Source organism: Ammospiza nelsoni, chromosome 4 (genome assembly GCF_027579445.1).
Source record: "Ammospiza nelsoni isolate bAmmNel1 chromosome 4, bAmmNel1.pri, whole genome shotgun sequence".
Classification (NCBI taxonomy): Eukaryota; Metazoa; Chordata; class Aves; order Passeriformes; family Passerellidae; genus Ammospiza; species Ammospiza nelsoni.
In genome coordinates, this window is record NC_080636.1 from 74,310,980 (window position 1) to 74,576,514 (window position 265,535).

The 265,535-nt window shown below is 38.1% G+C and overlaps 4 protein-coding genes across 15 annotated transcripts; 1 reads left to right on the forward strand and 3 right to left on the reverse strand.

The window, feature by feature from the left end:
- Positions 1 to 12,091: 12,091 nt before the first annotated feature.
- Positions 12,092 to 100,271, reverse strand: SH3RF1 (SH3 domain containing ring finger 1). Of its 3 annotated transcripts, none has more exons than XM_059470615.1 (12): positions 100,198 to 100,271; positions 98,396 to 98,884; positions 44,622 to 44,897; positions 43,795 to 43,890; positions 37,667 to 37,969; positions 36,708 to 36,818; positions 28,980 to 29,134; positions 26,486 to 26,656; positions 26,063 to 26,322; positions 22,200 to 22,558; positions 20,168 to 20,541; positions 12,092 to 14,647 (listed from the first exon to the last, which is right to left on the reverse strand). In XM_059470615.1, exons 2-12 carry the CDS (start codon positions 98,780 to 98,782, stop codon positions 14,479 to 14,481), a joined length of 2,661 nt encoding a protein of 886 aa, XP_059326598.1. In that variant the 5' UTR covers positions 98,783 to 98,884; positions 100,198 to 100,271; the 3' UTR covers positions 12,092 to 14,478. The 3 variants fall into 3 exon arrangements, with proteins under 3 accessions (XP_059326598.1, XP_059326600.1, XP_059326599.1); XM_059470617.1 differs by having other exon boundaries at positions 12,092 to 18,562; XM_059470616.1 differs by lacking the exon at positions 100,198 to 100,271 and adding an exon at positions 99,861 to 99,886.
- Positions 100,272 to 116,194: 15,923 nt separating this feature from the next.
- Positions 116,195 to 160,124, reverse strand: NEK1 (NIMA related kinase 1). 2 transcript variants are annotated; one of them, XM_059469829.1, is made up of 35 exons: positions 159,961 to 160,124; positions 159,508 to 159,686; positions 156,949 to 157,097; positions 156,772 to 156,868; positions 154,685 to 154,782; positions 153,040 to 153,123; positions 152,566 to 152,633; positions 152,358 to 152,444; positions 151,231 to 151,285; positions 149,639 to 149,839; positions 147,126 to 147,186; positions 145,416 to 145,573; positions 143,111 to 143,170; positions 142,918 to 142,965; positions 142,754 to 142,825; positions 139,594 to 139,775; positions 139,380 to 139,511; positions 136,015 to 136,117; positions 133,015 to 133,098; positions 132,409 to 132,492; positions 131,822 to 131,899; positions 130,693 to 130,788; positions 130,028 to 130,201; positions 128,486 to 128,554; positions 128,176 to 128,407; positions 126,986 to 127,138; positions 126,142 to 126,327; positions 125,441 to 125,561; positions 125,159 to 125,238; positions 124,030 to 124,247; positions 123,336 to 123,490; positions 122,271 to 122,482; positions 120,124 to 120,257; positions 119,712 to 119,844; positions 116,195 to 117,734 (listed from the first exon to the last, which is right to left on the reverse strand). In XM_059469829.1, exons 3-35 carry the CDS (start codon positions 157,063 to 157,065, stop codon positions 117,721 to 117,723), a joined length of 3,846 nt encoding a protein of 1,281 aa, XP_059325812.1. In that variant the 5' UTR covers positions 157,066 to 157,097; positions 159,508 to 159,686; positions 159,961 to 160,124; the 3' UTR covers positions 116,195 to 117,720. The 2 variants fall into 2 exon arrangements, with proteins under 2 accessions (XP_059325812.1, XP_059325811.1); XM_059469828.1 differs by lacking the exons at positions 116,195 to 117,734; positions 119,712 to 119,844; positions 120,124 to 120,257; ... (15 more) ...; positions 139,380 to 139,511; positions 139,594 to 139,775 and adding an exon at positions 142,317 to 142,392.
- CLCN3 (chloride voltage-gated channel 3) lies at positions 159,407 to 218,763 on the forward strand. Of its 8 annotated transcripts, none has more exons than XM_059469821.1 (14): positions 159,407 to 159,427; positions 169,025 to 169,200; positions 195,864 to 196,021; positions 196,969 to 197,068; positions 198,679 to 198,866; positions 199,515 to 199,637; positions 200,932 to 201,138; positions 202,160 to 202,240; positions 203,261 to 203,806; positions 207,800 to 207,986; positions 209,279 to 209,677; positions 211,510 to 211,726; positions 213,994 to 214,069; positions 215,697 to 218,763. In XM_059469821.1, the coding sequence occupies exons 2-14, from the start codon at positions 169,041 to 169,043 to the stop codon at positions 215,853 to 215,855; spliced, it is 2,601 nt and encodes an 866-aa protein (XP_059325804.1). In that variant the 5' UTR covers positions 159,407 to 159,427; positions 169,025 to 169,040; the 3' UTR covers positions 215,856 to 218,763. The 8 variants fall into 8 exon arrangements, with proteins under 8 accessions (XP_059325804.1, XP_059325805.1, XP_059325803.1 ...); XM_059469822.1 differs by lacking the exon at positions 159,407 to 159,427 and adding an exon at positions 159,538 to 159,847; XM_059469820.1 differs by lacking the exon at positions 159,407 to 159,427 and adding an exon at positions 160,218 to 160,349.
- A 2,065-nt stretch (positions 218,764 to 220,828) lies between these two features.
- On the reverse strand, positions 220,829 to 237,745 carry LOC132071975 (histone PARylation factor 1). 2 transcript variants are annotated; one of them, XM_059469831.1, is made up of 8 exons: positions 237,677 to 237,745; positions 228,238 to 228,397; positions 226,140 to 226,326; positions 225,566 to 225,664; positions 224,381 to 224,531; positions 223,597 to 223,684; positions 222,836 to 223,008; positions 220,829 to 221,084 (listed from the first exon to the last, which is right to left on the reverse strand). In XM_059469831.1, exons 1-8 carry the CDS (start codon positions 237,677 to 237,679, stop codon positions 220,953 to 220,955), a joined length of 993 nt encoding a protein of 330 aa, XP_059325814.1. In that variant the 5' UTR covers positions 237,680 to 237,745; the 3' UTR covers positions 220,829 to 220,952. The 2 variants fall into 2 exon arrangements, with proteins under 2 accessions (XP_059325814.1, XP_059325815.1); XM_059469832.1 differs by lacking the exon at positions 237,677 to 237,745 and adding an exon at positions 229,397 to 229,470.
- Between the last annotated feature and the right edge of the window lie 27,790 nt (positions 237,746 to 265,535).

The window sequence follows — 265,535 nt, forward strand, 5'->3', positions numbered from 1 at the left end:
GAGCAGGAAACTGAAGGCACATGCACAAGCACAAACTGTTTTTATAGCCTCAGCTATTTTAGCATACATCCAATATGTGACTGTGAATATGTTTTCAAGGGCAGCCCTAATGAGGCACAAATCTACTGAGTACAGGAATACCAACTTAATGTAGCACATCCACTCACTGACAGAAAGCAGCAAGTCAAGGGACTGAGTAGTCATCCCTCCATAATTGCAAATAGCTGTGATCCTAAACATAAGGACTTTCACTGGCAAAACTTCAGCTGATGGCTTGCCAGCAATGACTGTTGAACACACTCCATAATAAATGGCAACTGTGATAGTGCTAGTGACAATCACTCAGATCTCACAGACTGCTCACCTCCTTTATCTTCACCAGTATTAAAGGAAATGTCAAAACCCATATTCTTTACAGCTTGTTACCATTTTGCAGCCTGAATCACATATAGTAATGCCTACAGAGTTTTCAAGGAACTCCCAACATTCCATTTTCTCTATAAGATTGTCCTAAATAAATCTGGTATCGTATCACATCTTCTTGCAGAAAATATTTTGCTGTCATTTTATCTCACTCATGTACTTAACTGAGCAGCTGAAGACTTCATCTTCTTGTGACATACAGAAGCCCTTACTCTTGTATGTCCTTCTAATAAAGTAGTCAATCATAATAATACCCAATCATCTGGCTTAACAAGGTAAGAATTAGGTAATTAAAGATGAAAAGAAGTATTTTCAGATGATTGCTTACACCATTTTTTAATTTATCTATCACAGTGGATAATTTATTTCAATAATTATCAGGAGATGGCATCCTTGGAAAAAATTAGCTATTGTTCACACCAGGCTGTCTTGTAAGTAATGTCTGATTATATAAAATGCATACCTACCTTATTTCACCAGATGGGCTTTTTTAATCATCCCTCATCTAGGTTTTGATTTGTAAGAGCACAGTTTATGATGAGATTTTACTAAAGTCAAACATTTTCAGAGCTCCCCATAAAAGGTCTGCCTGACAGCACACAGTTAATTGTGTGTTTTGCAGAAACCCAGGATTGCACAAGCTACCATCTCTAAAATCCAGAAGGTAATTTTGTTATTAATCCTATATACTAACTGTGTAGGAAATAGAGTTGAAGAAGAGGGGAAGAGCAATTCAGATTAGTCTAGATGGTGTGTATTTTACCATATATTTTACCATCAAAAATGATGAACAAAAATTCTAATTCTAAGCTACACAATACAGGCTGATACAGCTGTAGGGGTGATACAGGAGCCTGGTTTCATTTCTTTTTTCTAGAACAGGAAAAATTATACATATATATATGTAATTCCTGGATGTATATTTTAAATATATTTCTATAGTTTTATCCTCACTTGCCTAAATCTTCTGTACTTTTTCTATCCTGAACATAGAGAATTACTGTATACTGCACATCACAGGGGTGGATTATCCCCAGCCTGCTGTAGACAAGCTCTCCTTCCACTCAGAATCCAGCCTCTCTTTATCCAGTTTCTACACATCATGGGTTTTTTTCTTGACAAAAGAAACACTCCCCACACAAGTTTTTTTGCTGGATGTAAAACCATTGTTTAATTGTTTATTTTGTTGGTTTGGGGTTTTGTTTTGGGGGTTTTTTTGTGTTTGGTTAGTTTTGGTTAATGTTTATTTGTGGGGGTTTTTTGTTTGTTTGTTTGTTTAAGTTCTTAAGGAACTCTATATTTGCCAGAAATATAGAGCACTGAAAAAAATAATGAATAAAATTCAGGAATGAAGTAAATTTGTCCATACTTAACATTTTTTTAAAAAAAGGTTCAGAGAGTATTCAAGCTAGTACTTACCTCCTAATTTTCACAGTGTAGCTGCTAAACCAGAAAAGATGAATACATGAAGACCATGCATTTATCAGAGACTCTGCTATTTTCCCAAAACCAGGTATCTGGCTTCTACTCCAGGCTGTCTTTCTGCAGAACAAGAGTCATTAGCCATGATATTTTAAGCTGAACCTAGAACTTCAACCAATCTTAACTACTATAGAATAGTCCATTGCTTTTATCTATTTTCCTTCTATGTGGATAATGCTTTTGTGGTTTTCTCTCTTCCTAGTAGACAAAAGAAGGAAGAACACATCTCTCTTTCCAGCTAACATGAAAAGGAGAATCTTTTTTTTCTCCAGTCTTTTCCCTAACACTGCCCACAGACTGGAGATTTTCATACAGAATCACTTGAATTTGGGTTCCAGACACGATCACTGCATAATACCAGAGAGCATCACTCAGATCATAAATATCTTATACAAGTGTGCACTTATACAACATCTCTGCAGAGTGTGCACTGTTTACATAGCACAGTTTATTTCTGTTGACTTCATTGAATCATTGTTGAATTTGAGGATGCATTTCATAAACAATTATTCTGCTCTAATAGTAACAAGTAACACATTTGCTTTACAGACACCTCAGCGAAGCACTCCTGTCAACATGAATTGTCTCTCATGTGCTTTAAAATGTTTGGAAAAAAATATGGCATGCCATCTGGCTCTCAAGCACTCATTAAATCCATTGGAATATGAGTGTTTAAGGAAGCTAACATCACATGATGCCCACAAGAAGGAAGGAAACAAAGAAGGAAAATGAAAAGAGAAGGAAAAGGAGGAAAGGAAAAGAGAAAGGAAAAGGAAAGGGATTTAGAGATGATACAAACAAGAAATAAAGGATTTGTTTACAATTTAATTTCCTTCAACTAAGGGCATGCCAGCCATTTCAGAGAATAAAGAGAGATGACAGCTTCTGTTCCCAGGAGTTTTTGGTCCAAGATTACTTTTCAAGTGAAATGAAGAAGGAGAAAGAAGTCTAGCAGGGGAATGGAATGCTAACACCATAGAATATTTGGGTTCCTCAGGGAAAGAGTGCCCCCATGAACTGAGATTCACAAGGCATGCTACAAATTGCTTTTAAGACTTGCCAAATCACTTTGCCTTCCCCCTCCAAATGTCAAGTCTCCCATCTTTAATTGAGGCTAATGACTGTCAGCTTCTCATATTGGCTCAGCCCTAGGGAAACATCTCCTACTACATAGCTACTGTCATCTTTTGTGGAAGCACCTTTAGGCCCTAGAGTAGAAAGAACTGCACCTGGTAAAAGTGAATTGCTGGATAGATGCAGGATTAAAATACCATCTGGACAGACATTCTCTTTTATTAGGGGAGCTGTCAATAATTTTGTTCATGGGAAACTTAAAAGAATGTAGATTAGAAATGGTCGGGGGAGCTTCCAAATAGATGTAAGTGTTTAATTTCAAAAAATCTCAAAACAACCCAGGTTTGACATTAACTCTGTATTTCATGTAATTTTGCAAATAAATTAACTGAAATTTACTAAAAACAACCAGACTGTCATTTGCTGGCATATGCAAATGCTTTGCAAAAACAGAGGCATTTTTTGGTACTGTACACTTATGTTCAAGAGCTGTTAAATATATGTAAATAATCTGATTAATACATGCTAAGCAATTGTACTTATGACATGTTGGTCCATTGCCAGATGACAATGATGCAAGAAAAAAAACAAGCTGAAATCCTATGGAAATTTCAGGGAGCCCAGGGAGTAAAGGGGAGGAGCACAACACATAACTAAATGTGATAAGCAGGGAAAAACAAGAAAGGCCTCATCCAGAAGACAGCAGGACAACATCTACTGAATGATATGTGGACTAATGGTGGGTCAATTTCCTCCATTGTAAGAATTGGGCAATGTTGTGCTTACTGACCTTATCCAGCCTCTCTGCATTTTCTCATAACTATTTTTAGCAGCAGCACTCTGCAAAATGTTTTATAACTCATTTTGGCTGTAAAGCTGCATCCAGTTGCAACATCCTTCATAGCTTTAACTGTTTCTTTGAATCCACACAACTAATCTCAGAGCTGTGGGATTTTGTCAGCCATGGATTCCTGAATTAGGGGAATTGGCTGAGCCTTTGATGGAGGCAACCAAGAATGAAGAGATGGAGCCTACTGAATGAAGCCCAGGAGGGATCAAGCTTTTATAGCAACAAAAGCTAATATTTTCAGGATATTTTTAATTTGCAACCTACAGGCATAAATTTTGTGAAACTATGAGGAAATTGTAGTCCTGTTTTCTTTTTCGTACTGTTCTGAGATATAACCAAAGTTGTTACAGGGATTCAGGCCTGACTGGATGGGGCTTTGAGGAACCTGGTCTAGTGGAAGGTATCTGTGCCATGGCAGGAGGTTGGAACAAGATGTTCTTTAAGATCCCTCCCAGTCCAAGCTATTCTATGATTCTGTGACTCACAAATCTACCAAGCTGAAGATGTTCCTTCTTGTTGTTCAAAAGAACAAGACCATTTGTTACACTAATTCCATACAGTCTGTGCTGCCTTGTAGATTACAAATGTCCAGTCATATGTTTTCCTGCTACCCAAACACAAAGTCCCCCAAAACCTGAGCAAGACATTCTACAGCTAATGTGCACTTCAGCAGAGTGCCTGCATGAACAGCACTGGTTGAGAAGTTTTCTAAATGAGTACAAAAAATTCTCATTCATGAAGCTGGAAATCATGAATTTCATGTTTTTAGCTCAGTTTCCTTTAAAACCTCTCTGAGAATGACAGACTCCTTTACCATCAGTAGTGTTTTCACAGCTACCATCATAACAGGTAGGAAAGTCAGGAACAGCATAATCATCTCACTCCAGTCTCACCTCTGAAATCTTTGTAGAGTTTTTGCCAAACTAATTGTTGTTCTTTCTGTATTCTGCATGAAACTACAATTTTTTATCCCAAATATAAAAGTGAGATCTTTCATGGTGATGCCTTGTGAAGGCTGACCTAGAACAGAGCTAGATGGAGTTAAAGAATAAAGTAGGTTTTTTTTAGAACGCCTCAATGGATACACCTTGGGCAGCACAAGAGCTTGGCCAGGGCTATACCCAGGATGAACCCAAAATGGTCACAGAAATGGACAACCAATCACGGGGTCTCACACCTTCATAAATTCTGGTCCATTTGCATATTGGAGTTAATTGTCCAATTATGGCTTTAGGTTATGAAGCTCCATCCTTGTTTTCTCTCTTCAGTCCACCATTGTTTATGCTCTTGGGCCTGAGATTTGGATCTGTTGTTCTTGGTCCTCAGCTAGAGAAGGAATTGTTTTGTCTACCTACTCTGTGAAGAGAGTTTACCATCTCCTAATATGAAGCTCAGAGCTACACACTGAAGCAGCACAAAATCTGAAAAATATAAAAGCTAAAACCTGAGGCATCAATGGAAGCTTCTAGATCCCTACTTTGGTTCAAAGAAACAAATGAGGCGTTCCTATTCCTCCCACCCACAAGTTAGTGGACATAGAAGAATCCTGAATCTCATTCAAAGATTTTTTTATGCCCCCACCTTTTCCACTCACTGGGTGGTAATCTGTCCTCCACCAAGGTGCAGACAGCACCAGTGGCCTGTCTCAAAAATCAGCCAGTTATTGACCTTTGCAGCCTGGCCATTTCAATAACACTCCAACACTTGCTAAACACTGTTTTTCACAAAGCCAGGCCAGATTAAAAGGGTAAGTACTGCAATTCCCATTTTGTTTGATCAGGTAAAAATTGCTTCACTTTTTTCCAGTTTGATTTTTTAATTTTTTTAAATTATTTTTTTTTTATCCAATGGAACAGTATCTTCAATTAGAATATGGAAAATATACCCAGACTCTCCAAAGTGCTGTATTTTTCCATCCTAAGTGTTACAGTATCCAATAAATCAATTTCAGACTTGAAATATCAATTTCATTTCTTTTTGCTGAATTAAAAAAAGCGTAAGTAACTTCTCTTTGTAAGTAACACTGTTTTTTTCTTTTCTGAGAACCACACCATTATATTTCCAGGATAGTCCAGAGAGAAAAAACCACTGGGATTCAGCAAAATGCCTCATCATACATTTAAGATTCAGGTTTAAATCTACTCCTGTTATGCAAAGCTCTTGCTCTTTTTTGTTTGTTTTGTTTGTTTGTTGGGTTTTTTTGCTTAGTAATACTCCAATGCACTTAATCCTTTATGAAATGAAGGCCTAGGAGGTTAAATGGTGCATGTGAAAAAGACAGAAAACGAGGTGGTTGGGTATAACATCAGGCTACATTATAATTAGCCACTAGACATGCTAGTTTTAGCTATAAAAAAGTAATTTGAAGTTATAAGCAAGACATTACATTAATGCCTTAGGGACCTTGTTTATATTTGGAATCACTATTTCAGCATCTAATATCTCTTCCAAAAGCATTCTCCTGTGTTACCAAATATAGCTGAAACACAACATAAGCCGGCTCTATAAGCTTTTGTAAAGTTGTCCACAGTGCTTTTAGTTACAAAAATATGGGCTATTTGTGTCTTCTGTATGCCAGACAGAAATAAGCTTTGAATAACAAATATTAACCAGATGTTGACCAGAATCTAATATGTGCCCTTGGGAAAAACAAACAAACAAACAAAAAAAAAAAACCACAACCCACCTATTTCCTTAAAAATGTTGCTTTTGACAGGATTGCAATAGAGAAAACATGCAGACAGACACATGACAGATCTTCAGACACACAAACTACCAGTTTGGAGTATATGGCTGGAGTTCCAGCCTCGGATGGCAGTATCTGATAAAGTCCAAGAAGCTCCAAAGTACAGGTTTTCTTGTTTTCCCCCATATTAGTTCCTGCACTTGACAAAAGCTACTTCTTGGTGGATTTAGCCATTACTCAATAGAAACAGAGCTGTGGGCTAATTAAATCATAGCTGCACGAGTACACTCTATTACTGCCAGTATGAGACTGTGATACTTCGTAGTCAAAACCAAACATGTTACACTGATTGGCAAAAGTAGGGAGAGAGCAGATGGAACAATTCCCACATTTGCTTGTTCATCAGTAACACACACCACGGAGTCCCCACAACAAAGGTTTGCCACTACAAACACACCCAGCACTGAGACACATCCCCCTGACTAACCATTTCCCATCAGTGTGACCTCTGAAGAGAGGTGCCAGCTCTCACAGCCTGGCTTTGCCATCTGAGCTGTGATGCAAGAGTGGTGACACAGCCAGGTCTCCAGAGCCCCTAGACATGAAACCAGCTAAGTTCTGTTGTGGTCCTCATCTTCAGCACCCAAACACTTGGTCCAATCCACTTACAAACCTCCCTGACCTACTGTGGGAGAGGAGCGTTAGCATCATTTACTATGGAATGACATATTGTAAAACAAAAACCCCAAAATAGCTGTGGCTGGAGCAGGCAATGTTTCACTGACCTCTGTAATTATCAGGCTGCTTCTCCTCCCACCCACTCCCCACTGGCACATTCACTGCTGACATGTCAGTCTTTACAAAGGGAACTGCATCACTTTCCCATACTCAGAAACTGATGCCCAAGCCTGCTGATCCTGTGCTGTAGAGAACAGCATGTGGTGTTGAGAAACATCACCTAGAGAATTTTATACATTAGTAATTAACTTTTCTTTGATCATCTCAGTGTTCACTAATGCTGCCAAATCAGAGAAACAAATTACAAGAGCACTGTTGTATTTTACCATTGTGGCCAAATTTTATCTGCACTAAGTTATGTGGATTTCCTTAAAAAGAAGTGTTCTAGGTAAGGTAAAAAACAAATGAGAAATACCTTCTGCCATTTTCTTGAAAGCAGCTATGGCAGACTTCCAAACAGTGATATGGTTGTGGTATGTACAACTGGACCACTTAAAATTTGGTCCTGAACCGGTCTCTGGGTCTTCCGACAATCCCAAGGCCATCTCATTCTTACTCTCTCTTTCCTATTTATTGGAGACATCCTCAACAGAAACTCTCCAGCTTTCTGAGAATTTTAAAAGTCTGTAGCAGAAATAACCCATTCAGTATTAAGAAATACACATTTGGTGTAAGGAATCAAGAGTACTGAATGCCTAGGCAGAATGATTACCCATTTTTTTAACTTGTAAAATGTTTGTCTCTTTGCATGGTTCTTATCTTTCATGAAAATGTGGATCTTTACAAAGCCCAATAGTACTTTATTTTAAAAAAACTACTAAACTTTATCCTTGTAAAAAAGCTATATTGTGTATCACAGATTTTAAATTCTTGAATGCTAAGAATTTCAGTGACAGCAGGGGCAAATAGTTACTGGTGTACTATAAACTTACAAGCTGGATAGCAGCGTACAGTAAACCTTTGACAAGCAAGAAAATAAGGAGATTTTCTGACCTGTGTGTATTCAAAAGACACACTAAGGCTGCCTACCAGAGGAGTAGAGAGAAATTCTTTGAACTGTAAACTTTTTAGAGCGAACATTCTTCAGCTTATTCAGAAGTTCAACCAGCTGAAATAAGAAATTTGACCTAGGGCACGTCCCTTGTTGTGGAGAACGAAGTCGATGACTACTTTTAAGTTATTCTACTGCTGACTCATCTTCCCTCCCAAGCATTTGCAGATACACCATGAGAAAATCCAGCAGCAACTGACCACAAAAGATTCTGGGACTAGCAGCTGTTAGCAAACCAAGGCCCAGTATGCAATTGTGGATCTGGAAATTTATAGGTTTGATTGAAAACTGAGCAAGTCTTCTATGCTTCACAGTGCTGCTAAAAGGCATCATCTTTGATCTAGTGCCTCAGCTGTACCAGTGGGACAAATGTTTTTTCAGAGAAGCATAACACAGCCAGAATAGCTCTGTATTTTCCAAGTATGAAAATCATCCAACTCAGTTTCTTTCGAACATATTCATTCCTTTAGGGCAGATGAGATATTTTCCTTCACTATTTAACAGTAGGGGGCATATTCAGTGTATGCCAGCAAAGTTTAATGAAATCAATGAAGTAGCACTGATTTGGAGTAATTGAGAATCCAACCATGTGTTCTAATGCCAAAGAATCTGGATATTTCTAAGGGCTTATATTGCTTTCCTTTCTGGGAAGGGGGGGGATGGGGAAGGGGGGGCTTGGGGGAGTTGGGAGTTAAAGTCCATTTGCTTTGTGAAATGGGGTTCCATCTAAGGTAGCAGAGACGAGAAAACACCTGCACAGATATTTTAAAATCCTGACATTTTTCTTTCTGCCTTTGTAATTGGAAGTGTATTTTGTCTTGATGTGCCAGCCAAATTTCCACTCTCTACACTCCTGTACAGGCTGTTCTCACCACTGTGAAATGAGAATGTAGCTAGTGTTTGGACATCCTGTGCACTGGTTTTGATCTGAATGACTACTAGATGCAAACATCAGAAGGCCTCTGGGCCATGTAACCTGAACCATGTGGGCACTAGAGCTGGGTGCACAGTGCAGCCAAGTTCTGCTCATTTACATGTGCTAAGGGGAATTTTTACAAGCTTGTTAGAACTGTGAGTAATTGAAATCTGGGGCTAATGTCACTGTGTCTAAATTTTCTTTACTCCACTGAGTAGGAACAGTAGAGCAGTTAAGAACTGCTTTTGTCACTTTTTAGCAAAATAATACAGCTGACAGAAAAGAGCATAGTAGAAGGAGCAGATAGATAATACTTTCTGAGATCTGCTCAGAATATTATGTAGAGTGTAGCCACCCTGATTTGATATGCACACATGAAATGCTCATTATTATGAACAGATTTTGCATATTGCAGATTGGGTATAGCAAATCCATTTTGTTTTGTTCCTTGTACCAGGGTGATTGTGAACAAAATGCTCTTCAGCTGGTAAAATTGATCAGTTAAGTCCCTCACCCACAGAAGGCAGGTTGGAGGACAGTTCTAGAATGGTTTAGATGCTGATGATCATATTTGAAGGTAGATCTGATCCATCAGAATCTATCTTCAAACTCACAAAAAACAGTCAGCCTTTACTTTGTAAGCAAATTTTACACCACATACCTCAGAAGCACAGGAATCATCAGTTGGCAAAGCAGGAAACAGATGCAAAAAGGTGACACCTCAAGTTTTCAAGAGCAGGTGCTTACCTCAAGGTTGTCAACAAGTCTGTCTCCCAGAAAGTAAGAGCTAGTGGGATGACACTGTGGAAGAAGAATGCATTTCATCTTGGTATGCATTTCTCAAGACATTCAGTCCTCTGATGTTAGTACTATTGCATAAAATATGTAGAAAGTGGACACTACCTCTGTTTATTAATGCAAACCTGCAGAAATACAGATGCTTAGTTTTGGATTTCAAATGTATTTGACAGGAGAACAGCTCGTTCTAAACACAAGCACCAAACAAATACAAGCTGAAAAGACTGGACAAAGACTGAGGGCTGCATCTTCAGCCTTAGACATCCAAGTTCATCTCAGGTCCTTTCACAGAGCTTGACTCTAGTAACTAAGGTAAAATCACTAATAAGTTAGTTAAGATTTGGGTCCCATATACAGGTCTTCCAAATCCTTTTCTCTTTCCCATTTTTCCCCACATCTAATGTCCATGTTCTCATCATTCATCATCAGCATTCTCAGCTCTTTTGTTCCTATATACAAATATTGCAAGTATTCAATTTAAAAAGAATTATTATAAGTGCCGTTGTTGTTGTTGCTGTTATTTGAAAGATTTATGACACTGGTTTTGTTCAAGTCAAGCTTCAAATCTACTTAAGGTTTATCATAATTAACCAAGTGCAGGGAATGAGCATCTGAGCCTGATTTGAGAAGTACACATATTGCAGAAGCATGATAGAAATCCAAGGAATATCAGTATATCCTCCAGAAAGCAGTGACGACACTGTAGGAGTTTTAGTAATGAAACACTAGAATCCACTTGTCTAGTTAAAGAGATTTGTGTAAATAAAACACAACTTCTTTAACTAGACAAGTGGATTCTAGTGTTTCATTAAGGTCAATGTGCACCTTTAAACACATTTGCTTAAAGCTACTGGAAAGAACAAGCCAGACAAAATATTTTGCCAGCTCTCTGAAAACAGCCAGAATGCTCACAAGCCATATTTTTAAGCCTATGCAAAACTATCATAATTGTCATTACTGCTATAAGGCAAAGGTAATGAAGTGAGGGTGAACAGGATTTCATATACCTTTGGCAAGCCAAATGTTAAACACATTATTAGAATTACTCAGTAATTACAGTACAAAACAAGCAAGCAAACAAAAAAAGCAACCCAAAGAAACAGTCTTACTTCTGCTACACAGCCACACTGTTTGTCTATACTGTTCTCCTATGGATGCACTGGTGTCAGACCACAATTCTGAAAAACCAAATAAATTTTGCTTTTCTATAGTCTCCATTCTGCATTTCTACAAATCATGTTGCCTTGCTCCCTCCCCTCATCCCCCTTAATTAAGGAAGGTTAGATGAGATGCTCCTTCTTTCAGAGAGCACCCAATGCCGCACCATTCACTGCCAGCACAATTTAGGTGCTGCTTGTCAATCTTAACTAACACTGAGCTTATCGCAGTAGCTGCACACTTACTGAGTCTCAAACATTGGCAAACACTTTTAGGATTAATTTCCACCAATTTTCCCAGAAGCCATGTGTATATAGCAGACATGTAACCGCATGCAAATCAAGGTCTCCTCGTTAGCCAGTTGCTGCCTGACTGCTGTGCACAGAAAACTCCTTCAGGCAAACGAGTCCCTTGCTACCCAACACTTCTGCCCACAGTGGAAGTTCAGGCAGATGCTTCAACCTCTCCCAATGCAGCCACAGGTCCATTGCACCAGACATTCTTCCTCTAGGGAAAGCAGTTCCACTGTGCACCTGCTGTGCTGTTGATGACACTGTAGTTCCATCAGGAACACACTGAGATGGAGTTACCTACCCTTTTCTGAAGGAAATAAGGAGTTGGGAAAAGATCAGCCAGGTCCTCAGTTCTCCCTACAGTTTTTGCATTATAGCCATCATTCCAAGCTTCTTACATTATGGAATCTGAAGACTTTTTCTCCATGAGTAGAAATACCCTCCTAGGAATTCGGAAATTAAGTTCTGGGAATTTTATTGGCAAATTCTTTACAAGTAATTTATGTTTAATGTTTGCATACGCTATTTGCTGTAGCTGTTTGCTAAGAAAATATTTATTAGGATTGGAAGTTTAACATAATAAATCAAACACTTAACATTCACTGGACTTCAAACATAGATATAAAATACCTTACAAAAACTTTTAATGGAATTACACAAAGCAAATGCACAGGGTTTGTCTGTTTCTACACTGAATTAATCCCAAGCCAAAACCAAAAAATAACCCCCAAAAGATCACAAAAAAAGGCATGATAAACTGCATTTTTGTCATTGTTGCACTGCTATGTAATAAGCCCTTTTTACAAACGTTTACTCAATGTTAAAAAAAATCAATTAAAATGTATTCCATCTAACAGAACTATTGGATTAACAGCTGATTTTTAACTGACTTTACATCACGAAATTCTATTAATAGAGGTACCTTAGTTTAAAATACGGAGAGTAGAGATAGAAAAAATTAACCTTTAGTAGTCTTTAATATAAAATGCACTAAATTTTCCAAAATAAGATTACGACACACTAGTGCCAATTTATGCTGACAAAAGCTGGTATCAGCTTCTTTCTAACTAAAATTCATTTCACAAAACCTTTATATATTACATGAATATTCAAGTAAACTATTTAAAAGATTTAAAAATGCAAAAACTGAATGATACAGTGTTTAAGAGAGATGGTTAATTTGGGAATGCTGTCATGTCCAACTATATATATTTATAGATATATATTTTAATTTTTAAGACCATCATGATACTACCTGATATTGCAAGAAATCTCTGTCATTAACATTTGATATTTTTCAATGCATAACCTCAAGAAAATTATAAAGATTTAACAGATCTGTGTGACAGTTTCTGTGTGACACTGAATCACCTTACTGGCTTCCCTTTGTAAAGTGCTGAGTAACAGCCAAATTACATCAGATCTAAATCGATTTAAATGGAGATGATGGTGCTCAGTGTCTTACAAAAAAAAAAAATCACCACTAAGCTGCTATAATCAAATGATAAAATAAAAAAACAGGTTCAGCTGAGTAGCGCGTGTGTTCCCCAGTGTCAAATCTCTAAAAAAACCCTGAAAGACTAACAATGTGTTTCTTGCAGGCTGCATTCTTTCTATCCATCAGCTGCAAGGACATTAAAAAATTTTATTAATGATTCAAACACTGGATACCTTCTCTGGTTGAAGGCGAGTTGCTCACTAGTTTTGGTCAAGTGGCTTTTGGGAAACTTTCAGAGCAAAATAACCCAGCAACAGGAAATTGGAATGGAAAATGCCAACCATGCACAGTTACATTACTGCAGGAATTGAGTAACACATGCAGGACAAAGAAAAAGTCAGAACATAGCAAAGTAGCAATGGTTAAGAAGTTAGTGAAGTTTTCACAGTGTTTCATACAGCCTTTTACTTTAACACAAGTGCATCACTTACCACCACTACTGCTCAGACATTTTAAAACATCTCTTGGCCATGCAGATCATTTTGAGAAGAAAACAGCAAATTACACATCTTAGGCATTTTTAGACATGAAGTACAACTTATAATTTTATTTTTATATTCAGTCTTATCAAACAGATGTTTTCAAGTTATATTTATTCTAAGTGTTGGGCTTTAACATTCCTTCCTATTTTGTTGGATCCTGAGCGCTAAATGCCCAAAGAACTGGCCAAATACACAAAGGAAACCTTTGTTCAAATAGCCAAGTTATTACATGAACAGAAGGTATATAGGGAATTTCTTGTTGGCACTCCTAAATTTCTTCTTTCCTAACCTTGAGATGATCCTAACCTTGAGATGGTTTTGTTCAGTTGTTCACATACATCTTTGCCTCCTAGAAACGTTACTCTACTTAGGTGATTCATGAAGGAGTAAAACTAGACTCAAGAACACCACTGACGTTTTTTTTCTCTGTCCAAAGAAGAAAATACACATTTTTTCCCCATTTGGCAAATTCTATTTGACGCCACATCACCACCACTCAACATTAACTCATACAACAGAGACTTACTCCACTGTCAGACACAGCAGGGGAAAAATGTCCAGAGGATAAATGGGAGGCTCTTTATCAGATATAATTGCTTGCTCATAAGGAGAGAATCCAGCTTCCCCTTTGTTATTCTTTCATAAATTAATAATTTGTTAAAAGCATAGTCACAAGAATTTTAGCTATTACACAAAATTCAAGTTTAAAAAAAAACAAGAATAAATTAGTTACAGCCTTGTAAACAATTGCTCATTTAATGTAACATACTTGGGGAAAAAATTCCTCTATATAATAAATCAGACAGTACAAGGCACACATCACACTTAAGAATTCAAAGTGATAAAACCAGCAGATGCCTTCATCTCCTTTGTTCGCTGGTGTAATTGTGCTATAGACACTGTAAAAATATGTAGATTCTTGTTTACATTACAGTCATTTGAAAATATTTCATGACTGTGCTTTTTCTGGCAAAATATTTGTGCTATTTTACAGTACAGTAAGATTTGAAGTTCTTGGAATGAATCTTCTCAAATGTTCTCTACAAAGCTGCCAGGGAAAAGGCCAGTCTTTCCATTTCGTTGCAGAGTGCCTTTGAACCAGCCGTCCTCGCGTTTCTTGTGTACAAAAACAATGTCTCCTTCCTTCAGCTCAAGTTCTGCTTCGCTCTGAGGAGGATAGGATACCACAACTCTGTACCTGTGTCATTAAAAAAAAAAACACCTACATTTAGGTTCTTTTTCTTGCCTCACTCTCTACCCCCCTTTTTTTTAACCTGATACTTTAAAAAATACTTCTGTGCCTGTTGAAGCTGATGAACACAGGAAACTGTCCGGAACTGTTTGCTGAGTATGCAACAACTTAAAAGTATGTCTTGAACAGATAGATAATAACAGTAGCAACATAATAAATTAACGGCAAATTCATGCGTCTCCTATGATTCTTTTTTACCAAGGTCCCTGCAAAATACAGACAATGGTTAAATACCAGGAGAAAATTGTAAACATTTTTTCCAATATAAATTTGCAGACTCTTTCAGTCATTGTGATTCAGCAAGAATCAAAGCATTAAGAAGTAGCTAGGCATAATTTTACAAGTGTCTGTTTAATTTCTTATTATTCCAGTGATGGCTCTTAAGGAAAGGCAAAGAACAAAAGGAGGAAACCAACAAAACCTATAAATTTTATTTGCTGTTTTAAATAATTTGCATTTTCCTTAGAAACTCTTCAAGTTAGAACATATTCTTGAACACAGCTACTCAGCTTGTGCACTACTACGTTAAAAACTATTTTCAACTCAACAATTTTCTTAAGCATTTGGCATGAAGTGTGTATTTTGAGTCTCTCACAGTAAAATCACTTTTCAAATATTAATGCATTAAAAAGAGGCTACACTTCTGTTTTTAACATGCGTAACACCACTCAATCTCTTCTTCCATAGTTTCACAACAACATAAAACTCTATTACTTCATAGATTAAGATAATGATTATCTTAATAAGCTTAAAATAATTGATTATTTTAATAGATTAAAATAAATGAACAATCTGATGAAAAGACAAGGTAACGGGATACAGTCTAGTAAAGGATGGAATGGCAATTGTAGCTCAATACACACATAGTAAAACAAGTTAATTCTGTAATATTGAAGCAGAGAAAGATACTGTTTTATAGTAGAATGTTTTGCTTAAGAACATATGAAACAAAAATTAAGTCTGCCCATACAGTTAAAAATACTCAGAAAAAAGTAGCTGCTCTTTGTAAATAATTGAAGTCTCTTGGGAAATCTAAGTGTAGCAAAACATATTTGGACTTAATTAGTTGTCAAATGTTATTTATTAGTGACTTATAAGCCATGACTTTGTTTCAGTGATGGCAATCCCCAGATTTCAGAGCACAGGAATTATTAGATTCATGCTTCATAAAAGCTATCAAGCCAATTACAAGATTTATTAGTGTGCAGCTGCAGAATGCCCCGCATCCAACCTAGACCTGCACTAACTTCTGCTTTGGGCAACTTGGGTTTTAATGCTGACTTAGGAAGTGAGAACCAAATATTTTTAATAGACTGTAAGTTAAATTGAGACTGTAAACTGCATGAGTTAAAACAACAGCCTCTACTCAGGCAAGACAAGGACAAGATAGTGAAGCATAAAGAACTGCAGTAAAGCTATGAAGAATTGTTGTTAACAAGCCAGTTGCTCCCAGGCTGAAAATTAACCAGCACACTTCATAGTCTGTTATAAAAATGAGTTTCAAAATGCCTGCCTCATCTTGCAGTCTGTCAAACACTGCCTCGTAAATGTTTGACTTGAAATATGCTTGTTTTTAGTTTCTAATTCTGTCTGCCAGTAACCCCTGTGCTCCCCTGAAGTGACAGACAAGTCTGTTCCCTGCTGCTGCTTGCTCCCATCCTCTCTTTGTCCTCCCTAGAGGATCACCAGCTAGCACAGAAACAGTTGTCTTGAGCTTTCCATACAGTGTCCAACAACCTCTGCAGTAATGTGGTACTTCTTGTTAAATTTTAGTTTCCCAGCTATTTTGATATTCATCTTGAAATCTAGTGTCTAAAACAGAGCACAACAACCTTGGTTTTAAAGTGCTATTTTACTGTATTTTTCAATTTTTAATGAGAAGAAACCCATCGAGCTTTGCACCTGTAAATCACGTGTCCTTCTTGAAATTTTCTGCCACATTTTACCAATCCTATTTGCCTAAAGAGAGGTGATCACAGACCCATCACACATTCACACAGCTGTCTATCCAGATCACCCTGGATTATCTATGGAACAGAAACTCTTTTTCCATTACTTATTTCATCATCTACAACATATTGCCAAAACTACCAATTTCATGCAGAATAAAAAGCTTATGCTTCAGCTCAGAAGTTCATTGCAAGGTCCCTGAAGAAAAATAATCATATTTACTAAGCATGACCTATGTTTTGGAAAAACATGTTCATTCCCACATGTTTGAATCTTCCAAAACACTTCCTTGTTTGTCTCCCTATTCAGTATTTGCAAATGTTTTCAATGACTGAAAGTTAAATTTGTAGATCTTTTGTGGTCACAATATTTCACACGCACCTAAGTTGTACAACTATGACGTTTTTCCTTTCTTTTATTTTTCTTTGATTGCCTTATAACATTTTTCATTAATTTTCCAAATATTGTATAAATTATTTTTAGTCAGCTAGTGACAAAATATAATTATTATAATAGTAAAAGTACTTTAGCTTCCCAGGAGTAGCCAATATATTTGCTACTGGTTGGTTGCTGATATTCTTAATATGTCTGGCAATATCCCACAGTGCTTTTGCTTTGTATTCATGAATTTATTTTTTATTTTGAAAAGGGTGGTGGTCTGTCTTCACATTTCTCCATTCTGATTTTAATTTTTACTATTAGCATTTCTCACACTTTTCAGTAACATAGAAAAGATTATATCTTTCATGTGTTTCTCCATTTCTTTGTTGCTTCTGTTTCACTGGACACAAAATACTGTTTTTATGCTCACTTAATTGTGGTTGATTTTTGGACAATTATTTGTAGTTTTCCTGATCAACAAGTGGATAATAATATTTTCTCACATGCAGAAAATTTTAGCTGAGAGAAACACAGAAAGCTGGAATTACTACCATTACACAAGTTAAATGAATAATTACTACTCAGCTTCTTGATTTCGCTTTTGTTCCTTGCCTTTAGAATTTTTACTTTCCAGGTCAAGTGTGCCCTGCTGTTGTGCAGATCTTGTGTCTTCTGTGTCTTCTTGACTCCTCCAGATCACCAACGCCCATCGGGGGCAGAGTGATTCTCAGCATTTAATTACCAGCATTAAATGGTGCCAGATGTGGGAAGGCTGGCTGCCCTGGAAAGCCACTGGCCCACTCACTGGGAGCAGATGTTACACCAGTCATTCTGTGGTAGATGAAATTACTTAGGGTCACTTTAATCACAGAACAAAATTACTGCTTTTCTTTCCCTGTAACTGGATGAAAGATTCATTTTATAATTTAGGATATGCAGTGATGTGTATTTAGGTTTAACTTCAAGTCTCTAACACCATTGTGGAGTACTGGGTAGTTTATTGTTACAATGCTGTATATTTACTGTAAAATTTAAGGCTATTTAAGCAACATTTCCCTCTAAAAGAGAAAGCTCATGAAAAAAGCTTGAAGTTTTCTTGTAGCTTATATGGAAAAATTAAACTCCTCAGGTAACTAAATTCCTGTATATTCACAGCATAGCAAGTCTCACTCTGCAATTGCAGGGAGTTGGGTCTGTCTTTGTAAAGAAAACATAATGCTCCTTGGCCATGCCACCACTGCATCAACACAAGAAATCACCCCAAGACAACCTGGGTATTGGCTGGAGAATCAGAAGACGTGAGTGAGCCCCACTGCAGAGTCTCATGTGACTGGAATTCTCTAAACTGGAATTCTACAGTTCCACTGTGATCTGTGACTGGAATTGTGAGATGTAAGAGCAGAATAATCCTAGCAGGAGATTTCTCTGTTCTTCAGCTTTTTGTTGAGCTTATCCTCATGAATATTTCCCTCCCCAGCTCAAATTTTCACTGAAGATGCCACATGATTCTTACCCACCACATCTTCCAGACTGCAGAAGAGAAATCAATGCTTATAAATTATTTTGAAGATATTGAGTACAATGTAAATTTTAAGTATTATTAACCATCACATTTTAAGAAATCCAGCCAAAGGAAATGTGCAAGGGCACATCAGCAGGAAAAAAAATTAGCTCTGTCCTGAAAATGAAAAAGGGAACGCAGTTGAAATTCTGTCTAAATACACTGACAACCATGCTTGACTACCACTGAGAATTATCATGTAGCAATGCTTCTTCTATCAGTAGCAATTATCACTTAAATAATAGTAAGGATAGAGAGAATGTTTGAGTATATGTTATTACTAGATACAGCATCATTTTCTGTAAGTAGTTCTGAGAAAAAAAATTCCATCATGGAAGTGAAAAAACTACTTTTTGTGATGACAGAAAGAGCTTTACACTAATATGCACTGTTTTTGCCAGAATGAATTTAATATTATTTTCACAATGAATTTAATATTATTTTCATGTTCAAAGCATAAAAACATATTAATGTGCCAAACAGACTTATGATAATGTGAAAATGAATGATGTTATTCTTAAAGAAGAGTCTTTCAGATTTTATTTTCCATGTAAAAATGTAAATCTGCTTCACAAATTCAGTATGAAATAGAAATCTCCTGCAAGGAAATTGTGTAGGAACAGAAATAACCTTTTAAAAAATATTAGAGGTATGACAGAAGTGAACTAAAAGACAAGCAGAAACTTCTATATTGTCTGGGTTTTAAGACACAGGTATAGCTTAGGATAGTGGACTTCTGGAAGTACAACAGGATGCCCACACACCGTGAGTTAATAGCATCAGAACAAAGTCTACAATAGTCAGCTTCAATCAGTTCCAGTCCTAGAGCTGCTAATATTGTAACTCTACTATTTTTTCTCAGTACAGCACACAGTCCTGTAGCTGCTGCAGAAGAAATCCTATGACACTCCTCATACTGCTTGTCTGCTACCAGGAAAAAGAAAAGATCCTGTAGTTAGAAAACTGCCTCTTCCTTCACATTTTACTGAGGACTTGAAACTTGAAAAACTATGGGTGGACACAAAAGTCACAGAACATTTAAGCAACTGCCTGTCAGTCTGAGAGTCCAGACATCTGTATGTTTTTCAGACTCACTTACCAGAGCACAGAGGCCACCCTGGAGCCTGTATGGATGCAATGGGGCATTCAGGCAGTAAAAAGTATCTTTGCAAAAGCTCAAGGAATCAAATATTAAGAAGTCTACACCTAGACAGATAAAGGTCTCATTCACCATATATTTAGGTTGGGAGTGCTAATAATAAGGACTAACCTAATACTAATAAGTTCAAGAACATAATGTGCTTCTGTTTTGAAAAATAGGAGGCCTCTTTTGTCTACCAAACCTGTGATCATCATATTTGAGTGTCTATTCATTCAAAAACTTTAAAGTAACATGAAAAGTAAACAAATATAAACACGAGTATTGGTTGATAAGTAAATAAAGAACTGTTAAAAAGTAAGTTTCGTCTTGCTATAAAACTTCAGCATTTTGAAGCAGTTCTAACACACGCTACAAGCATCAGAGAAAGGATTTTTTCTTGGTGTGCCCAAGTGCAGCTGTGTAGGGGATTTACCTTTCACACACGAGCGGCCGGGACTCGTTGAGGACGGGCCCCAGCGAGGAGCAGGGCCCCAGCGAGGAGCAGGGCCCCAGCGAGGAGCAGGGCTGCCGGGGCGGCGGGGCGATGGGGGCAGCGGCGTCCAGGGCGGCGCCCTTGCGCTGCAGCGTCTCCTGCGGCAGCCCCGGCGCCTCGCCCTCCGCGGCACAGGGGCCGGCCTTGCTGTGAGCCCCTGGCGCCGAGGGAAGCTCGGGCCCCACTGCACCCTGCAGGGCCAGCTCTGCCGCAGCCTGCTCAGCCTCCAGGGTGGGGGACGCCGGAGGTGACAGCCGAGCCTTGCGTTTGGTGGATGCTCCGGAAAGCAGCTTCAGCAAACCTTTCTTTTCTTTCTGTAAACCAAAAGCAGTGCCCATTTTAGAACAAAGCTGTCCCACAAAGGGTTGAACACTTCCTTCTGATAGATGACATCGTGCTCAGAGAGGACTCAGTAAATTACGAGGACACACTTGACATCAGAGAGATGATGAAAATTATTAAAGAAAATTATTAACATTCTAAAGAGAAAAACAGCAAGTAGTTTAGATCATAAACTAGCTAAGTCCTTTCTTTCACTTTGTTAGGTTAAAGTTTAACTTTAATTGAAATGGCTCTGTCACAAAAGGTTGTGTAGAAAAAGGCGCGAGGAGTTAATACTACCACTGCAGGAATCTATGAAGTAAAATATTTCATCAACATGGATGTTTCTGGAAAGACAAAGAATCACTTGAAACCAAGCAGGGAGAAAAGTCTGCTCTGGAAGCTGCTGTTTAGGTAAGTTTCTTTTATTTATCCTTCTTTAGTAATGGAAGACCTTCATGATATAACAAAAATTTGCCCCAAGGGGAATGCATTGTGTTCTGCTGTTCTGCTAAAGGGGAGAATTGTAAACATTCTTTTTGCTTGTCCAGACAAGAATCCCTGAAGACTATTACCTAGCCTGAAGAGAATTATTTAAGTAGCTTTTGTGTTTCTTGTATTTTTTTAAAGGGTGTGGCAGTGATCTTCTTACCAACCCTTTGACTGAGTGAATTTAGAGCTTATGAGAAGTGCCAGATTGTAAGCCCTGGAGACAAAAATAATATTTATCCATAGACAGAGAAAAGCAAGAGCAATGAGAATTTTTTTTTTTTTCATATGAGATGTAGTGGATTTAGTGAATAAGAATCCTCAGTCCTTTTTCCAAATCTCCAATAACTTAGAGCCATTTCACCAACAATCTACTGTCAAAGATAAAGAGAAAATGTCAAAGATAAAGAGAAACTCAGAGAAATTTAAAAAATCCTGTATTGGCATCATTCACCTTAAACTACATCATTCACCTTAAACCTTAGCTTTCTCTAGGGGCACCTCAGTCTGGTTTCAATGCCTATGGGTAAAGTAATTTTAAAATTAAGTTTGAGGCATGTCCATTCAACAACAATAAAAAAAAGTAACTAAAAAGTGGCTGAAATTAGTGTACAGTTTAAGATTAAAATATTCATAAACTTCACTAAGGAGTGCATGTGGTTGCAGAGTAGTAAGGTTAAGTCTAAAATATTTGAGATACAAAGACAGTTGTCACAAGCAGAAAAAAGTTTCCTAATTACATCACAACTGTAAAACAAAATCAATTACAAAGCTAGAAGAATTTTTCTGACAACAATATAATCACATGGCTTGGTGAACAGTGAGAATGAGTTGACACACATAGGAAATACTTCAAATAGAAGGAAGAAAAGCAGAATCTTTACAGACTCCACTGTCCTAAATTTAAAAAATATGGTCATGTGCATTCTTTCTTTGTCCAATAAACGTTGCTGGTAATGTGTTTTCCATAATATCTCAGTGTGCCTACTTAATAAGAAAGGTAACCCAAAAGAATTCTGATTTTCATATTATTTTGTTAGACTAAAATTTTTACATTCCTGTAAGTTCATGTGGGTTTTTTTAGGTTGTGCTCTTAAATTTCTTAAAAGATTGTATGATGAAAATAGGAGAACTCAAGGGAATGATTTTATTCTCTACCCACCTTGCCATCCTTGTCTGTTTTACTGACAGCAGCATTTCCACCAGCTGTTAAAGCACTCTCTGGAGATGCAGGAGCTCCAGGGTGAGTGTTTGCAGTTTTTCCACTGCTATCTCCCTCCAAAGATGAAGCAGCAATGTTAGGAGAATTCAGAGAAGCTGCTGGACATGCCAGTGGGATGGTTGAGCGGTTCACATTCACAGCTGTGACATAAGCAGCAGTATTTGGAAGCTGGGGCTGGAGCTGCTGGGAGGCAACAGAGTGGTGAGGAATGATCACAGCTGCAGGAATAAGGCAGGTTGGACTTTGTGCTTGTATGGGCGTGACTGCTGCGGTAGGTCTTTCTTGACTATGTGAGGCAACTGGAATAAAAGAATGAAATGTGAGAGTTCACCTTTTCACAAGACACACAAAGCGAGGTACAGTTACTGTGTTACTGTGTAATCAATCACGAGAAGTTTTCTTTTTACCTTTTAAACTTCCATTTATACTCCTGTAATGACATGATACACACCACCAAATCTATTTCACCCAAATAAAGCAGTTGCAAATGCTTCCCTACTTGCACCAGTATGCAACAGAAGAATAACAGCACTGCAACTTCTCTGTTGTGGAGAAATGCAAGCTGCTAGATCAAATGCTTCACATACAGACAGACGCAAAGTGAAGATTACACTTTAGTACCTAAGAGCCAGCTAAATACTGCCTGGAACTTGTTTACTCCTTTTAATACCACATGTAGTTGTCAGGACATATAAAGGAAAGTAGGAAGAAACACACCTTATAGAAGCTGCTAAAAATGTATTTAGATTGTTTCCCTAAACTATTCACAAAATCCACAACAGATTTCACAGGTCTTTCAAACAGTAAGCACAGTGGCAATTACTGCTGTGAGTGCTTTCTCTGAAAATGTAAGCTGTTGTCTCTTGGGATGTTTAAATATAGAAAGTGGATTTACTCATACCCCTGTGAAATAAAAGGAACATCTACACTGGAAGCTGGAGAATAGCACAGGGCTGAGTATATTAACCTGGGTTGCAGTGCAAAACTCTAAGCACAGAGCTATGCATGAACTAATGGATCCCTTCCAAGTAACACTGCTGTTAAAGTCATGTGCTCAGTCATATATGCATGCTGTTGGACCACTTCAACAGCTTGGGCATCTCTGCACCACTGGGTGGTATGAAATGCAGATATAACCAAACAGTATGAGCCAAAATTTAACACCCTAGTGCTGCATAACCTCTCTCCTTCAAGTACTTTGAAACTTTCCATCTGAGAAGGGGTCATCCCTCTAGCTTGATGCATGTGCATCTCAATTTTATCAACTTTTGACTTTTCAAATACTAATAGAGTTTCAGACTTGTTTTAAGTGAAATCCTGGAACCAAACCTCCAGCACTTGCTCTCTTGATTCTGCTTTCTGCAAATTACTCTGGTAATTTGGTTAGATTGCAGCAACAGTGTATTGAGAAGACTGAAAAAGGTCCCAAATTTTATATAACAATCCTACAGTATTATACCCAATTACAATCTATGCAGTAAGAAACACAAATTCTTTCTTTTTTATTAAAAAACAAGGCACATCACTTATATGCTCTATCTAGTTTTTGATAACCTCTTCTTCTGTAGCTGACCCTTCTCAACTCTTGAGTAGCATGAACATTTCAAAAGAAAGATAAGGAGATTGTAGAAAGACTTTTTTGGGTCAACAAACAATTTTTAATGCTGGCTTTTGTTCATAAGACAATATCAGTTTTCCTAGAAGTAGCTGCTATTCTTCAAGATCTGTCTACACTCACATGCAATTTATGTATGACAAGCATGGAAGAGCCTTCTGGTTTTGTTTTCTTATTACTGATGGAATTGATAGGAAAAATGCTTCAAGTCACCCTGTTTTCATACAGATTATCCTTTAATGAAGTAAGCAGAATATATATTTTCATTATAGATCCTTCCAATCAAAGGATGCATACTCCCTCAGCAAAGGTGATGTCAAGCAATGTCTCACTAAGGTCATTTGAAGAACTAATGGTCCTTGAAGCCCTGAGCTAAACTGAAGCTGGACCCTTGCATTATCCTGTGAAGCCTCACCCAAAGATTAACACTCAGCAAATGTGCTAAGGAAAGCTCAAGAGGATCATGTTTCAGATGTTTACTACAAACTTCTCTGTAACATTTGAACATAAAGCAGCCACTATTGCTTCAGTGCTCAGGTCCTTATAAGGGACAAATCTGTATTTGTGACTAAGAGCACACTTTTACACAATCCAATGTTAAGGTCTCTGTGATGAGAGAGTCCAGTCCCTTCGGATTTTTCATTTTGGATCTGAAAAGTCAGTGGGCAGTATGTTGTCACATTCTCAGCTGAATGGAAGTGTAAAAGCTTATTCATCTTGACAGTGGTGCAGAGAAGCAGGGACAGAAAAGCCTCCAGAGCCCACAGGAGATTTCTCCTTTGTGTTGTCACTTGCAAGCTCCTTGGCAGCTCAAGAGAAGGCTTTTGAGTAGAAACCACCTGTACCTAAGAGGCAGAAAAGTACAGATGCTTTGCTTAGTTTCTCTTAGCAGTTGCCAGCAGCATCTGGTTATTTTTATTTAAAGGCAAAGAATAAAGTTGTTAGGACTAACACACCTGCTCCAGCTTCAGATCAGACTGGAGGAAGATGGGGCCAATTAAGGAAATAAAATAAGTAAAGACATATGTACATATCCTACCTTCAAAAGCAAACCTGGTGCTGACATCTGAACATGCACAGGGTATTTTAGGAGATGCATGACTCTGAAAAGTGGGCTAATCCATGGATCTTGAGCCCATAAGAAATACCCTTCTTATGGGGATAACAGAGCATATTATTACCATTTTTTCTGCCAATAAGAATCCCGTGATAAAAAAATACCCTTTTGTCATGATGCTCAGCCAGGAGATCACAGACCCTAAATTCAAGGCTGAAAGGGGCAACATTGGGATGGTCTGAAATGGGAGCTTGTTTTTTTTTCTTTTTCTTTTGAGGCCCTTGAAGCAGCTGGAACAGATTCGGCTCCAGTTGTGTGGTATTTTCTTAGCCTGGCAAATCCACAGAGGAGTGCATGGATTTGGTAAACAAAAACCTCTTGAACACACCACTATCAGTCTTTTTGGCTCTGCATTTAAATAACAAGAAGGCACGTTTCACTATGATGAAACATGCCTTCTTGTTATTTACTACTGGCCTGCCCCAGACAGTAAATTAAGAGTTAAACCTTTCAGAAATACAGAATTTTATAGATCATATTGGATCTTGATGCCAGTATCACCTCAGTGTTTCAGAGTCAAAGTTGAAAGAAGCTGCAGTCAAGGTTAGAGAACAAGCTGGAATGCCTAAGGACCAACCCTGAGCCAGAGACCTGAAAAGGAACACTAAAGGTATTCAAAGATGTTAGAAAATAATTTAAAAGTGAATGCTAAATTAGAGCACTCTGTAGCTCTTATGCAGTTAACACACAAAAAATAAGCTATGACTCAGATGTTCTTATCACTTTTATTACTATATGAATTGCATATGAGTAGGAAAGCTCAAAGAATTTCCCCATCCCAGATACTGCTGGAACAACAAAAAAAAAAGAAAAATTCCACCTGAAGTACTTGCATATAAATTCCCAATAGTGGGAGTATGTACGTACACACAGTTGCTTAGAGAAGAATAATAAGAGATGGAACAACTCAGACTGTTGTTTCAGAAAACATTCAACTCTAAACAATGACATTAAGAAAAGCTTTTAAAAACCTCAGCATATACTTACCCAGACCCTCACTCCAGTCATTTGTCAAGATGGACTCTACAGTTTGTCTACCACGGGTAACAAATTTTGTGGGTTTTTCTTTACCTGTTCTAACTGCATTTCGAGCCTGGTTGACTGTCATTTGTCCTGTCACGTGCATAAGGACCTTGGTTTGTGGACTGGTTTGGATATGTGCTGCAGAAACCACTGCTGTGGGCACTGTGCTGGAGTTCACTGCCACACCATTCCCCTGGAGCTTCTGGGATGTTCCACTGGCAGTGGAAGGGCTGACCATAGTCACCACTCGTCCTGTTTGGCCAGCAGTAGACATGGGAACTTTTGTTTGTGATGCACTTGTCACTGTCCTGCCAAAATTTAAAGCAAACAATAAAACACAACTGAAAAAAATCAGCCAGTTACTAAAACCCACAGGTATTTTATTATGCAATTGTAGCATTTAATACAAGAACAGAATAATTTTGGATTTGAAACCAGCTAAACTGTTTAGACACTTGTATAGTACTGTACCTTGTAACTGGAGCGACATAATTTCCAGGAAAAACACCAATCTTGCTTGTGTGCATGGAAGTTCCCTTGAACCAGCCATCTTGGCAGCGTTCAAACACCAGAAACATTTCTCCTTTCCGCAGTTCCAGTTCATCTTCTTTTCGAGGAGTGTAGGGGTAGATAGCAATATACCTGAAAGACAGCAAAAGAGATGCAAATGATAAAACTAAAACAGTTCAAAATATCTCTTGTGTTTTCTGGCACAGAGAGTTCAGTCAGAGATGAGAAGGCATGGCAGAAATGACTGTGGTAATCCATCATACCATTACAATATTAAAACAGAAGTTATGGTAATATTAAGAGGAAACTGTCATTCCTAATGACAGTTAGGAATGTCCTCTGAAGTGCCCTTAAATGGAATGCAAAAGACTAGTAATAGGACTGTCCATCTTCTTAATGAAGTTAGTGATCTTAATTAAGTAGGTGTTTATCAACTACACATCCCAGTGTATCCCACTTCTCTTTCCCTACACCTGCTTCTCGTATCTCTTACACTTTGTGACACATCAATTTCTTTTTTATTTGGAGAGCTGGGGAGAATGGAGAAGTTCTGATAGCTGGGAGTGAAAGATCAGTGTCAAGAACTACATTTCAAACTGCAAAACTGGAAGAACCTGTGCAAACTTCAGTGCAAAAGAAAACTGAAGCCTATGGGTAAGGTGGTTAGCAGCTAACTCACTTATAAAGTTCATTTCCTTTCATGTTTTCTAAGCAAGACTAAAGCATAATACAGTGCATTTGAAATAATATTGAGAGTTCAGAAACATTTGCATTTTTTCTTAAAAAATATTCTTAGGAAAAAAGCTTTAAAAAAAAGCTGAAGCTCTTGTACTTGCATCTTGGAATGTTCCTAGGGAAATTTTCAAATAGGGTTGCACAGTTCTCTATTATTAGAAAGTGATACTGTTTTAACTACCAGTATTCTATTTACTGCCACGTTTGAACCATGTATAAAATTACTGACCCAGGCCTATGGAAAACAGCATTCCAATAAATCCCATTTTCTCTAAAATGTACTTTTCACAGAGGGCAGTCAATTAAGTAGATGGCTAGACTATCCCCTTTTATGAAAAAGGATCCACAGTTACTTGCAGTGTTAGTCTGTCCCACTCCCCTTGTAACCCCAAGGACAAAAAAGTGGCTTTAGAAAACATTCTTTCATCAAAATATTTCTCTAGTGCACAGTAACAATAGCATTAACTGCATGCTTCTCCTTTTTGCATTTTTATTACATTTCTATTCCTTGCTGTTCACCCAAGAAAATTTGCAATATCTACAAAAATCCTTTAAAGGCGAGATAGGCACCCAAAGCAAGCAATCAATTCCCTTTAAAGGCAACACATAAAGGCAACACTGGCAGCAGAAGGCTTCACTGGTACATGATTTAGCAGCGATCTACAAAGCTACACACTGAAGCTCTATGGAAAAGCAATTGATCTGCTTTAATTGATGTTCATTAACTTCCCTTTCAGTTAATTTATTCCAAATTTCATTAGTATCCTCATATAGAGCAACCCTTTGAAGATGGAAGATGGGAGTAAATGAGATGGGAACTTGATTAACTGCACTAGGTGCAATAATCCATAAGAAGCAATGTTAAAATGCCTGACACCAAGAAACAGCCCAAATCCAGATGCACCTGCTATACAAGAAGGGTGCTTTTCTGGAGTGGGAGGAAACCTGGTGGGAAGATAACAAGGACAGAACAAAAGCAGTCCTTATTCAAACTTGTCCCATTAGATTCAGCATCTCCTGAATTTAACATTTTCTTTTATCATTCTTATTCCCCAAGCTGCACACAAAGAAGTTCTCAAGAAGAGAGATGTTGTTAGGAACACATGTTAATATACCAAATATTTTCACCCGAAAGGATGACGCACGTTTGCTTGTATTGCAAGTGTGAAGACATAATGCTAACTAGCAGCCTTCACTCCAAATTGCCACCCACTAATTAAGTGCACTGTAGAATCTTCAGTCAAATTTCAATTGCAACTGACACAAGTAGTCTGACAGTAACACGTTTAACAGTTTAAATTAAATACAGCACTTTCTGTGTTTTGGCATAAATTGTTCCATATGAGAATAGCCTTTTCATACCATACATAATGGAAAACATTGAATAAATTCACTCCAGTGAAATGACGCTTTTGAGTTATCCAGTATTCGGTGCTAACGCAACGATTCATTCATCTTCTGCATGATAAATACTTTGTATTTTGAACTTAGTTCTTTCTACACAGAGCAACAACTGATTATATTTATCTAAGACATAAACAATGTTCAGTGTGGGACTTGTTTGGGGATATCACCTTTCTGCATGTTTTTTTTCTAAGGTGCAGGCTTGGCTTTTTGGCAATTCCAGCAGCACAGAGCCAGCTGCTGTGCTAAATGTACAGGTGAAGTTGGTGATCTCGTTCCATTTTTCTGTCTGGAGAAAAGATTCAGTTTTACTTACACACTTGGACGAGTTTGCTGTCGTAAATGTGCCACTTGGTCAGCTGATCCTGATGCAGACCTTTGTATGACACTTGTAGACTGAGGTCCAGAAGTGGCCGATGCAATGATTGCAGCAGACAAGAGAGGTGGTGGCGGAAGTGGAGGATTCATATTCTGATTTTATAAGAACAAAAAAAAATAGCAACAGATGAACAATATTGTTTGATGAGTTCAATAAGCTGGAAAAAAAAGAAAAGGCATGATATTCCAAGGAAGTGGAAAAAAGCAACTGAGTCCAGTGTTGCTTTACCTACTGTTACAATATAACTGGAGAGTTAGCTTTCTCTCTATTTCTTTTTCTTTCAGTTTAAAATCTTTAAGTTTTGGCAGCTAATTAAGGAAATGACAAACAATTTCTCAGCACGGGAAAAAAGGTGTTTCTAGTTATAACATGTTTAGGACAGGGCTCGACAAAAATTCAGAAGCCTTCCAGGAGGTAGATTTTGCATCCTGCTGCTGACTGTATTTCATAACATGATTGTTTTTGTAACCTGAAGCTGAAACATAATATACAATTCAGCTGCAGTGCACCCCAAAGCACCCCTTCTGGGGGAAATTTTCTTTTGATGTATGGGTTACAAAAGCAAGCACAATATGAGACCATAATCACTGAGCTATTGTTACTTCTTTCTCCTATTCTTCTAGTCTAAAGAATTAGCTTTTGAAATTCAGTATTATCAAGTTTGGTAATCTTTAACAAATACCCCAGTAAAAAGGCACCACAGATTGTGATGGGGGTCCTGCCTACAGACTTCTGTGCGTTTTAGAATCAATGGAGCAATTGTTACCTTCTGCTCTGGAAGGCCTCAGACAATTCTTTAGGACCTTGTGTACTGACACTCCTGGGAAAAGGCACTCACAAAGAGGGAGCTTTTCCTTCCCCCCTTCCAAAAATAACTATTTGTGTTACAACACACAGAAAAAGAGTAATAAAAAACCTCCTACCTTTGAAAAAGTGAAACTGAATTAATTTCAAACATAATCTTCCTAAGACCCACAGAACTAGAAAATTAATTAACAAAATATCCTGAAGTAGTGCCTGGCACTTTCAATACATCAGCATATAAATGCACAGCATTGCATTATCAGTTTGGAAAATATGTAATTGAAAATAATTTTAATTCCCCTCAAACACTTCACTTCTAAAGGGTTTTGCCCTTTTTTTTTCTGTTTTTTCAAACAAAAATCTATATGGAAACAGAGTTTTAGTTCTACACTGTGTGATTATTACTCTTCTACATTTGGTGGAAATGTTAATAAAAAGACAGCTCTTTAAACCAGTTTTACACTGTCAGGTCACAGTAAAGAACTGCATAATTAAAGACTTTCAAATCTAGAGAAAACTGATCCAAACTTACAGAGTTTCGGTCAAAATTGTTACCTTTTGCTATGGTATAAATTGCATGGTATATAATATATAATGAAATATTCCTATTTTATTTAAAGCTTTTTTTCTGGTCATACATTAACACACTCTTAAGACCAAGTAGGCCTTCTGTATCCAACACTAAACAGAAATGACCTGCTGGAGAAACATCACTGAGAGCTTTGATACTAATAGGGTATTTTTTACAAAAATTACAATTGCATTTGCTTCGTATTCAGCCCAACCATTTTTTAAAGTATCCAGATAATTCACACTGAAATACCAACATTTCTCTCTCAGCTGTTTTACAGCTGAAGTTATTTGTCCCTCCCAGTTAGACATTCAACAAATGTCTTAGTTGAATCCAAGCTGAATGTGAGCATCTAACTTTCATGTAACTTATTAAAAGAATAACAATTTCAATCTTTTTTTAGGCATCTAGATTTCTTTGTATATGGTAGAACTTGTAAATTCACATTAGGAGATGATTAGTTGGAATTCTTTAAAATTAAACCTGTTCATGCACAATATCAAGGTTGTCACAGTTCCATACTTCCTGCATCTCTACAGATGCCGAACACTGCATTTTATTCATGTGAACACATAATATACACTGAAGCTTTAGCTGCAATAAAGGCACCTTCACAGCTCTATTTTATTCTGCTTTATTCAGGTTCTGCTCCCCTCACCATGTCTATCAATATGGTAATGAGACCAGCAGTGAGCCACAGCACAATTAAACTCCCAAAGACTTGGCAAGAAATCTAAATAAACTACTTGATAGACTTTAGAGGACTAACACTCCACACCTTGCACTGCTACAACTTGGTAAAATAGACCCAAATGATCTAGCCAAGTTTTCAAGAAGTTTTCTGGCATGCAACCATTTTTCTAGCTGTTGAGAAACACACCTTCTAGCTGTTGAGAAACACACCTACCTCCAGGCACTTGCTAGTTTTGATGGTTCCCATAGTCAACATTTCGTGAAAGAATATACACAAACCGCACGTGATTCAATAAAGTATGCTCAGCAATAATTAAGAGTATTTTAGGTAGGTGAGGGGAAGAAAATTGAATGTTTCTGCAACTACTTTTCAGACACCAGGTGTACTTTCAAGCATATAAACCAGCAAATAAGTGATAAACTATTTTTTAAATTGAAAGATGAAAAATTACATTATTTGAAAATTAATGTATGTTACAACTTCAAAAAGTATCTGTAGTCATGCTCTAGAAACACATGCTTATTACTAAACTTAAATATAATTAGGCTGCATTCCCATATCAGTTAATTGAAGGTCAGTAATCACCTCGCTCAAAGAATAATAAAAGGCACAGCAGTGGAAAAGAACATTCATTAAGTCTTCCCTCCCACAATGTCTAGGAAAAAATATATGGCTTGCAAAATTCCCTGAGGGCTAACAAATTAAGGCTTATGTTTAACAAAATTTCTAAACTATATGTTATCAAAAACAGGTCTCTCATACAAAACCTCATTGTTTCTTCCTGCTGCTTCCTCTTCAGAACAAAAGTTGATTTGAATTTTGGTTGATTAAAATTAGGACAATTCTTATTAAAACCTCCTGACTTACACTATTGAACTTACACTGGAACTACATAAAAGAGCTAAATGTCATCAGTGTATTATATAACCCCCACAGCTTGTGCCTCATTAATCATAATTCAAACTACCTTATATTCTTCAACATAAAGAGCAATTTCTCTTTTGTGCATGAGAGAACAAGACCAGAAAAATTAGCTATTTTTTTAATTTTTGAAACCTTCAGCACATAAGTGAATGCAAACCATCCAAATATAGACCACCTCTTTCTGCTAGTTAAGTGCACACACCAAGACACCATTTCAAAGTCAACATTTCCAATCTGTAGAAGTAGCTGTATGGACATTTAGGTTGATTGCAATCCAAAACACTTTTCACTTCCCAAGAGACTGTAAAGGCAGACTGAAAGGAAGATAAGTTATCTCTTGTTGCTAGATTGTTTTTCTGCTGCTGCTTTTGAATGTAATTCTAACTTTGCTGTGGTACATTTAGTTTGTTTTTCCCATATCATGGTTCAAATCACATACTTTAAGATTATTTTTCAGTAAAATCTATGGCAACTAGATCTACTCCATTAGATAAAAACCTTATAAATTACACCCAAGAATTTCCTTCCAAGTGAATGAACCTCACATAATTGTATGTGCATATTTTCACCGAACTACTACTGGACTTGACGTCTGTTATTTTTATTTTGCAAAGAACTTTAAATATACTAAACACCAACAAGGTTAAAAAATGCCAGTGGCCAAGATAAGCAGACCAATTAATGCCCTAATTAGAGGTAAAGCTGTGGTTGGAAGTCCAAAAGAACAGTGTAAGAGATAATATCACAGCCAAAAGCTCTGGCTGTGAGAAGTCTGTCTCAGTTCATAGCTTCTTCAATTTCAAAGAATCAAACCTCAAATCACAAGCCAAGAATTAATGCTGTTGTCTAAGGAACCCCTGATGCAAAATAAAACTTTGAAATAGGTTATCACAAGTTTTCTGAAGGAAAATTAAAATGTGCTTAAATGATACAAGCAGTAGAGAGCATATACAGTCACTTCACAAGAGCACTGTCATTCCTAAAGCTTATTTGTACCAATTTTAGCTGAAACTTTGTAAATTATTTACTTCATACGATACTGGGTACCAAAGAGCACCTACAAGACATTATTATAGACAAAACAAAATTAATACAATTGGCATTTTTGAACCATCAGAGCAACATAAACTAAAATGCAATCCTATACATGGACACAAATAAAAGAGTCATAGACTCCCTTGGGCTAGGAATTAATCCAAACTGTATTAGAGAAACTTGTTAGACAACAAGAAAGCTCAAAATGATCTCCTGTTGACAATAAAAATGCCATCTTTCTTACAGAAGATAAGAGAAGACACTAGCTTTTCTTTGCTTTGAGATTCAGGACAGATAAATGTAGCAAAGATGCACAAATTCAGAATTACTGTAAAGGAACACATTATCTTCTTTGCTGATGGGTAATCATGCTCATCCTCTCAGATTTCTTTCTTCTCCCTTAATCTGACTTTAGAATTACATTAAAAAAGTGTATAAACACCTTGCTTTCAAAGAACAATTACTTTCAATAGTGTTATAAACACCAAAACAACTGATAGGAAGGACGTCAAATAAATGACCTTCATGCTAAAGAGAAACTCATCCAAACTCATTCTGTTCCCATCCAATTTCCTTGTCAGTTGCTTAGTATTCAGAAACAGTTAGGAAAAAAGCTAAAGGGAGAAACTTAGAGAAATACAGGAACTTCTACTTACAAAAGCAAAAAAAAAAAAAAAAAAAAAAACAAAAAAAAAAAAACAAGACCAAACACAAGAGCAAAAGTACTCAAGCCAACCACTCTAATGTATTAAACATACAATCACAATTGTTCCACAGCTTAAAATTAATGTTCAGAATGTCAGGAAGGGTAACAGATGTTTCCAGAAGGGAAACATCTAGATAAACAAGAATATCACTTTCTCTCTTGGCTGGTCAGAACTGTTTTGCACATTTCTAAAATGAAAACAAGAGCTGATGAAGCAAGAGGAAAAGTGTAAGTAAAAGATTCACCTCACAGTCTGTGACTTTACAAACTGCATCATCATCTAATGCTGTCTATCATAAAAGAACAGAGGAATAACCTGACTCTAACCTGAGCTGCCAGCTTGCATTTTAGTCATGCTGAAAACAAGTCAAGAAGAAACAGAACATGATGTACAGAAGGCTATTGACTTTTAAAGAGGGTGGCAGAGAATAATTCAGATTCTCAATGGGAATTATGTGCCTAATTGGAAAAATAAGCAGGAACATGGTTATCACAAAGAGAAAGTAGCACCCCAAGATCCGGGACAATCAATGGCAGGAGTTTCTCTCCACGCTGCATTTAGCACTGCAATTTAATTCCTGTGAATACCCATGGTGAGATCGCCTTTGAACAAGCTTAAGCAACTAAAGCACCCAGGGTGGTTTAATGACTTTGCACCACCACCAAACTAAAGTATTTTTCCATGATGGCATCAAATAAAGAACTCCTGACTCTTAATAACAAACAGAAGCGTTTGTTATTGAGAGAAAAAAAAAAGCAGCTTCTGACAGAACTTCTGAAATTATGCATTGAATGCTGTCTCCTCAATCCTCTCCAAAAGTATCTCATAAATCAAATCGATTACTCAATGTTTGCAGCATACATGTTAGCTAGACTTGCATTCTGCTTAACAACACCTAGGTTGATTCTGTTTGCTCAGTTGTCACAGGTATTTTCTGGAGGTTAGGTTGAAAGAAGTATAAAATCTAAGTGGAATAGTATATAAGCAGCTAATTGTTTCTAGTATAAGATGTACACCTCATAGGCAAAAAAAGACCTGAGGGTTCTTCCTGGTGTACACCAACTTCAACAAGAGCCCACAACGTACACAGATTGCCCAGAGAGGTTGTGAAATCTCCATCCTTGGAGATATTCAAAAGTTATTTGGACACAGTCCTGGGCAACTGGCTCTAGGCAGCCTTGCTTGAGCAGGAGAGGTTAGACTAGGCAACCTCAAGAGGCCTTTCTAAACTCATCTGCTCCATGACATTAAAATATGAACCTAAATATAATGAGATTATTAACTGTTTCCAGATTAGCATTCATTTAACAGGAGGATTACACAGCTAATCCCCAGACTGAAGGAATCAACAATTTAACCCAAGTAAGACAAAGCACATCTACAAGCTCAATCTGCCTTACACAGTAAGGCAGGGCAAAAGCACATGGTCCATATTACTGTGAGTAATAAAGTTGTCTGTCTGAAGAGCAAAGAATGTGAAATACATTTACTTGGATGAGAGCAATTATTAGTTCACAAAAGATGACAAAAATTTGTGGCATCAGGCTGGATATTTAGCTGGACATAAACTTTATGCTACGTTCAGGCAAATTTTCAAGATATAAGAATCAGGCTAAAAAGATAAAAGGGTTATACTATCAATATCTTCTCCACTGAAAAAGACTGTGCAGTATTGCACCGACTTCTGGCATGTGCCACCATGTGTGTACCATGCCAAAAGAAAGTACTGGAGATAATTCAGAAAACAACAGCATCATAATTTAAAAGACTGAAAACTGTAACTTTAGAGTTCCAAACAAAGAAGCAAACCAAGCAACAAAGCAACCAAGCCACTCCTAAGCATTTTTGTAAACAACAGAAAGTTGATACCACAAGACAGACAATTGTGCCTTAAATTTTGCAGAAAAATGTGTAAAATGATGCAAATGCCAACAAGTTGAAAACAAAACTAGACCTATTTAGCAGCAAGGGCTATTCATCATATTTTAGTTGGTTTAAAGACCTCAAGAACTGACACCTGAACAAGATAAAGTCACAGGGATTTTTGTTTGGCTTGTTTGTTTGGTTTTCTGAAGTGAAGATCTATTATTCAACTGTGCCCCACCCCTTAAAAATTAGGGGCACAACTTTAGACTGAATGAACTTGATTTCAAGAACTTTAAATAAAGTCACATTAAGATCCCTTAAAGATCTCTGAAAACTGGTATCCACAATCTTTATTGCAGTAAGGCTCTGATGAGTACAGCATAGCTTTTCTAACATAAGCATAGGAAACTAAGGAATTCCAGCAGGTTTTAGAAAGAATACCTGCACTTTTTGAAGGAAATATCATGTCAATTGTTCAAAGGAAACATCATTGCAATGTATTTCTTCCTTTAAAAGATGGCCATTTGCTACATGTTTTCCTATTGATCCCTAAGAGCCTAACTTTAAAATGCTAGACATGTTCTTCAGCTATCACAGGTGTACATGCAACTAAAATCACCTTATTTAATGAGGAGAGAGCAGACTTTTGAAGTTATTTCAGATAATCTTGAAAATCTTGAAGTAAGACAGAAACACCTGGCAGCTGTGGTCCCAAGTTGCTGTTTTTTGTAAGAACTTTCTTGTTTCCCCAGACTTTCCCCCCAGCATAATTTCTTTTCTACTCATGCTTGAAAGAAAGACTTTTCTGGAAGGAAGTGTGATTCTCATGTTTACTAAGGAGAAATTACTGAGGAAAGCTGGAGAAATGGATATACATGACAAGATGCAAACATTTTAGCAATAGGGCTTTTGCTACAGTTAAATTCATACCATTGTCTATCACATGGACACAAATCCCACAGAACCATCATTTCAAATCAATATATTGGAACTTGAGGGAAAAAAAAAAGCTGTACAAGACTAAAGGCAAATGGAAATGCTGAGTTTTCTTAAGCAGTACTTACACCAAGAGCAGCTTGGTAGGTAACTTCTGAGGGGAAGGTGAAGGAAGGCCCTGTCGTGACTGGGCTGCTGGGGGGTGGAGTCACAATCAGCCCTGTAGTGCCAATATGAACCTGGGAGAGAGAAAAAGGGTCAGTTCTGTGTAGTTTAGTAACAGCTGGTTTTGACAGAGCTGTAAGCTTCATGGTCAAAATCACCCGTATTCTATCCCTTGTAACCTTAAACTAAACCTAATTTTTAGTTAGATACTCACATAAACAGTGTTGGATCACACAGCTCACTTTTTTTTTTCTGACTTTTCTCAATGTTTGGAGATACACTGAACCAGCTACATGAAACACACTTTTAACCAGTGTCAGCTCTCTTTTTTTTCCATAAAAGGCTGTTAGATCCCTAAGATGTGCAAATAAAGCATATTTATGAGCTCAGGTAAAACATCACCAATACTTCTTGGGCTCCATTGCTCTCTCTTTTCCCAAAGTCTAATCACTATATGAAACAGCCAATTTTTCACAAACTGCTGAACAAATAAATAAAGTCAGATAAATATTTCTACTTACCACAACCAGATTAACATGCTAAATATCTAGAATTCACATAATCTTCAAGTTGAATATTTTACTTTTATAGGATGCACTTTACTAATATTCATTATTATATTCAATTTAGAAAAAAATAAAAAAATTACATCACTCCACTTTCTAGTTTCCACAGTTTAATCAAAACCTTTGTGGCACTTTAGAATATAACAACTGCAAAAAAACCCCTAGTCTACAAGACCCAACTATTTGCTATCATATTCAGAAGTATTAGAAAACATTTTCCTTAAATGTTCTCACGTTGGAATATAAGTTTTTTGAAAGTGTACATTTATTACTAATTAGACACAATTAATAACTTGAAATAAACAATCTGACAAGATCAGAGCTTTTATAGCTCTAGCTGATGCCCTGTGAATTACCTGAGAGGGGGCACTACAGGACAGCCCGGACAGCTCACTTATGCGGGCGGCAGCCGTGGGGTTGCTGGAGCTGATGAGGACAGGAGGACTGATTTCCATGGAGTGGCGGTTCTGGGAGGACTGAGAAGCCTTGTTGGACATGGTGAGGGAGGTAAAAGAGTGCCGTTTTTTGGTGTTTTTCTTGGTATCGGTGTGCTTTTGGGTTGAATTGTTGTGGGCTGCCCCAGAGGTACCTTCTCCAGAGTCAACAGCAGAACCTGAGGGCTTGTCCAGCTCTATCAACTGTTTGGCTGCTGTGTTAAACTACAAAAACCAGTAACATGTTAATATGTTTTTTATTTATAAAAGTCACCTGAATGTAAAAAACATCTCTTTTCCTTTTATTCATAAGATAATCTCGACCATGCAACTTAAAACTGTGGCATACCAACCTACTCTACAAATCTGTCAGTAGAGAGTGACAAATCATTCACTACAAACTCAACACACTTACTGTTGGGCTGGTATGAAATTTTACCATCAGAGGTAAAATTTCAATCAATAAGTACATAATGCCATAGTCCAGACATGGATTAATTCAGCAATAACCACTGCCTGTATCATCGGGAGGTCAGACTAAAACACAGTGGTCCCCTTTGACCTTATAACAGAAAAATCTGTGCTACAAAACTTCTTGGATATTTATGTCATTTTCAGCCATTTTTTTGTTTTGTCTATGACACAATCCTGCACATTTGCATGTGGGCTCTTGAAGGTATTCCTCCTTTATATCCTTTGGTACTTGTGCACATCTTTAACACTACCAGCAATGAAAAGACAGGCTTCCTCAATGCAGGTTTAAGAACACAGTAGGACAGACTTAATACCCAGCTATATCAGTATACTGCCTGGCAACAGGCACCTATACAGGCATAAGATGGCATAGGGAGAAAAGAAACATATACAGGCAATTTTGTGGAAATACCTTCTCAGCTTCTGAATTTTCTAATGTAGAGGCACCATCTCTGTGCCATTTTCTCTTTCTTTAATCTTACCTAAAGAATTTTTGTTCAAATGAGATTTTCTATCTGCTAATTATTATAACAACAATACAACATTAAATGCAAACAAATCCTTCCTTTCCAATGAAGAAATGAGGAATCCCACACATTTTCTTCTTACAATGAAATGTAACCTATATAATGGAGAGGAGGAGAGGAAACCAACAAACAAACCCTCTACATCTTTCAAATGCCCTTTATTTTTAGAAAGTCTTATCACTATTAGAAATAATAATGTCAGAACTCTCATGTAATCATGAGCTGAAATAACACCAGCACCAGTTTTCTGAACATGTACCACTAAATATGAATACTGTTACTTGAAAAGTGTAGGTGATTATGAAGAAAGAAAAGATCTTTTCTGAAAAACATCGGGATAAAAGAATGAAATTAGTTACTGTGGAATTTTAATTCTATTCTTCAGCATATTATTTCTTCTATTTATTGTACCAGTTTCCTGCAAGTCTTGAGATACCTACTATGCTCATGAAGGGTTTTAAAGTAGTATTTTACCCCATCAAAACTTTACCAGACAAACAACAAACCATTAATTATGATAGCATCAACATTGATTTAAATGCAGCTCCCACAGATGGCCAGCTTATATTCTGAACACAAGTAGATATCTACAGATATAGATATATAAGGTAGTGTAAAAGAAAAAAGATTTTTTTTAAAATATAGAAGAGGTTGGTAAGTGATATTTGAAAGATTTTCATATATAGAGAGAAAAAAAAAAGATGAAGTTCAAAACTGGAACCACTGGAACAATGAGGAGTTGACATAAAAACCTTCTACAGAAGAGGAAGAACTACATGGAATATACTGCAGTGGAGGAAGGGCATAATGGGAGATTTGAACCAGGATATGAAGTCAAGAATATAGAATTTTTTCCTAAATGTTCTTATTGTTGGTCCTTTAGAATGCAACTGAAGAGAACTGGAATCACAGAATCATAGAATCATTTGGGTTGGAAGGGACCTTCAAGATCCTCAATATCCAACCCATCTGCCATGGGCGGGAACACCTCCCAATAGACCAGGTTGCTCAGAGTCCCATCCAACCTGCTCTTGAACGCTTCCAGAGATGGGGCATCTGCAACCTCCCTGGGCACCCTGTTCCAGTGCCTCACCACCCTCACAGTAAAGAATTTCTTCCTAATATCTAATCATAACCTATCTTCTTCCAGTTTGAGTCCATTCCCCCTTGTCCTGTCACTACATACTATTGTAAAAAGTCCCTCTCCATCTTTCTTGTAAGAAGGAAGGAGAAGACAATGTCAGAGCAGTAAATAATCCTATGAAAAAGGTAGATGCTAGATTTTCCTTCCTGCTATTACTCAAGATGGATCATATGGATCAAAATAATATTGTATTACCTGCATATAACAGAAGATACAAACACATCATTTTCTCCAATGAAGCCCATTATTTAGATGATTATTGAACTTTAAATTTAGATCAAACATACTTTAAACAGACCAGTGAAAACATTATTTCATTACAAAACATTGAGGCTGAAGGATATGAAAGAAGTAGAAAGTAAGACCAAAAAAAGCCTACTCTGCTGTTCAGCTTGTCAGGGTCTTATTTGTCATCACAACAAACATGCAGGTTTTTCAAGGTCTAAAATTTTATCTATTTTGCACATTTTATTTTTTTTCAACTCAGACTGAAATTCTTCACATACTTCCTGAGAATCTAGGTATTCCATACTGTTGATACAATGGCTGCAACTGTTTCCATTCCTATGTAATCTACTTCGTTATTTGCAAATAACTAGCTAATCAGAGAAGTTAAGGGATCACAGAGGAATGAAAAGGAAAACCAAAAGCCACTTTGCTAACAGCACCCCAAGGTACCTCTTACACCTAATTATATTTGTTTACCTCCAGAAGCTATCAATGCCTGCAGAATCTGATTACATTGTACAGTGAACAACCTATTAAGGAAAAGTTAAGGCTTGCCCATGGGATCATTCAAGATGCATTCCAATAAAAGCAGCATTCTGTGCTTTTTTATGCAGACAAGCAAGCAAATGAAAGTTACATGAATCTGAAGATGGAAGAGAACTGATTACTGGCCTCCTCTTTGAAGTAAGCTGGGGACAGCAACAGCTGCAGAATATTTTGTAGAGTGCAGTTTACTTCTCCTTTAGAAGAGAAATTAAGGACCTGCATGCATTCTCCAGTGAAATGGCTAACAGATATTCAAGGTCACCAAGGGACTGAACCCAAGTCACAGTATGAAGTGTTTAATCTAGCATTCCTTTCTGCAACAAATACCTATGAACCTAGGCCTGCAGTTCCTACATCAGTAGGTTTCCTTAACAGACATATTTTCATTGAGGCTTCTTTACTTCAGTCTTTACATTCATTTTTTTAGTTTTTTCCCATTCAACAAAATCTTTGCTGCAACAGGAAGCCTGAAATCCAATTCCTTTTCCCACAGTCTCCAGGAAACTGAAGAACTTTCCAAGCAGGGCAGGACAGAGGCAGCTGGCTGAGCCACGTCTCGGTGCTGCAGCAGGGCTGAGGTCAGCACACAGCTTTCCTCTGCCTGCAGATGTCTGCAGGAATTACCGCTACTGCAAGGGCTCTAAGAGTGGTGCTTTGCTACACTTCTTTTAAAAATTAATTCAGGTGTTCTTTACTTGCACAAAAGTAAACAAAATCTGGCATTATTTTCTACTGACAATTTGACTGAAGAGTGATTTATATTCCCTGACTTTTATTCTGTTTTGGGCATTTGTATTTGTTTATGAAGTGTTAAACTAGGTCAAATCATCCAATTTGAGGTTTAAGAAAAATTGCAGAACTGTAATTTTTCAGAAAAAAATCTAATAATATCTGTTTAGTTATGAATAATCTTTGTTTTTGGAACAGCAATAACTATAAGTGTTAACTGATTTAATAGAATCACTCTTAAAATTTCTCTCAAAATGTGTTCAGTCTCACTTTTACTATTACCACAAATTTAATACATGGAAGTTAGAAAAGAAAGTAGCTAACATTGAAGCATAAAAAGGCAAAATTTGTCCTCAGATATGATCAGACCTTTTCATGGACTTCATTAACTAAAATTTTATCCTCATTGTAAAAGAAATATCTGAATTATTACACCTATACTACACAATAAATATCACAGACTAGGCGCATTTTATAGTTAATGACTTCAGATAATCTCTAGTAATTGGAGCTATGAATTCACATTTTCAAACAAAAGGATGTGGACTAACATACACAAGGTAAAAGTTATGTCTGTCATCATCATATGATAGAATTCCCCAAAAATAGGCAATGATTAGAAGGATTGGGAAATGCAATGAAAACTACCATATAAAAATCTTTCAAAAATATTAATTACTTTTCATCTTCATTGTCTTTCATAAAATTGGTAAGAATAGTTTGCTATACTTGTTTCTATCAGTTGTCTGTATATTTTCCAGAACAATAGTTATGTACTCTCAGAAACCAGACATTTCAAAATTCAAACCCATACTTTACCGCACATCTCACTGCCCTCCACCACAGCATGCATTTCAGTTTAGTGTATACTGAAAAAAACCCACCTATCTGATTTGAAGTAACTCTTAGGGTATAATTTATCATTCTAGACCTTCCATTCCACTTTAGTGGCAATTTGAGAAAGTGTACTTAAGTGTTGATGCCTGTTCTAAAAGGGTTTATTGAAAATACATTTTCTTTGTTGATGGAATCACTCAAAAAACATTAACAGAAATATATTTTGTGACTTTCATCTTTACATTTTTTTTTCAACGCCATATATCCTTTTTGCAACTTTTGCAGAGATAGGAATGTAGTTGTTAGCTAAACAGCTCAAGTGGCTGCCCTAGGAAAGGGCTTTTTCTAACAAGGCTAAGTAATTTAGCTTGAAAAAACACTACAAAAAGCTTTACTGGCTGAATTGAAGGGGCAGTTAATTGCAAGAAGCTAGGAAAGAATACCCAAGGGCAAGAAATCATTAAATTGGCCTTTAAAAACATCTTAAACTGAAGCCAAAATTGCACAAAGCAAGTTGAAACTTTTTTGGTCTTCTTTTTTTTACAGTCATGTGAAATTTTCTACCTCCAGACTTACAGATCCTTACATCAAGCTATAAAAATGAATATATATTTTTCCCTTTTAAAAATATCAAATTCTATTTCAGTTGAAGGCAGTAATGGCTTTTGAAGTTCCCATCTCATCACAGGATTCAGAAATTGAATTAATAAAACTTGACTTGATTCTTACTATGGTTACACATTTCTTCTGTGACCTGAAGTACATATTTCTCATCCCAGAGATAATGTGAAAATACTTTTTTCTTTCATCATTCTGCCTCAATTATTTAAATGAAATACTGTTGATGCAGGAAAGTGTGTCTTACCAAGTATTCACAGCATACCTATCAGAAAAGGACAAGCATTTTATTCCAAACCTTTGTATCTTTCTGTAATGCAAATTTGAATAATCATTGTGGCTGTACACACCGTTCCCAATCACTGATGTCTTTCTATATAAAAGATACAGCTTTCAACTCTTAAAATTTAAAGGGTTGGGGAAATTTTCTCAACTGCAACCTCTTACTGTAAATTACTGAAACACATGACAAATGCAGGAAGATGGAGAAGGTTTTATATATGGCTCTGTTGATGAAAAAGCTGATCCTTTACCTGTTCAACAACAAACTATACCCTTTGACATCCTACTTGTGCTAATTTGGTTTTGAAGGATGGATGTTAGGGACAGTCCAAAGCTAACTATTTCTCTGACTTGCTGATTGCTTTCATTTTGTAGCTAAGTGTGGTTTGGATTGACTGCATGACTCCAGTATTAACAAGAAAACACAGTGACTGCCTCCAATTACACTCATTTCAATTCCATTCAATAAAAATAGGTATCAAATAGTCAAGTGAAAATCACTGGTTCAACTGCTAAGGCCATTAATTTTCCCAAAGAGAATTTTAGGTCTAAGATTATTTATATCTCAGGTTATTTTAGAATCATCACCAGTACCGATTATTTTTCCTTTCAGAAAACTAAACATACAGTGGGCTCAGCCTTACTGAGGACCCAGCTTTACTCACCTCGACATAGGAAATTGGAAATATTCCTATCTTGTCAGCCAGCATTCCTTCTGCCCAGTTTTCATCCACACGGCGAATTACAGTCAGAACATCATCCTGTGTGAACATGCAGTGATTATGTCTCCCAGCTCTAATTTAACTTCTCATTTAATTTTCCTCCATAACACAGGAGTAATCAGAGAAGGCAGGACATGGACAAGAACTGCAGAGAAGGCACTCTGTAAGAGGAATATGCTGCTTTGGGCGTTGAAGTCAGTTCAAGCTGCTTTTTTTTCCTATTTTGTCAGAGCTCAACTAACTGCCCACATCTCAGTGATTTGACTTTGTCCTTAGTGCCAGTCTTCCTGTCCTGTTCAGTCCATGTTACTCATCAGCCTTCCTTTAATTCCTTGGCGTTATTCAACAGAACCACAACCATTTTCCTTCTCAATTGACTCATTACCTAACCTTCCCTAGATGTTGTTTTTCTACTTAAGTACTTAAGAACATTTCTAGTGATATGACTTCCTTCACATCTGCAATTTGAGTGTTTCTTTAGAAGATGGAATGTTTTAAATTCACAACATAGGTTATTTCTCCTAAATTAGGAACATCACTACTGCAAGTATAAAACTGCATTCTCAGAAATAAAACATCAGAGAAATTATATGTAATTTAGAAAGAGAATGAAAAACTAATCAATATAGGAGAAATACTGGCAGATTTACTTCTCCTTTTCATATGAGTGCAGCTCCAATAAGAAATGCAGATAATTCTACAAAACAGTTATTTTTTATGCAAATAAATGAAATTATTAGAAGAAAATAGTAAGTGTATTCTCTTTTTACCTTTGCAAACGGTAAGCAGTCTTTATCTGCTTCCTTGTCTTTTACTTCAAAATCATAAAGTGCTTTGCACTGAGGCGGAGGTTGAGGTAAAGGTTTAATAATTTGAACAAAATTGGTAGGAAAAAAGCCATGGATGCCATTGACTTCTCCATGATACCAATTTTCATCCACCTGTCGACGTAAAATGATGATGTCTCCTTTACTGAATTTAAGATCTCCAGGTTCTTTTCCCTCGTAGTTATACAATGCTTTGGCACATGGTAACTGAGGTACACCCTAAAGAAAAAGAAAAAATAATAGATCATTAGAATTAGATGAGCATTACTAAATAGAATTTATATTATATTTTTGGAGAGTATGAATGAAGCTGTAAAGTATGAAATTGCAAAGTAAAATTATACACATATTTTACTGCAATGATTCTACTGATTTTTACGCACACAAGTGGGAAGAGCTTCAGTTCTCTGCAGTCTCAAGATCCCTCTAAGTTTCATTATGATTTTCAATCATACAAAGTTTCTAGACACAGAAAAGGCAGAAAAACATACTTTAACCCTCATGTACTAATTCACTAAGATTAAACATTAAAGAAACAAAGCAAGCAAACTGGAAAGCAACCTGACCACTTGAGATACCACTGGCAGAAAAATGCTGCAAGAAAATACAATACAGGAATAAAAAATTTGCTGTAGACCTTTAAGGCAGTTTTCCTGCCTTTCTTATTATCTTCCTCACCTTATTTATTTCATGGACAGAGAATAATAAAGACGAGGACATAAAGGAGGTGTTTTCCAGCTTGAAAAACAAATTTCAGTTTGTTAAAAATGAAAAATTTCATCCTGGAGCAACTTTTTAAATTCAATTTTTATTATTTATTTTAAATCACAGCTAATAAGAATTACTGGAAAAGATCTGTTGAAGGTGTGCATCCTTGGGTTTCCCTCACTTGATTCCTCCATAATATCTGAAAACTGTAGATCATTGGTGCTGCTCATGAGTGCAGATCAGAAGGATTGCAATTTAACACTGTCACCCTCCCTTATATACATTGCAGGTATTATTTTTTAATTACTCTGCCTGTATCTCCAAATTTTGCAAGAGAGAGCTGTAAAACTCTACAACTCTAGTAGTAGGGCTACTGTCTTCAAGACTCTCTTTTCTGCAAATTTAAATACCTGGAGGGGTGCTTACCCCCACTTAATGATGCAAACAGCAGTAACTTGCATTACTAATAGAATCTTTCCAAAGAAAAGGCAGCCTTTATAGTCACATGGAGCACAGTATTTCACATCTTTGATGTAAGCCCGTATGGAAAAAGCAAAGTTTAATGAAATTCAAGGTTGCTAATATTATTTGCAACATCTCCCCTATGGTATGTCTCTCCTCTCAAATCTTCCACCAGCTCAGATTGTAAATTGGAGTTGCACTTGCAATATCTCAAGAAGTCACACACAATGTAAGGAAATTCTCAGAAGGAATTATCACTTTGAGTCTGTCCATTGGGCAGAAGACAGAGTTTTGATAATGTATATCACATTGAACAAAATTTTATCTTTCAATATAATCAATTTTTTTTTGACAGCTTTAACTTTTGTCCATGCATACTAATGTATGTCTCAAATGTATAAATAATATCTTAAAGATAACTTCAAACAGTCAAAGGAGAACCATGTGTGTACATACATAGGTACAGAGGAGTATGATTTACATATGAATACAGGAAAATCAAAGTTCATTCTATTGTCTCCAGGATGAATATGAAAAATATCATATTAGCAGTATCCAAGCAATTGTTCACAATTGGTGATCTCCAAACTGAAGCAAATAATATTTTTCTTCATGATCACACTTAATTGCATCAGTGCACTATGATGCCACGCTCTGTACAAACCCGGATACCAAGTAGGGAATTTGTGGGCCTCAGCAAGTGAGGGGAAAATTAATGGTCAGAACAGAAGAATTTAAAAATCACATATATATATATATATATATATATATTTAATGTTCTCTGTAGAGTACACAGACAGAAGGAAGGAAGCAGTCAGTGTAGATGGAGTATGAACAAGCGCAAAGAGAGAACGTTGGGGGAGAGGAAGCAAAAAGAAACAGACCTCTAAACAAGAGAGGAAACACTGCTTGCTTATCCCTTTCCATCACAATAACAAACAAGCAAACAAACACACAAACAAAAGGATTAGGAGCCAAGAATTACTTGACAGAAAGCAGGCCCCAAGCAATTATGGCTACTACAGGATACAGAAATCTCTCTTGCACTGGAGGTAATAGTTTGACTTCTCCCAGGAATCTAACCACTGTCCTGGGAGAAAGTTTTCTATGTGCCCACACTGAGGAAGAGGTTTTAGGTCAGCTTTTTTAAATAAAATACAGTTGGAAAAAAAATCTCTTTAAAAACAAACAAAACAAGCCAGGAGTACCAGTGCAGATCATGTCAAAGCAATCAAACTCATTTGTCATCATTTAATTGTTAGAACTCCATATTCCATTTATGCAGTTTATCACAAATCTGCATACAAAAGTACAAACATCTGTTTATGCTTTATAGGAAGTTCCTTTCCCAGTGTAAAGGTTGAGTTTGTGCAAAGCTTGTTTCCCACATTAGATAGAAATGATTCCAGTCTATAATTCCAAATAACACAAAGTTCAACAAAACACACAGTTCCCAGTTGGACTCCCAGGGATTAAAGAGAAGTGGTTAAATGACTGAGAGGAGAAGTGGATGACTTTCCCTTCTGTCCCAGAGGGAGGATGAAGTGAGAAAGAGCGGGTGCAATGGGGAGGGCAGCTTTCAGGGGTACAGGATCAAGAGCCCTCGAGCACCATCTTCACATTCCTGCTCCTCTGAGCAACCTGGAGCCGTGGCTCAGAGCCGGCGCCTTCCGGGCCCTTGTGGTCAGGCAGCTCCAGCCCCCTGTGCCCCTCTGGCTGCTCACCAGCAGAGATGGCCATGAGGACACGCCGAGCCAGAGTTTACATTTCACTCCATGCCTCTCACTTGGCTAAACATGAAAGAAAGCCTTGGGAAGAAAAACTTTGCAGCCTACCCTTAAGTTTACAGCTGCCACTTACCCTTGCAACTCCTGGAGTAAGCAACAACAACAATAACAACAAAACAAAGATAAAAACCATTTTAGGAAGTTAAAATATAGAATTTAGAAGGACTCCACACAGCAAGTTCTTAGAATTATTTCCTTAGTCCTTATGCAAAAATATCTGAATTTCTAGAGCTACTGCTGATAGACAAAGTGTTTAAAATAATTTTTAGCAAAGGCATGGATATACACATATATTTCAGATGCCAGATTCCTTTAAAGAAAATCATACATGATGACATCAAAACAAATGGCTTAAAAATAATATTAAAAAATGCATATGCATTCATACACATGAGGCTCAGGTTCCTCAGCTTTCTTCTCCTAACCCAGATATTTTGTCTTAGAAACCTACAGAATGCACTAGTTTGCACTTTGGATTTATACTTTTGTTTTCAGTCACCTTATTTCGATCTTCACTTTTATTTTTTTAATGGGCAATATGCAACTGTATGTATTTTTCATCAGCTTAAGCCAAGAGAAACTTATGCCTGTGAAGAAAACACGAGATCTGATTTCCTTTAAAAAAGGAGCTTTGGTGGCAGAAGCCCAAATGTAAATATGCTTACACTGGCACAAAACAGTGCTCAGTTTGTACATACTGCACTTGAAGAACCAACATTAGCTAAAGTGGGAAAAAATAGTAAATCCTCTCCCAAGGAAATGAATGGAACAGACACGGGATCAGCCACATCTCTGTTTCTTCCGAAGCCTCCCAGACACGGCGCTGCAGGCTGTCCCTTCGCCAAGCAAGCAAGGCATTCCCTGTTCCCTGGCTGCAGGATTGGGAAGTGGCCTGGGCTTCCCCATGAGGCAGCTGAATTTACCCAGAATACTTACACTGGTTTCACCTGCCTGAGTTTCTTAGACACTGAGTGTTTTCAAGGGGCCAGGAAGTAGTGCCTTTTATAGGAGTACTGCTTATGTTGATAGTAAGACAAAAACAATTTTCTGAAAGTGGCTACATGCTCCATCAGCTTCCAGAAAAATCCAGCTTGTTCAGATATCTCAGCAGCAGTTTTTAGGCCTACTTTTATTTACAGAAAATCTAAAACCAGGAAGTTGATCCATGTCATGAGGGGATCTTTAACATCCATTATTTGCAACTTTCTTACAAGGAAAGCCAGAAAATTGATTTTTCTTCACCTACGCTTTTGTTTTCTTTCCATGCAGTTCCTAAATCAAACCAACAGTCACATTAATGACCAGGATAAGATGTGAAAGTACCACAAAAAAATCTGAAATTACACAGCAATTGAAAGTATAGTAAGTCTAGTGATACAGAGGTACTTTTTTCAGTCAATTCTTTTTTTGTTTTTTCCAAAACCATCAGTAGTGTAAGACATAGTTGATTGCCTGAGAAAGGTGCTTTTACATAAGGATAACATAATGCAAATGTGTGCAGCCAAAACCTGTTTGCAAGGCAGATTTGGGTAAAGTGGGTTCTTAATATGTACATCCTCCAGTAGGTACAGGCAAACCTGAGATTTCCTCTTCAGACTCTTAGTCATTCAAACCTTTTGAAGGACAATATTGCTTCTTTTAATCTTTTGGTGTATTCTATTTCACATTATTGCTTTCTTGATTCAAATCTTTCAAATGCATCCTTCCTATTACTTTTTTTAAAGGGTATTTTCGCTTTCTTGCCTTCTTTAGCTTTACTAAGCTGTCCAGTCCTGCAAGAACATCCCCTTTCACATCTGCATTTTTTTATGTCTCTTTCATCTCACAGGCTCCAATAGTAGTTTCAAGTCTTAATTTATGGCCACCTGATCTGTGTGATTCAATTTTCTTTGTTTCAGCCTGCTTTGTTCCTTCTCTGCTTGCATTTAACTTTCCATGCATTTTGAAACATAGAGCATATGAAAATACTTTACCAAAGACCGTCTTAAACTGCTTATATTAAAAGATTGTTTTCTCAAGTTGGATTTCTTTCTAAAGGAAGGACACATATTCCCTGTGTTAAGAAACAGGTACATTGCTTTGGCCTGAAAAATTAAATATTTAGTTTTGTAGGACAGAGCAACCTAGAGATGATAACATTTGAAACTGAATCTCCATTTTTTTTTGAGCTCCAGAACACAAAGTGTTTCCATAATCCAAGAAGAATGTTAAAAGCTGGCTCCCTGCATTTACTTTTGTCATCTAAGGAACAATTCAAACAAGGTCAGGTTTGTGCAAAGAAAGGCTGACTTGAGTGTTATTCGTCTGTACCCAACACTGACTTGTTGGCGTAATCGACCTTACGCACTTCTGCCATCAGAACTATCTCAGAAGCCTGCATCAATACAAATGAAATTTTTTCAGATAAAGTGTCTCTGAGGTCCTGCTATCTGGATGACAAAAAAGTAAGATATTTTTATGTCAGGAGGCTGTATCAAACTGCCAGTATTGTAATAAACATAAAAACAAACCTTTGGTAACATCTGATATAAATTACTATTGCTGTGCTGAATACAGTAAACGAGGGCTTGGGGTTATAATAGTTCATTACATTAAAGAAGTGAGCAATGTTAATGTTGGTAAGTATATTCATTTCTACTGGTTTCCTACAAAACAGTTGTACTAAATATAATTTTTCTCTGCACACATAAAGCAAAAGGCCAAACATTTGACTTTAAAAAGTGCAAATTTTTAGTTGTTTTGAAATGCTGTATTGAAATATAGTTACTTGCTATACAGCTTCTGATTTTAATGAAAATAGAAGTTTAGCATCAAGAGGAAACCAGCTAGCCAGGTTGCCCTGATCAAAGAGATCAGGGTTTGAAACCCAACTGTGTGTAACTTAACCCATATAACAATCATAATTTTGAAGAAACATTACTTTAGGAAAAATACCAGGGTACAAAATTAAAAAAAAAAAAATCAAGCCAACATATTTATTATACTTTTGCAATCAGTACAAATTTTAGGATCTTGATAAATGAGGGAACAGGATTACATTTTTACTGTTGTTTAATTAACTGAAGTTAAAAATTCTTCAGTAGACTTTACTAATTTTCAAGGTTTCATCCATCTAACACAGCAATCACTCCTAAAGCCCTTTGCCTGACTCTATTCAGGACTTTGCCAGCGAACTTTGCTCTTGGTAACTTGCAGAAGAATTTCACAGAACAGACTCAGAGAAACTTATATTTTATAGCAGATGGGTAGCTCCTTTATTCATGTAAGCAATTCTTATGTGCTCTTTTAAGGTAAATTTCAATGGTCTACTTAAAGTAGCCATTTTATTAAAGCCCTTTTTGCTTCCTCTGTCCTAACAGCTTTTAGGAGAAAACATTTTGCCTTTTTTTTCTTGTCTGATGTTCAGAAATAAATACAAGGTTGTTTAATGTAAGTATGAGCAACTCTTTCCCACAAAGTTGTTTTGTAATTAAAAGCTGGAATACAGGAGAATGAAAGGAATTTAAAGATGTTGCCTTAAGGCCTAAGCAATCACACTAATAATACAGAAGGTTAGGAAGGGACATTTACAAAGCTTTCCAAAGGCACTTCTCCCAGTTCCTTTCTGTGTCACACCTTTGTAAACACTTTTTTTTTTTTCAAATAAAAATGTGTTTTCAAATGCTGCCTTTTTTTCTTTGCCTAGTCAAAATGCAAAGTTCTTAGCTACTTCCTTTCCCAAAGTTTATTAAGTAAAGAAAATTCTGAACACTTTCCACTGAATTAAACCTCTAAGTTAATAAAATAAGTAAGCAAAAAATAAAAGAAAGTGGAAGAGAAAATAATTATATCCTGCACAAAGCATGTCCCCAAATATTTTAACTGTATGCACCTGACATGTTCAAGACTGCTTCTTCCACAAGCAAACAAAATGCATTATGAGAAAACTGCTCTGCACAGGAGAGACTGAGGAGGTAACTTTCAAGATGCAGAAGAGAATGGAGGTCTGTATTGCTGTTGATTTGCATATCAAACAATTCCATTTTGAATCTTTAGAAACCTTTCGATTAATTGTTTACTACAAAAGATTTTTCCTTTGAAAAACCCCAGATCCTTTTAAGAATCTAAACAAAACCTTAAATTGTGCACTGCATAGAGCTAGGATGTTTATATAAAATAGCTACTTCCAAAAGCAATGATTTGTTTGAAAGATCTGCTCTGATAAGCGGTTACACCAACATCACTGCTCAAACTGAAAGTGCCACTATCTTCATTGGCTTTCCCTTGATATGTTCTGACTCAAGGGCATTTGATGTCTCCATCAAACTTCATCTTTCTTGTCCCAGTGCCACCATACAGCAGCACAGATCTCCTAATCTTTTAGATCTCCTAATCTTTTAGATCTCCTAATCTCCTTTTAGTGCATCAAGTTAATATCAGCACAGCAGCACAGGTTCCCTCAGCACTTAGATTCTCCTAGCAGTGTAACTTCCAATGTGTTCTCTTTTCAGGTAATGTCACCCATGGCTTCTAAGACAAGAACACTTCATACTGCAAGAATAAAGGAAGAGAAAGACATCCATCCCTCTTGGCAAGGATACATCTACAACTCTGAGACTGGATAGTTGGACTTACTAGTCCTACTCTGAAGTGCTGCTAACTTCTGTACATCCCTGAAGCAGTCTCAGTGTGGATGTTAGAATATATCTAATGTTCCCCAGTCATACCCAATTTCTCATTACTAAAACCCCCATGAATATCCCAAGTTAGAAAGGCAGGAACACCAACTGCTTTGAAAGTTTTGTTGTTCCAAATTCCTCTACCCCTGTAAAACTGCAGAAAATTATCTCCCAGCTATTAATTTCATCTTTTTGGAGAACAGTTTGGAAAAAGAAAAATAGGTGCAGCTGATTACTAATCCACTTTATTATTTTCTCGCTGTAGACACTTTGAAAAAAGTATCTTTATAATGGTAAGACAAACTTTTTTTTGGTGGGGGGAGAAAAGAAGTAAGTGAAGTGGAAAACCGCAGCAAGAAAAGAAGCAAACAAATTTTAAAATATCAGAATAAAGTCTATGATGGTCAGGAGCCTGAAAAAGACCTAGCAAAAGACTTTGAAATAGTATGTCTCGAGTACTTTTCTAAGATAAATATATCCCTCAAGCTCAAAGTACAGAACTATTTGCCTGTACAAAATACCTAATTATAAGATAGTACTTTTGTGTTTACCAAGAAGCCTCATTTTGCAAAGTTATCTAGTAAATGCCTTTCACAACTACTCACTCCCATACAAAATCTGTTGCAGGAAATGTGACAACTTTCTGGTGTGAATAGTTTCTGAAATATAACTTGCTTTTTTTTGCTTATTATATGAACATAAAATCACAAAACAAGAGAAAAGAAAACCTTCTGACCACTACCAAAATACAGACCACATCTCAGTGTAAAACTCTTTCCCTAAATTCCTTCTTACACGGCTAATACATAGCCCTTCCTTTCATTCATTTTAGTTTCCACATAATCTGGAAATTACACATCTTTGGCATTCTTTTGCTGCTGCCTAAATTAATACTTATCCTTCTAATACAGTGATTTAGAATTTACTTTCACTGTCAAAAGCCATAAATGCAATTGCCTAAACAGTGAAATCATTAATTCCCAAGCAAGATGTGTGCCATTCTGAGCTCCAAGTCCAGAACAAAGAGAAATTTTCACATAAACTCAGAATGCTTTTCTTTCCTTTTGGCTTAATGGGAGGCAGCTAGAGAAGCCACAGACCTTCATATGCCCTTCCACAAATAAAGCATCAATAACTGCAACTGTTATAATTCAAATCTGCCCTACTAACTGAACAGCCATCTAACCTTATAACAGCTTCTATCAGTCACCAGAAAGGGGGGGAAAAATCACCTAAACATCCAGAAAACATGTTTCTGTAATCTATCAGCAGGGCAGACATACCATACATGACAGCTGTTATGATTTCTGCATCATATGCAGTAGTTAAAGGGACACAGTCAACAGCAATCTCAGAGAAAGAAATCATCTTGCAATGCTTAGAAACATCTTCATTTGGTTTAACAATTTTCTTTTTTTAATATATGAACACAAAATCTCACCACATTACAAGAAATAAAAGGGAATCTACATGAAGCTACAGGGCATTGCTAACACCTAGAAAAGATTCCATGATTAATGCCATACTACCGGGCTGTACTATGATGGAGTAGTGGGAACAAATTGAGCCATGTCATCTGCCAGTCTTTGCATGGCTAATCAGGATACATTAGCTTCTTTCCTTTTTTGCATTATACAGAAGCCATAAATACTGGAAAAGTACATGCATTTTACCGACCACATATCAAATTCTCTCACAAACTGAACTTTACAGCAGCACTTTACAAAACACATTCTGCTTGCTTACTTTACAAGAAGAAAACCCCATTAATCTACTTAGTGTAGAAGACTGGAACACTCAGTTTCTCAACAAATCCCTGGGACACAGGAGGCCCTTGTCCCTGTTTCAGGGAGCTGAATTTTAACACAAGCTTAATAAGTTCCAGAAGGTTTACCAACAATATAAAAATATAAGAGTAATGCTCTATACCGTTCTAAAGGTATTTACACTTTGAAAACGAACATAAAGAAGCTTCCCTCAATGTGATGTGCAAATGAATATGTTTGCCTCTTGCACCAAGAAAAGGTGAGGGAATTCCAGATGAGAAGACAGACTGAAAAAAAAAATCTGAGAAGAATAAATGAGACATGAGATTGCTAAAAGCAAAATCTTACTGAGCTTTGAAGGTGAGGAGTTAGAACATGATACAGGAGGAGCAATGCGGGCAAATGACTCTCAATAAGTGACTTGGTGAGATTATTCTTGGTGAGATCAGCATGAAGAAATGTTCCTTTAATCTCTTAAATACTTTGCTGCCAAAACTTGGGCAATGGGAAAACACAGAGCTGCAAATTAAGAGGTTGCTGCATTTTTTGAGGAAAACCTATCAAGGTTGACAGGCCTGACTTTTTATCTGAGCATTTGCTTTCCACTACGATCAAGTGTGAATTTGTTCCCCACCAAAACAGTAAAAGATCTAAAATTACAAAGGCACTGTTAATGATATTTAAAATGAGAGTAACCACAGGCATCTCTTCTGTCTGAATTTGATTTTACAGTCCTAGAGATAACATCTGACATTCCATTACCTTCTGAGAGTGTTTCTAGGTTTATTTACCATCACTTCAACTATTTTGTAAATGCTCAGGTGCTTGTTCAACCTTTTGAATGAACCCAACATCACCACCACACATCCTTCTCAGGCATTCCCTGCAAACTTTTGTTGCCAGAAACTGGAGGGACTTTGCTAAGCTTGGTTTAGGACTGGTATCATGTCCTCTTTCTCTTAAAACCCCCTCACTCTCTTGAAATTCATTTGGAATCAATTTGATTCTTTTAATATCCTGACTTCAAACAGCTTCTTGCCCATTGCAGAAAAGAAAAGGTGCTAATCTTAGCTGTCACTGTAGCACACACAAATATACATTCACTGCATGCACGTAATAAATAAACTATTTGCAATTTATTCTTACTCATCTTTTAAATTTTTCATGCTTCACTGCAAAAGATTTTTTTTTTTTTTACTTGAAGCAGCTGGTCAGCATTTTGAAAAGGCAACTAATCCTAGCTGAAATGATGCATATTTTTAAAGATAAAGTTCTTGTATGCTCTTTATTGTAACAAAAGAGCCAGAAGAATGCTACATTAACATTTATCTCTTGTGCAGTGACAAGCTGGAGTTTGCACTTCCTGGTTATTTCATCCAGTCTGTAGAAGCAGACAAACAGCAAATGAGCCTTCTGCTCAGTTTAGTATAGTCAAACAGGATTGGACACATAGTGTCTACAAGAAAGGATTATGCTTCACATTTCATACTGTTCAAATGGATCTCTTTTAGCATAAAAGCATTACTGTAAAAACCCAAACCAATCTGCATGTCTTGAGTTATGAGGTCTGAATTCATACGTTGCATCACCACCCTCCCATCTGCTGTCACTGTCACTGTACAAGCCCTCCCTGAGTTGGGTTTTTTTATCCTGTACCTTCATGCTCAGTGTTGTTCAAATCCTTCAGCATCCTTCCTCCTCGCTTCCACCTTCCCCAGGCTTCCTTTCTGCAGGGGAGGTCAGTGAGGAGCTCTGCACTCAGCTCCCCAAGCCCTTTGTGCAAGCCTTTCCCACTGCCCCCGCTCTCCCTGTCCCTGGAGATGAATTGGCTCTGCTCTGTCAGTAGTGCAGGGAGCCATATTCCATGTGTTTATCTTAATTAACCCCTTATTCCATTAAAAGTTGCCACTGGTTTTACATGGCAGCTAGTAATGAAGCAGGACAGTGAACTCCAGCACATCCTGGCCAGGTTTTCCCCCAGGCTGCTCTAGCCCAGACTGTCCTTCACTGTACAGGACTGCCTAATTCTTACAAAAACTATCAGCTCAAATGAAGCAAAATCTCTCAGTACGCTAACTCCACCATCAGAGGCAGGGAGAGCTGCATAAGCAATACACAAAGTATAACTAGATAATTCAGGGTAGACAGATAAAGATTTTCCATTTAGCTTTTCAATGCAATTGTTTCTCCAAAACATTTGTTGTGGATTTAAGCATGAGAGGTGAGGAAGTGTAAATTTCACTGTTTCTCTTTGCTGATTTACGACCTGAGATATTTCAGAGACGCCACTTGTTAGGTTTTCGGTGTTTAGGCTTGTAAGGTTTTCTGTTTCTGCTGTTTAGGTGTTCTGGAAAGGCCCAGGGATGGCCTTGAAGAGCCCGGCGCTTCAAAGGACGAGGAGAGACTTCTGATCTTGTCTCGGTCTCGGTGTTTATTAATTGTTTATCTAAAAGATTTTCTTTCAGCCCGACAGAGGTCTGCACAGCAAGTCAGCCATGAGCACACTCCGCAAGCCCCCGGGGCGGTCACTTATCTTTATACCCGAAGTTACGTGTACAATATTTATCATTTCTCCCCAATACCTTCTACCCTTATTAACCGGTGCACTTCTAGTAATGACCAATCCCAAAGTGCCACCACCACCACAGAAGATGGAGGCCAAGAAGAAGAAGAAGAAGGACAGGACACGCCCCAATTCCTCCATCTTACTTCTTTAGACCCCCCTGTACCAAAATCCTAAACCCTGTGTTTTACACTTTAACTAACTTATCCCTTCACCATTCACCCAGTGAATTCCTCCCAGTCCTCATACAGGTCTCGTCTCCTGTGTAGGATCAAAATCCTGCCACCAGACACTTCTGGCAACATTCCAGGATTCCCGAGCCCCCCAAGGGTGGTCTCGGCCTCTCTGCACCTCCATCCTGAGGTGCTGAGATCCCACAAGGAAGGGTTAGAAATGCTAGGCAACAGGAGGCTTACATTGCAAGGATAACCTGTTCACCTCTCAGTCTTTTACTGCAGAAAAAGTTACCAGAACTTGGACCCAAGGAGGTCACAGTCTGATTTTACTTACACCAGTTCTGCTCCTCTAGTCCACTTGCACTGTTACCATTTTATTAATGGCCAGTTACAATAAACAGAACAGAATGCACTGTGACATAGAAACTAGAAACTGCTAAACTACTTAAATGAAGGATGTTCCAGCAACTGTGTCTGCATGCACTGTGGAAGAGGAAATTAGACACTAACAGGTTGATCATTACTATGCAGTCATAGCACAAATTAAACCTCTATGTTTACATATGATTCCATCAGGAAATCTTCCACCATCTTTTTTTCATATTTGTTAGACGTTGCCTATAAATTGCAACCTTTGAGTCTTACACACACAAAGCTGCTTCTTGCAGGTAGTCCTCTACTTCAAAATATACATCCTTTCTACTTCAAGCAACAACTTATTAGCAATTCTACTCTATTTTACTAAAAGCCTTTAACTTCTTCAAATGTTATGAGAATTTCGTAGTCACTTAGTAAACCAACATCTGAAGTATCTCCTGGACTTACACCACAATTCATGAGTCTCTGTATCTATAAAAAACAAATTTATACAAGAGCTGGGCATTTTTACTCTCAAATATTTGAAAAAGGAAAATAATTTTTTTCCATTTTTCTGATACAATCACAAAGGAAACAATCCATTCTTTCATCTAGTTGAAGAAAAATTTTACTATTTTATTTCCACAGCAAAGAGGGTTTATATTTATACCATGAACTGTTTCAGATCTGCTTTTAGTTTTCATTTGTGTTCATGCCATAAATGAAAACTTATGCTTCTATATAATGATTTTAATCAAATAGCTATATGAATTAAAATATTTAGTAAGTAGCATATTTTGGTACACTTTTCTTGTTTATCATTTTGGAGCAGCATTAGCATAATGTATATGAACTACACCCCTTTTTTGACGAAATTAAAATGGAAGGTGTTCTCCAATAGTGGTCTACTCATCCAAACATTCCCTGGAATCAGAGTAGAATTCATTCAAAGTATTACCTCTGAAGAAATACAGCCTGTGGCCACCAGGTCCTCAGCATCCACTGTTTTCTTCTATGGATCCATTCCCACTACAGATTACTTGTAATACAGATCCAGCCAAAGTTTTCCAAGCCTAAAGAAGTTTTTAGTCCTTTGGTTGTAAAACGTGATACATGCCATGATCTCAATGTTTTCTTTGAAATACTTAAAGCAGTTCTTACTCCAGCCAGGTTAATCTCATTAAAAGTTTATTCCATGGAAATTAATTTCATTATATTCTTCCTCTACAAGGGCTTCCTGTCTTTGAGACTCCACAGCAAGCAAATTAATAACCATCTACTTACATTAACAGGGATTGCACAGAATAATTATGTTCCATAAATAAATACTCAAGAACAGCTTACAAGAAGTACAACTTCCTCATTTAAGTAAAAAGTATTTTAATTAAGCAAGTGTAACCATAATGCATTATTATGGGAAAGCACTGCTCTGGAGCCAAGACTTAAGAATCAGATAGGATAATGAAAGGCTGACAGCTCTTTAATTCTCTCTCTTAACTATTCATGCTACTCAACTGGTTGTGATGTATTAGGAAAGCAGAATTCAGTCATTCTGCTTCATAGTTCTCAGACTCCACTAAGGCCTGATGGAAAGACAACTCCTGGAGCAGGACTCTGAAAATAAAGGAAAACTCCACCTCTTTTTGTCACCATGGTAGGACAGCCTGCACCTCAAGGCCCACTGCTAATGGAGTTGGTTTTGTCCAGCTCTTGTATGAGACTGTAGCTTATTTATACAGAATCAAACAGATCAACTTCTCTTAAAAGAAACACAAACACACAGGAAAAGCTCTACGAATCACAACAACATGAACACAGCCCTCAGCCTTGTAACTGTTCCACTCAGCAGGTTTATGTGAATTGGTGCTGACGCAGAAATACAGACCTCAATAAGGCCCTGAATATTTATTCCTGTAGGTACAAAACCTTCATATGGTGAAACAATACTTATATTAGGTATTGGTACATGCTGTCATTACATGCTTCCAGTGATCCTGCAAGGTAAATATTCTTCAGCCACTGACTTCAGCTCAAAGTGAAACAAATTGTCTTATAAGCAAAACCCCCCTCCATGTTTCTCCTAACTAACCTTCCTGTCAGGTTTTCTTGAGGTTCCAGTTTTGCTCTACTCACTCAAATCTGTTCTCTCTTTTTAGGATGGTTGAGGCTTAGGATTTGATGTGATGCTAGACACAGTTTTGGAAAGTATCGCATAGCAATACCAATGTATATAATGACATTCTGTCCAAAATCTGCAGCCCTCAACAGAGCTGACTCACAAGTCTGTACCCAAAGTACTTCAAAGCAGGTATTTAAAGTTGTTTCTAAAGAGCCCATTAAGGCTGTGATGCAGAAGAACACTTCTTCCAGAAAGGCACCAAGTATTTAACTGAAAACATTGACAGACACACAATTTATCTATTTAGGAGATTTTCACTGGCATCCCATGATACAATGACTTAGATGCTTCTTAATGCACTTGAGCACTCATAGTAACTTTAGTCTGTTATTTGCTATCACTCTTCTGATTACAAAAAGCTGTCATTTGTATTAATTTTGTTATTCCTTCATTCTGCCACTCGCTGTATGAAATTAGTGCTGCTAATTCTTTTTTAAGCTTTGGGACAGTTGCCTTTTTGGGATCACCAAACATATATACCAGAGCTTGCTTATATTGAACAAACTGTTCCTTTTTTATAAGCAACCAATACTTTGTCTTGAACTTTATTACGACAGCCCAAAATTACCAGATTCCTGGGCTAAGAAATTATACTTCAATCATAATTTATAACGTTCAATACATTCTAGAAAATTAAAATAAAACATCTATATTTTAGAAATGAACATTATGTTAATACAACCTGCATGAAATCTTCAGAGTAAGACTAATGTACTGAAGAATTTTGGTTGGAGCCACTTCTTCCTTGACATCACATTAAAAGCTTAAGCAGCAAATAATTTTTTCCATTTTTAAGCTTTTAAAAAAATTTATTTGAAGAGTTGAAAACTAACTACATATAATCTTCCTCTTTGCTCTCTTCTCTTTCTGATACTAGTCAAGCTCTTCTCACCTTTCCCAAAAGATTAAGTTTACTCATGTAGAAAGTCACACTCATCCTATTTCCTAATCTCTATCAGTAATGAATCCTGGATGACAGCATCCAGACTGTAAGAGTACATATATAGAGTATGTGAAGTGCTATTCCTAAATGCTTTCAAAATCCTTCCAATATAACAAGGTACTGTTTATCTGCAGATACTTTCAGTGAAAAAAAAAATTCTAATATTCCCTATGCCAGAAGCAAACTCCATGAAGGTAATTGGGAATCTGGGGTTGGCCAAATCAGAATGGTTACATAAATGATACCACTAATGCCTCTGCACCACACAAAGTAAGATCTTCTCAATATCTAACAGGAATCAAGTCCATGAACACAAGTTCTGAAGCTGTGCAATATTAACACAGAAATGGCATCCAATTTTCATGTGCTTTCATAATTCAGTCACATAATTCCAGTTTCTGTGACAAGTCTCCTGATCCTGATACTGATTTTAGTATTTATTTCAAAACTTTAGGCTTTATAGTTACTTAAACATATACCCTGATATATTCACAAATACATTCAAAACTCTTTTAGCTCTAAAACAAATAAGGTTTCAAAATGTGGCAATTAAAATAAGGTTACCTCCAACATTTTCTTTTCTTTAAACCTGAGTTTGTAAGCCAGCCCCCCGCCCAGCATCCTGAATGTTTTGAGTTGCTGGAAACAATGACTGAGTAGTCTTTAACATTATTTATGAGATTTGGAGTGCAAAAGAAACCAGAAAAACAACCTTTCAAAGCTTTGTCTCCTCTACAGGGAACTCAAACCTTCCCTATTAGTAAGCTTCTCTGAAGCCTTCTCTGGATCCCTTAATATTCTTTATATAAGTTAGGAAGGAAAGGCCAAGGGAATAACTTTCTGTGATAATTGTGACAGGAGTCCTTATTTACTAAAACTGTAAGACCTTCCACTTTTTTCAGTACCCTAGATTCAACCTGTAAAATTTGCAGACTGAGGAGGAAATCTAAAAACAAAAAAGATGCCAGAGATTCTCTATTCAAACACACGTTAAGATGCAAAAGCAAGGCTACTACTGTTCTTTTTCCAAAATATCAGTTAAAATACAAAAAACAGAGGAAATTTCTTTAATATTATGTTGATTATCTATCATAAATTCTTGGCAATGTTAAAAAAATTAAGAATACATAAGGTCTAGCTAGAAAAAACACAAAATAGTGTTTAAAATATGTCTTCATTTTTTATTTACATTTTTAGGGAACACCAAGAAAAGTCTCTTCTGGCACATATCAAGGTACTTTCTTGAAAAAGTCTTCATTTTGGTTAGACATGAACACGATCATCCCGCAGTACAAACAAAATTCTACCCTTCAGAAAAAAATTGGTGTGACACCATGGTGCTCCCAAGTATTCTCCTGTGTACTTGCATACACTTCTGCAAACCTCATTTATCATCCACACATCAGGCAAAATACATTGCAAATTTATTATATTGCCTAAAGGAAATAAAACACATTATCTCATTCAGGTGTTCAAATTTAATTTCCTTTCAGTTTTTAAGTCTACATTAGCAGCTTACATTTAGCTTAAACTTCCACATAGACAGTAAATAATTAGCTCTTCATAAAAGTGGCAATAGAGCATCTCCTGTGCTCCTTGCATCACACTGTTTTTGCAGTTTTCAAACTTTCAGCCTGGGAGTGATTAATACATCTTCCTATTTGTTTTTGCAGAGCTATACTGCTCAAGAGTTTGGCAACATAAGGTTTGACTCCTGGGTGCTCCAATTAAATCATTTAGATGTTATGAAATGTCAGAAATGGCCTCTCCTCTCCCTTCCTTAAAAAAAAAAAAAACAAACCAAAACCAACCAACCAAACAAAACAAGACATTTCTGGAATGTACTTACATTGCTTGGTGCAAGTAAACAAAGCACTGTATTAAACTGCCCTTGCAAATACACTGCTAAATAGTTACAAGTAAAAGCTTCTCCAGATTTGTAAAAGGTAGTACAGCTTGGTTTCCTAAATTTCCTTTACTTATATCTCTAACATTGTCCCTAAAATTACCCATACTCAAATTTTCTATTAAATTCAACATGAGTCTTTGAACACTGTACAGAAGAGTTTAGCATAAAATCATATTCAAAAGAACGGCATTTTAGAAATCAGCATTGTCATCATTACGAATCAGGATGTATTTGTAAAGCATGTAATTGATTTTCTTTTAAAATATTAAAGACAACAATAAAAAAGCCCTACAAACTTTGGAAACTTGTTCTCAACGACAACACTTATTGTTAACATCTGCTCTAAACATGAGCTAGAATATAAACCTTAACAATGTGGATGAAAATTCCAAGATCTGATATGACTTTACTGAAAAAACCCTGATTTGTATGAAATGTTCCATGTCTCTTATGGAGCCAAAGGCAATTTTTAGCTTGGTTACATCTGAATGGGAATCCCTGCGGTCTTGGCCAGCTCCACTCCTCTCTCTATCAAGCTGCATTAAAACAAGCAGGAACAAAAAAAGGCAGAGTGCCCCATTAGTGCCATCCTCTGCCTGGCTCTCTGTGGCTGCTGGCTGCTCACGGAGCACATGGATAATCTGACACTAGCTCCAAGAGTCCCTGCTCCAGATGGCTGCTAGGGGACATAGGAGTGGTAAGGGACACTGGCAAACCCCAAACACTATGGGGCCAGTTAACACACAGGACATGAAGAGGCATCCAGTACTGGTACAGACCTAAATCTTAATCTAATGAAAGTCAGTAACCTCCTTAAAAAGGAGACTGAAAGCTGAAATGCCTTTCAAGAAAGTTACATGTGCATGAATTGGAGAAATAAGGTAGGTGGTCTCCTACTCTTCCCCAGGCAAAGGAACAAAGGAACAGGATCAGGTTTTTCTTTTGCTTGGGTTCAGTGGTTTGACTGCTGCAGTTTATCACTAGCTAATATTCAACATGTTGAACAAAGACCAATCAGCCAGTGAAGGGAAAATTGCTAGAAAGCAAACATACAGACAGGGTACCAAACTAACAATTACAGTATAACCACAGCCTCAGCAACACACAAACTGAGTTAATGGGATTCACCTGGTCTTTCTAGGGAAGAAAGTTCTCTGCCTGTGCTTCCAGATCAGCCCACACAGATCAATCACTTCATTTACTGACAAATGTCCAGTATCTTATATCTTTACATAAAATTATCTGCCTTGATAGGCAGTTACAAATCAGGATTTCTAATGAAAGAGCACCGAGCTGAGAGGACAGTAACAGGCAGACCCAGCCGGGTAAGACAGCCATCAAAATCCAGACTGCAGCTACCCTGCAGCTCCTTGAGCAATGACGGCTCCACTTCCCTACAAAGGGGAAACCACACATATCCTATCCTATCCTATCCTATCCTATCCTATCCTATCCTATCCTATCCTATCCTATCCTATCCTATCCTATCCTATCCTATCCTATCCTATCCTATCCTATCCTATCCTATCCTATCCTGTCCTGTCCTATCCTATCCTATCCTATCCTATCCTACTATCCTGTCCTGTCCTGTCCTGTCCTGTCCTGTCCTGTCCTATCCTATCCTATCCTATCCTATCCTGTCCTGTCCTGTCCTGTCCTGTCCTGTCCTATCCTATCCTATCCTATCCTATCCTGTCCTATCCTATCCTATCCTATCCTATCCTATCCTATCCTATCCTGTCCTATCCTATCCTATCCTATCCTATCCTATCCTATCCTATCCTATCCTATCCTATCCTACTATCCTATCCTGTCCTATCCTGTCCTGTCCTGTCCTATCCTATCCTATCCTATCCTATCCTATCCTATCCTATCCTATCCTATCCTATCCTATCCTATCCTATCCTAATAAAGCAAGTCTCAGTTTGTCAAACATGTTACAGGGTGACCTCTCAACACTTGCAGATCAGAAAAACTAGGAGAAACTTATTATTTAGCTGGCTCTTAGTAAGGACCAGGACTACCCACACACTCACAAGTAACAGCTCACCTTAACAGCTTCTGGTACAAATGACACCATTTTGACTTTAGCTTGGTTTGTATTCACAAGCTGTAGCTAAAGGCTTCAAATTTGTCACTCATTCACCTGAAATAATTTACTGCTCCTTCTGAACTGTTACCTTCAATTACATCAGTGTGGCTTCACAGTCAGTGAAGCAGGCTGGCATCCTAAAAATACCAGACAGGCTGTAATGGTTTCTGAAACATCGTGTCTTAGCACACCAATGAAAGTCAAGAACAAACACAGAAATACAATACTTTAAATCTTACCTATAGGACATACCTAAAGTCTTCTACAAGAATGGACTGTTTCCTGCACTCAAAATGCCCCTCTAGAGAAAGGTCTCACATCAAAAACAGGAAGGCAAAAGATCCCAGTCTAGTTTCTCTTCGAAGAGATGATAATCTATTGGTTCATCCATGAGACAAATTTCAGATTTTCCAGAAATTAAGCTGGTGTTTTGGAACACAGAATGTCCCAAACTACTTGTTTTACATAACCATAGAGAGATTTTTCTATCATTACATCACTCCCAAAAGTTCATTTTAACAATACTTCATTAACAAAGGTTCAACTAAAAGGCCTCCTAGAAGTTAGCTTTTTTTCTCCTTAGATGAGATTTTGATACCCAAGTTAGCCGAGTAAGTAAGAACTCAAAGTTGAAATATTAAGCCTTTTTTACTGTGTATTATTAAATTAAATTTAAAAATTAAATTATGCTAATATATTGAATGCTAATATAGTTTCTCAGCTTTAGTCCTCAGAGATTATATCAGTAAAATATAAAGTCAAATGAAAAATTAGTCAGAACAAATTTCAGTATATTTGGACTGTATAAAATAAAACATGACATGTATCTACCTCTACAGAGATACTTTGCCTTGGGGGCTTTTGTTGGGTTTTGATATAGTTATGCATACACCAAGCTTATAATATAAAAAATTGGCTTGAAAATCTGAATGTAGTAACAGAGCAATGAAATTTCACCTTTTAACATCAGAAGTTGAAGAAATCTGCACTTTTCAAAGAGTTTTAGACCTCCATAAATTATTTCAAGCAACAAGATTCTTTTTGCATGGTTGTTTGGTGCTTAGTAGATAAAAAATTATCTCTAACTCTGTTTAAATACTATCACTGTGACTGCAAGGACTTTTGCTCTCCTCTTCACATCTTTGCTACAACTGGTCACCCCTGGAATAGTTAAATACTTTACAAGTTAAGAGTTTTATGCTTCTCCTGTCTTCAATTTTATCTTCTGCTCTCCATAAACTTCAACCTGCTCACTTCCAGTCTTTGAGAAACAACAACTTGTCTTTATACCCCATTCTGATAAAGGGTTCAAAAAATGCAGTGTTATTAAAAAAACCACAAAAACTAAACAAAGCCCTATTAAACTTCTAAAGGTGTTCATTCAGCCCTCTGCCTTTTAAAGATATAAATTAACTTTTTTTTTTTTTTTTTAACATTTACCAAACAAATAAAGTGGCATTTTGGATTTGGGTGTAGGGGTTTTTTCTTTTGTTTTTTGCTTTTTTTTTTTCCTATATCCAGCAATTAGTTTATTCCAGCAAAGACAATAGTTCTGCATCAATAATACTCCAAATATTTGCTATTCCCTACTGCTTTGCATTTATTACTACTTACAAATATTGTTTATTTAAATCCCTTGGAACCTTGGTTGTTTCCAGGTACACAGGTAGATCAAGCGAAATGGAGCGGGGAAAGGCTTTGAACAATCTGTCTGAGACCAGAAGAGGCTTCCATAGCAGAACTCCATACCCAGACCAACTGTGCAGCAATCCAACTCCTCAGAGTTCAGCAATTGCTCTGACAAAGTAACAGATGACAACCTGCTCAACTAGTCCCTTCCAGAAGCATCAAAGGCTCAGTTTTGTTGTGTTTCATCCAAAGGTGAAGTGATGCCACAGAGCCACAGAAAACTGCACTATGAACAGAGAAAGCTTTATGCCAAAAAGCATTTGAATTTGTTTTATTAAAATATTTACAAAATAAGGAACTTGAAGCAATGAAGGATGGAAAAGTTAGTAGGAAAAATGAGAGTGACAACAGGAAAGGCATGCCCTGGGCAAGTTAGGAGATCCCTCCATAGGGTTAATACACTGGTTTTATATTTAAGAGAAAGGGTATTGCTAAGACATTTCCACAAAAATTAGGATTTGAATCTAAAGAAAACTTCTCTGACTAGCTTCAGTAAGTGTTAGCATTTTGTCTTGGTTTCAGACTGAAAAATCATGCAAAGATTTAATAATTTGCATTAACTGGACTGATAAGAACCCCAATTTCTGACAGCCAAGTAAGTGGCTCACCGATGTCATCCCACAGATCATCTCAGTATCTTCCCCCACCCACACACACATTCCCTTTTTACCAAAGGGATTAAAAACCCAACAGAAATCTGTAAGACATCATGCTTAACTGCATCTGTTCAGGCAACAGGGGGAAAGTAATAATTCAAAAAAAGCCCACTCTCTTAAGACAGAGAAAATGCATATAACACAGGGATTGTATTTTACCTATTGGTATCATTCTGGGATCTGAAGAAGAAAAGCATTTTAGTTGAACAACAAAGCAACCCCTCCAGCAATACAGAAAAGCTGGTCTCATCACCTCATTACTGGAACCAACTTACATTTAGACACAAGGCAGTTCTACTGTCTCTCCCTTTCAAATAGAATTTAGATTAAAAGCCAGTAACATTACATACTCAAGTCCTCCAAGTTATTAAATTCGGAAAACGCTTGCAGAACTTCACATAATCCTCCTATCATAAAACAGTCTTTATTATGATTGCTGATCATTTTATATTATCATTGTTTTAACTTTCTTGAGAGGAGAGTATGACATTGTCTTCTTATCATTAATCAGTGATCACCAATCTCCCTGTCTTACTCATTTGACTAACTCAGCATACTCAATTTTCAGTTTCCCTTACTAAAGTTTTAATTAAACTAAACAAATTAAGTTAATCTTAAATATTCAAAATTGCTTCAATGAGATGACAGAGTGGTGTAACTTCCATTTTGCAGAGAGAGACAAAAAGTTATCAACCTAAAGCCCTCCTTCCCTCTAGCAGAGACTAGCTTTGCTCCTTTCTCTCTAGCTTAGATTTCCAGAACACAGAACACTCAGTTTTGTACTTCAGCGTTTCATGCAAGAGGTACCAGTGATGGCAAGCATCAACATGGTAAAACACACAAACAAAAATGGATTTTTCCATATAGGAAACTCCTGTAGACTTACAAATGGATAATATGTTATGACTTAATATTGAAACATCTAAGAAATTTGGGGAAAAGAAAGACATCATGCAACCACTAATTCAGATAGAACACCTGGAGTACTCAGCTGGCCAAGACACCAAATGATGCTTTATCTGTATGTAAACAGGAGGAACACTTCCTTTCCAAACACTCACAAGCAAAAACAGATGAGGAGAGCAAATCTATCAAGAATTTTTGAGACAGTATATTGATGGGATCATAAAAAGTAGCATTGCCATATCAAGCTTTGCACTGTGGTTGTCAAATGTGAGCTTTAAACTCAATCTTCTTTTAAAATGGAAAGAGATGAAAGTTGTGGCTTTTGCAGGAAAAAAACCAAAACTGTTCCTTCCTTGCATTTGTGGTTCACAGCGCTTTTCTGGCCCTGCCTACCTGAGTGGGTCAGCTAAATTACCCTTAAATACCTTGGAGAAAGAGAAAAGAAGGCTTACAAGCAATTTTAGCAATAAAACAAACACAAATTTTTAGAACAAAGCATCATTTCTATCCCATGGGCACATATCGAATGTCCCTTGCTTTAAGACCTACAACATCTGTTCTCCTCTTAGATTTTTATTTTTAGTTAGCTAGAGATAATGTCATATAAATACATCTGGCCCCAGAGAAACCAGCTGCAATATGTAAATTTTACTGAATGGAAAACATTTGGGGTATTATTTTCTAGCTGCCCCTTCCCAGACAGTCTCACTGATTCCTTCCTCAAGATGGACTGAGCTGCAATTCCTCATGTGAGTAACTGAGATTTGATTCAAACACTGTGACCAGGCATGCACACATCATTGGACTCTCAATGGTAAAAACTCAGGCACAAACTAAACTTTAAAACTGAAGCACTAAGACTTAAAGCCTTCAATTGTGGACCCTTCCTAGTTATCAAAAAGAATAATTGATACAAAAAGTGAATGTGCACATCTCTCCTGTCATCCTCCACACACTACTTGAAAGCAAATATTATTGAAAAACTATGTTCCACAAATGTATTTTCCAGTGTTGAATAATCAACAAACTCCAGAAAACTACTGCAGTAACATTAGAAAAAAACTCTCCAAACTTAAATGCATCATTTAAATTCATTGTGCCCAATACTTTCTCATTCTGACAGAGCATTTTGAAGCCTGACTCATAGTTTGGACTGCAGTAAGTGAGGCAGGCAAATGGAAATGGAAAAGCTAATGCACATCAGCCTAGCTATTTTCTATATACCATTTTTGTATTAGCATTTCAAAGGATCTATGAATTAGAAATCAGCTGTCTCCAGATGTGCACTGGGACTCCAGTTACTCCAAAAAAACCTCATGTATTATGTCAGGAAATCCAAGAAAAAGTAATCAGTACTTCCAAATTATTTAACACACTGTTAATGACTATGTTATTATAGCTTGCAAAATGCTTTTTAAAATCACAAGTGATGATTTTAAAATGCTCACAAACATACTTCTGGCAATGCACACAGACTCCTCTTAGGAACTGCTCATTAGATTGGTAGTCAGCATGCCTACTACATCAGATTTTGTGCATGTTATCACACCTGTAACAACATAAAAATTAATCTCTTATTCTTCTGTTTCCCAAAACCAATCAGTAATGAAAAGTTACAGTTTAGCTAGCCAGTGTTACCAGAAGTCAGGCAGAATATTGTCCTTCGGGTGAATGAGTGCTAATACCCACTCATATTTTGGCACAAGTTTGTTCACTAGCAGCTTTATATTAAAGCAGAACAGCAGCTTTCTGCAATAATGCCCTACTGTGTTATTTTAATATGAAGTGTGTTTTGGACACTGAAGAAAGAAAAAAAAGGGAATATTAAATCATATGACAATTTTTCCTTATGATGCCTCAAAACATGTAGTTGAATGCATTAGATATACAAACATATGCAGTCAAAGTAGAATTAATTTCCTTGGGAATAGCGTTCTATTTTGCAGATGCATTGAAGGCTTGGAGTCCTAGAAGGAAGCACTTTGGAGAATGCTGAAGGTTAGATTTTGTTTTGTTTTCTCTGAATATTTGTTGCTCTTGAGAAAAAATATGCTTTTCTGTTGGCCCTCATTTTTCCCAGAAGACAAGAGCTGCTACTGTCCAGCGTTTAAATGACCTTTGCCCTGCACTCCTACTTTGTTTCCCTTAGGAATGTCATTCATCCTTTTGTAACACTTTGCAACTCATTATTGCCTTACTTTTTCCTGTCACTTTTGTTCTGGTCTTTAAAAGAGAACATATACACTGTTTCAATCTAAGGGGGAAAAGAATTGAAAAGGAAATCATTAGTACTTGGGAGAATGTCCAGAGACAAATATTCACGTGGTACTTCAATGTAATCTGAGTTTTAACCCATAAATTTACTAATAGTTAGTGTAGACATAATTAATTACCACATTAAATACAAAATTTAAGGATACTTCTATTTTTCCTCATTATCTATTCTCTCTCATTTCTCCCATATCTTTACCAACATTTCATCATGCATTTGTAAGGGAAAAGAGGTTGCACCCCCACCCATCTCAAACCAGTCTTTATGTGATCTTCATATACTCACACCTTTCCTTAGAAAACCTGAATTTGTTTAGGAGAGTCATAATCCTTATCTACACTAATAGTTTTCACAACATATTCTCACTGTTTCTATTGCTTCTTCTGATACACAGACACAGAGGAACAAAGGAAGATCTCCTGCTTTTGTAACACACCTGTGCAGCTGAATATCAGAAGAGACTGAACTTCTTTAAATAACCACTCCTCACACATATAGAGGTACAGAATGTTTCTTTGAAAATTTCTTTGAAAAAGTACCTGAAAAGAAAAATTTCAACTTAAGAGTCAAAGGCATAAATGACTCAACTTCCCCAACAACTAACAAGAACATCATTTTCACAGTCAGCAATACAGACTAATAACACTTTGCTTGACCACAGTTCTTTGCCTAGGAGTAGTAAAAATACTGGTAATAAAACATAAAAGTATCCAAAGATTACAAGAAAGTGGCAGCTCCAAAAGTGCAAAATTTTGAACTACTTTAGAAGTCCTACATATTGAAATATACTTTGGCAATCAAACCTAACTTTTAGAAATACATAAAGAGGGAATACAAAGCTTATAAAAATGAGCAGCTTGAATAATTCTTCTAAAAAACAAGCATTACAAGGCAACATTTACAAAAATGTACTGTTACAAAAATGATACAGAACATTATGAACAACACATGACAATTCACTTAACCCAATGAGATTGGCACAATTTAAACCATTGCCCAAAGAAAAAAGATTTCTAGAGGATATGGTTGGGGCGACACTAAAATGATTCAAAATTGCATCTACTGTGAACCAGCAACCCGGCAGGAAAAAAATATCTTCTCATTTCTTTTAATTTACCAGATTATTTCTCCCCATGCTGGTGCTACACACTAGCAAGAAAAATGAAGTCTTTGTTTCCAGTTTTCCTTTTATTTACAGTTCTGTGCCTCCCAGAGCTCAGAGCCTCACACAATGAAAACTGCCACTGAAACATTGCGACATCATGTCAAATCACACAGTTACTTCCACATCACGTCCAACTGTGGAAAACCAGAGCTCTCTCCTATAAAAGAACAGCTGATATGTTGCATATGGTATTTCATTTTTTATATTTTTTCTTTACTGTTTTTTTCAATCCTATTTAATAACCCAGCTGCCAGTCACCATGCCAGTAACCAGTTTCACTCAGTAGGCAGTTCCTGCCTAACATCAGGATTTAAAACGGACCCTCCTGCAATCTATCCCTCAATTCAGAGCATCTCAACTTTTGCAAACAAATAAGTGCAAAGATCAGCCCAAATCATTTACCACTTCGCCAACTGGCTCCTCATTCCTCAGGCTGAAATCCTTGGCAGTTTGGCAGAGATGCTCGTGTCTGCCTTCCAGCTGCCTGCTGGGATGAGCAATATTTACCGTCTTGCTCTTCAATCAGAGGCAACAAATAACAGCATGAGTTAAAAGGGGACCAATTCCATTCCTGCAGGAGTATTTGAACTACTGTCTTCAGGGAAAAAATTCAAACAGCCTCCCACGTACTCACCAAAACTCAGTGTTAAGAGCAGCTTTAATCTTTTAGATGCAACAGTGAAAATCTGCAGCCACTTCAGAGGAGAAGCAGTCAGCAGTCTAACAGTGAGTGTCTTCTCCAGAGCCCACCTGCTGGCAGCACACAAACCTGCTCTGCCATGAGTTTCCTTGCTGGAAAACTGTTTAGCATTTCAATGCTGGAACATAATAATGTAAGTCACTCTATTTAAAGCATGGTTTCATTTCAGATTAAAAGGGGGAAAAATCATTTTACATTTTGCAATTACAGTCCTAAATTTTACGTTCATATGTGATCATTTAGCATTAGATATGACAGGCCTTAGTGCTTAAAAAAATATTATAAATTCATCCTGCACAACTCAGCCTGTGAGGTAAGTTATACACCATCTATCAGACAAACAGCAATTCCAATCATATTTAGTGTAATTTAAACACCACTCAATTTTTCAACTGCATTAGCTATAGACAATTTATACAGTTTTCTCATTAAAATGTACCATCTATTCTAACTACATATAATGAAGGTTTCTGGCTAACACCAGATGACAAATGTAAACTAAAACTACAAGAATATCTAATTAATAAGAACTGGAAAACAATAAAATCAACTTCAGTTTGCCTTACTCTTTTACTAAAACAGGCACTTTTTAAAAATTAAAACACTGGAGAGAAGTAAAGATTAAATTTACTGTGTCACAAGATTTTACTTATACAGTATACTTATAATAGCCAACAAATTGAAACTTGAAAAAAAAACTGAAAAAGTCTATGTATTTTAGACCTTCTCACTACGTGTCTCCAAAAGGTACAAAACAGGTCTGCTTTTAAAGATCAAGATGATAACATCATACATACATGATAGATCATACACTTTCCCCATATTTCAATAAAAATAAGAAAAAAAACCTCTAAATATTTAGATTTCTTAATTTAAAAGTGATATTTACCTTAAAAAATGTAGTCAAATGTAGCAGCCATTGAAAAAGTTGTGCATTTTGGTTATTATGGGGCTTTATTTCAAGTAGCAAATCCACTTTAAAAAAATATCCTCAGTTTTCAACAAAAATACTGGATGCCACAGTTCATGGCTTACATTTGCTGTATCAACATTTGCCTAAAACAGCCCAAAACATGTTATACTATTCCTATTTTAGATAATTGTAGTAACTCTTAACAGCATGAGATGCTAACAGATTTCAAACAAGAAGCACAAAACCTCTGAATTTTAACAGTTGGGACTATTAGTAGCACCAAAAAATGCTACTTCTCTGATCACTTAAACAAGATTTGACAGGATGTTGAACATCACGCTCTAAAATGATGCATACACACTGAATTTTAGCAAGCATCATACTACAGAATTTTTACAACTAGGATGCTAATGTACACAATTGGTTAATTCAACTCTTTCTACTCCACATGATAAGGCTTTCTACACTTAACTTCCAGATTTCACTAATTAGCCCAAAGTAAAGCATTGAGCTCTGTGGGGATATCATGCTTATTAACAATCAGTTCAAGGATAGCTAGACTTCAAAAGAAGCATCATGCTAAAGAAAAAAAAAGTCCTACTGGTGTACTTGGTAGAAAACCAGGCAGAAGAAAGCTATAAAATACCACAAATCTCAGGAAACATTCATTATAAAGTGAAATTCAACAACAAAATTTTAAAAAACATGAAGCAATTAAACAGAAGTTTGATTTTATTCTAATATGCACTATAACATAGAAAACCTAATGTTGAAACTATAGTTACTATACTTCACTCACAGGATGCTCTGTGGTGATTTAGTATGCACTTCTCTAAGCTTTTATCCATCTCAGCAGAGCAAACTGAAACACACATGTATCTAAGGTTTTAAAAGCTGCATTATAAGATCGCATAATGCAAGTAATTAAGGACTGCACATGAAAAAGACTAAAGACAATACTCTATGCTAGTTTAATTACATCTTTCTGAAGTGAATACTCAACTGTGTATTACTAAAGCTGCATACATACAGCTAGAATAAGGAAAAGACCATTTTTTGTTTACTGAATGCATAATAAAAATACTTAAATATTAATTTAAAAGAAAAAATCACAAACACAGCATGCTACACAGGTAAACTAGTTTATGCTAAAAAAAATCTGATTTATATTCCTGTAATCTACAGGGAAATTGTAACCAATTTTGCCAAGATTTGTCTAGGTTCTTTTAATATTCCGTTTGGGAATACAAAAATTTCATTGGGAAATTTCTATTCATTCCATTTTGTCAGTAAAATGATTTGCATTCCAACAAGTGTGTAGATACAATCTTTAAAAACTAATTTATGAGTAAGCAACCTTAATTTCTTGTATTACAGAGTTGAAGAGCAACACAGATAATTTTAATAATACCACACAATATTCTAGTGCAAACGCCATCACTATGCAGTACTTCCGTGTTTGAGATTTCTTATCATACCCACAAAGTGGGTATGATCTAAATGTGTTAGAAACCAAATGTTTTGTAAGTGCACAAATGATACATGCTCATTTCATTTAAAAAAAAAGAGATATGCAGGGAAAGAAAAAAACACAATAGAGAACAGACCTGCATCACTCATTACTTAAAAAAATTATTTTTTAAAAGTCAAATTAGGCCTCAAAATACAGTTATATATATCATGTCCAAAAAACAGCTCTGCTTACTGCTACTAGCTAACTCATAGCCATGCAAGTCCACTACTGAAATCAGAAATCTGTAATTTCCATAAGAAACCATAGAATCACAGAATGCTTTGGGTTACAGGAGACCTTCAAGATCACTTACCTACAACCCTTTTGCCAAGGGCAGGGACACCTTCCAGTAGACCAGATTGCTCACAGCCCCATCCCAACCTGTCCCTGAACGCTTCCAGGGCTGGGTCATCTGCAGCTTTTCTGGGCAACCCATTCCAGTGTCTCACCTCCCTCACAGTAGAGAATTTTTCCTAATATCTAATGTAAATTAACCTTCTTCCACTCTGAAGCCACTCCCCCACGTCCTATCACTCCACATCCTTGTAAAAAGTCCCTCTCCAGCTCTCTTGCAGGCTCCCTTCAGGTACTGGAAGGTTGCTCTAAGGTCTCCCTGGAGCCATCTCTTCTTCAGAGTGAACAACTACAATTCTCTCAGCTTGTCTTTATAGGAAAGGTCTTTTAGCCCTCTGATCATAAAAAAAATAAATACCTGCTTGTGTAAAACAGTACTACTTTTAATCCTTGTCTCAGGTATGGTAATTTTCTGCTAAAAGTTTAGCATGAAACAAATCATATTTAATGCATTGAATAAATGAAAAATAATTTGCTTTGGCAAGCCTTCTGTAAATTACAACAACTGACTTACCTAGTTTCCCAAGCTAGAGAACTGCATTATTTCTACTTTAGGCTACATGGATGATTCCTCATTCCAATATCTAAATGAAGCACAGAATGATTTCTGACTCCCCTTAATCTTAGGTACCAAGTAAATAAGCAGTGGACAATTTTTTTTAAAGGAAAAAAATATTATTATATTAATTTCACAGATCAAGGACGAAAGACTAACTCAAGCTCTCTGGAAGACATAACTACAGCATCTAAAATGTTATTGCTTCTATTTTCTACTCCACTTTCCTGCTGAAGATTACAGTCCATTTGGCAAGGACAATAGGAAAAAACCCCATATGCTAGCTTATGAGCAGGCACAGTTCATAACCTGCCCATTAGCCTAAGCTGACTTTATCAGTAACCTTCAGCAGAAGACAGATAACAGTTGGAATTGCTACAGATAAACCTATCAAAGATCATGATTCAGCACAAAATGATCTGCCCAATGTCATATATTCAGCTTAAGAGCTGGAACTTAACAGCAGCTTACAGTCATAACTAAAAGACAGCTCTCATTAACGCACTTTATTACTGAGGGCAAAAAATGAAGTTCCTGAATTCATCTCATAAATTTCAGGTTTTTTCTGAGTGCTTCCTGTCCTTCCTTCTTTTCTAAAATGTCCAACTCTATCCAAGCCTACAAAGAGATAGAAAATCTCCACAGCTTACTAAGAATATTCTCTCTTGCAATATAGAATTTTTTAAAATTCACATACTGTAATATTTTCATATGGCTGAGCTGGGAAGGAACCTTGACCACAGGAACCTGAACTGAAAAAATATTTCTAGATTTGGTCTAGAACACTGATGCAAGCCCATCTCTTTCAGCAAATTCAGCTGGAGTTTACTCTTTTACCCATTGTAGTATGCTTATTTTGCTTTCTTTTAAAATTCATCAGAGATACCTTGCATATGTAACACTGGGTGAACACATAATACACTGATCAATATTTATGAATGTATGAATACAATGGTTACTAAATATAGCAGTATACTGATGGTGTTGCTGTGCCTTCATCTTCACTTACAGGCTGAAGTGAAAACAACTTCCCAGTACAAGCTATCATTTGTTCAAAAGGAAACGAGTGTCATCCTTCCTCTGAAAACATGCTATTTTCACAGCTTGCTACACTTATTGCAGTGGACAGTAGGATAAGCTACTCAGGTAAGAAACTTGAGCAGAGAAGGCAAAAACAAATGAGTGGTGTGTAAAATGCATGATGACTACAGGAGACTGTCTTGTGAATCAGATTCAATCAACTCCTTGATCCACTCAAATGTACTTGTTGAGAATTACAGGCCTGTCTGCTGGAAACAGGATCTAAATGATAATCCAATTCACTGAATACACTGAATTTCAGAAAGTACTTTTGTATCATAATATAATCTTTGCACTAACAGGTCAGACTTCAATTGAAAAAAAAAAAAAAACAAGTAAAAAGAAACACAAAGAAAAACTGGGGAAACTAATAAAAGATTATTTGCTGTCACTTTTCTCCACAAAAACTTCCACATGTTTGGATTGCCTCTTATATAAAGAATTATAATTTGCCATAAGTTTATCCACCACGTGAATGACTGTTAAGAAACCAAAACATTCTTATTGATGATAACTTATTAGCCTTTTCCACAGTTGTTTACAGAATGTGTACACTGAAACTAATTTTCAGTATCTTCACTTCACTTATATACCTACAGAAAACAAGAAATACTAATTTTGCAACAAGAGAAATTAGTACTTAATACTTTCCAACTACTACTAAAGTTATACATTTTTAAGAGCCACATTTAAATTACATATAAACACGTAACACAGACCTGAAATCCTGAAGGATCCAGTGGTTCTCTTCTTATTTATACCAATGAAGACTACTATTAAATCTATTTTACAGGCTTCTTCATCTACATATTTATTTATAAATAAGACCAGTCCATTCAAGATGAAGGCAGCAATTTGCCTCATCAATCAATGCTGCACCCGAAAATAATTTAGGGGCAGGAACTTCAGGATAGCTCATTACTTCTGTCCCAGTAATTTCCAAAATAATCTGTGAGTCAGAAATATTACTAAAAGGAGCAATTTCTACAGTAGCTTGGAATCCTAAGCTCTACCTGTCTGACACATCAGGTTTTCATAAATGAAAGATTTCTCCTCCACATCTGTCAATGAATATTTAATCTCACATTATTTGATACTATCCAGTGTTGAGTTTTAAAAGGTTTATAGTAAAATGATCTTAAATCAATTTTAAGTATTGAAACTACAAATTCTTTTGGAATACAAACAATACTGATAACAAATACAAATCACCTTTAAAACAAACAAGATGGTAAAGGAACTCAAAGTGCACATGGCACTGACTTGTTCACCTAGCCAGCACACTGACAGTTTTCCCTTCCACCTTCTCTTTGAGTTGATGAAATAGACTGATCTTCATCTGAGAAATCCAGGTTCATCTTAGCACCAACAGTCATCCATTGAAAATTTGTTTTCTTAAAATTGTGCCCTCTAAGGTCACTGAGATGCTTTTTAAGAAGCAAGAACAATAAAAAGCTCAACATTTTCAAATTAAAAAAAAAAAAATTCTTACTGTGAGTCAAAACCTGCTTAACATACAAGGAATTTTGGAAACATTTAACCTACAATTACATCTCAGTCTACAGATGACCTTTAGCTATGGCTAAAGACTTTTGTGCCCAATGAAAAATGTCACTTTTTACTGACTTTGTATCTATTCCAATACTATTATAGCATAATTTTAGCATGCTGCACCAATGGCACTTAAAATGCTCACCATATTGACCATTTGAAGCAATTTCACTTTTGAGAAATTAAGGAGAAAAGACCACCCTTCATGCTGATTTGGAGGCATCTGTTGTAAAATAATACTAAATGTAGCTGATCTTCTTGAATCTGAGATGCATAGCAGCCCTGGTAGTTGTTTTACTCCCTTCTCCATTTTCTACTGACCTTTTGCAACTGACTCAAATAACTGTGTTTCTTCTCCTGCCATGGCCTGCACCAGAGTAGAAGTGACTTAGGGCTCTTCAGCCTGTAGCTGGGTGGACAGTGCCCACTTCCCACAAACAAGAGCAGAAAAGTCTACAGCCCGACATAGAGAATAAAAGGTCTATGTATTTTGGGAAGTACTCAAGACTGGGTAGGGGGTTTTTGCTGTTGTAATTTTAATTGACTGTCCTATTTTAAGGGGAGCTTTTTGTTTTTGAAGATAAAACAACTTCTGAAGAAATCCTCAAAGTAATCATTTCACTCTAGAGAGGATTGCATACTGTGAATACCAGTGAACACCAGTGAACTAGTCTTCTGCAGTTCAGGACTAGTTTCACTCAGCTGTGAAGAGGCAGGATTTCAGACACTTACTATTTTTCAGAGCTACCTGCAGTGGACCCCTGTGGAATACCAGTCACTGGGAAACCAAAATCACAGTTCATGTATGTGATCAGAGCTGCAGTATCTAGCATCTTAACAGTCACGTCTTTGCCAGTCTACCAAAAGACAGTAAGAATATAAACACAATTGGGCCGGAGGGAAAAGAATTGATGTTGCCCCACCAACAGTAAAAACAGATTTCTGCAGAAGAGTCTTATGGGACACATACACTTGCTGCTGCAAAAAATATGCCTAAAATTAGTTTCAGAAACTAGCATTTAAATTAAGATCTCTCACAAGTAATTGTCATGGAAAGCAAACTGAATTTCAACAAGAGCAAGTGTGAGGCGAAGATTCCATTAATAAACCTTATCATTAAATCTACTATGATTAAGTCTACACTCACAAAGGCTACTCCTTATTAACAGATCTTTCTCATCGTAGCAATGTATTAGCTTAAGAGATAGATGAACAGCTTATTTTTACTGTTAAAATGCTGGAGGCTAAATTTAGTTTTTGACAGTGACAGCAGCTCTGATGTGCCTTGGTGGCACATTTCATTGCTATGTTATCTCTACAAACTGGAAAATCCAAACACTGAAAGCACACACAGGAAAATGCTGGTGGATATGCTTAGCATTTAACAGTCTTGTCTATTCAAGGATGATTCACTTCAGAGAAGCTTCCAGCACAATGTCACTTGGAATAAGAATTTCTCCTAATTTTGTCAGCCTTGGACTAAGCAGCATCCAAAGCAGAGCAGTGATGTAAGCTAGACTCCAATGTCTTGGGTCCCACCTCCAGACAAGAACAGGCTGGGCCATGCACTGGTAATAACCTTGGCAGCACTCTCCTGTGCTTCCAGCACTGCCAATACTAATGAAACAAAACCAGACGCAAGAGGTTCCTTAGAAACTTTGTGTTAATGCTGCCTGGCTGGAACTATCTCTAATGCTTGTACTAATTATCCCTGAGTAGATTAGACCACAGAGTGCCAAGCCAGTCCAGCAGTCCTTTCTGTGCACACTGTGCTGGGTGGCTGCATTTCCAAATTCAAAATTATATTAAATGGTTCACACCAACAGAAATTGCAACAAAGCCATGAGTTTAAAAATCATTATAGCTACATTAAGACAATCATCGCTGATGCACCGTGATTACAAGAGATTAAAAATACATAAACTCAAGGAATACATAAAAGTAATTCACATATATAAAAAATAATCAAGTGATAGATTAAAAAGTAGAAGGCAAGCAGTAAAACACACCCATGAAAACCCTAGTTTTCCATTTTATTTGAAGTATTGCACAGAGTAAATGGAGAATGTGCAAAGGGAACAAAGGGATGGTTTCTACACACCAGTAGTTCAGCTTTGTAGTGCCAACATTTTATATGGCCCTTTACAGGCTCTTTTATTCCCTCATGTGCATGCATCAAGTAGAACAGTTATTCTTCATTAGAGCCATGATGAGTATGTACTTGTACTTCTCAATAATACTACGTTTGTAGCGCCTCAGTTGTTCTCTCTCCTTGGAGGTAGAAGACTGAGGTTCTACTTTACTTTTTCAAAAAAGAAACCCAGTAATATTACACTGCTCAGCGATTCTTCTCAAATACAGATTTACTAAGCTTTCAAACATTTTGTGCAGTAACATAAAGCACACAAAATTTAATCTTTTTTCTTTTCTGCCACTTAGAAAGAAGCTACTTGAATAGGAAAAAGGCTAGATAGTTTGCAAGGTCATATGAAAAACTGAAGTCCACATACATCTCAATGTACTTTGATATTAGTATTTGGTACTAGTATTAAGGGAATAACAGTAAACTAAAATTAGTGCTTTTGTTATTTTTTCCTTCAAATTTAATAGCAGTCATATAATGCCCACAGGATCACAGAGATACAGTGCACCTGAACATAATATTCAAAGTTACATATGCTTCTAATGCTGCCATTTTAAAAGCAATTTAACTTGTAAAACAACCCCTTTATTTATGATTTGCCAAATATTAGTTTCTTTCAAAACAATAATGCTCCGACATCTGAAAGCTTATCCCAAGAGGTACTATTTTCTCATAAAAACAGAAGTCAGAAACAAACAACTTTCTCCTAAATTAATCTCATCTTTACATGAGGAAAATGAGAAGAGAAATATCACAGCTAAGCCAACACAAAAAACAACATGTTATGTTCCCCATCTGATAGTCAAAAAGTGAGGAAAACCACACTTAGAGCCATGGTTAATTAAGTGCTTCCTAGACAAAATATGCAATCAGAATCATTTTATCTCATCAAATTATTCACTGTGGATACAACAAAAGAGACTAGGAAAAAAAAAAGAAAAAAGGTTCTATTTCCATAAAAAAGCATCATTCATACCTGCAATACATGATCCAACACGGCATGAGCTCTAACCACCAAACCACAGACGTCTTGGCATGGATTTCCTCTAACCTCTACTGGAGCACTGAAAGCGATGACAAAACAATTCTCTGGCTCAATGACCCCAGCACTCGCCTGGGATGTGAACAGTTGGGTTTTAATCCTTTTTCCAGTGAATATTTTATTTTCACAGAGCGGAACAACTTCAGTTGTTCCCCTTTAGAAAGGGGGCCAAAAGTCTACATAATTAAGCCACTACAATCACTGGTACCAATCTTCACAGCACATTAAATATGAACCAAAGGCTGACTTACCTTAATTAAGGTGATTCACTTAATGCAGATTTAAGCCATACTGACAAAATGACAAAGCAGAGAAAACATGGGACTTCTACATCCAGTACAATTTTTTTCAATGTTTTTTTGAAAACATTGTATGCAAAGACAAACAAAAATCAGACAGATCAAGCACAAAATATCTGTTAGCCCTCAATCTAAACAGCTAGCCAACATTCCTAGGTCCTTGCTGACTCACCTTCATTAGAAAGACAAAATGAAATTCAAAATAATACTTACCAAGAATATTCATAAAATCATGATTTTATCCAAAACTAACACGACCAAGAAACAGCATCCTTTGCAATTTGTTGGTGCTATCAGAAATTACTGTGCTCCCTAGAGTGTCATCTATTGCCTTGGTGGTTCATGCAAAGCTCTGATGCATTTCTTCCTTCTTGTTAACACTCTCTCAAAAATTCCATTTCTCTTCAGGCATGCACCAATGACCTAGCTCTGCTATTTATGGTCAATTTTATCAGTCTTCATAGAGTAGTCTTCCCTGTTCCAGACTTATGCTGCTTAAGCAGCAGCTTTATTGTTTCAGCTACCAAAGGAACACTAAGACCAGTGTCCCCCTAATGAAGGATATCTACTGCACTTACTGATTTTTACCAGATCTGTTTTTATGGAAGCCATTAACACTCTTCTGTATTCCAACAGAATATTTTCCAATGTATATTTTAATAGCTAAGTTCAAAACTGCAATTTTATTTCTATAGTTACAAGATCTTGAAAAATATAAACATAGCGAGTGTTTACGTAAGACCACTTTGGACAGCTTTCATCCATTAAATTTTATATGCTGAACAGACAAAAGAAATCTGCAAGAAGTATTCTTGTTTCACAACACAGAACAAATCAAATGCTATTTCATGCACCAAGTACCTCTACTAAGATATTCAAATTCATTTATCCTAAATAAAAATCAACGACCTTGTCCAAAAAGAAAGCACATTTTGGCATCTAATGGTATGTTCAGCCTAAATTTCAATAATTAGAATCCACACCCAAAACCAGACCTCTCTGGTAATGACAAAGCTCCAACAATTTGGTGTTAAGTTTGGTCTTCTTTTGCAAAAGCAAAGGGTTTTCCTTAAGTTAAAAAAGCCACATCTCACAAAAATTTCATTGCCTTTACTTCCTCCCCAAACATGAAGCATGCAGAAAGAATATGAATCTCACGTTTTAAACATATTTATGCATTCAAGTCTAGAGAACTAGTGCATAACTTGATTTTGGTTTATATGAAATCTTAAAAATTTTTACTTATGTTCTAGTTTTGAGCACCAGAAGTACTTGACTTCCCAAGAATTAGATGGTGTTCCCAGGAAGATGCAGGGTGCTAGCCTTACAGTGCAAATAGCAGTAGTTAGAAGATAGAGCAAGATATTTCCTAAATGAAATTGCAGCCATCGTCCAGATCTGAGGGTTAAGATATCTGTTTAAGCACAAGGAAGAGTTCTCTGACATCACAAGGTATCTTACACAATCAAAACTTACTAATTCCTGAGAGCAACAACTTGAAGGTTGGCTTGAAACACAGAATGTGGAATACCGGAACACTTTGTTTTCCATTTACAATTGGTGAGACTATGCTGTGGTTACTGCATACTGGGCTAAAAGGTTTTTCAAGCTGTAAGACATGCCTGACTACAATGACCAAGTTAGTGTGGTTTGATTCAGATAAATTACCTTGAACTTCAAACCTCCCACGTGCAACTGGCTTCAATCTGACAGTATCTAAGTGAAGCAGCACTGAAATCCCTTGTAAGAAGAAGAAAAATTTCATACATTCAGAGATTTCTTCCAGGGACTGTACCTCTGAAGATTGGAAGTCCATATCTTCCATGACTGCAAGTACAAAACTGTCTCTAAAATAATTTTATTTCTTTTTTAACCATTTCTAATATAAGCTCTTACTGTGAACTGAGCAGTACACTACAGACAAAAATATACACCCACCTAGGCAACCACAGCCTACAAACCCCAAGAAAACAGGCACAAACTTCATCTACCTATCTATCTCAGTAACTCATGTAACTCCCAACAACATCAAAAAATAAGGAACTGTGTGGTAGAGCCTAACTGCACACATTTCAAAATCTCTAAAAGGAATAAGGATGCCACATTACATAAAGTTTTACTCAGAGAATATTTTAAAAATGGCACTTTTTACGTAAAATTCTGATTGCTGCAGGGAAAAAACAGAACAAATGCTTCCTGACACGTGAGCTAGTTTAACTCATACCCCCAGTTTCCTTGGATTCTTTTAAAGAAAACTCAGAAAATTTGAAACCAGTATCATACTTCAAAACAAAAAAGTCTATCAAACACTATACATGCAATTAGGAATATTCTTTATTTAACTGTTTAAGACATAGTACTTAGTATTTTATTTTTAAATGGAAAACCCACACCACCTGTGTATGGACTGCAGAGGATAATCAGTTTCTCTTCTAAACCATTTAAAATAAATTTTTATGTCTTCCATGCTGTTCTATTAAATGGTAGGGTGATAAAAAACAAACAGGAAAGCATAAATGACATCAGTTCCTGTTGCAAGCAACACAATTCTGAATTGAATATATGAAAAAGTATGATTTCCTGAGAAAAGAGCATAAACCCACAACAGGAGCTGAAGTTTCCTTGACCCTAATGTTTCTTTCTGGGTCCAGAGGTTTCAGTACAAGAAGATAAACATTTATTGAAATTTTAAACTACCTTGGGAACCCATTTCCAGAAACAGCCCACTAGTTATTCTAGTTCTGCACTGAAAATCCAATTCCCTTATTAGTTAAAGTAAACCAAATCTCCCTTACAGAAACCAATATATTTTGAAACCATAGTTCTGGAAAGATAGTTCTTTTAAAAGTATGGCAGAAAGGTGAGCTGCTCCAAGAGACTGAAAACATACTGAAAACATTCCATTGTTTTTCTTGGAGAACATGTACCATAAAATCCATTTGTCTTATAATCACGACTGAATTCAAAATAATAGATGGTGACCATGCTCTGTAATGCCAGCATGGTGTTTAAATCCTTATTTTCATTTATTACTAACTGAAGGAATAGACAAAGGACTTAGGAAATATGGAAGTAAGATGAAAGAAAATGCCATCAAATCAAAACAGGCACAGATTATGTTTATTTTTTCTTCATTCTTTGAGAATCTTTTTGAATTTCCCATCAATTCCTAGGACACTACCCCCCCCCTTTTTGTATGTTCTTTTTGAGTTCGTTTCATGAAATATAGAATTTGCAGCTTTATTGGTTCTATAAGAACAATAAGAATATATTATTAGTAGTAAAATAGACATTTTCAGAATCCTGTGAAGAATCTTAAAGTCCTTGAGGGAGATGGCAGAAGTAATCTTCAAAGCTCTGAATGGAAGTTCTTTGACCATTTTGTAACTGTACTAGTCTAAATGTCACATAATATATGACCCACTATTACAAAATAAACAATGAAAAATAAAATACACAGTATTGAAATACACACACATACGGAAGGAAACGAGATGGCATGTGAGTCAACACATTTACATTTCTTTCTCACCTCTTGTCTAGCCAACACCTCCATAGCAACTTTTCTATTTTGGTGCTCTCCAAACCCTTCTTCAAACATCAAGCTACCTCTTCAGCTTGCTCCTGCAGCACTTCCCCCTCACCAAGTCTCTAATTCAATTCCAGTGAGCCAAGAGTCATTTGCTTGATCCCATTTCCTCTCTAGTATTTTATCTAATTGGTTTATTGCTATGTTCCAAGCCTACCACCACAGTTTGTTTTCTTTCAGAACCACTGTTCCTCTTCCTCCCTTATCACTTGACCATTTGGGTCTTTATCACCCATCATATTGAAATTTCTCTGCTTTTCAGCCATCTCCTCCCAGAAGCCTTCTCCCTCTCTTTCAATGAGATAAGTGATTGCTTTCATGCCTCAAGCAGAGATGTGTGTTCAGCTCTTCTGCCACCCTCTCCAACTCCTGGACTTGCTTTGAATCCTACATCGGAACAAGTTCTCCAGGGAAGTGGTAGAATCACCATTCCTGGAAGTGTTCAAAAAATAAGTAGATGTGGCACTTCATTATATGGTTTAGTGGTCATAGTGATATTCAGTCAAAAGTTTGACTTGATGATCTTGGAGGACTTTTCTAACATTAACGATTCTATGATCCACTTCCTCTGTTCCTACTCTGGCGCTGTGTGAACATGTCTGGCAGGAATCCTCCTGTTAGGCTGAATTCTTCCACTACATATGGCTCTTTTTAAATTCCTCCAATTCCACTACCTCAGGAGTTATGCCCAGAAAACAGATACAGCTTTAGCTCAGTAGTGTTAGAAGAGTGAAAACTGAACAGAAGCAATATGCAGACTGCAGTGGTGGCCATGGCCACACTATCAACATAATCTTCTTTGTGGTCTTTAAATTCTAGACCCTTGATTGCCTGAAAGATTTGCAAAAATAGCTTGTGAAACAACCATAAGAAGATTTTAATCTGCATATGCACAATAGCAAGGAAACAAAACTGCTATTTTTGTCTACCTTACTCTATATTTAAAATTTAACCTTATTTTATTGAGTTGCAAACCAGGAATTAATGCATTTTTTAAAAAATCCCTTATTCACTCTTCCTCCCCTCAAACAAAATGATAGTCATTTCAACTTTTTCCTCAAGTGGTATGTACTAGTGGTTATGCATTTGCTGAATGGAAATTCAGATCAGCATTTCTCAACTTTAAAATCTATCTGTCTTCTGCAAGATTATCTATTCATCTGCTTATTGACTATCCCTGCCCTGCTTAGTCCCAAGACCTAAGAGGATTACACCGAACCTGGTGGCAAGGCTGAAGGCTTGTTAACTTAATAAGGCTGTGGATTTAAAACTGTGTTAAATTAAACAGGTTTTGAAAATGGCTTAAGTCTGCTAGAGTGGATAAGATTTAAGAGTCTCCTTTCTTTATCTAGCTCCTGAGAAAGACCATGTGAGATAGAAGGGCACTGGCACACATGAACAAGTGAAGGTCCACGAGACATTGATTTTCTTTTAGCAAGCTCTTAGCTTCAGAATAAAAGCTTCTTCACTACTCAGAGGCACTTTACCACAGTGCAGTGAACTCAACTTTACTGGATTTGTTTAAAATAAGCTTCTAGAACAGCTATGCCCTATATATGCCAACTCAGATTGTCATCTGATTATCCTTGACTATTTTCCATTTTAACACTTTTAAAAGTCAGAAGTGCTTAATTCTTACCCATTTTTAATACAAATAAAACAAAGACTATAATCTAAAGGGCTAAGATAGCATACCAAAAAAGAATAATTGAAGAGACATGCTTCAAATTATTCAGTATTGATGTTCTGTCACCCCTGTGCAAGTAAGACTACGTTCCTTCTCTTGGGTTCAGCAGCTTGACAGTCTGGAGGAAATGCATACTTTTGTCTTTAATCAGAGCTTTCAAAAGCTTGTCTTGTAGAACTGTGGTTCACACAAGGTAAAACAGTGGTTCAGTTCTTTAAAAAGCTTTCAATGCACATGTATATTTTGAAAGCTTAGATGCTGAAAAGAGAAAGTCAAGAGAGGTAATATGCAATCTTTCCTTTACAAGAAGAGGAAAGCAGAGTTATCTCATCTTTCTGCAACACTAATGCCATGAAATAAAATCAGTTTTATTTACAAAGAAATGCTAAGACTGAGGAGCACTTCAGGTGTGACGAAATCCAACAGGACACTTGATGCCAGGCTTATCTTCTGAACAGCACTGGCAGCAGTCCTCCACTTCAGAGAGGAGGAGAATGTTATCTGTATTAATATTTAAACAACACTGAAATGCTTACCTTTGATCAAAATGCATTTATGATTAATAGCATACTTCCCAGCTAGAAACTAGAAAATTATACTTTGCACATTTACAGAATATAAAAATGGACTATCTAAAATTTGACTCTGAAAAATCAAGAAAGGTAGAAAGAACAGGTAAACACCAGAACAGAGCTTTTAGTTCAATTAAAAACAAACAAAACCCAAACAGAATTCACACCATATTCAAAAAATGAGATGTGGAAGGCCAAGCATATGAGCAATATTTCAAACAGAATTCCTGTGTTAGAGGGATGGTGCACAACAGAATCTTGTCCTCATTTGTAGGAGATCAGACACATCCTTGCAGGTTCTGGCTTTTTAATACTTGAAAATTTAAGTGCTTATGCTGGGGGAGGGAGGGGCAGGGGGTAGAGGAGTTTAATCTAGAGCAAAATAAGAGGGGAACAAAGACCTAGACAAGATATTACTTAAAATTCTTAAGTGTTTATACTCTTACACTACAAAAACTTTATTTGGACAATAAATCTCATACTGGGAGCCACAAGTGCAAAATGAGATCCACAACCCTAAGCTTCTAAGGGTACAGCAGATTGCTCATAAACACACCACAGCTGACTTTGATGTACCTAGCAGGCTCAGATTCTGAGACACTTTGGGCAACAGTGTCCATAAATGAAACATTGACTTCTGTGTTTCACTCTTCCTTCAACTGGAGAATCCAAATCTGCAGGTTTCCAGGCAACATTGAATGACATTTTAAAGATACATATATAAGCATCACATGTCTAAAGAATTAAAAATACTGGACTTGATTTCCCTCTTTGGAGTGATTTCCCTTCTCTCCAGAGCATGTTTCTGAGTCCCAACAATTTCCTGACATTTTAGAGGATGCAAATGTGAAAACAGACTTAACCAATTGCCAGTGTGCTGACCAGCTGGGGTTCTGCACCCAAACTGCATGGCAACTCTGGCAATATCCATGGGAAAGGGATGAGGTGCTCAGTGCAGCAAAGCTCTAAGCTCCCAGCGTTCAGCTTGACTGCCAAAGGACAGTTCTATCATCTTCCCCTCTACACCTAAGAGAGATAAGGAGTGCAGAAAGAGCACTTGGGTGCGTGACCATCCCACCTCAGGACCACTTGCTTTCTAAAACTAATCCAGCTCACCTCACAGTAGCAATTCTCAGTCCAAAAAAAAAACAAACCCAAAAACCTGCTCTCCAAAAAGACTCTGATTTAGTGATGTGAAAAGTGAAGGATTTGATCCAGTTCAACTGACTCAAGAATTCACTGCTGATTTTCCAAGTTTTAGACAAGTTTTTCTGTCTAACACAGAGGGACCAAGCTTGAAGGGGGAAGGGGAACCAGCTGAGCTAACTGGAAACAGGCCCAAGAATTGTAAGCGTAAGATAGGGGTGAACTCAGTTGCCCAGATGAGGTGCATGTATACCAATGCACGCAGTTTGGGCAATAAACAAGAAGAGCTGGAGGCCATGGTACAACTGCAAAGCTATGATGTAGTTGCCATCACGGAAACGTGGTGGGATGACTCATATAACTGGAGTACTACATTGGCTGGATACAGACTCTTCAGGAGAGATAGAAAAGGAAGAAGAGGAGGTGGCGTAGCTCTTTATGTTAAGCAAACCTTCGATGCCATTGAAATTGAAACAAAGGAAGAAGGTGTTGAATGTTTATGGATAAGAATCAAGGGGAAGGCCAACAACGCAGACATCATATTGGGAGTCTGTTATCGTCCACCCGATCAAGAAGAAGAAGTAGACGATTTATTCTATAAGCAGTTGTGCAATGTTTCTAGATCATCAACCCTTGTTCTTGTTGGTGATTTTAATCTACCAGATATCTGCTGGGAATTTAATACAGCAGTAAAGAGGCAATCCAGAAAATTCTTAGAATCTATGGAAGATAACTTTTTGTTACAGCTGGTAGATGAACCCACCAGGGAAGGGCCTACATTAGATCTGTTATTTACAAATAGGGATGGGCTGGTGGGAGATGTGAGGGTTGGAGGTCGTTTGGGGCAGAGTGACCATGAATTAATAGAGTTTTCAATACTTGGCGATATTAGGAAGAGCACCAGTATAACTCGTACATTGGATTTCCGGAGGGCGGACTTTGGCCTGTTTAAGAGATTAATTCAGAGCGTCCCTTGGGAAGCTGCTCTTAAAAATAAAGGAGTTCAGGAAGGGTGGGCTTACTTCAAGGCAGAGATCTTGAGGGCGCAGGAACAAACCATTCCTGTATCCCGAAAGATCAGTCAACGGGGCAAACGTCCAGCCTGGCTGGGAAAGGAGATCTTGGAGGAGCTTAGGAATAAAAAGAGGACATATCAGAGTTGGAAAAAGGGTCAGGTCTCCAAGGAAGTATTCAAGAGGGCTGCTAGAGTATGCAGGAAAAAAATTAAGGAGGCCAAAGCTCAATTTGAACTCAGGATAGCGACTGTTGTTAAGGATAATAAAAAATGTTTTTATAAATATATTAATAGTAGGAAGAAAGGTAGGACCAGCCTTTGTTCCTTACTGGACAAAGGTGGGAAGTTAGTATTTGCAGACGAAGAGAAGGCAGAAGTGTTCAATGCCTATTTTGCCTCGGTTTTTAATGGGAAGATGACTTGCCCTCAAGACTCCCATCCGTCTAGGCTGGTCGTTGGTTTTAGGGAACAGAATGGCCCCCACATTATCCAAGAGGAGGCTGCTATAGAACTATTGAAATCCTTGGATATTCATAAATCCATGGGACCAGATGGGATCCACCCTAGGGTAATGAGAGAGCTGGCAAATGAGATTGCAAAGCCACTCTCTATCATTTACCAACAGTCATGGATCACTGGTGAGGTTCCGGATGACTGGAAGCTGGCCAATGTGATACCCATTCACAAAAAGGGTGCAAAGGAAGATCCTGGCAATTATAGACCAGTCAGCCTGACCTCTATACCTGGCAAAATAATGGAACAGTTTATATTACGTGCCATCATGCAAAATTTGCAGGACGGCCAGGGTATCAGACCCAGCCAGCACGGATTTAGGAGGGGTAGATCATGTCTGACTAACCTGATCACCTTTTATGACCAGGTAACCCGGCTATTGGATGCAGGGAAGGCTGTAGATGTTGTTTTTCTGGATTTCAGCAAGGCCTTCGACACTGTTTCCCATAGCATACTCCTGGACAAACTCGCTGGCCGTGGTCTGGATAGGAATACCCTTTGCTGGGTTCAGAACTGGCTGGATGGCCGGGCCCAGAGAGTGGTGGTGAATGGTGTCACATCCAGCTGGCGACCAGTCACCAGTGGTGTCCCTCAGGGGTCTGTGTTGGGGCCAGTTTTGTTCAACATTTTTATTGATGATATGGATGAGGGCTTAGAGTCTTTTATTAGTAAATTCGCTGATGACACTAAATTGGGAAAGAGTGTAGATCTGCTAGAGGGGTGTAGGGCTCTCCAGAGAGATTTGGAAAGGTTAGATGCATGGGCAGAATCAAACGGGATGAACTTCAATAAGTCCAAGTGCCGAGTACTGCACTTCGGCCACAATAACCCCCTGTACCGATACAAGCTAGGGACGGAGTGGCTGGATAGTGCCCAGGTGGAAAGGGACCTGGGGGTGCTGGTTGACAGTCGATTAAATATGAGCCAGCAGTGTGCCCAGGTAGCCAAGAGGGCCAATGCCATCCTGGCCAGTATCAGAAATGGAGTGGCCAGCAGGAGCAGAGAGGTCATTCTTCCCCTGTACTCGGCACTGGTGAGGCCTCACTTGGAGTACTGTATCCAGTTCTGGGCCCCTCACTTTAGGAGGGACATCGAGTTACTTGAGCGTGTCCAGAGGAGGGCAACGAGACTAATAAGGGGCTTGGAGCACAAGCCATACGAAGAGCGACTGAGGGAGCTGGGGTTGTTCAGCCTGGAGAAAAGGAGACTCAGGGGCGACCTCATCGCTCTCTACAACTTCCTGAAGGGTGCCTGTGGTGAGCTGGGGGTCGGCCTCTTTCTCCGGGCAATAACAGATAGAACAAGAGGACACAGTCTCAAGTTGCGTCAAGCGAGATGTAAGTTAGAATTAAGAAGCAAATATTTCACAGTAAGAGTGGTCAGATACTGGAATCATTTACCCAGTGAGGTGGTGGAGTCATCATCCCTTGAAGAATTCAAAAAAAGACTGGATGTGGCACTTGCTGCCATGATCTAGTGAACAGTTAGAACATCGACTGGACTTGATGATCTTATAGGTCTCTTCCAGTCTTGAACTTCTGTGATTCTGTGATTCTGTGACCAACAGGAAATGAGGTTTAACAGATGCACACTTTTCCTCTGTCAAGGCAGTAACAAGGTGTATGCATGAACAGGGCTGACCAGTTGATATTTCAGCTTTAATTACTGAGACCCACTCTTGCCCACACTAGCATGAGGATATAGTCAGTGATTTAAAGGAGAAGAAGAAAAAGAAAAAGCAAAAAGAAAGAATAATCCCAGGAGGCTAGGCAATACAGTAATATTAACTTACACTTTATGCTCTTCATGTATTTGGCAGATCTTAGTTGAATATACTACAAGGTTGTACATAATCCACATACCTCAATAGAAAATTTTCTTTCTTATTGTTTATTTTTTGTTCCTTATGTCTGACACAGTCATGGACAAATGGGACACAAGAGGTAAGAAAACTAGATGTTTTCTTTTTCTTGGAAGTGGTACAGTAAAATCAGAGGCAGGAGATTGTTTGAATAAAGAACAACAATGGAGCCAAAGAAAAGACCAAGGAAGGTGTTAAGCATATCATAGGGAGAAGGCCAAATGCACTGCAAGGGGAAGTTCACCAAAAGAAAGACAAACAACTGATCATAACAAGTTTCCAGTTTTATTATCACAGCTGCAGTTAAAAGCTTTCTGTTTTCTGCAGTTCCTATCCATGCACTAAACACTGAAGTTCCATTAAAAACCATTTCACTCAGTTAAAGGAGAGGGGAGAAGGATTTCTAGCTGATGCCATCCCAACCAGCTCTTCATACCGTGCATGATGCCACCAAATGCATTGCAGAAAGCCAGACACTACGCACAGAGACACACAGCACTACTGACTGACTTTTCTAACCAGATCCTGGATGCCCTATGTAAAACAATTTTGTTGGTATTTGATTTTTTTGCTAATATGAGAAAAAAATTCAAGGATTTTTATTCTCTCGAAAAAAATGCTTCCCTTCACAAGCCCATTAAAAGTAACGGCTTGAGATTTCCATTTTTATGCAAAAGTTTAAATTTTCTGAATGATCAAAGCTTTTCGAGCAGAGCAACTCACTGGTCACATTAAAGGGGAGGAAAAAAAGATACCATTTCATGTAGGTGGTTTTAAACAAATCTACATAAATGGAGGAATATTAAATTGGAAAATGAAGGGAAATAGAGACAGCTCTCTCTTCCACATGAAGACAAAAAATAAAAGCTTGTAAACAAATTAAAGAGGGATTTCAGATTTCAGTATCACATGTAAATAATGTGGACTTTTTAGTTTATCGATCAGTTTACTTCAAAACCTAATTGTTTTCTAAAAAAGGAGATTACACTAGTTTGACCGCTATTTTATCAAGCAGATTAATGTTAATTGGCAGGTTCAAGATAGCTATGCAGGTTCAAAGTATGGAATTAAACATTTCTGCATTATCAACACAATTTACACTGGATATTCTCTTCTTCTTCTTTTCAAAACAGACTCAAATCTACACACCAGTGTGCCAGTTAGATGCAGATTTCCCTAGCTGAAGGGTGGACTGTGACTTCCGCAGACGTTTCAAGTGTCTGGCTTTTCCTCATTGAGGTATTCATGTGACTTCCTATTAAACATCCAAACAAAATTAAATCCTTTTAACAATGTGACACTAAGCATTGCACCGTCTTTGAGACAGGAAATGGATTATGAACAGTTCTCCAGTAATGTGGAAGTCAATGATTTAGAGTTAACAGCAGGATATACTGACCTCAACTGAGACTGTGGAACCATTGTAAAACAACTACAGATACATCCAATATTTTAAAAAAGTCAGTGTCTGCCCCGGAGAGCATAAAGTCTAAATAGTGAGTCACACAAAGAAAGTACTATCAGTCATATCTGCAGATGGGAAACAGAGGCACAAAGAGCTTTGAGTGACTATGTGCAAGGTCATAAAGGATGTCTGTAGCAAAGCCAGGAACTGAGCCCGGAAGCTCTCAGTGCCTTTGGATACAGAGACAGTTCTTCCTTTTGCTTATCCTCCTTCTCTACCTAATTATTTATCTCTGAAAGGGAACATACAAACACCAGAACAGTCAGTCTCTTTTCTTTCATATTTATGATCTCCATTAAATTTTCTCTAGTTTCACATAGGATACAACAGTGTTACACAGAACTAATTAAAACTGTACAAGAAACTGTAAACATAAAAGCAGAATCTGGTATGTCAGCAAGCATGACACGAAACAAAAGCATGCGTATATGATTTGAAAAGACTTCACAAAATATTTTCTAATGATCACTCCAGAGCACGAATAGGTGTCTATCTCCAGATTCTCAAATATTACCTGGGAAATTCCCCCCCCCATTCCTTCTTCTTTCCCCAGATTTATATGCTGAGCATGATGCCATATGTTATGGAATAACCTTTTGGTTGGGGGGGGTCAGCTCAAAATCAGGTACCATCAAGAAATGATTCTCCAGCCTATGATCACAAATAACAGTCATGAAGCCAACTGCATTAGCCACTGTTTTTTGCATATTTCTACAACTGCTTTTTCCTTTAAATGGGTATACTTGACAATCTGATCTATTATGACAATGGGAGCCTCCTCTAAGAGTACTCGTCCAGCAGACTTTTACTGATACAATTCTTTGTATCATTGTATTCCACTAACTCTTGTTCCAACATGATTTAAACATCTGTTCCAATCTACACCTGTTGCTATGCATGGCGATCCCCCTATTTATTTACAATAATGTAATAAAGTTATTGATCCATGAATGCACATTCTTCATCCTATTGTTATCTTCTAGTCTAAAAGGTTTCTTTGGATATTTAAGTTCTGCCAGGATCTTCATAGTCCAGCAAGCACCATCACTACAAAAGCAGCAGTTGTTTTGTCTCCTGTCAGATTTTTGCAACATGCTCAACAGCCAAATTGTGAGAGGTGCACTCTGAGCTCTCCTCTCCAGGGTGCTTAGGATAAAAGAAAATGGATTGCTTACATCATCCATTGAGTCTGAGAGAGAAGCCCAACCTGCTTAAATCCACACAGACCAGAAGGTGGCCCACTGTCCCTATTGCCCCAAGATGTGTGGCAAGGTCAAACACCACAGCTTCGGGTGGAAAACCTGCTCCATTTATTTTCCCTTCTGCCATTACAACTGTTTCAGCAGTTCCCAGGCAAGCCTACTGGATCACAAATGACAACTGCTGCAGCAGTAGAGATACAGGAATTTAAAATTTTAGTATTGCTTTCCTTGTTAAACAACCATGAAAATGGATGCATGGATTTACATGACACAGCAAGAATTAGCAGAAACTCATGAAACAATGTCCTGTTAGTGGGTCCTTCTTTCCTCTTCAGTGTAAAAGAATTTATCGCAAACAACTCAGATGCTCAGATACTAGTGGCTCTAGCCCCCTTTAACACCTAAAGGAGCATTTTCCAATAGTCTGTAATGATTCTTTTCCCTCATTTCAAGTCGACTTCACCGAGAACACTATCTCCAGAGTTTCTAGGGGCTTTCCAGAATAAAAATAACCAAAAAGAGGAAAGCTTCAGGACTTTCACATTGCACTGTAACATTTCTTGATAAGATTTTCCACTGACATACAGTGGAATATATTCAAATTGGATGTGTGACCATCCCATCTCAGGACCACTTGCTTACAACATTACACCATCAATTCTTACTCAGCATAGGCATCAACTGCATCAGGAATGCCCAACTTTTGAGCTATTCATGCTTTTCTCTTGTTAATGGAGGTCATTTGTATTCTTCTTTTAGCTCTTCCTGCCTATATTGGTCCACAAAATAGCTGAAAACCTTATTACAAAATATTTCCAACAGTGATGAGGTTTCAGACTAGACAACTCTCCTCTAGGTTCTGTGGAAAAGAAACCCCAACTTCAGAAAGTTGGTCTATAAACAAACTAGAAGGAGACTTGGTATGTCTTAGGCAAATACAAATTCCAAGGAAAAGTTAAGCATGGATCATCTTAAATCTGTCCAGGAGAGAACAGCTCTCCAACATCCAGCAACCCACGCACACAGCAACATGTAAGACTCCTGCAGTAAGCATATCCTTGTAGAACTGCCATAAGGAACTTAGGATAATTCTTGTTTGACATACTCTGTGAAAATGAAAAAACTAGTAACATGAGCAAAAACATAAAAGGATGGACCCTAACATTTTTGAATGCTCTTTTGAAGGAAACAAGGCTCATGTGATCATGCAGTCCCTCAGCAGCCCAACTTGCTCCTGATGACCAGCTGCAAGCAGATTTGACAGCAGGCTGGGGCTCTTCCAAGCTGTCAACCTACCTGAAGGTTTTCACTTGAAAACAAGTAGAAAAGCATTAAATTTGCATCTTTACCAGAGAGGAAGCTGCAGTATGTATATAACTGTTGTCCCTGGCAAGCTGGCTGCCTGGGACAGAACTGCTGGGCACACAGCAAACACAAGTTTCCCATCAGGTGCAGTCTGACCAGTACCAGAGAAAGGCACAGGAGGCTTTGTACATCAAAACAGCAGGGGGACAAAATAGGTTAACAACTTGCACAGAGAAATTGCCATTGTTACAGGAGTGAAAGCTTAGAGAGGTTACAGAAATAAGTTACTCTAGTGGGGGACATACTAGGCACAAGATTTGTTAATCCCCACCACCCACCCTGCTCCATTAGTTTTAAGACTCAAGGAACCATTTGTTTGTTTATTGCCATGTGTCACCACATACATACAGAGAATGCAATATAGTGTGCAATTACAGGGCTGGCCACTCCATAGTCATTGACACAGTTCAGGAAATCACACTGCAGTACACGCTGTATTAACCTTTTCTGAAAATTATGGCATTCTCTGAAAGGGCATTTATGAGCTTAGTATTACTTCAGGGTATAAGCAGAATGTTTATGACTTGACAGACTTCATCCACATTCACTTCATTTAATATAACAGCAACTTTCATTTACTAGTTCCCCTTCAGCAAAATTAGTTTAGGAAATCTGACTCTGCCACTCATCTAGAAACAGATTTTCCTCATCAATTCCCAGGGAGGAACTGTATTTGCAAGCATCTTTATGTTAGAGTTAGCAAAACAAACAGGGCATTCATTTCAACACTGTCCATTAAAGTGGCATTTTGCTTTCTGGACTGTTTTTTTTTTTTTTCCAAACCACTTTTCATATAGAAAACAGAAAAGTAGTTCATATCTCCACCTTCTTACCCATCAAAGTTGGTTCATGTTCTTAAAGGTACTGGCTTCCTAGTAAAAAAGGCTCTGGACAAAGTGGACAAATGATGACATCATCATCTTTCCCTGTCTCCCAAAGGAAAGAAGGCACAAGAATGCCTGTGAAACTCCAAAACTAAAGATGGAATAAGACTTACTGTAGAACACTAAAAACTATCACTGATATACAATGAGTATCGGTTACTGCATGAGGAATGCATGTGGTCACAGTTTTAGTGGCACACAGTACAGGATAAGCTGAAGCAACCTTCCATGTGTTATCACTTTCTACTCTGCACAACATCTGGAAATGCAAATGTTGCAAACAGGATATTATAGAACATTAAAAAAAAAAGAGATAAAATATTCAATATTCAAGTTATTTTGTCTAACAAGGCTTTGAGAAACTCTGAAGTGCAGTCTTTCGTGCACAGCACCATACTGGAAACCTTTTTGGAGGAGAAGCGGTCTCTGAAAATACAGTTATTTACAGAGGTCAACACAAAAATATATAAACAAATTATAAGGGTTTTTTGTTTTAAGTTGAAGAGCATTTGCAAATGCAAGGTATCATGATAAACACCTTAAAGTTCTGGAGAAGACCAGACTGGTTTTGATATTCCTGATGCTTCTTTGTATTACTTTTTAAGGATTCTACGTTCTGGAAAGAAAACTCACCAAAACCACAAAAACAAACCACTAACAGAAAAACCCCACAGATCACCTTCTCACCAATTAATGTATATACAAAACAAAACTCATTAGCAGGAAGTGAGTTGATAATTATAATTTCCATTTTCTAAAGTAAAGAACCAACGAGATCTCTAGCAAGCAGAGAAAGCAATATCAACTAGTGGAAAATCAACTGTATTTTAAATCCTTATGTTAGAGGATAAACTTAAAAGGTGTATCCAAGATCTTCTGGAGAGATTCCAATCATGTCAAGTACATCTGAGGAAAATCAGTGTTAGGCTTCCTTCACTGGGTAAGTAAACTAAATAATTTAGATACCCTTCAAAATAAAGACTAGTCCTGCCAAAAATAGGTTCAAGTCCTCTTCTTGAAGCTCCTTAAGACATTTCATAAAAATCTAATAAACTCCACAAGACAGAAACCACCTAAACCGTTCAGAAACTTCACTTCATACACAGGAACTCAAAGAAACTGGGCAGCAAAACCTTTCAGAGAAGCTGTCTTGCTTAGTCGTTAGATAAAACAGAGCAAGGTCTGTCATCTCATAAAATTACATTCCCTGACACAGGTTCTAGAATGAATAATCATAAATGAGGCTACTGAGTGTTGATTATAAGGTATGACAGAGTCTACAGGTTGCATAGCTCTTAGGAAGGAACTGGAGTATATAAAGAAGGCAATGTCTTCCCATCATGGTACATACAACTTACAAATTCCCTAAAAAAATACTTGAGGAAAAACTAATAAAGAAATTATGAGGACTAAGAGTACAACTTAGCAGACTGCAGAAATTAAAAAATTTCTTTTTGAAGGAAAGAAAGTAAAAATTTGGATACTTAGAAGCCAGTGGCAAAACTTCTCTGCTCACGTTTAACATTTGTTATGTCTAACTTAAAGGAAATTCACTGGTTGTAAGAATCATTTGAGAAAGTGCACAAGCCAAAATGAAATCTCTAGTCTTGCAGTTGACAAACTAAAAACAATACCAAATGTCCTTCACAAGGTCTCTATCCTTAACAATAACTTAACTCAAGGTTTCCATATAAGTTACCTTGCTCTAGTTGACTATCTTTGAATTGGACAGTTAAGGATTTCTTCTTCTTACCTCAAAAACTGAGAGTTTCAGTTAGGAAGCATTATTAATATTTATGCAACATTAAACCAACACTGATAGGAACACCAACATGCGTTGCAAGACACTACAGATATTCTCAAAATTACATTGTTTCGCTGTATTAACTATCTGACTGCCCTTATCCCAAAGCAGAGGCCATCAACCATTCTGGAAAAGCCAGGAATGCAACAGAACACTGTCACCACGTGGTACTTACCCTAACAGGAGGGCTCCGAGCTTGCACCCTTTGCTGCTGTCCAGCTTGGGAGCTCTGCAGGTCCTTGGATGCGCAGTTGGCTCCAGCGGTGATGGGGACCCTCAGCGCGTTGGTGCCGGCAGTGCCACCGCCGGCGCTGGGTTTGCGGGGCCTCTGTTTGATGCCATCCAGGAGCCTCACCAGCAAAATATTGCTGGGGAGCTCGTCAACACCGCAGTCCACTAAAGTCCGGCACTCGGGACAGCGCAGCTCGCTGCGGGAGCTCACGATGCCCAGCAGGCAGCGCTTACAAAACGTGTGTTGGCAAGGCAAGACTTTCGCAGAAGCATCAAGGCGTTCTAAGCAAACAGGACACTCCAACAGATCCAGCAGAGCTGATTCATCCATTTTCCTTGGATTATTTAACCAAAAAACAAATCTTTGCAGAATTTGTGTGTTTTGAGCACTGCAAGGGTATCATGTTACATCCATTCCTCTTCTGACTGTGCTCTAAAATTTTTTGAGGGAAAACGGCATTAATAAGCCGGAAAAAGTCAGCAAAACCATTTTATATGATGATGTTCATACAAAGAGCAAAACAGGAGATCACTAGACTAATTAAATAAATGAAACACAAATACAGTAATAGCAATCGACATCAATGTATCTATTTATTTAAAATATTTTAACAAATGCTAACAGCTAAGGCTTTTAAATTCAAGTCCCCATAAATTTCAGTCAGAGTGGTTTTATTTACTCAAATTATTCTAGAACAAAGAGCTACCCCCAGTACAGCAGTATTAATAAAGCTTACTTTTCATAGTTCTTAATACATCAGTCTCTCTGAACATCTGAGATTAGCTTTCTTTCACAACAAGAAGATGACAAAGGTGACTACAACGGGGCCCAAAACCACACAGCCTACACCAATAGGGCAGAGCAAGGGGAATTACATTTATGCCAACACTAAACCAACAGTGAACTACGTTTCTACCCTTTCTATGAAAACTACTGCAGCACATTACACAGCTCAGCCTTAAAAACAGCCTCCAGCTCACAGGGTTTTAAGCTCACCGCAAGCACTGACAAGAGGGTTCATTACAGTGCCGCCTTAAAGAAGCGCTTCAAAAACTATCGCGAAGTGATTTACAGCAGGAAGTGCTACTGCCATATCGTTAGGACAACACGAGCGCTGCGTATGCAGCCACAGAGGCAGGGGCGAGCCCCCGGCCAGCTCCAGCCTATGTAGCGACGGGTTGGCAAAAGGAGAGGGAAAAAAAAAACCCAAACACCACTAAAGAGCCCTCACTAAAAAAAAAAAAAAACATTCTGCGAGAAGTCACACCAGGATGCTTCGCGGGCAGAAAAAGGCTCGCTGACCTCGGCAGTGCCCAGCGCCGGGCGAAGTTGAGCGCCTCCCGCCAGCCCCCGCAGCCGCCTGCGGGAGCGGCGCCCCCGGCTCCCCGGGCGCCCGTCCCGCACCTACCTGCTCTCGGGCTCCGCGCCCGGACCGCCTCCCCGATCCACTGCTTTATATTCCCCTGCTCCCCGGGGGAACAGCCACCCGCAGGCGGGCGGACACCGCGGCGGCGGCGCGCAGGGGTCCCTGCAGGGACACGGGGCGAGCGGGGACGGCTCCCCGGGAGGCGGGGGCGGGCGGGGGGCACGGCGCTGTCACCCCGCCCCAAGGCGCTGGGCACAGGGAGGGAGGGGTCGGGCCCGCGGCCCCTCCGCCGCACCGCGCCTAGTCGCCCCTCGGGGAGCGCAGGGGTCCCGGGGGAGCTCGAGCGCCGCCCCCTCCCCGTCCCTCACCCGGCTCTCACCGTGTGGCCGCGCCGCCCCCGCTTTGTTCCCGTGAGGAGCCGCCGCCGCCGCCGGCCCCAGCGCTGCCTCTCCCGCCGCGGCAGCGCCGAGACTCCCGTGCCCTCCCCGCCCGGCCGCGCAGGGGCCGCTGACGCGAGGCGCGGCACCGCCCCGCCCGGCACCGCCCCGCCGAGGGGCCGCGGGCAGGGAGCGGGGGCGGGCCCGGCGGGTGCCCAGCGGCAGCACCGCCCCTCGCGGGCGGGGACGGGGCGCGGGGCCGCCTCGTCCTCCCCGCCATCCGCACCTCGCTGGGTGCCTCGGGCCGTGGCTGGGGCGGTGGGAGGGCGCAGGCGGCTTCCCGGGACGGGAGGAGCAGGCGCTTCCCCCTGCCTGTGCCTTGGGGGCAGCCCGGACGGGCACCTGGGGCTGCCACCCGTCTGCCTGGGGGCGGCGGTGGCGAACGAGGAAGAGGGACGGAGGAAGGGAACGAGGGTGGGTGGTCGCTCGCTCGCTCCTTGCAGGGCTGCCCCCGCTCGCTGTCTGTGGTGAGTCGTACCCGGAGCTCCGGCCTGCGGCTGCTAGGCCCCACAGAAGGAGGAGCCGCGGTGCCCAGAGCCCGTGGCGGCCCGCCCAAGGAGGCTCCTCAGGCTGGGCGGGCTTGTGCGGGGCGGGGGACCCTCCCTTAGCCTCCCCCGGCGGTGCGGCCGCAGCTCCCGGCGCCTCGGGGGGGACGCGGTGAGGCCGCGTGGTTCCCGCTCCGGGGCTCCGGGGCCGCCGTGCTGGGCACGCGCCGGGAAGGAGACGGGGCTGCCGGGTCACGTCCATCGCTGCCCTCGGGTGCGGCTCTGCTCCCTCGGGCCCTTGCAGCACGCTTGTGGTGAGGTCATGGGCATGGTCAGTGCTGGACTTGGCAGCGCTGGATTAACAGTTGGACTCGCTGATCTTGGAGGTCTGTTCCAAACTAGACGGTTTTGTGATAAGACTGCTTAATTAAATAAATGATGCCAGAAAATTGGTGAGTGCCTCTCTTCACACACTCCCCCCACACACAACCACACACCTCTGTATTCAGGATATGATGCACTAGCTTGTGGGGTGTTTTGTGTGAGATACTTCTCTGCAAGACTGTGGGAATGAAGGAGGAAGTAAACCCTAAGATACATACAAATTAGCATAAATCAAAAAGAAGTTAAAGCCTGTTCTTTTTAAATGAAATGCGACCCCTTGTCTATGGGTGATGAAAAAGTAGACGAATGTTTAAGTTCCAGGTATCATGCCAACTGCAACTCAAAAAAGAAAGCAATCCAAAAGTTTGTGTGTAGTTCTAGCTTTCAAGTTGACCCTAAGAAATGGTATGAAACTGTCAGGGGAGGTTCAGGTTGGATATTAGGGAAAATTTCTTCACCCAGAGGGTGGTTGGGCATTGGAACAGGGTTCCCAGGGAAGTTATCACAGCAAAAGACTGACAGAGTTCAAGAAGCATTTGGATAAGGCTCTCAGGCATGTGCTGTGGTTCTTGGGGCTGCCCCGTGCAGGGTCAGGAGCTGAACTTGATTATCCTTGTGGTTCCCTTCCAATACAGGATATTCTATAACTTTAAATTTGCAGTCATCCTTACTTGAATTCTGTGTGTATATGTAAAAACGTGGCTGCTTTTTTTTTTTCTTTTCCTTTTTCACGCATGGATTGTGTAGGTTTGGATAAGTTGATAGTGTGACAGTCTTTTCTGTCTTACTTCCTGGATATGCTAACTTGATTGTTTCCAATGGTAATGATATTCTCTGATTATTAGGATTTCCATGTAAGTACTCATCACACTTCATCTCTAATATTTTATTTTATTTTTCAGTTGTAGTAGTGGAAATATTGAAGCTGCTAAATATGTACAGTTCATTAAGAAATAAGGTTTCCTCCCCCATGAATTCTGGAGTTTAGGAAAACTGATACAGATGGGTTTCTGGTCTATGTCTGTGCTTTCCAGGGAGTATTGTAACATAAATAGAAGGGTATAAACATCTGATACATAAGAATATTCCTGTGTCTCATAGTATTCCTCTATCTTGCCATGTCAGTGCTGTCACTACATAAAAAAGAATAATCAGCACATTTGAAACAGAGACTTGTTGAATCTAAACAAAGTCTCATCTCACAATTGGATTTCACTTTTGGACTTAGCTTCTTCAAAAGATCTCATAATTTGCCAGCCTTTCTAGCATAGTTTTGTAAGCAAGACAATTACTGTTGTTTAAACTTAGTTTGCTGCCTAAGGAATGTAAAATATCTATTAAAATAGTAAAGGAATTTACAACACAAGTGGTGCACCAGGGAAGCATGATGAAAGTTCAAGGAAGGAGGATAAAAAGATTACCCCTTTATCAGGGCTGGTCTTTGTTTTATGTAAAGTCTGTAAAATACTAAATACATTGTGGAATACAAACCAAAGCAGTAAACACTCTTAAGAGTATCAGGTAAATATGTTACTTCCTGAGCAGTAGCTGTAGTTAATTTTCAAACAATTATCATCCATGTAAAAAATGTGTGGGTGTGTGCAGATGTCTGCCACTGCCCTCTTACGCATGAAGTGTTTGACTCAGAGAGCCTGGAATACTCTGGTGCAGCACTGAGAGGAACAGAATTGCTGATACACTGAAGAATTTATTCTTTCTTACTACCAACTGTAAGCAGGGAATTGCACTCTTCAGACATCTTTACGTGAGGAGGCCTCATTTCTTGAAATTGTCCCATCCTTATGCACAGTTCATTAGTTTCTTGTACAACTTTTACTGAGTACATGATGCAAAGGGCAGAAATCCCTTAAAAACACAGATCTGAAAGATGAGGCCCTCCAGTTACTCAACCATCTAGATTTCTACAATTATAATGTCTATTAATATTTGTTTGTATTTTACACATTTTTGGTGTAATGAATTGTACTTTTGTCACTGGGTTTCAGGCACTTTTTTTTCCTCCAATGTATGTTGTTTCTTTTCACCTGGAAGCTGTTGAGTAAAGGAAGAAGCAAAGGACAATAGGAAGAACAGCAAAAGACAATGTCAGTAGCAGAAAGAACTGGTAACACCATTTTCTTTCCTTTTTTCTGTGTCTGCATCCTTAGTGCAGCAAACCCACTGTGGTCTCTGCACTCCTCTTTCACCAATACCTTCTTTTTCTTCTCTGGGCTGAACAGCCTAAAGGCCTCTCCCCATGTCTTCAGCCCACTCTGTTGAAACAGTCACACTTTCTATTTTAACTAACCCTTACTGCATTAATTCCTGTTTCTGGCACATTTCCAAGTACCCTTAGTTTTCCTCTGTCTTTAAAATGTGAGACAGCCTATACTGTTCCTGGCTCTGACCAGCACTGGTTAATTGATAAGTTCACAGCTTACAAGAAGAGAGAACAACATCTGCTGCACCCTTTGCTGTATGAGGGACATTCAATATTAGATGAATTTTTATATGACCACTGTTTTCTATAAAACCTCTAGAATTTTAAAATCTTTCCAGATATTCCATCAGGTTTTGCCAATGAATTATTGGGAAGAGGGGCTAGAAGATGCACTCTATAGTTATCTGCATCTAGTTTCGTAGGAAATTTAATGGATAAGTTATATGGTATATTTCAGAATTGCACAGTTTTCAACATGCAAATCTTAAACATAAAGACATTTGGTAACTAATGCCCTAAATACACTAACACACTACAGAACAACACCATATCCAGTCTTCCTTCTAATCCTACAAAATGTCCCTGAAGATTGTTACCCTTGACAGCAGGGATAATCCATGTGCCTGAAAAAGTCATGTTAGCACTATATATATTTAGAGTAATAAAACGAAACTGAGTGCCATGTAGAGAAATGCAGGCCTGCAAGAATAAACATATGAAGGCATAATTAATTTATTTGTGAATTCCATCCTGAAAGTCTTCAGATAACTGCAAGAGGCTCACATAATAAGACTCATGGAAAAGATGTGTTATGTCCTATCAGAAAGAGAATGCAACAGTGTCTTGTGGCAGTCATAGTTTGAATAATTTTATTTGTAGGTTCATAAGCATCTTTTTGTTTTGAGCTACATTTTCGTACTAAAATATTTTTAAAGCTTTTTTTTTGTTAATTTAGTCAGAAAGGATCATGTTTTTTCATTTGTAATGTCCACATTAGCCTGTCTTTCCCATCCAATTTAGATCTCAGGCACAGACTAAAAAGGTAATCTAATCTCTTTGTAAAATGACCCCTGGAGATATGGTGGCCATCCCCTTTAAAAGGCCATGCAAAATTCCCACTGCCATCCCTCTAGTGAAAGTTTGCTGCTGATGGCCACACTGATCTTGCTGGCTTTACATTGGCAAGTACAGCACATCATGAAGGACTGCCCATGGCCAACTTTCATCAGTCTCTGGTGGAAATGAGCAAAGATGTTCTTTGATGGCTTCATTCCTTTTCCATCAAAGAGTTGATTTCTTTTATTGTAGTTTGTTAGTGGTTTTGTTTTCAAGTTCTTCAGGGAGGTAAGGGGGGTTGCCATTTGTTTTTGCTTTGCTGTCTTGGTTTTTTGTTTTTTGTTTTTGTTATTTTTTTCAGTTAGTACCAGCTTTAAATTATCTAGCTCAGTTACTGTTGGCAACAATTCTAGCAGCAAGGACCTCAGCATGGTTGATACTTGTCCAGTTGATTTGCTGGCAAACTGAGTTTTGGGCTATCCTTAATGCACTTTCTGGGTTGGGAACTAGTTTTAACTACATCAATGACAAATGTACTTCTAAGGCTTTTGCATCCTGCCAGAAGAATCTCTGCTGTTCTGGTATTTGTGAGGAGTTGGGAGAAATGAGTTGAAAAACTAGACACCCAAATGTACCAATAGTACATTTATTATGCTGTGTTCTAGGCATCCAGCTTTCTGGAGAACAGTATCATTTGTGCATTCATGTTGCAAAGCAGTTCTCCCTGATAAGGTGAACCTGGGATTGTAACTTTGTACATATTGCTGCTATTGCAATAATTAAATTTGAGTCACAGGGAGGAAATGTGCAATACAAAAAGTGTCTGTGGCATTAAAAAATAAACATGTTACAACTACTCAGTATTTGGGTGAGCTTCTTGTTACAGGACATTCCCACCAGGTTAGTCACAGGAAAATGCTGGGTTTGTGGGTGCTTATGATCCCCATAACCTAGCTGCATCATTCAGTGCTGTACCTTGTAGAAATGCAATAAGGTGTTGGGTTATGTAGTTGGTCAAGGACTTGATTTAAATGTTCATTATGCTAATGGAAACATTGTGCCTGCTTCTCATTAACCAGTAAGCTTGAATTTGCCCTTACTACAAATAAGGTTAAAGGAAAAACAAAGGAGAATGCACGTTTGAAGAAATCAAGCCAGATGGTACAACTGTGAAGATTTTATAAGAGGAGCAGAAATGTTAGAAAACATTCTTAATTAGTTTATTCCAAAATCAGAATATCTTTTCCTTTCCTTGCATACAGCTGAAAAACTACAGACCTAATCTGTGAGGCTGCAGAATTGATTCCAACACTTCTTTGCCCCTCTAGAATTAGTGCTCTCTCCACAGGGGAGATTCTGGTGGGGACAGAGCATCCCAGATTATGTGTTCAGTTCTGCTCTTGGTATCTCCCAGCCCCATTAAGGTCTGGTGTCCCACAGATTTGTAAGTGATTCAGAATGTAGTGTTAGAATTATTGACTGCCCTAGACATTTTGGAATGCTTACATGCTGTTTTAATAGTTTGCTATATTGTTAGCAAATTGTAAGCAATTAAAAAGCTATTAGTACTTTTCCCACTTGCAAGGGCTGCATTCCAGTCACAGGGTAAAGCTCTTTCATATGAACAGTAAACCACTAAACATATAAATATTGAATTAATATTATCATGTTACTGACTCTAGACTGAGATGAGGCAGAACTGTAATAAACCACTTCCAGTGATAGTGAGCTAGAATGACTAAAGTCCAGTTTTATCTTTGAGGAACACTGTGACAAGTGTTTGGAGGTTTGGACACCCAAATGTGTTCAAACACACAGATGAGATGAGTTGCAGGGCCCAAATAATTCTTCTTTTTAAATATGCAAAAATATCAAGGAGGATATTCAACATTCATCAAAGTTTACTCAGTCTTCATTACTACACCTCATTACCAAAGTGTCTGAAAGAAATCAAATGTCTGGAGACTGGATACTTGGCACATGTATTTTTTGACCAAAAAAAAATTTAAAAAATATTAAAATTTGCAATTTTAGATAGGAGAAGGAATTGCTGAGGAGATTCAGTGGCACTTTTGCATCTGGGCTGCAGAGAGAGAAGCAGGTTTTGGGTTTTAGGAGATGATCCATCATGTCAGGTCTACAATTCCTCGATTCTGCCTTTTTTTATACTTTGTATTTCTAGAAATACACTACAGCTTCACTCTCTAAAGTCCTGTGAGAAGACAAAGCTAGTCAGTGAGTTTCACATCCAGGGAAGAATTCACAATACTGTGCTATTTTATCTAGAGGGGTCCTTCAGTCAAATTAACCCTTCAAGTTCAAACATCCATGGCCAAAGCCTTGGGGTGCCTGCAGTCAGTAACAGGGTGGAACCTCAGATCTATTCACACTTTCTCACCAAATAAATCCTTACAGCATATTAAGCATTCTTTTCAGTCTTTCTAGATGAGAAATTTTCATGTCCACTCAGAGCACAGGCTCTACTACAAGGTGATGTAGAGGATTTTATGTCTCCTTTGGGTAACTGCATGACAACATAATGAACATTCAGAACTTTCTGCAGGTCTTAGGAAACACCTTATCCTGAGTGTCTTATTCCAAGAGAAGATATTGGAAGTGAATTTACAGAGGCTTAACTCTTTAAAACCATTTTTGCTTTTGTGAAAGCTAAAGTGTGACAAATGTACAGCAATAATGTATCTGTAGTGTGGTTCCTGTCCTTTTATGATGAGTCCTGCAGTTCCTCCTACTGTCCAAATCAGGCAATCTGTTGAAAAGTACCACAATCCCTTCACCTGCATCTCTTCTGCAGAGAGAGTTGGTTTGGATTTGGTCCCAGGAGAGTCTGTAACTGTTTCACTCTCAGACTTAGGAGCAGGGACTGGTAAGATGCTCCAGGATAAATATGTGATATCTCTCCATGTCACATGGATTCATGATTCATGGATTCATGAATTTCATTAAATTCATGTGTTTTACAGCAAAATCTACAAGAAGCTTAAATTCTAAGCTATTTTAGAATTTCAAGTGCTGCAACAGTTTGATAGTTTGCAAAAAAGAAAAAAAAAAGAAAAAAAAGTTGTCATGTTAGCTCTTAAAAGCATGCACAGCTAGCTTTTTTTCAGAGAGATTTATTTCCCTAAAATAGCGTTTTCTTACAAAAAGTGCCTGCTGGGCAGAACTATGTGACAGGCAAGTAGGATTATCAGCATGTTTACTTTTCAAACATCTCTGCCACACTTGAACAGTTCTGCTGCGGTGTCATACATAAGCGATGAGATAGATTGTGTAAGAGTTTGTGTACTAGGATATAAAAAATTTAAATATGTTGCAGCATTTAAAGTGCACAACCATTTTAATTCCAAACTAGTCAAAGCAGTATCCTTATACCAAGGGAAGGCATTTTCTTTGACTTTAGTGTCCCTTTTTGGAATGTACCCTCAGCTCCAAGGAAAGTTGCAGCCTATTAGCACAAATTAGGCCTCTTGGCTGTCTGAAAGGTTCAGAAGCTCCTTTTCAGCTTTGGTTCTCTGCATTTTCTGGTACACTTGTGAAAGGATGTAGGCAGAGGTTTGGATGTGATCTGTGTACCAGCCATGTACCATGCTTTTGTCTGTGATGTCTTGGAAGCAAAAACCAAGGATTTATGATGTAGCTTGACTATGAAGGAAAGTTTTTAATTACATTGGGATGAAAGTAAGGGAATAATGGGACAAGTTCCCTAGTGATTTTTTTGCAGAATCACTATCATTCTGCTACCACAGTTCATTATAAACAGAGAAGTGTAGGAAAAGGACCCCAAACTATCTTTGTTCAAAGTAAGATTAAGGAAGTGAGATAAATTTATGGAGTATTCATGGCACTACTTTGGATTCCTTTCATAAAGCTCGAGACTTGGCTTCTAAGTCAATAAGGACATTGAGACACAAAATGAATTCTCTGAGGCTGGAGCGCTACAAGGCTATATAATCACTCTGGGATTGCCAAAGATTTATCTTTTTTTTTTTTAAGATTTGTGTCACTTTCACTCCCACACATCTGGCAAGAGAACTCTGCACTGGCTTAGCTGAAAAATCTTATCTCATAGATCATTACTAGCAATAAATTCCAGCCTTTGTGCTTACTTATATTGTCCCACAGCCTGGAGTCACTGATTTTGTAGAACTAGGAATGTGGGCTGTAAAATATTTACTCACTAGCATGCCCCCACCACCAAAAGAAACCCCAATCCCAAAAAAACCACATCAGGCCTCAAAACCAAGCCTCAAGCTCTTTCATTGTGAAGTCAGCTTTGAAAATGTAAATCACATGAAACTGGCTCTTGGGGCCAAAGAAAACAGACAGCTGGATTCCATCCCCCAGCTAAGAATCAGCCCTTAAATACCTCTTAAAAAGACACATTATATGAACTATAGTAAAATTCATTTTCGAGTAATGTTTTCCCACGTGTCCCAGAAAATGCAACCAGCAATGCTGTGTGTGGATGGACTGGAGCACTGACAATGGGTAAGTGTGCCAAAAACCTGCAAACTGCTAATGCAGTTCTACCAGAATTCTTCTCTAAGGTCACACCTGTGCTAAAAAACTGATGTCTTTTTAATCCACATCATAGTCTTTAAATATAGCTAAGGGAGCTGTGCTCTAAAGAACTGTCATCAAATGGCATGTACTAGGTCTTTTACTGCATACTAGTTCATATTGGTGAGCATTTTTTCTGGTATTGTCTCCTGGAAGCATTCTTATTTATGGGATTTATTGTGCTGATCCTCTTCTATACGACAGGCATGGAGAACATGAAGGCACAGTTACCTCATACATGGAAGACTTGGCAACTTGTGGCAAAAAAGACTGGAAAGATAAGAGAAGGTAAGGCAAACAAGGATTGGCACAGATGTATTTATCTCTACAGGCTCAATTAAAAAATATGCTGGGGAGGAAGCAAAGGAACAATTCCAAGTACTAAACTACAGATCTCCAGTTTAGCAACCTGTCTCCTGGAGTAGAATTAATCCTACTATTAATAAGCAGGATCAGAGTTAATAATGATCAGCAAGTGTTACTGGGCAGCAAATGTATTCTCTGGGTGTGGGGGAGTATGACATGGAGATTCTTGAGGTACAACATACTCTCATGTCTATTTCAGATTTCAGAGGAAAAAGTGGCATCTGGCTTATAATAAAGCCAGAGTATTTTCCAAGAGTCACAACAATCATTCTTGAGTAGCTTACCCCAGCAAAAACACTGCAGAATAACCAATCAGCTTATAATGAACATGAAATGTCTTCCCCTTTGTTTTGATAGGACAAATTAATGTTTTGACTCTAGGTAGTGTTGCATAACATGAAACATTAGTTTTAACCAATATACCAGCACAAGCCAGAATAAGTTGTAACTTAATTTTTGGCATTGTTATTTTCAGTTTCCCCAGTGACTATTAGTGAGTGCCTGGAAGTGTTTTTTAATCAGTCCTGATACACATTCACATACCCAGCCATCAAGATTGAGGTTAGTGCATTATAGCTGCTCTGGGAACCTTAACTCACTTGCATTGACTTCAGGAGGTTTAAGTCAGAAGCAATACTATTTTAATGCCATTTTTTGTATTTACTTGGCAAATACCCTTGTCAATTTAAAGTTTCCCATGGGAGGTGTCAAGAGGTCACTGAAATTCTCCTGGGCAAAGGAGGGAGAGTGGCTGAAACCATGGCCTCCATGCTGCCTCCTTCAGTATTTTTCTTCATGTCAGTGCTGTACTCGGCACTTTCCCCCCTGCTTCCATTGGAAGAGGGAGCGAGCAAACGTAAAAATGTTAGTGAGAAATGGAGACAAAAAACATAGAAAAGGCCTCCCTGCTGTTTTATTTGGCTACTTCTAGGCCTCAGTAACAGTAAACTTAGCCACAGAAAATTAGTATAGAATATATTGCCTAGTATGCACAAGAACTCTCAGATGCTCTCAGTGCATTTTTTCCCCAGTTCATTCTATTATTCGACAGTCTTCTGGCCAAAGATCACAAAGCCTTCTGACCTCTCTGTTATCCTATGGCAAGAAAATACAGTTCCCTAAGGCTGCAAAAGCATCAAGATTTCCAGAAATGAGGTACCTGCAATTTCCATGACCATCAGCGTAGCTGTGAGCAGCATATTCTTCAGATACCACTAAGAACAGTAAAATGCAGAATGGAGGGATAGGGGACACCCCACATCTTACAGACTTGCCAGTGTTCTGAATCTCAGCTGAAAATACCTGTGTTGAAGTGTCATAGATAGCTTTATTAAAGCCAGTGACTGTAGAAACTGATCTGACCTGTGTCATACCTTGGATTATTGTGATCCTCTAAAAAACCCCTATGGTTTGTTGTGTGATAAGCCACGAAATTACACAATTAGTAAATTATTTCACTTACACATTTCTCACCTTTTTAACTGCTGTAAGGTAGAATAAAACATTTGTGGGGATTTTGCCAGCAAGTGAAAACAAAAATAGTGCTAAGTAAATACATTACAACTTGATTAATGCAAGATAAACACTATAGGCTACACAGCTTTAGCTCCTCAGCAGGCCTATTTCACATTGTATGTTCATACATAAATTTCTCTTACTAACACTGCACAAGCAGTCTGGCACCATCCTTGACAGATGAGCTTTAGGAACTGTTACAAAGTGGTTTAAGTTATAGCTCCATCTGTTATATCCCATCCTTCTGATGGAGATTGTGTTCACTGTGGCAGAATGAGCAGAATGGAAGAAGTGTTCATATCCTCACCAACTGCAGCTCCGAGTCTGGTGCCTTGGCTCACACCCATCTTCTCAGCAGTTTCATCAATGACGCTCTGCTTCGTGCCCAACTATGAGGGTGGGCGAACATTTCCTTCTGCTGGGCCTGATAATCATCAGCAGAGGGAAAGAACAGACTATGCTGAACAGGAGAAGCCTAACAAATCACAATGGGATCTGACTCAAGCTTTCTTTAATTTTACTGGGAGGAAGGAGGCCTTATACAGCACTCATCCACGCTCCATTATTGTTATGTACAGTGAGATACTGGGGGTTTGTGGTGGAAAGTCTGCCCATTATGGATTTGAGCAAAAGAGTTACTACAGTATCACTGCTTGGTTAACAAAGGTTGTGGGCTAGCACTGAACTGTGCTTCCTTTCCTACCTGGCAGTGTTTGACCTCATGGTCTGTGGAGTGAGAATTTGCTGAAGTTTCTGGACAAATAGGATTGGCCAATGTAGAGAAAGCAATAGTGGTTGTCTGAGGAAAGGTGACAAAGCAGTATTAAGTGAATACAGTGAGTTAGGTTACACAGGGCACTGTGATCATTAACTAATGTACTAAAGGCCACAGTGGAACTGGATACAGAGGTTAGTGCAATCAAGCTTTTTCCACAGCTGGAAAAAAAGTGCTATATTACTAAGTTAAATATCACATCAGATATTTTAGTGCTGTTGAAATAATTCTCATATACGTAACAATAAATACAGGTCTACTAAATAAGGCTTTAAACTACTGAGTATAAAAAAAAGTATACTCATATTTCTAATAATTTTAAGACGTAAAAGTATGTCAAATGTTATGTCCAAATATATGTTTTTGAGCTCAACTGCCATAGACCTAATCTTTTAGGTTCCTCTTACAATGTTTAAAAAAGAGGATTAAAATACTCCAAGTGACTCTGTAAGTTATCAAAATTAATGTCAGCGGGAAAGGCTCAATTCAATGTGCTATAGTTATGGCAGATTATTGCATTTTATTTCTATCTTTCAGACATCTTTATCAAGAATTGTTACAGATTCCCAGAATAAGTGAGGTTGGAAAAGACCTCTTGAGATTATAGACTCCAACCTTTAAGTGAATATCACAATGTCAGCTAGGCCATGGCAGTAACTGTCATGTCCAGTCTTTTCTTAAACACTTCCTTACAAAGAAAGAAACAGAATTTAAAGTAAATATAACAGCAACAGCAGTTTATAAAAAGCAGGTTTAAGCAGGGCTCAAGTCAGTAGATCTCCACAATAGACAGAGCTGTCTCATCACTAATGCACCTCAGGTTTTCTGTCCTTTCTCTATCCACATCAAATCAATGCCTTCAGAAAAAGGCTACATACCTTAGTTTTACAAAACTTCTCTGATAGCATTCAGAATAATTGTAGCAGCAATAAAACAAACAACAATAAGAACATTTGACTGCTGATGGAGAAGGCAATAGGAGGAAATTATGGCATCCCTAAAGTATTGCTTGAGATTTAAAATTTTTCAAGAGAGATAGAACCACAGTCTTTCAGTCTACAATTTGAATTTAGGGAAGTTTTATTTTACATAAAGAACACAGCCAAAATGCATACTTCATCCCTTCCCCTAGGGGAGACATTACTGTCAGGACTGTGTGCAGGATACAGCAAAAGTTAGGGAATGTCAAAGACCCAATTGGTTCTCTTCTCCTCAGAGCATGTCTGCATCAGCTCAAGCCACAGTCCTATTTAAACCTGAACTGTATTTTTTCCTGGCTGACTTCAATCCCTAAGGGAACATCCATCAGCCAAGCAGAAGTGAATCACGCAACGCCCCAGCCTCACACTTGATACAGCCAACCTCAGGGATGACTTGGGAAAGAACTGTCACAGCCACCCTGAAACTAAGCAAATGCTGGAGTATTCCCACTCTGCAACCTGCCCATGGCTTTGGCTTGTGTTGTGAAGCTCATTGAAAAAACTCTCCAAGTCTTTGGCTCTGTGAATTCTCTAAACTGTATTGTTAGAAAGAGAGTGAATGGAATTGGCTAAATCCCATCTTCATTTAAAAACATCTTGGAAATAAAATCTGGAAGAGTGCACCACATCAGAGATGCTCAAGGCAAGCAATTTAGGAGCAGCAGCTGAACTCATACATATAAACACACACACACACACACACACATATACGTATATGTACATGTCTCACAAGTAACTGCAAATTAATATATCTTTGCGGAAGCAGCTCAATTAGGGCTTTAGTTGATGAAGAAGTGTTTTCAAGACTCTTGCACAAGCCAACCATTCTAAGTGCTACAATTTGAATTGATGAACTCATCAGCTCAGCTGGAAAACATATCAATTTGAAAATGCATTTGAAGTGCAAATTGCATTAACACACAAATTTAATTTACAGGAAGCTCTTTATGGATTTTAAAACTACTACTTAAACTATACAAATTGCTCCATTTAAACTGCTATGACAAAAATGGCAAAAAAATGTTTTAGGAATGGTAACCCTTGACTTCTATTTCACGCTAAATTTGAGTCTCCATGGTTCATGAATGAACAAATGGTAAAATAAGACTTGAGAAAGCACACAGCTATTTGAAAAAAAAAATTTTAAAGGATTGAAAAGTTAAATTTCTATATTTGTCTTTGGTTTATCACAGCTAATAAAATTATGTAGAGTGTAGCCTTATTTGAGCTTTGATGTGGTCCTTTTAGTGGAGACAGAAGTCAAATCAGTAATTTAGTCAGGGCATGCTTCTGCCCCAGCCTCTGGCAAAGGGGAAGATTATACTGAGCCCAAATATACATTTCAAATGTGCAAAAAGTGTTGTATCTTATTTAAATTTACATCTAGTCATTTGGGGAAAATGCCATAAAGCTATGAGAGAGCATCCAAAGCAGGGCTACAAAGATGGTGAAGGACTGTGAAGGGAAGTCATATGAGGAACAGCTCAGAGCACTTGGTCTGCTCAGCCTGGAGGAGACTGAAGGGAGACCTCACTGCAGTTACAGCTTCCTTGTGAGGGAAAGAGGAGGGGCAGGCACTGATCTCTGCTCTGTGGGGACTGACCTGAGGGAATGGCCTGAAGTTGTGTCAGGGAGGTTTAGGTCAGATATTAGAAAACGGGGTGGTTGGGCACTGAGCAGGCCCCCCAGGGAAGTGGTTACAGAGTGACCAGAGTTCAAGGAGCGTTCGGACAATGCTCTCAGGTACATGGGATGCGATTGTTGGGCTCTATGATGCTCGTAGGTCCCTTCCAACTCAGGATATTCTCCTATCCTCCAGGAAAAAGAATGTAAAGATCTGTAAGCAGACAAAGAATTGTATCTATGGGCATTTTCTGAGAATGGCCTTGTACAAGAGAATAACTAAGCTGCGAATTCCCGTCCCGGCTCAGCCTGGCGGTGTCCCCCCCGCAGGACGGCCAGGGCCAGGCGGCCGCACCTCTCCAGCCGCACGGGGCCGAGCGCTGCCCCCTGGCGGCTCCCGGGCCGGCACAACACCCGCGGCTCTGCCTTCTGCGAACTCGGGCACAGTTTTGAAGCTTTAGAACAATGAGTGTTTGAGTAAACATACAGCATTTATGCTCACATGAGAGCAAGAGGGGCAGTAAAAGCTGAAGTAGGAGTTACTAACAAATAATGCAGATTTCTTAAGAGCACGAAGAGCCTTGTTAGGAATGTGATAGACTGGAACTTGATTTAAATCAGCCATTCACTTACAAGACCACAGAAAAACCTGTGCTCTGCTTTCGTTCACGTTGCCCAACCAGATATTACAAGAAGAAACTTCAGGAAAATGTGTTAACTTCAAATGTGCACTCATCAGAATTCAGCAAATTGAAGAACAAAACCCTCTTTAGGCTCTGTTCTTCAAAGGAGGTTTTAGGCAATATTTTAGGAACTCCCGGTACAGTACTGTACCTGTTCAGCTCAAACCAGCTCACTGCTGGGGGTCTTACTCCTTTCTGCTGATGGATTTCTCCTTGTTTGGTGGTTTAGGTTTTTTTAAAACTTTCCTCAACTGAACTTAAGTGCTGGCTTCAAGGGTCAAGAAGCTAGTCTGAAGACAGAGACATCAGTGTTATATAGTTCACAGAATACGTTTTGTGTGAAAAATACCATTCCCTATCTCAATTTGCTACTAGAACTACAACAGAAAATTCTTCAAGGTGAATGTCATATGCCAAATGCTCAACTAATTTCAGTAAATTGCATACAGACCAATTAATTATCTTGCAGCCACACCGGTCTTGATGTCATTATAGAATACATTAAATATGGATTTAACATTTCAGATGAAAGTATTTCTTTTGCTGACAAACTTATTTACTGTGTCAGTTTCAAGTTAGCTGTTGAGGGATTTCAAGGATATTCAGTCTTGAGTGGCAGGTTTGAAGATTATTCTTAAAGAGCTGCCCACTATGTACATGTATTTTTCAAATTACTAATTGGTAAAAAGCTCTGTTTGCAAATCTCGCAGTCTGTAGATTATGCCATGGTTCTCACCAGAAGGAAGCCAGTACACTGCATTAGAAATGAAGACTGTCAATAATGACACTATTTCAATTTAAAAGAAGTGAACACGGCCCAGTCCTTAACTTCACACCTTAAGAGGATTCAAAACCCTAGAGGACAGAATATACCAGTTGTGCATTTTGTTGTTTTCACACAGTTATTCTATATTATTTTAAATCTAAAGGTTTTGAGTCCTCCCTTCCTCCCAAAGGTGGGCAAAGTATGATTTGAAAAATCAAACCTGAAAAAGGAAAATAATTCAGTCTTTAGGGTGCATTTGCTAAAAGTCATGAGTGACGCAGCTCATGATGATCATCTCTCTGAACAGATTATGCAGCAGTGGAAAGTGAAATGGATGAGAAACCTGGTAAGAAGTGCACTGTGGGAAGTTAAGAAAAAGGAAATAAAGGTAAGGGAATGAGAAAAGAAGCAGCATAGCCCAGAACCAACACTGTTTCCAAGAACTGATCATAGTTTCTCATCAGATAAACTAAGAGGTGTTTATCAAAGAAATAAGGATATAAATAATAATCTATTAAAGGCAATTTTTTATTCTTATTATTAATAATTTTATTCTCACCGCAGATTCCCACGATACTGCTGAACTAGAGTAAGTTTGGTATCTAAAAAAATTTAACCCTTTTCAGTGGGCAAAATTTTAATAATGACACCATAAAGCAATTATACAAAAAACATATACATATTTTGACAGTTTAAACAATAAATATATATATATACTTGTTTTTACGTTGTGGAAAAGCAAGTTTTGACAGTTTTAGATTGAGACTCGTAGCTGAAAAAAAAAGAAACCAAACCTATTTTTCTTCAATAGGGCACTTGAAAGTTTGACAGTTCATCAAATTCTTAACAAGAGACTTACTGTAATGGATAAACCAGTAAAGCTGATGCAGAGATGATGACTGGAAAACAACAGAATTCCTAATGTCTGCCCTGTATAGTACTGCTTCGACAAGGAACGAGGAAATGTGTGTCAGAAGAAACCTGGTTTTGCTTGTAGGGTGGTGGAAACCAAGCTGTACAATACAGGAGCCAGAAGAAGTGAAATATTACACAGCACTTGGGGCTGCAATGTTTCATTTTCCCCTGTGGCTGCTGGAGGAATGACTAGAACACTCAGACTTCAAGACCAAACTGCAAACCCCCTCCCCTTTTCAGTTCAACGGTGTGGTACATCATCATTGACCAGATTGCAAAATTTAAGAGAGGTAAACAACTAGGATTTTTGGGAAGGGGATAGGAAAGGGGAAGAAGAAGAAAAATAAGAAGAAAAATTTTGGAAAATATTCTAGGTCCAAATGGATTTTACAATCCCAACGCATCCCCAGACATTTCAATGATGACTTATGTACCAGTTTGCCCTAATTAAGAAACACCATCAAGATATATCAGATGTGATAGAAGCCTTCAGCTTCAAAATACAATAAAAGTGAAATGCTTGAACTGGACCACTAGATTAAGAGACTATTAAAAAACCATGAAGGGTCAATAAAAACAAAGCAATTTCTTTGTGTAGGTGTAAGGAAAAGCTATTTGAAGTATGTAAGTGAATAGCTAGATGTAAGTACTTCCACAACACAGTAATGCTTCTAACTGTTCAACCATACCAGCTATCTGGTCATATGGCAGAAATTCTGTTTTAATTATAGGTCTGAGTTTTGCATCAGAATATATACAGGTATTTCTTTCTCTCTTTTGAAATTTGAGAGGTTACAGGTGTGGGGTTTTTTTGTTTGGTTTGTTGAGGCTTTTGGGTTTTGTTTATTTTTGTTGTTGTTGCTGGTTGGTTGGTGTGGGTTTTTTAAAATTTTGGGCACCTAATATTTAAGGAATACGTATACAAATCCACACAAGAGAAATCTAAAGATATCTCACTTTAAAAGGCATGTTTTTTCTCTTTTTCATACAATCAGCATTCTTTTTTGAAGTCTTGCCTCTCCTGCTCAATGTCACATTCTCCACTACAATTTGCTGTTCAGCTGTGCGGACTTTGGACACTGGTGTGTAGTAAGCACTAAGAATTTCCTGAGTCAGGTTTATTCATCATTACCTGTACAAAGCAGAAGAGGGGGAGAGACAGTGTGAAACAGAGACACACACAGACACAAGGGAAGCTAAGGTTACAAAACAATCTAGAAACCACACCTCAGTAAGCAATAACACAAGATTACATGAAGCCTATCACCAATGAGGTGACCATGACCAAAGCTGCCTTAAAGCGCTACACACAAATATTGAAAATTGTGTCATCTTGGATTAGTGAATTTAGGATAATTGCACCTCAAGTGGCCTGCTTCAGTTAGAACAATCCTCTTAGGAAAGAGGAACAGAGATTTTCTCCCAACATTTCTTATTTGAAGAGTATAAGACTTTGGAGACAGAAGCTCATGAAGACCATTCTGTCTGTCATTTGTCCTCTATTCACCCCTATTAGCATAGGACTTTTTAATTCAAGTGTCTCAAATGTATAGAATTACTTTTTCTTATCGTTTTTGGATGCTACCACAGATTTGTAAAATAGAGAATTAGAACTGAATCTAATAAAAATAGCCACTTGTTAATCAGCATTTTGCCAGATGAAAGTCAGTTCTTTTTAATAGGATTCACTCAGACAACAGCTTATAATTTATATGCCAACATTTCAGCACATTTTCATTTAAGTCTCTTAGTACTAGTTTTAAACTATCCTTAAAGCAGAGTAGCAAGCAAAAGAAAATGGTGACACTATAGTAACCATTTTCTTATTATTTTACATTGCCAGTCTTTTGGACACTTGAAAAATGGACTATTGCAAGTGCATCTTTCCGAATCTGCCACTAAATCAAGAAATTGTGCCTGAAAAATGTTTTTCAGACATTTCTCTGTCACAGTTGTCTAACACAGCATGAAAACAACATGGAAATGATTGTTCTTACCTAGCAGTTCTAGATCAGTAGAAAAAAAAAATTGGGAAAATGTAATTTGGATTAGAATTTTAAAAAAACAATTATGTTTTTCTAACTAGCTTTAAGACACCTCCCAAGTATTCACATAAAAAAAGTCATAAAAAGCTGTACCCCTACTTGACCTTGCACTACCAATGCAACACACTTGTAAAAGAATTTAAAAGATGCAGAAAGTACTTATTGGTTAACATGCATTAGAATATTTTTTTGAAAATTGAAATGCATTAAATAGTGATCATTGCACATACTTCTAAAACCAAATATGATGCTTCTGATTACTATAAAACTAATTAAAATCTTAGATTTCTTCTTTTTCTCCTCTCCAGTGAAGACTTTCACCATTAGAAATCTAAAAATACATAACTGCAGTTAAATTCCTGACATGAGAAAAATGAAAAAAACCCCAAAACCATTCCATTGCTGACGGTGGTCTGTGTGGTTTTTCCTAAGCACGACTCTGAAAGATGGAGCAACATCCATCTGCCTTGTAGCCTCTGCTAAGCTGGGCAGGGCTCCAGGGCAAAATGAATTATTTTCATGTATTACTGAGACACCAAATAAGATGGATGGTTCATACACATCAAGGTCTTCTGAAATAAGCTAATTATAGGATAATGAGCTCCATGAAATTTTCAGAAAAGGAGTGATGGTGCAACCTATTAAAAGTAACATTATAGAAAGCATAATACTATTTTAGCTAGAAGTTCATTAATTCTTAAGGTAAAATTGGTTTTGATCCTGCAAGTTGTGTGCTGGATTTCCTTTCCCCATCTGTGAAACTGTTTTACAGAAATTAAATAATTATATTGTATCTTTTGTAGGCCAATTATTGTTACAGTTGACTGCACGTGCAAATTCTGTTAAATCAGAGTAGTCAGCAAAGTTTGCCAGATTTTGTTGCAGGAATAAAAATAACCTTTGTGGAAAACTTTAATTAATTTAGTCAATCAATATACCAAAGCACAGACATTTTCTCAAGTCTGTGATACTATGATGTTTTAAAAGTATATTAGAACCTATATTGTATATGACCAAGGAAGAACATAAGACAAGCCATAATTGCCAGGATACATTGAGATTACCTTCTTGGTAGGCTCCGTCTGCCATTACCAGATGAAGTATTTTGGCATACAGGTGTTTGTGCTCATTTCCAAGAACAGTCTGAACTACAGTTGAACAAATATCAATATTTTCATCTTCATCTTCAAGTATAGCCTAGTGGAAAGAACAAACCATGTTGCCAAAATGAAAATGGGTATAAAATTAAGTAGTTCAAATCTATTAAATGCAATTCATGGTTAAACCAGAAGATTTTCTCTTTAATCCACTGGCCAGGCATTTTCTCTGCTAAGAGTTTAGTATGCCAAAACAGATTAAAAGACTACAGAAAAAACCTTTTACTCTAGTTACACAAAGTAATTAGTTAACTGGCACAGCAAACAGTGCTAGGTGCTTGTTTCTTCAAGTATTTCCACTTGAGCTTATTCCACAAACCTTTATTTTCTCATAAACTTCAATTAATTTATCAAAGCCTATTTCCTGCTCCAGGTTATATCTCAACTCTTCTAAATGGCTGAAGATACTATCACATTCTTCACATTCGCTGGCAATCTCTCCATCACTATTATCTAGAAAGAAAGAAAACAACAGTAAAACCCCCTCAGTTCTACATTCTTTATGTTGCTTCTAAATCACTAAAACAAATATCCTTTAAAAGCAACCAAACGGGTAAGCTCAGGAGCACTGGATGATGTTGGCAGATGTTCTGACAATGTGCAAGAAAATAGGAATAGTCTCTTTCTTGAAAAAAAATCCTGAATCACAAATGGGAAGCATCCAGCTATCCCCATGAAATCCCCACTCTGACAATTAGCCATAGGGATATTCAGCCTGAAGGAAAACATGGTATGGTCTTAAAGCAGAATTTTAGTTAAAGTAGGTCAAGTTCCATACCACCACTCTATAAATTTCTGAGATGAAACTCATGAAGGGTTGGTGGCTGTCCCACACAAGGGAAAGGAGTTCCTTAATGAAGCAGCTGTCTTCTAGCAAAAAATGAGGACATGTATGTTACCCATCCATTGCTTTCTGCCCTGAGATGCATCTTGTTCCATGGAGCAAGTCTAAAAACTCAATATTAATTTAGCTACAGAGTTCCTTGCTCTTTTATAAGTGCATCTCCTTTGTGTAGCAAATTAAGTATGCCAAGTGGTGCAATAACATACAGGAGAGAAATCAAAGTAATTTTGCATATAGGCTTAGAAACCTTGAAAATAGGTTTGTATTGGTAAAACGAGATAAATCTAACAAAAATAATGTTTTAAAAAATACAAGACATAATTCTTATGTAAAATTCCGTTGTAAAATACAGGAAAAAATACTTTCTTAAATAAGCATTCAAATTTGGAGAGAACTTGTCTCCCATGGAAAAACTTCATACATTTCAGAGTGTATACCAAACCTTTAAATACTATTACCTGGTGGATCACAGACTTCATGAGGTAGTATTAGAACTCTACTACTTGCAATTCTTATATATGACTAGTCTAAGATATAGTCCTGGCCAAATCACATCCTTCATTCAAGTATCAACAGTCAAATCAATAAGAAAGTAACAATAAAATAAAAAGTTGTATATGGGTTAAAAACCCATTAGGTTATTTCTAATCCTCTATTTAACATCTAGATCTTGAACAGATTTTGTCTCAAGTTCTATCTGTTACCCTTTTGAAGGCTGCCCTGCCTTCCTCCCTGCCCCAACAATGAAACTTGAAATTCTTATGGAATATCTAGAAGGTAGGACACTTGTATTAAACTCCAGCACTTACAACAACAGCAGAATCACATACACAGGTAGTGTTGCATGTTATCAGCGTACAACATCAGCATGCCACAAAATTAAAGACATTAACAAAGTTTATTTTACCTTAAAATAATTATTGGAATGTATTATTAGATGTTTAATTTGTTGAAAATTTTCTTCAATAAAAAGTACACAAAAACTTTGTTTTAGATGAGTTACTGATTTTCTGCATCTTTTCATAACTATATTTCTAGCTGCACTTCATTTTCCAGCAAGAGTAAAATACTTCCATTTCCACAAGAATTTAAAATACAGAAATGAGACTTCAGGAAGCTGTGCATAGCTAATGCAAAATGCTAAAAGTGGTAATTAATTTATCTGTCTCACTTCTAGTCTGACTGCATTAATACCTAATTTTGGGTAAGGACAAGGTGAACAATTTCATGTTCCTTCTGATTGCCTGTTCAATTACTTAACTCTAATTTGAACTGAATCCCAGATACTCCAGTCATGTCAACTGCTATTTCTTTTTCACACTTACAGCCATGAATTATTCAAGACATACAATGCATTCTGTCTTTGATCTTCCTTGAAGCCAAGTTTTAGACAATTTAGAGAAAAAGGCCCTTACCATCACTACCCCACAAACAGCGAAGTTTTAATTTGCAACATGGAGCGTCACTTAGATGTTGACCTTAACATTCAGAAAGTCTGAATACAATCTGTTTTATTTAAACTTGTGTATAAAAATTATCAATTAGAGCTTTACTTTGTTATAAACTAAATCATTATTAACATGAATAACTAACTTATAAAACAGGTATAACAGAAATTATACCTGACTGCCATTCTTCATTAAGAGCACTTTCACTGCTGGGGTTATTTTCATCTCCTTCATCCAGCTCAGTACCATTTGTTATGCATTCCATGGCATTAGCCTTTAAAGTAGACTCCTCTTCTTCACTCAGTTCCTCACCAGGCTGCTCCCTAAGCAACTGTTCCATTGAATCTCGGAGTTCCTGCAAATCTGTGTCCGTCTCTCCAAACATACTAAAGGAATGTGATATAAAGTTTATATAATTAATACTTTGCAAGACAAGCACTGTAGAAAGAGCTCATTTCTTTTGTTAGCAGGAAATTGAAAAGCCAGTCTAGCTGGAGGGGAAAAAAAACAAACAGAGACACACTCCACCCTCCTCCCTCAGCTATTTGTGACCTCAGTCCAATATGACTACAGCACTGACACCTTTGTATCATGGAAAACACAGGGAATAAACAGATATCCCACAGTCTCATAAAAAGATAGTAAGTCCTCAATTCAACTTTATTAGTAAGGTAATTTCAAAATCCTTGTATTTGTGCACTATTAAAGAACCCTGGCAAATATAACATTTTCAATTCAGATAAAAATGTGTCTGGAGCAAAATATAGATCTAGATCTAAGCAGACTAGATACACCAGGCTATCAAAGCTGCGGGGAATAGTCAATTCCGGGGTCAGATTTTGAGGGACTTGAAGAACATTCTAATTAAACAGTGGAGGAGATAAATGAGCAAGATTTCCGGAACACAGAAAGAAATGAAATATTCAAGAAATTTTTAGTTCTAGAAGAGCAATAGCAATCAACTTCGAGTTGCTTGAGCAAAATGCAAGTTGCAGACACCAGACAGACCTTGGATAGATTTTGGGAAGGAAATTCAGATAGTTATTGTATGCAGTGTACCCCATTAGCTTCTCAATTCTCTGGAACAAGACTTAAAGTAAATGATGATCCAATACAAAATATTTAATATCTGGGTAAAAACTCCATGTTGGTATAGTGTGTATAACAGTTAGTGTCTAACAAAAAACATTATTGAACTAAGATTCCTGTTAAAACACTTGATAAACTTGATACACTCACATGTCCTCAGAGTCAGAGGGTCCTTCTTTGGCTTGCTCATCTTCTGTATCATCTGTTTCAAGATTATGTTGATGCTGCACATCTGCTACACTGGGAACATCAACTAAAGTTCTGTACAGCTTGTAAAGATCTGGGAGTGAACATGTTCTCAACATCTACAAAAGCAATAGAAAGCTTGGTTGGTAACAATATTAAAGACAGCTTGAGTTTACAAAATACTTTAAAATGAGATTTCACTGTTCTTCAGGCTTCCTGCTTTACAGCCAGAAGCTGTGCTAGTAGATTGGATCCTACAGGAAAAAAACCGCTTGGTTGGCAGAAATGACAAGATATCTTTGCTGCCCTGTTCAGTGATTGTTCTAAAAGACTGCACAAAAGGAAGAAAGCAGATAGGGCAAGTTAGGAATGTCTTCATGAACTCCCTCAGTAATGTCTCAGAAAAAGAGTGGAATTCCTTCACAAACACCAGGAACATGGAATGTTGAATGGTAAAACCAGAGACTTTCACTGCTGCATGAGGCTTGCTGATATCATGAGCACAGTCCAGCTGAACTACAGGGCAGACATGGCTTGACAAATAAAAATACCTGCTTGAAGAGTTGTGCCATCTTTCCGGCCTCATTCAACTTCAATAAGAAAGTAAGAATAATACTATAGAACAAAAAAGTATTTCTTTTTTGTTATTTAAACTTGCCTTTGGGTCATTTGCATCAAAAAGTCCTGTAGAAAGTCCAATCAACAATGAATTTTTGCCTTTATTTCTTGCTGGTGATATGGAACGTGAACGAGGTACAAAAGACTCTTCCTGTGAAGACTGAGCTGACAGAACTGGCGAGGCTGTTGGTACAGCTGTGGGCTGTATTACCCTCTGGAATAAGGGTTCAGCTTGCTGAGAGTCACTGGAACAAGTTTCTGATGTGGTAAAAGAAAGTCTGTTACAAATCCAACCAGATTAAAACCCCAAGATGTTTAAGGAAAAGGTAACAGCTGTGAATTTACCTAATTTCTCTTATACAATTAAAGAGAAAAGTAGATAGCACTTTAAAAGTATTAAAATATTTTTGATAATTTTATTAAGTGCAATTACAATGTGAATTTTCACATTTTAACTTTTGGAGAATATACAACCCTCAGCTATAGCCTGCTCTGTTCTCAGGCCTTCTGTTTTCTCATTATCCAGTCCATGTCTGATACTGTGTCATCCATTTTCAACCATTGCGTATCACCTTATACTAGATCTCTTTGAAGTTTTCTCAATATAATTTGCCCAAACAGGGGGAAAAGGCTATCTAGTTTGCTTAAGCCACCCTTAACTAGATGCAAGAGTATCATCAATGATACTTTACAGCACTGACAACGTTTTTTCTGAAGTTACCTCCCAGACCTCCAAGAACAAGCAATTCTTCCATGCAATAAAGATAAAATATTGTCATCAGCAGCCACTTAAAACATTGAGCTGCAGCTCAGTATTCATTTGAAATGTGTATAAACAAAGCAACACTTCTATTAAGTAAATAATCAGATCTCATAATATCCTAAATAGTCATGTGAAAAAGCTGTAACATTCAGAAAGTTGACGTTCATCAGCATGGGCCACTGTCCTGTCGACCTATACACAGTGTAGCTTTCTTGTAACATGGTTTCCTCCACAGTGACAAACATAATACCCACAATTTGTCTTCCTAATCCAAAAGAAATTTCTTTTTTAGAAGTAAGAACTGAAGAAGCAAATAAAAACTTGCTCATTTGGGGTTAATGAAGCGAGGAGGGGTGACTCAAGCACCCCACACTGCCAAGCCATGGAACATTAGATTGGCACTGACCTGCTGGAGCTTCCTTCTGTGGTTGCACCTTGTTGAGTGCTTCTTTCTCTGAAGCTGCCCCATTCATTCTATGTTGTGCCCTATTATAACACATCACATCATGGGGAAATGCCATGTAAAAAATGGTCATTAATCTATTGAAGTCATCAACTGCAGTAAAACCAACACAGCAGCAAGCAATGAAGCTTTAGCTAAGTGAAATTTTAACTGACATGTCCAAATAAAACTCAGTTAAGGCTCAGTTGTTTGAACTGGAGAGAGAGGTCAGAAGAGATAACTTACACATCTTCCTTCTCTTTTACCCACACTTCATTAACAGTGCTAGGGAACTCCTTATTCTCCTTACTCTGGTGCATTTTATCTTCCATTTCTTCCAGCACCTCTGCTTCCAAATCATCAGGCTCTAAAATTAAAAGTCATTTACTTCATTAAAAATTAATTCCATTCAAGCAAAAAGATGGGGAAGTATACATTTTAAGATTACACTTAAATCCTTCATCTTAAATAATTTTGCAGAAACAGCAGAAGTTTTGTAATCCCAGAGCTAAAAGTTTTGGTTTTTTTCTGATACCAGAAGTGTGTCTTAAAGCTCCAATGAACCATGTTTTCTAAAAACCTCAGCAACATACCCCTAGAGATCAAAAGGATGCTGATATCACAGGAGAAAAGATTCCAGCACAATTGATGGGGAAAAATAAACCAAAACCCCATCAAATTAACAACAAAAAGTTTGAAGCACTTTGGAATTCTACTTGTTCTCTGAAGTTTTCTATACGCACACAAAAATGTTTCAGGAAATCTAGTAAATACATTACTGAATCAGATTACAACACAGGTATAGAGAGCACCTGGTCCTACCTAAAATGTGTTGATAAAAACCTGCACATTAATTATGGGAAGATATAAAAGTATACACGATTGTTACTTCATTTATTGCATTCAATAAGCAGATTTTAAGTAGAATTACTGATGAAATGAGCTACCATCCAGCACAATAGCGTTGCTCTGCACCAGGGTGGGTCCAGTTCTTTGAGATTCTTCTGGTACAGTTATGACAGACTTTGTAACACCAACTGGTACAGCAGACTGAGTTCCAACAGGAGAAAAAGCCTTCTCTTCCTTCTCCTCTGATAAAGACTGATGATCTCCTTCAAGGAGTTCTGCAGTACCTAACAGAAAATGATTCTATTATGTAAACAGTGTTTTACTATATTTGGATAATAAACTGCAATGTGGCTAATATGGTAGGTTGGGGATTTTTGTTTCTTTAAAGGAAAACAGAAGAAAAAATTTGCATGCTTTTAGTACAACTATATAAAGAAGAAAGCTATAAATATTAAAATCCTAATTTCTTATGCTACGTTATCATTAGTACAAGTTTATATTGAGAATAAATGTAAGCCCTTTTGTCCTTACAAAGGACTAAGTGCAGGAGTGGACGGGGCAGAAAAAATAAAATAAAATCAACTGATATGTAAGTCACATGCTGCCAACAAAGTTACAGGAAGCATCTAATGAAATATTCAGATGATGACATCCTTTCAAAAACTAGGATTGTTTCTATTAAAAGGCAAAGTTTAGGACTTTTCAGCAAAATGAAGATCCTTTCCTGTCAGAACACCCTGGTTAATTTCTTACCACTCCACTGAGTTTGAAATATTTTGGTGTCCTCCAGTATCAGCTTGTGCTTACATTCAGAACTGAGGCAACACCCAGAAGTAGAAAGCAAGAGAGAGTATAAGAATATGCTTCTATTACTTCAAAATCTTTCTCAGTAGATAAACTGTCACTACACTTGCAGTGCAGATAATTACCCACTGTGCTTACCATTTATCTCATCTTGTTCCTCAAGGATGTCAGTTTGCAGCTGCAGCTCTGCTTCTCCTAGAATCCTCAGAACTGAATCAGTTGGGCTTTTGCCCCAGACTTTCCTGTGAGGTTCACCAGTATCTAACTTAATTACTTCTCCCAGAGTTTGACCTGTTGGGACACAAACACAAATAGAAAAACTTTCCTAAATTAGAAATTTTTATTCGTTTTCTGTATAGTGAATAATCAAACAAACAACCTCCACAAAACTTAAAACTAAAAAGGTGACAAAGCAAGAACTCATGCCACCTCACCCTAAATCAGACAGCCTACAGACTTTGCTTATCTAGTTTTCCTTCTGCCAATTCCAATCAATAACAGAGTTATTCAATATCAGTTGACATATGCAACTTAATATCAGCAGCAGCAGCAGCAGCTCTTTTCAGAAATTCAGACACTCCAAAAGAAAGCAGTATGAGCAATGTTTCATTGGCACGAATTGTCTTGAACTTTACTTGAAATGGTAAACAAGAAAGTTTCTTGTCTTGCTATCCTTTGACATTTATTTCTGTTCATTCTCCCTCCAAGGAAAACAGGATACAAAGCACCAAAGAAAACCAGAGTAAAAAGTTTCTTGATTCTAGCACTATAAAACTACTATGCAAAGATGCAAGTCTGTCACATTCTCAATGATTATTTCCTTCTACAATGTGAAACAGACTTTTAGTAAGATATAGTGAAACCAGGAAAAAGCGGTTTCAACCAAAAAAACAGAGAAGGAAAGTGGAAAATCTGGAATAACAATCTCGATTTAAGAAAGGAAAACACTAAGAAATGTTAACATAAGTTACAGATCTAAATTGAGAAAAACCCTCAGTTGTTTCTTCACTACTGATAACACAACAACAGGATTTTCAAGTTAAATAAGAATCTTTCAAATATTTTAAATACTTTTTTATTAGTTAAGTAACTGTTTGCTGTTGAAATTATGAAATTATTTATTGAATCTCCTGCAGGCTTTTAACTACTCAGCCTGTGCCTCATTCCTTATTTAAGGGAATACATAACCACCCACTTTTTAGAAGTGCATGACCTGTAACTGATAACAAGATGATAATAATAAAGAGTAGCTGGTTTATAAAAACACACACTACACATGGCAAACTGATTTAGTAATACCATGGTGACAAAAAACCCCAACAACTTACACTCTGCTCCAGAGAAAGAATCTTCCATTGACAGCTGAGCTAGAGGAACGACCAACTCAGAGGCCCCAGATTCCCATTTTTTGCGATCTCCCAGAAGTGGTTGGTCACCTTGCTGCTCCTTACCATCTTCAGATCCAGCTGATTCAGAGGTATTTTTACTCTCCTTTTTTCCTTTCTCATCTTCTTGAGCTTTAAGATTTTGATTTAATCTTCTCAGAATTTCTCTCTTGTTCTGAAAGGACCAACATATGCATTAAAATAGTGCCTTTCTTGAAAGCATACCTAAATGACACTATATAATTTGACATACTTGTACTGCAAAATCTGGCTTTTTCAATTCCTCCTCAGACTCCTGGACAGCAGTTATTACATGTTCATCCTTTAAGTCCCAGAAGCATGAAATAGAAAGTAGAAGAACATGTCAGAAAAAAATTATCTTGAGAATAGTAATAGACATCATAAAACCTTTCCAATGTCAACTGCAGGTAGACTGAAACAAAATGCTTGATTATTCTGTTTTATTCTATCCCAAAGACACAATTTCAAGGGCACCTTCCATCTTTGAACCAATCACTTTCTAAAAGTGATGAGCAAGTGAATCACTCAATTTAAACAGACAAATGAGATTTTAGAGAATGAAACATGTAGAGATAAAGCTAGATACGACCTCTACAGCAAGATAACACCGAATTCCTATGCTACAAATGAGTAATTCTACAAGAGAACCAAAAAAGTGGCAAGCACAGAGTCAAGGATAATTTATTAAGATAAAACAGAAGGGAAAAGAGACAAATTTAGTGGTAGGTAAATAAGCAAACTACATATTGAAGGCAAAATGTAGAATTTATAATCTGTGTACAAGGCTTGTATTCTCCAACTCAAATTGCTCTGTGTGCTATTTTTTAGTCTGTTATAGTCACTGTCTTGCATTACTGTGAGACAAACTGTCCATGTGGAAAAAATATGCTTTATAAAAAAATATGATCTAAGTATTTGTCCAAAATATGATTTATTTTTCCAGCTATCAACTGACATCTTTCAGGGTAAAACATTTTATATTTCACACACATTCTTTAGTGTAAGTCTCACTCTATTCCCACAGCTATAGCCCTCAGGGTTGAACACAGTATGAAGTACCACACTACACTGAAATTTACAAAGAGCTTAGGCAAATGTACAAAAGCTAGCATTCAAATCAACATCGATTGTGTTAAAAATTTAAATTGTACAAGGTTACACTCATGAGCTCAGGTTCACAATTGTAACATAAAGCAGTTGAGGTAAACATGTAAGTTTTTACAATATCAGGACCGAGAACATGCAGAATAGAAATTAGGATACTCTTTTAGACAACAAGAAGAGACAGCACTAACAGATTCAAGAACCTTAGGCTTTGTCTTCTCTGTAATATTCAGCACTTTCAAGCTCACTGAAAACAATCAATCATTAATATAAAATAGTCTTACCATTCAAAATTTATCTGCTCACTTTCACCAAGTAACCAACTCATTAACTCCTCTCTTCAAGGGGCTGATGAAAACTCTGGAAGTTGATGTCTTGTTCAACTGAACAAAACTGCCCTGATCAAAATGGAAGCTGCCACCTAGGGCTCATCATAAGCTATTTTGCTCAGAACATGAATTTCAGTTTCAGCATACAGGTATGTTTCAACAGCTTTCAAGCTTTGGTTTCTTTTTATATTTTTTTTTAAATTTCTTTTCCCTAATTAGAAGCAACAAACATCCTTAACATTTTTTTTCTAGCTAACCTATACATTTTCTCTAAACATTCTCCTTCCATTCAGTACTTATTGCCTTTCCATTCATTTTACCCTGTTTGCAAAAGTACCTACCACACCCACTTCCTTCAAAGCAGAAGTCATGGAGATGACAGGTACACCAGGCTTCACTGGAAGTTGTGGCTTAGGAAGAGCTGCTCCAGACTCTTGTAGTCCATTCATAGGACTATGTTCTGTAGCTTCCATATGAAAAGGCACATTAGGATTCTTTACCCCTTTTGCAATCAGCTGTATAGATGCAATTAAAAAAAGTTAAATCAAAAATGTACTTCAGGACTTTACACATTAAACACAGTATTATCAATTAGGCTCATGTAATCCTTACAAAAGGACAATAATGCCACACATTCATACAAAGGACAACTGCCCACGGCATGCCAGTTTGTCAGCTTCACATCCTGCTTTTTCTACTCACAATATTACTAGTTGGACTTGTTCCATAGCACACACAAGTAAAAGAAAATAAAATAAGTTTTGGTCATTAACAGACAATTATTAAAATAATTGGGGTGATCCTAATGATTCTTAGGTAGGATGTTCAGAAGTCTCCCTGCAAGCATACTTAAGATTAGGCTTCTAATTAGGGAATTGTGACTGACACAGGATACTCTCTCCAATTTCAGAACTACTTGTCCTGAAAAATCACAGTATAGGATTTTATTTATACAAAGATATGGCCCTACATACTATGACTGCATGTAACAGATTTATTTTCTTACATGTTCTTCCCAGGCTCTTTTCTCTCTTTCATATGCTTCCTTTCTCTTTCGCTCCAACTGCTCCTTCAGAACTGCTGCACGAGCATTTGCTTGAGCCTACAGTAAGCAAGCAAAAAAAGATCAACTTGAAATCATCAGCAGCCTATTTCATGGAACATTTTAAGAAGGAATATTCTTGGATTACTCATCTCCTTTTCTCTCACTACTGTATAGACTATGAAAGGAGGACTCCACTGACAAAATCACCACACATGTATAATAACTGATGATCTATGTTGAAATAATGGCAACTCCTCAAAATTTAATTGCAGTTCTTGATTTCATTGGTCCTATTTTTAGTATACATAGTAATCTTAAACAGACTAATGTAAAATTAGAAACTCTACTTAAAATTATCTTTGAAGACAAATGCATTAATCAAAAAATATTAAATATTATGTTTAAATTTTACCAACTTACTCATACACAAAAAGCTTCACTTGCTGTTTCACCTCAAGTTTTCAGGTTAGGCATAGGGTTAGCTCGTTTTTACACTGTACTTTGCAGATGGTGGAGGGAACTTCATAGAATAGATAAGAGCAATAGTTGCTATCTGTAGTATTGTGAACTAGTTAATGATTTTAAATCACCACAAGGAATAAAGTTCTAATTAAACACGGTATTTCTATGAAATGTGTTTGTTTTAAATGTAATTCATCACAGGGTTATATAACTCACATTCCAATCCACACATAATCCATGTCAGCCCATTTAAGGAGTTTGGCCTTCCTTTATTCTTTAACTAAAAGAAAGGTGTTGTCTAAGGTATATCTCCCTTACCCCTTCAGTCTCAAAATGCTGTTATAGTTATACCAAATTGCCATTAGGACAAAAGCTACCCTAGAGAGAATTCTCAAAGACTGGGATACAGAAGATCCTTGACTAGCAAGGATGTCTCAGCATGTTTTAAAATTACCAAGATAAAGCAGCTGAACACAGTTATTTGCTCTATACAGTTGAACTCACCCCATTCCCCTTGTAGTGGACAAATGAACAAACTATTGATAGCATAATGAAATATAAGAAAATTCATGAGATATAAAACATATTTGACAACAGTAACTTCCATCTCCTCCCACTCCACGCTTACCTTTTGTGTTTCTATCTTCTTGCGCTTCAGTTCTGCTTCCTCACTAGAGTCCTGTCCATCAGAACTGGCAGCTTCACTCTGCAAAGTGAAAGTCTTCATGGAATTATCATCAGTGCATGTATTTAAACACTGAGTGATATGAGTGCCTACTCAGAATATTTTAACCGACTATATGACTAACATGGGTCAGTTTCACTAACTCCTTGCTTAAATGCAATGTTTACTTGAACAGAGCTTCGTCTCTGAGATCAGTGGGGGTTTTATTTGTTTGGTTTTTCAGGGAGGATTGGTTTTAAAAGATGTGAAGCTTTAGTAAGTCAGGAAAAAAGGAATGTGCCTCTTGTTGCAAGGAAAGTAGCCTACAATGCTGGGCTCTCACCTGCCACCCCTCATCACTGCTCCACGTTCTGCAGGTGAGGATACAAGAAAGGTTTGATGCTCTAGAATTCCAGGTTTTTTTCACAATATATACTGTCTAAAATATATGTCTATATAAAGCTGCCTAAAACAGAAGTCTTCCCCCAGGGGTAAAAGAACACACCCCACACTCAACTTCCATAAGTACTGAGTATTATTTCTAAACCAACCTTATCTCCACGAAGTTTTGCTCTAATCTGCTGACGTTCATTAAAGTTTTGTAGCCGGATCTGTCTCAGTCTTGCCAAATATTCCTAACACAAAGAAATGAAACAAGTTTCAGCTCTATGGAAACTCTCTCCAGTAAGGTTAACTTAAAATATATCAGATACCACAAAGAAATAAAATGAGTGAACCACCCCTCAACATTATTGTTATCACTCCACCAGCATATACTAATCTCCAGAAAAATTCTCATGTAATTAAAATGTATGTTTATCAGTATTAATTATAACCACATTTTACATTACTGAAAGCTAGGAAAGGTTGCATTTATCTCAACAGGATTAGGATATAGCTATACTTATATGTATCAAATTCAAGAGCCACTCTGAGAAAGACTGATGTAAGCAACTACTATTTTGATTATTTTAAAAACAAATACAATTAAACGCACCCAAACTTTAGCACATTAACAGTCAATTATTTCCTAAAAATTAAAAAAGTCCTTTAATTTTGTTACACAGATGGAACCATGCAGGGAAACTGGGCACAGTTAAGGTCAAAATAGTGCTATTTTTGCGATGAGCAAAGTGGCAAACATGCAGCAAGCATACCTCTTCCTCCTTGTTTCTGGATTTCCTTCCTCTTGCAGAAATGGACCTGCCTCCATAGGTATCTGCCAGGTTTTGCAGTGTGCCCTGTTTGCCATTTAATGGTATCAAATTTAAGGTGGCTGGGGCAGTAAAATTATCTGCTTTATCCAATAACGGTTCACTTATAAGAAACCAAATCCATCAAAGATCTGCAGATGTTCTGAAGTTAACCAATAAACCTTTTTCGCTTACATGAAACATATGACAGCAGTAACTAAAAATTCTGAGCAGCCAAAGAGAGAAATAAGAGCTCTAAGAATATAGTTGCTGTTTCCCTTCAATTCTGATTTTCTCATAGAAACTTTAGGTTAGAAAACCTAAATTGTGATGGGCATGAGTTTTCTACATCTGGATTATATAAAAATGGTAGCACAGGGTTGAGATTTCTGCCATTGCTGAGTTAAAAAGTGGAATGTTTTTACATTCTTAGATTAAGCTTTTTTAACAATAATGAGTCAAAAATCTAAACAAGCACTTAAATATACTCATTACACCTAACAAGCTGTGCTAAATGTCTAATACACAGGCAGTATACAGACTTGGTTCATGTGATGTACTCTGTGACTTGTCACCAAAAGGATTTCAACCTTTAAGAAAGTTCTGTATAGAACAGTACAAGAATCATTTGACTTCATGTTTTCTGCTTGGATTAAAATCAAAAATGCTTTAATTATTTTACTAATGACATACCACTTTTTTTTTCTGAATAGATTAAAAATTCCTTGATTTGTTAGTGCAACACACAATAAAGACAGCAAGCACACAAACATATGATTGACCTTCTGCCCCATAAAATGCCTGGGCCTTCTCAAGCTTGCATGTAGAGAACCATCAGTAAGTAAATACTCCAGTGAGGTTATTGACTGAATCCAAATATTCTGGTTTAATAATCTCTCAGATTGAGAAAAATTAATAGCTCAAGGAAATAGCACACCACTGCACTTCAGTGGTTTAGCAATCAGGGGATCAGAGAACAAATTAAGGAATTTTGAGGAAGAGTAGTTTCTATACATTTATAAGGGCCCCATGAATGCTGGTTTCAGCTTGAGCATTAAGCCATAGAAAATGTAAAAGAATATTTTCCATATTCATCTTTTCAGAAAATATTTGGTTTTATTTTTAACTTTTTAATACATGTTCCTGAGCTTTACAAAAGCTTACTGGCACTATTGAAGGAATTTCCCTGTTCTTGGTTCTAACACTGAAGTTATTTTAGGTATTTCCATCACTGATGGTGATTTATATCACTGCTCTTAAGAAAAAACTGGAAGATTTTTGAGAACTGATTCTCTTTGTAGATTGTTTATTTTACTCATCTGCCACATTAAATTTTCAAAGACCAGGACTCATTTTTGCAACGCCACACAGCTACAGTGAAGTAGCAAATTAGGTCAGCAGCTGTCTTAAAAAACAGATGTCTGTAAATACCATCAACTCAACTACTGAGTCAAATTTAGACTGTCAGTTGAAAATTAAAATTGACAGCAATTATATTTTATAGAAGCTGGGTAAATTAGTGCCAGTCATCAGACAAAAGGCTGACTATTAGTTGATGATTTCTCTTTTCAGATCAACATTGTCCAAACAACAGTCCCATCCCCATATGAGAACAACTGCCAGCTAGTCAAATTAATTTCCCGCACAAATAGAGGGAAGCTGTAGATAACTTCCACTTTCAATGACAAATCCAGAAATGGACTTGGTACTCTGGCTTCAAGTTATAAGTCTTAAACATCTGGAAGTTACTTTAATTGTTCTGTAACCTCCCTGTTTTATTATGGGAACCATCTAAGATTAAAACGTTTAGGCTCATTGAACACATTAGAGAAAACTGAAAAACATTAACATGAATAGTTGGGTATCTTAAATTAACTGATCTCATAAATTCATATCAATGCTAATAAAATCAAGAACAAAATGGAAGCAGTACTGGTACTGCTAACAACTTTCCAAGAGGGAATGGTATTAACAACAACTTGCCCAAGAAGAGACAAGAATTGCTCATTTTTTTTTTTCAAAATTATTTACTGGTCTTGAAGGTTTTAAAAAAACAGAACCATAGTTTTAGAGAGGAAGACTAATTTTACAACATAAATACTAATCTAAGGACACTTTGCCATGAAAGCAGTGAATCAAAGCACCAAAAATTGCTCACTGTAAGTGAAATAATCCCTGACATTAGGACCTGGCTTTAAATCATCATCTGATTATCAGGTATAACTCAGGAGATGCTGCTATAAATCTGCTGTTGGTCTCATCTCACTGCTACTCCAGCACAGTCAGTTCAATTTCAGCAGCTGACAAAAATATTGTCACTGAATTGCATATGAATAGTGTAGAGAAGCACCCAAGAAGTAAAACCCTCCTTGTTATCAAAACACATAGTCATTTCCAATATATGTTTTAAACAAACTTCCTAAAGGAATAGTGAATTTAGAACCATAAGCATAAACATTTTATGATACTATCTTCTACTTAATTTCTAAAGAGTAAAGGTTTTATAAGATTCAGCCTTGACAGATATGAATGAATTCATAATACCTTTTCAATAAGCAGAATGTGTTTCCCTAGCATGCACCACTATGTCTGATCATTAGCTGTATCAATTTAATCAAACTTCAGTTTTGGTTCAAGCTACTGTATAACATGAAGTTTAATTTTAACCAAGACTTAAGCAGAAAAAGAACGTAAAAGAATCTTCTAAAATTGACAATAGCAAGTTAGACACATGCAAACAAAGATAATTTGTTAATAAGCTTGAAGTAATGAGAAATGTACTACATGATTATGTTATGTTTTATCAAAATTAGCAAGGAAATGCAGAAAACTTATCTCCCATTCTCTCTGTTCTTTTCAACACTTAAGGAAAATATTTAGTCAGCATTTCACTTATGATGCTACTTCAAAGACTCACAAAGCATGCTGAAACAGTAACACACACAGGAAGACCAGATTTCATACCATGTGTCCCTGAGCTCGAGCTTTGTTTTCCATGGCTTCTCTCTTTCGTTGCCAGAATTCTTCAACTTGCTTTGCTCTATCTGCAGCTATCCATCCTTTTTGCCTGAGTAATTTCAACACAGCAAGATGAAAGTCTCTGAAATATGACACTGTAAACACACCACCCCCACTGTCCTCCCCCCCGCACTTATTCTAACTAGAACACGCAGGGGAAAAAAGTAACTTTATATGAATAAGACATCTTCAAAAAATGCCTTTCATCAGTCAAAATACAAGCCACACTTGCACAAAATGGAGGAAAATAGGCTTACTAAAAGTGAGAAGAACTACTAAAAAAATAAATCCAAACCACTGTATTGTTGTCCTTCCAGATCCTTGTCATTGAAAGAAGAATGAATGTCAAAACACAGTCTTGGTATGATTGTTTCTGGAAGCGTCTCCGCTTGTTTCATTACTGTTATGATTTGTGAAAAATAAGATTCCTTCAAGATTTCCCTTCAGAGATGAGCAAGAACTCATCACACGAGCCAATCAGTAAGGTCAATACTGTGACAGCCCTTCAATTCTGTCCTATAATTGCAGTAAGAGTTTCTGCCACTTAGGGAATTACTACAGTGCTCAGTGTTCTCGCAATTCCTTTTAGAGAATCTTGGGGGACATTTTTTGTTTGTTTTCAAAGGGTCCATGAAGGAATTTTCCTACCCTAGAATTAGCCATAACAAGATGATTGTTTTTTAACAAGTTTCACCCCAGGTCAGGGACCTGCTTGGGAAGACATTTAGTTTACCATAACTGAGCATCCTGCAACTGAGTACATTTATAGTATCATAGAGAAACCAGATTCTGACAAATTCAGTAGAAGTAGACCCAGAGAAGTTAAGTACTAAAATAAAACCAAAACACTGAGAAATGGTTTAAGATATTCTACAACTGGTAGAATGATGAGGCCTTTCCAAGGTTCCCTGAACCTCCTTTAACTGAGGACAATTGGGGGTTTGGCAACAGTCAGGAAGAAACTGGAATATGCTGACAGCAATAACCCATTAGACTGAGGCACTTAAAGAAAGAATCCTTTTGAAATACAGGAAGCTCTAGTAATTCATAAATAATTATCACACTAATTAAAATACTCTCATTTTATTATTTTGACCCTTCACCCCTCAATCAAAAAGGAAATGAATTTTTTTCCAGATGCTACAATTCATTATAAGGAAGGCAGAGATAAAACCAGTTTGATACAATAAAACAAACACTGCTCTAAAAAGGCAAGACAATCCACACATTTCTTTGGTAAAGAAACAAACATTTCTCAATCCTTGTGTACACATACGTGATTCACCAAAAGATTTTTACTCTATGTTTTAATTACATATGAACTCAATTGGTGGATATGAAATCTGAGCAAAGCCCTGTCATGCAGCTGAAGTCTGTCACACATCATGAACCTTACAGTGTTGGAGGAGAGGTCTTTCCAAAACCACCCAAGACAGTCCTATTTGTCTCAAACCAAATTCACAGGAACGTCTTATCTCAAAATTTTAAAAAATGGTTTTTCTTACTCCAAAGATGAGCAACTAATTTTCCTAAAACATTTCAACTTCACTTCTGCCTGAGACAATTTTTGAAGACTGTTGACACTGAATATATTTAACTTTACAAAAGTGGTAGTACAATGAAAGACTTCAACTTGAAGATTTCTCAGCTTCTTCAATATGTGCCCTAAATTGACTATCTTTAACAAAGTTCTTGCTATTTAAATTCTTTCTTTGAGTGGAACATCATGATCACTTGCCTTCAGCAGGAAGAATTAAGTCCAGGATGGAAATACAGCTAGGCTGGCTATGGTAATAAAGTTGCTTCTAGGTAACATACAAATACTTAACACATTTAAGATGCTAAGAAACAGAACCTAAATTTACAGCTAACAGAAATCCAGTCTATAAAGAGAAAAAAACCCAAATCTCTACCTATTTTGAAACTTCTGGGACAGTGTTTTCATTGAGTGCTTCCAAATTCATGTATTTGAGAAATGCTGAATTGTTTTCTCTTCCCAGTCTGTGTTACTTATTATTTCCAGCACTCTGCTATAGTTTCTCTCCATTTTAAAGCATTTAAAACAGTGTATCCAGGTACAGACAAATATAATCTAATATTTTCAAATGGATGAGTCAAACTGCTTCCTAATCTAGGCAAGAGTTGGGGACTGTGTGCTTTGTGCAAAACACTGAGAAAAAATAGAGGAGGAAATACATTTAACTACTGCAGGCAAAAGATGCCTTCCAGTACTGGGTTGTACCAGGTAGAATTTTAATTATCTCACAACAGTCCAACCTACTATAGGGAATATAAAATATACCTCAGACCTTTCAGAAATGTAATATCAATGTTAAGCACGATGTTATTGCTGCAAATTTTAAAATAGCAAAAAACCTATAATTGCAAATACATATTATATTAGAACATAAAATTGAATTAATTTAGTTTACAAGAATAAATGGTTTCTTTGGCCACTTCCTTTTTCTCACATTAACTTATTTTATTTCTTCCTTCATGGAACACATGATTGGCTCTGCAGAAGTTTAAATAATAAAGGAGAAAATCTGTGCCTCTAGGAAAGTCAGTTAGTAATGTTCACAGTACTAAACTTCCAAGAAAATGCTATTTTCCCATTTCCTAGTCACAGCTGCAGACAGAGTTCCTTGGGCAATATTATGAGATCTAAAGGAGAGCAAATAATTTTTGAAGAAGCTATTTGAAAGAGTGAAAACATTAAAAAGAAAATCAGTACTTGCTTACAATCTTTTTATATATAAAAATATCCTATTTACAGTAATTAGACTCAGGTCTTCTAATTCACTATTTGAATACCAAATTAGAGGTTGTACACCATTACAACACCTGGCATTCACATCGCAATGAAGAAAGCTCCTAGAAGTTTTCCACCAAGAATTCTGGGATCAATCTAGATGCTTTGCAATACTACAGACACTTCGGTGCAGAGAAGGCAGGAAAAATAAGATGATGGGAGAAAGAAGCATCTTGTCAGGTAACACAAAAAGTCAAACCATGAACAAAGCAAAGGAGGAGGCTTATGTTGTTATCTGCAACCACATGAAGCCACCAATTTTGTCTGAAATCTACTTTAGGTACAATTGCTTAGTAAACTATTTTTTCCATTATTGGAAAAGCCAAGATCTCCATTGGCTCTAAAAGAATTGTGCTCTGTGAGGGTCTAACACACAAACAGACAGCACAATACCAATGAATAGGAGTGATTCTGAGACATGCTCAACTACTAAATGAAACCAGACACAGAACAAGAATCTAACATGGAGGGACAGATTCACAGATTATCATAGTCCAACCTGTTTGCATTGGCTTGTTTAGACACCTCCTTCAATCTTTTCACTTTTTTCCTAACTGCACCAACATCGGGTAAATGGTGATGACCTGCAGGTCCCTTAGGAACTCCTGGACGTGTTCCAGGTGGAATTCCTCTGTAGATAAATATGTACAGTAACTTTCATTACTTTCATCTAAAGCAGAACACATGTAGTTTCTAATGGAAGGTAGCCATACCTTTCAACAACTCCTCGGTCTTGTAGCTTAGCCCTCAACTTGGCTTCCCTCTCTTCAGCTATTCGGAAGACATTTTCCCTTTGCTGTTGCATCTGGTCAAAAATAGCATGATAGTGTTCATAGCGTCCTCTGGAAGACACAGGAAAAGGACCAACACCACCTCCACCGACATAATATGGTGCCTGGAAACCAAAAGGGGTAGGGTGGAAATCACAAATTCTGCTTTTAATAGGCTCTTCCAATTTTTACCTCTTCAGCAAAGTAATAATACTAACATATTCTGCAACAATTATAAATTGGTCCTAGTTTTATCCCTGGCGTGCTCCTATTTTAACAAATTACAAGACAGATAATTTTTATTTTTTTTTTATTAGGAGTCCAGAATAAAACACCACTTTAGCTTCCTTTAAAAATAGTACAGTTATCCATGAGTCATCTCTCACACAGTTTGGAAGTCACTGAAAATGACTGTTGAAGTGTAAACAGGGATAGGTAATATTACATGGCCAAAATCAAATTTTTAGCAAAAAAAAGGGATACATTCCAACTGAAGTAGTTAACAAGTGACTTAGAGCCAAACACACATTCTTTTTCATGAAGCTGGAAACAGTTGAGCACAGTTTTAAGTTTGCTGAATGGCACTATGTGCAGATTTATCTGAGAACCCCCTTTGCCACCCAGCCTATCACTTTATTTCCATCACTAGACTTGAGATGCTTCTCTACTAAAGCTCAGACCAGGAGAACACCTACCACAAGGCACTGCTCTGTGCAAATTATACCTGACATTCTCAAAGCATTAGAATTCCTGAAGAAATTTCAAGTGAAAATAATGAAAAAAATAATGTTTCAAGCAGCTGTGTACAGTAATAGCCAAGGATGGATGCAGAAAATGTGAAACTGGCAAAACAAGGTTAAGGTTGTCAGCACATGCATAAAAATGTTTCCTTTATGCCTGGGGGAAGCAGTCAAATAGCCCATGGTAGTAAATCTGTGGAATTTGTTTCACCTACAGTGTCAATCTACCTTCCAGAGTGGTCTGAAGTATTTAATATAAATTCAGAAGGTGAGTACAGTTTAAGACTGCCTGTTTAGAAGTTCTTGAAGAAACTGTATTTGACAATGGAATTTATCTCACATTCTGAGTTTCAGATGTTTACTGCTATCACTGGCTCCCCATAATCCAAATGAGAGTACTAAATCAAGGATTTACCTAGGCATTCAAACAAATATGCAGGTAGACTCTTGGTCTGAATAAAAATAACTATACAAGACTATGATTTCTACAAATAGAGGGAAAAGTCTTAACTTTAGACACTATTCAAGGTTTCATGCATCATTATTAGATTTCCAAAATCATTCAGTTTCCAAAATCTAAAGAAATTCTAGATAATAATCATCATTCTCCAGGCAAATGATATGAAGCAGGTGCTCTTCAACAGTCTAGAGAAAAGTTACAGCACCTGCTAGAACCACAAACCCAAAGCCAAACACTTGCCACGTCTTTCTCTACTTTTCCTCAGATACAGGTGCCAGCAATCAGACCAAAAATAAAAGAGGGCAGAATCATGCAGTGCATGACTGTTGTGCCTTTGTAAGAGGCTGTATGGCTTGTGTTATTGGAAAGCTTGAACAATGCTATTCAACGGCACTGTCAGGGAGTTGCTGGATATAGTCCTTGCATGCTGGAGAAAGGAAAAAGATAATTAAGTCAAGAATATTATAATAGTATATGGAAACCTGAAATGATGACAAACTAGCAGCCTGCAGTATGATTTGTACTCAACTATCCAATTTGAAGAAGGCATCTCAATGATTTTTCCACCTAACAAGATGTTTTACACCACTGACATTTGGTGAAAACAAACACACTCACTGGCCTCAGTTTCCCTAGATAACTGAGAACACAGCTAACAATGCATCTGGAGCTACAACAGAACAGCTCATATGTTCACAGTAAAACTCTGAGTTAGTCAGAAACACTGTGTTCAGGAACACACGCAGCTCTCGTCCAAATGTGAGGATGCATGCATACCATGTTGTATGGGAGCTTGTACTGGTGCCTGCCAGCTTGATCTTGAAGGAGAGGAGGACAACACAGGAAGCAAATTACATTTTTTCCTTTTATTTTTCCATTAGATCAGCACTTTGTAGTTTTTAAAGTCTGGTATGCTTAAGTTAGCGTTTATATTTAAGCTTCACTTGTAAGATGTGTGGCACACATCCAAAGGTGATATCTGTTTTGAAAGGAAATATTTAATAGGCAGCTACTGAAACCTGGTTGGTGTTTGTGTATTCCTCATTTTTGTACAGAGAATAGTAATAAAACCTCTATCCATTTTGACTTTATTTCCCAAAGCTTGCTACGAAAACCCTACTGAAGATGTTTATGCCCAGTATTTTCACCACAACAAATCCCTGTGTTTCAATCCACTTTCTATTTTCAGACAGACTTACCATCATACTACTTAAATTCCTACACTGGCTCTGTCTGATACCCAGACCCTTATAATCAACTAAATTGATGAGATTACTTTCAAGGAACGTTACGTTTCCACAAAACTATGACATGCCCAAATAGGGAAAAGGAAACAGTCATGGGAATCAGATTAAATTATGTACAAAGTGAATGGCTAAACAGCACACTGCATTAAAAATAATTAGATTTACTCAGAAATTTTTACCCCCCTCCTGAACACCTTATTGATATATAGAAACACTTACGTTGCTAAATTACAAGGAATGTTTAGAAACAAGTCTTTAATACTGGGAAAGAGGTTCATTACTATAATATGAAAACCTGTGAAAAAAAAATTTAAGAACAAACTTGAATGTGAAAGAAGCTGCTCATGCATACACTCAGCACAGGAAAAGTAGCAAAAAAGCGGGTGTAGAAATAAGAAAGTGGTGTATGAAAACCATTACTAGCAGAAAGAGAAGAGATTCAGAAATTTAGAAACATTTAAAATGAAAATTGCATGTAATCTCCAGAAAGCCAGGGAGGAGCTATTACAGTCTATCTCAAATTATCCACAGATTTATAATGGACAGCCTCAAGATTTGACCTCCAAGAGCAAATCCTTCTGAAAAGAGAAGACCATTTCATACAATCAAAGGTGGGGGGGAACACACTGCACCACATTTCTGCATCTGCTGCCAACCTTAACACCACTTCCACCTGAACCAAGCACATTCCTCCATCCTTGTTCCCTGGCTCTGTTTATTCGTTCCATCTGAAGGAGAAAACAATACAGGAAAACAAAATTCAAGGAACCACTAAGTAAAAATTGAACTTCACTCTTAACACATTTTAAACATATTTTACCCTTTCTTTTTCCAATCTTCTCATTTCATCTGCCTTCGGTAAACTGATCTGCAATGTGTAAGGATTAAACACGTTAAGGAACTGGGAAATGAAACTACTGCATGTTCTTACACACCACACCACACCACACCACAAGGTATTTCATGAAAATTTCTATGGGGGAATAAAGAAAAAGCTGAAGACTCTTGTCTACCTGCTCTCTCTGGCGTTTTTCCTTTTCAGGCAATTCTAACCTTTTCTTTTTTGAAGGTTCCTGAAAAATAAGCATATAATTTGGTATTTATTACTGAGCCATTACTCTGTCAAGTCTCTGTCAAGATGGGTTATTGATCCAATTGCTGTCCATAAAGATCAAAAAAAAAAAGAAATTGCTGCTATATAGTGTTTGGCAAAAAAGATGAGGAGGAAAGGTTTGAAAGTTGTATTTTGTCATTCTTTCTGTGGACTTGGCTTTTGCTCAGTTTGAAAACAGATGATTTCATGACACCCCAAATATTTTTGCTCCTTTTTTCTACTGGAACAATTTTCATCAATAGGGTTGGAAATGCCTGCATAAAAAGGTGAAACTTTGAATTAGACAGCATGATGCTAGAATGAGAGAAAAATTCTATCAGAAAACATATTCTTAAGTCACAACTGAGTGTGCACTAAATGGGGTTTAAAATACTTGAAATTCAGGAGGTTTGAAGTGAAAAGCACTGCTAGGATATAGGGGTACTTGTTCATCCTGTACTAAAAGGCAATGATTTTTAAATCTGTTTTGTCTTAATTTTTCTTCTCTGGTAGCATCACTCTTCATTACAATACTTTCTTTATAGAAACTCTTTGAGGGGGAGATTAAAATATTAAGATTCTCTTATTTGGAAGGTTATCCTGGGGATCTTTTGCTTGATACTTCACTTGGTTCCAACTCTAAGCAAGGTTCTTGTTACCTATGACAACACAGTTACCACTGAATACCTGTTAAAGAGGCAGCTATAGTTAACAAAATGAGCTGTTTATTCTTATATTCTCAAAAAAGCCATCATTACCCTTAAAGCATTTTTTTCTGACCATACTAGAACACACAGAGCTTCACAGCACTTTCCTTTGACAACATGCAATCCTGTCAAATGGATAATTTAAAATCAAGTATTGCAGACGTTGGAAACCTTTAGAGACTTGTAAGAATATAATGTTAATGAAATATTTCTAATTAAAGGAGACAATTGTTACGCGCTCCTCTGAAAAGCCAGCTAAGTGCTGCAAGCTCAGACTCAGAGAAGTAAATTTATATTGTAAGTTGTAGGCACTGTTTCTATCCTGCATCTTATGGGGTATCATCACTAGGTACAGCTCACAGAAAGACTGTCCTAAAATAGCATCACTGACTCCTTCCATGTGGGAAGAGGATATTTCCTCAGTCTCTCCCCTGCCACATTAAGTCTCAGGTAAGTTGGGTAAGTGTTGGCTGCTGAAACCCATGACAAAGACCCATAGATGGCTTTGCAACCAAGTCTTAAAACACATAAACCTTGTGATTTCATAAGGACACACAAAAAGTCTGCACTCTCCCTTTCTTGCTTTTTCAAACTGTGTCTCAAGAGCCAACAAGGCTTGTGTGATCAATGAGCTTCTCTCTAAACCTCTGATAACTGTTGAACTTCACAGATAATTTGTATCTCCAGGACAATTTTCTACCCACCAACAACTTCCACAGATGGATAGAGGTCTTAGTGCTATGTTCCCTGGAGTGTCATGGAAGAAGGGGAAAAAAACCCAAAACAACCAAAATAAATCCCACAACAACAACCATGTTACTTATTCAGAAGAAAATCTCAACTAGTTCTCTTGCTGAAGCAGCAGCCTCTTGGTTCTAGTTGTCTGGCATAGCTCAAAACTAGCTGCAGCAAAAACAACTCCTGACTATGCAGTAATTAACGGAATAAAGAGAGAAAATAAAAGTTTTATGTAATCAGGAATACAAATAAGACAACAGAAAGAAAGGTTAGAAGTACTCTATGACAGTATACAGAAAACTTTCTAATCGCCTCATGAAATTACATCTGGGTCACTTCTCTTTCAATTACACAGTTTCTCAGCCTAATAACACTTTGTAAAATGGCTAGAAAAAGTTTGCTTATTTAAAAAAAAAATTGAAATTATTTTGGAACAAAGAAAAAAGATGCAAAGGTTCCAGTGTCAATGATCTTGGTATACCTGACAGGCTTCCAATATTCCTATGAGTGGTTAACACCAACAAAGCAAATGAAAACACACGAATGTAATTCAGCCTTGGAATTAAAACCCAAGACTAAATAGGAGTTTAAAAAAATTATATTAAAACCAACTAAACAAACAATTAATAATGAAGCAAGCCAAGCATTTAAACTACTAGTACTACTTTCTCTGCAGGTTCATGAAGCATGTCCACATACCAAGACATTTTGAAAAGGAAGGCACAGTATTTAAATAAGATTTGAACAAAACAGCTCAATTTAACTAACTTAACTTGTTACCTGTCTAATTTTAGTCAATGGCTTCTTCTCACTAGGCTTTTTAGGTGCACCACAAGACTTCCTGATAGTTAAAGGCACTCCATATTTTGCAGCAGGTTTGGTAATTTTCTGAGCTGGTGCAACTGAAGTCAGTGTTGGTTCTTGAACTGGTCTTTGAGCTAAAAAGAAGAAAAACCCCACAATAAAAAACTCCTGGTTTTGAGCTACCCAGGCTGGCCAGTGTATGGTATTTCCCTTTCCCAAAGTCTTAGAAAGCAAAACTAGAGACAAACGGGTGAACCATGTGTCCGGGACCAAAGTTGTGTCTGAGGCCCTGCCATATTTGGTCTGCACTTGTGCACATCCACAAGACAATGAGGAAAACTTTCCTGTGTAACTGGTGGGAACTTGACCCTTGAAAGAGAAACAATGCATTGGTCCATCAGTGGGAACTTAATTTGTGAGACAGGAGTAATGCACAATGGAGCTGTTGTTAGCATGGAGGTGGGATCACGAGCCACTCTGGTGTAGCTGGAAAAATTCCACTCCTGAGGAGAAGCCTTGAGGTGTGGGTCTGGAGTGGAGGGGTGACAAGGACTGGATGCACACTGTGGATCCATGGGATGCCCTGAAGGTGCACTGCCTGCCTGCTCCCTGCATGAGCCCCATGCTCTCCCTGTCCTTTGCCTGCCCAGTGGCTTTGCAGGAACCAGGGGTTGGTATGTATTATTTGCTACTGCTAGCAATAAAGCAAACTCGCTCTGCACTCACATCTGGGTCTCAGGTTTGGTGTGCATGGGCATCCTCCTGAACCTGTAACAAATCACTAACACTTTACTCACATAAGCTGATGTATTAGCTTGTCTAAGTTTAATGTTTGATAAGAAATAGAAGAAAACAATTCCTGTGCTTTTACTTCTTAATCCTTCAAGCTGTATAACAGACACTTCACTCAGCTACCTTGCTTAACTGCACAGTGCTCATGTACACAGGGAAGAGGGCTCCTAATGGAATGCAGAGACAGGCCCTTCCCCACTAACAATGCTGAACTGAAACATGGAATGCTAATGTCACTCATAGAAGATGAGTTCTAAAAGAGCTTCAATGGCCTTCAGGGATATTGCTTTCCCCACAGAGTTCCTGAACACACACCAATATTGTGGGTTTGATTCTGGGTTAGGAGGGCTCTCTTACCACAGAACAGGAGGTCAGCAACACTAGCAAAAGATACCAAAGCCCTTGCCAGGGCATCAGATAATTACAGGGAAATAAAATACCTGGGAAGGAAATCTAGGGGAAAAAAAGGCAAACTAATGCAGTAAAATGAAGTAACACCATCTTGACAGAATTAATCTTTGTTAACACTAGCAGAAATTTTACTGAATTACACTGAAGCTTGGGCTTTATCTTGGAATCTCTAATGAAGCATCCCACATTTTTTTGGAAGAAATCATACTTCTCATTAGCCATTTTTCATTACCAAGGGATAAAAATAAGTCATACAATCATAGCATATGAATTAGTTCCATTATTTGCAGTCTACACTGTCTCCCTAAATTACAGACCCATAGCTTGTATTTGCATCATTTGTGTCCAACATATGTCCAGCTCCCTGGGGGAGGGGAGGAAATTCCTTCTTCTCTCTTTTTTTCTTGAAAATCCTACAGTCAGGTATGAGAGCACACAAAAAAACCCTAGTAAAAGAACAAAGCTACATAGACATCAACTTACCTGGTGAAGCATGTGGTCCAAACTTGTGGAAAATTTTGTGACTGAATTCTTCTGCAATAAGCTAAACAAGTGGAAGAATTAGTCAATAGTACTTGTGACCAAGGCTAGGAATAACTCATTTTCAGACAAGCGTACCATTAGCAGTAAGCATCTAACTAAGAGCATTTACTGTAAATTACACAAAAATAAATACTCAACTTTAAGCATTGGATCTAGTATTACTAGACTCTAGTATTACCAATATGGAGCTGGAGTATTTTCAAACATTTTTGGCATAATTACTCAAGTAATTTTAAAAAGCAATTTAGTCTGACTTCTGGGTGGCACATGTTATCTCATTTATGAACTAGCTAAGAATCTAGGAAAAAAGTTAATGTGAGCATCAATACAATTTTTATGCATAATTAATTTTAGATTTCTGAGTAGCTGCCAAAGTTCACCTCAATTTCTCATACAGCTAGTGTCAAAAAATAGTTCTTTAAAAATGCTTGCAGTTTTAAAGTGTTGCTATCCTTTTCAAGATGGGAAGATGACCACATATATGGGTATCTGGAAAAACACATATGGTGTGCTGTAAGGCATATAAAATTAGCATAATGAAAAATGAAAGCAGTCCTACTGAGCTGAAAAAATTGAGACAAGACAAAGAATATTCAAATATTAATAGGCCATCATCTTAAATACTGTAGGTAGTTCTGAACCAAGCACCTCCAAACCTATACAGCAGAAATGAAAACTATTCAAGGAAGAGCAGCAAGGATAAATGAAAAGTGTCAGTTCAGGAATAGTCTTTACAGAATCTTGAACTACTGAGATTCCTTTGATTTGTACCAGTCAGTTACAATGGATGATGAGGAGTTACAGCTTAAAAAAAACCCCAAAACAAGAACCAAAGTGCAGAACTTAGGGCTCTGCACATAATGGCAAAACAAATTTTTAATCTGCAGAGTCTGGCATCAAAGATTCTGTAAACCAGAAGGCACACAATTTCCTACAGTTTCTTAGTAATGGTATTTCAATTATCTTGAAGCTTCTATTTGAGTGGTAAGCTGTAGCAACTGAATTATGATGTTTCCACAATAACACCTTTACAGAAAAGAAACCTGACTCTTTAGTATCTTCCAAAGAGCCCCCTCTCCTTTTTAAAAATTAATGCTAATTTTGATCTGCTCTTTAATGCAACTTAGTAACTATGAAGTTAAAGAAAGAATTTACATAAAAGTGGAAGATTGATTTCCTGATATTTAAAAATGGGATTTCAGCAACAGTTGCAACATCCTGAAGATGTCAACTATGAAATAATTTTTAAGCTTAGACTAAGGAAAACAGAGGACAACAGCACTAGCCATGGATGATACTGCAATAAAATAAGCATTAGAGCTGTATCACAGAATGACCACCTCCTGCTGAATACGAATGTACCAGACTGATACCAGTCTGGTTTACCAGTTTCGTAAAAGGTGCTTTCTGTGTGGGGTTCTTTTTGGTTGTTTCAAATATTAGATAACACTTCTAAGTCACACACAGCAGTAGTACAGCTGGAAAAACTGCATCTAAGTATTCATACTCCATCTAGGACAAACTAGTATCACCATCTGGAGATAGAGACAGCCTATTACTAATTATACTTTGACTGATTAACCCCAAATAAAAATTTCATATCCATTCCAGCTACTGGAAACAAGACCAGATCAAACTATTACTGTTGCAAATGTTAGAACAAACTTATCTGTAAAGACTTCTGAATTTTACCTTTCTTTGGGACTTCAATCTGAAGTAAGCTGAAAGTCTATTTCAACACAGAAATTCAAATTATATATAGCCTTTTCAAGACATTTCTTTAGTTGTGAGTTAGAATCCATTAGAATTATTTATACTGCACTTCCTCTGTGTCCTTTGTCTTCTATATTTATTTACCTCATACCAGTACTATTATTCACTTGTTAATCTTGATATCTTTTGACTAGATTAATATTAAAATGACATTATTAGATATAAAATAATATGAATAGATTTTAAACACAATAGGAAGTAACTTCTTTGAGGGTACATACACATGATACATTTAAACCTCAAGAAATTAAAATATTATTTAACTTAGCATTATTTTCCACAACAGGCCCTCAGGCCATTCCAAATTACAAACAAAAAATGGATTGAAGAGATTCTATACAGCAACAATGCTGAAATAATTGACAGCAGCATTTTATGAAAAGATACATATCTAAACAAATCATCTCAGTACTGATTCCTCACTCTATAGAAAAACACACAAAACAATGCACTTCAGAAAATATCACTTTGGATTTACTTATGGAAACTACAAAAAACACTTACTAATTTGAGACTTTTCTTTACAGTCCATTGTAAAACTAGTTTTTCCTCAACCAACCCTGTCTATAAGAAAACTATTACTCCAGTTTTCCATGTAATATACTAACACTAAGACAAAGAAAAAGGAATGTCCTATGATGTTTTTATTAGCAAAGTTAGAACTAAAACTGAATCCATACCTCTGGTGTGAGAAATTTTTCAACCCGTTTGGCTAAAAAGTTTTTCTCCAATATGGAGTTTACTGATGGTCTATTCCTGGGATTCCTTTTAAATAGCTGTGACAGCAGATTACGTAGGTCGTAGGAATAATGCATAGAAACAGGAGGAAAAGGCCCAGAGATTATCTTCAGGACCAAGTTCTTCATGTTACCAGCTTCAAACTGTATCACACAAGGAACAGAACAGTTATTCTTATCACCTGTCCTTGTGCAAGGCTGCACATACAGATGATGAGGAAACCAAGCTAACAGTGTGCGCCTTCCTTTGCCTCAACACACATTTTCAAGGCAACACACACATTTTCAAGGTCAACACCAGCAGTTCAAAATAATCTGTTGCCAAGCATCCAAATTAAAATTCCAATTAAAAATACATCACAATACAGGTACTTCATACTATGGAGACATAATGTTGCTAACAAGCAATTACTTGCCTCTAGATCTAGACTGACAATGATATATAACTAAGGAAAAACATAATTATCTGCTTGATCTCCTCTTCCAAAGGCTTTGAACCACAACATGCCTTCTGCCTTTTTTAGCAACCTCCCATTACAAATCAGAGAATGTGAGGTATTCACACTCATTCAGAGTGAAATCCAAGGGAACGCTCAGACTTCAGTTTAAGCTCAGGTAACAGAGAGCACCATTTCAATTCTTTTGTACAATAAAAAGAAAACAATATGTATTACCCAGCTTACAGAAAACAAATTGTTGACATCAACTTTCCAAAATTAAACACTGTCAGCAGTACTGCCACATAAAAGATCAAGCAAGAAGAAATTACAAAAGCTTGAAATGAAATTAAATCCTTATCCCTTGAAAATAGTTCTTTCCATTTTCATGTTGTTACAATCTTTTTCTTTTAACAAAAACAGCTACTAAGAAGCTCCAAACAAAACAAAATCCACAAAAAATCTGTGAAAAGGACAGGAAAAAACCCCAAACATTTTCTTCCCTTCCTAACTGAAAAATGGATGATGAAGACATACTCTTCAAACTACAACACACATACATAGAAGAAAAAAAAAATGGAAAAAGGCAACTCTTCCACATTGGGAGTTTTTTACAAGTCCTATTTCTGTTCTAAGCAGAAACACATTAATCCATCTGCAAAAAAGCAGAATAAAAATTCAGATCTTCAATGAAGCTTTCAATGAATTCAAGCTTTTTTGGAATAAAACCTAACCCAACCAACCAAAAATCCCAAACAACAACAACAACACCACCAACAAAATCCCCAAACCAACCAAACAAAAAACCCTACAAATGCCCCCACTATTCCTAGTATCCTTTATTGTAACACCTAACAATTTTTTCAGCTAATACAATCCATTAAAAACAAAAGCGCCAACAGAGCTGAGAGACTGGCATGGAGCAAAACATCAGTGAACAGTGTTGCTTGGCACAGAAAGTGGAGATGAAAATGCTGAAGGTAACTTTCAAACAGCTACCATGAAAGCATTTCATTAACTAAAATATATCTGCATGATATCAGAAATAAATTCTGTTTGAAATCACTATTGTTTTATAGACACAAAGTTACTACTCACCGCATGTTTAAGTGTACACATTTCATAGAGAACACAACCAAGGGCCCAGATATCACTAAATGAAAGAGAACACATTATTTTAACACTTAGTTCTAGGTTAACATTGCCAGTTCACTTGTATCTCTGAAGTCTATCTCTGAAGAGGAAAAGGGTGGATTTTTGAGTATGCACAACCTCCCCTCTATGGACTTCTTTGACCCTGCAAAACCCCAATGAAACAAAAATCCCCAAACTAATTCATCAACCAAAATAAGGCCATCCTGAAAATCAGATTATGCTATTTTGTCTTTTGATTTAGAACCATCTCAGCCACAGAAATCAGACAAAATATGGACAAAGGCTTTTTTTATTTAAACATATACATTTGCCTGAGGTCTTGTAATTAAACAAACAAAATCCAAAAAACCCTCATCACCAAATTCAGCAAACACAATTCTCAAAGTCAATTTATTCTGTTTAGCAGAATAACTAAACTTACCCTCATTCATTACAGGATTGGGTTAGAACACCATTGAATAATAAACCCCGTGTAGCAGAAATTAAAGGGAAGTAATTGTAATAATTTTTATCTCTTAGGAAATCAATGGAAATGATGAGAAGGCACTCACAGCAATGAATGCAACAGCTTGGTACTGTGCAAGGGTAACTTACTAACATTTAATTATTACCATTTAATTACTCTGGGGACACTGTTAACAGGTCCAGACTGCTGCCAGGGCAGCAAAGGTGTAAGCGAGGTATCTGGAGCAAGCTGAGTCCCCCCTGTATGCACAACTCATGTGCAGATAATCAAATTGCTGTGCTGCATGCTTAACAGAATTTCACCTTGGTAGTGCATAAACAAAGGCAGTACAACCACTGTGCAGACAGGCCAAAGTGAAGCCACAATTAAGAACACAACTAGATCTAGAGCTTGGAGCATTAAGCTAAGTCATCTCTCCATGACATTGCTTTCTACTTCAGACCTACCTGTAGAGGTACAGCCTCTGCAGTGAAGCTCAGTACCTACTTGGGTAAGAGACAAACTAATAGATGCTCACCATCATTTGACTAGAACAGCTTTAAATTCCTAAAAGAGCTTATTTTTTTCTTTTTACTAAAGATGTTTAATAAAATCCTTACTATACCTTTTATTGTTGTAAGGCTTGTTCTGACATATTTCAGGTGACAAATAGTACGGTGTTCCTATGCAAGTGCGTGCCAGCTCTGCAGTACTGAGACAAAAAAAAGGATGGATGTTAATGGTTAACTCACATGAAGCACACAGGTTGTGTTTTCCTTGATCAAAGCAATTTAAATTAAGTCAGAGGAAAAACAGTATCAAAAAGGAGTTACCTGTTCAGAACTCTGGCAATTCCGAAATCTCCCAGCTGTATTGTTCCATCTTTGGTTAAAAATATATTCTTGACATAGAAATGTTAAGAAGTCTGTTAATTAAAATATTCATACAATTGCACACTTTTTGTTCCCCATATGTTTTGAGAAGAAGAAAGTTTTTACCATTTAATCCCCCTGAAGTCATTGTTACTTACTGCTATGGAACACCAGACTTATATAACTCCTCCTTCATTAATATGAGAAAACACTACTTCACACTGTCAAACATAATCTTTGCTGTCCCCACACATAAATACACGAGTAACACCTGCAGCTTCATCTAATAGCCTCATCACTTTGTACAAATACATAAATCTCCTGCAGACTGAAGAAAAGTTCCCAGTATTAGAAAAGTTTCCATAAACAAACCAGGAAGATTTGAATGCAATCACTTTGAAAGACAATTCAGTTGAAAAACAGCCACCTACATACCTGTGACTTTATGTCCCGATGCAAGATTTTTCTATCATGTATGTGTTTTAGTGCTAAACAGATTTGTACAAACCAATCCAGAATCTATTAATAAAAGAAAATGCAACATCAACTTCATCATTTATCTAAAAACTTCCCTCTTACGAGATATTATCAAATCAGACTTTAATTATAACTGGATTTTACTCTCCTCCCCCTCTTACCCGCTTCATTTATACCAAAGAATAATTAAAAACTTAATAGTACTGTCACTATAATGCAAACCTTTTAATGAAGAATGCTTATTACCCAAATTTGATATTAAGCTTGAGACTACTATTTTCATTACCTATTATAAACCTAGCAGAGGAATGCAACATGGATCTGATTGGCTAAAACACCTAAGATGTGGAACTTGCAAATTAAAAGATTGCACTTTTGCTGTAGCCAATACAAATCATCTTGCACTCAGTTAATCGACCAAGAGTCCTAGGAAGCCTACTGATGCTCTCAGAAACTTATTTTACTTATAGTAATTCTGTGTGTCTTAAAAGAAAAATATTACAAAGTAGACTTTGATGAGAAAAGCAACAAATGTCTAACTTAAAGATTATGAACAAGCCAACAATGCCCTTTTTGGGGTAAATTTGCAAAAATCACAATTTAAGAAGTGATTAATGACAAGAACTTTGCCATGTGAGTAGTAGTTTTATATTCACTACTTAGAAGTACATACATGACAAAATTATAGTATAATGCAAGACATAATTTTCACTTTTCTATTTGAAGTCCTTCTTGTAAAAAGTGAGATCAAATTAGAAAATTAAAAGTTTTACAAATTATATCCCAAATGTTTCATATACTACTAAGACTTTCCAACCCCAGGTAAACTGAGATCCTACTGGACACAGACACAAAAGCATAGAAACAACTTATAAACAAAGAAACATGTAAGTACTAACAAAATATCCACCCTGAATCCTACATAATTTATTTTTACTTAATTTAATCAAATCTGTACTTCAAATCCTCTCATTTATTCCAAACTATGTCACTTCTCTTTCACCAAAAATTACTTTATAACCAGTTTTGTGGTAAAATAAAATGTATTGGAAGTGTATCAGCAAAATATTAAATTTTTATTACTGGCAAAATGAACTTTTGAATGATGTCAACTCCATATTTCCATATTTCATATTATTATACTTAGTATATTATTTTATACTTATGACACATGAAAATCAGTATTACAATACAAAAATCCTATGCCACTACATCTTAAAAAACTTTAAAAATTATTTCAGAGGTTTAAGGATATTCATGTTGTCTTTCCATATTTTTCATGTCTCAGATTTGGTTTACTACACAAGAGATCCAACTTTTAAAAGCATCTTACACATAGAGACAAAATCTCAAGTAAAATACCCAGGACTTCCAACCATTTTCTTTCTGTTTTTTTTTTTTTTTTTTCTTTGTGCAGTTGGTTTTTTGGTTCGTGGTTTGATTTTGCTTTTTAATGATACTACATTGACCAATAGCAACAAGAATGACTGTTTGAGAATCTCCTTTTAGATTAAGCAACCACACCTATAACCTGAACCAAAATAATTTCAAATTAATGAAAAAGTATCCTGCAACAAACACTACAACAGCAGTTTGCTGTTACCTGATCTTCAGAGAACAGGATTCCTTTCTGGGCATTTATCTTTTTAAATAGATCTCCTCCTTCACAGTAATCCATCACTATGTACAGACAGCCATTTTCTGTAAAGTAAAAGACAAAGTAACTCAAAAAGACAAAAGCAAGACTCTTCTTTACTTAACTTTCTAAATATCTTTACACAGTCACAGAAAAAGCAACAAAAAATTTACTTTTTCACATGCAGCTTTAGATGTAATTTATTAGTCTATTTTTTCAAAATTCAAGCAAAAATATGTTTATTATTTTGAGTTTCAAAACCTAATTTTTCCATTTTGGTAACACTAGACTATTTTGATAGGGAGGGAGAAGAATTACATCTACTGAACCAATGTCCCAACATAGTGCTCAAAACCACTATGAAATTAAGGGTGTCATTTTATGAACGCAATATAAAACCAATCTTATAACTTTTTTCAAGCATCCTATAGATCCCCCTACCCTAAATGGATCTTATGTTGCCTCTATTTGCCTTCTTCTTTCTTGGAATTTTACCTGGACTTGCCAGAACATGACAGCCATTAGCTTTCATACTAGACATGCAGTTTATTTCAGTCTGAAGAACAGTAAGTGGACCTCCAGCAAACAATGAGAGATGGAAACAATTATTTTTTCTTTTTTGAATGAAATCTCAGGAAACTTCAAAAATCCCATGCAAGTTTTCAGTAGGAGGTATGAACAAACATAATACATTTCATTCAAAGTTATGGTTTTTCCAGTTACGGATGAAAAAACAGATTAGGCAGAAGCAAACTGCAAGTTGCCAAAAGCGTAAGAACTACACTACTCACATACTAGGCATGATTTTGAGAAGAGATGAATAACTGCAGAAAATCAGTCACATGCTGGTCAAAGGAAAAAGAACCCCTATTTTATGAAAAAGTTAGTCACAACATTTAAAAACCTTTGAATTAAAACAAATTGAATCATCTAAATCACTTAAACTCCACTCCCATAAAATGCTTCTGAAATCTGCCTTTCAAAACATCAAACTCTTCAAGTTTCTCTGTTTGGGTATTTTATTATCATCTTCAATTAGTGTAATTTTAAAAGATGATTCTAAGAGTCTAGATTTCTTGCACATCTATTGCAGAAATAATTTTCTTCTGTGAACTTTATATTCAATGTATTCAAAGTCAACGTGTTCTGGCAATAAAGATGCAACACAAATTCTTGTGTATTATGGATTACAGGATCTACCTTGTAAGAAAAAAAACAGTCTTAAAGAACAGCCCTCTACCACAAGGAAGAAAGCAGTGTGTATTTATAAAGCTGAAGTGTGGCTGTGTAATATGATTATGTCACAAAAATCTAATTTAATGAAAAGACAAAGTGAACGCCCTAGGTGAAAGACATAAGAAAGTCAGCAGAAAGGAAGGAAAGAAGAGACCAAAATCTCTAAATAGCAGTTCAAATAATATTTAGGGGCTTTTAATAATATTTAACTTTTACATTAGGCTTTTGGAATCTTTTTTCTGCTCTGCCCATTTCCCAAGACATTCAGTGCGAAGACAATGTAGAATTATATTTCTCCTTCCTTCATTGCCTGATGAAGTAAACAGTCCCATCTATTTCCCCAGCTCTGAAAGCAATTATATGGTTGCTGTTACTGAAGACTACATTCTAAGACAACAGACTTGGACATAAAACTGCTCTTGCTAAGTTATCAATATCCAAATTTAGAGTGTAATTTAACCTACACAAATTTAACCTACACAAGCATTCCAGTTGCTAGGGTATATTCAAGGAGACATGCTCTAGAGAAACAAGAGAATATCTTTCATTTAAGTATCAAGCAAAACCAATACTATATAAGGTATAGTCATGAATATTTATTTATTTGTTCCCCTTTTTTCCTGAATTACAAATTCAGGAAAATTATTTTTAAATGTGGATGGGAATTCTGAAAAAAATATGGAAAATAACTGAAGTAATAAAGGTATGAAAAATATTGATTAAAGAGAGAAAACTCCCTGACTTTTAGACTATGTGCAGTAAGAAGCGCACAGAGTCACTCACGTTACTTCAGGTTTTACAGTATTAGTTCACCTTACCTTCAAATGACTCCCTATACAGCACAATATTTGGGTGTTTCATGTTAGCCAAAACAGCAACTTCTCTCCTTGATTCTTCTCTCTCCTTATTTGACATCTTCAGAAGGAAAATAATGATTTGTGAGAACAGAAGTACAAAAAGAACGGCTCAGGAATTTATTAATACCAATTGCTTACCTTAGAAATGTTTATTTCTTTAATGACATACTGCTGGCCATTTTCTTTAGCTCTGACAAGTATTGCTTTCCCAAATGATCCTTCTCCAATCTTCCGTACTTTGATATATTTATCCATAGTTCTCCTCTTAAGGCATCCTTACTTGAGTACTGGAAAAACAAACCAACAAACACAAAAAAACCATGAGCATGTTTAATTAGGTGTACTTAGTGATTTAACCTGATCATGGTATTTTTCTCTAACTCAAAAGGTTGATCCATTTGTCTCTTCAGTTGACTTTCTGTAAATCATGTACTCTTAGTCTCAACTCTATTTTGGTACAGTTGGCTCATTTGGGCCAACAAGGGCTGCATAACTAAAACCCTGTTCCATCCTTCATTTTGACTAAAAAGGATCTGTTTTGTCTTAAACCAGTGCAATCAGTGCCAAGGCTTCTGATTCAACTGGCACAAAAACATCATAGAGCTATAGCACCTGATTAAAAATGTTTAGTTCAACTTGGAAGAAACACAATGGAGGCAAGGGGAATTCCTATGCATTGTTTCTTAAGAAGCACTAAATCCAGCTTTTTATCACCATAATGAAACCAAAAATGGCCTGAATTCAACAGATCCCCATCATGTTTCAAATCATTATTCAATACAGAGAGGAGTGGGCTTAAGCCTGACTGAAAGACTCTTTTCACATTGCATATAAAACATATAATCACAAAATGGCACAAATCACTATTTTCCATGTACTATCTGACCATTCAGACTACCTCTTCATATTAAAAGGAGTACTCAGGTGAATTTTTATGGTGTTTAAGGTTCAATATTAAAAAATACTTTGGTAAAAACAGGACACTAGGGAGCTGCAAGCAGAAGCTATGGCAATATATAGATGTGTCAGAACAGCACAGTGAAAGGGCAAAACAAAGACCAAAGTGACAAATATCCGAGCAAATTCACAGAAGACTAAAAGATTATATTTTTTAAAGCAAAAAGAGCTTCCATAACCTGAGAAAGTTTCTATAAGCTGAAAAAGACAGAAGTGTCCTAGGATTTTCTTCACTTAAGCCTCACTTGCAAGAACTAATAGCATTTCTGCTTTGCTGTAGCCAGCTTCCTTCCAACAGGAGACCCTAGTAGCTTAGAGCCAAACTTCACACACATCACAGGTCTCACAATCAGGGTCTCTCCTCAATTTGAGTTTTTTTTTTTTTTTAATGGAATTACCATGTACTACACACGGATGCTGCTTAACAGGATCTATACCATGAAAGGAGACCAAAATTAATAAGCCTGATAAGACAAAACAAGAGAGATTTAAAGTAATCTGTTCTGCAAAAGAGGAGATGCAAAGCTTAATAAGACTAAGCATAACTACCAGGAAAGTAAAAAGTTAAAATTACAGGCCTGCAGTGTTTTGGTAAGGATGTTTTTTATTTTCTAACAGCACATAAAGATCGTTTAATACCAAGTTGCACTTCTAAACATAAGAATGTCTTGGTATTAACTTCAATATTCTCTTTCAGGCAATAGTAAAAGCACAGCAGGTGGGATACAATTTGAACTGTGCATGACTCTGCTGAAGTTCTTTTCCTACTCTACTTTATGAAATAACCATAGTTGCTCTACAGTTCAAACAGCTGCATTAGGCGTAGCTTAGGGCTGCCTCTGCATGCTGCTCCGCTCCGTGCCACTACAAATGGGCAGTACCCAGCCTTTGGGCGATAAGTCACAGTTCAGTCAAAGGGGTGTATCATCTTCCATGAGTTAGATGGCTTATTTTCGCATGTGGCAAGGGAAAAACAGGCGTCTAGAGGAAGGGCATCAGCGCTGACAGGGCGGTGTCTTTTCAAGCCCAGGGCAGCGAGTCAGTTCATCGGACACCGCAGGAGAGCGGCGCAAGTCACGCCCGAGGCAGCCCGCCCGACCGGAGCGCACGGCCGGGCCCGGGCCGGGCAGGGCAGGGGCCGGGCTGGGCCGCGCTCCGCAGCGGGCCCCGCCAGGCCGCCGCCCCCGCACAGCCAGAGCAAGCCCGGCGCCGGGGCGAGAGGCGCGGCCAGGAACAGCCGGCCCCGGGGCGGCTGGAAGAGGCCACCCGGTACCTGCCCGGCTCCCAGCGGGGCAGGGCAACCCGGCCCGGCCCCACCCCGCCTCTGCTTTCCCCGCGCCCGGGGCCCCACCCCGCCATACCTGCCCGCGCGGCCGCGACTGCCCAACCTGGCCTCGCGCCCGGCAAGGCCCCGCCCCCGTCCGCCGCTATCGGCGGCCCCGCCCCGCAGCTCGGCTCCCAATGGGCGAGCCCGCACCGGGGCGGGGCCGCGGCCCTGCCCGCGTTAGCGGCACTTCACCCTGGTAACGCGCGGCCGCGGTCACGTGACGGGCGGGGCGCGCGCGGGCGTCAGCGTTTTTGGGGGAAACCCCCCCAAAACAGCTACGAGTGTTTCAGCAACGAGCCGCGACCCACACCGCCGTCCAGCCCGGCTCCGGCGGTACGTGTCTGCCCCAGGACAGCCCCGGGGCGGGGCACCGGGGGGAAGCGTGCCGCGGCGGGGCTGAGCGCAGCGCTTACCGGGGAGGGTCGGGCTGCACCTGTGGCTCCTCCGTTCCCGACTCCAAAGCGCGCCTTAGTGGCACCTATGGGCAAAGAGCCTCGCGATTCACAACGCGCCTCGTCAGTCCGAGTGCCACAGGGCACGGCGGCCCGCGGGCTCGTTAGCCTCGCACGTAAGCGGACCAGCGGGCATTTTCCTTAGGGGAAAAAAAAAAAAAAAATCCACCCCTTGACTTGACACGTTTTGGTGGAACTTGCATTCGCTGTATGTTAAGTGGACCCCACACTGGCCTCAGCACCTCGGCTGGCAGTACCCAGGAACTCCGTGCTCAGCCCGACACCTGCGTTTTCTCCGCAGGTAAAACCCTCAGGCTCTCGGGCCTCCGCAGCGCCTGGAATTTAGAGGCGCCGGAGTTTAGCCCGAAGCCGAAGGATGCCGCGATGTCCTCGGCTTCACTCTGCCTCCTTTACCTGGGAAACCGCCTCCACCCCGTTCTGAAGCGCGGGGCTGTCCTGCCTCCCCCTGGGCCCTCAACCCGCCCTCGCAGCGAGGGTGCCCGGCACGGGCCCCTCCCGGGCCTCGGGGAAGCCGCGCCCCTCCGGGAGGGCGGGAGCGGGGCCGGACCCGCGCCGGGCGGACCGCGGGAAGCAGAATCAGCAGTGACGGCGATGCTGACCCCGGGGGCCCGACGGGCGCCGATTCTGCGCGCTGGCAGTCCCCGCCCTCCCCGGGCCGAGGGGGCGGTGCCGGGCGGCGGAGCGGCCGCGGGTCCGGGGGCTGCGCCCGTGTCCCGCTGGCGCTCGCAGGGAGGATGAGCCAGCGCCTCCCCGGGGATCAGCGGGCGGCGCCGCCCGCGCAGGTACGGGCAGCGGCGGGGCGGGGCAGGCTCGGGCTCCCCGCGGCCCGGGGACACGGCAGGGCAGCGAGCGGGGCCGAGGCGGCGGGAGGAGGGGAGCGGGCACCCCCGCCCGCCCAGCGGGGCGGCTCCGGCCGGCCGGGGCTGGGAAGGGACGGACGTGGTGGCTCCTCGCGTGTCCCTCCCCTCGTCCGTGTGCCTGCCCCGAAAGGCCGGGATGAGGGGGGGAATGCCCTGTGTGTTTACCCAGTGTAAACACAGGCTGTTTGCACCGTGTCACCCCATCCCGGTGCTCTTCCGGGCAGCATAGGGAAAGTGGGGGGCTCTGCGGCTGGCAGTGTCCAGGGTCTCCTCCCCTGGATTATTCTGCGTGAGTTACTCGCTTTATGTCGGCTCACGGGTTTGGCTGGTAGGGCCGCTCTTAGACAAGGGAGAGAGGTCATAGGCTCTTGCTGGAGCCTCATAATTATATGGGCGTGCAGGTCACTGAGGTTAAAACTGAATATTGAGTGCTTTCTTTCATATTATCTTCCTTACTTGACCAAAATTCTTCCCTGACCTAGCCAGTACCGTGGAAATGGCTGTAAAACAAGTGTGTATCAATTCTCACTTGAAATAAATGGCTGTGAATGTGACAGTGGAAAATCGTGTGCTGATAGTGAACTATGTTCTCTGTAGTGTAGTAAATTTGCTGTGTCACACTTACCTAGTACTAAACTAGGTAAAATAGGGCCTTACAACCAAATTTAAAATGTTTCTGGGTCTAGCCTATGTTAGAATAGATGCTTAAATATTTTTGGCAACATACTGGTAAATGGTAGGTATTTGGGCATGAGGACTTGCACCTCATTTTTGAGGTTGTGGGACCTCTAAAGCTTCTGGTGCTGAGTTTGTGCAAGAAATTGTCAGGTGAATGCATGCCTTTTGCTTTTAGATGCTTTTCTTTTTGGTGGACCTGTGAAGGGGTTTATTTTCAGTATCCCTTAGCAACAGAGATACTTCTTTGCAGATACAGCTATTTGACTGAAGGATGTGTTGGTATGACAGATTTGAAAGCAGATAGTCATCAAAACTGTTTCTCTATTTAAGGAAATGTCAATATGCTATAATGTAAAATTTTAAAAAATATTTGTGCATTATAGGAAACATACCTTTGTGAAGAGTAATAAAAGAGAACCACCACCTGTCGCTATCACTTTTGCTAAAATAAGTCTTTCACTAACTACTGCAAAATTGATATCTCTTTGACTGGCAAGCAGCTGTAAACTTGCTGCAAAGTTGTCAGAGTGGGAAGGACTTCTGCTCTGGGAAAGCTACAGGTAGCTTGAAACTTATAGCTTGGAACACATTGACTCTGCATCTCTCTGCAACACATGTAAAAACAGAATTTACATGGTGTTCAGAAAAATGGAGCTTGTTTCTTGTTTAGTTCTGTTTAGTATTGGTATGTGGTATGCCATTCCTAAAAATTCTTTGCCTGATAATGGTAGATGTTATACAGAATGTGCATTGTATGTTTTTAGAAAGACATTTTACTTGTTGTATTCCAAGATTTTCTTTGCCCAAATTTTTGAAGTGCCCTCTTTGAGTCATTTACTATTCCACTGTTCTCTCTGTGGTGCAGACTTTCAAGTTAGAGTAATCCTGGATAAAATTACCCCCCTTCCTCCCTCTTCTCCCCTTGTAGTAAGAACAAGCCTATCCAAATTCTTGACCAGGAAAGACACTTGAAGCTGTTGGCTTTTGCTCTTTGTGACTGCATTGCCCTGAACCACTTTATTTTATGAATTTGTCATTGTTTTTCTCATGACCATGTTTATACTTCCTGTTGTGGTGTCTTGCACACAAACGTTTGTAGCAAATTGGTGTTTGAGTAACTTGTGAGTGAAAACCCACTGTGCTGGTTATTCTGTGAACAAATGGGTCTGGCTGTGTTGTATATCTTTTCCTGTTCACTGAATGTACAGTTTAGCTTTCCCCCTCACACACACTTTGCTTTGGGGTCTGTGTGTGTGTCTTACCTTGAACAGCAGAGTTGCATTCCTTGAGTGTGAGCACTAAAGCTGGGACAACTGTTCCAAGTTCACAATCATTGCCAAAAGGCATTCTAGGAACATTGTGATAGTTTCTTCCTGCTCTTATTTAGCTGACTTCATATGCACGTGAATAGGTGTAACTGTACAGATCAAGATTTCAGGGTAAAGTCTTATAATAAGTTGGCAGTAGGGGTATTTTTAATTTGGTCATACATTAAAAAGGTAGAGTAGAAGCTCAACTGCTGAAGAGATTTGTGCCAGAAGTGATCGTGCCAATTTGAGTTAATTTCCTAATTCTCAGACTATTTTTGCACGTTCCTAAATTTCTTGCTTTGGCACCTTGAGAGCAGCAGTAACCCAATAAACTCTAAAAGTTGTCAGCAGTGGCAGTGATCATGTGCATGGAACTCTTTTTGTACTCTTCCTGCTTATTTTCCCAAAATTAAGATTCCAGTTTAATGCCTGTGAGCAAGTTCCCAGTTCTGTCCTTGTCGTTGCAGTTGTTCCCTTGTGTCATAACTTCAAAGTGCAGGTTCTGTGTTGTCTGACTTGCCAGAGCTGTTCAGGTGTCAGCTCAGCTTTTTACTGTGCTTGTGGACGAGGAGGCTCTGCAATACAGTACTTTGTGCTTGTGTATATGCCAAGCTTTGCAAACTGAAGATGCTCAGAATAGTAGAAAGTTGACAATTACAAAATTTTAGAGTTAACTTAAAGCTTGTTTTTTGATTTTTGGAAGCCTTTATGAAAAGTCAGCTGAGAGAATAAAGTCTAGACATTTAAATTGACTGTGATAAGAGGGCTGTAAACAGATTTTTTTTTTTCTGCTGGAAAATGTGCTCGGCTTTAGAAACATAGAAACTGAAAAATGTAAATTGTTGAGATAGTCATTAATAAATACTTACGAAATAAATACATACTTTATGAACTGATATTTTTTATTATTGGAGAAGGAAGTTGAAGTAATTCATAGGCTTCATGCATAATAGAAAGAATTCTAGGCAAAACTGTTAAAGTGGTTACAAATCAGTTTACATCTGGAGTACCCTTATTAGTTTGTATTATGTACTAGGTAGTCTTGAGTGTATATTCCTGGAAATGTAAAGAAAAGAGTTTATCACTTCATAGTGGGTACCAGCAGTTACTTTTAATAACTTTCAAAGAGCGTAGTCTGCAGTCAGGTATTTTCCCCTTGAACTTTCTAGGCATTCAGCTGTTTTGTTTGTTAAGCACTTTCCTTAGGCTTTCTAGTTACAGGGTTAGATTGTGCTTACTTTGTTGGGGCTAAGGAGGACTAGTAAATGAAAAAGTGACTTAACTTCAGTCCTGAAGCACAGATCCTTTGATAAAAATAACCTTTGCTTAAGGTTAAATAACCTTTGTTATTTTTTCTCCTTATTTTTGATATATTTTGATAAATTTCTCTAAAAATTTCAGAGGAGCTGAAGTACTCAAATGTGTATTTAGCATGTTCATACTGCAGTAAGTACAATGAAGAAATGTTTCCTAATTGAAATAGTAAAAATGGCATTTCACTTCAGTACTTTGTTTTCATTCCAGATAGAGCTACTGGGGTGAGTTAATATTTTGACATCCTGCCAGTTTAAATTCAAGTACTTGTTTTCCTGAAAGATAAGTTCGTGTTTGAGTTCCTTCCACTTTTATCTCCAAATTAGTGTTCTCTGCCAGATTTCTTGGATTTTGATGTGTTATCTGCAGTTTTTGATCTACTGCAGCTTTTTCCCCTGAGTTTTCCGCTTTTAATTTGTCTCATGTATATGATGGGAAAAAAAATCTGTTCTCCATATGCTTCCAAACACAGTCATTTTCTGATTTTGAAAACTGAATCTACAGATTATCAGAGTATATCTAGGAAAGAAAATTGAAGATTTCTTTAACTGTTATTTGACTTTTTGTTTCTAGTCTTGCAGACAATTTTGTGTTACTGTGACTGTTACGGATTTAGCAGTTTTCATTTGTTTTGTGCTGAGACATGAATATTCTTTTAACTTAGGCAGTAAAGCTTCTAAGACATCTGAGAAGACCTAACAATCTGTGCACTACGTGCTTATGTCATTACCACAGTTAGAAAAATCTCAGTTTTTATTCCTAAGAAATTTTAAAGAATGTTTATTTTCTTGCTTTTACAGCTGAAGAGAGGAGTATTTAAGTAAGGGCAGCTTGCTGTGCATTCTGAACTGCTAACACACTTGATTTAGAAAATCCTTTGCTTTGGTGCCATTTGTTAATCTTAACCTTTTGATTTTTTTTTTCCATCTCCTTTAGTTAGAGGTATTTAGTTAGAATATCTGTTTTTATTAAAAAGCTGGAACAGGCTATTAACAGTGTTGTTTATTAACATCAGAGGTTCACAGGTCTCTCTGAAAAGATTTATATATTTATTTCATCCTTTGAAAATTACCACAATGGCCACCAGTAATGGTTGGGAGAGCTGTTTTTAAAAAATTTAGGTGGGTTCTGTGTAGTAAAGCAAAGGATGTCAGCCATGAGCAGAGCCAGGTGTTGATCACAGATCAGTCCCTCCTCACCTCTTATCACTGTTGCTTGAGAGGATCCTGAGCAAGAAGCAAAGTAAGTCTGTTGTCAGCACTCCTGGCCTTGAAGTTTAAATAGCTGTACTTACTGCATCTGTCACTTTATCACTCTGCTACTGTCATGTCTCTCCCTTAATGGGAAGGAAGCACTCAAGATTCATAAATACTCGTAGTCAAGAGGAACAACAAAAGTCAGAGAGTCTGCAAACAATCAGAAAGTTTTGTTAGCGCATTACACACTTGGCATGAAAGTTGCAATGTTAGTCTGTGTAAGTGCATGGCGCTGGGTTTTGGATAAAGGGATAGGGTGAAAGGGAAGAGAGAAAAAGAGATCACTAGTCCAGCATCAGTACAGCTGATGAGATGTCCAAGGGGCACTCCTGGGCTTGCTGGGGGTACTTTTGAATAGATAGGTTTCCTCACCAGGAAGGCAGGTTTCTTGTTTTCTGTGCAAATTACCCATTGTGTGCAGTCCATTTGTTCAGACCTTTCTGGAAATGGGCAGGAGAGCTTCAGGGGTCTGGGATAGTGTTGATCCCTCTCTACAGTCCGTGCCCACACCTTGGGCACGTTCCTGCGCTTGCGCTGTGCTGTGTTGTGTGTCTGTCGGAACGAGACCGAGGATGTTTGTCCCGGGGGAGTGCTGCCCTACCTCTGCATGGCCCCTTCTCCAGCCGAGCTTCTTCTTTCTCATGTCAGTACCAACAATTGTCTGTTCTTACCAACAGGCCCTGGCTGGCTCCACAGCCATCCAGTTATCACTGTTGGAGACATACACATTAGCCCTTTATCTTCTGGGATTCAACAGTTGCACAAACCCAGAGGAGTGCCCAGCCTTTTTTGTTTCTGGTGACCAAAGGGTTGTCACTTCTGACAGAGGACAAGAGATATGTTCCTGTTTACCTGGTGTTTTTTTCACTCCTTTGAAGCTGGAGATGTGTTAGAAGGGAGATTAAGGACCAAGAACCACCAGGGGTCCCCACAAGATTTCACAAGTAGTGGTCCTGTGCCTGTGCTGTGTTTTGGAGAGCTCTATAGGATTTTTTCCTTGATCTCATGGGCTTTATTGTGTCTCTAAAAAAATTTTGATACAGACCTTAAAAATCGGTGGTTACTGCTGTTATTGAGAAGATGCTTGGAGTAAAGCTGAGGATAGTGGTGCTTTTTCACATTCCAGTTTGACAGTCCTGAACAATATTGAACTTGAACGAAATTGTCTGAAGGATTCTCAGCTCAGGTGTAACCCTGAGTTTAGGAATCTGTGCACATAGTTAGGGACTGCTCAGTACATTTTTCTGTAAGTTGAAGAAAAGTAGTATGATTAACGAGATTTCTGGTGATGTGTAAAAGCTCTGCTCCATTGTATAACCCTCAGATGACTTCAACACAAGTCCACATTAAAAAGGAGCAAAAGCCTTTAAAAACAGTAAAGAAACACTGCTGTAGTGTCTTTTCATCAAACAGAAAACTACCTAAGATTCAACAAACAGAAGTTACAATGTCTACAATGGAAACTGCAGTCATAGTTCCTGCCCTTCAAAAGAGGAGGATGGGTTTTACCTTTCATTTGCCTTAACAAGTTGCAATGTTATTTCTCGTCTGAATACGATCACAGAAGGGACACCAGAGATTTTTTTTTTTTTTTTTTTTTTGTTAAGGGAACTCTTGGTCTTTTCTTTCTTGGATTGAATATTTACACCTGTAGGTACTGACCCATTGGTTTAAAATTAGTACTGTATCTTTCATGTATTTTAGGCTTGCTCCAAAGCAGCAGCCATGGACCCAATTGTTTACTGTGATTTGACTAAGGACCAGTACCTGCCTGTGGAGCTGAAGCTTTTGAGTCATACTTGCTTTCATACTTAGTTCAGGTTCATGCTAAGGGATTATGTGGTTAGCTTTTCTTTTTTTTCTCTCCTCCTTTTTAAACTGTTGGCTAAAAATCCCTCCAAGACTTTACCGCTCATGGCCGCTTGTTACTTACTGTACCTGTGCAGGAGACTACTCTTCACCTCTGATAGCAGTTTTTTCTTATGTATCCATAAATGGGGTTAGTTTAGTAAGCTTAAGTTGGAGTTTTCAGCTAATCCAGCCAGTTTGGGTGAATGCTGTTAAAGTATTCACATTCGTGACTTGGTAAATGTGAAATGCCATTAAAAAGTACTCCCATTAGTGACTGTGTGAAAGAAGCAATGCCTTCCATCAGGTAGGCGGACATCTTTCTACCAGTGGGTATAATTCTTCAGCTGTCACAATATGGGTAGCCATAATTTTCCTGGTTATGACATTTTAGGGAGTGGAGATGCAGTGGTTTTGAATAATTTATACAAACTAAAGTCAATGCCCTTAATGTTTGTCATCATATGACCAGGAGCATGAGTTCGCTATTCATCCGGTGATTATACTCTCAGGTTTTAGTTGGTTTTTTGTTGACTACCTTCTTTTTTCTTTTTTTCTTTTTTTTTTTTTTTTTTTTAAAGCTAAGGAGATAAAAAGAAGTATCAAAATGAGTATTTATTATAGGTTCTACTTTTGTGAAGATCAGGTCTATAGTGATGATATTCTATACTGGTATTTGTCATATAAATGAAGAAAGTTTTCAGGCTGTTGTTATATTGTTTTTAACTAAGATTGTTAAGATTCAGTAGAACATAAATATGAATACTGAGAGGTTTTGTTGCAGTTTTAAAGCTAAGACTGTGCTTTACAAATATTATCTTTTCATGTGGTTGTCTATGTTCTGTTCATATTTGAGTAGGTCTCTTTCCTCCATGCATGTTGGTTTTATTTTGGAAGCAGCTGTGAATGAAACTAATCTAAGCTTTACCTACGGATATTTTTGGAAACTGACTTTTTGTCTTTATTTCAAGGCACTGGGAATCTACTACTCTTTTTTTTTTTTGTCTGTTTTTTTGTATTAGAACTCAAATAGCTTCAGTTAACTGGCAGAATTTTTCAGCAAATTGCTCTTTGGTTCCTGTCACCAGTTTTCTCTCCTATATTCTTATGTGCAAAGCTTGTGTTGATAATTTTCATTACATCTCTCTTTGCTCCATGGGTGCATAGCATTTTCACTAAGTGCTGTACTCTAGTAGGGTTTGTTGGAAGATGTATGAGAGTTAGAGGGCAAATGACTGCCTTTTAGCTTAGTAGTTAGTACTGAACAGAAAAATTGAATTTTACACTGATTTTTTAAGTAATTTTAAGTAATTTTTAAGTAATTCTTAGTTTGAAAAAGAGTTCTTTTGTTAAGATAAATCATTCTGGTTTTTTATTGGTTTGTGGTTTTTTGTGTTGATTGTGTTTGTGGGGTTCTTTGTTGTTGGGGTTTTTTAGTTGTTTTTGATTTTGAACTATTTAAAGCAAATTTGTAATCTGGAAGAGTACTTCAAAGTTTTCACTCTACCTCCCTTCTGGGAAAATAACAAGCCTTAGCTGCCTTTTTTGTTTTTCCTTTGAGATACAGAAAAGTGTTTTTGTGGGATAACAGAGCACATTCTGGAGATTTACTGATTGCTTGGATCAGCTGTCAGCAAATGTCTTGTAAATCTGGGTTTTTACTGGCCTATTTTGCCTTTTCCATAGGCATGTCTCTGCACTGGAAGTGGTTCCCTCAGCTGACTCGCTTCTGTGCTTGACCTTTTAGTTGTAGAGCTTGAAAGAGGGGCGGGATGTCTGACGTTGGAGAGCAGAAAAGTGCCTGTGGTACCAGCCTGCAGAAAGCTGCACAGCCTTACATGCTTTTTCTGCTGTTAATGTAGCTGTTTGTTCACTGTTCTCCTTTGCCAATGTACTTCCTGCCTGCACTCTATTTAATTAGATTTTGCACTATATGCTATGCCCAAGTGCTCATTGCTTTCTTTGCTCTCTCTAGTCATAACAGGTAAGATATCTTGCTTTACTCTCTGTTCTTCTGTTTGGTTGTATTTGTTCTGTATTGCTGCTACATTTTTGTAACTTGTAGGAGTACTGTCACCATAAAAAGTTTTCTCCAAAGCCTAAAATACTCTTGTTTTATTTTGATACAAATTTCATAGTGTTTTTTGGCTATTCAAATAGGAAATGACTTTTTTTTTGTGTATACATACAGGTTCTAAAGCAGCTAAATGGAGTCTGAGCAGCTGTTTCATAGAGGCTACTATCGAAACAGTTACAACAGCATAACTAGTGCAAGCAGCGATGAGGAGCTTTTAGATGGAGCAGGTGTAATTATGGATTTTCAGACCTCTGAAGATGACAATCTCTTGGATGGTGATGCATCCATTGGTAAGTTAATCTCAGTCTGAAAGTTTCTCTGGGTTGTGTTTTTATGTGGGTTTTTTTTGGTTTTTTTTTTTTTTTTTTTTTTTTTTTTTTGTTGGTTTTATTTTTTTTTTGGTTTTATATGAGCAAGTCTGACCCTTTTCTGTTAAGCTAATCTGTCCTTCAGAGAGAGGCTTTCAACCTAAAAGGGGTTGAACATTCTTCTGTGTGCTTGCCTAACAATTACATTGTGTGGGATGACTTGTGATCCAGGGCAGATATTAACATGCTGTGACAAATGTAAACTTGCTGTCAAGTAAAAGGATGGCTATTCTACAGGCACCTGGTCTTTCTTCTCTGCAGTGGGATTTTGGAAGTCTCAATGTCTCCAATGTTTCTTTGATGCAAAAATTAACAGGCTGTTTTAATCATTACTTCTAGAGATGAATCTCTTCTGATTCCTTCTGCTTCACCTCTGTAAAGCAGAGGCAAAAGCCAAAAGTAGGAGTGTTGTTAGAAGCAACAGAAGGCACAGTGCGAGCTGAATTTTTGACTAGATAAAAAGTTGTTAAGAAAACTTTCTACAGTGAACACTATAAAGGCACTGAAGGAATACAAAGAAGAAAGAACTGGGAAGCTCTTGTTTTTCAGTTTAAGAAAAGAGTTCAGGCAGTGAAAGTGTTAATATTCATTTAGCAATAGTCAGAGGTGAACTGAAGGAGGGAAAGAAAGTAATTCGTGTTAAAGATACTAAACTTGGTTAAATGTAGACTCTGGTCACTTCCTCTCACTTTGTTTAAAATCAACCTCTGCTTCCTGTATTTTTTGCTTTTTTACTGTCTTTTCCTTTTCTCTCATTAGCATTTCATTGTTTTCCTTCCCTGCAGTGTCTTTTCCTCTATATATTTTGCCTTTGCTGCACTTAGCAGTTGGATTTTGGCACTGTACTAGATGGTTGTGCCATATCATTATAAGCATCCTTCTCACCTGTATTCCTTCTTTCTAATTAGATATCTTGAATGTGCAGTGCTTTAACTTCTATACCAATACAGGTATCACAAGCCAGCACACCTTCAATCTACATATTCCTTCTGGCACATTACTTGGAGAGCACCAGCATGCTAAAGTCCAGTGCTTAAGAGCTGGGAAATTATTAGGTGAACAGCTAGCTTCTGTGTATAATTCTTTATTCTAAGTATCTGGCACTTCTAATAAAGTGAGTGCCTTGCTTGTCTATCATAATATTTACAACCTGTACTGAAAGCTATTCTGAGGCTATTCTAGTTATTGCTCATAAAAATAATTTCCATCACTTCAAGAATGAAGGAGAAATGAGTTTACAGTAAAATAAATAGTTTCAGAACCACTGTTCTGCCCTTGACTTGTTGTGAAATCAGATCCATAAATTGAGTCCAAACAGATGAGGTGGTTGTTTTGTTTGCATTGTCAAAATCAGTGCTAATTGCTGCACGTGCCAGCAGCTCCCATCTTGTTCTAACACTGAAGTAACAGAATGTGGGTTGGTACATAAATATGAATGTATTTTCTTTCCTGAAACTTTAATTTTTTGCTAATGACTTCCCTGCTTGCCCCAGTTCTGGACTCCCTGTAAGAGGCAGCAATAAGCCCTATTATTTTGTTTAAGTGAATGGTGATTTTGTGTCTCCATACAAGGAAAATGTTTTATTGTACAGCAAATCATAATAAATATCTTACTGGTAGATCAGAATCTGATGTTAGTTTACTTTTTTGGGTGGTAAGAACATACTTAGAAAAATGTTACATATAAACTTCCATTCAGGAGGTGAACATCTGTGTTTCTCATTCCTTAGGTGTCCAAATGAGGTGTTTTTACTTCTGTGTTTTTTATACAGCAAATCTCATTGACAGGATAAAATAAGGGCTTTCTTGCATGTGCCCATTTTGTAATTCTTGCTTAGCATTATTATTATTACTATTATATAAATACTCTTATTCTTTTGCCTTATTTTTGTTCCATTAAGTCCAAGTACAGATGGATTCAATATGGGCAACATGGAACATTTCTCACCTCCTGAGGAAGGGCAGGAGCCCCCCAGTAACTGGAAGATTACACACTTCTCAGCACTGCAGCCCTCCAGAGCATGATGTGAATGCAGAGGCCTCAGGTCTAGCTCTGTGCTCTAGCGGGTGAACCCTGCCAGAATCAGGATCCCCTATTTAAAAAATATAGTGTGGTTTAAGTCTGTGGGACTGGAAGAATTTATAAGCCTGGTATCTTAGCAACATTAGCAAAATGGCAACAGTGTTCAAATGATTGGGGAAATAATGTGGATAAATTGAAAGCTGCATAGCTGCAGAATGTAAGCTTGTACAAATGAGCACAGACGTGAATTTATGCAATCTGCATAAGTTGCCATGGACAGTAGAGTGCACATCAACATTTTACAGTTTATGTATTAAAATATAGAATTGCAGATTTTTAAAAAAAGCAAGACTATGCATTGAGGAGAAAACAAAGGATTAAGAAATAGTCTTTATCTTCTTTTTTTCAACTAATGAAAATGGAAACATAAGTTGCACACATATGATGTAGAGAAATGTCTAACAATGTGGAATTTCTAAAGTAATTGGAATTTCTAAAGTAAAGTAAAGTAATTCTAAAGTAAAGTAATTCTAAACTAGCCTCTCATTCAGAGGCTAGTAAGTTAACAGAAAAAGTCTGCTTATTTCACTAGGCTTGCTCAGTCCCTTGGCTCTCAGGACATCAATTCTGTAAAGCTGCACTGTACTGCTATTCACATTACCACTCACATTAAGCACTTAAATGAGGTTTAGAAAGCCATCAAAGCCCTTACACAGTGGTGAATATGCCTTCTGTTGAAAGCATGTGGAAATTGGATGATGTTGGGAAAGAAAGCTAACCTCATATACTTCTTATGTGGGAAATTCCTTGATACTATATTGGACTAAGCAAATGAACATTAACTGAAATGAGTAATCAGAAACTCCGGTCATCTGGACTCTTAGGTTTCTTTAATATTTAGTTGATAGCAATTTGTCTTTTTAAAATCATCTTATTTGGAAGGTTGTGGATAGTTCTCTGTTGGGTAATCACCCTTATATTAAAACTGATGCTGTGCAGCAATCTTGCTTTTCTTAGCACCATCGGAAAGCATGTATGTGACCTGTCTCTCAGTGTCTCATATCAGAAAAATACAGAAATTGTGATGATGTAGCATTGTAACCCAAATACATATATATGTATAGTAATTATATATGTACTATGCCTGTTATGCTTCCTGGTAGCTGTTTTCTTTGCAATCCTACAGATTTTCAGTGGCAGTGTTACGGAGAACAAGTAGGTATTATGAAATTGTGAATTCGTTGAGCGTAGTGTATTTTAACATGCTAAATAATTACATGGCCATGCATGTGGAGGCTTGGATGGCCTGTACCAAAGCCCTGCCTTGAAGGGATGCTGCCTGTCATCCTGTCATCCCAGATGTCTCCAAAATTTTTCTCAGAATTGAGGGCTGTTTGTGTGATAAGAGAGGACTGCATCAGTTTTGACTGATTTTTATTTAAGTGAAGGGCAAGCTCAGTAGGAGGTGGGTTTTTGTACTGTTAGACTGCAGTTTTTTCAAGGCACTTTCTGAAATCAGATGATTAAACCTTATTTGCAGTAAAAATGGTTTGCTAACAAATGACCTCATTGGTGTTTACATCCCGATGTACTTTGATCTGTCTGTGGGAATCTGAGTCCTGAATGAGCTTGCATGGTTCTTGATAGCTATAACGATTCCTGCTTCAGCTGAAGGAGCTTAGTTGCTTATATTGTGAGTTCAGTGTGGAGACAGTTTACAATTTGACATATGGTGTTAGCATAAAATTGGCAGTACTTAACCTTAGTATGACAACCTGTAAACTGGTAATTCAAAAGCTGCTGCTCCAGCCTCTACTCTCCTCCTTGCTACTGTCTCATTGCCACTAAAAAACAAAGTATGCCAGCAGGTCATAGTGTACAACTCCGTATCTCTCCTAAAACCTCCTTAACCATGATTTGGAGTCCCTTGCCTAAAGACAGAGACCTAAACAATCTATTTTTGGTGCCTTAAATACTGACACAAAAAATCTTATAGTAGTGAACTAATATTATGGCATTATTTGAGGAATGCAACTTTCAGCAAGAGCAGGCAGTTCAGTACAATCAAGACATTTGTACCACAGCAGGGGGTAATGTTTTGAGCAAGAGCTAGTTATCTTTTCCAGCAACATGTGAATGTTGTTTCACATGTATGCTTGGTTCTATTTAGCTATTGCTCTTTATAAATAGAAGGAAGAATACAAAGAGAAGAATAAAATAGCTTACTGTTCCTGTTGTATTCTTTATATGTGGAAATTCCATTAATGGATTCTTCCTATTGTTCACAGCTGATATGAAGAAGAGCCTTTGAAGTAATTTTGCACCTTTGGCATTGTTCTTATTATCCATTCATTACATTCATGTGTTATAAAACTGACTTGACTGAATAGTCATTAGGACAGTTTGAAATATCACTTTCCTGAGTTACATACAGAGTATTTTCCAAGTTGGCAATATTTGCATTAAAGAGCTCATTACCATTGAGCTGTAAGAAGTGTATTCACCCCCAAATGATGCCATACAGATCAAAGCATGAGATAACATGACTTGCTGTGATCACAAGATCAAGCATGAGGCACAGCTAATTGATAGAATGCAATGAAATTAAATTGTCAGTAACTAGTTATAATTTACTTTTTTTCTGGTGGATTGTAGTTAGGCTGCACACATTTTGCCCGTGTTTCATAGTACTAATGCAGCTAAACACCGGATATCTGATAGTATCAAACCATGATTTCTTCTACTTTTTTTATTAGTAATGCATGAAGTTGATTTTGCCCACCTCTCTTGAACAGAAATTGTTATACATTATGTTTAAATGTGTAACTGGGCTAATTAACAAGGTTCTTCTTCAGGGTTTTAAAAATTATTGTCAACATCCCTTCTCTTCCCCCGCCACTTCCCCAGCTGACTGGAAGATTCTTAGTTTAAGGAAAAAAAATGTTTTGTCTTAGCTATGGGATGTCATTATAGAATGAGTGAATTTCAGTGAGTATCTGTTTATTATGCTAGTGGTTTCCTGAACTCTAATGTTTGTTTGGTTGGGTTTTTCTTTGTAGTTATTGTCCAAAATGTAAATTCAGTTGGTGTTGTTGTAGTTGAACAGCCTGTAATGGTGTTATAGCTAGATAGTTAGGTTAGGCATTAGGCTGTCTGAGGGATGGAAATTACAGCAGTGTGGACGTAGAGTTTTAGTAACCAAGTAGTTTCTTGTTCTTTTATATGCTTGAAAACAAATAATTATCATTTCCATATCTCATAAATACCATGGTCAGCTCTTTGAGGACTTGTCAACCCTACTAACAGTCTTTGAATTGTCCCACTGGTCCTTCCTGCCAAAGATTTATTCAGCACGTGAGCGTGATGCTTTGGAAGAAGATGAATTATAGTACTAATAATCCATTCTTTCCTTCTTTCTGATATTATATAATTTTGTTGGCTTCCTTCTGCAGCTCTCCTGAAGTGCTTAAAGCACATTGGCTCTGTCAGCAGATGCTGCTGAAGAAGTTGTTCCCAACTTGACAGCTTGGTGTAGTGTTAGTATGTGTATGTCCCTCTCCCAGACAAACGTTGTGAACAGTGTCAAGTGGAGGAATGAAAACAGAGGAATTGGGATGGCATATATATAGAAAGATGAGTCTGAAATTTAAAAGAAAATAATTCAGTATAATATGTCTATAAAATCCTTAGGAGCTAAATAGACAAATTTTTATACAGATTTAATAGTATTTCATTTATTCATTTTAGTTTTGATTTGTTCTCTCAAGTCAGCCAAAGAAGGCAAATAGGATTTTCCCCAAATTGATGTTGGGCTGTACTCTTGTTTTCTGCCTTTGAGAATATTCTTGCTTACCAGCATTTTAAAATGAAAGCTTTTCATGTGCTTGGATTAAACAGAAATATTATTCTGAAAGAGGATATCATGATATTCCTGAAACATGAGAAAAGCTGTACTAGGTCAAATCACAAAACTACCTAGCTTAGCATCCTGTCTCTGGCAGGGGTTAAAAGTTAGTGCTTAAGGAAGAGTAATAACAGGGTAAGAGATAGGCACCACAGTACTTGTAGAGCAGTTTTTGCCTAGCTGATGGCCCCTCTTGTCAAAGTGGTGGGTTTTAATTTTAGTCTTTATCAGTGTATTTTTCTTGAACTGAGCTTTTCTCACAAATGCAATTCTTTAGCACTCAAACCATCCCTTGCAGGCTCTCATAGCTTAGCTATGTTTTATGTAAAGCACCACCTTCTTTTCTTTATTTTGAACATAAATCCAGGTATAAATACTACTGAGAGCAGATATAAGTGCCAGAGTCTAGCTTAGGGGAACACTGGCCCATGTGTTAGCATGGGCTGACACATGGATCTCCTTGTCACTTACCCTTGTGTGGCATAAGTGCTTAAGCTCTTTTTTGGGTTTTTTTTTTTTTTAGTTATCATCTACAGTTGTAACTGCAGAAAATATTTCTGCTGATACAAAAAGTTTTAGGGGGTATTATTAGCTTATTGAAGTGAAATTGCTGTTGATAGGAAAAGGTTTGATATGAAACTAGGACAGGGTGACCTGAAACTAGGATTGTGGTGCCAAATACACATACCCTGATAAGCCTATCATGCAGTGGCCATACGCATGTAGAAACTAACAAGGATTAACACATGAATTATGTGATGCTGTCACTGTTATTAGAACAGATGTGAAAATTTTATTTCCATTGCTACTTATTTTTTCTTCTCCTCAGTTATGTCTTTTTCAGGTTGAGGTCTTCTTATGTGCTTGATCCAACCTTGTAGCTATCCCATCCTTTGGATCTTCTTCACTGCCCCTTTCTGAGGCCTTTCTAATATCTCTAATTTTAGGGAGGGATCAGAACTTCACCCAGCATTTGGAGGATGGGCATGTCCTAGAAATTGAGTAAGTTTATTCTGACCACTACTTAGTACTGAGCCCGTAGTTTAATGGAATTCAAAATATGCCTGGCATAATGTAGTGTTATATATTAACAACATCCAGAATTGCTGTTGACACTATGTTCACAAAGCCTATTTATTTATGAAGAAGATGTAATATTCTCAAAGATAGGAGGTAAGCCTAACGTATATATACATTTATATATATGTGGCTGTTGTGGTTTAGGAGTGGTACTCCCCAGTTTAGTTCTCCACTGAGACCTTCCAAACCATGCTGCTTGCTCCACCTTCCCCCCCCATTCCTGCCACCTCCGTGGTTGGCTGAAGAGGAGAATTGGAGGAACAAAAGACAAAAATCACAGCTTGAGATAAGAACAATTTAATGGAAACAGCAATGGGATAAGAAAAAGAACAGTGATGGCAAGAATAGTGATAAAAATTGTGTACAAAAAAAGAGAATGATTCACATGCAAAAATTCTCACCTCAGAGCCTGACCTGACTGCACCCTACTGCAGCCATGTTTTTGCAACTGGAAAAGAATGTTTTTCTTGGAAATTAGAGTGAGTCCCATATCCCTGCCCCAGCCATGGTGTGAGGTGCTATGGAATAACAACACAGTGTCTTGGTCCTGGCCCTCCCACTGAGTGGGGCCAGAGCCAGGACAGTGCTGTGCCTAGGGAGGAATTTTATCCCCTTAATATGCTTCTAACACCACGTTGGAAATAGTGGCCAACAGTAAACAGCCCTAAAACAGAATAAGGGCAATGGAGCAGATAAGACCTAGATCCTTAAATGCATCTAGGTATGAGGAAAAACAGAACAATCTCTGCAGCAGAATTTTGGCTAGTCTGCGAAAGGGGAGAAGTGAACTTCAGGGAAGGATGCCAAATCTTCCTGGTGATGCATTGTAAGTACAGCTTTAGCAAACTGGAATGTGAGAACACATATGCAAAGGTGAAAATGCAGCAGTACTTTTTTTCTTAGTAAAAGCCTATCCTGTAAACAAAAAGTACAGAAAAAAAATTTAGTAGTAGTTGAGGCTCTTAGAGAATCAGAGAGAGCAATTTGTTTGTAAAAGATAGCTTGCTTTTCTTCCAAGTCCTCCTCACATGCTTAATACAGAGAAGTATATATTTCTAATTACAGTGTAAAACAGATAAATTAAAATAAAAAACACCAAAAAAACAAACCAAAAATCAACTAACTAGCCAGAAAATAGCCCCAAAAATAAGAAAAAACCCAACAAAACAAAAAACCCCAAACAAAACCCCAAAGACTAAAAAGACTAATATGTACCTCTCACACCTGGTAGCTATATGTAGTCTGTTGATGTCAAGTCTTTTCTTCCAGCCTCACTGGGTTACACATTAAGTAGTGTTAGAGGCCGGCCCAGAAAGAAGTGGAAAGAAAATGGAGAGACTAGCCTTGATTTTGGTGTTTTGGGCCAAGCTGTCAAACCAGTCTTTAGGGACCAAACTTTTCTTTTTCTGCCCTCCAGTTTATTTTATTATTTCCCCCTTTTTAAGTCAATTTTTTCTTCTGCCCTGAAGTTTTGTGTGGCAGTGGGAAACTTTTACTGCTGTTTCCCTGATTGGCAGTGGAGGTTCAACTTCCCTGAGGGGAAGTCAGTCTCAGAATTGATTACACAACATGCTTTTGGCTATATGACCTGTTCTACTGCATTCTGTTTGCTGGTTGGGTTTGACTTCCGTTACCACCTTCTGTGTCTGGACAGTGAATAAAAGCACCATTGGAAGTTACACAAAACTTTAGGAGTATAATACAAAAACCTGTGGTCAGCCAGTAAAAAGTGAGTTTATTAGGTGAGAACCTGAACTAAAGTGTTCTCTGGTGGGCGAAATGATTGTGAGCAAAATTAAGTAACAAATTTGTAGGAAAGCGATTACAAAAAAAGAAACTGTGATTAAGAATCTATTTTTTCTGTATAATAAAATGGAAATAGGGAAAAATCTTACTGTGTATTACTGCTGTGCACATTCTTCTGGGTTTTTTTTTTTACTTCTGTGTTGCTTAAACCCCATCCTCCTTAAACTACTCAACAGCACATGCTATAAATTTGTTTTCTTCTGCTTTCACATTATATTTGGTCTAAAATTTTTCATTTTGTTATCTGTCTGCCTTATTGAGGCTCTTGATGAGGTGATAATGGTAACAGAGTCTTCTATATATAGCCTGATACACTGATACAGGATAGAATTCTATACACTGCCAATGAAGGAATGAAGTTCAAGACTCTAATTTATAATGCTTCAAAATAATTTATCCTTGTTTTTTACTATATATCAGTCTGAAGCTATGTATAACTGTACTTTTTTTTCACTCTCTTCCTTTCCTCCCCATTTTCTGTGATTGCTTCTTTTTATATCATCCTGGACTATGTCTGGGAATTAGAACTGAGAGAAGAGTGCTTGTCCTTTTATCATCTTTCATATTCTCACAGAAGGCTCTGTGTGACCCATCTGAGAAAGTCGTATGGTTTTATGCAGAATTAACAAAGTCAGGCTGAAGGGGCTGCAAGATAATAAACATTAAGAGAAGTCAGTCTGGCTGCATGGTTTGAGAAAAGGGTTAATGAAAGAAGAAACTGGGAGAAAAGGTAGGAGAGTAAAGCTGGAAGGAAAAGTAATGATGAGGTACAGAGGATTTTGAGACATTTTATGTATACTTTGGGCACTCTGTTGTAAACAGATGCTTTCCCCCCTTCAAGAGAAGGTACGTATGAGTTAAATTCTTTTTAGAATGGTTGCAGATGGTAGCTACTTTGGTGAGTGCTCTATATGTAGCAGTTTTAGGAGAACATTATCTTCTAGCTCTGCTGAAAGAGAAGCTTTAGTTTTGAATAATAATAGGAAAGAAAATGACAGTTGAGAATCACCAAAATCTTTTGCATCAGTCACACTAACATTTGTAATTATCAGCCACGTTTTTGGCATCTGTTTTTATGCTGATTAAACCATTCAGCATCCCAAAACATACATTTGTAATTTCATAAAAGGCATTATTTTAATTTTCATTATCTGGTACAACAAAGTTACACAGTCTGTCACCAAAACAAAGTAAGTAATTGGGAGAAGCAAGAGCATGTTTATTTTATATGTAGCACAGTGCTTGGCTGTCTTCTTTAAACCTTGCTTACCTTTTAATATGAAATGGTGGGAAGTGCTTCAGAATTAAGGTCTTCAGTCCAGCAGGCTTGGGTAAGCAGGCTGTCATACCTCTGTGGTACTTCCCTTCTTTTCATTGGCCTTTTGTCCCTTCAAAACATATTTCCCTGGGTGTAACTGATTTGAATAACCTCTGACTTGTTTTTATATTGTCAGATACTTTGCCTTGAATGTGATTCTTTCCCTAAACTGGAAAAGACCAAGTGTGGAGAGAGGATAAAAGTGCCTTTTGTCATTCTTACTATGCCTTAAAGGTGTGTCACCTATGCACATTCCAGTATTTTCAGAACAATGGACTTCTGCAAGGACAGGTGCATCTAAGTTATGGTTAACCACAGCCTGTGCCTGCAGAGAACAATGGGAGCACTCCAATGTGTGAAGTTATTTGGGCATGGAGGATTTCTGGGATTGAGACCTAGGCTATAATTACTACAATGACATTTGGAAAACAAGCTGCTATACAAACCTGCTGTTTACATGTGAGCTGTTATATGTAGTAAATTGGCAATTTGAAGGGGCTCTCAGCCACTTAAAATAAGGGTATTGTTAAGCTTGCCTTAGGCCTTACAACAAGTGTTCATAATACTTTGTGCTCTGTAATACCCAAAATAGATAGTTAGCTAGAGACACCATTTAAATTACTATACCTTTGGAATTTGCAGAACTTCACAACAGCAATAACTGACACGCTCTTTGGAATATAAAGTTGTCAGTTCAAGCTATGCACTTTTTCAGATCAGGTAGAAAAAGAGTAATTTGGAAAGATTAAATTGCATAGGTGTTTAGATATTTACAAAGAAAAAAGACTGCTTATCATGTTAGTATGCATAGTATCTTTCATTCTTAAGAAAACCAAAACAACACAAAAACTAAAATCACCTTTCATGGTATTGCAGGAAAGGCAGTACACACAGTGATGATGGGTATGAACAATGAGAACACAAGCTGCTGGTAACTGAGAAGGGAAAATGACTGCTCTGCTTTTTTAGAGTAGACAAAGGGCTGTATTTGGCATCCAGTCTATAAGCAGTGACCTTTGAAAGCTGAATACTTTTTTAGTATTAGCTGGACTCTTGAAATTTCATGTAGCAAATATGAAGTCATCTATTTTTCACTGCAGACTTCTTGTTATGACTTTCCCTCATACCTACAGTTGATCAGATATACTCTTGAACAAGTTATATCCCTCACCTTTTCCACCTCAAACTGGACTTGGGCAGAAATTTTGCATTTGCCTTAGTCCAATGAACTGGTTTAGGCCAACAAGTGAGCCATTTCTTTGGTGTGACTGATTTTTGTTATCAGTTTTAAGACATTCCAGAATTTCAGTAATCACATCAAACTCCTAAAGTTGAGATGATCGTCCAGACTTTATTCATGCAAGTCTTTTATATCCTTTATTTCATATTCTCTCAAGTATGAAGTTGCATTTATAGTGTTGTCATATAAAATCGACATATAATAAATGCACTAATGGTTCATTCTGTAATAATTCTTGCTTCAGGTTACAGAAACTGTTGTATTTCTTCCTGCTGTGAATGACTTTTTATTTAGAACCTTACAATAAGATTACAGACTACTTCCAGGTTCTGTTGAGGTGAGTAATTAAGAATGTTCAGGGATTTCTATTGTATTTCTCTGGAAATAAGGGATAGGAATAATTTGAAGTTAAGAGGTGCTTAAGTTTGTCTTTTCACAGGCAAAAATAAATGGTGGTAATGGCTCTTAAAGATTTGCATGTGCAAGATCCTAAAGATTCTGGATTTTTTGTTAAAAAGTTTGTGGGAGGCCACTCTTAAAAAAGCATTTGTTTGTATAGGTGATAGCAAATGGAGCTGTCTTTTAGAACTGACTGTCTGTGGCTCAAGGGTTCCCTTTGTCTTGGAGATAAGGTAGTCTTTAAGATTTTGAAACACATTTTGCTATATGCTCATTTTCCTCCCTTTTTCTCACTTGTTTTTCCACCTATAGAGATGCCAGCATTTTCTCAATGTTTGTTTCAGAGACATATTTTTTAATATTTACTATATTTACAAGCCTATGAAGTAAACGTAACATTTCTTTATGTCCTAGTCTGTCCTCAAAATGATCATTTGCAGTACACAGCTTGTAACATTGGCTTATAAGAGAAATTTCTTCCCATGCAATATATTTAACTTTGCTACCTGCTGAAGGGAAAAAAAGGAAAAAACTATGCATACTCTCTGTATGTATTTCATTACCACTGGACCAGCTGTGGAAATCTCATGTAAAATAGGTTTCTTATCAATTGCTATTATCAGCAATTGCAAGATAGGACAAGATCAAACATTAAACATAAAATAGTATATGGATTCAATATGTAATAGTATCTGTTTCAAATGGAAGCATGCAGTCAGTGCAGGATTTCCTGTCTTTAGATCCCGGCTGTTTGAAGTGCTTGGGCTTTGCCAGTGCTCTAACAGCCACGGCTCTATGATGCATCACATGAATGCCTTGGTTAGATTCATGTGGGCTGTCGCCTATTTTGAGCCTGTGACTTTTAAGGGACTCAGACCATTTTATCAATGTGTAGAGTAATGCAAGCTAAGTGTGGACTTGTGTTTATCACATTTTCTTCCACCCCCACCCCAAGCTTTATAGTGTGGGTATGGATGTTACACAGTTGTAATACCAGAATAATCACACACACACAAAAAAAATTGAGACACTATTCCTTTTCTGTTAGATATGTAATTAAATTTTTGTTGTTTTTTTTTTTTTTTTGATGACACGTGTTCAAATCTGTCAGTCACTGCTATAGGACTGAAAGTTCTGCGTGAATGGGGCATAGAAGGTTGATGAAAGTGGAGCTGTCCTGTGGAGCAGAGGGGTTGGCTTTTGGCAGGTTAATGTTGTTGTTTCTTTGAGGTAATAATTTTAATGTTAGAAAAGAGTAAATAAAATGCCTAGGAAGGAGGCTTCTCCCCAGCCCCCAGCAATGCAAGAATCTTCCTTTCCAGACAAAATGCGATTATAGGTGTTCAGAAGCGTCAGCAGGCGTGGTTCCAGGAAGGTGCAGGAACTACGGGCAGCTCTGTCGCGGCAGGTTCGCCTGTTTTTCTGCGCCGGGCCCCACCGTTCACCTGTTGACGGGGTGGCAGCTTTGGTTCACCTGTGCGATCGCGTCCCTCCCGCCGTTCTGCCGGCGGGGCCGGGATCCCGCTCCCTGCGGGGCCGGCTCTGCCGTGAGCTGCAGCGGCTTTCCGCCCTCTGCCGCCGGCCCTCGGTGCGCGCCGTGGCGGTGCCGTGCCGCCGGAGCCGCGTCCGTCCGTCCGTGTGGCGGGCGGGAGGCGCAGGTGGCGGGGCCGCCCCGCGCTGACATCAGCGGCGGGGCCGAGCCCGCTCCGCAGAGCCCGGCGCTGCAGAGCCACGGCGGCGGCGCAGGCCGGGCCCGGCCGAACATGGCAGCGGCCCCCGCGGCCGCCCTTGCGTGAGGAATGCCGCGGCCCTCCTGAGCCGGCAGGCGGGCCTCGCGTTCGTCACGTCCATGGATGTCTCTTCCGATCCGTATCTGCCCTACGATGGAGGGGGAGGAGACGGCATTCCGCTCCGGGAGTTGCATAAACGAGGTATGCCGGATTGCCGTTTGGGTTACTTGTTTGCATAGCTATACGTGCAGGAGCGCTGTCCGCGTTTGAAACGGGGACGTAAAGGCTTGCTAATTATCGTACTGCTTTTTTTCGCCTGCCCGATGCCTTTTGTGGGAGGAGAATTCAGTTCTGGCTGGTTCCTGTGTTGTCAGGGATTGTTTTCTGTGCGGGCAGATCAGTCCTGCTTCGCATCTCATCGCCCTGTGACTCCATCTTCGATATGTGGCAGGCTTGCCTTTCGCTCCCTCCCGGGTTTTTGTGTGTATGTGTGTGGTTTTTTAAATCAATAAAGCCATCTCGTGGAGAAAAAGAAACCTTCCAAAAACTGTGCTTGTCTTTGACTCCGACCAAAATAGCTAGAGTTACTAAATAGAATTTTTACCCGCCTTCCACTAGCATGAATAGGAGCAGTGTTTGTCTGGCTTTGAAGTTGCCGTACCTGGTTTTAAGACTTGACCGGTTGTTGCCGCCTTTGCTGTGCCAAGGGAAAGCTCTGCAATGGTCATGTGTCAGCTCAGCAAATATTGATGAACTCATAAGGAACTGGTACTTTAGGGGAGTTTCTTTACACTGTTGCTTGTAAGGAAGCAGATCTAGAACGAAAAGTGTTATCAGTGTAGAGGGGGAAAAAAATCCTCTTTTGAGCTTATATTTTGTTTCTCACTGTAAATTCAAAGCATTATACGTTCTGTAAAGATTTTATTTTGTTCTGAAAAGTTGTAGCAGGAATAAAAGTTATGCCTTCAAATTATGAGAATATAAGTATGTTTTCTTGTTTGGATTGGATGGTCACAATGTGGTATTTAAAACAATAAATGTATTGAATTCCTACTTTTGTTTAAATTGGGCAATCTAAAATTAGAAAATTATCAACATTTATAGCTGCTGGCGTAAGCATTAGAGAGGAGGTAGGCTGAGAATAGAGAGATGATTTGCATAAAATGATTTTTTTCTCTCCATGTAATTTATTGGTTTGCATGTCCTTGCAAACTCTTATTTCTGTAAATAAATTTATTTTCATTTATTTTCATCTGACAGTTTATCTGTTTTTTAGTACTTTACATCAAAGGTTATTTGTTGTCTTTTTATGGTTCTTAGAATGTTTTTCAGCATATCTTAAGAACATCAACAAGTTCCAATACAGTTTATTTTAGACAAGCAAATTTTACACTACCTAAGTCAGATTTTAGAACCACTTCTGAAAAATTGAGGCGAGTGTTTTCTTAAAAGATTTGCAAAACGTGAATTTGGGATCTTCTCAAGGCTGAATAGAAATACCTGAAGGGAAGGTGCAGAGGAGGTGCAGACAGGCACTTCTGAGCAGTGCCCCGGGACAGGACCAGAGGCAGTGGGCACAGACCGAACACGGGAGGTGTCCTCTGGACATCTGCAGACAGGTTCTTGCTGAGCCCTGTAACAGGTCAGATTGTGAAATTTCCTTCCTCAGAGATATTCAAAAGCCATGTGGACATGGTCCCGGGAAAACAGCTCTAGGTGGCCCTGCTTGAGTAGGGGGTTTGGACAAGGTAACCTGCAGAGATCCCTTCCAACCTCAGCCGTTCTGTGAGTTTAGATTTGTGATAGATGAGAACTGCAAAACAGTCCTAGCATGACGCTTTCAGACTCTGCAGTTATAGTTAGACATTGAAATGTGATCAGCTCTATGGAAAATAACAGGTTTTAGTTGATTTTTACAATACAAAAAGTAGATATTTGCAGTGCAAAGTGGTGTGTGCCACACTGGAGTATTGCTGTTAAATATAATGCTTGCAAAGACTGTAATGAAGGCTGTGGAGGATTCAGCTGGGTAGTTCCATTGTGGTGACACTGCTGGGGGCCGGCGAGACAATTCCCAGTTGTGACTTGTCCTTTTTGCCGTTCCACTGAATTCTGTTAGGGCTTGTGCTTCTCATACTCTAATACTGTATTTCAAAACAAGTGTTATTTGTGCTTTTTGGGCTTGCTCTAGTGAGTTAAGATTAAAAAAATCCAAAACCTGAATAATGTTACCAAAATCTTTTGCAATTCTGAATTTTTCAAGTGCTTATCAAACCACGACAATATGTCTCATAAGAAGATGACTCCAGACCAGTTTGTATGAATAGATGTAAGCAAAATTTGTATTTCCTGCTGGTTTACAAGATCCCAGTACTCTGTTACTGTGATTCAGCTATTAAAATAAAGCTCAAAATGCTAGCAGACAAAACCAGAAATTGAAAGTAAATTCTTCACATTACTTTGTGTGCTACCAAGATTTTTATTTTCCTCTCATGTAGATTTCATAGCATTGTAATAACAAGCTCAGAGGTCATGGGTAAAGATACTCCAAGAAAGCAGACTTAATTGTTAGAGGCTGGTGATATTTTTCCCGTTATTCACATACTCAAAACTCATATGTCCTGCAGAGTAATGTTCACGTCATGCAAAATTGCTGTGTAACATCAAAGCATTTGTTGCACTAATTGACTGCAGTGGCTCACCCAAAGTAGCTGTACCTCAGCAATTATGAAACGACTGTTTAAATCAGCAGGGGTCTTTGAGGTTTAATTAATGACCTTCATTAATGTTCAGTGAGATGAAATACAAAGCATTACAACACATTATTATTAAAGGCCTGATCTGTTAGCGTGCATTAAGATGATTTTTTTCCCCCCGTGCAAGTACACTATGAAACATCAAATGGAAAGATATTATTGAATACTTCTTACCAGGAGCTTCTTTGACTTGTGCTGTCCTAATATTTCTTTTTATATGATACTAAATGGATCGTTCCAGACCTACTTATCCTCCCACTAATAAAAATTCAGGAACACAGTTCACTTCTGCTCCATTCTCTACTAAATAAGAGTTAAAAACACTACTTCTCAGAAAGGGTTTAAAAGTTCTGATGTAGGATTGCATATATCCCAACTAACTGGCATGTACATTTTTGTAAGAATTTTTCATATAACAAACCATATACTGCAACATATGTAAATAAATTACTTGTGTTGCCCTCAGATTTATCTTTGCATCATTTTTACTACCTTGACCCTTTTGAAAGTTCAGAATGATCAGTGTCTTGCTTGTCTTCCGGCCATTCACATACATGCTTACACTGATTCTCTTACCCCTGACCCTCTTTTTATTATTCCTAAATAAGCATTAATTTTGCCCCACTTTAAAAATTTGAAATCTGAGCAACAGCAGAACATGTATAGTGACCAGATACCAGATCAAGCAGGACTTTATCTTTAGTAGGCGCAGGCTTTGTTGACTCCTAGTTATTTTCTGCATATATATAAGCATGTCTTAGATTTAAGAAATTGGAAGTCCTCAAGCAAAATTAATGAAATTTTCTTTCACTAATAATGTCTGATAGAGTCAGTAGCCAGGAGATGTGAAAGCTACATGTATAAAAAACATGCCAGATGTACTGATAGCTTAGTTTTTGTAAACCTAATTTTTTTAGCAGAAAAAATAAGTCACTATTTCATTTATTATACACCAGTCCCCATCCATGAAGGTGCAACTTCTCTTGCTTAGAAAATACTGATAGTAACAGGGGAAACCTCTCAGCCACCTGGAGCCTCACCTGTTACTGTAAACTGTGGGGCAGAGAGTTTTTAATAATAGCCTAGGAAGACTGAGTTAGATGTATATTGAGCCAGTCCAGAAGCTCCTAAGTGATAAAACTTTGGCATTTTAGGCTGCATTTCTGGTTAAGGTCCTCTTATGTTTAAGAATAAGTAATAAGTCAAAAGTCAATATCAGTGTGACCATTGAAATAAATAGGTATGAAAGTTGTGTACACATGCTCAGAGCTAGGGCTTGACCCTGAAATTTTATTAGTTGCAGAGTGAGACTTAAAAAATTATTTTTCTAGATTAATTACATGCTCACAACAGAAAATGTGGTCAAGTTTATTATCATTCTCTAACTTTAAGTACTTGGAGAAAAAACCTAACTTGGAGAAACTCAGTGTGATTATGGCACTGTATTTCTGCTGTGCTTTGTTTTTAGGTTCCTTGCTGTATAACTGGTAAGGTTCTCTGTGAAGCGTGTTTCTCAATTTTGGAAATAATTTTTTGATGTATTTTTATTTTAGATATTAGAAAGCTAATAAACAGACCAAGATTATGCCCTCCTTCGGACTGAATGTGCTCTGATTGGGATAATCATGTTAACAGAATTCTTATTTTTGCTGAATCCTGTCTTTACCCTCTAAAACAACAGATAAGTAAGTTGCTCTTATGGAAATGCGGCAGCGGCACTTAGAAATCTAATTATCTAAATTTCTGGCATTCTCGCTCTGATGGCCTTGGTCATTGTTAGATCATAGATAACTTCCCTTTTGTAATGCTTGCTTTCTCTAACTTTATATATTTTTATACCTTCTATTTTTCTCATCTCCTTCCTCATTATTCATCTTAAATATAAGTTGTAGATTTAGTAGTGGGAGGATCTCAATAACTTTTCACTTGCATATCTGAAGTCACTATTCATCATAGACAAAATTAAATAAACATAATCCATCTGCCTTTATGACTACAAGAAAAAGAAATCTATAGCAGTAAATTTTTTTTTTTTGGTTCTGCATCATAGAAACAGAAATGTTTGTTTCACCTAAAGTGAAAAATCAAAGCTCAGGGGTTTTTTTTGTTTTTTATTTTTCCTATGTCCATTTGTGGTGGACACAAATCTTCAAAAGTCTTGGTTTAACTCAGAGGTGCTAGTATTGAACTTTGATTTCACTCCTACTTTTTAAAAGATTATTTTTAAACCCAGACCTATTTGGGAGCAGATGAAAGGGAGGATATTATCATGCAGTACTTTGGTAAATAGTACAACTTATCCTTGTTCCTCAAAACTTGTTCCATATCTTCCTATTTCCCATTTATTAGATTTTGTCCAGCTGATTTTTTTTGTTTGTGTATATATAGTTGTGTCAATTTTATATGCATTTTGATTGTAATGCAGAGACTAGTTTTTGTTTGAAAGCCTTTGATGCAGTTAGAAGAGCTAACTGAAGAGACATGCTGAAAATTCAAAGTTGCAAGTGGAATGTATTAATTGATTACAAAGACTTTAAGATCAGTAATCATCAACAGTAGCGAATAACACTGGCATTTTGTGCTGTGCTTCTGATCTGAAATGTAAAAATTGCTTCTAGCCAGGAAAAGGAGATTGTGCTTAGTGACTCTTTTTGAGTGGTTACAGACAAATTAAAGTAAACTGATGTTTCTTGTCTTTTTAATTGAAAGCCTCATACTTTGAGGTCTGAATGGCGACAGAAGGAAGCTGAGGCACTCACACATGCCTCGTGTGTACAGATCTTCTTTGTTACAAGCGTAAGTGATCCTTCCAGCCTGCCTTGCACACAGGGTGCTTCCCTGCCTCCACTCCCCTTGGCACCTAATGCCCAAGGACACGCGGGTGAAGCAAAGCCTTGGATTAGAACCTGCCCTCTGGAAAGCTACAGCCCCTGCTGATTTTAACACTCAGCAGATTGGGATGGTCATGTCAGGAAGAGCTTATTCCAGCCTTTACTGTAATCTGACTAACTTCATTTTCACTCCCAGAAGTGCATTTCATTTTTTCCTTCTTCCTTTCACGCTGCTGGGAGTAGCCCAAAGGAGATATGTTGCACTGCTGTCAGCCATAAGAGCAGCAGCTGAGGCAAATGCTATGTAGTTGTGCGTTGTTTAGAAAAAGGGATGGGTGAGCAGCACCAGCTATTCTTGCTGTAAGAGTTAACAATTACACAGCTTGTAGAGAAATACCTTTGAGAAATTAGGTCCTGTTATTGCTTTGCCATTGAATACAGCATTGGCATTGTTTATCTGTTGTTGTTTTCACAACTCTGGAATGTTTCTAAACCTTAGGGATTTTTGAGCTCTGTGAAATAGATGTTACTGTATGATGTGTGGACATTAATATTTATAGTTTTGAGTTGTTTCGAGCAGAAAGTTATAATTAAAATCTAACAAGACACCAAGGGTGCGTTTATGTATTTCAGGATAACTAGTCTGACAGTTCCTTGCTATGGAAGAGGCTGAACTTGTTGCTCCCCATCTATTCTCTCAGTTTTTGCCCATGCACTGGCTCTGTTTCTTCTCCAGCAGCACAGAAACTTGATTCCAGTTCCTTATAATGGCAGATTTTTTTTGTTGTTGTTAGTTTGTCTGCTTAGTTGGATCAGCATGTTGGGTTGGTTTACTGTGCAGTCAGATCAAGCATGACAGAGCTGATTCAAGGCTGAGAGTGGGAGTGTGTGACCAAGAACAGAGGGGAGAAATAGGGGTAGCAAGATCTACTCATTGTGTGCCAGCAGTCAATTAGATCAGCTCAGTTTTACTGTGTAATTATGTCCCAAGAGGGACATGTCTCATTTCTTAAAATGGAATAAGGTAGTATAGGCTCAGTTTGAGACAATGGTGTATTTTGTGATGTGCCTTCAGAAGATGGGTATCATGTGCTGTGTAGCATATAGAAGGGGTCTTAAGCTTTATCATAAGATTATGGTCCCTTGTTAACTCTGTAGCCACCCTCTTGAGAAGCCTGTTCATGTCTCAGTTCTGTACCTTGTTCTCTTGCGGGGGTGTAGCTGTGGGGATTGTTCTCTAGGTGATACTGGGGAATTGTTCAGATAATCACGTGGTGGATTACCGCAGAAAAATCTGTCGTGCGTCGTTTGACTATGCAGGATGTAGCATTTGTCTTAAATCTCAATGTTTCTCTTCTCGTTATTTTCATGAGAAAAGAAGGAACACAGCCTGCAAGGAAAGAGTTGGGGAGGATTGTTGAACAGTTATGCATGAATCAGGAGCAGCATGTATGTTGTTAAACCCCTTTCTTGTGTGAAATAAATTAGCTATAAACTTACCAGGTTTTTTTCACTTAAAACCACATTTTTCATCAGCTGCATGTGTTCCAGGGTTATTTTCAAATTTGAAAGAAATCTCCTGAGTTGCAGAAAGACAAAGTGGTATAGGATTACTCCTGCAGGAGGTGAGGCAGCTTTTAAAAATACTGTGCATGGCCTCAACATTGCTGTGTGTAACCTACATAAATCAGCTTTCTGTCATGTTCATCATAGTTGCATCATCAATCAAGATTGAGTACCGCTCATATGAGGCACACCTATAAAATAGGAAAGAAGGGATATTCCTTGCCTTAATGAGGGACAAAAGACAGGGAGGAATCCTGATATATAAAGCAGCTTCTGTGAGTATAGCAAAATCTCTAATTTTTTTACCTAGTGGTTCCATTGGCAGAAACTAGCTAGGCAAAGCAGGAAGTTGGATCAGTGTTGGGACCCCACAGCCATTGAGTATAACTTCATGTTCAAAGAGAAATGCAGGAGAGCAGCATGGTAAGGACTGTTGGTTTTTTGTCAGACATAGTATCTTCTCAAGTTGTTTTGGATTGTATTTTTTATGTTCTCATTAAAATAAAAAAAAATTTAAAAAATCCTTCACTTCTTCAGACATAAAAGCTTTTTTTATGGTGTTGGAATCCACTTTTCTTCTGGTTTCTTTTGTGTAGCATTTTTGTTTTTCTTGTCCTTCATTCTCATCAGGTGTCCCAAAGTACAGTGTTTAACTGCTAACCTTAGTATTATTTAACCTTAGTATTATTACAGTTTTTTTCTTTTAATGTTGCACTTTTTTTTTTTTTTTTTAACAACTTCAGTTGAAACAGTTCTTCAGCAATACCAGAGCTGATTGCTGAGAAAGGATTGTGCTCAAGGCTTGGAATTACGTGCATGGAAGGATAACAAAAGTCAGCTGCCTTTCTAGAAGATAGTTCATTTAAGACGTAGAGTGACTGACTCCCCAAGAGAATTTCCTTTTTCTGAAGAAGCATGTTGCTTTTCTTGTCTAGCAGCCTACTGTCTATAAGCTTGCAGTCTGTGATTGCAGCAGCTCACAGCAGTTCCATGTTGAGATTCAGGACAGCCACACAGCTTCACCAAGGTTCCTGCCTGACTAACCCAGTGGCCTTCTATGGGAAAGTGATTCCATCAGTGAAAAAGGGAAGGGTTACAGATGTCATTTGTCTGGGCTTCTGTAAAGCCTTTGATATGGGCCCCTACAACTTCCTTCTTTCTAAACTGGACAGAGATGGATTTCATGAACAGGCCACTAGATGGATAAGAAATTATTTGGATGGTCACTTCCAGAGGGTAGGGGTATAAATGGCTCAGAGTCTTGATGGAGATAAGTGACAAGTGGTGTCCCTCAGGGGTCCATATTGAGACTGGTGTTATTTAATATCTTCATTAATGACATAGGTGAAGGGATTGAGTGATGCTTGGCAAATCTGTAGATGACACCAAGCTGAGAGGTGCTGTTGACACTCCTGAAGGAGGGAATACCATCCAGAGGGGCCTGGACAAGCTCCAGTCGTGAGCCCATGGGAATCTCATGATGTTTAACAAGACCAAGTGCCATGGGATATTGGTGGATGAGAAGCTAGACATGACCTGGCCATGTGCACTTGCAGCCAGGAAAGCCAAACATGTCCTGGGCTGCATCCGAAGCAGGGTAGGCAGCAGGGCCAGGGAGGGATTCTGTCCCTCTGCTCTGGAGGAGCAGAATGCTGTCCTTCCCCAGCACAGGAAGGACACTGACCTGTTGGAGCAAGTCCAGCAGAGGGACACCAAGATGAGCGCCTCTCCTATGGGGAAAGGCTGAGAGAGTTGGGTTTGTTCAGCCTGGAAAAGAGGTTTTGAGGTGATGTAATTGTTGCCTTCCAGTACCTGAAAGGAGCCTTCAAGAAGGATGGAGAAAGACTATTTATAAGGGTGCATAGTGACAGGATGAGGGGGAAAGGCTTCAAGTGGAGAGGAGGTTTAGATTAGATTCTGGAAGAAATCCTTTACTGTGGTGGTGGTGGTGAGGCACTGGAACAGAATGCCCATCAGATAAGCTGTAGATGCCCCATGCCTGAAAGTGTTCAGGGCCAGGTTGGATGGGACTTTGAGCAACCTGTGTAGTGAAAGGTGTCTTTGCCCAAGAGCTAGATGATCTTTAAAGTCTTTGAACCTAAACTATTCTGTGATTTTGCCTTATTTTTGCAAAGTGTATAATGACTGTGTTTGCTTTATAAGGATTCTTACGAATTGTACTGTCTCTGAGAACATCAATCTGCTGTTTCCCTCTCTCTAGTAACATGGGTTAGTTTGAAATAACAGTACTAATTAAAGTTCTGCTTGCCACTTTTACCATTACCTTCCAATCTCATAAAAACTTAAGCAAACTCATATGTAACAAAAAGGCTTTACTTTCTTTACAGCTCCAAAATGGCTTGGGTGTCCTCATAGGAACTTTAGAAGTCTTCTCTTATCATAGCTGGAACCTATACATCTTGTATGCTAAGTGCTTGTAGTGGTTTTTAGGACCAAACTGCTTCTGCTGTGGTGAAAGGCACATAGCCTGTGAAAGCATCTTGAAACTTCACAAGTGGGGAAGAGGGAGAGGACGGAAGGGGAAATATTTCTGAAGGTTTGCTAAGTGCTACAATTTATCTAGGTAATGATGATTTCCTGCCTGATGGTTAGAATGTTGTGATGAAATATTTGTGTTCTGGTAAGAGTTTTAACATTGCATTTAATGAGGCTTTGGAACTGGGAGTAAATAGTGAGAATTTGTGCATTTATGCTGATGAGAATCATTATCTTCATAGCTGGAAGGCGCATCTTGCTGTGTGAAATTCTAGAGGAGGAAGGGTAGAAAGGTTGGAAAAATGTTGAGTCTCAGTAAAAGTATCGTTCTCTAACATCCGCTTTAGAATAGTTGTATACTACATAGATCATAATGCTAGCAGGAGAATATTATCTCAGAGATCTGTATCTTAGATACTGAGCAGCAGATTTTGTACAGGTGTCCTCTTCATGGTCCTCTAAGGAAGCCTTGTTACCACACTCACTGCTGCCTGTTTTTTCACGTGGTACAAGATTACAGCTATTCAGTTGTTGCATCAGGAGCTCATGGCAGCTCTGTATTCACCAAAACCTCCTCTTCAGCTTCATATCTTCTTCTGTGTCTCTTCCCCATCATACAATAATCACTTATATTCCAGTATTTGGTGTGCCAGCAGCTGTTGGCAAAGTAGGAATGTGACATAGTTTCAGTGGGATTTTTACTGTATCTAGACAATGACCATCATCCTTTGTAGGTCTGCTGTGGGTCAAGTGCAATTAGTATAGTGCCATCTCTGATGATAGCATCTCTGATAATCCCCTGCTGGGAATTCCAATTTAGCACCTTGTGATATGCATAAAATAATCTTTTACTGTTTGTGATTCATTTATAACTCTCAACTTTCCTTTGCCTTCTGTGGCATAGGATTGCATGCTCCTTGTAGTTAGGTACTGCTTCATTTATAGCAGGGCATAAAACCAACTCCTCCAGAGCAAAGACAAGCTTTTGCCCAACCCTACTCACTCAGGTTCAGGAAACTGTGTCAATACATTGGAGCTTTGTAGGAGATTAATAATTAAGCTGTGGGTGAGGTTGATTTATGTCCCCTTGCTTTGCCAGAGGAAGCTGATTTCATGTAAAAATAATACTTTAATAATGTATTCTGTTACTGTCTTAATTCTGAGAGCTAAACTAGTTATCACACTGAATTTTGTTAGTATCTCTTCCACAACATCACCTTGCCTTTTCAGCTATCCAGACATGTATTTTAGACTTTTAGTTAGGAGAATTGGAAGTGGCAAGGGAATTGAATTCCTTATCCTAAAGCAAGGTTTTCACAATCACCTCTATTAGCAAACCTGATTTAAATTGTTGTTAGCCTTTTATTAATGGAAGCATAGGTAATGCTTCTTTACATCTGCCTTAAGAGAGACTGGCAGCAGCTTTGGGAAGAGATTTACAGGGCTTAGCTATGGGAAATAGATGAGGGGGAATTTAGTATGGCATAGACTGGGGAACAAGGTATTAAGGTAAAGATGGCAGCCAGGCTCTCATAAGAGAACAATATTGGTGTTATTGGAGAACTGTCTGCTACATTTGCATTGTTTTCTGTACTTTTAAAAACATCTTTATAGAATAAATAATAATAGCTGTTTGTGTATCTTGAAAATTATAATTGCATTTTGTCTTAATATGAATTTTGTATTATTTTCTTGTTTTGTCTTTTGCCACTAAGAAAATGTCTGAGCAAACACTATGTTATAGTAGGCATCAACATGACCTCTTAAGCAATGGATGACTGAGGCACCACTTTGGTCATAGTGTACTGCCAGGTGTCACACTACTTCTTCTAGATCTTAGAATTCACAAAAGGCACATTTTACTTATGTGTAAATGTAATTGTGAGTTATTATGAGGGCTTGGGCTGGTGAATTCAGCATTTATAGCATTTGGAAGTTTACAAGTAGGTCCTTTGACAGCTATTTGTCTGTTAGTTTTGGTTTTTGGTTAGTTGGAAATTTCTGATGACAATACCAAGAAGCTCAATTAAAGAAGCCTGGAAATAAACAAAAAAACCCCAAAAACAACCCAAAAAAAGCCACCCCAGGTTAAAAAACCCCCCACTTGTCTAAAAATCCCAGTGTCAGTCTGTTGGGAAATTTAGGTGACTAGAGAATGGAAAAGTACAAAGCCGTGGCTAATTCCAAGTCCTGCACCTGCTAGATAGTGTGTCCTTGGGCCTAGCTGTAATAGGATAACAAATAGTGAAAGAGACATGAGAAAAGAGAGATGTAACCCCTAAGGAATGAGGAAGAGTTCATGGTATAGTTTAACCAATAGATTGCTTGGCTTACAGAATATTTATAAGCTTATTATTTGCTGTATAAGTGTTTGATGTTTTCTTCAATAAACTGGACCTGTGATGAACCAGCTGGTGTCCTGGTCCCCTTCCTACGACATCAGTCTACTCTGAAATGAGTTCTGGCGTCTATCTGAACTGATAAAATCTTGATCAGCTTGAGCCTGTGTCTTTATGAATAGAGATTACTGTGGTGTGCTGTGTATTGTTGGGCAAAATATTTTGTTCTTAGTCAAACAAGTGAGGACTAAGAAAAAAAGCTGATATATTACAGAATTTATGACATTTGAAAGCTTAAAAAAAGTGGAAACTTTCTTTTATCATTTTTGAAAATGGAAAACTTCTCAGTACCCCCCTCTTGCTCTTCTTATTCTGATCAGTGCAGTAAATATTCGTGGGGCTGTTGCTCTGCAAGCTGCTTGTGAAGGAACTACCTAGTGATGACAAATAAGCAGAAGATATTTTCTTTATACAATGTTTCCAAAATTTCATTACCAAGGACTGCTCTGTGATATACCTGAAAAAAATACATAAAAACAAAATACGAGTGTTTGTTTGGTTTCTTGTTGCTTTTTAGATGCATTTACAATCTGTTAATAATGTATTTTAGGTTTGGTTTAGATGTGTAGGAGAGATTGGTAATCAATAGAATGTATATTTAGAAATTACTAGTTACAAAGGAAGGTACTGTGAACTTTTCTAGCTAATCATCCTTGCTTTGTTTTTGTACAAACATGTTTTCCTCTGGTAGTTCATAACGGAAATAAACTTCAAGTTAAATGTGTGTCAAAGTTGCTCTTTTTTTCCACTTGGTTCTGTTGAAGTTTTTCTGGAGTCTGGACACAGAACAATAATTTGACTAGGACATTTCTATTTAACCACTGGAAACACAAAGTCACTAATACACAAATTTAATTTAACAGCTGAATTACAGTAAAGAGGAGTGGCATGCAGCATTGGGAGACCTAAATGACAATACAATATGCTTAGCATGGAAAGTGTCTTAATTACTTTTTCATAAATTTCTGTGCTACGAACACAGTTTGAATACTTCATTTATCACCAAATTAATTGATTCCTCTGTTTCTCTGCTGCAGGAACTCATTATACAATGACAAATGGAGGAAATATCAACAGTTCAACACATTTACTGGACCTTCTGGATGAGCCAATTCCTGGAGTAGGAACATACGATGACTTCCATACCATTGACTGGGTTCGAGAGAAGTGCAAAGACAGAGAAAGGCACAGACGGGTACTTGAGATTAATAAAACTTTTTTGGTTGCATGTTGGAGTTAAGGTCTGATTTAGTAACACATACAAATACATGCATGTCCTTTAAATATGTACATAGATACATCAGCTAAAACTACTTGAATACTGTTTAAAAAGCACTGCTTAGTTGGATACCTGCAGTCTTGCAGCATTATTATAACTTCAAAAAGAAGCAGTAATTTAATAGAGAGGGAATAGGTCCCTGTCACCCAAATACCTTTTTTAAAGTTCTGCATTTTTTTCATCCTAGTATATTTAAGGCTATTTTCCAGTGTAGATGTAATTGTAATAGTACAGTAGTGGTTTTGGTGGTACTGGTGCAGAAAAGTGAAGCATGATGTATATTGCTTTTGTACTGACACAACTGTCTCTGCCACTGCAGCTAAGTGTGCAGAGTAAATAAAGATAAAATAAGAATAGCAACTTTTTCAGTACAATAATAGTTGTCTAGAAGTACTTTAGGGTAATTATCCAGTTTTTTATTTTATTTTACTTATATGTGTTTTTTAGTCTAAACATAAAGATGTTTATATTTGAAGTAGAATTTGAATCATATGAAATAGCTTATTATTAGTATGCTAACAGTTCAATTGAAGTTCAAAAATATTTAGTGTATAGGGGGGAGATAATATTACAATTAACAGTTTAGGTGTATGCCACAGAAGGTATTTAATTATCCTAATAATGTATTTCCTGGATTTTAGTTCTTTAAATTAAGCAAATATATGTTTCTCTGTCAGTTGCTTGATGTCTGAATAATTAAGCTGATTTATCTATGTGAAGCACTAAATACAAGCAGAACACTTGTGGTTTCAAGGGGGAGCTTATTTGCTTGCATCATGCAATTTGTATGTCATACTTCCTTTAGTTTCATTATTCATGTTACTGAAATACATACAACTCTACATACTGATTTCTCTTTGCAGATTAACAGCAAGAAGAAAGAATCAGCATGGGAGATGACAAAAAGTTTGTACGATGCATGGTCAGGATGGTTGGTAGTCACGTTAACTGGTTTGGCATCAGGTAAATGAAAACACAAAGGATTCTTTTCTTATTTGTCAGCAAGTATAGTTGTTGTGTTTTTCCTTTGTTCTCCACCAACCCAGCTAAGAGCTGGTTCAGTCTACTACAACAGTTCCATAAGGGAAGAAAATAGTTGACTGTCTCAATTGACAAGCTTCACCGTTTTGAGTTGAGGGTTTACTGATCAGATGGGAACCAAAATCCTCACTGAATTTAGAGAGAATTTCTCAAGTGTTTTTGAACTTCCACCTACTAAAGTATCAATGTTCTTTAATCCTGTGATTGAGATTTATGTTTTCCCTTTCTGTAAAATTTTGGATTTTACCTGTAGCATTTCTTGTGGAAGTGTTGATTGTAAAAGTAGGTCTGGTACATGTGTAGTTTTGGCAAGCACACTTCCCTGTAAAGCATGTGTTTATGGACTAGTGAATTTTAGCTATATGTTTATGTTGTACCTTTACAGAGGTTCTTCCACAGAAAATATTGACTTTAACAGGTAGGGTCTGTTGACTTATACTTCAATTCTCTCTTTCATTCTTAATGTATTTTAGAATGGATTTTACAGCTAAAACCATCCAATGGTTTGTGGCCCAGTGGTCAGGCAGTGCTGCTGCTTTTTCTGTTAGTATAGTCTGAAGTGACTAAAACTTGCAGTAAGGAACGGTCACAAACTTTGTGCCCAGTTTTTCAAAATAAGTACTTCAAATAGACATTTAGACATTTTAGATTAAATGTTAGCAAAGTTAGTTGTGGAGTAAGGCTATGCTTATTAAAAAGCATGGTTACAGTATAATTACTGCTTAGGTATATACATAATCACTTTCACAAATCACATATAAATTAATATATATGCAAAGTTTGTAGCATGTTTATATACTTCTGGATGCACAAACCAGGAGTGTGTAATCTGTATAATCACTGGAAATTGTTTATGATGATTTCAGTGGGAACATGCAGTGTGGTGCTTTCAACCCCTTAAGCTGCTGTTTATTAAAATTCCTTTATTCTGTTTCTGACTAACAAAGTGAGCAAATTCTGGTCTTGCACACTGGTATGTTTTTCAGTCTCAGATGCCTTCTCTTCTATGTCTAGTGGATCTTAAATGGTACAACCTTGAGTTCAGTCACAAGGAGATCTTATGTTTACCTGTTTTAATAATTTGGTTAAAATTCTGTTCTACTGAAGTACTGCTTTTGACTTGACAACACATAGACTAGAATCCTTTTCCACCTTTTAGACAGGTGAATCCCATCTCTTTCCAGCAGGCTTGATGCTGTATAACTACTTCATCACAAAAAAGTAACAGTTCACTTTCTACTCTTAACTCCTTGGTTTCAGTGGACTGTTGGAGAACTGTGGTATACGGAAAATAAAGGCAAAAAAAATCTCATGTAACTTGGGAAATATACAAAGTACTTAATTCTTCAGCAAGTATTAGTCTTACCATAACAAAAAACAGGATATAATCCTGAAAATCAGTAGTATATTAAATATTCATTTAATTAAGTTAATACCTAATACTTCAGTTAATACGAGCACATTCCTTCATTTTAGCCGTGTGTGTTATTTCTGTTTACCAGAACATTAATACAAAACTGTTTCTACAACAGGGGCATTGGCAGGGTTAATTGACATAGCTGCTGACTGGATGACTGACTTGAAGGAAGGCATTTGCCTTAGTGCTTTGTGGTTTAACCATGAGCAGTGTTGTTGGGGTTCAAATGAGACCACATTTGAAGAGAGAGATAAATGTCCGCAGTGGAAAACATGGGCAGAGCTAATAATCGGGCAAGCAGAAGTGAGTATTCTTTGATGGTCTTGTTCAACAGCTTGGCTGAGTAGGGATAAAAAATAATGGTCTTAAGGTTAGGATTCTAAACATGAATTTAGATTCTACTGTCTGTGCCATTTTTCAGCATTTGAATTGATTACTAGATTATAGTGTAAAAAATGTGTATTTCATGAATTGCAAGGGAGCTTGGAGTATTGCAAATGTAAGGAAGTTATGACAATATAGAGCTGTTGATAGCACAAGAGTTTCTATTCCTGATAATAGCTGTATATAAATATCCATCTATGGTATTCTCTGATAACTAAGAATAGATTTGCTTGATTTTTTTTCTATTACATTTTTTAAATAAGGAAGATTTACTCAATATTCACTAGATTTTAGCAGCTGTTAGCTATTAAAAATATACCTGTTCAATGTTTATTTTTTCTTTTCAAGAGGAAGTGTTAGAACACTTTGTACCTTTTATAAGTCTGTGCTAATGTGCAAGTGTTGTGGCTTCATGCTTTTCAAACAAAACTCTCTCTTGGCAATAATTACTGTGCCTCAAAGTATGTGTATTCATGTACTTGCAGCAGAAGTACTTCTGGATTATTTTAAGTAGTGATTTTGCTCTTATGTCAAACCTATTTTCTGACATTTTGTGTTTGCTTTTAGGGTCCAGGTTCATACATAATGAACTACATCATGTACATTTTCTGGGCTTTGAGCTTTGCCTTCTTAGCAGTTTCTCTGGTGAAGGTATTTGCTCCCTACGCCTGTGGCTCAGGGATACCTGAGGTGAGGTCTAACTAATATATATATATTATAGGTGTTTCATATTAATGTGTAGATTACTGCTGCCTTAATGAGTCAGGGGAAAGGCAAGAGGAAGCACCCTGTGTCTTTGAAGAAATATAGTAATACAATATTCAAACTGCAAACATGGTAATTTTGCTAATTGTTTCTGAGAAAATACCCCAAACTTTAAAGAATCGCCTGAGTTAGTAAATTTTGCTTCTGTTGGGACCACTTTTTAAGGACCCGTTTGGATTAGTATGCTTCTGAAAAATGATTTCAAACCTCCCCTCGTCCACACCCTCCCTGTGGTGATAAGAGAGCAGTGATACATTGACACAATTTTGATAGAGCAATCAATCTTTTGTTACAATGCCTTTAGCTGCCTTAACTAGCACAAACCAATGAACAGTCACAATATGAAATGTGTAGTATCCTCAAAAACTCACTGTTTACAATTGCTGTCTGCTACTATCCACAAAATGGGAGAGAAAAATCCAAAGTCAAATCAATCTTGTCAGTCTCACTTCTTCAGTTTTTCTGTAAATATTTTTTATCTACCTCTGTTTAAGCCTGGAGTAGTTCTGTGCCATTGTTCCAGAAGAAATTTCATCTTAAATTGGTTTTCAAATCTAGCTGTGTTTACTTTCCAGACACAGCTGCCCAGTGTTTAATGTACATCCTATTTATGGACATGTTGTGATATGGTAGCTGTGTATTATTTACTCTGCATGGGCATATTTTCCAGGCTTATAATATAGCATTTTTAAGCACAGTAATACCTTTGGCAAGTGACAGATTTTTCTGGTGGACATAGGCTGATCTTTTCCATTTTTATGTGAAGAAATCTACTGTTGATTTTTATGTAGTGATGGTAAAACACAAAGAGAAAACAGGGGTGATATTGGTGCAAGTTGGGATACTGCTACAATAGACTGATCTTGAGTATGGTTTTTGCAGATTTATTTTTCCTTTAGAAATTTTCTGCCTTTTTACATAATTTACATCATAAACTGATTCATCCAATCTTAAGAAGCTGCTGCAGATTAATTTTCTACTAAATGTAATTTGTACTGTAGTTGTATGTTATTACCCAGTGTTTTAGAGTAAGTTGTCAATGAAAAGCTTCTGGCAAGCAGATAGACCTAGTGTGGCAGTCTGAATGATACATGTTTTAAAGTATGACAGAGTTAGTAGTTTGAAACGGCTGGCTTTGAAGTTCTGCAGCTAAAATTAAAGGATGAATTATTTTCTGAAAATTGAAGAATGCAGTAACAGATTTTTTTATTTCTTCCAGATAAAAACTATTTTGAGTGGCTTCATCATCAGAGGTTACTTGGGGAAGTGGACTTTGATGATAAAAACAATTACTTTAGTCTTGGCTGTTGCATCAGGTTTAAGTTTAGGAAAAGAGGGTCCTTTGGTACATGTTGCCTGCTGCTGTGGGAATATTTTTTCCTACCTCTTTCCAAAATACAGTACAAATGAAGCTAAAAAAAGAGAGGTAAGTTCTTGAAAAATCATTTCTAGAATATATTGAATATTGGTGCATTTACATTGATCTTTGTTCTCTTGGACAATGTTTAGTGATTATCAATTGTTATTTATTATGTTAAAAACAATGTATTATCCCCAGCATTCTGACAGGTAAATAATTTCTATGGCAGAGTCAGTTTGGTGTCCACTCTGGAATGGTCTCCCCTTCAGAGACCGTTTGGTTTTATTTAAATTCTTTCTGTGCTTGTCTCTAAACTTTGGTAAGTGATGGGTGTCTTCAGTGGTGAGGACAGCAGAGTATCTGAACCCATGAACAAAGTGTTCCTGGTGACAGCAGTGTTCTGTGCCCTGTTTCAGTTCGCTGTTGTTAACGAGTGTGGTGGGTTCGACTTGGTGCCGGCCAAGCAGTTCTCTCACCCTTCTGAGTTGGCAGGACAGCAGGAGAGAGTAAGATGAAAAGCTCAGAGGTCAAGATGAGGACTGGGAGATTGCTCACCAGTTACCATTACAGACCAGACCTGAGGAAAGTTCCTTGACTGCCAACAGTAGACTGGCGAGAAATGAAAACAAAGCTAAATGTATCTTGCCCCCACTGTCCCTTCTAGAAAGGCTCAGTTTCACTCCTAACTCTTCTATCCCAAAGTGGCACAAGGGAATACTGTGTCTCTGCTGCTCCTTCCTCTTGATACTCATTCTCTGCTCCAGGGTGGGCCCCCACCCATGGGAAACAGTCCTTCACAAATATCTTCAGCATGGGTCCTTTCTGCAGGGTACGGCCATTCAGGACTGCCCAGCCTGGTTCACCCACAGGCTGCTGTGCTTGCAAGAAACCTGCTCCTGCTTGGGCTCCTGCTCACAGCCCATGGCTCTTGCCAGGAGCTTGCCAGGGCTGCAGGGTGAAGATCTGCTCTGCCATGCATCTGCTCTGCCCTATCATGAGCAAACTTGGCTTGTAGCTATAGTGAGATTTTGTTGTTCATGTTTACAACATAGACTGTGACAAACCCCTCACCTTTATTGTTTTCCAGGTGTTGTCAGCTGCCTCAGCAGCAGGAGTTTCTGTAGCCTTTGGTGCCCCAATTGGTGGAGTCCTTTTCAGTCTGGAGGAGGTATGTCAAGAGATGGCATTGAAGAATAAATGTTTGAAAAAATCTCTGTTACTTTAAATAATTTCTGACTCCTTTAAGCTATGGAGTCTCTTCTAAGAAGGAAATTATTTTTTGACCCATATTTCAAAGCCAAGAGTCCTGTTACCAGCAAACTCCTGAAGATATATTTTTTTTAAATGAATGTCAGCCTTACTTTATTCTCAGTTATTTTATTCTGGAAAAGGGCCAAGTCTGTTAATAACTACAGTTTACATACAGATAAAGACACAGCAGCTTTTCAGTCTAGGAGTTTATTCTGGAAAAAATATATGGGGCTCTTAATTTTTGAAAAAGGCTTTCAAGACTTATTGACAGTTTTGTAAAGCAAGTTTTAACCAATACTTAAAGCTTCAGACACTAAACACAATTATATGATAATTAACAAAAAGATGATAATTATTAAAAGGGCAAATATACTATAAAACTTAGCTCCTAAGCTAGGAACTTCTCCAAAAAATGTTTTATGCTGAATTAGTTTTAATTGTAATTTTCAAAATATGTAAGAATGTTATTTCTGTTATTGGTATTTTTAAAGACAATTAAAGCCCTAAAAATCCCTGAATTGTAAAGTAGGGAAGATATTTCTTTCATGTATAATTTTGTTATGTTGTTAGGGTATTTTGAAGACTTCCTCTGTTGCCAGAAAATGAAGAAGAAAACTCTTAAAATTCAAATCAGGCTATGTGGGGCTTAAAAAATAAATTTGCATGTTCTGTTTTGAGGCTTTTTAATTTTTTTTGTTAGTTTTAATCATACATCTTAAAAATAACACATAAACCTTTCAATAGAGATTGAAAGGAGATGAAAATATTAGCAGGAAATCTGAGAGTACAGCTAGTACACACTGGTTCTCCTGAAGGCTAGTAAGAGACACAAAGCAGAGCAGCTTTTTTAGCTTATACCATGTGAGCAGCAGTATTCTAACACATGCAGAAGCCTTTAATTGAATCACTAATAATTCTCATGTAATGTCTTTTGCAGGTCAGTTACTATTTCCCACTGAAAACTTTATGGAGATCATTTTTTGCTGCTTTAGTAGCTGCATTTGTTCTAAGGTCCATCAATCCTTTTGGTAATAGCCGCCTAGTCCTTTTTTATGTGGAATATCACACTCCTTGGTACCTTTTTGAACTGCTTCCTTTTATTCTTCTGGGAGTATTTGGTGGGCTCTGGGGAGCATTTTTCATCCGAGCAAATATTGCATGGTGTCGTCGACGCAAATCTACAAAATTTGGGAAATATCCTGTCCTGGAGGTTATTATTGTTGCAGCAATAACAGCTGTGATTGCATTTCCTAATCCATACACAAGGCTAAACACCAGTGAGCTTATTAAGGAGCTCTTCACAGACTGTGGGCCATTGGAATCCTCCTCGCTGTGTGACTACAGAAATGATATGAACGCAAGCAAAATTGTAGATGATATTCCTGACCGCCCAGCAGGCACTGGAGTCTATTCAGCTATATGGCAGTTGTGTTTAGCACTCATATTTAAAATTATCATGACAGTCTTCACTTTTGGTATCAAGGTAAGTGTGAATGCAGTAGCTCTCTTATCTGCTGTCATCATTTAATTATTGCCTTTCTCATTTCCCATCTCTCAAGGCTAGAAGCTTTGTTTATTTTTTTATGTTATTTCTTTTAAAAAGAGGTCTTTTTCCTTTTAGTTAGTAAGGAAGTCCTGTAGCAAACAGTAATAACTTTAATTAAATTCAGAATAATCCTTTGTTCAGCTGAATAGAAATGTGCTAAATGCAGTAGGGAGCAGTAACTTTGTGGATGGATGTCTGTTTGTATGGGCCTGATTCAGCAATAAGGGATGATTCTAAAATTTCCAAGAGCAAAGTTTGAGCATAACCACTCAGATTCCCTAGTCTTCCTGTTACTTGGAAGAAGAACAGACTGTACCCTTTACACTACTCATTGGTGGTAATTCTTATATCCACTCTCCTCATTGTTCACATAAATCTAATTACTACAGATGTTAAAAGGAGACCATGTTGATTTCTTCTGTATTTTCCAGTACTGCATCCTGTGATGAGAAAGTGGGTTTTGTTCATGTGACTGTAAAGAAAATTTCATCTCCATTACAAACAGCATCATTTTTGTTTTTCCCAGTTGTTTGATAGATCTGTTTTGGAGGTGGCTTTAGCTTCTCCCCAGTCTGTGGCTGTTTTCTGAGTGATAATGTGTAACTGTCACGCCTTCATCATTTTCTGTCTTGTCAGGCTCCCTTCATTTTTTTTGCAAATACATCATAATCAAATGTGCCTTAATGAAAACTTCCTGTAGAATGTTCACTAAGCAAGATTTGTGTTTCAATTTGCCTTAACTTTTCAGTGTAAGTTGCTGTTCCATGTAACAGTGTGCATAAGGAAACACTTCCTTTCTATAAGGGTGTTTGGTCATTGGAATATGCTGTGCAGAGAACAGCCTTGGAAGTACTCAGACCTTGACTGGTTGCAAGCCCGAGCAACTTGCTGAGGTGACCCTGCTTGAGCAGGGGCAGACAGTCTGGGGCAGTCATCTTCAACCTCAACTATTCTGTAACTGACAGAACAGTAACATCACGTTGTGTTTCTCATGTTTCGATATTTTAGATGATGTTGCAGGTTGTTATTTGAAGTTATGTTCTGTATGTTGGTTGGTGGGTGAGAGGAATCTCGAGAGTGTGTGTTTCAAAAGCTAGTCTTCCTTAGGTCCGTAATTCAGGCACTGTTGTGTGATGTGACCACTTCAGTCTGTTTAGTTTTGTATTCACTTACTGGGTTTCATTTATATCTGGGAGATTACTTTGCCATTCACATGTTTATGTGCATCTGGCTCTTTGACATGGGGTTACCACCACAAGGTCACACTGCATACTGGATAGAATTCACTGCTTTACAGAATGGCAGAGCTTATACTTCATTTGGGTTTGGTTCATTTTCTCAGAATTTCAGCATGTGGAAATATTTTTGTGAAGCTGTGACAATATATTTATTACTCTGCCAATAGGCAAGGAGTTATGTTGCTGTCATTGATGGAGCTGGGCTATGTTTATTTCTTGGATGCTTTAAAGCATGTGGTTAGTTACAATGTCAGCCAGGATCTGGAGAAGTTGATGTTACTTTAAAGATATTTATTTGGTTTAGGCTTTATCTCTATAAAATAAGCAAATTCAAAATAGAAGGGAAAAAAAAGAGAAGAAATAATATTACACTGTCATTTAAATAATTATAAGAGATCCTCTGGGCTCTCCAGGTCCTTTTTTATTCCTGGAGCTGTAGCCATCTGCGTGCACACATCTTCCCCATAGGAACTGCTTTCCTGTGAGGTGAGCAAAGCTACCCAGCTGCTGCCAGTGAGGCAAAGGGTTTCCTGCTGCTAGTACTGCTGTGGAGATGCATTACTAGGAGGCTGATATGGCAGCATTTGTTTTGTTTTGTTTTGTTTTTTTCTTTCATGCTTTTGCACCTATACTGTACTGTTTTATCAGTAGACTCATTACTGTGTCTAAATGCTGATCAACAGGTGGGAAGCAGTTACAGTTTTGCCTCAGAACATGACTGGTACACGCTGGCAGTGTGGTGGCAGATCCACCAAAGGGGTGGATCCTAATCCTTGCTTCTTCCAAAGATGACACAGAGCAAATCTTTTCCTCTGGAGTGTAATTTAAGCTTGTCCCAGAGAAGAAAGCTGAGAAGAGGGAAAACGTAGCTGTTTTCCCTTGCTACTTCTCTGGGAAGATTCCTCTCCCCTTTGTGATTTGTGATTCACAGGCTTATGCAAACAAATGGACCTGTAAAATCATAATTACAGTTAGACTTGTAACCATTACCCACATATGGTGGAAAGAAGAGAAGGAGCTAGTGCATAAAAAGTTATATTACCAAAGGACCAGAAATAATTTGGATGCAATTTCCACATGGAGACTGAGTTTCTATTGCATACTGCTAGCACAGTAGGATCTGAGGCAGTTTCAGTAGTTTATTTAGTTACTTTTATGTTGGAAATATGGGATTTTGTCAGGGTACTGTTGCACTGTTCACTGAGGAAGAATTTCACACAGGAAAAAAAATTATTTTAGCAGTTAGGACGGGGCTTAGATGCATAATTAATTATGTGTAATAACAGTAGTGGTATAAATGCACAATTTGAATACTAGACTAAAATACTAAAATGAAAACATTGAATATTACCTCTGTAAACACTGAAATATTAGGTAATTCAGTATAGGAATTAAGGATTATTAAACTTTTTCTCAAAACCCATGCTGCTGACTGTCTAACACAAAGTTTTCCCTTGGTTTCTTGGTTAGAAATCATCTTTGCACACACAAATATTGACAAAATACAAAGTAATAATAATTATAAGCTATGTTTGCTTTTCTTTTGTTGATAGAAATCTTTGCAACCATAAATACAGACAAAATACAATAACACTAACAACAACAATTCTGAAATACATTTCTGTAACAGCTATTGAATACCACACCAAAATTTATAGTTTGGAATTCCACAGTACTTAAATTTCACAGCTGGACAGTACAATAAAAATTACATGATGTGTCCTGTTACAATTAATTAAGTTATTTCATCAAGATGGGATGAGATGCATTTAGACAAAGTAAAAATTCTGCTCCTTTTTTGTAGTTATATCTGTACCTCAGTCACAGTATAAAATATCTTGATGTTAACAACTGCTGTGAGGAGAAGCAGCAGGCATTTACAGTTTAATGAGACATTTAGATGCCAGTATGTTTTTTGGAAAGATTGGCTTCGTAAGGCGAAGAAAAGATGTACAGTAGTTTCTTCATGTGAAACTGCTGATAAAAGGAAGTTTACACTAATATTTTACTAAGCCATGGTTTGTGACAAGGCTTTAGTTAGTAGCAGAAAAACATTTTAAGTAACTAAGCTGACAGTAGGAGCTTCTTTCTTCTTTAAGCTATTGTGTTACCTACTTTTTGCAGTGGGGATTATCTTGCCTTTTTCTCTCTTGGTGTGTTTAGCAGTCTATATGCACTCATTTCTACAGGAAACAGCAAAAATAGTACAAGGCCTCTTTTAAAACTCACCTGTTTAGTTAATTTATAGCAGTGTCAGGAAGCAGTTTAGGAAGGCAGTCCTTCTTTAGTAAGTGAATGTTGACTCTGAGGAACGTGAAGGAATAAGGGAGACAGGAAATGATAAGGAACTTTGTCCTTTATGATTAGCACAGTTCACACTAGACATGCACAGGGTAGAGAATTGTGCTATTGGCACTGTGTCTAGTTCTTGGTCCTGTATTGGTGGTAGATTTTCTCTTAAACACAGTAAGATATAAACAAACATGCTCATAAAGTGGTTTCTCCTAATCAGGTGAATCAAAGATATCAATAGAATTCTATCTACTAACCTTCCAAGGTCACTTACCATTGTTTTAATGTGACAGTTGGAGTATTTGCATCTCTTTCAGAAAAAAAATACAGAAAATCAGTTTTTAAGTCATGTGTCAGGTATGTTCCCAGCAGCATGCCAACAGTTCTGTTTTTGTTGCAGGTTCCATCTGGGTTGTTCATACCTAGTATGGCAATTGGAGCAATAGCAGGAAGGATTGTAGGAATTGCAGTGGAGCAGCTGGCTTACTACCATCATGACTGGTTCATTTTCAAGGAGTGGTGTGAAGTTGGAGCTGACTGTATTACACCTGGTCTTTATGCCATGGTTGGTGCTGCTGCATGCTTAGGTAAATAAAATATAACAAATAAGTATCTGGTTTCTTCATATAGCAAAATAATTATTAAAAAATGAAAGGAGACATAAACTTGTGCAGTTTTGGAACACCTGTTTATAGGGTCTTCCCTCCAGAATAATACTTTCACATCTCTACACAAGACCCTCAAATCCTTGTGATCTGAGAAATAATGTGAAATCTAAATTTATGAGAAATAGGAGAATTTTAGTAGTGTTTGCTTTCTCTTTTTGGTATCGAGAGATGTCATCACTACATTGGTCAGAGAAATCAGTTCCTTGAAATGTATGAAGTAGAGCATTTACAGTGTCAAGTATGGTTATTATTAGAAGGAAGTGGTGTGATCAGCTGCCACATCTACATGAATTGCAAAAAATTGTTCTTGAAATTCATTTTCCAAACAAAAGTTTTAGACGTGTGTAAGGTATTTTTATCAAATCTAATTGTTGATAATCAGCTTCATGGAAAGAGGCTTAAATTGTGGACCTAAACTTGTCCTTATTTATAACTTAGTGGCCTTAGAAATTAAACTTAAAAACTCTTAGGACAGATTATGCAAGAAGTAGAACTTTTCTTTAAGGAAAATTATGTTTGGGCAATCAAACTAGTGATACAAATTTAGGTTTTGGAGAGGTTGTTCTGGTTTTTAATAGTGCAAATTGAATCACTCTTGATTGAATTGAAAGACAGTTCATATTATTTTATTAAATGAAGATATAGCATCAGAAACCTTATCAGAAAAAAATTATTTTAAATAATAACAAAAGAGAAGTATAATCCCTGTCTTCTGTTGTCCAAGAAAGAGATTTCTTTTCATCAGCTCATAATTCTGTTTAGTTTTTATGATTAAGCAACAGCATTAAATTCCTAATCCTTTGGACAGCATAGCTGTTGGTTTGCTACCTATGACATTTTTGCATTAGTTCCATTATTTTTTCAAATTCTTACATCACTGGATTTCCTTGCATTTCACAGTACTTTTAACCCTGATGTGGTATGGAGATATACAGAGTTTTGTTCTTAGCTTACGTTAAATAACTGTACATATTTTCCAGTTCCCTTTATTACCTCCCTTTCTATGAATTTTCCCTAAAACTCTCTTTTTCACTTCTTGAAGGTCTGTGTTAATTTTCTCTGTCTGCTTCTGTTGGTATTACACAGAAGGACGTTTGTCAGATGACCTTTCATGTCAAAGTTACGTTTGTAGGTCTCAACCGGCAGGCACAAAATTCTAAAATCATTGTTATCTGATACTCAGATGTTACTGGCTGTCATTTTCCTTGCAGGTGGCGTGACAAGGATGACAGTGTCCCTGGTAGTTATTGTGTTTGAGCTAACAGGAGGGCTGGAATATATTGTGCCCCTAATGGCTGCGGTGATGACCAGTAAGTGGGTAGGAGATGCCTTTGGTAGGGAAGGCATCTATGAGGCACACATCCGACTGAACGGCTATCCTTTCTTGGATGCCAAGGAAGAATTCACTCACACGACGCTGGCTGCTGATGTGATGAGGCCCCGGCGGAGCGACCCCCCTTTAGCAGTTCTCACCCAGGACAATATGACTGTCGAAGACATAGAAACCCTGATCAACGAAACCAGCTACAATGGTTTTCCTGTCATTATGTCAAAGGAGTCACAGAGACTTGTGGGCTTTGCTCTAAGAAGAGATTTAACTATTGCAATAGGTAATTAACTTTCAGTATTGCATTATTATATACACCACTTTAAATTGGTTTATATTATTTTATATTTAAAATAGAATTTACTCTGTATGTTTTTACACTTCAGGTTGATTTAACTATATGATAATGTATCTTCAGTAGCAGCTCTGAAATGAAGATAATCCTCATCTCTTTGTCTCTTGTAAAAACAAAAGTTGTCATACTCACGTAGGTCAAAACATTATCTAATTTGGTATTTTTTAGTTTTTTGAGGCTTTTGATAGTACTCCATTTCCTTGAGTAATGCTATAGTAACATTCTTCAAAATTGAGTAATTCTCATTTTGACCATCAGTATTCTGCGAGAATTACTGTCCAAGTAATTTTTAAATGTATATCCTATTTCTTTCTAACAGTGTGTTTTTTACTTTTGTTATAACAACCAAGGTTGTATTATGGAGATATAAGTGCAATATTAATTATTTTAGGTTTATGTTTTTCAATCTGTTTGATTAATGGGAAATTAGTCCCTGGGCACATGAGCACACAAGCTCTGTTTGGAACATCTCTTTCTGTGTGAATATTATTAGTGCTTGTGTGATACTTGTGATAATGCTTTTTGCACTGGCAAGAAAAATTCTGTGGATTTTGAGGCTACTATCATAACCAAAGGAGGAAACACAGTGTTATGTAAGAAAATGTTATAAAAATGTAACATTTAGTGCATGAAATAAGTGATGCAAGTTTCATCCTAAACGACTTTCTTTTATATATACATATGTCTTAAACAAAGACACTTGAGAAAGGGACAGAAGTCTCCAGAAACTTTTAAAACATCTTTTGTGAACAGAACACTGTTCGCTTCAGTCAGATTTTTGCCTGTGGTTTTACTACTGTGTATACCATGGCATTATATTACATAGGATGTATGTGAATGTACAAAACTTGGATATTATTACCAACACCATAGTAGTTAACGTTTGCATTTAACTTGAGTAAATGGGGGAGTAGCAGAACATTCTTCTTAGAAAATGCTTTCACAGTTAAGACTCATTTCAGCTGCTGGGATTATACAGTGAAAGTTGCTTAGTCTTGGGTTGTGTCTGTCGTAAGAGTCACTGTGCCCTGGCAGCCAGGAGGGCCAGGTGTGTCCTGGGGTGCATCAGGCACTGCATCTCCAGCCAGGCAAGGGAGGGGATTGTCCTGCTCTGCTCTGCTCTGGGCCTCACCTCAAGTCCTATGTGCAAATTTTGGTGCCAGATTATCAGAGAGTTGTAAAGCCATTAGAGATCATCCAAAGGAGAGCCACAAGGATGCTGAAGGGCCTTGAGGGGAAAGCCATATGAGAAGTGGCTGAAGTCACTTGGTCTGTTCAGTCTGGGGAAGGCTGAAGGGAGACCTCATTGCAGTCTGCAACTTCCTCATGAGGGCAAGGGGAGGGGCAGGCACTGATCTCTGCTCTGTGATAAGATCTGAGGGAATGGCATGCAGTTGTACTGAGGGAGGTTTAAGTTGAGTATTAGGACAAAGTTCAGGGGGCTGTCAATTGAGACTGACTTTTCCCTGGCAGTTTCTTCAGGAGCTGAGTAGTTCTTTTTTAGCCTTTCCACCTCTTTATAGTAAATAAAGGTTACTTATTTGAGTAAGACAATTAGTTGAATAATGACTAAAGCTGAATGGCAAATGGCTTTTGTGATTTTTGCACAACCACTTCCTGGGGATAAAGCAGTGGCTGTGGAAATACATGCGAGAGCCTGGTATTGTTGATTGAGCTGTATGTCTGCATTAACATCTTACTCCAGGAATATAAATTCCTCTTCCTCTGCTGTTTTTCCCCCTTCCCCGTCTTTCTTAAAGAAAGTGCTAGAAAGAAGCAGGAGGGGATTGTTGGCAGTTCCAGGGTATGTTTTGCCCAGCATACCCCATCGCTTCCAGCAGAAAGCCCTCGACCTTTGAAGCTCAGAAGCATCCTTGATATGAGCCCTTTCACCGTGACAGACCACACACCAATGGAAATAGTGGTGGATATTTTCCGCAAGCTGGGTCTGAGGCAGTGCCTTGTAACACACAATGGGTGAGTAAAGTGGCAGCAATGCTGTGCATTTTTTTAGATACAGCAGTTTTCATTTCCAGGATCAGAGTATTTGAACCAGGATATTCACCAGGATCATGGTATTTGAACCCATGGTAGGTTTGGTATTGCAGCTGAGGACCCCAGCTGTTCATTAAGAATGTGCTGTGCTGTAGCACCTCTCTGAAATTCTTATGCCTTCCTTGTATTTCAAGTAAGCAGGCAGATGATTTCAGTCATTTTATGATGTTCTTTTAAAGACAAGCTTGGTCTGTGCAACTTGCTTGTGGAGGAGACGCAACTCGTCTTGCAGAAATTTAGTCTTGTGCTCTGCAGAGTCTAAGGCCTGTATTTCCTGGTTATTATCTATGTTCTGGCAACGTGCAATGTATCAGTAGTTACTGAACATCTACAAATACTGGGTTCTTAAAGAGTAAAGCAGAAAATGATCTAGTCAGTATCTCTTCTGGAGTCTAGTGATGGGGATTACCAGCAAGCTTTTGATTTTTGGAATACTAACAACTAAACTGCTGCTAGTTCTGGAACTTCAATCTGCAACTTTTGTTTCTACAATTCAAAATATTTCAGGAAAATAGTTTTAAGATTTAGAATGTTTGTAAATGAGACTGCTGGGAGTTGTCCTGTGATTATCTACTAAATAAATCAGCCCCCAGCATGAAAACTAAATGTTCATTGTAATTGCCTCTTATCTAAACTGCTCCTTGTTTTTTTTTACATGAGCTTTTTCTGTGCAGCTGTTCCTTTAACATTCTGCTTTTCTGTGTCTCTTGCATTAAACACTTGACATGCAACATTGAAGCTCCTACCATAGTATCTTGCTTTCCCTTTAGCATGTCTTTTAAGGCACCCGGGGAGTGAAATGTTGTCTGCTCATTCACATGTTTAGGATTGATCAGTGTCCTTGGGACAAGAAATCTGAAATGACTGGGACTTTCTTAGTTTTTCTATGGGCAAAAGGACTGCTGCTGTATGTAGCGAATATTTATAAATTTCGTTGGTTTCCAAGTTGGGGTTTTTTTTCAGATGTATTTTAAAACAAATTTATTTAAATGTTCTCATGTCTGTTTTTTGTTTTGATTTTTTTTTTCTTCAATGCATCTCTGTATGGAATGGCAAGTAGTGTTTCCAGAAGCCTTTCTAAAGGACATAATAATCTGACATGTAGAAGTTAGTCTGGGCATGCAATTATTCTTGTTTGGGGAGGGAAATTGGAATCAATAGAACTTCACTGAAAAATAATTACTATGATTTTTTTTTCATAGTTTCTGTTGTGGTTGAGTGCTCAAGCATTGACATTGATGCTGAAATCTTTTCTAGAGAAAGCTTGATTGTGCAAAACTATGTCAAGCTCTACTATAAATTTTAAACTATTTTATGATAAAGTAGCAGGAATGGCTTTAATATTTATTTTATACTACTTCAGTTTACAAATTTGTGACATTCCACAAGCACACTGTCCATTACAGGAAGAGCAGATCATAAATACTAGTAGTAGTGGTGTTTAGCGATGGCATACACCCTTGTGGACATCAAGGGCTACTTTATATTTTCACTGGCAGATTTCCTGCAAACTGAATATACCTGTTTAAAGACTTGCATCAACATACTTATTCCAGTCCAGACTGGATTGTACAGAAATTGGTGCAGATGACAGAGAGAAGACTGAGCCTTACTCCTCCAAATTTGTACCAGAATATCCATTCCAGGGAGTTGCTCTTCATTTGTCCTGTCATGAACAAGAAATTTGTCTGAATTTGTCTGTTTCTAAGGCCACCAGATAGCCCAGCTCTGTAGGGCAGCTTTGAACCTCAGTTGCTATGACTTTACACAGATATTACTCTATCTGCTGTGGCTTGTTAAAATGTCAATAATTATCTGTATGTCTGAGGAGAAATAACTATTAAACAAAGGAAATACAAAGTAGATTTTAGTTTCAGTACCTTTAAAACCCAAAAATATGTGAATTTAGGGTGAAGGGATAAAGTTTTTCTACCCTGATACAAGAAACATACTGCTGTGGGGTGGTTGTAGAGCCAATTGTGTTCAGCATTTTGGGAGAAAAAAGCAAAATCTGGGAAAGGGTACTGACTGTCAAATAAATTCTCATTTAATTATCTCATTAGCTTTCCTGCAACCATTTCTTTTTTTTTTTTTTCTTTTTCAGTTTGCTCTAATCCTTTTCCATTATGATTAGAATTTTTTTTTCATTTGATTTCACACAGTTATTAGCATAACATAATCTGTTGCAGGATTGTCTTGGGGATCATCACAAAGAAGAACATATTAGAGCATCTCGAGCAACTAAAGCAGCACGTCGAACCCTTGGTGATTAGATATATCAGATCTCATAATTAGACACATTAGAAGCCAGGAAGCATGAAACTTGTGAACTGTTCAGGGCTTTTATGGTATCGGCTGAACCATGAAATCTTCTTGTGCTCAAAATTTGTGTTGAACATAAAGCAACATGTGCAAAATCCTTTTGTAGAAAAGAAGCTGTAAATGTGAACATACTGTTAGTCACAACATTAAAGGAAAGTAAACTTTCTGATACTTGTGTTGATGAGATCACATCCATCCTGCTGGTTGATCTCTTGAATTCCCCAGGTGGGAAGGCACGCAGCTAGAAATACTTTTTCCCTGCCTAATGCAAATTAAGGTTTTCATATATGCCAATTTCTTTATCTGATTTGGACAGCTTTAAATAGCTGTTAAATAGCAAATATCACATCTTTTGAGAAGAAGAGATAAGCATGCATCATTAGATCTTCCCTTTATTAACATGAATTTTTAAAAATATTTTTAGCAAAGTCCTGTGATTTTATGTAAAGTCTGTGATTCTGCCACTGTTACCTACAGCAGTGAGTGTAATCCTTTACAAAATGTGCAGTGATACCAGCCACCAAGTGGCCTGCTACTATGTAGTCTGTTGACTTCACAATCTAGATATGATTTTAACCATGATGTTGTGAACTAACCCCTTAGATAGATAGGTGGTACACTTAGTCTTAATTTAGACATGGGTTGCTAGATCCATGTCTACTAAACATACCCACCATGTTTAGCTGCTTCTGTGCAAAACATGCTAATTATGTTCTCATTTTATGCTAATATTTCACAAGTATTTCATGCGTCCTTTAATAAGACAAATTGAAATGTACTAACCAGAATAACAAGGGCAGCAGCTCATCCATTCTGCTCTTTGCTTCTCTTGTGATATTATCCTTTTGGACAGTCTCACTCTATTTGATGTTTAGCAGTTATAGTTTTAAAAACCCTGTCATAAGAGCACAGTATCTAAATTGGAAAATGAAAATTTTATTATTCACAGTTTGTTTTTTTCTTAAGCCATGAACTCCAAAAACAAATTAACTGTTGTTTATTTTACAAAAGTTTCATGGCCAGTACAGTGTGCTCCTATGAATACATTCAATCTGAGCCAGTGTGTCAGACTGGAAGGATCCTTCTTGTTTAAAATAGGAGGGAAGGGGAGTTTGATTTGGGGCCATCAAGCAGTACATCACTTCTGATGGCTAGGTTGGAACATGCCTCTCTTATGAAGTGGGATCACTGTCATTTCTTTTTCATACCTCTCTTTTCTTTATCCCTCTTTGTTACTTTTTTGTTGGCATATGCTAATGAAAATTTGATTTTTGTAGAAACAAAAAGTTAAATAAAAATTGTAATGGGCTCTACTTGTATGACTTGTATTTCATTAAAATGGACTACAGCTGTCAGAGACCATTTGATACAGCGTCTCAGCATTGCTGTGTTTTATCAAACTGGTGGTTCCTCAACATTTTGATAAATAAAATGTTTCTGTTTAAATAAGAAAATCAGGCTGTTTACTTTTGCTCTATTCCTGTCAACAAAAAGGACTTGGCTACAGATTTGTTCTACTTCATTATTTTCCTGCTTGGATTAATACCAGTCTTCCATTTATCCTTTTCAGGCGCCTCCTTGGCATTATAACAAAAAAAGATATCCTCCGTCATATGGCCCAGACGGCAAACCAAGACCCCGCCTCCATAATGTTCAACTGAAACCCATAGCTGAGGAGAGAGAGGAAACGGAAGAGGAGGTTCATTTGTTGAATAGCACAACACTTTAGTCTGGGGAAACTTCTAAAATCAGAGACGAGCTGGGTTTTTACATAACAGTGCTGCTGGCAATCAGGAGTCAGTCTGGGGGAGCTGATGGGAGTGTGGGAAGGGAGAGCTGCTGTCCTGCACTGGATGCGTCCGAGACATCAGGTCCGCCATGATAGTGCAGTGGGTGAGCCGTGCAAAGCGGCGCCGTTCTCCAGCCCAGCCTGGTACTTCAGCATTGAAGAGATGTGTTATTAATCCCTGTTTCTGGAGGGATCATTCTGAATTGAGCCATCTTGTGGAGACTGAAAGGTCTTGCCCTTTTTACCATTGAAAACTGTTGTGTTAACTCATGAAACGTATTAACTATTACTCGTCACCTTTCTACATTCCAGAAGAGCTTTATTTCTCTCTCTCCTGAGCCGTAACGAAGCCTCTTTAAAATTGGTGTGCCCTTTTGAAGCAGTTGTTTCTCATATTGAGATGTACTGTGAGTTACTGAGGTGTGATCACAAGAAGGGAGGTTTTTCTTGTGCCATTAAATGTGTAAGTTCGTACATCACAAAATGCTTGGGGCGGTGCAGATGCACTGCAACAAAACCAGGTTGAACAGGTAATACTTTCCAAGAACCACACAAGACTTCTTTCAACCCGTGTGCTGTCATGATATGAGAAAGCTAAAACCAGGTAAAACCAGTATTTTAAAGAAAAATACTGGTTTTGCTGCAGAAAATATCAATAACGTGACCTGGTCTTATGCAATTTTTGTATTATTGAACACACTATGATATATACCAATGTTGTGCAGTATAAGGAAAAATACTGCTATTCTACTAGTTTAAGAGCTGGAACAATTCTGTATACGTGTATCTGGTAAAAAAATGCATGCTTCAACACTGGAGATCTTTTCCCCCCCTGTAAAATTTGAGAATGGTCATTTTTATTTTTTCTTCTCCACAAAAGACGTTCCACTGCTGACATGGTAGGAAGAAATGTAACTCATAATTTGCACTAAATGTATATTATTTTTCTTGAAGTTTTACCATTCTTTATTTATATTTGTATGGATTTAAAAAATCTATTAAATATGAATCAGTTAATATCTCACATAACTAATTACCTTTTTAATGTGATTTTATAGAATAATTCATAATCCTCTGCAAGTAATGGAGGATTAGCAAATGTTTACAACTAGATGAAGGGTTTCAAGAAAATGGCTTCTTTATGATCCAACATACATGCAAGATCATTTTCAAATGTAACTCTCACTGCCGTTAGCTTGGATTTCCTTTTTTCTTTACTGGCAGATAACTGGAACAGTAATAGTAGGGCTTTATTTAAAAAAAAAACCAAACCTGTAGGGTTTTAAAAGTAATAGGAAAAAGCAGCTATTAAATTGCTTTTGACTCTTCTTTTCTCCCAAGTATATAAAGGTGTAAATTATACGTAGTCACACCTGAACAGCAGGGCAGAATTGAATCCAGTACTTGAAACTTTGGCAGGACTTTAAAATTCAGCAGCAACACACACACACACACTTGGAGGTGAACTGATAGACCCCTAACTTCACAGTACATTGTTTTGTTTCCTATTCATTTTATCAGACTGTCACCAGAACTGCATGCAGAGAAGAATGGCAATATGCTATAAGCCTAAATTAGGAAGAAAATGAAATCTGGCTGACAAAAATCATGTTTTGTAATAGGAGGTTGGATAAAATTTCTTTCTTTTAACTATTATGCTCACAAGACTGCAAAAATGGCAAGAATATAAACACTAAAAGTCTAACAATTTTAAATCTCTCTAAGGCATTCATCACAGTTACCTCAAACATCTTTATTCAGGAAGTACTCAGTATGATTTTATCTTAAGTACAATAACAGAATGAACCAAAATTCTGGAACTTTTGGCTGAGCTGCACAAAAATGGCTGTGCCTAAATAAGTGCACTGTTGAATTTGAACTTATTTTTCTTAGTAAAAAACTGCCATCTACATTTTATCATCTCAGTTCCAGCAGCAACTGGAACCTGTAGAAAGTGAAATTTGCCAGGGGGATCACAGTGATCAGGCCCTGTATTAAAAACAGGTTTGGAAATGAAACAGGGAATTGGGCTACATAAAAATGGGAGCATGGCAACAACAACCTGTACTCTTCCATGTGAAGTCAGTGCTAGTTGTTAAAAATTTGCTCTGGTACATTACATAAGCTTGAAGAAGAGGAAGCTTCACAAAGAGCAGGATTAGGCCCATTTACAGAAGGCACCTCTGGAAGTTGTCTGTGACTCTGATTTCTGTTGTCTGATTTCTTTTTCTATAGTGGAAGAATACAAACTCACTACACATACAAAAATCACTTTAAATTAGTTTGAAATCTCTGCCCTGGTTTGGTGTTACTGTAAAACGTTGCTGTGTGTACTGTATTAACCTGCACCTAATTCTAGAGACTGCTGTCTCAATTAAAATACAGTTCACACTCCTGCTGTGTTTCATTTCTGTGTGGATCCCCAGAGCTGCACATAAATTGTGCATCTCTGTTTACTCTTAACCTGCTAAGCTTTCCCTGTTGACATTTAAAATGTCTTCTGGTAAACATACAGTAGAGGTTCTGTTAATGAAGTACGTGTGCCTGTGCTGTGCAACAAAAATTTCTAACGTGAAACTTGCAGCGCCTTACTCAAGATACTAATTAAAAAAAAAAAAAGGTGGTGGATGGGAGGGGGAAAGTGTCAGCATTTTTTTATTTTTTAAATCATTCAGATACTGGTTCATGAAGAATGCATTCTTTGTTAATCTGTGATGTTGCCTAGAGCTGTATTTAATATTGATCTAAATGTTTTTATTTATAAGTGTGGTAGAACTGCATATCATTACAGTAAAAAGTCTCAGTACTGTGATGATTTAATCAAGCATTAAAAACTTCTGTATGACCATTTATTGTTTTGTCATACTTTCTCACCCTTTTCACAAACAAGATTTGTCTTGATTTTTGCATTTATTTTCCCTGAGAAAATTAACAGCTAGGAATTTTACATACAAAACTAGTAAGAATATTTGTCAAAAAGAATAGAGTGTAGGAGATGCAGTATTTGCATTGCCTAGCTAATTATAGAATTAAAACTTATTTTATTTAAAGTGAAAAGTGGATGATCCTTTTATTGTCTGAAAACCATCTGCTGATGACATGCACATCACAGAATGGCCTGGGCTGGAAGGGACCTTAGAGATCACCTCATTCTAACCCTCTTGTCACGGGCAGGGACACCTTCCATGAGACACATTGCTCAGACGCCCAGACACTGATCACTTGGAGGGAGAGGCAGGTACCACCCCTCTGGGCAACCATTTCAATATTTCACCATTCTTGTAATAAAACATGCATTCCCCCTATCTAGTCTGAATCTTTTTTAGTTAAAACCATTACTACTTGTTTGAGTGTGGCAGGCCCTGCTAAACAGTCTGTCCCAGTTTATTACACAGCACATCAGTCATGTTGGAGCTGCTGTAACAGATTTCTCCATCAGGGAGTATTATTCACATTACATTATTCATGTATTAACCCCTTCTCCACCAGGGGTTAATACATGAATATGGATGTCCAGTCTCAGCTCCTCATTTTTGCAGATCTAAGTTCATATTTAAGTAACAGTTAAAAAGTTGAATTTTTAAGGTCCTGTCCAACTCACACCTTTCGATGATTCTACTGTTTTAGTACTTGTGTGATTTACAGGGCCTTGATATTTAGGGCTCCTGTACTTGAAACAAAAATGAGAACGAGATGGAAAGTACCTGTTTTTTATATATTAAAAAACCTCTAGGCCTATGAATGGGTGTCTGTAAGTCTGTGCTTGACATTAATATGCTGAATGAAAGGGATGAAGTTGTCAAATTTACACTAGTAGCTGTGGCATGTGATTTCCTTGTGCATTTGAAACTCACAATACTTTTGCAGCACTCTAACCTATATTTTATCTCTGCTGCTCCCTTCTACCATTAAGTAACATATAACTGACAATCCTTTGCTTAAAAGACTAGGAATGACATAAGATTTTAGCATGGTGCTACTGGCCTATAATCTTTATCAGTAGTAATTAGTATTGCTGTCATTAGGACTGACGTGAATTGCTACAATGGAAGTCAAGTCACTGGATGGTGGCAGGGCTGTTGAGTAAGAGCAAATGTTATTTTCTGTTGTTTCTGTACTGTTACTTTAATCAATTGTCAGAGAATAAACCTCCAAATGCAGTAACAGGAACACAACTGGGGACTAAGGACCTTGAAAGCAATTAATTTGCACCTTGTACAAAATCACTTGGGAGATGGCTTCTTACTAGCAAGGTAGCAACTGCAGTGGAATTCCTAATTTCTCATGTAATGTCAGTCAGCATTTCCTTCATCCCATCACTTTCGTCCCACTTGAACCAGCCCCAGCAACGCAGGAGCAGGGATAGTGCTTTGCCACAGAAGGGAATGCTGCAGTAAGGGAATGCTTTACCTGAGGGGTAGGACACAACTGCAGAAACGGAGAGGGGCAGAACCATCCCCTGGAGCAGGGACTTGAGGATTGGTTCGCATATGGCACGGGGGGTGCTGATTGAGCCCCAGCAGCCCCACCGTGCCCTGGCTCACCGGCGCGGTGCTCTGAGCAGCCCTGGAGCAGCAGCCCTGGCCCGGGCCTGGCTCCCGGGGCCTGCAGGGCCGGGCCAGGCGGGGGTGCCGGTCCCACAGCCCCGGCCCGGGCCTGGCTCCTGCGGCCTGCAGGGCAGGGCCAGGCGGGGGTGCCGGTCCCACAGCCCCGGCCCGGGCCTGGCTCCCGGGGCCTGCAGGGCCGGGCCAGGTGGGGGTGCCGGTCCCACAGCCCCGGCTCGGGCCTGGCTCCCGGGGCCTGCAGGGCAGGGCCAGGTGGGGGTGCCGGTCCCACAGCCCTGCCTGCGGGCAGCTCCTCAGCCCCGCTCCCATCCCGGGCCCGCCGTGCAGCCAGCAGCGGGAAGCAGCGCGTTCCTTAGAAAACCTTTACTGAGCAAGGGAACACCGCCACCGAGTACAAAAAGCCCCACAGACACACGGACAAGCCCGGCCCCGGGCGTCCAGGGCCACCCCAGCTGCAGCCCCCGTGCCCAGCTCAGGGCTCCAGCTGATCCAGGTCCTCCTCCCGCCGACTGCCCAGGTGCTGCTCGATGATTTCGGCAAAGAGGCTCCTCTTCAGCAGGGTGTAAGCCAGGGGCAGCAGCTGGCCCACCGTCTTGTGGAAGTACTGCAGGGGAGAAGCAAAAACAAGAGCCACCCTCGGCCTCAGTGGCTTGGTTAATTCCGGGAGCAGCCCCAGCTCCTGGCTCTGCCCCATTCACACCGCGCCCTTCAACCCCTCCCAAAATGCCTGAGCACATGCTCATGCTACATCCGGGACAGCCACAGCAAGGGCAGGCGGGGTGCCTGAGCTGCCGCAGTGAGAGAGAAATCGAGCAGATGATGATCCCGCTCACCACAGCATCCCAAACTGGAGCCTGCAGGTGAAGTCCCCTATCCTGTCACAGTCCCACGTCTCATCCCACTCCACAGTTTGAGGATTACACTGGTACTTACAGTAACCATTTAGGAACTTCAAATGTATAAACATCAGAGCATATTTAGCATTTGCAATCATTATTGTACATGTAAGTCCATTGTATCTCTCAAACAAAGGGGACGATTCAAGTTCTTTTTTATGTCTTGGGCTGCAGATAAAGTGTCAGTGTTTCTCTGGCTCTGTAAGCAAATGGCCAGGAAGGCTCCAGTCAGAACTGGAAAACAGCTCCAAGTAGGAGCTCCAAGAAAGGCAGGGACTTAACTGAGCAAAACTTATGTGTGAAGCCACTGTTTCTTCTATTTACTAAACTAGAAGCCGAAGGTTTCTAATTCTAGAAACCAGTTGCAAAGTTACAGGTGTTCCAAGCTGCAGCACAAAACAGACAAGACACATTACAGTACTGTGAACACAATTTTTCACTGCAGGACTTTGTCAGTGGTTAGTGTCATGTGCTGAGAAGCACAAAGCTTGGAAGATGAGTATTTGCCTCCACCTACTCAGAAAAATGGGAAGAGCAGTTTCCTTCACTGCCCTTCTAGTTGTAAAAAAGATATAAGCAGCTGAAGCAGCCTAGTCTGAAAGAAGGGCTCTAAATGAGCAGGATTTTGAAGAAAAATACCACACATTTTCAGATGCTGTACAGAACTTAAGAGAGTAGGGCATTAAGTCTAAGAAACACATTACTAATTTAACAGTGTATGGCAAGAGCAGTCAGTTTTCATACATTTCAATGGCTAGGTATTTTAACCAGTAATCAGCACAGCTCTTCTGGGCCTACATTTAGTACTGAAAAACTTAATCCTTCCCATAATACTCTGGAGCACCACTTAGCCAATAATAGTTTTGCTAGGAGCAGCTGTTTTGCAGGGGTTGCTATGATGATCCATTCATCTTAGGTAGATGTTGAAACTTCATGTGTTATTTTCTAGCCATTGACTAATTACAGCCATGACCCTTTTCATCAGCAGGCCAGTAGCTAATACAGGACAAATCATTAAGCACAATTTTTATGTGAATAAGTGCTATTAATTCAATGCCCTCACTGACAATGTTCCCTGTTAGCAGAGAACTGGGGAGGAGACTGTGCCCTGTGCAGTACAGCCAGGCAGCTCACCTGTTCACATTCTTCCAGCTGGGGTTACTACAGCATCAGGCTGTTCCCTGATCCGGCTGAATATGGGTGCCTATACAAGTAGCTGGGGACAGGGGACTCCAGCTGTTCAGTGTACTTGGATCAGGCACTTCACACTCTGCTTCTGGACTGCAGGATTGGGCCTTCACACACAATTTTAAATTTAACATGGAATGATGTTGTGTGACTTTTTAACAGTCTTCATGAATTAAGAATATTCTCATAGACCTCTAGTTTCCTAGGGATAATTAATCTATAGCAGAACAACTTCTGGCCCATGCATAAAATTATGCATTAATTTACTCACATGTGATCCATAGCAAAACAGGTCCATGCCCAGCTCATACCCCATTCCATAATCACATTCATCATTAGCAAACTGAACAAAGGTCAGCATTTCCTGAATGGGTGCAAAGGCCTTCACTCTCTCCTCATCAGTTGGAGCATCAACAATGGCTTTGCAAATTTTTTTAAGATTAGCTGCAAAAAACCAAAAGCAGATATTTAGATGTTTAAATAAATAAATTTAATATTGCACAGAAGTATTCCGTGGCAAAACTATACCCATGTGCCACACTTAGACATAAGGTAAGTGGGCACACCCTGAACTGCTGGTGAAGCTTCCCCCTTTCCTTGGAAGCTCATTCTTGCCCCATGCCATCCCTCTCAGTTCCTCATAAAGGGAGACAAGCACTTGTGTGATGAAATTTCATCAAGGAACTGATTCTGCTTAAAATGTCACTGGAAGAAGGTGGATAAGAGATAAGCCCACACATCCCTGAATGTAGATCAGCTTTCTGATCTACTTCCAGCATGGCTTTGACAACACAAAAGAAAAGATCATCTAAACTACTACTTAAGGTATTTTCACAGATTTAGCATTTTTCATTGAGTCTCATCTGGTTCCTTTAATGACAATACTTTGAGGTCAAGTGTGATGGTTAGGACTTCTACATTTTACTCCTATCAGTCAAATTTTTTAAGTAGAAAACATGAATGCAGTTGGTTTTTTACTGAGGGTTGTTTACTTTAAAAAAACCAGAGGGATACAGGAAACAACATGTTTACCATTTGTTTCAGGAAGTTCTCTGTATCCAACATCATTTTTGTCTACAGGAACAACTAGGCCTGCTCCATGAAATGCTTTGGTCACCACCTGAATAGAGAGACAGAAAATGGAACATAGCACCATGAGGCAGTACTGTGACCTAAAAACAACTCACCTCATTAAACACTAACATCTGACTGCTGGTGCTCACACCTAACATGGTGTCCTGGCTCCAGGACATCAACTTAGTTTCAAATTATATTGCAGCTAATTTCAAGTACTGAAGTTTGAAATAACTGGAAATGCCATTTCAGTGAAATTCTGAATTCTATGAACCCTTGTAGTCACTTGTGTTGCACTGTACTGCATTTCCTTAGTCCCCTACCGTAATTATTTTTAACAGATATGAAAAAATCTGTTATTATCATCTATATCATCCTTAATGGTCCTGTTTTTAACAGATCCAACCCAACTATTTAGAACAATCTTCCATTTAAAGCAGTTTTCTCCATGGCCTCTATTTGTTCCAGTTTTTCGACTGTGCTTACTAAGTTATTTTTGGTAGTGGTTTGTTCTTGTTTCATTTTCAATTGAATGCCAAGCTATGATTAAAGTGTTTTTATTAAATCCTATTATTTGGAACACATTTGTAGTAATCTTCCCTCTTTTGAAGCTTTATAGAGAGCTGATTACCTAGGGAAATTCCTAATGTAGCATCCTTACTGACTAGAAGGATGGAAAAACACAAACAGGAAGTAAATGAAAAAAAATTTAACAGAACTTAGTAGATGAGCAAAGTCATACTTTCTTATCTCTCTGTTTCATCTTCAGGGTTTTTTGTTCCAGAGAATAACCCAGTTCTTTTGCTGTTCTTGTTAGCTTTTCATCTATGTCTCTCAAAACCGCATTTTTCTTTTTATCAGCCACTTCCTTAAGCTTTTTTGACAAAAATAATCTGAAAATAGATGAAATATGTCAAGAAAACAAAACAAAAAAATTAATAGCCTTTTAAATGTTAAACCTCTAGATCTTAACAACAAAGATTAGCAGTCCTGTGTTTAATCACACAGAGACCTGAAAATGCAAGCCTCTTAAGAAGAGGCAAGAAAATAGTTTGGCATATCCAGTACTTGGGCTTTTCTCATCTGTACCTGAATTACAATCTAGCTTATGCAATCTGCAGGTGCTCAAGGTTCTCCAGCCTCAGTAACTGTTCATCTTTCTATCTTAAGAATTCAGTTTGCTCTTTCTGTGCTATATGCACCATTTGTCATCCAAGTCATGCACATAAATACATATTTATGAGCTTCCCCACGGTACTTTCAAAACACATGTCCTCGTTTAACTCTGCAGCGCACAAGGGTTCTTTTGCAGAAGCATTCTTCAGTCTGCTTTCACTGACTGACACGTGCATGTTCTTAGAGAGCTTTCATTTTTAACCAGCAGGGATGAGGTCAGCTGTTTACCTTCCTGACACAGGAACACGTGAAGTTCCTTGAATCAGACTGAACTACAGAGCCACATCAGGGTTATCCTGCCACAGGGCAGAAATAGTACTTCTTGTAGATATTGATTATATACAAAAATAATGTATTTTTATGTAGACAAGAACAAGAGACAGATGCTATTATCTACTACGATACTCAGATTTCCTTCACCATTATTTGAGATGCCCTTTCTGTACTTACAAAACAATTTTAACACAGCCTCTAAATTGCAAAAAAATATCCACTGGATGTCTCAGCCAATATATTTAAGGAATGACGTAATTAACACTTATTTATTTTAGTTTTGAAAGGAAAATATTGTTAAAAAGCCTACAAAGGCTTTAGAGAGAATCTTAAAACTTGCTAACAGGGGCAGAAAATAAGTGAGGGTTTCTTAAGAAAGCCATATAATAAGTTAGCTTCGTTATTCCACATCCCACCTCCCAATTAACAATTTCTCTCTATTCTGCTCTTTGTAAATAAAAGTAAATATGAACCTTACTTGACTGCAGCAAAGACATTATCACCAACTTGTGAAATCACACAACCCTTCTTTGCTTCATTTGCACCAACCCACACTGGCATCTCATCTGGCACATCCCTATTGATGAAAAAGCACACACAAAATAGTCAAGCTGCATCCATTTCTCCTATTTCAAAGTAAAACTAAATTTGCCTCCTCACTATGCTGCCATCTCCTTCAGAAACCCACCAAGAAATGCCCTTAGATCTAAAGCTCTAAAATCTTACAGCAAGCCTTGAAAAGAGCTTGCATCCACACATTTCCTTTTGGTAACTTGATTTTTTCTCAGCAACACGGCAAAAGTTAAAGATTAGTGAGTGAAGGTGCTTTGGATGGTGGCTGGAGGAGGTAGATTAATAAATATTTAAATCTAGTCTTCAACTCCTGTTACTGCAAACTTTTTTATTAAAAAGATGAAGTCACATGTTAATGTCTTGTTACAAAAAAAAAAAAGACTCTTGCTTGATAGCACACAAGTTATGTTTCATGAAAAAAAGAGAACAAAAGCTATGCATAGTTGTAGTGGAACAAGGGCACACAGGAAATAAAATACCTGAAATATCCCATGTGATACTGTGTTCTGCTATCCCCAACAAGTATAGTCTGAAATTCTGGGGGATCATAGAAGAATCTCCAATGAAGATTGAAGTTCACATCTGCTGATTTTGCTTTTTTGTGTTTTCCAGCAAGAATATCATACGGTCCAACCAGCTTAAGTCCAACACTTGACACAAGTGCATCTGAAAAGCAAACCATGAATCAGGTGCACATCTTAGACCGGGAAGTTCTGGTGTTGCTCAGGTACTGAAAGTCCCCATAAATTCAGTCAAACACTATTCACTAGACAAGGAAAGCTAAGAATTTTTTTGTCCAGATAGTTTTCATTCAAGAGTTACTACAATTCTAATAAAAAGTAGCCATCCAGCCACAGTCCAACGTCAGGATGCAGATTGGTCATGAGTGTCTCCCTCAGGGCTCTAAACTGGAACCAGTATTGTTTAATATTCACCTTTATCAATTACACAAGACTGGATCAGCAAACTTCAGCAACTTTGCAGGTGACCAAGCTGAGGGGTGCAGATGACACTCCTGAAGGATGGGATGCCATCCCAAGGGACAACCTCAAGAATTGGGCCCATGGGAATCTCTTCAGGTTTAACAAGACCAAGTGGCCTTGGAAGGTTCTGCACCTGGGTTGGGGTAACCCCTGGTATCAACACAGGCTGGGATGAACAGATAGAGAGCAGCCCTGCCCAGAAGGGCTTTGGGGTGCTGGTGGGTGAGAGGCTGGACATGACCTGGCCATGGGCACCCCCAGCCCTGAGAGCCAAACATGTCCTGGGCTGCATCCAGAGCAGGGTGGGCAGCAGGGCCAGGGAGGGATTCTGCCCCTCTGCTCTGCTCAGACTCCACCTGCAGGGCTGCATCAGCTCCAGGGCTGTCAGCACACCAAGGTCAGGGACCAGCTGGAGTGGGTCCAGAACAGGGTCATGAAGATAAGAGGCCTAGAGCACCTCTCCTATAGAGATGGGCTGAGAGGGCTTTGGTTGTTCATTTTGGAGACCAAAAGGCTCCAGGGACTTGACTGCAGCCTTTCAGTACTTTAGGTATTGAAGGTAAGGACAAACATTTTAGCAGGGCCTGTAGCAAGACAACAAGGGGTAACGGTTCTTAACTAAAACAGGGTAGATTCAGGCTAAATACAAAAAAAAAAAGGCATTATGATGCAGGTGGTGAAACACTGGAACAGGTTACCCAGAGACACAGTGGATGACCTAAAAACATGTAAGGCTGGGCGGGACCCAGCTCTGAGCACCTGGCTCTGTTGAAGATGTCCCTGCTCAGTGCAGGGAGTTTGACTAGATCACCTTTAAAGGTCCCTTCCACCCAAACCGTTCTGACTCTGAAACACACTGTCATTTCTAAAGCACAGAGGGATGCCACATTCTGTTATGTAATAAACTTGAGAGGTTGAAATCCAGATTTAGTAATGCTTACACTGAGTAAAAGTCTTTTCAACCTCTCATCCCACCAGCAAGGAGGCTGTGGGTGTACAAGAAGCTGAGACAGGATGCACCTGGGACAGCTGATCCCAAGTGACCAAAGGGATATTCCACAGCATATGGCATCACGCTCAGCATGACAGAGACCTGCTTTCTTGGAGATGGCTGAACACCTGCCTGCACATGGGAGGTGGTGAATTAATTCCTTGTTTTGCTTTGCTTGTGGCTTTTGCTTGCCCTATTAAACTGTCTTCAGCTCAACCCACATGTTTTCTCACCGTCACCCTTTCAATTCTCTCTCACCAAGGGGGAGTGAGCAAGTGCCTGTGTGGTGCTTAGCTGTTGACTGGGATTAAATCATGATACATGAGCAAACTTGAGTTCCATACTAAACATTTTAAATGCACCTGTGAGAAAGGAAGATTGAGACCACATTTAGTCCCTTTGCATGGCACAACTTCAGTAGTTACATTTTAGAAAGCTTGAAGTGTACATCTTGCTGATTATAGCCAGTGTTTTAGTCTACACTCACGTAGATATCCTCCATCTCAAGTGAGAAGCTGCAGCTTCACTGAAATGCATCTGACCAACTCCTGTTTGCCTGCTTCCAGGAGTGAAAGTTAGAACAGCCAAAATTTAAAACCTCACCACTTGGTTTCTCAGGATCTAGCTCCTCACAAAACTTCCAAAACTGGTAGAAGTCCTCAGGCAGTCTAAGCTGATAGCATGTTTCTGCTTCTTGGCAAAGACTATCAGGAATATCTGCCTGGTTTGATCTTCTCTTCTTGACAGCTCCATTTTTTTCACTCTGTAGATTGAAAAAAAAATCCAAACCAAAATTAATTTAGTTGCTTTCTCTCAGCTCTACCAAAGGAGTCTACAAAGCTTTTATACTAATGGAAGAACAAGGATTAGATCCATTAGGACGTGTTCATTAGTTAAAGCGGTATATATACAGCCTAGAACATCTGTTTTGGACAGAACTCATTAAAAGTGCAGTCTGACAAATGCACTAAACATGTCCACAGCAGCAAACTGCTACTCTGATATTAATGGGTCAATACAATCAACAAAAGCACTTCTGTTAGGTAATTAAGCAAAGGACCAGGCAATCCTAAAGTTTAATCTAATTCTACATTGCTCTAAAATGACCATTTCCAATCACACTGTGGGCAGCATACAATATGTTTGTGTGTTTTAAAGACAGTTCAAAGTAGGAATACAATTTTGTCAAATTAAATAATACAGCTAAACTCCTCTGGTCTCTACTATTTTAACTACTGTGCTATGCCAACATCACGACTACTGCAGTTTCCAGTGCAGCACTTTAGAAGCAGCTTAGAGGTGAAGATGCTTTTTAAAATTACGTAACGTGAGCTGAAGCAGGCTAGGAAACGATCCACGGGCACACTCTACTGGGGCAGCACCCTCAATTACCGCATTCCCACCTAAGTCCCCACGAATTGGTAGGAATCGCTACCCCCCATTTAAAAGAACATAAAATAAAATAAATATGTAAGAACAAGAAAGAAAGCCTCTTGCTAAAGAGAGCATCTCCGAAGCAGGGCCGCTGCCAGGCAAGCCGGGTCGCGGCGTGTGTCGCCGTTCGCGGCGCGGTCCCGCCGGGATGATGCGGCGGCCGGCGGGCCCGGCGCACCCCGAGCGCGGCGGTGCCGCGCAGGAGAACGCGGGGCCCTGACTCTGTCCCCAAAGCCACCGAGCAAAACAGAACGCGGGGCGAGGAGACAGAGGGCCGACAGACATCCAAGGCACCCGCGCGGAGCAGGCCCGCGTCCCGCCGCCCCACCTGCTCTCCGGCCGCTCCCGCCGCGCCGCGCGGCCTCCGCTTCCCGCCACCTGCCATGCGCTCCCGCCGCCCGCATCCCGCGCGCCCCCGCGCCTGCGCAGCCCCGGCCCCGCGCGCCGGCCGCCAGGGAGCGTGAGGGGCTCTGAGGGGCGGGGGCCGCCGGCAGCCCCGGCTCTGGCACCGCCGCCACAGCGGCGAACCGGGGCAGGGACGGGGCGCGGCAAGGGGCGCAGTTCACCCCGGGTGGCGAATACGGCTGGTGCTGGAGACACGTCGGGAGCTCACCGCCACGTTCCCTCAGCGGTAGATAGATCGCATAGATATGCCTTGGAGGCCGATTTTTTAAAATCCTGCTTACATATACCTGCAAATTCCTGTAATATGGGTTAGGGTGGTGTATTGGGATCACACAGAGGAAGAGACGACCTGAAATGTAATCATCTCTAAAGCATAAGAGAGAGGAAGCAATACAGGTTTTCAGTACAAATGAAAAAAAAAAAAAAAGGCCCAATCCCCTAATCTTCTGCTTTAGCAATTGACAGCTGCCAGGAATACGAAAACAGCATCACAGCTTGTGTTCAGTGAAAGAGCGGAGGCAGCCGTGTGTAACATGCCACAAGTTTAGAGCAGCCCATAATCACATTATGCAACATCCGCTTACACCGCTCTGCATGGGAGAGGGCCCGGAACGCCAGCGGCACAGGAGGCGGCAGTGGGAAGCTGGTTATATATAAACCCTCACTTTTTTTTGTTTCAGTAAGCGAGATCGCAGTGAGTTTATTTAAAGAAACATTAGGTAGTTAAGCTACAGGAATTGGTGAACTCACGGTGCCTACCAGAGAGAAAGATGCGTGTATGGCATAAATAAATACAATTAGATCTTTTTATCCTGCAGTCTGTTAAGGCTGTAAATATTTGCTTTGGTAAAGGTTGTTAGCTTAGGTCTAGGAATAAGCTGCAGTGCGTTTCAGCCTCCTGACAGCTGTATGACTCACACAAAAGCTCGATGTTGTTAAGTCAGGCTACAGCACTCACTTTTAAGAGTTACACACAAGTCACAGGAAAGTTGATCCTGACTGATGGATAGTACTGCCTGTACATAAAACAGCGAGGTTTGCTATGAGGTAGATGCAGAACAAAGACTGCATCAAAGTCTCCTTTCTCACATGGAAAAATTACTGTTTAAAACAGCATACCTGTTGTTTGCTTAGCAGAATCCTGCATACACAAGGAAGGAATATTAAATTTCACATCCAAACCTTGTTTAATGATTTACATTTCATTGCCTGAGGTTAAGTAGAAACGAGGCACAAAAGCTTACTAAGAAACCACAAACCTAATTTTCTTTCTGAAAACTATCAAGAGTACTAGCCTGAGGTTTCTTTGGAAAATGCTTTATAGAATTAAATTATGAGTCTCCCTCATAATTTCTACTACACAAAGCCTTAACCATAGTGGAGGCTAGGGGAAACGCCACCCTAAGGAAAAACAAGTAAATAAGGTCAGCATGAAAGCATTTACCTTTACTTTGAGTCAAGAAAACAGCAGCTTTTCAAAGTTTTCTACCTTTAAAGAGATTGACTTCTGCCTCTTACAATATTTTGCATTACAGCATTGAAACAGAAGTAAAGTAAGCATCAAATAAATTTGTAGTGGCCCCCATTTTAGGTAAGCCAATACCTCACAAGGCACACTTTTACTGGAAAGAATGCAAACTGACTAGAAAAATACTCCTACACTGACTTAGTGCTAGTGCTGGGAATCTAAAGCCTAACTTGGAGTGATTTTACCACTGAACATACAGCTCATGAGCTTTATTGATCAAGCAATTTTTTTTATTCTTTCCTCCACACAAGCTGTTAAAGACTCCAAGAGCACCTCTCTTCTAAAACAATCCACAGTTTGGAAATAACCCAGGAAAGAAAAAAGTGCATAGTCCAAGGAGGAGGACACAAAATGCTCTCCATCTGAGAATCCTGGTCTCTTACACTTTCCAGGCAGGTACCCCAGCCACTAGGTTAAGAGTTGCCAGTGTTTGGCCATACTTAAGCTAAAATGTAATTTTTAAAATACTTTTATATGTGTATGTATATAGTGTAATTCAATCTTTTATAAGTACCTTCCAAACAATATTGGAATGAGTACCTCAAAAGAAATAGGTAATGAAATGCCCAGTTACCTCATCCTGTCTTTTCAGGCTTGGAATATGAGGGAGGTAGCTCAGTTCCATTAAGATTGTCGTGGTGGTTGTGTTTAGAAAAGTAACTTTGCATGGCTGGATAGATAAAAAGCATAAAAAGCGTATTTTTTAGTTTAGATGTATCTAATCCCATGTGGCAGCTGATGAGATCTTTTCCAAACAGCAGTTTGGAGCCTAAGTATGTGCTTTAGATTGAATAAACCCTTTCAGTTTCTCTTCAGCTGAGTCTGCCCTCAGCTGTTCTTCTCTGAAACGTGGACATGGATTGTGAGGTGCCACTGTAGAGGCCCTTAGACAAGAAATGCTAAGATACTGAATGATCATTCTGTCCACCATAGTAACTTTTTCCTCTCTGTGAACAAGTGGTAGCTCCTTCTGTATGAGAAGTAAGAAAAAATTATCTTACTCCTCTTATAGGAGGATACAAAGTCCATGATTTGAAAAGAATATATAATTTGGTACTGGTAGTCATATTTTCATTCATTCTGGTAACAACCTGTAAGGCTGTAACAAGGAAGACTTTTTACAAAGGTTAAATAGCTACAGCAGAATTCATAATACAGTATTTTAAAGCCTTCCCTTCAAGCTAGAAAACAGCCTCCTGTGCATGTGCCACCAGACTTCTGAATCATGATAAACTGAGATTATCTCAAGATAATTATCTGCAAATTAGCTTTATCAAGCTCTCCAGTCATCAGTATGATTAGTCCCACTCTGAAGTGGGCCTAATGTCTTTTTAGATTGTTTTTGTTTATTTATAACTACAGGAAGAGATTTTGTGAGAAACTACAGAACTGAAGCATGCTTCCTTGAAACAAAGCTTTTCAGACCTGCTTTCTCAAAAACTATTGTAGATACTTCCTGTATCTACAATATGTATACACACACATATTTCCTGATACATTTTATTTGCCTCTTGAGGTTAGCAAGATTTTTCCTCTTCTATGTTCATTTCCAAGATTAGTTCTTAATATCCAAAGTAACCAAAGTATGCTCCGTGCTATGCAAAAAAAAAAAAACCCAAAAATCAACCCTCACAGTTTTCAATTTCAGAGTTCCATGGATATGAATTATTGTGGGAAAAGCTTTCATGATTCAAAAGCCAGAACAATAAACTTTATCAGCTAGCAGGTACTAGAAAGAAGGAAAGAAGACTTGCAGGTTGTTGAAATCAGGTTTTTCCTTCCTCACTGCCATTTACTGACTCTTTCATGCTCAGAGCTTTCTGTCAGAGTTCATTGCTTTCCTCCCACCCCTTACAAGGTGAAGATTTGCTCAGCTGTGAAAAACACCACAAGTAAGCTAAGCTACACTGATCCAGATATTCTGTGCTGAGATGTTAGAGATCTCTAGGGACAGGGATCACCAAGACAAGATATCTATCTGGTCTAGACTGCATTAGCTAGTTAGATGGGATGCAATACATATGGTTCACAAGCTATTTTTCCCCACCCTCCATCATGTGCAGCTGAAAGGTAACTGTTTATGTTACTTATGTTAGGTAGTTTCAGAGAGTACCTAAGCAGCAAGGGATACATGTGTTCAGTTCCTCAGTCACCACAACATACTGATAACTAGCCTCTGCAGTATAAACATAGATAAAATCTCATTTCTGCTCAAGGACTAGATTTTTGCCAAAATGATACTGCCTTTCTCTTGACACAAGAGGGAGCCATTTAAATTCTTTTTTTAAAAAAGCAGTATAAAAATGAAGACAAAAATACCTGAATACACAAGTGGCCACATTGATGTCCTTTCATTGTGGACATCTTATTTCTCAATCCTAGATAATTTTGTCTTATTCTATGTAACCACAGTGTTTGTAGCAGCTGCTGGATTTTTCTGTGTACAGCTATAACGTTGGAAAGGTATTGAATGCAGTGTGGCACAAAAGCAGTGAAATTATTCTATTTAAAAATAGATGTAACACTGCAGTTTATGTGATGGTTCTTACTGAATTGCTTTACAAAACTGCCAGCCTTGTTCTCAGGTTAAGCCTCACATAATCCTCAGATCACACAGAGCCTCTTGTTCCTTGGGTTATTTGCTTCTGTAGGGCAGCTCCACATTTCCAGGTTCACTGAAGGACACATCCTCCCTTTCACCAAAATAAGGATGAGCAGGAGCTGTGGACACTTTTCAAGGTCAAAGCCAAGACTTGTCTCCGGGAGGGTTGGGAGCGAGCGGTGCTGCAGCAGAGCACAAAGACACACAGCGCCTCTGCTGACTCATCACCTCACTGCTGCTTGTGCTGACAGGTTGTCCTGGATCCCTGCCAGCTCCCCTTGCAGTTCTGCAAGGAAGGCTACATACACCAGGGCGAATGAAAAAATACAGCGCAGAGGAGAAGTCATAACTGGGAGAAAATTGATCAGGATACTGCAGGACGTGTTTCCTGAGACAGCCTGGAGGCTTCAGGATACTTTGTGTTGTGAATGTTTAGAAAGGAGTATGGGTGAAGATAACACAGTAGTCTTTCTGTGAAGGATTTGAAATTAGATAAGTATTTTAGAATATAAATTAATATTTAGGCATCCATTCAGTGAGCCTTGCAATAACTGCTCTTGACAAGAGTGTAAAGAGACAGCTTGATACTACTGTAATCCAGCATTTGAACAACTATTATTTAGATCTGGCAGCTACCAGTAGACTATGATTTTATGGTGGCAGCAGTATTTTACTGCAAGCCAAACCCTTTCTTTCTGCTCTAATTTGAATACAGGGGAACCATTGTGATTGCATAAATTATGAGTGCTTGAAACACAGAGCATCTACACTATTCTGCACTGAAATGACTTGTTAGTCCTGTGGTTGTACAGAACTGCAATTTACATAGGACCATTTGCCATAGGCATCAGTTCCATTTTACAGATGGCCGTAGATGTGCTGTTATAAATTGCCTGGTTTACTTGGAAGTACAGCCATGTATGTTTGAAGCACAGTGAGGCACAGCTCATCTGAATGCATTATCCCAGGAAGTTAGGAGTTTTCCTGTAAGAATCTACTCCTATAAAAGGGCTGCTAATGTGAATTCCTATCAAAAATAATGTTTTACCTTGTGAAAGTAAACCACAGAGTTAGTAAGTCTAATCCAGTTTTATTTCTGGTCAGCTGTTGAGGCCAGGATAGATTGAACCAGGCAATCTAGGTACTATTTTGGGGGGGTATGTTTTTTTGTCATATATGGGTATTCTGGTTCTCTTCATCTTTAATTCTCACTTTAAACTCTTGCCTGCATACATACAAAACACTGCATACAGGTAAGGAGGAAAAGAAAGTATCAAGTCAGGTTGGTGCCCCCGGACGTAATAAATGAAAAAGGAAAGTTTTTGGTCTGATACATAAAAACGAAATTAATCTAATAGCAAGTAAATTAAAGTCCATGACTACTTTGTAGATACCCTTTGTGAGGTTTCATATTTCTGATCTGCAAGAACCACTTGATAAACATGTTTGCCAGCAAGACAAACCCTTCATGCATTGTTTTACCACTAGTAGCTCCTAAGACTGGCATGTCTTTCATGTTGTATTAGTACACACCACCTCCAGTCTTCAGCATCAGAACTCAGGACCCTGTTTTCATGGGACAGTTTCCTCACACTGAGAGGAAGTCACATTCTGCTGTAACTGGATATTAGGGTGACAGTCAATATTAATAATGGAATAATATGCATCCCCTAAGTTCTGGCTGATGGTATTAACCTTTTTTCTAGTACATATGCTTTGGCTTCCTCCCCTGATAAACAGTGTGGTGAGGAGGTAGAAGATTGTGGCTCTGAGTCACTTCAGCTTAGGGTAGAGTGAGTCAGGAACTCAGCAGCTCAGTTGGGAGAATTGATCATATTCCTATTATCTGAGAGACACAGAATTTCTGGCTATAACTGACAGGCAAAATTCTTCAGGGGCAAGGTAAATCCAGTTTTGTGTTTTAACATCCTGTGGGGCAGTAGTCTAGATTTTCCAATAAACCATTTGCAAATCATAACTTTTGTAGCTATTACTGCTGTGAGAGTCCCTAAACTAGAGGATTGAGTATATGGTTTAGGGTGAACAATTCAATTATATTTAGCAACTTCTGTAAGAAACTTTTCTGCTTGCATTTTTCTGGGCACCCTGGCAACCACAAAACATTAAAAGCAACAAAAACCGGGTTTAATGTAAGTCTTAAAGGCAGTACTAAAGTATAACATCGACTTTAGACTTGTGTTCATATTTAAAATTCTTCCCTCAGACCTGCTCAGATGTTTCCACTCCATATGGCTTCTAGTGTGGCAATACAGTAAACTTCTGCTAGCTAGTAACACAAAACACCACATATTCTCACCGTGCCATTCCCAGCTAACAGCTTCAGTGCCTAGGGCTGTGTGACATTAGCACAGTCTGTTCCCAAATAAGTTACCCTTTGTGTCTATAAGCATGACTGATTAATTCAGGTGCAGCACTAGAGCTGCCACAGCTCTACTCTTTCCAGTCTGGAACCAGTCAGCTGTGCTGCTCACCTGGAATTGTTATGCCATGGCATTGCACAACATAGGGAGCCCTGAGAAAACATCCTACTCTGTTTTTTGTGGTCCCATTCACCTTTCATCTGCCTGTTACTATAAGCTGCCATAAACAAGTGCTACAGCAGGAAAGTCTGTCTGAAGCCCTCACCCATGGTTACAGCATAGGCAGAGACAATGACTCTGGCTAAGGCAGGCTTATGCCTGGTATTGGGAAACAGCCCTTCTCTCACTGGAATGGTGCTGGGAGATGGCAGAGCCTGGCATTTCCCCTTGATGTTGTAGTCCTGGGCTTTCTGCTCCTTCCACAGAGCTGAATCTGCTTTTAGTGCAGTAACCCAGCTAGGATAGGTTCCACTGGGAAGCTGCAGATACGGTATGCCCAAAAGACATTTCACACCACAGGGTGGTCCTGACATATTTCCTCAACTTCAAGGAGCCTACTTAATAGCCCCAGAAGGTAATGAGTACTTCTTTCACAGTAGGATTTTGTCTTCAGCATCGTCACTGGTCCTTGTTGATATTTTGTAAGTATAAGCTTTGTCTCTGTTAAGAAATGCTACTTTTCACTAGCCACAATTGCCCACAGCTCTCAGGGATATTCTTGAATATAATGAAACTGCATTTGATCACCTACTTATGGTAGTCTGACAGCTTTGTATGCCGACAACTTAGTTACCAGCTCAATCCAAGCTTTAAGCACTCTTTTTTTCATAGGATACTGACAAAAATACACAGGCATTGCTTTGTCTTGCAAGCTCATATGGCACCCCTCCTGGGGACTCCTCAGGTAACATTCAGTAGTACTGGCTAGCTAAGATGGCATTAAAAAAAATACCACATACCTCCCTCAAAGAAAAATCCTTAACACTCCAAACAAAAAAAAGCCTTAAAAACAGCCCCAGTTAAGAACAACAAAAAAATACACCCAAAACCAAAAAACATGCAAAACAAACCCCACCACTCAAAAAGCCAAAGTTATCAAGAGTCTCATGCAGGACTACACAAATGCAGATCTCCATATCCAGAGAGATATTTCCCAGTTTAGAGACCAACAACTGTCTTAAGTTTATCAAGGCCACCTTTTTCAACAAACAGGAGAAGAATACTCATGTTGCATTGGTGAAAAATTATGGACAGTGTGTCTCTTCATCCCCTTTGCATGTTATTCTGTACTTACACAGGAAAACAATTTGATAATTACCTGTTGTATTTAAAAATGTGTTTTAAGCTTGGGAACACCACATACAAGATACCTCAGGGCACAAACAATTCTGTCTTTTGTTTAGAGACAAATAGTTTCAGTTCTACCAAGTAACCCAAATCTTGCCAGTCAGCTCCCTTATATTTGACCATTTTTTTTAGCATACTTTGCAGTACTCAATCTGAAAACAACTTAGCTAGTACCTCTGCTAATCAGCACTTATTACTTTCTCAGCAAAAAGATAAACACACCAGCTATTGTAAGACAAGCTCCTTATTCTATTTTTCTCAGAGCAAAAGGGAATAAAACCCTCTTATTAAATTACACGTGCCAACAGATTAAGAACACAAACAACTCCCAATGAAAACTCTTACCATTGCAGGTCACAAAAACACAGCAAACAAAGCTGAAGTAAGCCAGAAAACTGTTACTCTATGAAAAAAGCTGCATACTTTCTTACTAGGAGCCTTGTTGTCTTTTATAGTGTGCTCGTTCCAAGGTGTCAGCACTGGCTGTTGGGTTGCAGAGTCTCAGCTGTACCTGATTCCTGGCCATTTAACCCCTGTCTTTCTGGTCCCCGTTTTCAACAGATCTAAATGCAAAAAAAATGCTTAAGGTTTTGGATTGTTCAGTAGGACATAGCTTAAAGTATTTGTAGTACCCCACAAAACACAACATAACATAACTGCTTTTCTCCTGCAGAATTTCTTACTTTTTCCCTTAATTGTTCAATTTTCTTTTTTTATCTGCTCTCCCATTTGTTGCCTATCAGAAGAGATAACAGGTGTAAAAGTTCATATGAAAAAGAAAAGGAGGAAGCTAGACAGGGACCTCATCACAGAAAATTCATTCATTTATATGGAAATTACAACTCTGGTTTTGTTTTGTTACAGTGACAAGGCTGGCTTAAAAGAATAGCAGAACTTCTTTCATTGATTCTATCAGTCAAATAATTCTGTGTAACTAGAGGGAGCTAATTATAAAAAGTGGAGGAATGAAGACCGGCAAATGGGATAGATGTTGCAAGAAGGATTTATGAAAACTCTTGTTGAATTACTGCTAATTGTGCTTTCACTATAATTGGACCATAGTGCATTAATAGTAAAGAAAAAAAACTTGGATGTTATGAAAATGTTCTAAATCCCACTCCTTTTTAATGAAAACTTTTTAAAGTCTCAGTGTCTTCAGAGTGCCACCTACCCACTTAAACAGCTAAATACACTGCTTAAGCACTACTAGCACTACTGATTTTTTCAAATTGGTATCTGTTAGGTACTCAGTTTCTGATGTCAGTCATGCATGTTCAAGTTTACAAAATATCATGACTTCTCAGAAAAATGCATTAAGTTAAACTAGTAAATTCTAACATATTTTAAGATGTATATTTGTTACTGTATGTGAGCATTGTGATCAGTAATTACTCTAATTGTCTAAGAAATAATGTAGGCACCTGTATTTCTGGAAGGTTCTAGCAAGACCCTTTGTTCAGTTGTGCAAAGTGCTGTGGCTTTCAGCCAACTACCTGGCATTAAGCCATTGAATGTAATAGGCTACAATCTTTGTCAAACACCTTGGTTATATAGAATTGTGGAATAACATCTCAGAAACCCTGTAGAAAAGCATTTGCTGTCTAAGTGTTCTTAAAGAAAAGGTCAACAGTATTTTTTCATATAATCACAGAAAGACCTTAAAGATCACCTAGTTCCAGTCTCCCTGCCAGGGGGAGGGATGCCTTCCACAAGGCCAGGTGACTCAAAACACATCCAACCTGGCCTTGAGCACTTCCAGGCATGAGGCATCCACAGCACTTCTAAGCAGCCTGTGCAAGTGATCATCACCCTCACAGTTAGCAATTCTTTCCTAATACCAAATGTAAACCTACTTTCTGTCTGAAGCCAGTCCCCCTTGTCCTATCACAACATGCCTGTGTAAAAGGTCCCTCTCTGTCTCTCTTCTGGGCCCCTTTTAGGTATGTGGAGGCTGTTCTAAGGCCTCCCTGGAACCTTCTGTTTTCTAACCTGAGCAACCCCAATTCCCTCAACCTGTCTTCATTGGAAAGGTGCTCCAGCCCTCTTATCTTCATGGACTTCCTCTGGACTTGCTCCAACAGGTCTATGTCCTTCTTATGTTGAGGACCTCTGAGTTGGGTGCAGCACTCCAGATGGCATTTCAGAGGAGCAAAATGGGCAGAATCAACTCCCTTGACCTGCTGGCCGCTGTGCTTTAGATGAAGCCCACAATGTGATTGGATTTCTGGGCTGCTAGCACATGTTATAGGGTCATGTCAACAGCACTCCCAAGTCCTTTTCCTCAGGGCTGCTCTCAATCCATTCTTGGCCAGCTTGTACTTGTGCTTTTTTGAACTGCCCCAACCCAGGTGCAGGACCTTGCAGCTGGCTCAGTTGAACTTCTTGGGACTCTCACACGCCCACCTTTCAAGCCTGTCCAAGGTCCCTCTGGACACTGTCCCTTCCTTCCAGCCCGCTAACTGCAGCACACAGCTTGGTGTCACAAGCAAATTTGCTGAGAGTGTGCTCAATAGAGCATCCCAGAGAGCAGGCAGTGGATCCAGTGCAAAGCAGGTTCCATGCTCAGTCAGTTATGTGAAAGGTGACCATCTGCTAGAGTCATAAGAAAATGATACAAAATTTGATTTGTACTTTGTAACAAGCTATCATTTAATTTTGCCATTATCTTCTCTCATACTCACACCATTAATATATAAGCTTTGTTTGCGATATGACTTATATGTTTTTCCTCCTTTTCAACTTCCCCCTTGCAACATTTAACATTCTGTGTAAAATAGTTTTGATTTTGCTTCATTTTTTGGGGAAAAATATGTAAAAATCCAGAATAAATCAAATTAACTAGCAGAAATATAATTTGAAGAAGGCAGGTATTGTTGTGTGTACATACACCTGGAAACAGATAGAAAGCACAAAGGACCATTGTCATCATACAGCTGATGGCACTCTAATCATCTTAGTATAACCAGATATTGGTAACCAAGTGTTTTTTTGTAGTATGAGACAAAATCCAACATGTCAACAAAATGGAGAGTTTTGTCGTGAGAAATATTAAGAATTGAAATAACTTAAAAAAAAATCTCTATTTTTGTTTCTTTAAAATAGGGAAAGGTGATTTAACCACATGACTACTTAGAGTAACAGGAGGCAAGCAGTTAAATTTCCATAAATCAGAAAAAGTATTAAAAGTATTAACCTCTTACAGTTTCATCTTTTCTAATGCAAATGAAATACTGTAGGATATGGCTGCATTGCTGACTAATAATAATAGTACTTATCAGCAATGCTTAAATCAGTCTATAATCACAAGATTAGTTAGCATAATAATTTGGTTCTTTATTAATTAAGTAATTTGTAGCTAATTACTAACTCCTTGTGTTTCTCAGAAATACTTCTCCAGGATGGTGGTTTCTTTCTGCCAGTATGATATTGCCTCAAGAGGGATGCAGCTGGTGAATGAGTCCATGCGCTTTTTCAAAAAAAGAGCTATCTTTTTTTTTTTTTTTTGGTAAAAAGGTATCTGGCACTTCTTATGTGGTTGGCACATGTGATCTTTATTCCATGCAATTAATTTATTTTCTCTCTCCCATTCAGTCCTGGGATTGAAATCAAACATCTTTGGATTTCACTGAACTGTTCCGCGAGTGAAAAGTGGATTTCACTTTGTGGGAGCCTTAATCCAGTGGAGAATACAACATGTGGCTAAAGGTGTTGGGAATCCCTTGTGAGTATCCTTCAGAATACATAGAATAAGATGGATAGTGATAGTTCATTACATCTTGCTTTGAACAAAAATGTGTTCATTTAAATGAATGGCTTTATTAGTGGCCATTGTGACCAAAGAAAGTTGTCATGGAAACCTTGATAGGATAATAACTACCTGCACAGAGCTATAAGGCCATAGAGACTGTAATCAGGTGGCCATTTATTCTGGAAGATGTGAGTTTCTGTCTAGGAAATGAGACTGGAATCAGTTGATTAAAATGGATCTGCTGTAGTAGGACTCAGTAATGAGATGCAGATTTTTTTTCTTGTCTATCAAAGACAATTACTGCCTGTCACTTTCATTTATCCGCTGGTAAAAATATTCTAAAGCTGTTTAGAGGAACCAAGTGTGGATGCTAAAAAGCTTTTGTTCCGGAAGTTAATTTTGTTCAAAGTTCTCCTCCCTTCCACATTGTTGCGCTCTTATTGTAATTACCATGATTGTGTTCTTTCCTGTTAGGCTGGATATCTCTGCATCGCACTGCATTACATAGTGTACACATAACCAAAGTGCCAATTACACCACTTGAGATAAGTGTTATCCTGTACAAAAAAAAAGTGCTTAATTGGTCTTGTTTAATTTGAGCATTTCACAGTGCAAGTGCAAAGGACTAAAATAATCACACAATTGTAGTTGAAAATGTTGAAAAAGTACTTGAAGTACTTCTGTGAAACAGACGATTGGGAAGTTTATCCAGTCCTCTGAGTCATACTACTCTGGTTATCCAGGAATCCAGAATTCAAGCTGAACGTGGATACTTCCATATAGTTTTTGGAGCAGTTTCCCAAATTCATCACAATTCTATGTAGTTAGTACAAGAAAAAGAAGATGGGAACGGAAAAAAATGCCTTTTTTTTTTTTTAATTGGTACTAGAACTCTGAATCTCTCCAGGATCATGGCTTGCCTTTTAAAGCTATATAAGGTAACCATTAAGAAGCATCTAGTTATTTACACTGGCATCATGTTGGAGAGAGTTGTGTCTTAGATTGTAGACATCCCTTGTAGGATGATTAAAAATAAAATTGCAATCCAAACTGGCTCCCTCTGAGTCTCAAAACTGTCATGAAAGCAATCTGTTCCCACAGTACTGCTATACAGCAGGACTGGATGCAGTCAGGATGTGAATAAGGGTGCTGTTGAACAGCATAACACATCCTCTGTAATATGACATGGAGGGCACATCAATCTGTGCAGAGCAAAGGGGGTCAATCAGGAACTGTATCTCCTTTATGTGCAAAACTTAAAATAGCAAAGTACTAAAAATATATAGGGCTTCCAAAAGAAGGGATTTTGCTATTTGGTTTTCAAAGCTAATGCTTACGCAATTTTGATCAAATATCTGCATGCATGAGGCAAATCAGTGGATCCAGTCAAGTGGTTGGTACTCTGTAAGACTCTCTAAATAATATTCCTTCAAACAGATATTTACTAAGTAGAAAAATATCATGTATGAACAGAAAATAATGGAGTGGAGGATCGTTTTTGCACAGGTGCTGAAGAAGAGTGAAAAGAGAGTCTGCATTTACTTCTGTAAGTAATTTTGATGCAGGGAGTAAAATCTCTCTGATGGTTAAGGTAACTCTGCAACCACAAACATAGCCAAGTTGTTCCTCTTTTGAGAACACTGGTCTGCATACAGATGTGTTGTATCTCTGAAGAGAACAAGTAGTCTAACAGGGTGTCTAAAGCATCTGTAAGAGCCCTAGATACTTACATAATCAAGTGAAAATCTAAGTCTTGACTTCACCTACAAATTGACTGGATTCCAGCTGTTCAGCCTTAACTCAGGATCAATGTGAGTCTGTTTTTTGCTATTCTTACTCAAATGCATGCCCCTTAGAGGACAAACCAGTAGAGTTTGTGAGGTGGCATCTTATTACTCTCATCAGAGCATTAAAAATAACAGTTCAATACAGTATTTAGTCCTGCACATGAAAGGTTTAGGTGTTAGAATGGATGATTGTTTCAGGTTACAAACCTGTTTAAAGACTGCTTTGTTATCTGAACAAGCTAAAAGCAGGTATGTCTTCTATATAAATTGTGATAATAACCCAGCCATGAAATAAATGTGCCCCAAGATAGATCCAGTCACTGAATGATTCTAACTGCAGCATAATTCACTAATGTGAACAGAGTAGCAGTTCACTGTCATATAATGAGTGAATCATTACTGTGGAAACCTACACTGCTATTTCTACCACAAATCGGAGACTCTGTCCTTTCATACAGGAAACATTCATTCCTACAGGAATGTTGTTCTGCCTGTATTCATGATTGTATTTTTAACCTTCAACAATTAAAAATAATTTGAGGGATATCCTTATGATTTGTTTTACAAAAAAGTACCAACGTGTAAAATGTTGACCTGAGACAATTTCATATCTATTTACAAACTGGGAAAGAATTATCATTTTTCTGAGTTGTTGGGAGAGAATGAAGAAAACATGTAGTTTGAGTTTACATTTTAAGCACTGCAGTTGTGACACTTGTGCATAAACTGGGTCAAAATTATTTGGGTGATAAGAAAGAACTGCTTAAATGTTTTTCACAGTGGTTAAGTCCTAGACCTTAGCCTGTCAGTTTATTGCAGGAAATCAGTTGCTGTCTTATAGAGATCAGGATTTTATATTACCTATGTTATCTTTACCATGTGTTCAATAAACATTTATGATGGGCTGGGAATGTAAAAAATTCTCATCATTGATTATCTATTTGTCAAAAGATTTATATATTTGTGTCTCCCACCAGTATTTGTGTAGAGCAGATCTCTTTTGTTTGCTTGTGTCTTGCAGAACTTGGTTGTGTTTGTAAAAATCCACATGGCTCTCTTCTAGCATGTGGTAAATGAATAGAATTCACATAAATTCAAATTTTACTCAGAATCTCTAATGCTTTCTAATTCCTGTCTTACTTTCTGGTGACCACTATTCTAGGAAGAGATGTCCTTTAGGCTTATGGAGTTAGATAGAGGAATGAGGAAGCACTGCAGGAGTATTCTGTGGGAGTTAATGCTAAAGAAACATGTCTCAAGGGGTGATTCAGCTCACTTCTTACATGTTGAACCCCCTATCAGTAGGAAAGCTGTGACTTTGTTCAGTTTTAAAATATGATATGTTGTCATATTTGAAATATGACATTCGTCTCACAGAGGGTAGCTTTTGCTAAATTAAATTCATACTACTAGAGCAGCTGTGAATTATGATGTACAGTTGAAAGATTCTGTCACTATAAATATCTGAAAAAAGCTGTGCTAAAATTTTATTCTTTCTGCAGCAGTAACTTTATGGTGGTCCCTGAATTCAATATTGGCAATGAAAATTGCTTGCAATGTAGCCTTAGGCTTTGACATTTTGGTTATCTGAGACATGGATACTCTAAGCTTTAGTCAATGTCTAAGGAATTGATGAATATTCATAAATTATTAAGCTAAATACTCCCCCAAAAGTAGAGTAGTGGGGGGAATTAGATACTTATATTGCTGCTTTTCTATTTTGTGCTAGTCCTTACCACTTCTGAATTGTAGAAATAAATGTTGACTCCAGACATAGTAAAAATAGTAAAAATCATCTTGCTTACTTGCCTTGTATGCCAACAGTCAGGTCCTCTTCCCATGGACTGTGCTGTTGCAACATACCTGGTGCATACCAGCTGGGAAATAAATCTTATGCAAGGTGGAAAGTCTGATGAAAATATGTGTTGTTACAATAACAGTAGGTAAAATTGCACTTTTTCTTTTTACTTCATTTGTTCTAGAGCTTATCTTCCCATTTTCCTATCAATCCTTGATTACATTTACAGTGTCAAGATCCATATGATAATGTCCCTTTCTGTCTGCAAACCAGATTCTGTTGCTACCAGCATATGAAATAAATTATTTGATCAGTCCAGGTGCCTTTGGATCTCTGATATGAATGACCTTTGCCCATTTATATTTGGTCATCTGAAAGCAGCCTATGAAATTGTGTCTTTCAGAATCTGTTGGTAACATACCGTTGCACTCTCATCATTCCTTTCTGCTATATGATGGCTCACAGTGTAACTGGAATTTCATAGGTACTTGGTTTCTCACCCTGAATCCTAGGTGTCAGCAACTCTATACTGATGAATTGCATTTTTTAGACTCTCATAGTGTTAGCAGCTCTTAGAACCCACCAGTTGTAGATATTTGGGTTATTGGTATGTCTTGGGAAGTGATACTTTTCAGTCTTGTGTGCTTATCATCTTTTTACCGTGACAAAAAATATTTCTGTTCCTTTTATCCTTTTATATAGCTATACTAAGGCAGTCATGCAAAAGTTCTCTGAATTCACTTCCACAATATATCAATAAAATTATTTTAGCATAGCTTGTATTATATATATATATAAATATATGCAATTATGCATATGACAGAAATTTTACATTTCTGAGTTAGAAACAGCACTATAATAATCCACAATTTGCAAACATTAATTCTACTAAGTTTCCCATGATTAGGAGATAGTCCCTGAATTGGAAGGCCAGGTTAAGCACATTTAGGTTTCTGGTGCCAAGAGAGAGAGCAGTACTCTGTGATTGTCCTCCAGACCATTCCCTTAAATGTATTCCTCCTTGGAAACAATACACACAAAATGAGTAATGCTTATGCTGGTGTGGACCCGGGAAATAACAGATGCTCTCAGATCCCATGATAGAGGCAGAACCACAGCAGACAGAACAGATTTGGATTAATGAAAAGTGTATTCCGGATCTGTAACAGATTATCTGTAAGAAAGCATAAAAAAGTTCCTCATAAAAAAGTTAAACAGAAATAATTTTATTTGTGAAGAATATTCTGGCAATACATGGAAATTAGACTAATTTCATTTGCCTTTTCATTCCCTCTTTCCTGATGTTGAAAAGGCTGGATTGTTTTCATCAGTAAAGATTGTAAAAGGTGCTAGCGAAACCTTGCAAATGACCTTTGAATTTACAAAGACAGTCATTTAATTTTGTTGTCATTATGAATTGTTACTGTTGGGATAGCATTTTTTATGTCATCTAGCTTTCTGTGCAGAGAGCTAAGTGCAGGGCTACAAAGAGTTTGCCTTCACACAAAACTTATTTATTTCAAAGTGTTCCTGTAATTTTGTTTTTTGTCACCAGGATATAGAAAATGGTAATTTATGTATGGTGATTCAATAAGGTGATTTGAAATAGGCTGAAACTTCTGGGTGGGGGAAGAAACAAGTGTTAAATGTCATCTGGTGAGAGGTACCCCTGTACCTCACTTAGCTGACCAGTCAAGTGAAGCTGTAAGAACAACACAGGTGTTTCTTTCATGGCTACACCAGCTATGATGACAAGCATAGTCCATAATCTCTCCTGTAAGGTGGAACGTGTGCATATGTATGGATTAACTGTTGAATAGTCATAGGAAAATAGGAAGAGGAGTGAAATGATCTCTGTGTCACTAGGTTTAGCCTCCAGCTGCTTTCAGAAATCATAGAACATATTAGAGTCCCTTTCATGGACAGCTTAAGATACATTTTTAAGTGGGTGATATTTCTAGTGCTCACTACTTTGGTTGGAAGGCTCTTGCAAAAATGCATTTTACTGATTAAACAAGGAGCCTCTTCCTAATTCTGGCCTAAGTATTTGTGGCCATTATGAATCCATTTGTCCTTTTGCCAGTATTCTTTAGCCTAGATTAACCTCTCCTTGCTGGTGCTTTCCTATCTCATGTTGTGGTTTGACTCTGACTGGATGCCAGGTGCCCACCAAAGGGCTCTACCACTCCTCTGATCAGCTGGACAGGGTGAGAAAATGTAATGAAAAGCTCATGGGTCAAGATAAGAGCAGGGAGAGCTCAGTCACCAATTACTGTCAAAGGCAAAACAGACTTTAACTGGAGAAATTAATTTATTGCCAAAAAATAGAATAATGAGAAATGAGTAATATAATGAGTAGAATAATGAGAAATCTTACTAAATCTTAAAACAATGCTCCCAAACATCCCCTGTCTTATTGGGCTCACCTTGACCCCCCATTTTCTTTACTTCTCCCCCCAAAACAGTGCAGAGGGACAAGAAATGGGGGATGTGGTTATTCCTCACATTCTTTACCTCCTCTGGTGTGAGATCCCTCCTAGGAGAAGGCCCTCCTTTATCATCTCCAATGTGAGTTCCTCCCATGGACTGCAGTTCTTCATGAACTTCTCCAACATTAATCTCTTCCACAGTTTGCAGTCCTTCAGGAGGAGACTGCTCCAGCGTGGGTCCCCCACAGAGTTACCAGTCCTCCCAGCAAAGTGTGGCCTCCTCTCTCCATGAGTCCACAGGTCCTGGCAGAAGCCTGCTTCCCAAGAGATCACAGCCTCCTTTGGGCATCCCCTTGTTCTGATGTGGAGTTTTGCATAGTCTTGCAAATGGATCTTTTTTCCACCGTGGACCTCCATGGGTTTTAGGGGCCCAGCTGCCTCACCATGCTCTTCATCACTGGTTGCAGAGGAAACTCAGATCTGCTACCTGCAGCACCTCCATCCCCTCCTTCTCCACTGCCCTTGGTGTCTGCAGAGCTGTTGCTCGCTCTGGCTGCTGTTTTTTTCTGCAGAATGGTTTTCTTTCCTTCTTAAATCTGTTATCCCATATGTGCTACCACCATTGCTGACAGGCTCCGCCTTGGCCAGTGGCCTGTCTGTCTTGGAGTTGGCTGGTCTTGGCTCTGTTGGACATGGAGAAAGCTTCTGGCTGACTCTCACAGGAGCCACTCTTGTAGCCCTACCACTATTAAAATCTTGCCCTGCAAGCCCAATGCATATGTGATATCATAATTGGCTTAATTTTATTTTTCCCAGTGTATGTCAGTGTCTCTAAGTCTCCCTTTGGTAGACAGAGAAGCTGTCTATTCCTTTGATTATCTTTGAAGAATTCTCTGCACCTGATCCAGTTTGTATGTTTTTTAACATAAATGTTCAGAAGTATAGACTGTAATTGTGCTGCAACACTAGAAGTGCTTTATACAATAGCATTTGTATTTTCTTTGCTGGAAATAGTTTTCCTTATGCATCATATGATTTCAGTTGTCTTTTTCAAAGCTGTATCAAATGAGTGTCTTGGGTATCCTATGATGGCCACCCTTTTTCTCTACTGCTTCCAGCTGTCTGTATTTCATAGCAGCCCTCAAGTACATAACACTGTATTTTGTAGTATTAAAATTTAATCCAGTTTCTATTACTTCAGTCCTCAGGGTCATAGAGCTCTTTGTGTATGAGCTCTTGGTCCTCAGCCAAGACTGTTGCTGCTTTACAGTTTTACATCAGTAAAGAGTAATTAATGCATGTAATTTTTTGTGTCCAGGTCATCACTGAAAATATTAGGAAAAGACTCATGCTCAAATGGATCCTTGAAGATCTTCTTTAAGACTTGTCCCTCAAATGAGTAGTTCTACTTTACATATCGCTATGTTCTGTTGAGTCTGTTTCTTACTTACTTTTCATTTCTTGTGCTGGTTTCCTTCATCATGTCCAAGTAATATTCCATGCAGAGCAGGTCAATGCTGAAAGTAATTGTGTTCCTTGGAGGTGTATGCTTATCTTTTCAATATATTTCTGAGGTACAGATGTAATCTTTTCCAGTTCCACTGGTTTTATTTTAAATACTGAAAGTTATTTAGGGAAAAAAAACCCAGCAAAATCATCTTTTGGTAGAGATCAAGGAGACAGCTAGTAGATCCTTTTCTCTTTGTGTGTATCTATCAGGGTGAATATGTGAGTACAGAGAATGATGGGGGCAGACTTCCACATTGGAATTGTTGGTGTATTACCCAGAGTCTGAGCCTTCAGGAGCCCCAGCCATATGTCTGTGCAGCTGTCTTCATCACTGTCAGATTCACGTGACATCTACTCCTTGTTTTCTCAACACTGGCATTTAGGAAAATCATTGTGCTTGCATGGCTTTGTATTTTTTTTCTCTCGGAATCTGTAATATTTCCAAATATTTTTGTGGGATCACCTAGGGCCTAAAATATTATCTTTTAATAGTGTTTTAATGTAAGAAATATTTTAATGGTACTCCAGTTCTTGTATCTCTGATATATTGCCATCAGTCCGTGATGCTCGAGCTCAGTTTGTCCATTCACAAAGGTTTATTATTTTCCCTCCATATAATAAGAGACTGACTACAGGCAAAGGTGCCAGCCATGGTTGGCTTGATCTCAGGAGAATGTTCAAAATTAGATAATAACTTTACTTTGTGGGTTTGCCCTCTTTTCACTGGACATCTCTTCTGGTACAAAGTAGTACCCTGACATCATGGTAGGCAGTAGTCCAATGGTGTCTTGGTTCTTACCATATGCATCAGTCTTTCACTTAACTTTCATATACTTTAATTATTCTCACTTTATATCAGCCAGTATCATCTTCAGTCAGATGGTGATTCTTAAGTCTGATCACTATGTCTCTCCTTCTAAAGAGAGCTAATTTACATTTAACACAATACTGTACTGAAAAGATATTTTCTGTCTCATCTATATTCAATAGCAAATCTGTGCTTTTCAAATAAAGATGGTGAGAAGATCCTATGAACTACTGCAAACCTGCAAATGCTTCTGGTAGCAGTAGGAGCTGGCATCATTCAGTAACCCACCTGAATTCTGAAAGTTGAGATTAATGGGAAGCTTGTGCTTGTGCAAAATTTTATTGACTGGCCCTTGGAGCCAGCTAGACCACCAGCATGGATACTATAAAAGCCTTTCCCCCCATGAAAGAAAATTCCCTGTCCTAAAATGGAGATGCTCTGATGTCCATTCACTTCTAGCATTTCTCTATTTCTGTCTTGTGTAAGCAATCTTATTCAAAAGCTTTCTTTCATATTCTAATTATGAAATGCCAAAGTGACTCTCATCTCAGCTGAGGTCTTTAAGGGCTATTGATAATGCATATAACCTTTTCCAGCACCCAGATCTGAACCCAAAGTTAGCAGAAAAGGGCAGGAGCTGAAATTAATGTTTTTACCAGTGAGTGTAATTAGCTAATAGAGCAGCTTCTGGTAGGAGTAGCTGATCCACAGTCATTAAAATGTCAAAGACTTACTGTGTTTTTGTTTGTTTCCTTGTATTTAATGTGAGCCACATGGCAATGAACAATACTTCATTTTGAGTATCCAAGAAGGGGAAATCTTATTAACAAAAGCTGTATAGTAGCATGTGTGAAAGAGAGCTTTCATTATACTTTTAGGGTTAATTTATTTGGGGTAATGTTTGGTCTCAGTTAATCCATCTGTCCAACATTTTAACAATATTTTAATGGAACTTTGAGCCAGATGTCAATGTAGAAAGAGTTGCCTATTTTAACCATTGATTTTCAGTAAAGAATTGAGGAATGAAAATCTGAAAACCTAACTCTTAAAAAGAGGAATTGCAATGATCGTAATTGATTTTAACAGGGTCAGCATTTTATGGAGCATTTATATTTGAACAATTGAAGTAGCAAACTAAAAATTGACACATATTCAAGATTATCTTTAAGCATGTAAGAGGCAGTCATTGTAAAAACTGCAATTCTCTCATGTGTAGTGGCTCAAAATGTTTTATAGTGTTTTATAATACATACCCCTCCACCCCCCCCCCCAAAAAAAAAAACCCAGAAGAAAACAACCTTTGTAAAACATAAATTGTGTCTCAGCTGCCTTCCTAATTCATAATAGTCACAAACTGGTTGTAGGGGGATAGAATATAAGAAAATAAAGATAGTGTAGAAAGTTTTACCCCTAAGGAGTTGCAGCTGGGCCAATTATCAAAGATTAGGATCAGGCCTGACTTTAACAGGCCACAGCTGTAACCAGTGAGAAGAAGAGTGCTGTAAAAGAGTGGGGTGGCTGGTTGAGAAGGGAACTGGAGTCAGTTGGCTGCTTTGTGAAGAGGAAAGAGTCAGTGCTTGGAGGAGCTACCCATGAGAAACACCAAGAAGGTATGAAACTTTTGTGATAGGAGACAATGGTATGGAACCCCTGCAATAAGATGACAACAGCTGGTTCCACATCTGTCATTGCTAAATGAAAACTGAAATGATACTGATAATTTTTAGCCCTTTGACCAAAAAGTTTCCAGCACATATTAATATATGTTCCTTACATACAATTCTTAACTGCATGGTGAATCATTCAATTGATTGCTGCTGGTGCAGCCTCTTAACAGGACTTGGACTTCAGTGATCTTTTATGGGTCCCTTCCAGCTCAGGATGTTCTATGATTCTATGATCAGGGCACTACTAGACCTTAATTGTCCTGACCATTGGGCCTCTGTCTACACCTTTGTCCATGGGCCAGGAATCCTGATTTCAGCTTAGCCCAGGCCTTCAGTCCCTGTCTGAGCTCTGTCACTGCTGGTTTCTAGCTCACCTGCAGCCCTTGCTGGCCATGGGCTCTGTTGATCAACTCCCTATCCAAAGACTGCTTTCATGGCTTGGTCTGACCTGCCTCATCACCAGGAATTTTCCTGATGATCTGCACTCTTGGTTGAGTTTGGCTGCCATCTCTGGGTCTGTCCTGCCCTCCTCACCTTGCCTGGGTGCTGTGAAATCTGAGGCTGAGTAGTTTAGCTCTGGTAACTGAAAAGATTTTGTTTAATGATTACATTTATGCATCTGTGGTTAAGAAGTTGTTACAGAGCTGAGCTTGGCCATGGGCAGCAGAGAATTGAATCTGTTTGGGACTGTACTTAGCAAACTTATAGATAGTACTCAAATCTATTGCAAAACAAGAAGCTTTTATCAGGCTGCCATTTCTTAACTTTAGAATAGTTAGGGATCACATAACTACCTCAAGTGGCTGGGTGGGCAATTCCTGCATTCTTGATTTACTGAGTCTTTAAAATGTCACTGCTTCTAGACCTTCAAGTGCATCTATGGCCAGATAATCTTTTAGTTTCTGTGGCTTTTGGAGGCACATAACTTTTACTTACCCTGCACAGCATTCCTATCCCACCCCCTCTCCTTATTATGTGTGTAGCATTTTTTGTTGTCAGACTGTTACATCTAGCAGTACATGACTCATGGTCCATTGCAGCTCAGTCAAATGTCACTGTTATGAATATATTGCAAGATGTGCTTGCCTTGTACATCTTTGGTGCAATATTTATTATTTAGCTCTTGCTGGAGTGAGCGGAAAGATACCCATGAGGCTGCAAAGACATTTGGAGCAGGTCTGAGTCTGCCTTTAGTGTGCTTGACTGCTGTGCAAGAGCAAAAGTCCTATTTTTATACTTGGTAGTCATCACTTTTATAACTGGAATGTAGTCACCACTGGTGACTCAAATGGATGTGTCAGTGTACTCGGGTTGCAAGATTTTCCACACCCAGGACTCTGAAGGCCTCATAGATTTTCCCATGGGCTAACATCCAGTTACATTAAGAACACTTTGTCTACTTTTTGAACAAGAGGGCTGTGGCAGAGGCCCACTGCATTGTCACCCATGATGGGCTGCCCACCAGTCCTAATGTGAAAAGTGCCTGCTGGCTCATGTCCATCCCTAGAGCCCTGTGCATTCTCACTACTCTCAACATAAAGAGCAAATTGCTGACCTTCCTAGTCTCTCTTTCCTTGCCTTTCTTTCTGAATTTTGCTTTAACCCTCATTAATGGCATTTCATTCCTGTTGTCTGGAGTTCTTTTGCTTGTTTACATACTCCTGCCTAGGCCCACAATTGGCTTTCCCCATATTTCTGACTTCCCACTCTTTTGCGTCTCTCTGTCTTCCTTTGTCAACACTTTGAATTCAGTATCTTCACATCTGTAGCTATCTGGGAATAGTGAAAAGCACCTCAACAGATGCACTTAGATGCCATTCTCTCAGTTTCTCAGATGTTGTTATTGTCTTCCATGGCTCTCAAGACTTACCTTTTTCTGAAGTAATTAACTTGAAACAAAAACCTGTTTTCTTATGGTCTCAAAGCATGGTTATTACTTAATTATTAAGTAAAATTGTTATTAAGAAAGTATTAAGACTTTCTTAATAAGATGATACTTTCTTGAGGAAAAACCTGTGTGTATAATATCAGGTGGGATAATCTGTGATGTGCTAGTTTATTGATGATCTGGATGGAGGGATTGAGTTTACCAGTAGCAGATGACACCAAGTTGGGTGCAAGTATTGATCTTTTGGAGGAGAGCTCTGCAGAGGGACCTGGACAGGCTGGGTAGATGGGCAGAATCCAACACGATGAGGTTTAACAGATCAGGTGCCGAGTCCTGCACTTTGGTCACAACAACCCCATGGAGCGCTACAGGTTGGGGATGGAGCGGCTGGACAGTGGCCAGGCAGAAGGGGAGCTGTGGGCGCTGGCTGACAGCGACTCGACATGAGCTTGCAGGGTGTCCACATGGCCAACAAGGCCAATGCTGTGCTGGCCTCTCTCAGTAATAGTGCAGCCAGCAGGACCAGGGCAGGGATTCTTCCCCTGTACTCAGCACTGGTGGGGCCACACCTTGAGTACTCTGTCCAGTTCTGTGCCCCAAAACTTCAGAAGGACATTGAGATGCTGAAGTGTGTCCAGAGAAGGGCAATGGAGCTGGTGAAGGGTCTGGAGCACAAGTCCTGTGAGGAGCAGCTGAGGAAGCTGTGGTTGTTTAGCATGGAGGAGGCTCAGGAGAGACCTTATCACACTCTACAATTACCTAAAAGGAGGTTGTAGCTGGAGGGGGAGAGGGGGTCAGCCTCTTCTCCCAGGCACCCAGTGACAGGACAAGAGGACACAGTCTTAACCTGCACCAGGAGAGGTTTTGGTTGGGCATTAGCATGAAGTTCTTCAAGAAAGAGCGATTGGGCATTGGAATGGGCTGCACAGGCAGATAGTGGAGTCACAATCCCTGGAAGTGTTGAAGAAAGGACTGGATGTGGCAGTCGCTGCTGTGGTGTAGTTGACAAGGTAGTGTTAGATCATAGATTGGACTTAATGATCTCAAAGGTCTTTCCCAATCAGCATAGGTAATTATGTGATTCTGTGAGAATGAATAGGATTTGGGCTTAGTTTTCATGGAGTTCTTTTTCTTTTAGACCAGCCCAGCCTGACCCCGTTTATATACTGTAAAAGAAATTCCATGTGCAATTTTTCATGAGCAATATGAATAAAATGCACCTTTTTAAAAGGTGTCAAGAATGCTTGATATTATAACATTTGACCCATGCCAGTTTGTATGGGCTCACTTGTTTGGCAGAGCTCCACAATAGCTGTGATATCCCAGCAGGTTTTTTCCTGGATATAACAGCAAAACAAGAATTCACCAGCTCAAGTTTAAAGCAGTGAAAAGAAAACAACATAGAAAAATAAAAATTGTATACAAGACAAATGATGCAAATGGTTGGAGCAGTCATCATATGCATTTAATTCCTGCTTAAAAGTAGTCTGCTAAAAGTAAAACTGGGAATACTGATTTTATATTTTCTCTTTGGTCTGACATTTACTCATTTCTACTGCAAGAGGTACAAATTCTCTTAAAATAGTATTTGCTGAAAATACATTACCACAGCCCAAATGAGTATATTGAATCCATTGCTCCTAGTTAACTGGTATTCTTTGCTAAGCCTTGAAGTGATCTAATTAATTCTTCATTGGGGCTGATGTGAATTAAGACTACCTCTGCAGAAATAAGTGGAAGAATAGGAAGATAAGAGGATGGAGAAAAAGGCTCAAGATCTCTGGAGCGAGGTGACATTTTTGTTTTAAAAGACTGTCAGCTCTTAGAGTATTTATGACTGATTCTCAGAAGACAAATGTCTAAAATTAAATGCTTCAGATTTGCAAGTGACAAATGAGTCATGGGTAGATACAGAGAAAAGTAGAAAAACCAGGAATGACAGAATGTAGGTGTTAAGAATAATAAAAAATAAATTTGAGATCTGATAGCAGAATATTCATAACTGATCTCATTCTGTTTCAAATTTTTAGAAAGCTGCTATTTGAATTCCATTTGCTAGTTTTTCAACATCAGCAATCCCAAATAAGTTGAATAATTTATCTAAAATAAGAAAAATATTCAAACTCAAACCTGAAAATCTATAGTACATGTGAAAATCAATAATTTAAAAAAAAATTACTTTTTGGAAGGAGATCTTGTGAATTTCTCAATTGTAATGTGTTCCGATTGTCATGACTTTATAGCCATTTTTTATAAAAGTATTTAAAATATTTTCATGAAGTGCATCTGCTCTTCATTATTTCTCCTGGAGCCTTAGTTTGATCTTCACAGTACTCTCAATGAGACCAACTCATCCAGATATCTGGTTGCTTACCCTGATACTAAGGTGATAACAATAAAATTTGTCATGTGAAACCATGGGATCGTATTGCAGTGCACATCTCCTCTCCTGGAAAGGCTGTGTGTAACTGGCAGGCATCTCTCCAGGGAACCATCAAAGAGGATGCAGATGGGAGGGGTGATGGCAGCCGTCTTTGCAAAGATGTCACTCCCTGAGGTGAGAAGATGAAACACATGAACAAAGCAATTTCTACATGAATGCATCTTACTGCCCTGCAGTCAGCTTCACTTTGCCTTTCAGTCTTGAAAGATGTGCCTATGAAATAGCAGGTAATAGCATCTATGTATTTAGTGGCTGATACACTGAGAACTCATTTCACAAATTTCTGAATTTGTGAAAATTCAATATACATTTTAAAAGAAATTAAGTTTGAAAACTGGCCTTGATACCAACATGGAAAAAAAAATCACACTTCAACATCTAATGGCAAAGGAAAAAATAGACTTTGCTAAAACTAAACTTTAGTTTTTGATTACAGACAAAAAATCTTTGTCAGTATGATTTCATGTGTTCTTTGCTAATTGTCACTAAATATTTTGACCCTGTTTGACACAGGAGTGCACAATTCCTAACTTTCATGTGTTAAATGCTCTTCATGAAAGCGTGTACCTTCTGTCCCAGGTAAGAAGAAGAAAACTTGATTTTCTAGATGTATTGTGAAAAGGAAGGAAAATACCTCTAAAGAGGGGGACTTAATGTGCCCTGCAAATCTATGCCTGGCCTCTTGTTGTGACTTCTTTATGCTGCGCTGAGCAGTTCTCAAACTGAGAACAATCTGAATCAGGAGGATTCCTCTGGAATAGATCCAACACCAAGCACTGTGCCCTCTTCTCTCTTACCTTTTCCCTTACTGGTTAGTGATTGCAGCCTACTTGAGTTGTGATCATTTATGTGGAGAATATGAGAACCCTCATCTTAGCCCTTAGTAAAGGTGATTGAAAGAAAAAGGTGAAATGCAAGGGGAAAAATGAAATTAAAGAATGAAAGACCATCATGTGATTAAGTAAAGAAGTGTGTCCAGTGTGACAGAGATACTTGAACATCTACCCATAGTGGGTGTCCCTCTTGCCTGCATGACTGGAATTCAAGGCTGACTCCAACAGGCCAGTAGCACCACAGGTGCTAAAAAATTAAAAGGACTTGATGAGTCCTTTTAATTAAAAATCCACAGGACTTGATGACTCAGTGTCTGGTACTTAATTTTCTTGGTTTAACAGTAATAATGAGTGTTCTGCATCTGTATGTGGGTTAGTTCCTTCTCTCCCTGCCAGCTTTTTCTGCTACCACTTCTTTGATGGCTCCATTATGAGGGAGTTTTCTACTCTGAGGGTTTTTTTTTCCTTGGGTTGTTTCTTCCTTCCCCTTCTTGAGCTGTTCTTGAGACTTTGTCTCAATCTTTTCAGGCTGCACTGAGTAAAAGTGCTGTTTCAAAAGATGGTATCAAGAAGTTAGTTTTTTAATATTTAAAATAAGGATTTGCTTGGAGCAATCCTTGGAGAGTTTGAAGCTGAAATATATTTCCTCACTGAAAGAGATTGCCCTTCTACTGTGTTAGCATAGGCTCAGGTGTGTGCTACTTCCTGTTCCAGCTTAAAGCTGCCAGTTCCAGCCTGCTGCTAGGAAGATGGTGTTGGTGTTGAATTATTTTGGTGGTTTTATTTTGGGTTTGGGTTTTGGGGCTTTTTTTTTCACTTGAGCACTGAAGGTCTTTGGTTTACGGTCTCTTCCTCATTTAAAAGAGAGGTGGCTCTGGTTGATTGAAGACCTGGGAAGAGATCAAATTAATTCACAGGCCATAGAAATTCAGTGTTCTGTTAATTAACACTAAAACTGCTGGGAAAAGAAACTAAACAAGCAGCCAGCTGGAAGGAGGTGCACAAGCATGTCAGGATAGATGTGACTGTAAACTGATGACTACAATCAGTTTCATCGGGGAATTAAAGTAAAGTTCAAAGTTTCAGTGCTTCTGAAGTATTTTCCATTGGGCTTCTTTAGGTCATTCCAAACCAAAACACAAATGATCTGAAGAAGTGAGAGTGATAATTCTTTAAACAATGTTGCTGGAGGATTCGACTAGTCCAGGATGAAAGGATGCACAGCTTCTCAGTTTGACCTTGCTTCTCCTTTATAATCCCCCAATGCCAGCTGCAATGTAAAGCATCTTCTACACTTCACAGCCTTTCCTGTTGATGTAGGTGCTCTCATAATCATATTTGTACTCAATTACTGAGAGCTTGATCCTTCAGTCTTTGCAGGAATAAAACTGTGTTGGTTTCAGCTGCAATAATGAGACAATAGAAATGTTCAACCTTGTCACCAGACCACTGTCTGTGTTTGTAGTGAAGAATATTTAATATTAGTAAGAATATTATGCTGACTAAGTTCATCCTTTGGCCTTTAGGCATGGTGGTACACCTAAACCAGACCTTTCTTCAGACCAAAACTTCTAAACTCCCGTATACTTTGCTTGGTGACCATTTCTTTCTCTTCCATTTCTTATATCCTTTTGTGCTTGGATCAAAGTGCAAGACCATGAGTGTGCCTTACAGACAGAGTTCAGAACTTTGGAGAGTTAATAAAGTTTGATTTTCCTCTAATGAATGCAAGAGTTGTAATTTAGATGTAGGCACAATGTCAGTTAGGTCTTCATCAAATGAGTGAAGAGGGCCTGGTTCTTCAAGGAAAGTCGTAAGAGCTTTGCAAACTGAAGTACTGAGGCTTCTGGTCTCTATTTAGGGGTTGGCCAAGTCTGTAAAGTTTGCCAGTTTGATGACCTTTCTAGGATCCTTTCTAGGATCAGTGTTATGCTACCACCTTTGGTAAAGTGCAAATTTTCAGTCTAACAGTGGCATATTGATAGGTGTTTGGCAGCTTTTGGCAGTAAATTCCTTGATTTTATTTCTGTTTGGGTAAAAATACAATTGATCTACTGGGTGTTTACTTTTTGTTTGATTGTATGTGTCCTTATTCTGTCAGAGGTCAGAGACAATAGCTGCTCAGTGTTCCACTCATTATATGTGTTATATATTTGATGTCACTTAGTATTCCCCTTCCTAATGTAAGGTACAAATCCTTAAAGCATCCCATCATCTTTCTTTGTCAATAGCCAGACACTTGTTCTGATACATTTTTACAGAGTAGGTGTTCAGAGCTGCACAGAATATACCAGATAAGACTTTACTGTTTATAAACATAAAGGCATTGTCTCCAGTTTTAATGGAGTTTACCTTGCTTTCTGTAGTAATATGCAGGTTTCTTTGGATATAATTAAACTTCACAGGTGGCTTATATATTTCTCTGTAGTGTGCATGCTCTTCAATGTGCATAATAAGTACTCAATCATACTATCATGATGCTCTGAGGTCCTTTAGCACTTTCCAGCAATATTCTCTGATAGTGCAAACTCAAGTAACTTGGTATGATAGGACATTTTGCCACCTTACAATTGATTTATTTTTTTAATACAGCAGAGCACAATCCCTCTGGTAATTCAGTAATATATATAAACTGCTTCTGCACTCTCACATACACTGTTTAGACTTGATGACTCACTGGTTTTGAACTACTAATTTGTTTTTTCTTTCATATCCCTTTTCCTGAGACTCCCTCAGTTTTATTTTTTCAGTCTGTTTCAGGTCAGTGGTTTCTAGTGCCTGGCACATGGATGTTTTTTATCATACATTTGAATAATTTAATGAGTGCCAGATTCATGTTTGAACATGAGGAGACAAAATACAAACTGTTAGCTTCTAGCAATGTCCTCATCTGGGTTTGCAGAGGTGTGTTTCCATGGTTTGCAATTTCTGAAAGGAAACTCATAAAAACTGTCAGACAGGATTTCGTTGCAGATTTTATAAGAGAAACCCTCTTAAAACTTAACTTGCATGATCTGGATAGAATTTAATAATCTGAAAAAAATCATAGGTAACTGTTTAAAAATTCCAATAAATATTATCTGGTAGTGTGTCCAATATTTCTACAGGCAGTCATCACAAAAAGCAAGACAATTATTTACTATACTGCCTTAAAATGTACCCACTCAGAATAAGCTTCAGTAGCTAAAATACTCATCCAGTAGTCTAAATAAATATTAGAACTATCCACAGGATTACCCTGAAGTATTGACACTATGAACTGAAAGGAAAATATGATTTGACCTTGGGAATAACTCAATTTGGTCAACAAAACAGGAAGAAAACTTTGCTATAATCACAAGGGTCTTCAGGAGGGCTAGAGACAGTATCTTAGTGTTCTAGAATTTTTCAGTAGACTGGTGAGTCAAAAGGAATAAAAAATAGCCCAAATTTATAGCTTAGACAGTATATTAACAACAAAAAATATTCAGCAACAGTGATGGGTTTATGTAATTATGTGGAACAAGTTGTAATCTGGTTGTGTTTTGTATTGGATTTGGGTTTGTCTTTGGCTGTTAAGTGAAAAACTGGAATCTTTCTGTAACACTTGCATTCTCAAGGAGTTGAACATGGATTATATTACCATTAGCTGCCCCATTCTGATTTTCTTAACTCATAGTTATGACTTAATATAAGAGAAGCAACTGTTTCTTTCACACTTCATAAAATAGGAAAAATAATTGCCGTACACTTATAAACAAGAATAATGATTTAAGCAGCACATAGACAGCATTTGCCATAAATGCTCTTTTTATTCATGGATTGGTTTAAGTGCAGTTTTGGAACAATAAGTTTTTAATATGTAATCTAAAATGTAACTAAACTGAACAAAGGAACAGATTATTAGCTTAGTGCTTCAGCTGTCCTACTAGAACATTTTATGGGTTTTTTCATCTACAGAGTAAATATTTTTTTACCAAATACAGATTGAAGATGAGAAATATTATATATTCATATTTTTTTCTTCCAAAGACAGACAGAGCTTTTATTTCTAACAAACCCTGAGCATCAGAGTAACTTTTTATGCTATATAAATTAATTTCCTTTTTCAAAATCTGCTATTAAGCATTGTAATACATATCCATGCTCTGTGTATCCTATAGAGATAGATGCAGTTGGGTTTGAGTGATTTATTTTTGTGCATTTAATTTCCACTTTTGTTAACCTAAAATGCTCTTTGCAAGAAAAGGACAAGATTTCTGTAAGACAAAATGTATTTATGGAGAAAAAATTTTATTCTGTCCCAGAAATTATTCCTTCTCTCTCTACTGTGTAGCCATTGCTGGGCTTGCATTCAACCATTTCCTGCTCCCTGGGGCCAAAGGAGCCACCTACAATCACGTTCTCCTTTTCTATTCCTGAAGGCAAGGCTAGGAGGATCTTTCCTAGTTGCCACTGAGTGCTTGTGACAAGGAGTTATCTCCTATAAAATTAAAGAATTTCCAGCACCTGCTCTTCACAGCAGTGTGATATTCCCAGCTGATGTCTGGGAAGTCTGAAATCTCTCATTAGGACCAGAGCTACCAATCCAGAAATTTCTTCTAATTGCCTATAGAATCACTCATCAATGCTTACATCATGGTTAATTAATCAGTAGCAGACACATCATCAGTAACTATAAGGGCTGTACAGTCAGACCTTTCCCTTACCTATAGTGGGACACCTCCACTTTGCCTGCCCACATTCATGTGTTTGAAATAGAAAATACTGGCTGGCAATGAAAGAAGCAGAAGTACATAAGGAAAAGGATATGATAATGGGATATCAAGAAGCAGAACAGTTATTGCTTAATAACTCATTTGGTTTTTAATATTTCATCATTGCTGCTGAAATTCTGGCTATTCTACAAATGTCTTCCTTTGTCTTTTATTATCTAAAGTCTAAAGGCTATTTGGACACACTTGTTTTAAATGCTTTGCAATTTAAGATAGATAATGATCTGCTTGCAGCAATTTTTTAGACAATGCTGTATGCAGATGTTCTTCAGAAAAAGGGTGAATATGAACTAAAACCCCACAATGTGCTCCATTTGAATCAGAATTTTAAAGCCTTGGACAGAGTGTCTGAGAGGCATTCTGTAAGGCAATGTTTATTTAGGTTCACTAAGGATGTTGGATTCCAAGCCTGCTTTTGGTTTATGTGTCTTGCTGATATCGGGTATTCAAAAGAGGTGAACTGAGCAAATTTTGAGTACAACATGAGACTCCAAAGTGAAGACATTCTTCATGTTTCTCATGTTTCTGACAGAATGTGAAATGATGTTTGAATGCAGATATATTTATGCACTTTAGATTAGTGACATTAGCTATCCAAGGCAGCCCGTTCCTACTTGTGATTTCAAAAACAAGCAGAGGCCTAATGTCTCACATGCCTCACAAGAGTGTGCCATAGCTACAAATTCCATGAAAAATATTAACTTGGATTGATGTAAAGCACTGAAAAAGAAAAAGGCAGTATAAGAAATATACAGACAATGTCACATTTATTTAATGGAAAGGAAAAAATAACCTAGTAACTAGAAAGTGGGAAGATTGTTTGGACCAGTTGAGACCTTGAATCTGTGAAATGACACCATTTACTTAGCTGAATAAAATAAATGCATGGAAGGTCAGTAGAATACAAGAGAAGAGAAAACCATCCAAGTTGCCTGGAAATTTCAAACTGGGTATTAGGAGATAGCACAGAGAATATGGGTAGAGGGGTATTTATAGGTGTTGTATGGAAACTTCCGTATGCCACTGAGATTAGCTGAGCTGGTTAGGGCATTGTGCAGATAAATGCCAAGGTTGTGGGTTTGATTCCTCTATGGGCCCTTCACTTAAGGGTTGGATTTCATGATCCTTGTGGGTCCCGTCGCATTCTGAGTATTCTGTTATTTTGTGATAACTTATGAACAGTACAAATAATAAGGAAGTGGGCAGAGTTGTATTTCTCCCCAGGATTAGCTGAATTCTAAAATAGAAAGCAGGATGTAAATAATTCACTACAACCCCAGCTAAGTGAAATTTTCTGTAGGAGGATAGTGCTCAGGGCCTGTGTCTGTACACAGTAATATCAACACTCCTGATCAGTTATTCCCTGACTTTAGAAACTTTGGGACTCCTTTCCAGGCAAAACACAAGTGTAGTGTTCTGTCACTGGATGCAGAAATAGAATAACCTGGGGAAAAAATCTCCCTAAACCAGATGATAGATAGATATATAGATAAATTCCCTGAAATATCTACATAGATAAATCAGATTAGATGATGAGTCTGACCAGTGGTTTCTGGTCCAGAGATGTAAAGCAAACTGTTTCAATTCTATCCAGCAACAGGCAGTAGTACAGCCTCTCATTAGTCACACCCTCCCAAGTGGGTTGTAAACCATTTATACTACCTCCTTTCAGTCACATGTTTTGTTTGGAAGAGCTGGGATTCTCCATTTACTATAAATTGTTTAGATTTGCTACTGCTGAAAGTATATTAGCAGAGTAAAGGGGCTAGAAAATAAATAGTGCTACTGCTGTGCTTATGAATTCATCCTTCAGGCAGATTTTCAATAAATGATGAGAATATGAGAGGCAACAGCATGGAGTCCTGAAGAACTGCCAGTTTTGCATTAAAGAAAAGTAGGAAAAAAAAGCAGTAAAGATAACCTGCTTAGAAGAGTTATTTTTTGGCTACCAAAGCATTTTTATAGAAGCAGTGTGCTGAAGTAAAGATGTTTAAGCAAGTATTTATAAATCAGTCCAAATTAGCATAGAGATTGACAAAATATGATGAAAACAATATCAGCTATTTGATGTGTACAGGTAGAATTTAATGTCAAAGCTGATTTTATACAGTATTTTTTCATTTTCATATAATATTTTATTCTCTTTCACTAGGGGCCAAGTCAGAAAGAGGACTGTGCCTTAGAAGTGACTGTACCTCATTGTACCCCATTTCGTAACATTTAGGAATGAGAATTTTGCTGTTGACTTTAGAGGAACTTGGGCTGGGTGCTTAATGCTTGATATGGAACATTGCAGTCACATTGTTGTCTTCCTAAATACTAAGTTTCTTTTTATTCTTTTTCCCCAGTGCTGATGTTCAGGCTTTGTAGAATTTGTTCCATAGCACAGCTGATGTGTTACTGGCACACCACCAGAAACTGTAGCACATTGTCCCTACTTCAGTATGCATCTATTGCTGTTTTGTTGACAGGAGGGTCAAAACGTGTTCCTTTTGTGTCTTTTTGCAATTGGTGGGCAGTGGGAAATAATTACTACACTTTGTGTCTGAACTGTAGTAATTAGAGGTACTCATGTATGGCATAGCACTGTATTCACATGTGTGTTCATCAGTGTCTACATATAATGTGGAATTTTATTCTTATTTGCATTATTGAGAGCTATGAATAACTTAAATAATTTGGTTTACATAAATTCCTCCATTCCTCTATTTGGAATAGAGGCAAAGGTGTTAGACTAACTGCACAGCCTAAGAGACAGTGTAGGAAGATAATTGGATTATATTTTTTGTACAATAGTTTTTGTGATCCTTCAAGAAACCAGGAGTTTATCCCCATCTGCAAGCCCATATTGTCAGTGAGTAGCTAAAAGACATCATCTTAATGTGGCATCAATTATTTTCACCTTTATACTGTCTCAGTAGTGTTACAACAGTGCTGTCTATCTGGGATGTTTGCCACACTTAAGCACCACCACCAAGTACAAAATGTTCCTTAGAAATGTGTTCTGCCTCACAGATCATCAGTGTCACACTCAAGCTTCATTTTTCTTGAGTAAAATTCTCACTGGATTTTGAATTCTATCACTCCTTTGACCCCAGTAGTCAACATTTTCTATGTTATACCTAAACAGTCAGCGGAAACCCTTAAATAAAGGTCATCATCACTAACTTTCTTTGCTTGACACAATGCAGCTCTCTATAGGTAAAACTCAAATGTTCAGATTTCAGATGTGTTTTAGGCCTCTCAGATCTGGCACTAAATGGCCACAGAACTTAGGCTGACACAAACCTCCCTGTCCTGCATCTATATATGCAATTCCTATACTTACCTTTTCTACCTCTAATACTTGGTAGCATGTATGGTTTTAAAGACCTATATGAAAAATACTCAGTCAATACTTTTTTTTTTTTTTTCTGGAGAGTAAGATGAGAGCAGAAATCTGAGGTAAAGGGTAGCAGTGGTCAAGTTGCTTTTACTCAGTATGATAAAAGCAAATACTGTGGTGTTCAGCCACAGCCATATGACACATGGTGCTGCTGCTGATCCTGACTAGACCAGAGCGGCCACGCACAGAGATGCACTGATGTAGTTGCACATAAAGGAAGTGTGGGAAATGAGTGGTAATGTTAGGAAAAAATTCTACAAAACAATTAGGAAAATAATTTATTTTTTCTTTTTAGGTTCCTTTAATTGTTTCTTTTTATTTATCTTGTACTTTTATCTTTACGGTTCTGTTGAACTCAGATAAGGATTTTTTTGATGCAGTTCTTTTTGGACATTTGCAAGTTATTCTGGTCAGTAACAGTGAATTGTGACAGTCCTTTGCTAAATTTTAGCAATACCAGATACCTGACCCATACCCTCAGGACAAGAAGCTGCAGTTTTGGAATGTAACAAGATGAGCAGTACAAAATAGACAGTTTTACTCTTTATCAAAAAAGTTTCCGCATTTTCATTACATTTTGATATATCTTTGAAAGCAAAAAGAATTATCAGGGCTGACTAACAGCCTGTAGGAGAAAGTGGAATTTTACAGTGTTGATGATTCAGGAGGCCAGTTAGCATTGGCAAGTGTAATTGTGAAGGCTGCTTGATAGATGGAGAGAGCATAAGCTGTAGCATTTTAATTGGGAATTTTATTGAGCTGTTGTAGAAGATGGACACATAGAAGCAATGCTTCAGTTACCAATAGCTGAAATTGTGATTGAATAAAATTTCCATGTCTTGAAATAACTCTCATTCTCTACCAAAACAGAACAACACCATTTTCATACGCCATTTTCATAAATAACTTTCTTAATGATGCACAAAGCTTAGCGATAACAGACACTGAATGAAGAAGAACAGCATACAATGCACCCAAAGGAAAAACAGAGTTGCTGTGTTTTGATTTTCAACAGCTTGTTTTTCACTGCAATAGTACAGTAACTGATGCTTAGAAAAATTACTTCAGTGAAAGTTTTGGTAATGAAGAACTGTAAGTTCTTCACACAGCTTTAGTGCATCTCATAAGGTTTACAGTACAGTCTTACATTTTTCA

What these genes read in the sequence shown, in the direction of transcription:
- SH3RF1 (XM_059470615.1), bottom strand. Translation starts at nt 98,782, where the DNA reads ATGGATGAATCAGCTCTGCTGGATCTGTTGGAGTGTCCTGTTTGCTTA. An exon ending in ACTGCTTACCGTTTGCAAAG is followed by an intron (nt 43,891 to 44,621) that starts GTAAAAAGAGAA and finishes ATGTTCACACAG; the next exon opens with GATGATGTTCTGACTGTAAT. An exon ending in CGGCCGCTCGTGTGTGAAAG is followed by an intron (nt 14,648 to 20,167) that starts GTAAATCCCCTA and finishes TTAATGACACAG; the next exon opens with GTACAGAGTTGTGGTATCCT.
- NEK1 (XM_059469829.1), bottom strand. Translation starts at nt 157,065, where the DNA reads ATGGATAAATATATCAAAGTACGGAAGATTGGAGAAGGATCATTTGGG. An exon ending in AGAAGATAGAAACACAAAAG is followed by an intron (nt 130,789 to 131,821) that starts GTAAGCGTGGAG and finishes TGCTTACTGTAG; the next exon opens with GCTCAAGCAAATGCTCGTGC. An exon ending in TTCTTTCTCTGGAGCAGAGT is followed by an intron (nt 127,139 to 128,175) that starts GTAAGTTGTTGG and finishes GTGTCCCAACAG; the next exon opens with GTCAAACTCTGGGAGAAGTA.
- CLCN3 (XM_059469821.1), top strand. Translation starts at nt 169,041, where the DNA reads ATGGAGTCTGAGCAGCTGTTTCATAGAGGCTACTATCGAAACAGTTAC. An exon ending in ACAGAGAAAGGCACAGACGG is followed by an intron (nt 196,022 to 196,968) that starts GTACTTGAGATT and finishes TTCTCTTTGCAG; the next exon opens with ATTAACAGCAAGAAGAAAGA. An exon ending in AGATTTAACTATTGCAATAG is followed by an intron (nt 209,678 to 211,509) that starts GTAATTAACTTT and finishes TCTTTCTTAAAG; the next exon opens with AAAGTGCTAGAAAGAAGCAG.
- LOC132071975 (XM_059469832.1), bottom strand. Translation starts at nt 229,453, where the DNA reads ATGGCAGGTGGCGGGAAGCGGAGGCCGCGCGGCGCGGCGGGAGCGGCC. An exon ending in TATCACATGGGATATTTCAG is followed by an intron (nt 225,665 to 226,139) that starts GTATTTTATTTC and finishes TTTCATCAATAG; the next exon opens with GGATGTGCCAGATGAGATGC. An exon ending in TGTTTTGCTATGGATCACAT is followed by an intron (nt 221,085 to 222,835) that starts GTGAGTAAATTA and finishes TCTCCCCTGCAG; the next exon opens with TACTTCCACAAGACGGTGGG.